General features: G+C 36.3%; 1 protein-coding gene and 1 long non-coding RNA gene across 6 annotated transcripts; both read right to left on the bottom strand.

Annotated features, from left to right (window-relative positions):
• Window positions 1–49,437: 49,437 nt before the first annotated feature.
• On the bottom strand, window positions 49,438–50,052 carry LOC138403071 (uncharacterized). The gene is made up of 2 exons (XR_011237359.1): window positions 49,831–50,052; window positions 49,438–49,590 (listed from the first exon to the last, which is right to left on the bottom strand). It is a non-coding gene; the product is annotated as an uncharacterized lncRNA (long non-coding RNA).
• Window positions 50,053–138,777: 88,725 nt separating this feature from the next.
• On the bottom strand, window positions 138,778–288,137 carry SKIP (Shal K[+] channel interacting protein). 5 transcript variants are annotated; one of them, XM_034974026.2, is made up of 13 exons: window positions 287,645–288,137; window positions 176,548–176,790; window positions 172,828–172,988; window positions 160,032–160,078; window positions 159,386–159,528; window positions 153,717–153,875; window positions 152,133–152,189; window positions 147,569–147,635; window positions 144,224–144,747; window positions 143,922–144,117; window positions 143,458–143,630; window positions 142,764–143,133; window positions 138,778–142,250 (listed from the first exon to the last, which is right to left on the bottom strand). In XM_034974026.2, the coding sequence occupies exons 1-13, from the start codon at window positions 288,092–288,094 to the stop codon at window positions 141,790–141,792; spliced, it is 3,051 nt and encodes a 1,016-aa protein (XP_034829917.1). In that variant the 5' UTR covers window positions 288,095–288,137; the 3' UTR covers window positions 138,778–141,789. The 5 variants fall into 5 exon arrangements, with proteins under 5 accessions (XP_034829917.1, XP_069358190.1, XP_069358191.1 ...); XM_069502089.1 differs by having other exon boundaries at window positions 143,458–143,579; XM_069502090.1 differs by lacking the exon at window positions 153,717–153,875.
• Window positions 288,138–288,358: the final 221 nt, after the last annotated feature.

The raw sequence follows: 288,358 nt of genomic DNA, 5'->3' as shown, positions 1-288,358 counted from the left end.
TGAGAACGTCCTCCTTTTTTTGAAGTCGGTTAAAAAGAAAAGTCACAACTTAACAAAGTTAACGACTGACTCGTCAACGCAAATGCTCAGCTCAAACCCGGAGATATAAAAAACTTAAATAAATGCATTGAACGCAACATTTCCAAGGATAAAGCTGCAACCAAAAAATGTAAATCTTCAACACACACCGCTTGTGCCTACCTACGTACGCTCAAATGAGCGTCTCCAACCCAACCTGCGGATAACAATAGAAATAAAACTGAGCCCACATGACAACGTTATAAAAATATACGGTTACGCATCCTTAAAGCCGTGCATTGAAGTAAATATGGAAGCTCGTTAAAATTGCTAAAATACCGTGAAAATATCTCGCAACGTCGGACACCCGGGGGACTTGCTCGGGATTTTCTAACGATGAGCTTTCTCAGGCACTTTTTCTAATACTCCTCCCAAAGGGTTTTGCATCTTGAATGTCTAACAACGGTTTGAGGTTTTTGATGGAATATTAAACGTTTAGCTAGTTTGTTCGAGAGGTTTTTTGTAATGTGCGATCTAAATGTTTGAACTAATTAATACATTTATTCCTATGTTTGTACTTTTAGGATACGTCTCTGTTGCGACGACGACCCAGGCTTAGGGCGCCGTTCTAATAGAACGCGATTCTACAACCAATGCTAGAATAGATACGCGATGCGATTGTCGCACGTGTATGTTCGAAGGTCGCGCTTGAAGCTTCGACTTACAGCATTTAATACAAGGAATTGTATGAAGACGAACTGTGGACTGCGGGGTGGGCATAGCTACATTAGAAACTAGTCATAAATACCTGATGGGATTTTCTATCATTTCTCTATAGAACTCTTTGGGGTCAGTTCACACTGGTTATGAATCGAAGCTAAATTCTAAAAACTTTACATTGCACATTGATGATGACGTTGCATTGAACGCGCGTGTCGTTTCTCGGTTATATTTTGTACCTACTTTAGGTGGTGAAGATAGAGGTCGATATGATAATAATAGGTACAATTTTAGAATTTCGTTTCGATTCGCGGCCATGTGAATCAACCCATAAGCGACCATTTAAAAATATTTCTTGGAGGGGAAAAATACGGGATCATCCCTTTTTTCCTGTGCGAAATTTCATTCTTATAGAGTCTAGAATTATGAATCAGTGTCAGTTAGTCAGTGTTAAGAGTTTTTTTATGTAAGCTGCTGCCGTATAGTTTGTGTCAATCCACACTAATGCTTGACGGATTGCGAAAACTCTTTTTATCGTTTGCCTTGCTCTCGAATTAAAAAAAATAGGTATTCTGTAGGTATTAAAAAGTCGTTCTGCTGAAAAGCAATATAAATGAAAAATAATATGACGCGAAAATTCTATATTTTTCAGCATTTTTCACAGCTGGCTCAGAAATGGGAAGACCAGCTGTTGGGTGACACTGCTGGCACAATTTATTACTTGTCTTCCAAGATGCTACCATGCTTTCATTTTCGAAACCACTAAGTACAATGTGTTCAAAGTAATATGCTTGCGCACAAAATATAGATAACAAAATATGTAATAAGTTACTTAAAAAAAAATCTTTCTTAAAGTCAAAGCTTTTTAATACTAATCAAAAGCAAGTGTATTATTAAAATTAATTCATTAAAGAAAAACATAATTATACTATTTATTTATTTATTCAGATACAAGCTGGCCCGTGACTGCAATCTCACTTGGTGGTAAGTGCAGTCTTAGATGGAAGCGGGCTAACCTGGAAGGGGTATAACAGTTTTTTATTAAACCCACACCCCTTTGGTTTCTACACGGCATCGTATCGGAACGCTAAATTGCTTGGCGGCACGGCTTTGCTGGTAGGGTGGTACCTAACTAGCCACGGCCGAAGTGTCTCACCAGACCAGACCAGAAATTTAGAAATTAAGTATATAATTCCAAAACTCTGCTGGGAATCGAACCCGGGACCACCCACTTATAAGATAACAGCGCTTACCACTGCGTTAGGGAGGTCATCAAAATCCGAATTCGCTTTAGATCGTTTATTGGGCATTTCGTATGCATGTTAAAAGACCTGTTAAAGGTAAGATTATATTAATCTCAACAGATTGAAAACCAAAATATGTCTCTGTTTTTGGTAAAGTGAAAAATCTAAAAGCCTTAACTAACTAAAAATAAAAAACATTTATTTTAAAATGACCCAAGAAAGAGTTAAGAAACTTATTTGAGCCAGCTTCAGTATTAAATTTAAAATTTTGATTTATTACCGCTATTTCTCTCAAGTGAGATTGAATGTAAAATGTTCTAAAGCAAATAAAGTGAGACGCGCAATTTATCTGAATAACGAGCTTTTCTGAATCTCTTTTTGGTGACACTTGGTTCATTTATATTTTTTCTTATCCATTTCAGCTCGATCACACGTAGGGTATTATTCACACGTCACTTCTGTGAGGGTAAGTGCAGACTTAAGACAAGACCGTGCTTAATTGTATTCTGCAAATTCATCATGCTGGACTTAAGAGTTTGAACATTCTGAGTAACAATCCAAACATCTAAATATTTTCCCCATTTCTTAAAAAGAATATTAGCCAATGATGACTAATCATCCCCTTTCCCTTCAACTAAGCGTCAAGCTTGTGCTTGGAGTAGGTATGACAATATAGTGCAACAGGTAGGTTTTGAACCGGCGACCTTTCGGATTTGAGTCCGCTCCTTTAATCGTTGAGCTATTGAGGCTCAACTATATTATATACTTTAACTATTTTATACTACTTTTGTTCTTTTGTTACAACTACGAGTATATTTTATTTATCATTTGCATTAACTATGAAGAACGTCGTGAGAAAAACTGCATGTTTGAGACTTCTCCAAAAGGTATGCGAAGTCTGCCAATCCGCACTTAGCTAACGTAGAAGACTGTTCTCAAACTCTTCTCATTCTGAGAGAAGACTCGTGCTCATTAGTGAGCCGGCGATGGGTTGATGATGATGATATTTTATTAATAGAGATACACTCCAACGTCTGCTTTAAAAATTTAATCTATCTGTAAGCAACTTTATTAGTTGTCAAACATCGTAGGTACGGACCTTTTTTACAATTTTTTTTTTGAAAAATGTTACGAGTAAGGAAGTTATCGGTAGATTATTATACATAGATATTTAATGGATTAAACAGAAACCCGATGTAAAATTAACATAAAAAATATTATCTGAATGATTAACATAAAAAATATTATCTGATGATATTATGATGCTTGGAAAAGAGTTTACTTTTTAACCGTCTTCAAAAAAGGAGGTGGTTTTCAATTCAGCCCGTTTTTTAAGTTTAAGATTTTGAATTTTGTTTGCAGTCGCCCTAAGCCGTTATCGCTGACTTGTCTGCTCGGAAAAAGTACTATTTGTCAAGAAGACGAAGGATTTGAAATAAGGTAAGGGGTGTTAGGGATAGATATAATAATATAAACAATTCACTAAAATTGATGTTAACTTAACCTCATTTAGGACAATATCAATGCTTTATGACATAAATCTGTATCTGTATCTGTGCTTGTATCTGAATAAAAAAAAAAAAAAAAAAAATCAAAATACCGACAATAAAATTTATGTGACGATATAGGTTTCACTGATTGTTATCGAATGAAATGAAACAAAGTTTACTTTTATTCTCGATAGCCCAAAAGACTAACAATATGACCGCCATTTTTATTTATAAAAAGTGATATAAGTTCTGCGTCAGACAATTGCGTCAGCATGACTCATATTAAGTGATGAGATGAATGATGATGATTGATGAATGATTCATGCAGCATCCAAGTATTTGTCATGTAAAGATCGACAGAGACTTGCAAAACTGACAACAAAATCTATCGTCTATACTCTATGGAACCCTTTACCTTAGACAACAATCATGTCTAATGAAAAGCATTGGTTCTAGGCTGAGACGCTCATCTTTACGTGGTTTGATCCACATTTGAGGCTCTTAGCGCACTGCATCCGATCCGAATCCAAGAATTCTCGATCCGAAGTAAGCTTTACTGTGTTGCATATTAGATCCGAATTTCATTTTCTGAAACCGCGAATATCTCCAATTTGGAGCATTGTTCGTGGACTGAAATAACCACAATAATAATTACTTGGATCATAATTATAATTTTTTATTCATTGCTCTTCATCGAGACGAGCGAAGACGCTTCATCTGGATGACGATTTGTGCACTGCGTCTGATCTGAATCAGAGCAGTAAAACAAGTGGTATTCAAGAATACCTACACCAAGTAACATCCGTCGAGTTTTATTATTCTCAATTTTCTCAAATTCGGATCGGATGCAGTGCGTAAAGAGTCTATAGATGTTAGCTTGTGAAAGATGTGAAATAGAATCAAGATTTCTGAGGACACTTTGTCTGGTATATCCTGTCCGATAAAATATAGCGTTCATGCCCAAAATGCTTCAAAATAATAGAAGACGCAGCCTAAGAAAGCTAAAACGTTTTAATTATGCATTATTAATATTTTACTCGCTCAAGTTGTGAAACCGAAACTTTCTTGAAAGGATTTTGACTGAATTATAATAATATCTCAAAGGATTGCAATTGAAATTATGGATCAGACGGAATTAGCATTTATATTCAGATTTCGCGAAAGTTACTAATTATTACTTGGAATATCTTATTAACTAACTTTTGTCTATGTACGGGTATTCTATCCCTTTAATATTTTTCTACTTGAATAGTTAAGTGCTCGATTTAGTTTTTCAACGTATTTTATTTCATTTGAGTTTCATGTACGATAGTGATAGGTGCCTAAATAATAATAATGATAAAATTTACCATTGTCCTCTGTAAGGACATTGCAAATATTGTATGTAAAAACTTTATCTGCGTGGGTTTTTTTTTTACTAGCGATTAGCTGGACTCGACTAACGAAACGAAACAACTGCAATAAAAATGCATCCCAAATGCATCCCATCTAGACCCTTACAGCGATCACGCACTCATCCGATCCAAATCCAAAAATACGGATATAAAAATATCTACGACATATATGTCATAAGCTACCATGCAAAAAGTTCGTAAAACAAAAAGGAACGTATTTTCTCGGACTCAGATCGGATGACTGCGTTATCGTTCTTTACAGTTAACGATTTTTTATTATAGATGATGCCCGCGACTTCGTCCGCGTGGAATTAAGTTTTTTAAAAATCCCGTGGGAACTCTTTGATTTTTCGGGATAAAAAGTAGCCTATGTGTTAATCCAGGGTATAATCTATCTCCATTCCAAATTTCATCCAAAGCCGTTCGGCCGTTTTTGCGTGATTGAGTAACAAATATCCAAACATCCACACTTTCACATTTATAATATTAGTAGGATTAGAATTAGAATTTTAGGATTAATATGGATTGTTATATGAATAAAATCTGGGACCAATGGATTAGTGTGCTCTCCGACGCATGAAGGTAGTTAAGTAGGTACCTATATGCGAAATTCGGACCTCCAAAGTCAATAACCCTGAAAAAAAGTTACCGATTGAGGGCCAACGTTGCTTAACTAACACGATCGAATAATGTACGCTGTCACAATTAGGCCAGCTACCCTCACAGTCATATTAATAACTATTATTTAATTAGCCATATTTCTTTGCTTGTACAAAGTCCCACAATCCAAATTATGCGAGGGTCAGTGTAAAAGGGGCCGTATATAGCACCGTAAATTGCTTAGGTACAATAAAATCGTAACAGGACCATGCTCTACTGGGACTGGATGGGGCTTGAAGAAAAATACGACATTATAAATTCTGATGCTGACTCGCTACTTCCCTTCTATCTATTCTAATATTATAAATGCGAAAGTGTGTTTGTTTATATGTCCTTCCTTCACGCGCCGACTAAGCAACCAATTGACTTGATTTGGCATAGTGATAATTAAAAGGACTGGGAGAGTAACATAAGATACTTTTTATCTCGGAAAATTAAAGTTCCCACGGGAATCTAAATATTTTTCACTCCAAACTATTTTCAAATATATAAATTGTATATATTTTCATACTCGCCTTTTAAAACACTTTATTTTGATACCCCACTCGAGGGTCTTGTAAATAAAAAAAATTTAGCCCACCCATTAAAGCTCATAAAATCCGCCGTTTTTTATATTAATAACTAGCTGACCCGCCCCGGCTTCGCTCGGGTGGAGTATTTCGAAATGGGAGTGTCATCGTGAAGACGTTGCGTGATACCTAAAATATCAATTCACTATCAGAAATTCTAAAATCCCCACGATTTAGGACTTTAGTACTTTGCAGCATCAGGAGTTAGGATCCGAAGTTCAATGATGTAGCCTGTGCTTGGTACCTAAATTAATTTTGCATCATCCGCAGTTACTGAAACATTATAGTTTAGGAGTGCTGTACCCTACATCATCAGGGTTGAGGAGTTGGGACTTGAAGTCTGAGAATAAAGTCGTTGCTTGGTACCTACAATATGAATTCACTATGAACACTTCCTGAATCTTGATAACTCAGGCGGGCAGTAACCCTGCAGCATCAGGATTAAGGAGTTGAATCCAGAATTTTTTATGTGACTACCACGAAAACTTTTATTTGTTGATTTAAAAAAAAATTGCAAATCGGTCCAGAAACCTCGAAAAAATCTATGTAGTCCATTCAGTAGTTTCAGCGTGATGCGCGGCCGTGATACAGACAGACAGACAGACAGACAGACAGACAGACAGATAGACAGACAGTCAGACAGACAGACAGACAGACAAAAATGAAAAAAATTACAGTTTTGGGTTCAGTATCGATTATAGAGTACCCTCGAAAAAAATTTTTCAAAATATCTTCAATGTACAGAATTTGACCTGTTACAGTTTTATTATAAGTATTGATGATAGGTAACACTCGCGCTATCAAGACGAATTCAATGACGTATTATTTATCAAAATCGGTTGAGCTGTTCAGTAGTTCCAAGCGGACATAGGAACGGACAAACATAATCACATACACACCTAGGTACCTATACCTATGTATAGGTACCTAGGTTTAGGTTATAGGTCAAACATAACTCTGAACTCTCATTTGGGTTTCGCCGCAGTCGGGTAAAAACTGCAAGCGATTTAGCGTCCCGGCTTCTTCTCAGACCAGGTGTACGTACTTAACTATCACCATTACATCAATTACAAATTCTACAAGAGTGTTACTGCTAGTAGGTACCTATGTTTAAAAAAATGGCTTTGATTTTGATTTTAGAAACCAATTAAGGTTTAAAGAAAACTGGTTTCTTCTCTATTGAAGTGTATCTTTCTGTTAAACTATTCGAATGTCTCGCAAAGCATTGATGTGGGAGCAAACTACCCCCGTAAGGGATGCACTATATCCGTGTATCTCCTCGCTGAATAAGCAAAAGGGAAATAAGGCAGAAGGAACTGTGCGCGCATGAAGAGGGTGAGGTCAATTTAATTAATGCTTACGTTTAATCGTTACTGGAATTGCTGGAGACGGACCTTCAACGTAAGCAGTAGTAAAAAATTAACATCTACGTTATTCGAGAGCGCAGTTTCGACAAATTTCCATTAGTATTACTGAGTCTGTGATGTTAATTAAAAATGTAGCAGGTATTAGGTAGCTGATGTACCCAATCTGTGACTTTGGTTCGAAGTCCTACATCTAATGGGATTAGATCTTTGAGTTCACATTAGGTACAAAGGCACCTTTAAATAAGTCATAAAGCAGCAGAGTTATTTCAGTGAAATTTGTAATTTAAATCGACCATAAAAGATTAGAAATTGAAATTTAAAATAAATCTAAAATATTTATTACATTAAACAAACTTAACTATTTAGATTTACCAAAATTACCACCGCCAGTTTTATATAGAAAAGAGCCAGCAGAAAAACTAGCTCTTTATCTTTTCTAATAGCTACAACATACAATAATACATCTGTATCGAGCTGTATCGATGTAACAAATTTGTAAAATAATAACAAAATTTAAATATACTCAAGAGATCTCAAATTACATTATATCTGTTTTATTAAAGTGCACGGAATAATTTCTTGAAAAAGGTTTAATTTACTTACTCTTTGACCTACTTTCAGTTAATTTAAAAATCCCAGCGGACCCATGCCCGAATTGTGTTTAATTAACCTTACTCGAAAGGTAGTATTAATTGTGTTATTAATTTATTATTTACAATATTCAGAACTTTACGTGTTTCAGTGGGAGCACCTGTTTATATAACATTATCAATTTTTATCACGTTTTCATAGTAAAAATTGCCATGTAAATTGTGTGAATGTGCGTGCAGTGTTTGCTTTCAAATGATTTTACATACAACGTCATGTAACTTAACTTTATGTAATTTAGGATCATTTTTGTAAAAATCGCTAGCGAACCTTATTAATATAATAAAAAATATTAATATAATAAAAAAGCGGTAATAACCTAGTGGCTAAGACAATGGGCCTCCTGTTCGGATGGTCCGGGTTTGAGGGGTATTGTGGACACGTACATCTAACGTTTCAGAGATGTGTACTTTTAATCAATTAAATATTACTTGCTTAAACGGTGAAGTAAAATGTCGTGAGAAAACCTGCATGCCAATAAGTATAAAATTTTCAGAGGTAAGACCATCCATCCATTCCATTCCATCAATTGAAATGCTGGTTAGCTGACACGACTCAAGTTCACCTGGTTTGTATTATTATAATATCAGGGGGCACGGCAGTGCCCCAGCCAAGGCGTAACTTTTTCCAGATACTTTAAAACTATGACATTATTATAAAAAAATAACAATTGCTAGACTAATTTTCATCTCAGCAATTCAATTTAATCAGTAAATTGGATATTTAACCCCAATTAATTAGTTGTCGGCTGGCTGGGGGTGGCGTTATATCAAGCGTGCTATTGATATTAAATTTAATATACTTAGTATGACTCGAAATGAACTGTCTCTAAAGTTTACCGCATATAACGTAGACGGTGTTTACACATCGGCTTATGTCACACTCGCTGGTGTCCGCGACTTCGTCCGCGTGGATTTATGTTAAAAAAATCCCGTGGGAACTCTTTCATTTTCCGGGATAAAAAGTTGCATATGTCACTCTCCAGGTCTTTAACTATACCCATGCAAAAAATTACGTTAATCTGATGCTCCGTTGTGACGTGATTGAAGGACAAACCAACAACCCAATAAACCTACAAACCAACACACCAACAAACAAACACCCGTAGGGTAATATTTTGTAAATTAATCTTAAACTTTTCTTCTTCTGTAATGTATGTTAACTTTACATACAATATACCTGCGAATATTTATAATTCAATCACAATACCTGAAATGTACCTTAAATAACAACATCATCTGCATTAATAAGTAAATAGCTGAAATAAACCCAATTCAATAATTTCCCAAAGACTTACGTCCGAGGCGCTCAATTTCGGCGAAATGTTCCGAAAGCAATCTATTCCTGAGTCACCTGGGAGCATTCCTGGTCATCAATCTTAAGCCCTTGAGGCTAGTTTTCTTCACGATACACTCTCGGTCTATAAGTTCGACATAGTTTACCTTTATTGCGCAGTTAACGATAATTTGTTACATACGGGTGTATTTGTTTCAATCTAAGGTTTCACTTTATACATCAAAAAATGACCGTAAATATTCTTAATAAAGGACTTAATCTACATCTACACTAATATTATAAAGAGGAAAACTTTGTTTGTTTGTTTGTTTGTTTGTTTGTTTGTTTGTTTGTTTGTTTGTTTGTTTGTTTGTTTGTTTGTACTGAATAGGCTCAAAAACTACTGGACCGATTTTAAAAATTCTTTCACCATTCGAAAGCTACATTATCCACGAGTAACATAGGCTATATTTTATTTTGGAAAAAAATAGGGTTCCGTAAGATATTTGGGTTTTTCGGACACAAGGTGTAAAAAATCAACCAGAAAAGTTACTTATTTTGCGTACGCTGCCTAAACTATAAAAGATAGAACCATAAAATGTTCTAATTAATTGTAGATCTTATAAATATCTACAAAAAAGTCCGCGACACACTATACCCATCTATGTCGAGTGAGGCACAGCAACCATTTTTTTATTTAAAAATCTTGAATTTTTTTGGACTACATTTAAACGCGTTTATTTTACTCATGCTATTAATCCTTATCAAAATAAATGATTTCATCACTAAGAACAGTTTATGGAGATAATATTTGGTCTTTGAATGATTAAAATTGGACGTTTGGTTTTGAAGTTATGGCGAAATTAAAATATTACGATTTCTGCTACTGAACCGATTTTAAAAATTCTTTCACCAGTAGAAAGCTACATTATTCCTGAGTGACATAGGCTATACGGGATCTTTAAAAACCTAAATCTACGCGGGCGAAGCCGCGGGGATCAGCTATCTAAATATATAAAAGGAAAATGTGACTGACTGACTGACTCACTGACTGACTGACTGATCTATCAACGCACAGCTCAAACTACTGAACGGATCGGGCTGAAATTTGGCATGCAGATAGCTATTATGACGTAGGCATCCGCTAAGAAAGGATTTATGAAAATTCAATCCCTAAGGGGGTGAAATAGGGGTTTGAAACTTGTGTAGTCCACGCGGACGAAGTCGCGAGCATAAGCTAGTTTACTAAATAAATTAAAAGATTGGAGACTATAGCGCATAATAATATATTATGATCAATAGAAGATAATATCGGTATAAATACAACACATAGAAAATCAAGCGTTCAGATGAATCTTGAATCTATGGATTTCACTAATAGCCACGGAATGACGTTAGTGAAATGCTTCGGTGTTCCCGTGACCCAGTCGTCAGCGCAGCGCAGGAGCGCCGTTAGGTTTCAGTGGGTATTCCGGTCGCCTCTCGGCTGGCGAGTCCCACATACCCTGCCCGTTCACGGGAGGGATGCGTAAATGCATTTCCCAACGATAAAAAAAAGCGCGCTCCCCGTTACGTAATCCCATACAAATGACAGACCCATAAATCGTGGATGCTAACCATTTTGTGAGTCACCAAACGGTTATAATTTATTAAACTTTAAATGTGTCTAGGGGCACCATACCTACTAAGTGTCTGATGGTAATGCAAGACGTGATTTCTAATACTATTCTGAAGAAAATATAAAAAATTTGACTTTAAATAATTTGACGTAAGATTTTTTACACCTTTATTACCTGTTATCTCTAACAATCTCTAACCTAGTCTTAAATAATGTTCGTGACCAACCCCTTGTTATTATATAGCTTATCAACTTCAAAATAAAGTGTAAGAAAAATCTATCACTACGCTATTATAAATCGAAAGTGTGTTTGTTTGTTGGTTTATTGGTTTGTCCTTCAATCAAGTGGCAACGGAGCAATGGATCGACGTGATTTTTGCATGGGTAGATATAGTTAAAGACCTGGAGAGTGACATATGCTACTTTTTACCCCGGAAAATCAAAGAGCTAAAACGGGATTTTTTTAACATAAATCCACGCAGACAAAGTCGCGGGCATCAGCTGGATTTTGTCATGTTTTAAATTAACATGTTAAGCACAAAGAAAGTATAGGTATTGTGAGTAGATTGCAAGTATGTTCCTACTATAATATGTTTCAATGAATATCAAATTGATTGTAATCGTTTACGTGTAATTAGGAGCGGTTCTCGTCCCAGACTATTAAACACAGACGCCATTACGTTCAACGTTTATTCCTACGATGTTGTGCCACTGAGCTGTTTAATTAATTGTTAAAATGCTTATCAAATATATCACTAGAGGCAATTACAATGTACCTAAGCTAATGAGCCGCGTATGGCAATAAATAAGTATTATACCTATGTAGGTACAATTTATAGTAGGTAGCCCAATTTAGGTATTTGCCACGAAAAAAATGAAACAATCTTTTATTTACATTTGTTTCCCTCCCGATTTTCATGACTTGCGAGATTGCGGAGTCCTTATACAATAATGACGTCATTTGTTTAAGTAAATAGAAAACGAACTGTATCCAATGGGGATTCGTGCCGTACACCTCTTTCCATACGTAGGTCTGGGAAAAAACGTAAGATGTCCGCATTTTGTTTTTGCACGTTGAATCTTATTTCCCTAAAAATTGTGTTCAACTTTATTTGCCACTTTGAAAACAAGCGAAAAAATTATTAGTGGATCATGTGTTACTTCGAAGTTTTATTACAATTTAAGCGGCGATGTAACAAATTGTAAAACGTGCCGACGCAAATTCTGCACACGTCTGTACTCTGTTTGGTACTTTCTTTTATCCTTTACGGAAGCTCTCCTCTGACATGTTTCTCTTCAAGCTGAAATTGGTGCTGTACGAAATTACGTTTCCACTGCGTAGAATTTGTTTTATTGCTTTTGTTTACCAGAGCACGTTAAGTGAATTGGGAGGAATTTTGAAATAACTCGTTTTGACGTGAACATTTTTGAATAAACAAAATCCATAGCTGATATTGTACTCTGCTTTGTTATTCTAAGACTCTGCTACTTAACAAGAATGGTAGATTGATCATCATGATCATCAACTCATCCGCGCCGGTTCACTGGACAATGGGCATGGGTGAGTGTCTGCTCTCAGAATGAGAAAGGTTTGGCCATAGGCTACCACGCTGGCCTAGTGCAGATTGCCGATTGGCAGACTTCAACTACTACCTTTGAAAAAATTATGGAGAACTATCAGGCCTGCAGGTTTCCTCACGATGTTTTCCTTTACTTTTAAAGCAAGTAATATTTAATTACTTAAAACGCAAATAACTCCGAAAAGTTAGAGATGCGTGTCCGGGAGCAAACCCCGTACCCCCGACTAACAAGCCGACGTATTAACCACTGGAGTTGCGTGCACCAGGTAGCAAATGGGCCTTGGTAACACGATGTCTGTGAAGTCCTGAGTTGGCGGCGGCCTTACAAGAGGAAAGGTGGAGACAGCAGGTGGCCTACTTGGTAGGCAGGTGGCAGTTCAATTCCTCAACCATTTCACCAAAATTTTTAATTCCTTCTTCATCACCGTTCGTTCGTCACTAAGTATAATATTTGGTTAATTCGTAATGAATATCTTAAGTCCGGTAAAAGCGAAATTATGTAAAATTCAAAGTGTAATTTATATTTAAATCCCGAGAAGATCTTAATTTAGGCCAGAATAACGTTTTGAAGGAGATTTATACTGTTGTTCGAAATTAAACGCTTAAACAGTTACCTATTCAGGAGGGTTTAGCTAACAAAAGCCCTAACTGAATTTTGATTACACGGCGGTTCAATTAAACCCAGCGCCCTCTTTAAGGATGAAAGAAAACCTCGTTATGTCCTCGAGCCCGCAATAAACGTTTAATATTCCATCACAAAACTCACTCAACCGTTGTTAGACATCCAAGATGCAGAATCCTTTGGGAAAAGTATTAGAAAAATATAAGAGATTGATAAAGCTCATCGTTAGAAAATCCTGAGCAAATCCCCCTGGTGTCCGACGTTGCGAGATATTTTTACGGTATTTTAGCAGTTTTAACGAGCTTCCATATTTACTTCAATGCATGATCATAATATTTTTATACCGTTGTCATTTATGGTTCGGATTTTGTTTGTTTAGTAATTTGCAAGTTTCGCAGCTTTTGAATCTACTTTTGTTTTTCAGTAGGTAATGACACTTCTAATCTTTATTTATTTTTACAACAATAAATAGTTAAAGTTTGCGACTCTCTTTACAAAATATATTAAGTGCACGGTACAACTGACTGTGGTTTTTGTGAATATCAAAAATATTATTATAATGTAAGTACCAAGCGACACAAATACAATTTTACTATATTTCAGCGTTTATTGTAGTCGGGTTTTAGTTTGAACTTTATCTTGATGATACAGTTATATACATAATATACCAACTCGAATACATAATCCAACTTTTGGTGTAGTCGGGAAAATTGCACAATATTAGACTATATCACTAACAGTGGAAAAATTGCTGGCATTTTACGCAACAAAACGGCCATTCGTATGGCCATTTGATGTTTGGTAGTTTATTCAAATGCACCGAGAGTGTCGGTCGTGTGCAAAATAATATTTTGTATAAAAACTCACATCATTCTGTCAACACCACGCGTTGAACTGTAGCAGTTGTTGCAAAGTTTAACGAAATAATAAAGTCGCTTGTTGCACGAGGATATTTCTTTTCTCCTTTATATTCAGTGTTTTTTTATTTTTATGCATTATAGGTATACGCTTGACCACAATCACATCTGATGGGAAGTGATGATGTGGCCTAAGATGGGACGCGTTTACCTAGAAGATGCCTATTCACTCTTGTTTTAAAGATACCCGGGTTGTAATTGGTAGGAAACACATATCGCGGAAGAGTATTCCAAACCTTAGCCATACGTATGTATGTTTATATTATTTCAAAAATATAGAGCCACAGCTATAATACAAATTATATCTAATGCAAAACTGTGTGTGTTTGTGGTTTATTGGTTTGTCCTTCAATCACGGAGCTACGGGTTGATGTAATTTTTTTTCATGCATATAGATAAAGACCTGGAAAGTGACATAGTCTACTTTTTATCCAAGGGAATAAAAGAGCTACCTATCACGAGATTTGCACCCAGATGAGGTGAGAGCGCAGCAATGTCTGAAATTATTTTATACATTTTCTTAATACCTACTTAGTTTTTAATGTAACCTATACAATACTTTTCACTAAACTGATTTGGCTGAAATTCAGAATGGAGATAGCTTATATACTTTTACATAACACATACTTTTTATACAGGAAAAAATGAAAATAGTTCCAGTGGTATTTTAAATAAACTTATATGCGCGCGGTAATACAGTCGCGGTCATTATCTAGTGGGCAATAAAGAGTATAGAACAAACAAACAAATACTTCCCATACTCATTTTTGCTGTATGATAAATCTACTCCAAAAAGCTCTGAGCTTTAAAACTACGAATACTATGGTGCCTACCTACGGAACCCATGTTACTTATATTATTTGGTCATACTCGTTCATGTAAGGCCAGCTGTCGCCGCTTTATATTTATGGGTACCTTGCCTATATTTAATTTAAACATAAAATTCATTCCATAATGTATTCATATATCTGACCCGCCGCGACTAACTTCTGAATAGGTATTCTTAGTGCAGGATCTATTTATTTATATATTTTTATTTTTCATGTACCCAAAATAGAAAATATTAAAATTAATTAATATTTAAAATACTACATTATAGACAAAAATTTCACGCGAAATCTCAAGTCTTTAGAACTTATTATTTATTTAAAAAATACTAGCTGAGTTAGGCTCTCTTAAATCCTATGGGAAGTCTTTGATTTTCCGTGATAAAAATATCCTAAGTATATCTGGTTTATGTCCGTCTCCAGGATGCAGGCTCTCTACATACCAAATATTTATATGATGCCGGCGTCTTCGTTCACGTGGAATTAGATTTTGATAAGAATCCGGTAGAAACTCTTTGATTTTCCAGGACAAAAATAGCCTATGTGATATAACCATCGTCGCCGGGAAGCAAGCTTAGGGAAAGCTTATTTTCGTATTTCATACTTTGCTATTCAATTTAATAAAGTTATTCTGTATTTTAACCTACCTACTTATTTCCTATTTTATAATTTAGGTAAGCACCTACCTATTGATTAAATGATGTATTGTGAATAATATTAAATTGAACTAAAAGAAGTAAACTAATATTTATAGGTTCTTTTGATACTCATCCCTAGTATTTTTATGAAACCAACATTTTTAAACGTTCGCAAGGTTAGCTTCTTTGAAGTGTCCTATTAAATTTGAAGTCGCTTCATGATGCTAGTTACCCCTATATAAAAACAGTAAAAGTGCGGTACGTGACTTCATCAAACTAAAGCACATTACGCTGTGAGCTCGCGGTCGTGAATTTTTCGCCGGACGAGGTTTTACGTTCAAACTTAAATTACACATTCCAGGGGTGACAGTTTAGGTAAGGAAAGGCTTCCAGGTTGTTGTTTCTAAATAAATAAACTCGAAGGTACTTAAATGGTGTTTTTATATTCTGACCCTACTGTGTTTCTTTACTGAAATAGGCGTAAATAATAATAGCGTTTTTTAATTATGTACTTATAAGAATTATCTTTAATCGATTTGACAATTGATTTTTGAACCTGTGTCAGATTTACTGCACTAGGTAACTCACCTCGCATTCGCTCAGCTTAAAGTTTTGAAAATTATACCTCTGTACAAAATTTCGGCTTTCTAGGTTAAAGGGTTTGGTAGATAAGCAGTCAATGAATGAGTCAGACTTTTCACAGTTTTTCTTTTTGGCACTGTAGACTTAGTTTCCAATCAATTAGTTTATTTAATACGAGACAGTTTCGTTACTTAATCTAGATTAGGTATTTAATAAATTTAAAATTATTTTAGAAGTAGCCACCTAACTACAAAAGGAATTACGTTTTGGTATACCTAAAGAGTAAAGAGAACACACATAGAACTCCTGGCCTATTTAACAAACTGATTAGTAAAGAAAATCACAGAACCTAATTAACTAAAACAACACCCTGTATCTCACGCTCCGGCTTATTTGCCGTGTCCTCACCTGGCGGCTAATTGCCGGGGGAAGGTAACCGAGTTTAAGTTTGAATCTGGTTTGGTAACGTTTAACGAATTCGGTCCCTCTTGTTTAACCCCGTACGTGAATAGGAGCTTTATAAGGATGAAACTGGGACTTGTCGGGTACAAGGTTTAAGCTACAGCTTTGTTCTTAGTATAACGTACTACGTGGTCACTCCTTTGTTTTAATTTTCAAAGAATTCGTTTGATGTTTCATACGGATTAAAAGGTTTATTCTATGGTGGGAAAATGTACCTACATTAAATAACTAGGTAAGTACCAATCTTCTCTATAGGTATATAATAAAAAAAGATTCCGACGAATTGAGAACCTCCTCCTTTTTTGAAGTCAGTTAAAAATGAATCGCTGAATATGTTGCTGATCGCAAATCTCTAGAACAGCTGAACCGATTTCGCTAATTCTTTTTTTTATAATATTCCTTGAAGTACAAGGATGGTGTAAAATTTAAAAAATTGCCTGAAAAATAATCGACTGTTAGGCGGTACGAAGTTCGCCGGGGCAGCTAGTATAAATATAATTATACCTATCAATGTGAAATATTATACCTATTTTGTAGCATTAGGGACGATAAACTTAATTATTTTCACTGTTACCAATCATCAAAGTCTCGACTTTTTTACATTGGCGGCCGGCAAGCAACATCTAAATAGATATATATATATATAATTATATATCCGTGCCTCGTGGTCCTTTGGCTTAGCGCAGCATGGGTTCTGGCTTTTAGTTTCGTATTGAGACTATGCTACGTAGGCCAGTAGCCGCTACAGCGTCATCAAAGCGCGTAGCTCCGGAAATGAAAATGCCCTAGGACTCGAAGAAATAACTGGGCCTCCTTCCTCTTGTGAGGCTTTGACCACGGCTTACGATGACGTTAGGACGAATGGATTGGTTTGACTAGATTAGTCAGCACTTCCCCGAGACCGTGGCGTGAAATACCAGACGAAACAGAGGCATTTATAATACATACTGATTGGACTGGTGGTAGGTATCGCTTACCGTGCGAACTCGTATGCTTTGTGTGGACACACCCAATAACCTTTAAGGCACGATTTATTTTACGGCGTGCATGGGCAGATCCGTGCCATGGACGGGTAATTAATTATTGTCAATACATTTTAGGCCCGGATGTATTCGGGCGCGCGCAGGGTTAGTATAGGCAGGTATATTCAGAATAACTTCATCCTTATAAGCCGTCTAGCCTGCCGCAAAATAAAATAGGCCTAATGGTGAAGTGAAGCGGTGATAGCCTAGTGGTTACAACGTCCATCCCCTAATCGGGAGGTCGGGGGTTCGATCCCGGGCACGAACCTCTAACTTTTCGGACTTATGTGTGTTTTAAGAAATTAAATATTACTCGCTTTATCGGTGACGGAAAACATCGTGAGGAAACCAGCATGCCTGAGAGTTCTCCATAATGTTCTTAATGGTGTGTGAAGTCTGCCAAACCGCACTTGGCCAGCGTGGTGGACTGTGGCCAAACCCTTCTCATACTGAGAGGAGACCCGTGAACTGTAGTGAGCCGGCTATGGGTCGATCATGATGATGATCATGAATGGTGAAGTATTAAGTACCATTCTTATTTTTATGATGCCGCCATTCATATCTGGGTACTGAAAACGTCGCAGCAATTTGTTCCAATATCCAGAGCTAAACAAACTTTGTTAGACAACTTGGCATCCTGTGATTAAATCGATTTTAGATTGCCGGTAAACGGATTTCGATTTTCCAAAACTGCTGATTTCTAGTTAGAAGCAAGCGGCGCTGAAAAGTTTGAATACGAACCCAAATATGAATTCTCGATTTCGACGTGACGTCAAACTTTGTCGGCATCAAGTTATGAAATGGCAGTTTATTTACCTGATAAAAATTATTATAGGCAATCATTGACATGTTTTAAAATTATGTTTAGCTAAACTTAAAAGGTGAAGGAGAACATCGCTAGGAAACTTGCATATCTGAGAGTTCTCCATCTCCATATTGTTCTCAAAGGTGCTAGTCCGCAATGGACAGCATGCTAGTCTATTGCCAAACCTTTGTCATTCTAAGATTCCTCTTAAAATGACAAAGGTTTGTGCTCAGTAATGAATCGGCAATGGTTGATCATGATGATTTATTGTTAGACGCTGCGCGCCGTAATGCTCTACAATTATGCAATTTTATTTGTCTACCATTTATAGTTACTGAATTATAGCTTCCTTCAACTTTACATTTTAACAGGATTTTTCAATAAGTTTGAACTTGTTATGAAGACATCTTCAGTCTTCAAATAATGTCTTCTAGGAGCTTATTATAATAACTTAAACAATTGCCAATACATGAAATTGCTAAGCTTACCTAATCTAGCCTAACGTATACAAATCTGTTATTGCCTAGTAGTCCTTTTTGCGACCCAATTTGGAAATGATCCATGATTATACGATCAATTTAATATTAATTTAACCATGGGTAGGTTCCAATAGAGTATCAGAATCTGCGTGATAGTGTTTAAACATATTGTAGTTAAACGTACGGTTCATGTAAATATTGAGTTGTGTATGATTCGCGATATATGCCTGCACTCCCAGTGGAAAATGTTGCACGAAATTAAGTAAATTCACGTAGTGGTCATAATCGCGTGAAATGCTCGAATAATAAAACCAGTAACGGTTTACAGGATTTACTGAGCGTATTTATAAACATCGTCCTTAAAGCCTGACGTATGTTTACGAGTACGGGCCGCGATCACCGTAAATATTTGTTAAATAACCAAATTGGACAGACAGGTCTGCTTTTAAAGGATAAAAGGTTAAATGTCAGAGTAATTACGATTTAAATTTTGTTTGGTGAAACACGAACCAATCTGTGGGTCAAACATAAAGGTAGAAAGATATTAAATATTTTAAAATTTTCATAATACATTTATTACATTAAATACTTGTACATGTTGACGATCGTTTGATATTTTTTATATATGAGTTTTAGGACCTTTTTATAGCAAACAAGCGACCGCTTCTGTAGATATTTCGAAAAATCCGGCCCTATCTCTATAAACATTTTAAAGACTGTGCAAAGTTTAAGCTTTCTATAGGTCTACTAACCTGGAAGGGGTTTGGCAGTTTTTATTAAGCCCATACCTCTTTGGTTTCTACACGTCATCGTACCGGAACGCATCGCTTGGCGGTATGGCTCCGTCGGTAGGGTGGTAACTAGCTACGGCCGAATCCTCCCACCAGACCAGACCAGAGAAACTTCCCCTGCCGAGAATAGAAACCGGGACTTCCCTCTAATAACACCATAGCGCTTACTACGCACTTTTTCACTTACCGGGAGTAAAAAGACGCGTCATATAATTTCACATACCTAGTCTTAAGCCTTGCCGTTCCTACTCAAAGCGCCCATTCGATTTATAATAAAAATTGAACCTCTGATTACCCAATATCAATACAATGTTACGACTTATCTTTCGGCGGCCAGAAGGCTCCCCTATAACCCTGAGTGATGACCTCCGATTTGTAAAGACCTCCCAGGACCTCTTTTCAGTTTTTATTCCCCTTATGATGTTTCATTTTGTGATTGTCGGCGATATTAGGTTGATACGTGATGCTATGAAATATGTTTGATATTTTGGGGGCGACCCTTCTGCCTTCATTTTCCTTTGTCAGCTGACCACGTTTTACTTTTTGTTACGTTGAAAACGATCCCTTATAAGTCACATAATAGCTGAATATATTACAGGTAAATTAGTCGTAGGAAATTATAAAATTTTGACCTCTTCTTTCGGTTCAGTTAAAAACTGATCAAAAAACAAAAATATTAAAATACACTACTGAGTATATAGTATATAGTGCATATTTTGTACTATTCAGATGCAATATCAGAAGATTATTATCAGACAATGTTTCAGAATAAATAACTTATTTATACAATCTAAAGCTTAGCTTTTGTAAGCAGGTATTATCTGTGCTGTGTTGCACTTTGGTACTTTAAATTGGGTTGAATCAAGTTGAACCATCTCACTAATAAAAGACGCGTCGGGTAAGTTCGCTAGAGAAGTTTGGGATAACCTTTTATGCAGTCAAGTCTTAGGAAAACTCTACGTCGATAGGAGCAAGCAAGACTTTTACACTAGCGCGTTTATCTGCGGAAGCAAAATTAAAATGTTTAATAGTTTTTTTTTATAAAAATGGCGAGCAGACGAGCAGGTGAGTAACCTGATGTTAAGTGATTAACAATTCCCATGAACATTTGCAGTACCAGAGGAATATGCGTTGCCAGCCTTGCAGGAATTTGTTGGTGTTGGTTTGTTGGTGTGTCTTTAAATCACATCGCAACAGAGCAACGATTTCGACGTAATTTTTTGCATTGGTAAAACCTGGAGAGTGCATAGGCTACTTATTATCCCGGAAAATCAAAAAATTCCTACGGGATTTCTAAAACAGTTAGTGTACCTATAATAATAGGAATAAATATATCGCATAATAGAAGGTACAGTAGCCGGCAGGAAATATTGTGCATCGACCTTAAGAAAGAGATAGCGGTTTCTTAGAGCGTTGTCTCTGTCATTGAGACCGACAAAACATCACATAGGTATGAGGGACACAAACAACGCTCTATGAAGCCGAAATCTCTTTCTAAGGGTCAATATACAATACTTTCTGCTGGCTAGTGTAGCGTGTAAAATGCGCCAGTGTGTAAGGCTCACACGTCACGTATGAAGTGCGCTCTACAATTCACTTATCTGGCTGGCGCGTTGCGGATCCCAAGTGGGAGTCGTAGAACGTGAGACTCGCTCCTCTAACTTTGCAACCAACTAAATATTAGTCTAGTTAGTTAGCTAATCAAGCAACAAATTCTAATCTTTATTAAAAACTAGATGATGCCCGCGACTTCGTCCGCGTGGATTTAGGTTTTTGAAAATCCCGTGGGAACTCTTTAATTTTCCGGAATAAAAAGTAGTCTATGTCCTTCCCCGGGATGCAAGCTATCTCTGTACCAATTTTCGTCCAAATCGGTTGAGCCGTGAAAAGCTAGCAGACAGACAGACAGACACACTTTCGCATTTATAATATTAGTATGGATTTACAAGTGTAAGGACGTGCTCATCGTCGCTGTGCATGAAATGTGGAAAATCCTAAGTTCTTAGAAGCTCTATTAGCCTGCGGCGCAGGTGGAAGCAGGTGCGCCCTGCGGGGCGGGGCGTGTAGAACAAATCTTAATATGCTATATATATATCTTAACATGAAATTGTAAGCAAGAGCGCGGACCGTGTCCTAATCGAGAGCGGGTGCCGAGCGGCATGGAATGTATGGCATTGCGCCCGCTACTTGCCCCGCAGGACGCACCCCAAACATTTTTTTAAATCCTTTACTTTCAGATTTAAATCACATAGATGAAAAGGTTGTTAACATTTCCATTAAGCAATTCGCCAATTATTGTATAATTAACTTAATACCTACGTACCTACTTACCTAAGTTTTTAGTTTTTACACGATGTTTAAATTCGTGGAACCAAACCAAACATTCAGCCACACAAATATTTTTTGTACTTTACGTAGATAGGATTATACTTGTAGTTTTAAGCTGTGTTGCACGAATCTGAATTTTTATGAACAAAACAATATGAGATATAAATCTGCTCAATATTTTAATCAGACATTTCATATGAATATGGGTAATAGTTCCTCCCATACAGACATTTCGTTTCGGGTTGTTCAAACGTCACTAAATTTTTATGAACACAATATCCAGAAATTACCATTCATGCGATACCCTCGGAGGGTGCTAAAAATTCAATTTCAATGTTTCGCAGGCGCCAGTTACGATGTGTGTTTTATGGGACATTTCTTTGCAGTTCCTCGCACTCTGAATGGGGATTGAGTTGTACAAATGTACATTGTGGAGCAATCAACGTCTAGCGGAGAAAATAAATTATTCCTTGTTTGCAATCTTCTTTGTAATCATAAATCTAATACTGAGGCGTCGACAGCGTCTAGAGCTTAGAGTTCTGCGTCCACCTATGTCCTGCTTGCAGAGAATTAGCTTCATGCAAAGTGTACATTACGATTTATAGGTATAGTACGAGACAGGTCGAGATGGTAATCGGAGGATGAGGCGGGGGGACGCCCCGCACACCCGCACGTCACCCGCGCTATCCCGCACCGGGTTAGCGTGAGGGCTGTGCGGGTGCCGAGTTTCTTGCTGGTTCTTCTCGGTAGGAACGGCATTCCGAACCAGTTGTAAATTAAAACTACCTGACTATTTATAAGTAGATACTTGTAAAAAGTTTACATGAATTAAAAAACATTCTATTCTATTATATTCTATTCTCGATTGCCATGTCGACCTGTCTATTATTATAGGTATAGTGGAATCAGGAGTTGAGTATACTTTGAAAAGTTTTAAATTGTTTACTACTCCGTTCTGAACTAGACATAAATAATTGCAAGTACGCTGGAAGAAATAATTATGTCGTACAAAAAGACAGTTAATTTTTGACCAATTTGAAGTGCCCCATATTGGGGACCAGGCATTAAAATTAACGCTTTGTATCAAATTGTTTTCATGTTGACACTATTTGACAGATATCTCATCACTATTTTAGTTCCGAGTAAGTACGCTCACGTCATGATGCTCACTGGTGCTATCAGCGCCAAAACGGCCAAATTCAAGTTGCTTCAAAAACAGGTCGACTATCGTAGTTCCAGCGTGCATTAATAGAGGTCTGTGTTAGCAGGCAGAGACACAATATCACAGCATGTTCTCTACAATTAATTGAATATAAATTATTATGTAACATCATCCAAGTTGGTCGGTGTGAAACAGATCGTGTCACGCTCTATTCAATATCGTTCAAATGTCTGCTACGTTCACTATACATATTATTAAATTAATAACAAAGAAATGATATTAATTATTCTACGTAGAAAGTTGTAAGCAATAAAAATTGATTACTGTTCTAAAAGGATCTTATAATATTATATGCGTGTCCTCGATCTATCATTAATCTTCATCGACTTAACAAAATGGTTTGTTTAAGGAGGTCTACCTACGTATGCACAATATCATAATAAAAATGACTCGTTTATTTTCAGTGTGGAAGAATGAATTACATTATAAAGGTTTTACTTAAGTAAGGGGAAAATATTATCTTTATTATGTCGTCGAGGTAAAAGATTAATTTATGAAGATGTAGGGTATCATGCATAACACGTTAGTCACGTTACTTTAGAAATATTACTTTAATATTCTAGATACGAAGAGAATTTTTTTTTCTATTTTTGGAAGATATTCCTTCTTTTAAAAATAATTAATAGCTTATGTAGAATTAACAAGATTAATATTTAATGTTGTATAAGTTGAAGTTCGGTAAAGTTTGGTTTACAGATAATAATAGCATCGCGTAACTTGAACTTTAATTTAGGGGTATCATTACACTTTACTAATAAAATAATTTATCTCGCTCTCCGCTTACTTAGTGCAAAGCTCTTTAGGAGCAGTCGACGGATAGCAGAGAAGTGGGATTTGATTTTACGACCCTTATATTTCGGTACAACCCGTTAAACATTGAGAAATTAACCTGACCTACTTTATTTATTTACGTTAAACAGGCAATTGAAAACTCGTTCAACAAACCGAAGTCTTTAATCAGAGCCATTAAGAGATGTCTGCTGATGTGTTTGTTTGGCTTTATTAAACGGTTCGTACGATGTTGATCTAGAGGCAGCTCTGATACGATCTAAATTGCCTTGTGCGGCAATATTCCGTGGGAACTAGAGGTGAGCAATAAGCATTATTGCTTCTTTTAAATCATTTTCACATTAAAGGTGATTTTCAATTTTGGCACTTACACACGTTTGCTTCATTATTTTAACTGGGAATTATAATCAAGACCAATAACAGCTTTCATATAAATGAATATTTGATGATATTTCACAGGTTTCACGAAAAGTACCTACTTAATTTTTCACATTAATTTAAGCAGATGGGGCCGATTCTCTTGTACACAATCTCTTAACTAAACTAAATTAACAGGTCTAAATCTAGTGCTATCCTTTTCTGCAAGCAAAATTATGAAAGGGATAGCAATAGATTTATACGTGTCATTTTAATTTAGTTTAGAGATTGTGTACAACGGAATTAGTCACAATTATTTCTCTAAAACGCAACGTTGTCGGTGTTTTCGCTCACACACTCTTTAGCACTTTAGCTCAGATTGATGACCATGCACGTGCAAAAATTTAAAAAATAAGTCCGCATTAAATTGTAATGATAATTTACTTCGTGATTTTTCACAGGCTACTTTAAGTAAGGTAGCAGTGTTACCAATGAAAAGGTTTCACGTGATTATTGATATGCTACCTGTGAAATGGTCATCTCCTGCAAACTCGAGAGCGCGAATTTTAGCTCCCGGCATTCTATTGAAGAAAAACAAAAACGCCAATGCTGACAACTGTTGTGTTGCTATTGTTTAAAAGGAAAACAAAGCGTGCGACTTCGATCTTGTTACAAAATAAATGCTATTTTTAAGCTAAAATTCGATTCAAAAATACCTACTGTTATAAACTCGCAAGTCAAGATTCCGAATAGTTGCCTAAATTCGGATCTTTGCTCTTTCGGTATTTTGTTACTGTTTTTGCTTGTTGTTTTTCCATTAAATCAGGCATACACAATTTAACGAAATAAAAGACAAAGTAAAACTTATTTTATGTACGAATATCGCAATCATGTCTTGCAAGTCTACAAATAAAAACTATTAATTTGAAATGCTATGTAGAGTGTAAAATGGAATGTTTAAAATCCAATTATTTTATTGGAGTAAGGTATTTCATACAACAATTAAGACAGTAAGAGTATCTTTTAATTACATTGAGAAGTTCTTGTAATAAGTACCTTTATCCAAAAAGAGGAAAATTGTATATTAATTGATAGCAAATAACACGTAGTTCCCAGCAATACTGTTTTAATTGGATAAACGGATGCACTGAAATATAATTGGAACTTCTGAGAGGACGAATGACTTTTTAAGTGGCCTTGCCTTTATTGAAACTACTTCTTACTTGGGTGATTAAATTTTACTTTTTGTTGTTATTACCTATTATTATCCACTAACTGATGCCCGCGACTTCGTCCGCGTGGAATTAGGTTTTTTAAATCCTGTGGGAACTCTTTGATTTTCCGGGATAAAAAGTAGCCTATGTCACTCTCCAGGTCTATTTAAACCCATGCAAAAAATCACGTCAATCTGTTGCACCGGTGCAACGTAATTGAAGGATAAACCAACAAAGAAACACTTTCACATTTATAATAAGGGTACTGATACACCTTTCAGTTATTTCGCTTCCATCTTTGACTGCAATATTACTTACCATAAGATGAGATCAGAGCCAAAGACCATGTATTGTCATTGCATAAAAAAGATTAATTACGTTGTAATAAATGTTACTACAGTACCTACTAGACAGAATATTATATTAAAATAGTACGTACTACGTATAAAATGTATGGAAATTAATAAATAATAATATATTAATAATAAAACATTTAAACCTAAACCAAAACTCCTAGGAAGCAATTTTGCTGTTCTAACATTCATTGAAGCTTCATAAACAAATTTAAGCTGCTTTTCAAGTAGTTAAGTCCACAACACCATTAAAAGCTGTTGAACAAAGTGGAACTAAGGGAAATTAATAAAATTTGCACACATTTCTACACAAGAGAGCTCGGACAAAGTTTTGAAATAATTTTGTACTGAATACACTTATATAGTCGTAGGCACTGAAGCTAGGGTAATTTAATATTTATCCAGTTTTAGTTCCGAACAACGAGTTTGTTACCCGTCACTTTACTCTTAGGTAGGTACTTAATATTTAAATTATTTAATTTTGTTCTTTGTATGTGTTGTATGGATCAAAATAATTCGTACAACTCATCTATACTTATATACAGGGTGTAAGCCCACGCTAGCAAAAGCGAAGACAGATGATAGTATTGATGATTACTGATATGATGCCATTAAAAAAACACAAAAGTTTAAAAAAAAATGACCTATTTATTTTATCCTGAAAAATGAAAGGATTTCCACAGAATCACAAAAAACCTAAATGCACACGGACAAAGTTGCAGACATCATCTTTACACTTTACTCCTACTTAATATTTGTATTTTTGTTGTTTGTGTAATGGATCAAAATAATAAGAAATGTCTACAATTCATTACATCATCATTGTCATCATCCTCAACTCAATCGCCGGTTCACTAGTACTCAGCACTGGCCTGGTATGCCTTTTATCAATTTTTATTATATTTTTTTTAACTACTTTTATCATCAGAAAAACTATCAGCTGCTGCTTTTATGAAATTTGTTAATCCGCTTATTGAATAACCCTACATCGAGCATTGCGATCTCGCTCAGGTAATTTCAATAAAGATAGGCAATTATCACGTCATTAAACTTCCGATATGATCCACTTATGTTCCCTGCGTCCGTTTATCCAATTATCGCTATGGGACGTACCTACCTAATTACGTAATGTTTGCTATTAATTAATTACACGATATCCACATCCCATGGTTATGTTATTTCTTCTGTAAATATAAGATTTGAATTAATTTTGCGTTTATTGACCCCTCAAAAGGTACGCGACCGAAAGCGCGATTCTACGCGTCATGGACACTCAGAGAAAACATAAGTAAGTATTACTGCATTAGAGAGAACTGAAATGATAAAAAAAAAATTGTTTGGTTAAGTTAGCGGCCTAAATGGGAGCATAGAATTGTGTCACTAAATTCTTCTAAGTTGTGGGAGTGACACTGGCTAAGTGACGTCACAAAAAAGTGGTATAAACATTGAACATTACCTAGATGAATTTGTTAGTTGTATAAAACTGCTAGTATACTGTGACGGGCAACTCCCAAACACACACTTTGCCGGTTTTATCTTAGCTGTCTTCGTACCTAGGTACTCATCGTCTTCATCAACATGGAACATCATGCATTATTACTGTTATAGGTACATATCTATGGTATTATATCATTGGATATATGCGTCTTAGTAAATCTCATGGCCTAAGAGCCAGCGCGTGCCAGACCTTACTTATTTTATCAAAGCTAAAAATTTCTCTGCGTATTGTCCCCAACACTGGAAGGAACGTTTGTTTGGATGTTTGTTTGAATCATGCTGGCTTTGGGAGATAACAGGTAATAAAGGTGTAAAAAATCTTATGTCAAAGTATAAAGTAATTTTTTTATATTTTCTTCAGAGTAGTAGGTATGAGAAATCACGTCATGCATTGTACACTTAGTAAGGTGGCAACGCCCTGCCACTGCCAGACACCTATAAAGTTCAATAAATTATATTAACGTTAAGGGTGTCTGGCGGGCGTCCCCACGACACTAAGTGTCTGGCAATGGATGTCGTGATTTCTAATGCTAGTCTAACGAAAATATAAAAAAAATACTTTACACTTTGACGTAAGATTTTTTACACCTTTATTACCTGTTATCTCCCAAAGCCACCATGATTCAAACAAACGTTCCTCCCAGTGTTGGGGACAATACGCAGAGAAACTTTCAGCTTTTATGAAATAAGGTAGATCTGGCATGCGCTGGCTCTCTCTCTATCATGTTAGTGTCGCACTGCATGCATGACCAAACAACGGAAGCTTTAGCGTGGGACTATGTGCACAATGTGTCAACCGAGAGCCAATGTCATGAATCGCGTTAAAACATTATGTGCTCGGTGTACTCGCAGCGTCATAAATCTGTTGTGCCAGTAAAGAAAATTGTGAGGTATAAATCATCGCGTTAACACTACGAGAGAGACCGTTTATCAACAAGTGTGCTTTAATAACATCTCTTGTAAATACAAGTCTATTTTTATTGGTTAAGGTTTAAATACCTACTAGGTGTGCTAATGTAAAAGATGCTGAATGAGCGAAATGAATAAAAAACCGACCAAGTGCGAGTTAGACTCGCTCACCGAGGGTTCTGTACATTTTATTTACGTTTACATATTTTTTCGACATTTTACACGATTAATAAAAAACTTTTATGCACAAATAAAAATCTGTTTTAGAATGTAGGTACAGTTAAAGAAGCCCTTTTATATAATACCCCACTTGGTATAGTAATCTTACTTTGAAAGTTAAAAATACTAATTATTATTTTATCTATATATAGTATAAAAGCGAAATACCACTCGACTAATCACGAAATCTCAGAAACTATAAAGTCTATAAACTTGAAATTTGGTAGGTACGTTCTTTCTAGGACGTAGGTGTCAGCTAAGATACGGATTTGAGAAAAAGGACCACCCTTAAGGAGGTGAAAGGGGGAGGGGGAGGGGGCTGGGGGGGTCGAAGGTTGTATGAAAGTCCTATGTTTTTAAAGTTATAGATGTAAAAATCGACATGGTTCTTTCTAGGGGCATGTGTAAGATAAGAAAGGATCTTACAAAAATCCCCCTCTAAATGGGTGAAATGGGGGTTGGAAGATTTTATGAAAATCCTAGGTTTTTGTCGTTAGCGATGTATAAATCCCTTTTGCAGGCCTTTTGCAGCGGGAAAATTTCTAATCTCATGAGAAACAAGAAATTTAACTCGGACGATGTCGCGGGCAACTGCTAGTAAATTATAATACGTTCATGAACACCATTTTAATTTTGTTTTCATGATGTAATCACAAAATCACAGTTTTCAGATTTTTCCCTTTACGTGTGCTCTAAGACCTTCCAAATTTCATGATTCTAGGTCAACGGAAAGTACCCTATAGGTTTCTTGACAGACAGACAGACAACGAAGTGATCCTATAATGGTTTCCTTTTCCTTTTGTGGTACTGAACCCTAAAACGTGAATTGTCTGATACTCGTATCACCTTTACCTATTATTTTGGTAAAACGGCAAAGACAACTGAAGCTCTCTAAAATATATCATAGATTTTTCGTTGCATCACGTGCCGACCTAATAGCGTCGAGAATCATAAAATAAAAACATCATAAGGGGAATAAAAACTGAAAGAAGGCTGTAACGACCCGGGCCGAGGTCTTTACAAATCGGCGGTCATCACTCAGGGTTATGGAGGGAGTCTCTGGCCTACGGAAGATAAGTCGTAACATTGTGTGCTGATTATTGAGTATTGAACGCTCTATACATATTATATTACTTTAGGTGTGTCACAAATGAAGCTGGTAAGTATACTGACGTAATATATCTACTAGGCACTAGGTCAGTGAAGCGGTGATAGCCTAGTGGTTAAGAAGTCGGCCTCCTATTCGGGGGTCCGGGGTTCGATCCCGAGTAAGACCCTCTAAACTTTTTTCGGATATATTATGCTACGAGTATATTGTGTATTTTAATCAATAAGGTCTTGGACTGTATAGTAATAAAATGCCGTGATTTTTTTGTATAAAAAGGTAATTATTTTAAAAATAAATAAAAACATGTTTATTTTACATTATTCTCTTAAATAATGAATTCTAGCCCCATAAACTACCGTTATACAAAAAATCACATTATTTTATTCTGTAGTAATAAACCCTAGGCCCTATTAAATATGACTTGCTATAAGGGTGAAGTAAAACATCGTGAGGAAACATACGACTTGAGAATTTTCCGTAATGTGCTCAAAGGTGTGTAAAGTCTGTTAATCCGCACTTGGTCAGTGTGGTAGACCAAGGCCTAAGCCCTTCGCACTCTGAGTCCTAGGAGACCTATGCTCAGTTGAGGGCTGGCGATGTATTGATGGTGATGACTAGGTACTGACTCCATGTTTAAAAGTAACAAAATAAATTGCTTAACTTTAATCGAAGCATAACTTGTTTAAATACCATTTCAAGTAATTAGGTGATTATAACGTAATTTTATTATATTTAAAATGGAGATCTGAACATGCAAATTATTTCCTGTTGAAAGGTTTCGTTTATGAAAATTGGTAGCTCTATACAAAATAATGAGCCCCTATAAATGTTTACGGCTCGTATGAAACTGTTGCGGCACAAACAAAATTTTAAATGCCTAGGTAATTGTCGCATAAACTCATTTTCACCCCTTTAATGGCAAACATAATATTACAGTTTGTGCGATAAATGAGTGAAGATGAAAATATCACTGCGTACTTCAACAAAACCAATTGTTTCAAGAGTAGGTAATTAAATTGAATTACCAAATAAATAAGTTAAAATATACCTAATTTGCAACTGATTAGTTACCTACCAATTATTTTATAGCGTCTTATCTATTATTAGCGACCCGCCCCGGCTTAATATGGGTGCAATGTAGATACCGTCTATACTAATGGGCAAGTTAACCCTTGACTGCAATCTCACCTGGTGGTAAGTGATGATGCAGTCTAAGATGGAAGCGAGCTAACCTGGAAGGGGTATGGCAGTTTTTATTAAACCCATGCCCTTTTTAACCGACTTCAAAAAAAGGAGGAGGTTCTCAATTCGTCCGAATCTTTTTTTTTTTTTTTTTTTTTTTATGTGTGTTCCCCGATTACTCGAAGAAGCCTGGACCGATTTTGAAAATTCTTTTTTTGTTTGAAAGGGTATACTTCAAAGTTGGTCCCATTTAAATTTGGTGAAGATCTGATGAACATCTTCGAAGATAGATACTGGAACTCCTCAACGGATAAGAGTAAATTGCTCGCGATCAGTGTAATAGCTTAGTAAACAGTAGATTTTTAACCAGTCATAGCATAATTCCATGGGACCACTAAAAGTTGTGAAATAAATTTTTTTTACAAAAAAAATAAAAACCGACTTCGATACACAAACACTAAAAATTGAAAAATAATTTAATTTATTACCGAATATATTATGTATACAAGAGTTAATATAGTTCCATAATAATACTTTTTGGTGCCGGTGCCAATTAGCTTGTAACGAACATAGCCTACACACAACATAGGGACCTTAAAAAAAAAAAAAAATTGAAAAAAAAAAAAAAAAAAAAAAAATGTATATAATTTTATTTTTTTTACCAATGTAAGTCAGTCAGTCTAGTCGGTGCATGAGAAATTCGGTTTTTATTTAGGTTTTCATACGGCCGCCAGTCAATGTAGTCTATCGAGGAAAACTGTCTCTAGTCGGTTGGAGCCTGCGGACCAGACGGTCGCGGGAGTTAGAATCAAAATCAAACACTTGACATTAGTTTTCCCTACTGCGTTGGGCCACAGTTCGAACACTTATGTGAAAGAACAAATTCCCTTATCATTGCAAGGGGTGGTCCGCGAGGGCTGAGCAATTAACTGGTGGTCGACCATATGGCTTCTTGTGTGTGTGTGTAATGGAAGTGCGAGCACTTAACGTTCGTAGACTCTAACACGCTGACGAGGACCATAGTGGTAGACACCTATAATGAGTAGAGGCGAGGCGGGACATGCGCGCACTAAGGTGCGTGCAGCCTAGCGCTCGTGTGGTGGAAATATTTGTGGAAATGGGTGCTTGCATTAAGTGCTCTTATGGAGGAAGACATAGTCTTCAATTAAACAGGTCTGTGAAACTATAATGAGTAGAGGCGAGGCGGGACATGCGCGCACTAAGGTGCGTGCAGCCTAGCGCTCGTGTGGTGGAAATATTTGTGGAAATGGGTGCTTGCATTAAGTGCTCTTATGGAGGAAGACATAGTCTTCAATTAAACAGGTCTGTGAAACTATAATGAGTAGAGGCGAGGCGGGACATGCGCGCACTAAGGTGCGTGCAGTCTAGCGCTCGTGTGGTGGAAATATTTGTGGAAATGGGTGCTTGCATTAAGTGTTCTTATAGAGGACATAGTCTTCATTTAAACAGGTCTGTGGAATTATAAAATAGTTGAATGATATGGAGGTGAGGTTGTCTAAGACGGTAGACGTGCTTGTCGGTGGCACTTTGCACTATGTCTATCGCTATTTTTTCCCTAAGGTGCAACTAGTTGAATGATATGGAGGTGAGGTTGTCTAAGACGGTAGACGTGCTTGTCGGTGACACCTTGCACTATGTCTATCGCTGTTTCACTAAAGGAGAATAATTGGAAGAAAGGAACGACCAAGCGGTCAATGTCCTAATGCCGAATCAGTGTTGCGCGTGTTGGGTCCGCTGCGCCATACATTGAATGCTACCACTAAGTGAAAAAAAAAAGGGGTAAAATACAGGGATTTACTGGCATAGCCAGAGGTTATACACTTATGTAAATACAAAGTCTCAAAGCAGGGTGCTATAAAATGAACGCAAGAGCGGGCAGGCATGCACATGATCGTACGTGCTGTCTATTAGAACACCACTATGGTAGGTGGAAACATGGGAGCATGGCTCTATTGTAAACCAAGTTTGGAATATTATAACTTGAGAGCATAGCTCTTATTACTTACAAGCCAGTTTAAATAGATGGTGCAATTATAAATATTATCCAAATATCAATATTTCGTTGGAAGACGCGTGCGGCATCGCTTCGACCCCATCGGTCGGAACGGTGTGTGTGCTTGCAAATTGTTACGTAATAACGTCCGGATTGTGGATTGAGTAATAACTCAACCGACGTTATAAAAATAGATAATATAATCTATCTAATTAAACTTATGTGCTGGACGACACATAAGATTTATACTCAAGTAAGAAAATTTGAGAATGGGACCACTTTAAGTACAAGGATACTTTTCTTATGTTATAGGGGCGATACTTCTAAAGTCTAAAAGCGATTCATGATTGATCTGGTAATGTGGCTGCTTAGGCGAGGTGAACCGCGCGTCCTTTAGGATACTCGGTAAATCCTTGCTTGAGCTGGCAGACGGAGTTGTACTCTGTGTTTACTTTCGATCTATTTGCTGGTATACGTTGGAGTGCGTTGGAAGATGATTATGCGAAGGAGAACCCTAGTGCCATTAATGGCGCCACTTGGCGCTTTGTGAATCCTTTGCTGAGCTGATTCTAGCATACTTTAATAACTACCGATCACAGAGGGCAGGTAATACTGCTGTTCTGTTTGTACTCTGACATTCGTTGGAATACTTAACCGCCTTATGGTGGTTAGTGAATACACGCATATAACATAAAGCAACTTTAGCGTTCGAGAGCACTTTAGCGAGAGAGGAACATAGCACTCTGGTGTTTGTGCATCCTACCTAAAGGAGAGCCTAGCGCCCAGTGCTTGTGAATCTTTTACTATAGTGATTTTTAGCGTACACAAATAAGTGATGACTTATCACTTGAGACCGAGCACTCTGAGTGCTAAATTACAAGGGTATGTGTGTAAAGGGACACGTTCCTTACCTATTGGGCTACGCATGTGTCTGAACATTGAATTGAATTGACTAGAGACACCAGATAGGTCTGTTGATCTCTATGTTACCCTAATATTGCTTGGAGCGTTGCATTCTTCTGATGGCAATTTATAAATAATACATAAAGCAACTTTAGCGTTCGAGAGCACTTTAGCGAGAGAGGAACATAGCACTCTGGTGTTTGTGCATCCTACCTAAAGGAGAGCCTAGCGCCCAGTGCTTGTGAATCTTTTACTATAGTGATTTTTAGCGTACACAAATAAGTGATGACTTATCACTTGAGACCGAGCACTCTGAGTGCTAAATTACAAGGGTATGTGTGTAAAGGGACACGTTCCTTACCTATTGGGCTACGCATGTGTCTAAACATTGAATTGAATTGACTAGAGACACCAGATAGGTCTGTTGATCTCTATGTTACCCTAATATTGCTTGGAGCGTTGCATTCTTCTGATGGATATTTATAAATAATACATAAGCAACTTTAGCGTTCGAGAGCACTTAAGCGAAAGAGGACCATAGCACTCTGGTGTTTGTGCATCCTGCCTAAAGGAGAGCCTAGCGCCCCAGTGCTTGTGAATCTTTTGCTAGAGAGTGATTTCTAGCGTGAGTACTTAATCACTTACAAGTAAAATACAAAAACCCAACATTAGCGTTTGAAGACACCTATGCGAGAGACGACCATAGCGCTCTGGTGTTTGTGCATCCTGCCTAAAGGAGAGCCTAGCGCCCCAGTGCTTGTGAATCTTTTGCTAGAGTGATTTCTAGCATGGACTACTTTATCACTTACAAGTAAAAATAATAAAATGCAACATACCTTCACACAATGGATTGAGGTCAGGCCTGCGATTATAACTTGCTTCGGCGGTATCGTAGTGCAAGCCGCTCATCCTTGAGATCTCTAAGATCATTACACTCATTCACACACAAAGGATTGGGGTTAGGCCTGCGTTTATAGCTCGCTTCGGCGGTATCGTAGAGTAAGCCACTCATCCTTTAGATCTCTAAGAGATCGATATACCTACACCACACCACACTACACAAACCATTTACAGTGGAACACGCCACTATAAAGTATGCTTGCATGCGCCGTGCTATTTCATGAGAGGAACGCACCTCTCCTAACAGTATGCTTGCATACATTGCGCTATCCCTTGAATGATGACGCGTAGTGGGGGGGGAGCTCGTGTTCGTTGGTATTTTATGTTCTTAATGTGATAGGATACCAAGGGAAGGCAGAAGCTCACCGTTGAAGGCGCGGCGGAGCTTTCAACCATCATTCACTCCTAACCCCTTTTACACGAACTGGAGTGAATGGTGCCATTACACAGGGCTTCTTCTTCCTACAGTAGGAGGAAGAGCTTACATTTAGGTTTACACACGTTGAGTATGGGTACTAATATTATTACACTTCTTTTAATACGTCTCAATTGCTGAACCCACATCTTAAACCCCAATGGTTTAAATTCTATACCCGAACACGGTAGACATTTGGTATTCAATACGCGAACAACTGAATGATCGACCAGACAACTCCTATACACGAACGCACGTTCCAAAATAATGTGTTAGTTTCTATGCGTGAATACATACCTTCAAAGCCCGAACACCTACAGTCATTTGAGCATTCAATACGGGAATGCCCACTTCCTCTGCTCATACCCCGTAAGGTCCGTTAGGTCTGATGAACTCACTATTTCTGATACTCTAAACGTCCTTGGGTTATTGCGTTCACAACATGTTAAAAGGTTTCTACTGTTAGATGATACGCGTGCCACTAAAAGATATGAAATAGGAAGCGTATTCTTTAGGTAGATCAGTATATGAGGTAGGGTAGATTCATTAGGTAGGCCTCGGAACAGCTACAAGCTTTAGCTGCGCGAATCGTCTAGACTTCATATTTTTATGAGACTCCACAATGGCACCTCATTGGCTTTTTGCATTTGGCACCAATTTTGGTTTCTACACGACAATAGAGCTGTTAACGAAAAACAATATTTTCAATACTAATTGATTGAGGCTGCAATTTACTTAAAATGCCATAATTGCTAATTAGTTTATAATTTAAAACGAATGAGAATTATTGCGTAAACAGAATAATATTAAAATTTTCCTACGAATAAATTTTGCAAATTCAAACAAGTTTTCTCAGAACTCCGTTGTAATGTTATTTAAATGTAAAACTGCGTCCTTTTTATTTTTATTTTTTACTTGGTCTTTGTACGAGAGAGCAGTTACACTAATTAGAATTTCTAAAGGCATGTCATTAAATGATGAATTTTTATTTTCAAGTCTAGATTTTCTGTTTTAACAGGGTAACATCTAAATATGCGCTAATGACAATACAGTGAATGTAATCTACCCTTATTATAAATGTGAAAGTGTGTTTGTTTGTTGGTTTTTCCTTCGATCACGTAGCACCGGTGCAACGGATTGACGTGATTTGTTGCATGGGTATAAATAAATACCTGGAGAGTGCATAGGTTACTTTTAATCCCGGAAAATCAAAGAGCTCCCACGGGATTTTTAAAAACCTGATTACACGCGGACGAAGTCGCGGGCATCAGCTAGTAATACATAAATATACTAGTGATGTTGTATGATGATAATTTCGATAATTTGAGTAACAGTATAGGTAGGTATAGCAAATTTTTAAACACCATTGCTGTAAGAGTTTAATATAGCAAGGACAGTAGCCGGTCTCAACGACAGACGCTCTACAAAACCAATATCTCTTTCTACTGTATGTGTTCGTACTTAGAAGTACTAGATGATGTTCGTAACTTGTAGATGTCGGTTTAAAAATTCACAGTAGTGGGGACTCTGATTTCCCAGGATAAAATTTCTATTGTTGACTACCTACCTAGGTCCTAGGTGCGGATTAAGAACAAGGGTGCGTAGGAAGAACAGGTTACGGATACGTTAAAGTTTGAATTATTATTTAGATTGCAAATAATACTAAGTATAAGCTCAGCTAGTGGAAGTATCACGTACTAGTATACACTGAGGATACTGAACGCTGCGCTGTACAAGATAAGTAAATTGTACACGCTCTTCTTACGTGAGTTGAAACTTACACTAGTCTTTAACACTGGTTATTTATCTATACTCGAAGCATTGCTGAAATAATTCAGAAAGTTATCTACACGTAGTCGGAATAAATAGATTTACCAATCCCTAGCATCTCTACTTTAAAATCTAATATATATATACTTACCAATGCGAACCAGTGGTAGATGCAGTTGACGATTCAAAAATACTTGTAAAAGTTTAGTTGTTTTTTTTTTATATATTAAAGAGGTAAAGTTTGTAAGTTTGTTTGTAGGAGGTAATCTCTGGAATATAGTCTATAATATTTTATTAAAAAAATTAGAGATCCATACGAAAATTGTAATAAGTTACCTATGCGAAGCCGTCTACTACATTATTTAGGCTCATAGAACCTGAAAGTTTTGAGTCTTCGTGTGTTTCGATACCAACTCCATTTCTACGTTACCTACGTAGCCAAAATCTAAAACTTTTTGGTGTGCAATTTATAATAGATTTTGTGTTTTTGATACAAACATTAAGTCGTACCGGCTAGTTCGATTACAAAAGCCAACTCATTCATTCTTCAACATGAAATCTTTTACACGTATGGTACGACTAGGTCCGTATAGTTTCACAGACAAAACATATCACCAGGTGATCTACAACATAGAGTACCCATCATCAGTGCGATCCTAGTCAAAAACCAACCTGTCTTCTATAATAAAAAAATTTACAAAAAAAATAAAAACCGACTTCGTTACACAAACACTAAAAATTGAAAAATAATTTAATTTATTACCGAATATATTATGTATACAAGAGTTAATATAGTTCCATAATAATATTTTTTGGTTCCGGTGCCAATTAGCTTTAGCTGCGCGAATCGTCTAGACTTCATATTTTTATAGGACTCCACAATGGCACCTCATTGGCACCGACCCCAAAAAATATTATTATGGAACTATATTAACTCTTGTATACATAATATATTCGGTAATAAATTAAATTATTTTTCAATTTTTAGTGTTTGTGTAACGAAGTCGGTTTTTATTTTTTTTGTAAAAATTTTTATTTCACAATTTTTAGTGGCTCCATGGAATTATGCTATGACTGGTTAAAAATCTACTGTTTACTAAGCTATTACACTGATCGCGAGCAATTTACTCTTATCCGTTGAGGAGTTCCAGTATCTATCTTCGAAGATGTTCATCAGATCTTCACCAAATTGAAATGGGACCAACTTTGAAGTATACCCTTTCAAACAAAAAAAGAATTTTCAAAATCGGTCCAGGCGTTTTCGAGTAATCGGGGAACATACATAAAAAATAAAAAAATAAAAAAATAAAAGATTCCGACGAATTGAGAACCTCCTCCTTTTTTTGAAGTCGGTTAAAAAAAGAAAGTACACTCGAAATTGGGATTGGCCAAACTTTGCCCCTTACGTCTAACGGTGATTCGCCAGTTTTGGAAAATCGGAATCCGTTTACCGGCAATCGAAAACCGATTTAATCACAGGGGCAGGCCAAGTTCTTCAACAAAGTTTGTTTAAACTCTGTTATTGGAACAAATTGGAACGACGAACGTGGCTTGCGGCTAGATATTAATGTTTGAATCATAAAATACAACCTACTTTTTTCAATATGTTACTGTCACTACGCGAGTCTCCTTTCAATATGTAACGTTGAACTGTGGAACATGGCAAAGACTTTTTACCCTTAATTGTTAATTACTTATATTATATTTTAATTCACTAAGTAAATCGCACGAACAAGTAATAACTAATTTAAAAAGTTAAAAACACGACTGCTCTGCCATATTGATTTTTATTTCCATAAAATTATAGACAGTATCACTCGGGCTGATGTAAGGATTCTAACGTTTTTTTTTTTAGTTTTTTTTTTAAAAAAGAACGTTAGCCATGTTAAATGACTAATATTCCCCTTTTTTCCTTTCCAACTAAGCGTGAAGCTTGTGCTAGGAGTAGGTACGACAATAGTGCAACGGGCGGGGTTTGAACCGTCGACCTTTCGGTTTTCAGTCCACGTTACAGTAACGTTACCCCATATAATCAAATCAGTTCAAGCATTTAGAATTTATGGTGGAACAAAGAAATATATCCACATTCTACATACAAACATATGTACGTACATACATACATACATACATGAACCCAGAAAACATAACATTCCTTTTTTCGGCAGTCGTGTAAAAATAAACCTTTTTCTAGAATTAATGAAATAACCGCACAGCATTATGAAATTTAAAATCAATTAAGTAACTAATAGAGCATGCCTAACAAAGTTATAAAGCCGTCTTATGCATAACGCTTCAGAATGACTGACAAGTAAACACAGTTCATATTAATCATTCTTAAACCAGAACAGTAGCAAAATTAACGTTCTAAATCCAGCCTATGTAGAATAAACTGCTAGATACTCGTATATTCTGTGCTAAACACAGTGAATCTTCACAAATCCACTTGTCGCTCTAACTCTAGTCAGCTAATTCGAGCGTTTGATTAGGCTATTTACCGCTGACATAAAACGACGTACTTATCTACTGAAAATATAACAATTTTTAAAGTAATTACATTTCTTTTTTTTTTACTTTTTTATACATATTTTAATTAATTCATCATCATCAACCCATTGCCCACCCACTACTGAGCACGGCTCTCCTCTAAGAATGAGAAGGGTTTAGGCCACAGTCCACCACGCTGATCAAGTGCGGATTGGTGGACTTCACACACCTTAGTTATAACTGATCTATATCAAAAATGTCTTGTTATGCTTACGTTGTATTTATTTTTGTGCCAAATAAATTTTATCTTATCTTATCTTACCTTACAGAACATTATGAAGAACTCTCAGGTTTCCTCGTGAAGTTTTAGTTCACTATTAAAAATAGTCAAATTAAATTGTTGAAAAAACACACATAATTCCACATCATAATTCCGAAAAATTAAAAGTAGGTACGTGCCCGGGATCGAACTCTGGACCCCTGGACTAGGGCACCGACGTCTTAACCATTAAGCTATCACCACTTAATTAATACATAGGATGAATAGGGATTAATTAATTTTATTGATAAAGAATTCATGAATTATTAATATTTTTAAAAAATCCATTTGAGGTCTGGCCCGTACCAAAACCGTCAGTAACAAAAGAAAGACCACAGAGATAAGAAAATCGAGCAGATTAAATAATTTTAACTCCAGTTACCTAACGAATGCTAATTTCATTGGAAAGGGTAAAATAAAGAGCAATTTTATCTTAAACTTTTCATGCAAATTATTCCACAAATTGCAGGAGAATGTGTTCTGCATTCAGATAGAAAACTTTTTAACTTGTATAAAAGGTAAGGAAATTACTTTATTACTTCTCATATTAAGAGATAGGAACTTTATTTTCTCATAAAAGCTGCTTTACCTAACTTTAACTGTAATCGGTATTCGACAATTTCGAACCAGTAACTAACATTTTCGATGTTCTGGTTTACATTGTTCTAAAATAGTAAAAGGCACTTAGAGAAAATATGTAGTTACTAGCTGATGCCCTCGAATTCGTTCGCGTGGATTTAGGTAATTACAAATCCCGTGGGAACTCTTTGATTTTCCGGGATAAAAAGTAGCTTATGTCACTCTCCAGGTCTTTAACTATACCCATGAAAAAAATCATGTCGATCCTTTGCTATGTTGCGACGTGATTGAAGGACAAATCAACAAGCCAACAAGCAAACACACTTTGCATTCATGTGGGTCGGGATAAACTGAAATTGATATTTTTCCATTGCTTGTTGCCTTGTTGCTAATAGGTACCTACTATCTTGTGTATACATTTTTAGATTTTTTCTAGCTTGGTGTGAAATATGAGCAAGCTTTTATCGAAGGTGATTGCGACAAAGTGGCTGTCATTTTACCGTAATCGAACAGCAAGATTTTTGTTTAGAATGACATGACCTATATCAAGTGCGTAGTGCATAAAGGTTGTCGGTGACTATATTCTGATGGCAAACCATATACCCTATCCGCTTAGTATAGCGGATAGGGTATATGGTTTCCTAGCTCTGTTACGTAATCCTATGTACAAAATATAAAGGCAAAAATCTTAGTGGGCGCTGACCATTTTGATTCACCACCGAAACTATGTTTTTAAATCAAATTTCGAATGTTTTCGAAAACCTTTTCGAATAGAACGAATGTTATTTAAAAACATGTTTGTGATTGGTTGGTGTCTAAAAATGGTTAACGCCCACTGAGATTTTGACTCTATCATTTGTATGGGATAACGTAACATAGAGCGGTATACTAACTTCACTCCGCGGATAGGGTAGGTATAGTTAAAAATATTTAAAAATAGTAACTTTGAACAACTTTCGCGAATCAGCCTTTGACTCGACAATTTGTTCCAATATTGAAGTTCAACTAAACTTTGTTAGAGAGATTGGCATGTTTCTGGAATAAACTCGGTTTCAGATTGCTGGTAAACAGGTTCCAATTTCCCGAAACTGCCGATTCATCGTTAGAAGTTGGCGGCAATGTAAAGTTCAACAACCAGCCAAAATATTATTATTTCTTATTTTCGATGCGATGAACAATTTTCAGTTATAAACTTCCCTTTTAAATGTAAAAGCAAATAGGTACCACTTACTAACTGCCTTATGGATGATAGCCAATAGCTATTAGTAGCTAAGGTGCCCGGCCTCCTATTCCCTCGGGGAGTCGGGAGTTCTATTCTTTTTGTTCGAACTTTTCCGAATTAGGTATACATGCGTTTTAGACATATCACTTTCTTTGACGATGCATTCCATAATGTAAAGGTGTGTGAAGTCTGTCAATTCGCACTTGGCTAGAATGGTGAACTAAGGTCAAATCATTCTCATTCTGAAATAAGACTTATGTATTGTCAGTAGTTGGTTGATGATGATGACTGACTGATGTCGAAAACTAAGGAAGCCCTGGATAGTAGCCAAGTACGGCCAGCTTTAATCGCCCTAACCAGTCATTATAAGATAACTTGCATTATCGGATCACAAGCTAATCCATGTATCAGATGCAGTCACGTGTCACGAGCTACTCACGTCAGCGGTGATCAAAAGATACGATAGTGGCAGGTAAATCTCTTAAGCTCGAGCTTAACCATATTATAATGTCAGCGATCTGCATCAAACGAGCTTTTTGTCCGATTAAATACCTAGGTATCCAGAACTTTGAAATGAAAAATATATCGATCGATATTAGTTTTGTTACAATAAATGTACAATGTTGTAACAATAAAATAGGTGCGACGCACACAGACAGAGCCGTAGCGCAGCATCTTAGTTGATAATAACTTTGGCAAAACGGCGCTGCGCGGCGGTGCCGGCGCGCCTTAAGTAGGTACTATCTATCCTTCATGTATTGTTTTTAGTATACCAATTTCAAGCGTATGTCAGAGGACTTAAAGCTGAGATTAGGTAGTAATAAAAAACTCCACGTCGGCGTCATCACACAGCAGCGCATACTATGCACGGACACATTTCTCGTATATCAATTACGACGCGACGCTATTTTTTACTATTTTGGACCGTATTTTACCTTGATAATTAGGGTTCCGTAGCCGAATGGCAAAAAACGGAACCCTTATAGATTCGTCATGTCTGTCTGTCTGTCTGGATGTATGTCACAGCCACTTTTTTCCGAAACTATAAGAGCTATACTGTTGAAACTTGGTAAGTAGATGTATTCTGTAAACCGCATTAAGATTTTTACACAAAAATAGAAAAAAAAACAGTAAATTTTGGGGTTCCCCATACTTTTTTTTCATTAAACCCATATGTGTGGGTATATGGATAGGTCTTCAAAAAATGATATTGAGGTTTCTAATATCATTTTTTTCTAAACTGAATAGTTTGCGCGAGAGACACTTCCAAAGTGGTAAAATATGTGTCCTGTTACTTCTAAAATAAGAGAATGATAAAACTAAAAAAAATATATGATGTACATTACCATGCAAACTTTCACCGAAAATTAGTTTGAACGAGATCTACTAAGTAGTTTTTGATTTATCGTGCAAAATGTCGATAAAATACGATTGTACTACGGAACCCTCAGTGCGCGAGTCTGATTCGCACTTGGCCGGTTTATTTAAAGAAAATAATGTCGTGCAGTACATGAAATGCGTTTGAATGGATCATCATGGATGGAGGAAGGCAAATGATACCGCGCCGGTGCGGTGTCCTGTCCAGCTCAGCCTGTGTACGATATACAGTGGCGTGCACAGGATTTCAAGCCAGGGTATGCATTTAGGTATGAACTTATTTTCCGGCAGGTTTTAATGAAAAATAGACATTGATTTTTTTACAACGCGGGTAAGCAGTGCGTTTATGCCTCTATGAGCTGCACGCCACTGCCTATATAGATAGGTAAATCATGCCTTTTCTTCCTTTGTCATATGCACTGCGACTTTCTGTCTATGAGTTTACTACACGGAAGTTTTTATAACAAGGTGTTAAATTGAGATTAAAATCCAAAAACGTTTTATCCTTTGAAAGAAGAGAATAACCATTTAGATTTTTCCCTAAACTGTCACCTCCGGAACGTGTAATTTAAGTTTGAACGTAAAACCTCGTCCGGCGAAAAATTCACGACCGCGAGCTCACAGCGTAATGTGCTTTAGTTTGATGAAGTCACGTACCGCACTTTTACTGTTTTTATATGGAGGTAACTAGCATTTTAAGTGAGCTGAAATGTATAAGGAGGAGTTTGATATTTTAACTAAGTATCCAAAACGCGAGATTTTACATCATGTCCACCATTTTTATTTTTTACTAGATGATGCAAGCGACTTCGTCCGGATAAGTTTCGTTTTTTTAAATCCCGAAGGTATAGTCTACTTTTTGTCCCGGAAAAACAGAGTTCCCGTGTGATGTTTAAAAACCGTTTTGTTTCAGATGTTGATGTTTCACTCTGATGAAATCGCGGGCATCAACTAGTCAGCTATAAAAGTGTACCCAGGTTCTCCAATATGGCCATAATACAACGACACAGCATACTACAAAAACAACAGAACAAAATGCTCAATGCAGTCACTCATAGCATAAAATTGTAATATTTTAACCACAAAAACGATTAAAAACGTCCTTAACAGTAAAACAGTCGGGCTAAAATATAGTCAGTACAACTAAATGTCAGAATTTAATTTCAGCATCCATTTGTGAGCTCAGCGATAATATTTGACTACGGCTTTACATCAAAGCTATAGAGAATTTAAGTGCGTTACCTAAAAACTAAAGCTTCTACAAAAAGTTACATAGGAAAAATGAGCTAAGACATCCAAAGAAAAACTAAACAAATTAGTGAGTAGTTTTCATTAACACTCACTTAAAAGTAAGTAGGTAGATATATACAGTAAAGATGGGCGTTATTGGCTATTTACGGCAACGGTTAATCAACAGTTACTTAGTTTCAATACCGATATTGTTAACCGTTGCCGAATATCGGTATAAGAGTTGTGTTTCAACTAATTTAATATGCGCAACGCGCAGCGGTTTACGTAGTAGTAACTAAGCTAGCTGCCGTATCAATACCGTCTGTATAGCTAGCGCCCGCATATTCACTAAAATAAAACCAATTTTACTTTCATGAATATCGTGAAGTAATCACAACCTTAAGTTCATAGCAGTAAAGTTTAATTTGATCATTGACATAGGTCAAACTATAGTGGACGCCTGCATGAATAGTTTGCCACAGTCCAGTTAACCAAAAACATTTCATGAAGATTGATAAACCAAAGAGGACCTTATCTCTATTACTCTAAGGCTAACTGTATTTAGAATGATAGATCAAAGTGTAATGGACAAGTACTTGTACAGTTAAGCCTTAGCGTAATAGAGATAAGGTCGGCTTTGGTTTACCAAGTTCTTAGTTACTAAGCCGGTAGCCAATAACCGCTCCTTCTCAGCTTTCAGTGAAAGAAAGAAAGAGAAGGCATAATTATTGCGTTTCTAGTTACCAAAAAACCAAACAATGCATTGTCAGTTGCCAGTTGGCAGTGTTGCGTTGTCAGGTGGTTCGTCATAGATGATAACTGAAAACCGTTGCTAGCTACGACAATAACGCTACGGTACGCTATAGGCACGGCAGCGGTTTTCAGTTAAGTTAAGCTATAGCGGACACATGTCTAATATACAGTACGCGGCCGAAAGTAATGTACATCGACCTTTAGGAGATAGCAAATTTGTAGAGCACTGTCTCTGTCGTTGAGACCGACAAAACGTCATTCGGTATGACAATCTGCCGACTATGATATTCTGGCTACCTTTTTAAATTATCGTAGCAAGCGGTCTTGTGGCATGCCGCATTGACGCACTATGCTGTTTTGGCATAAATGAAGCTTAAGACTAAAATCAAAAAAGGTCGCGTGAAAATTGGTCTGAGGTAAGCCAGAGGCTTAAAAATCTAAGTAGTCAAACCTTGGCGTCAATATTCACATCATCCAATCGTCCAGCTCACCATTGAGAAGCAAGATTCAGGCGTTAATGTTATCATTGCTTCTTACCAACTCTAACTTAAGATTTAACAATGTTAACAGTCAAACCTCGGCGTCAGTATTGATATCTATGATAGTTATTAGCTCTATGTAATTCTGGATATTTTAAGGTTACATCCGAGGCTATTCCAGTGTGATGTTATCTATATACATTGATGCGGTCAACATGGAAATGCCGCCAGCGGTAAATCCGCACGCCACATGGCGTCACTACCGCAAGTGCTTTTTGATAGACAGACGCGGCGTGTCCGGACGCCTACTGCTCCGTACAGAGAATTTTTCATTTAGTCACAGTGCTGAATTAATTGCTTTTCAACAAAGTGTTGTTGTTTTAACGCTTGAAGCTAAAATGTCCAAAACAAGCGCAGATTTAAAATTATTTATTTGTTAACACGAAACCTTTTGAGTTTTGTTATGATAAAATGTTTATTTCAAATATAAAACAAAACGAATAAAGGTAAATTTTTATTCGATGACAATATAGCCCTTGATTGCGATTTCACTTGGTGGTAAGTGACGATGCAGTGTTAAACGGAGTAACTTGGACAGTATAATTAATCCCATATCCCTAACGGGGTACATTGAAACATCATCAACGGAAAAAAAGTAAATATTATATTTTGTAGTACATTTTATGAATAAAATAAATGTTAATTCTCGATACCGGATGGGAAATAAATACCGACATAGAAAACATAGGTATTATTTCGTTTGCTTAACAATTCCAGAAAGTTATCACGTTTATTCGAGTTAACATAAACAGCAATTACCAGACACCAAACGTTCCGAGGAAGGAAACGAACGTTCCTCGGGGTAAAGAGGAAAAACGCTGCGGAGAAAAAGTTAAATAGATATTTTATCACTTTTATGGCCACTTACTTTGAGCTCCGAGTGAAATATCGCGTTGCTGGGTTAGGTGATTGCGTATGCAGCGTGATTTCTGTCCTGTTCATTATCGCTTAATTTAGTTTTACTTACTTATTACTTATACAAAAATATCTCGTGCGGACACCTAACTCAAGTAAGGCTTTGTAGATAAAATGTGCTAGTGTTGCATTTTATAATCTCGTGGGTGCACCCACCTCAATGAGTCAGTTTTGTTTTTGTCTAGAAATGTTTTTTAAATCCTTTGTTAATTTAAATTTTATTAAATAAAATAGCGACCGATCAGGCGGGCTACCGATGTCAATTGATTTCCGCCGCCCATGAACATTTGCAGCACCAGAGGAACCGTCAATGTGTTGCCGGCCTTTCAGGAATTTGTTCCGAGATCTCATCTTGTGGTAAGTGATTCAGATGGAGTCGAAGATGGAAGCGGGCTAACTTGGAAGGGGTACGGCAGTTTCATGAAACCCATAACCTTGATGGTTTCTACGCAGCATCGTAGCAGAACACTTAATCGCTTGGTGGCACGATTTTGCCCTTAGGGTGGTAACTAGCCATAGCCAAAGCTTCCCACCAGGTCAGACCAGAGACAATTTTAAAATTATAAATTCCCAAATTGCCCTGCTGCGAAACGGACCCGGTAAGTACCTCCCCTCCCACTTACAAGACTACAGCGCTTACCACTACGCCTGGGACGTCGTCAAACGTTAATTAAACAAAAGTTCACGCTTAGAGCAACATAGTGCGACGTAGTGGCATACCAATGAGAAATATCACTACATCACTACACCTATTATAGTATAGTACGAAAGTGTGTTTGTTTGTTGGTTTGTTGGTTTGTACTTCAACCACGTCGCAAGGGAGCAAGGGATTAACGTATTTTTTTGCACGAATAACCATTAAAGACCTGAAGAGTGACTAGGCTAATTTTTATCCCGGAAAATGAAACAAGTTCCCATGGGATTTAAGAAAAGGTTAATCCACACAGACGAAGTCATTTGCTAGTAAGTTATAACAAGTCGTGACGGCTTTTGATCCGAGGAACAGCAATTTTTGTTTATGAGAACGTACAGATCGATCTAATTTCCTAATTAGGCGACTAATCTGATAATCTAATCTGGTTTATGCACTAATTTCTGTACGCATATTAACCGTCCACACCGCCACATTGCGTGGTAAGCAGTAATTTGTAATGTTTGTCCAACTGACTTAGTTTATTAAGCAGCTGGCTAGTTGACCAACATACCCAAAAATGTATGGTGCAAATATTATATCTATGTTAATAAAAACCGGCCAAGTGCGAGTCAGGCTCGCACAATGAGGGTTCCGTACTACAGTCTTATTTTTTCGACATTTTGCAGGATAATTCAAAAACTATGATACATAAAAATAAATAAAAATCCGTTTTAGAATGCACAGGTGAAGACCTTTCATATGATACCCCACTTGATATAGTTATCTTACTTAGAAAATTAAAAATACTAATTATTAGTTCATGACCACAATTTTTTTGTGTGGTGTAACCACAATTTCACGGTTTTCAGATTTTTTCCCAAATATCAGCTATAAGATCTACCTACCTGCCCAATAGGCTACTTGACAATTTTTTTAAGTTGGTCTTAAATGGTTAATATTTGTCCTATTATATCAAAAAAATTAACACTATATTTTTTTGCGCCCTAAAAACCGTAAAACTTTAATTTAAAAAAATATTTTTCTTAGACAGGTGAAAACACTGTCGGCCATGTTTGGCCGATAGATTATCTGTGCTCTGACGTCATGCATTTGTAAACAACAGTATAACCACAGGGTTATACTGTTGTTTACAAATGCATGACTAAGAAAAATATTTTTTTAAATTAAAGTTTTACGGTTTTTAGGGCGCAAAAAAATATAGTGTTAATTTTTTTGATATAATAGGACAAATATTAACCATTTAAGACCAACTTAAAAAAATTGTCAAGTAGCCTATTTCATGATCCTAGGTCAACGGGAAGTATACCCTGTAGGTTTCTTGACAGACCGACAGACAGATAGACAGACAGACAACAAAGTGATCCTATAAGGGTTCCATTTTTCCTTTTGAGGTACGGAACCCTAAACTTTGTTTGTTTGTCACTTGCGTTTTTATGCCATTAATCTGGATGAAACTTTGTACTTATACTTAGTAATAATTGTTGTTGGGACTTGTTGGGAGGAATGTTTTTGATATATTATTACCATCAACGTATAGTACGCGACAGGTCGAGATCGCAATCGGGATATGAGGCGGGGGGACGCCCCGCACGCACGCACGCACGTCACTCGCGCTATCCCGCACCGGGTTAGCGCGGGGGCTGAACGAGTGTGCGGGCCGTCCCCACCCCGATTGCTATTTCGATCTGCCGTGTACTATACAAATAGTTGGTACTGGTGCCCGAGTTCATACAAAGTGGCATTGAAACGCATGTCAGCAATGATATTAGAAGAAAAAGAGGTAGATAGGTTACTTATATCAAATTCGATGTTTATTAATGGCACGCTGCGTCAGCGCCGAAAGACTCAACACACATAAACGCATAGATAGTATTTTAACCTCACACAACAGAGAGTAAAGGACGGTGAACTAATAACATCAGCTTCAGTTGCGCACGAAAAAGAGACGGTTATATTTTGCACTACCTCGTCCTGCACAGAAGAGTGGAAGAAGGACGGATATATGCCTAATAATGCGAGCGTAAAAGAGACGGGACGAGACGGTAAACTAGAAACTCCAAAGAAAAAAAAACAGTAAAGTCTTTTCGGCTAATGCCGATTTATGCCTACACTGTAGTTGTATAGTAAAATAAAAACCTTATACTGTGGTATTTAATATATTACGAACTAGCTTTTTCCCGCGGTTCCGCTCGTTTTTAGGGTTCCGTGCCCAAGGGGTGCCAACGGGACCCTATTACTAAGCCTCCGCTGTCTGTACGTCCATCTGTCAGCGGGCTGTATCTCGTAAGCCGTAATAGGTAGACAGTTGAAATTTTCACAGAATGTATTTCTATTGCCGCTATAATAAAAATAATAAAAATTAAATTAAATTAAATAAAGGGGGCTCCCATACATGGAAAAGAAGTCGAAATAAAATTACTAAATTTTACGCGGACGAAGCCGCGGGAAGGTAGGTAAAGGAATAAAATGTGAAATGAAAATATTTTTTATTTTTGAAAATATTTACTATTACACAATCTACATACCCATAGCCAAAATTCCCTCATTGTATGAAGAGACCCAGCAGTGGACCGTAAAAAGATGTTAGACCATAGTTAATTTATCCTTCCCTAAAACAGGAAATATGCACACTATTTGAATTGTCAATACTCAGAAGAGACCTATCTGTTTATTTTATATTCTTTGATCGGAAACTTTAAAATACGTACAACGATAACTTGATACGTACTTATGGCATGTGACATAAGGTACAAATTGCAATGAGTTGCATTTTACACGAACGTGCACGAGTTTGTTATTGTTAAATAAGTGAAAAATACGAATTATATAAAAGAAATAGTTTTACTTACGAATGAAATGTGATTCCTTGACTTTTGGAAACCTTGCTTGTGTAGTTTGTGCAGAATCTCATCACACACGACGGCATTTTCGGTTGTTTTGGGAGACGAAAACAAAATACACATTACTATCAACGACGTCATCGATAGCGCGACGACAGCGGGCGACTGAGCTCAGGTTTGCTAATTAGCTTAGTTTTAACGTGCCACTTGCGGTCCGCGTATAACGTATCTACCTATTTACTTCTAATATCATTGCATGTCAGGCATTAACTACTTTACCTACTTAGTAGTTGAAAAGAAAATCTTCGCCAAAGAAAGCGTTCTTGTAACATACCAAAATAATTATAATTATTTTCAAGAACAACCTTGCCTACTATAATAATTATAATACATATGCATTTTATGTCATTATCCAGTTGTTTGACGTGCTCCAATAGTACAATGGTAAACCTTTATATTTTCGCTTTAAAGCTTACAGGTAAGACTAGCTCATGCCCGCGACTTCGTCCACGTAGACTACACAAATTTCAAACCCCTATTTCGCCCCCTTAGGGGTTGAATTTTCAAAAATACTTTCTTAGCGGATGTCTATGTCATAATAGCTATCTGCATGCCAAATTTCCATCCAGTATTTTGAGATCAGTCAGTCAGTCAGCTTTTCCTTTTATAGGTACATTTGGATAATTTCGCTTTAAAGCCAAAGGTAAGTAGGTAAGTACGTTTGTTATAAAAACCCTTCACAATTTTACAAAATATTACAATATTACAGAAACACGACAACAGCGCCATCCGCAAAAACAATTAAAGGGGAAAAAAGTTTTTCGGTCAGATATTAAGGTCAAAGGGAAATGGCACGCTGTAGCATTATCCGCATAATTCCGTCGGCCAACAATGTAACATCCCTTGGTTAACGGGCACCAATGCTTTTTTATACAATGCTTCCTTCCGTTCCGAGGACTGTGTTACTGCAATAGCCATTTGTGGCTATGAATAAAACATACGCGTAGGTTTGCAGTATTCGATTCTGCTAACGCGTGTTTCCGTATTCGACAAAGTAGATTACAAATCAGCAAATGTTTTTAGTAAGTGTAAATTGAAAGCTTACCTATATTCGCTGGGATATTTTTGTACTAAGTAGGCATAACAAAATGGGAGATTGATTTCCAGTTTAAATGATGCTTTTTTGTGCTTTAGTAATAAGTAGTGTAGGTATATAATGCATTGGATGATAACTCCCGCAACTTCGTATCGACGCATGGATATATAGTTTTAAAATTACCGCGAGCACACTTTTATTTTCCGGGATAAAAAGTAGCCAATGTGTTCATTCAGGATATTATAAACCCTCTATTTTCATTCCTAGCCAAATCGGTTCAGTCATTGTGGCGTGAAGGAGAAAGGAATATATTTTAAACTTTTTAAGGAATAACTAACTGACTCTACAGTCTACCATACTACAATAACAACATCATTTATTAAAACATCTTTTTATTCTTAAATAACGCTGATGATTACTAATAATAAACGAATAATAACAAATAATTAATGTTCTAATGTGTTTTACAAATATTTTAACAAGAAATTTGGCAGAAAATACGGATCCAACATCGATGTTATGACGTAGAGTCAATAAGTTGCCTATCACTTTGATGGCATGGCAAGTCAATGGCTTATTATCTTGACTAGAACTCTTCATGACCTAATAATTTCTTTGGGATTGGCAGTGATGCGGATGACCTCGTTGAAAGAAGTAGGTACCTACAGCTCATAGAAATATGACAGTTCATTAAATTAACAATGTCGAAGAAAGTTAATTATCAAGCGAGCTATGGAACATTCTCATATTTTGCTATGTCACCCTACAATATGGACTAAGAGCCAGCGCGTATAAAAGCTGAAAGTTTCTCTGCGTATTATCCCCAATACTGGGAGGAAAGTTTGGTTCGATGTTAGTTTGCATCATGGTGGCTTTGGAAGATAACAGATGATTTATAAAATATAGCTTTTATAAAATAACGAAGGTCTGGGACGCGCTTGCTCTCTCTCTCTCTCTCTTATACTAAATGATGCTGACGCCTTCGTCCGTCTTGATTTAGGTTTTTCAAAATCTCTTAGGTAGGTACTATTTGATTTTCTGGGATAAAAAGTATCCTATGTCCGCCTTCGAGATCTGCAAACTATTTCTGTATTAATATCGATTAAACCATGCACGTCCCCGGGGTACAAGCTATAAATTTCAAAAAATATGTTTATAAATATCGTCAAAATCGGTTAAATGGATGGGCCGTGAAATGCTAGCAGACAGACAGATACGCTTTCGCATTTATAATAATAATATTAGTATGGATTAAATAGTAACTCAAGTTAATTCAGCTATTCAGCAATAATGCTGAATCAGAATTCTCTATACAAAATTATAATAAAATAAAACTTTTCGACGCCTGTGGTAGATTTATGAAAGCTGGACGACTCGGAGAGTAGTCGAGACAGAACGTGCCTTGCATGACCAAAGGCGATAACCGAATTGAATGAAAGTATTGCACAGATACAAATAAACCATAACGAACGGGGAAAGAGGTGAACCTCAGAACAAGGACTATTAGAAGTAGCCCTATTGTGACACTTACTGTTAGAGCGAGATAGCTAAATGCATTTAAGCTCTTATTAGAACGTGACAAAATGATTATGTTTTGTCCTTATCACCGTGACCACTTTTTTTTGTTTGTCAAAATGTATTTGTACGTGAGATTTTGGCAAACAACGTGCAGTGAGGTTATGTTGACTCAAGTATTGTAAATAAATAATTGATTCGTTTTGTTGTTTTTTGTTTTTGAAGTTATTGTACAATAGTGGGTTGCAGTATACTAGGCTACAATAGCCGAAGCGAACGTAAAATAGACGAAATGACATTTCACAAGTAAGTACCTCTGCTTGAGCGAGAGGGACTGAGGGGGCCACGCTAGTTGCATATCTGGACATATCTGTGAGGTGAACGAAAGAACACAATGCCTTTCAAACACAAGAACAGTTGTCTCCTCAGTCAAATTGAATAAGTTTCCCGCAGTGCACTGTTATTGGGCATTCCATTGAGGATTCCACGACGATGGAGATTTTAAATCTAATATGTCTGAGACATGTTGTTTGGATAGCTTTTTATTATTATCGTTGTTTAATACTTCAAGTGTATAGAAAGAAAAAGTTAGAGCGATGCTTTCTATGTAATTTTGAGATTTTGTTTGAAATCTAAATACAAAAGGAAAAGGTGACTGACTGACTGATTGATCTATCAACGCACAGCTTAAACTACCGGACGAATCGGATTGAAATTTGCCATGCAGATAGCTATTATGACGTAGCATCCGCTAAGAAAAGATTTTTGGAAATTCAACCCCCAAGGGGGTGAAATAGGGGTTTGAAATTTGTATAGTCCAAGCGGACGAAGTCGCGAGCATAAGCTAGTACTATATAAACTTACCTGCAATAAAATGAAATAGGACTAGCCGCGCCGACTCGCTTATAAGTAAAGTAAGTACCTAAGTAAAATATCTTTTATAAGCTTTATTAGATTATTTATTTTATCTATTAAGGAGTGTTAGTGAAAAAAGTGCTGGATGAGCAACAGATCAGCTGTTTCTTCTGTTTCTTTTTTTGCGTAAAAACGCAGCGACAGTGGTAAGTAAGGAGGTACATACTTATCAGAAATTATTGATTTTCATAATATTTATAACTAAGGTTTCATGTTTAATTTAATTAGTATCAACTTGTAACTCACGCTATAACGCTCACGTTATAATTTTCGCGTCTCATCGGCTTTATTATACTATCGCAAGTGAATGGGGTGCATAGCATGGTATGATATATCGTAGTGTTGTGTAGCCGTGGGTTTAAATCAGTAATATTTTTACATTTTTGATCTTCCCTCAACATGCCCGTTTCGCCGCCGTCACCATGTTATGGGGAAGCGTCAAAACACCGTAAAATATAAAAGAGCTTCATGGCTTGATGCCAGACTTGTCTACTTTTTGCGATACACGCAACTTTTAACAGCCAAGCATTCATTAAAAATAACAATTTTTTGTAATATTTGAAAGTAGTGAAAATGTAACAGATAGGTTTTATAATTATGTATACCTATTACCTAGCAAAACCTAATCCAATATTTTGTTTCATAGAACATGCACTGACCACCACTTCGGTCCTCGACTAATACACGCTGGAATTCCGCCTTGATTTTCGCCATGAATTTAGCGATGATAGCAGCAGTACCTAAGCGTCATGCGAGCGTACTCGAAACTTAGAGTTAGTATTAGTGGTGAGACATCTGTCAACATAGTGTTAACACGTACCTAGACCATATCAATTTTAATTCCCGATGCGCTCGCTTCGCGCTTCGAATCGGCACAAAAATAACCATTTTGTAAATCACACCTCTTTATGCGTATTTGTATTATGAGTTATGACCATTGCTAGGATATGGCTAGGATGCAAGTTTCTTCGTTTTTGGCAGCGGTATGTCAGTAAGAGGAAGCTAGACATAAATCCGGAACCGAAACGAGAGCACGACGCGGAACCGATGCATACGATATTCTGGCGCACCGTGTTGTAACTTACACTGGGATGATATATTGATACCGGCCCGACAGGAACCCAGGAAAACTACTTTGTCTAAGGTATTGCTTTCTTCATTCGTAATATTTTTCTTATTTGTACTTATATATTTCTTACTTGATGATGCCTGCGGCTTTGTGTGGATTTGGTTTTTGAAATTCGGTGGGAACTCTTCGATTTTCGGGGATAAAAAATAGTCTATACCCGACTCCAGGATGTATGCTATCTCTGTACGAAACAGGTGGTGCTCACGACTTCATCCAGGTGGATTTATATATTTTTTTAAATTCTAGCGAAAACTCTTTGATTTTTTGGAAAAAAAATAGCCTATGTCCGTCTTTGGGATACAAGTTATCTCTATACCAAATTTCGACAATATCGATTGAATGGATAGGATCAATAGGATAGTACTAAACCTAATTAAAAACGTCGTGTAAGTAAATAACGAACGAGTAATACCTATAGATTATAGAAGCTTCAAAACTAAATGTAAATAACCGCTAAGAGAATCTCGCAGTTACCTTCCTTCATCACTTAAATGAATAAAATTCACCTGGCACCGCCGGCAATTTAAAGTTTGAGACTCCATCTCGGAGTCACCTGCGAAGCTAACTTAAATCGATTCGTTTATCGATGCTTTACGAACGATTAACCCTATACTGTAGTTTTATTATGCCATTTATTAGAGCGATAGTTTGTATTTACCTACTCTGACAGCTATTTGCATTTATACATAGGTACTATTCAGTGGGCCATGGAGAGAGCTATGCTTGGAGTTTCTCTAGGAGATCTATAGGAGAGGACATGGCTCAACGAATTCGTTGAATTTCGAAATGGCATTGCGAAACTGAAGTGGCAATGGGTAGGGCACATAGTTCGAAAAACCGATAGAAATTGGGGTCCTAAGGCTAGAATGACGACCTTGCACCGGAAAACCCATCATTGAAAGACTCACTAGGTGAACAGAACATCAAACGAGGAGCAGTCGCCAAGATTCTGAGATGCCTCATACATGAACTTGATAGTGCCGCTGAGTTTTTAGCAGGTATTCTGGCAGAACCAGTGAGTCCCATCCCACATACCCATTTTTGTGCGGGATGCGTTATAGCACCTGCAAATCAGAAATGCTATATGCATTTCTGCTTTGACTATATCATGGAATCAACAATAAGATTTTACATTGTATCTAACCCGTAAGTCGATTTAAGTAAAAGCTATGGATATTCTCGTCTTTCCAATGCAACTATGTTGGATAAATGTTAGGTAGGGAGTGAAATTTTCTCGCTCTAAAAGGTTTACGAGCAGCGAAGTGGGAAGATTTTATTATCACCCTTTATATTATTATTCTGATCAAAATAAAATAATGTTATCTTTGTATCTACGAGTAACTAGATTGAAAATTTAAAAGAGAAGTAAAAGGGAATAATATAATTTGTATCATAAAGAGATACCTATATACGAGACAGGTCGAGATGACAGTCGGAATGGGGACACCCCGCATAGTGCGGGTGACGTGCGGGTGTGCGCCGTGTGCGGGGCGTCCCCTCGCCTCATTCTCCACCTGCCATCTCGACCTATCACGTACTATACCTGCAGGCTTGTTTAAAGATATCGCTAATATCACCCCAACTTAGGATATACTTATTATCCTTTCGGTTAAAAAAATTGGTAAACCCATAGAGATAGAAAGTGTTCAACCTAGCTGCTTGACCGTAGGTATCATTTAGTTATACATGCTAAGATTGTAATGGGTAGATATTTACCTAATAGAAATTGTGTGAAGATAACATCATATAATTTAAAAAAAAATGTAATACACCTACAATCTACATGTTACGTAAGGGTAAATATTGCTACAAAAATTGTGATTAGAAAATTGCCATTCCTGGTAGAGTTGAAAAAAATAGCGGCGGGGCCACAGTACAGTAATAATCATCGATGTATTATAAATTCATGGGGCGGGGCGAATAATTTTAATATCCTAACTACTTACAAAGTCAAACTGCCTACTTATGAAGGTTAACTGGAATACGTTGGTACATAAAATATAAACAAACATATTAACTATTCAGCAGATCTTCAAGTAATTCCGTGAATGGACCAATCCCAGTGGAATGAGAGTAATCAACATGTACGAATAATTGAGTAGGTAATGGGAATTAATAGCATTACGCAGTCCATAAAGCCAGCTTTGATATAATTATATGAATAAACATATGAAGCCTTTGTTAAATGTGAGATAAGTAATTAAGTACTTACTTTACAATCAAAACCTACTTAAACACTTATATTTAAAACTAGCGGATACCCGGCGTGTGCTACAACGATAAAAATTGCCTGTTACATTTTTAACCATCTTCGCATTATTACCTTTCTAATTTGGGGTTTGGGGCATATTGGTTGTATGGTTTCAAAGTCTTAACAGACATGGGTAGAAACATTTTTTTGTGTTTTATACCTAAGTGTGCATAGATTATATTTTATAGCTGAATATTTACGATACGAAAATTACAAATATAAATTTTCATCGAAATATCATTACCGTTGGTGAAAGTTAAATATCGTTACCGTTAAACAATGGATTAAGAACGCCATTATATCCTCCAAAGTACTTAGTTTACGTTTACTCGGCGCTTTTAGTTGGGAAAATCAAATCCTTAGGTAGCTACGTGTATTTTGTATAATAAATATTTTAGAAGATCTTCATATTCTATTTTATATCAAGTAGGTACCACCCGTCCACGTTGGTGATGCGTCCCGTCACCCTACAGCCGTCCAAGCTCATTCTAAAAGTTTAGTATGCCGCCCAAGTAGCCATCGCCACCGAATATTACCGGAAATAAGGCTGGGGAAGCCAGGTAAGGTTTTGACTGCTATGCCTCTATACTCTAGCATGCTGCGTTGGTGTTTAGTCTACCTCCATGCAGGCTCTGAGTTAAGGACTTTCGGTGACACCTCTAATGAAAAGATGGTTACAGTAATATGCTTTTTTTCTGTTTAAAAGAATAATACTAGCCAAGTTCATCATGATGACTAATAGACTAAATTTCCCTTCCAGCTAAGCGTTAAGCTTGTGCTATTGAACCAGCAACCTTTAGGATTTCAGTCCTCTCCTTTAACCGTTGAGCTATTCAGGTTCTGTATGTCCCATTATTACGGTCCCACCAACTTACTGAGTTCATGTCCAGGTCCAGGTTGAATAATTGAAAGTTTGGGACTGGTTTAGATGAAGAAATTCTTCCTTTTCCAAACTGTCTGTCTGAAGTCAGAGTTACTTTATGATAATAGTGGTTTGGACAGTGTTTGGCAATATACCATGATATACGAGTACGAGTATGTAGGTAAGGCTGTCTACACGCAGTGCAGTCGCGACAAAACGTGACTCGAATAACCAAAATAAACGACTTGAATGAAAATAGCTATTGCTGTGATACGAACAAGATAATGAACGGAAACTGATGAAAAGAAAAAGGCCTCTTGAACCCAAAAATAATGTGATTCTTCAGCTAAGTTACTGCCTCAGCCATATAACAATAAAATTATTAAATGTAACGTTGGTCAGATCCATAATTCTTCTCTACATAGTATAAAATAAAGTCGCTTCCCGCGTCTGTATGTATGTATGAACGCGTAGATCTTTTAAACTACGCAACGGATTTTAATACAGTTTTCACTAATAGATAAAGTGATTCAAGAGGAAGGTTTATAGCTATAGTTTAATTCTCAAAAAATTAGAGATCCCTAGAGAAATTGAAGTAATGTGAATTAGGTCGGAAAAATCCTTTCATTTGAGAGTTTCCGAGGCAATGACAACTCAATGACACCACATTAGTATCTACGTTGCACCCATGCGAAGCCGGGGCGGGTCGCTAGTAATGTTATAAATGCGAAAGTATGTCTATCTGTTCGTTTAATTGTTAATCATCTAATAGATTATAAACATTGTTTTCACTTTTGCTTTACAAGTTTGTGCTTTGTGAAGCACGTGAAGTATCGTAGAGAACCCTTTTATAGTTTACTATTTAGTAAGTGTAGAGTTACAAGGTATAGATAGGTAGAATGTAGGTAATATTATGATAACAAAAGATGTGCTACGATTCGTAAGATTAAAAATATTCATCGTATTTAACTTAATGTACTTAAAATGTATTAAGTGTAACAAAATGTTTAATTTAACACGGTTAATTAACTACCCGATTATTATTATTGGCAAAGCTGTAGTGTTAATTGCAAACACTGTTCTCGCCATAGAAGCGTCGAGTGCATGGCAGTGCATATTAAACACAACATTATGATACTGGTTAAATACGTAGCTAAACAAATAAATTGCTTTTCATCAACTTTCCAAGTGATTTAATGAACAAAGTTTAGCAAAGTGTACTGTGAATTACTTATTACAGACTAGATGATGCCCGCGACTTCGTCCGAGTAGACTTAAGTTTTTTAAAATCCCGTGGGAACTCTTTAATTTTCCAGGATAAAAATTAGCCTCTGTCCTTCCCCGGGATGTAAACTAACTCTGTACCAAATTTCATCAAAATAGGTTGAACTGTTGGGCTGTGAAAAGCTTGCAGACATACAGACAGACAGACACACTTTCGCATTTATATATTAAAGTATGGAAGTATGGATATGAGAATCTAATTTATCATCATCATCATCATAAATTCATCATCGGCTCACTACAGAGCATGGGTATCCTCTCAGAATGTTAAGATAGGTATTTTTTTAGAATATTGTAACTTTTATACCTACAGAAGACAAGATTTTACCGTCATCATGATATTTAAAAAAATATATTTTCTCGTGAGCCTACGATATTCTTAGCCTCTAGGATGCAAACTATCTGTATCTCTGCGCTACATTCGTTTAGCAGTAACAGACAGACAGTCACTCTTTTACATTATTATGATAAATCTGAAAGTGTCTTTGTTTGTTAGTGGGTTGGTCCTTCAATCATATCGCAACTGATCGATGTGATTTTTTTGCATGATTATAGTACAAATACCTGGAGAGTGACTAAGCTACTTTTATCCCGGATAATCAATGAATTAACACGGGATTTTTGAAAAATTAAATCCACGCCAACGTAGTGGTGGGCATCAGCAAGGTTTTGAACCTCATATGAAAATTATTTTTCTTAATCGGTTATTTTTTTTCGATGCGGTAAAAATAGAGAATTTACAGCAATGCTTCACAAATCACAAACGAATAGCGTATGTCTTCCTGCGTTTTGTTGCCATTTTACCGGAGGCCGCGCCGTCGCGCGTCGTCGTCGCCAGGTTATATTATGGGTGTACCTACGTCAAAACACTGTGATATATAAAGGCGGCTTGTGGCTTGATGCCAGGTCTGTTGGATTGTTTTTGAGACATACGGCTGTGACTGTTGAACGATTAAGTACGTTTTTTAGGTTCCGTACGCGAAGGGTGCCAACAGGACCCTATTACTAAACCTCCGGTGTCCATCCGTCTGTTTGTCTGTCGGCAGGCTGTATCTCATGAACCGCAATAGGTAGAGAGGTGAAATTTTCACAGATGTGTATTTCTATTGCCGCTATAAGAACAAATAATAAAATTTGAAAATTGCTACCGTGCAAATTAAAAAAATTGATATGAGATTGCAGTATGTCTTGACATAACAAAATAAATTTGCCAAAATGAGCATTGATAGCTGAAAATAGATAGTCTTTCGAGCGCACTCCATACAAACGCAGTTTGATTCTTTTTTGAATATAATAGGATTCTGCGGCGAACGCTCCTAAGCACGTACACAATTTGATTCCTATTTGAATATTACGTAAGCTACTTATTGCCACAATCGCGGTCTAATACCTATAAACTTAGTAAGCAGTGAGCTTATTCCTAGTCCATGTTTTTTACAATAAGTACAATACAAATATACATTAGGTACCTACCTACCACATTGTGATAGAAGTCTTTTGATCACTTTAATTTCAAAACTACAATCCACTATTTGAAAAAATAACAACAGCCAACTAATAGAATCACTATAATGTACAATGACATAAGTAGGGCATAAAGTATTCTAAGCGTTATAGAAGTTTATCTAATAGGTACAGAGTACAGACGTGGTAAGCAGAGAGCTTATTCATATTTCCTAGCCTTTTTTTTTTTTAAATATTACAATTAAAATATACATTATCACATTGTGACAGTGTGTGCTTTATTTTCAAAATAGAGAGAGAGCCAGTGCGTGCCAGACCTTTGTTATTTTATAGTCGCTGATCGTTCCTCCCGTTCCTCCCTTGGTTGGAGACAATACGCAGAGAAACTTTCTGCCTTCATAAAATAATAAAGGTCTGGCACGCGCTGGCTCTTAGTCTAAAACTACAATCCACTATTTTAAAAAACAACAACAGCCAACGAATAGAATCACTGATGCAGGACATAAAAGAATATTTCCATGAGCATCCAGCTGTAAAATGCTTGCATAAAGCGACGTTATTGCTCGCTGTTTGTTTTAATACCAGTGTAAGAGAGATCTTGGATTTGCTGAAATGCGCAGCACAGCTATTCTGCTCTGTGACAATGACTTTTAAACCTAAGCCGTAGTTGTAGACCATTGTTAGATGGTTTTTAATGAAGTTAGTGGTAGAATTTGATATTATTATTGACTAGCTGATGCCCGCGACTTTTTCCGCATTGAATTAGGTTTTTAAAAATCCAGTGGGAACTCTTTGATTTTCCGGGATAAAAAGTAGCCTATGTCACTCTCCAGGTCTTTATCTATATCCATACAAAAATCACGTCAATCCGTTACACCGTTGCGACTTAATTGAAGGACAAACCAACAAATCAATAAACCAACAAACCAACAAACAAACACATTTTCGCATTTATAATAAGTCAAAAGATATACCTACCTACTTAATAGTAAAAATTAAGTAGCTGCGGGGCACTTGCTGTCATGATTCTTGTTTTACTACAGAGTTGCCAGGAATAATAATAGCATGGATGTTTGTAATTATCTGTTTCTGAGATTTACAGCCGTACTCAGAGTCGCTTTTAATCGTTACTTAAGTTTAGTTAAAACGAGACAGAGCTATATCTCTCACATAAATCTATCTCGTTTTACCTCAATCTTAAGTAACGATTAGCGACTCTGAGTACGGCGGTTAAACGTTTAATTTTAGGGTCAATTCACATTGACGCGGACTCAAAGCGCATCGAAGCAATAATCTAGATCGACAATTATCTTCACAATGTAATCTAAAAATAAGTAGAAAAGGACCCACGCATCCTGCTGAATGCACGCGGCTTTTTTTTCTGTAAGCGGCTTGGTGCGTGTAAATTTGATACCTACTTCGCATCGATGGACGGACGCTGCCGCATACGAAAATCGGGAATTTTTTGTTTTTAAATAATAACATTATTTTATCATAATTATGTAGATATCAGTTGAAGTAAAATAGTTTCGACTGATAAGTAATAGAATAAATTAGAAGAAACTTTACCGCGAATCAACATCCACTCACTTAATGCAAACAATCACAAAAGTGTAGTCACAGTGGAGCAAACTCAGCATACAAATACAGTTTGGAATTGCTTTAGAAAACGGTAAAGTAATATTATATTCTGTAGTATAATTGAATTCCATGTTCCACCAGATGTCTTCAAGGCAGTGCACTCTTCCGGCGGCGTACCTTTGCTATGAAATATTTGATAGGCGCCTAGATTTGATATGAAACCACTGTGCCGGATCGCGTTATTTTTAATACGAAACTAGGTATATTACCTATTGAACTTTGTACCTATTTGAATGTTTCCTATCTTCCTGGTATTGAATCATGGTTTCTTTGATGAAAATATACAGCGTATTTTATAAATACTAATATAACATGACAAAGACACGTATTTTATAAAAAAAAATGACTAAATACCCCAAATAGTTAGTGCCATAGATTCTTTTGTTGTCTATGCTACTTGACAAACGTTTAAGTCTGGCAATGCATGACGTGATTTCTAATACTATTCCGAAGAAAACATAAAAAAACTAGTTTTTGCTCGCGACTTCGTCCGTGTGTACTACACAAATTTCAAGCCCCTATTTCACCCCTCGGGTTGAATTGTCAAAAACCCTTTAGCGGATGCCTACGTCATAAAAGCTATCTGCATGCCAAATTTCAGCCCGATCAGTCCAGTAGTTTGAGCTGTGTGTTGATAGATCAGTCAGCCAGTCACCTTTTTCTTTTGTATATTTAGATTAGATTTTATACATTGACTTAAGATTTTTTACACATTTATTAGGTACCTGTTATGTCCTAAAGCCCCCATGATCCAAAGAAACGTTCCTCCCAGTGTTGGGGACAATATGCGGAGAAACTTTAAGCTTTTATAAAATAACGAAGGTCTGGTACCCGCTGGCTCTTAGTCCAAAATTATTCTATTGAACTATTCGTATGACGTAGGTATCGTGGAAAGCGGACAAAGCCACTTCATGTTTCCGGTCACGTGCTCCCGAATGTTGAAGCATGCGTTCACTTCAATATTTTTTTTTGACCCAGTTTTAACCCTTTTCCTAATAGCCAGCTATAGGTGAACGAATTTATTCATAGTATGATGCTATTGTTTACATCAAGGCTCTGGGTTTATAGTAGAATAATTTTGATATACTTATTGAAATGATTGTATATTAGTGAAGACTTGTGTTATTGATAGGTATACCTACCTAGAACATACGATGTACTTACCTATTGGTTATTATTAGAATAGAATATAATCATTCTTTATTCAAATAAACTTTTACATGTGCTTTTGTATCACTATTATAAAAGTTTATTTGAGCACGTTTGGACTCTGGAACCCTCGTAGTTTTACTGGCAATCTTGTTATAAGTTTATGTAAGTAATTAATTACTTATCACCAATCAAAAAGTGTACAATGTTATCTATTTTGAATAAAAATCAACTTACCTAGACTGAATTAACAAATCAAAACAAAGAAATCGTAACTAGGTAATAGAAGTATATATAATATAAATAAGTAAATATATGATATCTTTAAATATTTCGTACCAGTAACGCGAACATTTTTCCAAATAAAACTATTCCTATTCCTCACACAGTCAGATCCCAAAGGATAGCTCGTTGTTTCAAACACAGTCAATCTATGGATATTGTAGAGAGGCAGACAACAGTGAAATTTCCTTTCACCTATTCAAATACCTACAGTGCTTGCCGATATATATGCCACTGTTGACTGCCATTGCTTACGTATCGACTCAGGGAAAGTATTGTCGTGTTATGCCTTTTATTCAAGAGATAAACAAACATGCCTCTGCTTTGGTTTGAGGATAAATACGTCTTATTGATATTTCAAGCCTCGATCGGTAATCCCTACCTCGGAATCTAGGGGTTTTCTTTTATCTACATACTCACCAGATCAAAACTGAGTAACTACAGAGTGCCTACTTTGCTGGCTTTGTTTTTATATTTTGATGGCAGAATCTTCACATTATGTGTTGGCCCAGGTTGGCCCATTTTAGAATTTTAAATTTTAATTATAATTAAAATGAGTTCGCCTGATTTTCTTATTCTAATTTCTTTTATTATACGAAATATTTTTTTCATTCACGATTCTAACAATTTTTTGGGCTTTTATTGTCTTCTCAGTAATAAGCAATCAATAGCCAACTTAAATCATTAATAGAGCGAGAACTCAACAGAAATTCCTAACAGAGATACCCCAAGAATAAAATTGAAAAAAAAGTCACTTCGGTCATAAAAGTAGATAAAAACGGGCTAGTACAGTCAAAATGTCGACACCTAATCTATGGAACCAATTAGTACATTCAGTGTAACCAGCAGCTGTTAGACGTTGCGTTAATATTGCCCCATTTGCCCTTTATATCACCCCTTGTGATTTATATCGTCAAATTTGTCAGGCGCACGCGCATTAAGTCAAATAGTGGGCTAGAAAATTGTAGAGCGTTACAAATGTATTGTGACCTTTTAAATCTTACAATGTATTTTAGTTAATTTATATTTTGAATTAGCTTTACGATTAATCCATACTAATAATATGAATGCGAAAGTGTGTGTTACTTATTCGTTTTATCCGATTTTGACGAAATTTGGTACAGCTTGCATTGCGGGAACTGACACAAGCTACTTTTTATCCCGGAAAATCAAAGCGTTTTTAAAACTGGATTTTTAAACTGAAATCCACGTAAGCAGGTGAAGCCATGGGCATCATCTAGTTTTATATAAGTGCTTACTTGCCCATTTCAAAACATATTAATTAATGTTCAGAATTCGTCCAGTTATTAGAAGATTTGAATACAATATAGGAATAGAACTCTGTGTTCCAGACCTTTATTAATCACGAATGTAATTATTCAAAGATTAGCGTAATTGGTATACCTATTGATTCCTTCCTAATCAATGACCTTTTAGGTCAATCAAAGATTGATAAAAATGTAATCTTGGATTTTTTCCAATTAAATATGTAAATACTTTGCATTTGCAAAACTAATTAGCTTTATGAGATGGGCTGGGTTGATGGGAGTTCAATAATTATGACGCTGATACAATATTAATAACGCTAAGAAAGGAATGCCGTCGTCGCTCGTCGACAAATGCAGTATTAATGAGTGCGTCGCCCGCTGTAGCATTTACATAGAGTAATCTATTGTAATCAGAGAAAACCAGTAATCACTACCCCTATTATAAATGCGAAAGTGTGTTTGTTTGTTGGTTTATTGGTTTGTTGGTTTGTTGGTTTGTTGGTTTGTTGGTTTGTCCTTCAATCACGTCGCAACGGAGCGACGGATTGACGTGATTTTTTACATAGATATAGATAAAGACCTGGAGAGTGACATAGGCTACCTATGGTAAATGGTGGTGGTGGGAATTCTTTTATTTTTATCCCGGAAAATTAAAGAATTCCCACGGGAATTTTGAAAAACCTAATTCCACGCGGACGATGTCGCGGGCAACAGCTAGTAATAATTATATGTGTTTCCCCACGTTCTCCCGACATAATTTTGCCCACTGCATCCAACCTCAACGGAGACTAGCCAACTACGCAGGAGGTTAATGAGTTTAAGCTTATTTCATGGTTTAACGACATATTGTACACCTACGAGTAGTGTAGATTGTTTGTCGATATTTCGACCCAGTTGCATGGGACGTGGTCACGACGAGACAAATAAAATCATAAAAATAATCGTGATATATATCCGTTATAATACGTACGTAGGAGATATGTGTGCACAAACACATGAGCACACTCTATTCGTTCCCTCTCATAATCTCATGAGATTGCAACCAGACCCAACCAAAGAGATATTAGCTGCAACACCAACGGGTGTGTACCGCCAATTTTCCAACTCTAATAATTTCTGAACAGAAGCACTCAATAACTTTTTATTTCTTGGCTCGACCAGATTTAGCACAGGTTTAGGACATAGTCACGCTGGCCAAGTTCAAATTGGCAGACTTCACACACCTTGATAACATTATGGAAAACTCTCAGGCATGCAGATTTCCTCGCGATGTTTTCCTTTACCATTGAATAATATAGCTTCGAAAAGTTAGAGGTGTGTGTCCAAATAGGAAGCTAACGTATTAACCACTAGGCTATCGTTACCTCATCTTCTATTAAAAATATACCCCATGAATTCTCTCTCTCTTTATAAACTACACTGTGTTCATCGGTGTCCAGAAAGCACGAGGCGTGTGACGTTTAATTTTGTTTGGAAATGATTGATGGGTGGCCGTGCACCTCGGCTAGTTCATTTTCATACTCGTACAAATCAATGTGAGCCTTCAATGCATGCCAGACCCATGACATATTGCATTTATTTTTAGCAAAGTTTCATAATAAAGTTTGTAATAATTTTAACGTGATTAATTCTACTTTGAATTTTAACAAAAACAAAAAGAAATTAAGTAAAAAACTTCAAACAACGATACAATATATTTATCTGTCTTCTACCTATAGGTATGTATAAAAGGAGAAACTGTCTGACATATCGACGTACATTTTGCATGCAGGTTTTCTCTATAACGTATACCTACTCCCAGTAGGGCCTTAGCTCCGGAATGCCAGTGTTGGTGTACCTAGCTTAGAAGGATTAGAGGTTCGTTTGTAAAATCGGAGTTATCGTGAACATAACCGGAGTTTCGATTTTCATGTTTTTAGAAGAAAGCTGAGATTTTTCAGCGGTTTCAAGTACAAGTCTTCATAAATTGTGCATATGAAATGAGGTGAAACTTATCCAATTTTATCGATGGAAAATCTAACGAAAGAATCTAACTTAAGAAACCAATATGTTGGCCTACTTCTTGATCCCTTGACCAGATTGTGGAGTACCTAAGTTTACAAGCAAGCATCAAGAAATCCACAGCTTTTACAGTTAGTTATCTATAACATCAATATTTTATCCATAAAAGTTTTTTTAAATAGATATTTAGATCAAATTTTCCCATTTCAATAAAACAATTAGGTAGATACAGATGACAGATAATAGTAAGATGCGGGCATGTCAGTTATACTATAACAATAATAATCGATGTTCGACGTAGTGTTCAATATAATATTACAGGCCAATATTGACTTAACAAGTGATTATACGGGTGTCTGTCTATTACAATACCATGATAATAATTATGTGGCAAGAGAAAAATAATTTTATGAGAAACTAACTATAGGTATATGTTAAGCAAGACTTACAATAATATTGTGTTTAGGATTATATTATTATATTATGTATACAGTAGGTATTCGATAAGTTTATACCGTAATAAGTACCTACTTACTAGAAATAGAGGTTTTTTTTATAAACAGTAAAAATTGAGATTTTGAACACCTAGTCCTAGCTCACTGAGATAGATATAGCTAGACATTTAGTACAGAGTTATATTCCTACACTAGTTGATGCCCGCAACTTCGTCCGCGTGAATTCTGTGATAAAAAGTAGCCTATACATGTACTCATGTGCTTCAGGTCCATAACTTACCCATACAAAAAATCACGTCGTTCCATTGCTCCCTTGTGATGAGATTGAAGGACAAATAAACACACTTTCGCATTTCCAATGTAAGTAGTGATTAGACATCATGTGTTCATATTAAAATTATAAATGTGAAAGATACAGAGATTGATAATTGCGTTCCAGGTAATTGATAGGACAATAGGTTCCATTTTATCCCGAGTAATCAAAAGGGTACTTTTTGAATTTCCGGGATAAACGAGATCATAACATTTTGAAAAATCTACATCCACGGGGACTACGTCGCGGGTATCATAATATTGTCTAACATAAAGTATAGTTGACAGTAGGGCTGATTCTCTTCTCTTGTACACAATCTCTAAACTAAACTAAATTAACATTTCTAAATCTAGTGCTCTCCTTTTCCGCAAGCTACATTATGAAAGGGATAACATTAGATTTAGACGTGTCATTTTAGTTGAGTTTAGAGATTGTGTACAACGGAATTAGCCACGTAACTACTTAAAATTTATGCAATCATCGTTTATAGCGACGCGCTAACTAAGCTTTTATAATGTCTAATCCAAAGTAGGTATGTTTACCTTCTCACGCCAAGAGCTATACCGACAGCTTTACTGCATGTTGTGACGACTAATTCTCAACAACGCTATAAAAGACTAGTAGTTACCACCTTTGACTTGTTCAATTAAGGTCAAAGCGACCACACACAGTAATTAACAGCTCTCGTGTGTGGGGTATTTTGTAACGTCGGCTACTAAAATCAAATTAATTTCAGCTATAAAATAGTTACAGGCTACAGTTAAGTTCAGCCTAGTTATGACCGCGATGGTCTTGGGTTCGATCCCCAGTAGACCAAATTTGAAAATTTATAATGCGGGCACTTCCCCGTGGATAAAGTTTTTTTTTAAATCCTATGGGTACGCGACAGGTCCAGATGGTAATCGTGGTAGGGACGCCCAGCACACCCGCACAGCCCCCGCGCTAAGCTGCTGCGGAATAGCGTGGGTGACGTGCGGGGGTCGTCGCCCCCCCCCCCCCCCTTCGCCTCATACTTCTATTGCCATCTCGACCTGTCGCGTACTAGATATATCGGTGTCCGGAATGCAAGTAGTAGGTAAGTAAGTACCTACCAAACATGATACACGCATTTCGTTTGAGACAAAATAATATAGCCTATGTCCGACCCCAACATGTGAGACATCAAAATCGGTTAAACAGATGGGCCGTAAAAAGCTATTAGATTGACAGACACATTAATTTCGCATTTATAATATTAGTATGAATCGCTAGTCTGGTCTGGTGAAAAGCTCTAATCGTGGGTAGCACCCTACATGAAAAGCCGTACTGCCTAGCGATTCAGTGTTCCGGTACGCTTGTAGGAACTAAGTAATATTTCTAGTTTAGTTGCCCGATTAGTTTTGTTTTCGCAAGTATCCGCCTCATAAATAAATCACTGGACTAGTTACGACGAAACTTTTGTAATCCGAAAGCATGAATGCTCTAATTTTTATTAATATCGGTTAACTAGAACGCGAGCAAAAGTTAATCATTATAATAGAAATAATAGGTGCAACAAATTCAAATTAAATTAATACTAAAGCTCAAATAACTAAACGACTGGTGAAAGATATATTGAAACTTTGAAGCTTCTCAAACAAAATGCTGAAACAAATATGTCAGCGCTTTGGATATAACAAAAAGCATTCCGGGAATAAAATGAGAATCTGTAACAGTAAATTTGTCGTCGTTTAAGAGATTAAAAGAGAATGTACCGTGAGATTGAATGGCGAATTCATTTGCGCCATCCCTTGCGTCGGGTAATAATTTATTGCGCCTTTGACGTAGTCATCGTGCGAGGAATTTATAAGAAAATATCCAGAAAAAGACGTTTTCTATATTGCGCGTGAGTAATTTAAAAGCAGAAAGATTCAGTGACTGAAGATATTTTATTTATAAATTTTGTAATCAAGATCGTAAAAACTGAAAATAAAATCATTGAAAGGATATGTACAAGGACTATCAGAAACTGGAGAACGCGAGAATAAACAGCAAATGTATAGTAGCTAGGTAAGTAGGTGTATGTAGCTATTTTTTAGAATAACTTATTAGATTAAAGATATAAAGTTATGTACTTATTAGTTTTTATAAAATTAGACTTTTGCAATTAATCAATTTGCAATATGATTTTCATGATAAATACAATCATTTGTTGTTATATTCCAACCAAATATCTTCGAATAGACCTATATAAAAAAGACCTGTTTCTACTATCTGTGTTTGAAAATGAATCCTAAAATTTACTTCTTAGTTTTAACAGCCTTGGTACACATATAAACCTACTTACTTGTTAAAAATATTTTCTTCCCAAGAACAGGAAGTACCCGCAGTCTCGAGTGGACCATGCAAACTTCTAATGGCTTTACAACTCCACGAGGGGAAATGATACAACGTCGACAAAACCGTAAAAATAAAAATTAGCTGCTAGCATTGAGAATTCATGTAACTAGAGCGTGCAAAATAGCTTCGACTTTACTGGTTTACTTGGACACCAGTTTTGCTGTTCAGTTGTTGCCTATCAGTTCAGCAATACACCTGCTTTTGCTCTTTCGGCTAAAAATATCGGTGTCATTATGATGCAACTCTTAAGCGGAAAAGCACCGGTAGAGCCAAGGCACGGCGTCTTTCTTGATAATAACTCAAATTACACTTTATTTACATTGATATAATAACGGCGCGCCGCGGCGGTGCGCTGCAAATCCAGGCGCAGCCAAATGCGGCGCGTGTCTTTCGTATATATTCTGTTCGTGTCTAACGGTTTGTCAAAGCTGAATTTAGGTCCTTATCAAAAAGATTCGACTCAACTTCACTCCATCTATATGCAGCAGCTCTTGTGACAAGGTTAAAATTTTCTCTTAAAAACGTTTATTGGTTGCTTTCAATGCCTCGCGCCACGTCCTCAGCCTTTCTCATCTAGCCACCAGTCCATCTTTAAATCTTTTATCTTTGCAATAATTAAGTGGAGCCACATTTATTTTTAACAATTGAATCTTAAGATGTATGAGCACATAAGTGGATATGAGATTTGCTCCTCCAGTAATATGACATCTCTTCAACTGGTAAGTTTAACACAAACTTACGATTCGCTTGGTTAAAATGATCTATACTCTAATTTTATTTTACGAGCTAACTTTTGAGATCTAAGCACGAGAAAAGATTTACTTGGTTTAAATTATTACCACCGTACTGTATATTAGCACAGTCTGGTATTAGTTTTGGAATTGCAATCATATTATTATTTCAAACATGTTTAATGTTATGTTTGTGAAGTATTAATTGTTAATTTTGTAAACCACTAGAGCAGCAGATGATTTACGAGGACTTTGTCACAAAATTATGTAATTTACATAACTATTAACTACATACATATTATAGTCCACGACAGGTTGAGATGGCAATCGGGGTATGAGGTGGGGGGACGTCCCGCACACCCACACGTCACCCGGGGCGCTACCTCCCCGATTGCCATTTCAACCTGTCGCGTACTATGCCTACCTACGCAAATACGTGGCGCTCTATCGAACGAATATGCAATTTTGCGTTTGTTTCGTTCCATAAAGCACCATAATATTTATGGTTTGTTCCCGCAACGTCTTGTCAGCGGGTCAAACGTCGTAATTAGGTACGTATATCAAGTCCCTTAGGTGATAGAGCCCAGTCTTTATCGAGTTGTTGTTGGTTTTGATAACCAATCGAAACTTCGAAAGACATTCGGCATTCCTCACCCCAACATTAAACTGCGTGTAATATAATGCAACAAAGCAGCCAATCAAACAATGCCGCAAATCCGGTGCATTGATTCAATGCAAGAGTTCGTTTCCACAATCCCATGAAAGCAACATTAGTCGAAGTCGATGAAGACAGTAATATGAGATAAAAAAAATTGCTTCTCTTTGACTAAACTAGATTATTTCTTTTTAGAGCTAGCATTGTGGTTAAATTGTGGCCATTTTACCCGATTTGGGCATTCGATTTTTGAATCCAAAACTTCTTTTGCCGCTTTGGTCTTTTGCACTTACGACGTGACTGAAGCCTGCGCTTTATTGGGCGCCCTTGGACAACGTTGGTTCACTACCATACATGACTTTACTTACTATTAAGTGAGTATAAGAATAGGTACAGGTAAGAGGTACTAGTAGAATACTTATGTCTTTGGTGAGAGCAGATGGAAAACTTAAAATTCTAGCTATATAAACTAGACCTACCTAGTGGATATTTTAATTTTTTCTTAACACTTTAATATTTATATCTAATTCTCTATTCAAGTATCCCACAGACAATTTACTTACTGGTCTGTGACGTATCCATATCCCCCAAAAACCACTGAACCGATTAAAAGAAAGTTTTTGGAACAAATAAGTGAAGGAGAACTTTTAACCCAAAATTCATGCCAGCGAACCTGAAAGCAAATACTAGGAAATGAGCGAAAGGAAAACATCCTATTTACTTATACCGTACCGTATACCGACTTAGGTCGTGGTATGTAAATGGGCACACACTCTTAGTTCCATGTCATTGCAAGCAAGGCAGATGCATCTATGGGTATAACCAGCGATGGTATAACCCATGTATAACCGTATTCCTACGGTCACGTCAACTTTGATGAATGGACGCGTGACGTCAACAATGCGACTTTAACCACCCATTGTAATCACCCACGCGGAACTAAGTATCTGTTAATATCCTAATGCCACGAGATAAATAAAAATCACGTTCTGCTAAATGGGTTTGTGATAGTTTAGGGTTTTGGTGTCGCTTATAAATTACAAATACTTAATGCAAAAGTTTAATCTGCAGCTTGCACGGATTACCCATTTTCTGCTAGTCTGAGCTATCTATATACCTACAGTAATAGTCAAAACCCTAAATACCGCCAAACCTAAGTTGGCTCAAGCACTTATGAGCCCGAGTCCATATTTTGGCATAGACATGGCTCGTTAAAAATACCTTCAAACATATTATTTTATTCCTCGTCATTTCAACCAATTACCAGTCATAATATTATGAGTTTGGCAGAAATCCAGAATACTGTATTGTGCTGCTTCAGCTTCGAATGACTTGAACTCGTTTGAGATCGTCCCTTCACCTAGTAGGGGGTCTCCCAACAACGTAGGTACTCATCACTACAGAACTGTGGGACCACAATGTTTATCAGGTTTTTCGATCTATTTGTCGTCCCAATGCCACACTGATCCCCACTTGTTGAGTATGACGGTGACAAAATCACATCATTTCAGCCTGCTGGCGTCCACTGTTGAAAATAGGCCTATTTCAAAGAGTGCCACCACACCAGATCCTTAGCATTCCTCATCCAATCAGTTCCCGCCACCCTCTTTATAATATCGTCGGTTCATCTGCGCCCCACACCACGCATTCTTGTCCGCGGTCTCCACTCTAGAATTTTCCGGCACCAGCGCGAGCGAAAATCGTTCTTACAATAAGCTTAGTTTACCAACTACCAATTCAACTTGCTGACGGTTGGTGACACAGATTAGAAAAATGGTTGGTGATAAATTATTCAGTTATACTTAACTAGCTTATGCTCGCGACTTCGCCCGCCTCCACTACACAAATTTCAAACCCCTATTTCACCGCCTTAGGGGTTGAATTTTCAAAAATCCTTTCTTAGCGGATGCCTACGTCATAATAGCTATCTGCATGCCAAATTTTAGCCCGATCCGTCCAGTAGTTTGAGCTGTGCGTTGATAGTTAAGTCAGTCAGTTAGTCACCTTTTCCTTTTATATATTTAGATTGGATTTTCGAAGAACTTAGTAGGTACATTAACGGTACTCACCTACCTAATATTCTATTAAATTGTTATGTAGGTACTTACATATTAATAAAATTTTAATTTACGATTTTCGGTGGGCTCCTCACATAAATGTTCTTTTACGTTCGGATTACGCTGTGTGTCGTAAAAAAGTTTAACGGATCTATAAATACGTTGTTCGAGCAGCGAAATCTTCTCTTTTCATGGCTTGTAGCCTTTGAGATAGAACAATAGGTTTATTAAAAAATACAAGTGATAAAAAAGATGCACCTATAAATTTTTTTGTCGGTGTTTCTAGCTAAAAATGGTTTTAGCCGTTATAATAACGTACAATACTACTTAACCATAATAAAATAGGCTAGGTTATTATTTATGAATTATGATATAGGTACTATACTCAAATAAGTACCTACTGCGTAAATTTTCAAAGTTATTCAAGTCAATTTTATCACAAGCCATTGCCATCGTTCCATACAAATACTTTTTACAATAATTATTGTCAAGCAATATAGATCTTCAAATAATATTGAACTCTATAGTATTTGCTTTTAAGGTTTTTATCATTGGTATACCTTCTGAAGAGTCGGTAAAGAAAGGCCGGACCACGGACATTATCTCCTTATTTCAGTTTCGATCGCAGCAAACTTTATAACTCCTGCACAGAGATTTATTGTAATGAAATCGTATAGGATAGCATTTTCCTGTGCGTGAGTTAGTTGGTGGTAACAATCGTAAATAGTTCGGTTGTTAATAAATACCTGGGCACTGGTTGTAAATCGAAATTTGCTTTGATGTTACGACTGGCAACGGTGATAAACTGTGCTCGTATTGTCAAATTAGTACACGCGATTCGGAAAGTTTATGTAAATATGATTATTGTGAAGCCAATTACGTTTTGCGGCAGCCAGAAGGATTTTTGAAGGAAACGAAGATAAAATTATGATTTTCATAGGATCCTTAGAGTTTACCCTCACGTAACACTGACGTCGTAGAACGTTTATATCGCTGCAACGTAACGTCTACGTCAATGTGGAGTCTAGTACCTACATCTCCTGAGAAGGATCCGGAGTAAAACGGAGTTTGGTCCGAAAGATCTATTTGGTATTGTGTGTTGGTGGTGTGTATTGCTTGCTTTTCCTACTTCTTTAGTGGGCGGTAGCAAATTAAGAGTCCATGTATGTAAGTATATCATGTTACGTTACAACAAAGTTTTACGAATTACCGTGATATCCTAGTAGTTGAGACGTCCGTTGGTCACCTATTTTGGGGATCTGTGGTTCGATCTCGGGCACGCACTCCAAACTTTTCGTATTATGTACATTTTGAGCAATTAAGTCAATATCACTTTCTTCAACGAGATGGAAAAGAAGCCTGAGAGTTCTACATGATGTTCTCAAGATAAAATAAAATAAAATAAAAATCTTTTTTATTCGAATAAACTTTTACAAGTACTTACGAATAGTCGGATGCATCTACCACTGGTTCGGAATGCCTTTCCGAGTAGTAAGGGTAAGTGAAGTCTGCCAATCCACAATGCTCGAGCGTGGTGAACTATAACCTACACAGACACTATTCTCATTCCGAGATGAAACCAGAGTTCAGAAGTGGGCCGGCGATGAATGAAGATAATGATGACTTTAGCTGTCATGAGCTTTGTTAGAAAAACGACTACAGATCATAGCGAGCTTTTTTATTATTATCCTACTTAACTTCTATTTGTGAAAACTTACAATTAGCTTTAGTACCTACTTTTCTTCTGTAGGTTTTCTACTTTTGTAATTAGCTGTAAGTTTTCCTTTTAAGTAAAATAAATAAAACAAAATGTTTGTGCGAAAAGAGTAACAGTAGGTGGTAAGATAGACCCGATAGACTCAATATTTTTCGATTTCCTTTCGAATGGCTACCAAATTGATGATATTATGTTATGCTGTAGGTAGGTATGCTATTGTAGGCTGTTTATGTGTGTGTAATAAAATATTCAAACAAAAAAAATGAATTTTTTATCTATTGTACAATAGAAGCTAATCAATGCACCTAGTATACCTACTATGATATCAAAATTAATCTTCCAATATTAAGTGAAGTATACTTTATAAGGTAGTCCCGCAACCTGTCCTATATTGTTTGTACTAATTAATCACTTTAGACACAGGCAGGGGATGATGGTATGTACACACGAGCGACATAGCCTAAGTTCATAATTGTATTCCGAGTTTGGACAGCTACTTGATTGATTAACCCGTGTAACCCGTTGTACTGTCCCACGGTCTATTTATGCGAGTTAGACCACTAACCTTATAGTGTCTAGATACATTTTTCTGTACACTATTCTTGCTATATAGGTATTTGTCTCATTCATCTGGAGAAGGATCAGTGTTTATCTTTCACGTTATAATGGCTTTAGATACAGTCGAAGAGTAAATAAACTGGTATTGCTTTTAGGTTTAAAAGTCATATTATAGTATATATAACATAATATTATAGCGTCTTTTAAGAGAAAAGAATTATTATGTGGATCCGAGATATGGTTGCTATGAGACTCTATAGAAAGCTCAGAGTCATTCAGCAGGCGATGGAGGATGGAGAGAGCTATTTTTGAAAATTCTCTACGTGATCAAATCAGAAATGAAGAGATTCGTAGGAGAACTAGTTAATAGATTAAACCAACAGCTTATCGCATAATTCACATTAAAAAGAGAAGCAACGCCATGCCAAGACACACTTACACTTTTTAAATTATTGAACTAGCTAAATTACCTACCTCGTTCTATAATTTAAAAATTGTAGAAACAATAATTCAGCCAATCAACGTGTATAATAAAATTAATACGAAACTCAGCGGGGGCTCTAACTTCTTAATCAGATGAAACATTGCGAAACTGAATTCACAGTGTTCTAACTAAATTTCAATCTGCAACAAAAGTTTGTGTGCATGCAGAAATTCACTGCGTGTTTATACCTACATATACTTAACTGCATATGTACCTAGTTTGACTTTGGCCTTCGTGGAACCGGTTCATCTGTCGGATCCGAATAAGCATTTCTGAATTCTGAGTAAATAATATTATGTTATCTAGAGGTTCTGTGTACCAGTAGATAGGCGATAGTAAGGTTACACCCAGAACTCTAATCCATCAAAATTAAGTACTTATAACGGAAAAAATACTCAAAACTAGTATGAACGAATGACGTGGATCAAACGTAGTTTTGACTGAAAATATGTAAAAACCTCCGGCTCCACCCAACGTGTCACCTGTGCTACCCTAAAGTGTTTTTAAAATGAAATTGGCAGAAGACTCGCTTCGTCGCAATAGTCAAAACTAGTTTTGGCTGTTTTTTTAGGGTTCCGTACCCCAAAAGGGAAAAAGGAACCTAGGATCACTTTGTCTGACTGTCTGACTGTCCGTCTGTCTGTTGACTTCCCGTTGACCTAGAATAATGAAATTTGGCAGGTAAATAGGTCTATAGCACAAGTAAAGGAATAAATCCGAAAACCATGAATTTGTGGTTACATTACAAAAAAATGTGCTCAGGAAAAAAATTACCTACTAAATCACATAATATAGCGATGACTTGTACGGCCTTACGGAACCCTTCGTGAGCGAGTCCGACTCGCACTTGACCGGTTTTAGTCTATCAATGCTCTAGATTGATGAGAAGAGTGGTGTGATGACTGGTACCTACCTACCTAATTATTTTTTTAGTTTTTAGTACATTCTGCATTATTATTGTTTTATATTTTATAACAAAACCGTTTAACTTAAAAATGTTTTTACCTATTTTATTATCTATTTACTAGCTGACGCCCACGACTTTGCCCGCGTGGATTTAGGTTTTTAAAATCCCGTTGAACTTATTAAATTTTCCAGGATAAAAATTAAAAAGTAGCCTGTGTTTCTCCAGGTTTTTGACTATGTCCATGCAAAAACTCACGCTCGTCGGGTGATCCATGATTGATAGACCAACACACTTTCGCATTTATGTTAAGTATAGTGCAAACCATCTCTATATATTATAAAAATGAATCGCTGAATGTGTTGCTGACCGCAAAACTCGAGAACAGCTGAACCGATTTCGGTATTCTTTTTTTATAATATTCCTTGAAGTACGACGATGGTTCTTAGGTTCTTACGGAGAAAAAAAAAATTGAATCGACTGTAAGGCGGTACGAAGTTCGTTCGCCCGGGCAGCTAGTATTTAACACATTTATATATTTTATTTATCATCAAATTTAAAATTGGCCAAAAACAGCGTCAGATATTCAACACGCGCCTCTGCGATAGTTGAGGCGCGAGCGAGCGGAGCTTAATCAATGATAGTCATGTCCGAGATCATCACCCGCTGTTCAGTCGAGTCAGTTAAGACCCTTCTGATGGCAATGACTAAGGAAGTTCCGAGCGTTCATGTACCTGTAACACGAGGCGAACGAGAACGTGCCCTGTTGTACTGGCAGCGCCATCTAGTTCATATTGCGGTACTAATTGAAACTTTAGTAATAGTCATCGACTTGTTATAACGTTATAGTCTAATCATTATCATCATCAACCCGTCACCGGCCCCTAATTCACCAACACCAAACCCCTATTTCACCCCCTTTGGGGTTGAATTTTCAAAAATCCTTTCTTAGCGGATGCATTTCTTGCATGCCAAATTTCAGCCCGATCCGTTCAGTAGTTTGAGCTGTGCGTTGATAGATCAGTCAGTCAGTCAGTCAGTCACCTTTTCCTTTTATATATTTAGATAGATTAATGATAGTTTTTAAAGCAAAATATCGAATACAAAACAATATTCAAGTTATTAAGTACCTACTAGTATACAACAAATGAATTAATTAAAATATGATATGTGTAAATATAATAACAAAGAATAAATTAGGTAGGAGTTAACGAAGTTAACTGTTCATTCATCTAAGCAGATAAAACCTTAGCAGAATAAATCCGTTATCCTTTCAGAAGACTAATGAGTTCGTTCTGATGAAGTATTCGTATCACGTTGTAATACTCGCCGTTAAAACACCTAACTCAATAAGCTGAACATTGAAAGAACAGTAGGTATAATTAACCGAAATAGATGAGGACTTTAGCAGAACTCGTTAGAAATTTCTTTTCGATTCTATTAATATTACCAAAATAATATAATATACCTAAGTATAAGTCCTAATATTAGTCTAATAAGTCCAAGTCAAATTGCTAACGCGCGTGGCCGCCATTTTAGTGACGTCAGCACTAGACTGAAGTTTCGAGCTGATGGTATATTTTTATTTCGGCTGACGTCATTTCGATGTTAACGAGACATGGTTCCAGCGCAATAGCAATTTGCGGGACTTAAAACATAAACTATACATATCATACATACATAGTACAACCTACCGTACCTAAGTAACAATAACCATACATATGATATACCTAGTAAAAATAACTTCATATCATGGATTAAAACAAAACCATTCAATTAAATTAAAATACTGAAAATTCTTGGTATGTTTTCGTAATTAATCAACTTATGTTTCTACTGAATAACAGTCCAAACACATAATTATGAAGAGAGGTTTTTTTCCGTAGTGTGATCAAAACAAATGAAGTAAGTATTGTAGTGAGAGCTATCTCCAGGCTAGGAGATATAATCCAGGATCAGAATATTAATTCTGTCTAAGGTTTTCTAGCTGCTCGATTGCGGGAAAACTGCATCAATCATTATGATAATCGCAATTGTTGTGATTGGCTGAATTTATAGTATTCTGGTTGCAACAATACATTGTAGCCAATAATAAGCGAGCATCAACCAATCAGAGATGATTGCGATCGTGACATTGTAGCTGTCATTCTACCATAATGGAGCAGCTGATTTCCGTTAAAATATTCAGTGATTCAATTTGAAAATGACACGGTCTCGATTGAAAATGACACGGTCTCAATTGAAAATGACACGGTTTCAATTTACATACAGATCTTCAAATCCGTGTGATTTAAAAACTATTTACTTTTAAGGAAAACTGGCAAAGGTTTTAGTTTCTAGAACGTGACTACAAAGTTGCAACGAGTGTGATTGGTTAATATTCAAATGAGAACCAAACTAAGTTTGTATCATGCGAGTGACGGAGAGTCATCTGTTAAGACTGTACCTACTGTGGTCGTAGTTTTGGGGATCAATTGCGAAGAGATTTTAAAAAACAGCAACTATTCAAATTGGGACTTCGAAAAGGTATTCTGTTGGGTATTAAAAAGAACTTTTTTAAATACATCCTTGCATATAAATTCGGTAGTAAAATCTTTATTTCGACAGTAAATTTTGTTGGCCATCCGTCGCCGATAAATTTTCAACCCGAAAATCGCGCTAAGGTTGCATTTATCTCTATATTATATATCGTAATTTTTTTTGGAAATGCGATGTATATGCTACGTCCGTTAATTTCCTGATTTTCCTGATTAATTGTACGAAAAAAAAATATTGCAGGGCAGTAGTGTTTTTTTTACTACGACTTATTTAAATTTTGCCGTATTGAACAACGAACTAAAAATCGATATTAATGCATGTTTTTTCAATCATTCTTGCAAGCTCTTGGGTAACTAAGTAGCCGGTCATTAAAAATGCAAGATAGACCAAACCGCGACAATTCAAATTTTAGTTAGTTTTTCGAAAATCGAAACATCGAAAGCTTATGGTAATGCTTTTTGCGCGCATTACACTTATGCATCTACATGTTTTTCCTTAAAAACTTGATCAAAAATACTCATTTACTTCATATTTGTTCCTAAAAGATAATTTTCTGAATTTTCCCAGATTTGCACAAATATTTGTAGTTAATAGTTTTATGAAAAAACATGTAGATGCATAAATGTTATGCGCGTAAAACTCATTACCATAAGCCTTCGATGTATCTACTATTTTCGAAAAACTAACTAAAATTTGAATTTTCGCGACTGGGTCTATCAAATCACCTTAAAAATTGCCAGTCATTTTGGATCCGCAATCACCCCACTCCTAATAGACCATCTCGACATTTTGTCACGTCTAACTTTTCAACTTTTTTCTCAGCAGTAAGTATAGTACCGGACAGGTCGAGATGGCAATCGGGAAGGCAACGCCCCGCACACCCTCACAGTCCCCGCCCTACATGTCATATTTTTAAACAAAAAGCAATAAAGTAGCCAGGAGTACGAAAATACTTCAAATTCCCAGTCAATTTGTAATCAATTTGTAGTCAATTCCAGTTTCGCTCAGTACTTACAATGAGAATCTATAGTACGTGATTCAATCTTTCGAAACTACGAGTATCTACCTAAGTGCATATAAAATTGCTGCATCTATACATTTCGATGTGAGGTTTAGGATTGAATTTTAAAGATTACAAGAAGTTACATGAACTTGTACAGTGTTAATAGGATATGTATTCAAACTCAGTTATTAATACGTTTTTAGGTATGTATAACCAGGGTCATTATTACCAGATCAGCCTACTGATTCGCTAACTCAGTGTCTCACACTGATGACTGAATGTTATCATTCCATCGAGATCATTTGACTTTGGTTGGTTCTACATTACTGCTTCACTGAGTGATATTGAAATATTTTTTCGTAGAAAAGCTTCAATGGATTAAAAATAAATGTCAAATTAGCTTGGTGGCTATCATTCAGTGTTAGACACTGAGGTAGCAAATCAGTAGGTAGGATTCGAAAATAAATAATAATTAATATCATCACGTATAGACCAAGAGCCTATAGATTACGTTGTACGTATAGTGAGTACGAGACAGGTCGAGATGACAATAGGGGAGAGAAAGCCCCGCACGCCCGCACATCCCCTGCACTAACCCGGTGCGGGTGAACGCTGGTGACGTGCGGGTGTGCGGGGCGTCCCCCCGCCTCATACGCTATTGCTATGTCGACCTGTCGCGGACTATAAGTAGATTGTAGTAGCACTTTTAAAATGGGCATTTTTAATAATTTCCTCTTTTTGTTCGCTTGCAACTACAGTGGTCGGAGAAGTCGTCGGCTTAGCATGCAGGAGATCGGGGGTTTAGTATCTTTTCGGTTAGGTATAGTCCGTTAAATATCACTTCCTCGATGAAGGAAAATATTGTGAGGAAACCTGCATGCCCGCCAGTTCTACATAATGTTTACAAAGGTGTGTGGAGTTTGTTAATCCGCACTTGGCCAAACCCTTTTCTCATTCTAAGATTAGACCCGTGCTCGGTAGTGATTCGGTACAGCAACTTAGATAACATTAACTTTTAGCATGATCTTACAGTTTCGCCAGATAAAAAGCACTGTAAAACTGCTACAATATGTACCTACGCTGTTCAAGCAAACGCTGGTTCTGCAGCACTAACTTGATATTGGCTAGTCCAATATACAGGGCTTTGGATTATATCTATTCTCTGTGGGAAAATCCAGACAGAAACAAGGAGCTATAAAACTACAATGCGCTATGATACTTGGTATTTTTAGTATTAACTTGATTTAACAAGGCATTCAATTGATAAAATAAAATATACCTAAGTAGTTATTTATAAACTGTGGACTTAACATTTATTCTATAGTCTTAAAATTTAAAAAAATTTAAAAGGAAATCCTTCCATGTAGGTAAATATGTGTGTGGTGTGAGTGAGTATGTGTGTGTGTGAGTGTGAGTGTGTCTCATGTTATGTAAATAATTTGTCTATATAAAATTATTTTAAATAAATAAATTACATCGGAAAATAATATGTCGGAAACCTTTTTATTTTCCCAAGATAACCTAAAGGCACTTACGAATTACGATAGTGTATTATTAAGTCCATCTCCAGCGTGTAACAACGATCTATGTGCCCAATTATATTGATCACTAGCTTATGCTCGAGACTTCGTCCGCGTGGACTACACAAATTCCAAACCCCTATTTCACCCCCTTAGGGGTTGAATTTTCAAAAATCCTTTCTTAGCGGATGCCTACGTCATAATAGCTATCTGCTTCCAAATTGCCAAAATGCCAAATTTCAGCCCGTTCCGTCCAGTAGTTTGAGCTGTGCGTTGATAGATCAGTCAGTCAGTCAATCAGTCACCTTTTCCTTTTATATATTTAGATCAAGTAAAGGCGTAAAAAATAACAACAGACAAATACTCTTTCGTATTTATAATAATTTATTAACTATGGATTTGATGATTTTTTTAGTTTAGGTTTCACTTCCAGATTTTGTATATCTACACACATTCTGATGGGGTATGCTGACTTGCTTGTATCGTGTTTGCCAGAAACAATATTTTAGCGGTTAAAAGTATGAAGAGAAACCTGAGCCGAACTTATAATTATTTTGTCTACAATTTCCAACTTGTATTGAATTTATATTATCGAAATTTATTTTGTCGTAAAGTTGATTTATTTTTCCTTAATTCATTATATACTTAATAACGTCATTATATAAAAATAGATTATGCCCGCGACTTCGTCAGCGTGGATTTAGGTTTTTAAAAATTCCGTGGGAACTCTTTGATTTTCCCGCACGCACACAGACACGCATTAATTATTAGAAGTATGGATTATCGTCAATTTGAAAATTAATTTTTTTGTACATTTAACTCTCAGTAAAAGAGAGTTAAATTTCTATATAAAGAACTTTGTATGTAGTAATTTCATGAAAGTAATCGTTTCTTTTTGCAACATAGCTGTTTACTTTATATAAGAAGTTGAGCTTCTATTTATTTTCGTCTCATCTTATTTTGGTAGAACTCAAGAAAATGAGAAAACAGATGAACATTGAGATAAGTGAGTATACTCGAGTCAAGTTTGAGCTTAGTCGTAAAAAGAAATGCAGGTGAATTAAATTGAAATTCCCAACATGGCCGTTCATAAGAAACGGCTTATACAGAAGTTTGGAGTGACTTGGAATATTTAATTTGTAACCACCCACAAAGCGATAATAAAGCACGAGTACGTCCATAAATATTTGTTTTGACTTGATAACAAAGATAAAACTAACACTTTTATGTATCTGGATATCAAAATTTGTCTCTTCAGTTATGCTTTAGTCAATAAAACTTCTTAAGTGCACTGAAACAATAAGATAATTGAAAATCATTCTAATATAATATGGTACATATTATATAGAATCGAAGGCCTATCAAATTAAAAAAAACCGGCCAAGCGAAAGTGAGACTCGCGATCCGAGGTTACTACATTCGTATTTTTTTTGATGTTTTGCACAATAAATCAAAAACTAATATACATAAAAATACAATATGAAAAACATCTGTTTTAGATTATATAGTATTGTTTAGGTAAAGCCCTTTCTTATGGTAACCCGCTTGGTATATTAATATTCAAAGAAATATTGTTATTGTTAAAGTTGAAAATACTAATTATTTGTTCATGAACACATTTTAATTTTTTTTTGTGATGTAACCACAAATTCGCAATCGGTCTACACTCTAGAAACGGAATATCGGTGCTTTATAATAAGTTTTACCTATTTTTATTGTTACCCATATAGGTATCGGTTACGTGTTTTTCCAAATAAAAATTAAATTAAAATGAAATATAAATACCTATTGATTTGAGGATCCCATTAAATTGAAGTTAGTTAAAATTATTAAATCATTACAAAACAATACAATTAATCAACGGAAAATCTTGGCCTTTATTTATGAAGACAGCATTTTCATTTCCATATTTTATGATAAAAGAAAATTACGAACCTTTCATCGATTTACAAAGGTCAAAATTAATAATGAGATTGACCTTCGAGTTCATTTGATAAAACAGTAATTCATTAAGAAATGAATAACTAATGAATATTCTATTCGTATTATTCTTTGAACTTTTCTTGAAAATTGCTATTTATACAGCTGGTTGTATAATAATAGCTAGGCAGTTAGGCACTCATAGGTCTTAACCTAGTCCTAAAGATAAATCTATAGCCAACTGCTTAGCATTGCTCTAATTTGCGTCAACAAATATTTTGATATTCAAATTTCCTTTTATTTCAACGCGGTCCAAACACATGTAGGTATGGTCCAGCAACCGCCGCCTGTCTTTTTTAGTGATTAATAACAGGCTGAATCTTCGTGAGTAGGTTCGGTTCGACGAGACGCCCAAGTTTTCCTCTGTAAAAAATCTCCATGTGACTAACCTAACCTAACCCGGTGCGGGCGAGAGCGGGTGATGTGCTGGTATGCGGGGCGGGTGTGTGAGGCGGGGCTCATACCCCGATTGCCATATCAACCTGTCGCGGACTATAGGCAGAGCGCTTGGGAGCCCGCTAGGAAACAAAAATGGCGAGCGTAATAAGCACATGAAAAGGTAAAGCAGTACACGAGACATAATTTTAGTCCCTACAATAGGTTATAAAGGGCCAGAATTAACAATATTGTCAGATCGTAAAGAGAGTTTTTGTTGCATCTGCGAGGGGATGTCCTCCGAACTTTAACATCCCCTAGTCCCTAGGGAGCAGAGGTGTGACCAGAAACTATAATGCGTAGGTTATCATTTACATAGAATATACCTATCTGTTTTATACGAAATAGCTGCTTGATATCTTGTAGGTAGGTAAAGCAATAAAGATTAAGCTCCCAGAAAACTAATTGGAGATGTCTTTCTACAAGTTCAAAGTTTATATTTAAACAACTCTAATTCAATTTTCCCACACAAATGCTGAATTTGTACCTATTTTTACATTCTTAAAACTAAATAAAATTAAAATAATTTTGTGTAGGTATTCAATTCTAGTAGTTAAATACATCATTGCGTTTTTACGTTAACCCTAGCTATGCTAATGCCCAGCATGCGTTGCAAAGCGACTCTTGCGTCACCTATAGATGCTACAATGTTAGAAACCTTTAAGCAAGAACCAACAATAGCTGTACAAAGTTGTAAATGCGAACAATGCGCGAAGTGACAGACACATACAAAAAAATATAGCATAAATAAAAGTCTCAGACAGTGCAAGTAGGTGTAATATAAAAGACGAGATACGTATATTTTCGAGCTTATATAGAAAAGAGGGTGAAGTTAAATAGAAGTTATGGCCGCAAACTTTATATCTTTACGTGGATATGAGTACACATTCGTGGGGTCAGTTAATTTGCCACAAAAATGTTATAGCTATTTTTTATGGTATTTAGCTAAATGTAATTACTATTGAAATGTATCAACTACCATACTGATTTAGCGTTCACATGCGATGTCACGTAGAAATCGATTAATATACTGCCGCCCCTTCTAGGTTAGGGCGCTTACATCTTTAACTGTATCGTCATGTACCACAATTTTTGCGATAGCAATCCAGTCCTAACCTATGTAATAATTCAAGGTATAATAAGTATAAGTTCCTCCAGTCAGTATCAGTGAGTATCAGTTCGGTCATCGTGGTGGTAAGGAGTAACAAACATCCAAACTTTAACATTTATAACATTAATGAAAATGAAAATGAAAATCTTTTTTTATTCGTATAAACTTTTACAAGTGCTTACGATTAGATATACTATAACAAGATGCGTGCCATTGATTTTTTTTATTTCAATTAAATGAATTTTCTATAAAACATTCATCAAGAAAGATTTGCATCACAACAAAACTACAGTAGGCAATTCAATTTTAAAACAAATACCGTTCCAACAACGTGTATTGTCTTGTTCTCGTGAGAACACGAAAATCCATATTGAATATGCCCAGAGGTCACGAGTTCGAACCCAAGTAAGTACCGTTTTCAGTCGTGTTCTGTAAATGCTTAATTAGTTGTAATTTATCTTAAAAGTTCGCGAGAAAACATCGTGAGGCTACCCGCATACCTTTGGAATAATTCATGGGACCTTTATTAACCTTTAAACTGTGTTCAAGAGAGCATTGGCTCAAAATATATAGGGTGGATTTATTCCCTATACTTATTTAAAACAAGCACATCGTCATGATTTAAACCAAGAGAAAGTTTTAATTTCTAAATGAAACACGGAACCCTTATAGAATCACTCGTATGTCGGTCTGTCAGTGAATCTGTCATTGTCATCTTGAAATTTGATACATATATCAATTTCTGTTAACCAAATACGAATGTCTAACATAAATAAATCAATAATTATGAATATGGGGGTAACTTTTGGGGAGCAAATTAGAACATTAAAAAGTTTTGCAAACTGTACAGTGTGAGTTGTGACATATTGAACGACAAGGTTTGTTGTCACAAACATATTTTTTTTTGTAATTTTAATATAATATAAAAAAGATTTAAAAGTAGTAAGAAAATGGATGAAAATTATTCATACCATTCATATTATGGAACCCTCTACACGCGAGTTCAACTCGCACTTGACCGGTTTTTTTGCTACTTGCTATGGCATTCGCAAGTTGACGTTGCGTGGCCCATCTTAGTAATAAGTTATTACAATTAAATAATTTTTTTTCGGGTTGTGCCACACATGACATAGTTTATTTCGGCGCTTCTTCTACTTGAGGTCTTTTGACTTTACCACTCAAGTATTAGAGGCGCCGGGATAACCTAACGGTCTAACTGGTAATGTGTGGTACACAGCTTTAAAAAATAAACGTTTTTCTTTCTTTCTTTCTTTTGCAACCGATTAGGATAAGCTAGTTGCCTAGTTGCTCATTAATCTCTCTATTAATAAGCTGAGCTTTAGCTTTCCACGGCTGGGCTAATTCTAATAAGTAGTTACACTAAATGAATTTTTTTATACAAATTATAATCTTTCCTCGTAAAATTTGATATAGCTATGGTTGGGAGTAAAAAAGTCGAAACCTAAAAGTCGATTACAATATTTTCTGCCGGGTGATTAATTTGGCTGTATGTAACAAATCAATCACCCGGCACCTTACCACGAAGGTGAGAAGGTATAACTTTTATTATTTCGGTAAGCTTTCGCATTTTTTTTGATTTTGTATAATCAACCGTTTTAATCGTAGATAGAATAACAGGCAGATGTAAGTACTGTGTAACCGCGTATGAGATAGCGATAGCACGACGTAACGATGAATATCACGACAATTATTACCATTGTTTAGTAGTCAATATTTGTATTAACCGATCAACAATATTTGTATTAAACGTTTTTTATGTGAAAACAAGTAAATAACTCATGAGAAATACAATTACGCCACGAATTCTCAAAGTTTGTTTTGCAACTTCTTGTATGGAAGTTGCATGTATTCTTGACAAAAACCAGTTACACGATAAGGGACAAAAAATTGGTTAGCTGCGTCTCTGTTTATCACATTAGTAACTTTATCTGTGCTCTCCTTTTAGTGCGAATGAGAAAGCAAACGTTCCTGCATCTACCTTTATTCCTCTATCTACGGTTTTAATAAACAACCAAGGAACAACATCCTGAATTCAATTTTGTAAGATATATTATTTATGAAAAGGAACAAGCAAGAATATTTTACGAAAATTCGTCCAATTTTTCTCGAGAATCTGTTCGGTTTACCCGTTTAATATTATAATGTCATATTGCTCTATCCACTTCGTGTCAATCCCAATAGTTAATCTACGTGTAAAGATATTCCGTTGTGGCCATAAAAGATATCGTTTTCAATAACATCAATTTTATATTTTTTTATAGTCAATCTAGTATTTTTGATATTCTATGTATGTATGTTTGTATCTATGTGCGTGTTCCACTGTAGCGGCTACTACTGGGCCGATTTTGATGAATGAGGTGTCATTGATTCGTTGCTATGGTCCGGGTGACATAAGCTACATTTTATACGTACAAAATCGATCTGACGGGTGTTACATCCAAAAAAACGGGGTCTTTAAATTTTTTTTGCTACTGTATCGAGTGGGATGTCAAATGAAAGAAGAAAAAATACTGAGTTTATAAATATAAATATAGTATACTATTAAAATATACGAAGCGACGGAAATTCAGTTTTACTATTATAATGTTAATAACGTTAAAGTTCGTAGTCGGGTTTTAGTTTTCAACTTTAATCTTGTAAATATGACTGTATGGTATTACTTAGCTATGTTACACGCGGTTTGAGTACGACGCGTCCTGGCATCGTGTTCGTTTTTGCCAGATTTATATAAATCGCTTATATAAGCTGTGATAGCCTAGTGGTTAGGACGTCCGCCTTCTAATCGGAGGTCGGGGGTTCGATCCCGGGCACGCACCTCTAACTTTTCGGAGTTATGTGCGTTTTAATTAATTAAATATCATTTGCTTTAACGGTGAAGGAAAACATCGTGAGGAAACCTGCATGCCTGAGAGTTCTCCATAATGTTCTCAAAGGTCTGTGAAGTCTACCAATCCGCACATGGCCAGCGTGGTAGACTATGGCCAAAACCCTTCTCACTCTGAGAGGAGACCCGCGCTCTGTAGTGAGCCGGTGATGGGTTGATCATGATGATGATGATGATATAAATCGCTCCTAGGATTTTCGCTGTTTTCGTTGCCGTAGCCTGCAATCCACGTCTACCGCGTCCGTATTCTACTAGCGAGGGACGTTATCACGCTCGCGGTCCCAGGAGGGTCGCCGGTCGCCGGTCGGTCGGAGGGCGACAGGTTCAACTAATGATGGTGGGTTACAGCCATTTTTCTATTTACCACTGTTGGCTATAATATATTATAGCGATCATTTATTTTACTTAGCTCCGACTTAACAGAGCCTATTATATTGGGCTAGAATATATTTAAACTTTTCTCAAGATTTAAGAGCACCTTAAATGTAAGTTATGTGACTGATTGTTCCACATTATGGTAACAACAGCAACTAAGAAGCTTTTGTGTTCTAAGCTGAAAGTCTTCAGTGTTCGGACGATAATTATACCTATAGTACGCGACAGGTCGAGATAGCAATCGGGGAGGGAACGCCCCGCACACTCGCACAGCCTGAAATCAGCTTTAGTCTCCTCACCTTGATTAAACATAACAAAGTTTAATTGGTTAGAACTTACTCAAACTTAGCTTTTCATTAATATGAAAATATATAAATAAAAGGCATTTTCTCGTTAGATAGATCTTTAAGATAGAGTCAAAAACTCATTAAAGACAAAATGGATTTTACTACATTTTATCCTGGAAGGGTCGTTATATATTTCATAAACAAAACGACCGCTATAACAAAAATGTATTTACAACCAGTAAATGTCGTAATTTTACTATTTTAGATGTAAAATGTAGGACAGCGATAAGAAAATTTAACTGAATAACAGCCGGACCATAAAATAACAATTTTGCGCGACCTCTAGTTTGTTACGACCAGTAAGCCAGTTCAAATAATAAACGGAAAACTGCGCAACATCGCATTTCTTTACTCATTTAACTTTTATTCTCTGTAGCTCTTTTATAAAAAAAATTATATGAACCTCCACGATTCATAGTAGGTATAAAACAAAAAAACTTTAGGAGCAACAGATATTTTAAATTGATTTTCGAAAGCACTAATTTGAGAAATTATGAAGCTAAAAGGTACCTACTCATTATTCCTCAGGCAAGTAGTACCACATACAGATAGACAGACAGAGTATGTGTGGAGTGTGTGTGGCACGTAAGTGACGCGTGTGTGGCGCTTTGAATATTAACCAGTCAACACAATGAAATTTTACAAACACGTTAGAAACAAATAGGCAAGCGCGCTCCATCATAGGGTACATCACAACTTGCTTGCAGGTCTGATTTCAGTCAAGCACTAGTCTACGGTCTACCTATTATTTATTACTTAAGTTGAACTCAAAATAGGTACATTTTTGTCAATTATGTAAAAATAGATATATAGATGAGTTCTAATTAAATTCTAGTTAACGTATCACACGAGAGCGCAGAGGAGATTAGGTTTTAATGAACCAGTGGACTTTGCTAACGCGCGGTGATCCGCGTGTAGTAATTACATACTCCGCGGGAAACGACCAGCTATCGGATTAATGACTCATGGAATGTGTCGGGGAAACAGATTCGTGTCATACTTAACCACTTCAATGAAACTTCGTGGCGTGCTCTATACAAACGTAGTTTAGTTATCATTTGAATATTAACCTAACACATGTTTTAGACACAAATAGGCCAGCGCGCTCTATCTTAAGCTGCATCACGTGGGCTCACCGAGGAGGTGGGCTGCATCATCACTTGCCAGCAGGCCTGATTTGAGCCAAGCGCTAGTCTATAAATTGAAAAATCAAAGTATTTACCTAATACGGTATTTAACAACTATTCAAATCAGTAACTTTTTTACAATAATGTCAAAACGCGCACTTTGTAGGTACCTATTTGCGATATTCTACGAAATACTGGAAATTGACGTCACATCATAATGACGTACTTTTTTAGTTAAATCGATAATTTAAAATGGTTTTTACACTTAAAACTAACAAAGGACGTGGATTTTACGTATTTTGGAAGATCCTCTATTTAATAATCACTGAGAAATAATTTATTTTTGATGTACCTACTTAGTCAAATACCCAATTGTTTCTAGAATATGTCTATAAAATTTCATTAAATAATGTAATGTCAGTAAAAAGCTTTCTACAATAATAATAATAAAGACATTCTATATTATCAATTGGTTCATCAATTGGCTACATTATAGTAATTAGATGCAGTGGAATATATAGGTAATTAATGAGTCATGACGTCTATCTGGTGGAGTATTGCGTCGCACAAATACAATGCTAATGCTAATGTGCATGTCTATTTGTATTAGCCAGTGAGTTATTCGTTTTGGTTTACCCGTTGCCGACATTGCAACGAGAGATTTATTTGAATCTCGCTAATGTCCGTGATTTTCAAGTAGGTATACCTAGTATAACGACTATTATACTTATACCAATTCGTGTATTTTTTCTTTAGCGTAGAACCACCCTAGGAAAGGGTTTAAAGAATTTCAACGGAATTTTTGAAAACTGAAATCCACGCATAGTAGCGGGAATCAGACCGTTTTATAATATATAGGGTAGTAAATGTAGAAATGAGCTAGTTAACTTAATCAGGCCCGTGTGCAGATTAGTTTTAGATGAAGCCAAAGCGCGAGTATGCTTTAGCTCATGTTTAGTAATTAGGTCCTAGCAAAATGGTGCTGGTGCATATATTATTATATTGCACACTTCCATTAATGTGTATAGTTTTCCATTTAACCCTGAAATAAATAAAAAATATGATAACACTTATGGCAGAAAAAAGCTGTTTCAAGTTGAATAAAAGTAGGCTTTAACTTAAGATCTGGGTGGAACGCCCCGCACTAAACCGGTGCGGGCGAGCGCAGGTGACGTGCATCCTCCCGCTCTTACCCCTGATTGCCATCTCGACCTGTCGCGTACTATATAAGTAACTTTTGGGGTGGAGACTATGGGTTCGTGGGGCGAGGATGCTAGATCCTTTTTAAGGACCTTTCATCCCGTCTCGCGGAATCCACGGGGGACCGGAGGGCTGGCAGCGTTACCTCGTTCAGCATATTAGTCTGGCCATTCAACGAGGTAACGCTGCCAGCGTTTCTGGGCACCCTGCCTCGTTGCGGTGGTTTAGATGATATTTTCGATTTGTAATTTTTATGTTCTAGAATAAGTTTGGTATTTTTGTTTTTTGTATTATAAGTAACTGAATTACATTAAATCTTAAAAGTCTTTTTAACCAACTTGGTTCTACTTTTTAGTCAACGTAAAGCTCATATTATTTACGTTTATGAATATTCCCTAGAGCTTAAGAAGCGGTTTAGATAAACTGCAGCTTTCGATCGAGCGTTTGATCTCAGTAAATGTTTACCCGGAGATAACAGACGGTAGAAAATTCACAGTTTACTGTTGACAGACAGATAGCCTTCATCTGTGTTTGAATAACTGACAGTAGAGATTGCTGCAAGCGATCCGTTGAAGTCAGGGATTGCTGCTATCCACTATTTACATATTTATCCTACTTGCAATTATTATGTATGACTAGTTTACGTACCCGTGGAATTTGATTTTGTTTTATACTAATTGTGAAAACTTTTTGCTTAGCGAGGATAATTCTCTACTTCCATAACAAACTTAACTACAAGATCGGCGAAGTGATTACGTAAAACTTTGCAGTAGCGACAGCAGTAGCAATACGATAGTTCATTTGCTGTCTCTCTTCTTCTTCTTCTTATTTGGCTTTGTTGTATTGCTGTAGCCGGACGTTTGACAGCAATGATTGCAAGATTTACACCTGTCGCAAGCCTGTCGTGAGATACGTAATCACTTCGTAATCACCCTGCGGGTTAGCGTCGGCAATCAGGATTAGACAAACAAACAGACAAACAAAAATGGATTTATAAAACCACATAGGTACCTATTTAGATAATATTATTTTCTACCACTAAGCACCATTATACAATGGCAGCTTTAATCCTACTAGGTTCCATCTAGCCTGTGGGCTAATGTGTAATGTACAATTTCTATACATTTATTTTATCATCATCATCATCATCAACCAATAGACATCCACTTCAGCTTCGCAACCCATTGAGCTATGTTGGTTACTCTAGTTCTCCTACGGATCTCCTCATTTCTGATTTGATCGCGTAGAGAAACTCCAAGCATAGCAAATTTAATTTACAATACAATAATCATGTCCTTAGTTTATTCAATAGTATAAATTATAATATTCTATAGGTACTTACAATCATCTATAATGAGTTTAATAATGTGACACTGAAATAGAAGAGCTTTTTCTGTTTGTACCTAAACGTCCAAAGTTACAAAATTAAATCTGTTCAATTAAAGGAAACCCAGGATTCCGAAGTAACGAAATGAATACTAGCTTAACATGACTTATGTATGTGTAATGCCTTTCAGAAAGTTGTGATCATATTGAGAATCGATCCTGGCATGGTAATTAGTCCGTTTAGATTCACTTCCGCAAGTACTACATCATTAGGATAATTGAATTGCAGATGTTATCACGATAAAGCCTATCAGGCATCTCCGTCGACAAGATCAATCGGCTCGTTACCGACTCTGTATCAACGTCGTAAGATAATCATCTGTCGTTCTGCGATTCTTTACAAGTCCAGCATTCGTTTTAAGTTGACAGCATACTAGGATTTATTGACGGCATGCCAATACGTTTATGGTTACATTCAGGATCTATGAATGTACATGAAGTGATATTAGATGATGCCCGTGACTTTATCTGTGTGGATTTAAGTTTATAAAAATCATGGGGGAACTCTTTGTTATTCCGGGATAAAAGTCACATATATTCTTTATTAGGGATGCAAGCTATCTCTTTACAAGATATATGATGCCTGATTCAGGTTTTTTTTCTGATTTTCCGGGGCAAAAGCAGCCTATATCCGTCCCCGGGTTGTAAGTTACACCAAATTTAGTCTACATCAATTAAGAATATGGGTCGTGAAAATCTAAAAAGTTTCCAAGGTGTTTTTGAAAAACCTAAATCCACGCGGGCGAGGCTAGTAAATCTAGTAAATAAATAATTTAAATCAATTTACGGTTAAGCACTATTTCTCACAATGTTTCCAGTTTATCAACGTCCGTATCAAACCCAGTAAGTAGGGTCCTCAAAGGCAATACCTTCGTCAAGTAGAACCTCTCTTGACGTACGGAACCTTTTCAATTTCGTGGATATAGATGATCAGGGCGATATTAAGTCTAGAGCTTTCTGATTTGCATGGAACTTATTAAAAAATGTGGGCTCACGAGGATAACGCGACCGACCCCGATATGAAAATGGAATAAATTATGCTGCTGTAGAATGTAGATACTTAAATGAATTTTGAGAATGAAGAAGTTTGTTTCGTAAACCAGAGGATCTAGGTTTGATTCTCGGACAGTGTGTTTCAAGTTTCAATCTTTTATCAAAGTCGATTCCTTATCTTGAAGAAAAGGTAGAAAAGTAGTTTCTCGCCAAAATGCGTAAAAGGTGCGTTAATACGCAGCCCATACGTCCTTGCTACTGCTAACTGACAGTAAAATCATGATACGTGTGTAAAACTTAACTCCAGAAGGTCTTAAGCCCCGGGTGAATCACGTCGCTGATGTATTTTCTATTTATCTTTTAAGCTAACTAGAGAGCAACTATTACATGTAGATATATCCATATAGATATAGTAAGTCGATAGCTTTTAACTTGTGGACCATGGCACATTAGGAATTAGAAACATTTTAGTATGATAAAAAGTTATGCAATTTTCTCCGTATAACATAATAATAAAATGCCACTGGAAAGAGAATATATTATACCTTGATAAAAATTCCATTAAAACTTTTCAACCTGGTCCTTTTACAGATCCCACGCAGACATATTACATTAGCCTACGGAGTTTAAACGTTGCAAAACATAAACCTCGCTCATCATGCGCCTAAACCGTAAATTTAAAAGCCTTCGCCACTCATGAGTCTGGAGGGATCGCGTCCATTATCATAAAATAACACGGTACCAGTTCCTTTTGATGTGTCGTTAAAAATGAAAATATGTACAGTGTGAAAACACAATCTCTTACCTGAAAATATTTGTGGAACCAATTAGCCAAAAAGCTCTTAGAAGCGACGAAGTCTCAGGTAGATAGTATAAAAACGATAAAGTAATAGTAGTTAAGTTATATTTATGGTAAAGTAAATCCCAAGTCCGATATAAATATATGATACCTACTACCTTTATCGTTTAGCAGCAGGTAGGGATTTCTACAAAAATAATTTAATACGGGGTCACGGAGCTCGCGCTTATCGGCTTGTTTGCACAATATTCGAAATCCCCACAATGCGATTGTTTGTCTCGTAAATAATATTTTGGATTCCGTAAGCCATGGTTTACGTTACATCTGTGTTTTTTCAACAAATAAAATTCAATTGCAGTTACGAGGGCAGCGTAACAATGCCCCATTTGAAAGTAATATATTATTATTATGATCTACCTATGTTTTTCTTCACCGTTAAAGCAAGTGATATTTTAACTATGTATTTTTATTTAGGAGCTTTTATATAATACTAGCTTATGCCCGCGACTTCGTCCGCGTGGACTACACAAATTTCAAATCCCTATTTCACCCCCTTAGGGGTTGAATTTGCAAAAATCCTTTCTTAGCGGATGCCTACGTCATAACAGCTATCTGCATGCCAAATTTCAGCCCGATCCGTCCAGTAGTTAGAGCTGTGCGTTGATAGATCAGTCAGTCAGTCAGTCACCCTTTCCTTTTATATATTTAGATATCTATGTACCTACGTGTCAACCCCATCATAAGATAAGTACATGAAATAAATGAAAGCCACCGAGTTCGTTTGGAATTTATTTCTAATCCATTGAAAGATTTCTACGATTTTTTTTAAAATAAAGCTCAGTGAAGCAACAATGTAGAACCAAGCAATCTTGTGTTGAACACTGAGTTAGCGAATCACTGCCTGCACACGTTTTAAGTCATTGCCACTGCAGATGGTTTAATCTAGATGGTGACAAATATTTAAAAAATTGGCTTACTTTTTCATCAAATTGAGAAACAAGTAGGTAACCTTTTTTGAGTTAAAGCTTCTTGAATGCTAAGTATGTATGCTAGGTACACAAACTTATTATGCACGATTTGCTAATGCGCGTGGCCGCCATTTTAGTGACGTCAGCACTAGACTGAAGTTTCGAAATGATTGTATATTTTTATATCGGCTGACGTCAAAATGACGTCATTTCTATGTTAATGAGACATGGTTCCAGCGCAATTTGCGGGAAATATCTAGGAAAATAATTTAATAAAATTCTGTAAATAAAAGCTAGAAACGCTTCAATAAATCCATCGCCAATGTATCCAATCATCGATAATAGGTTTGTCAGGGATATGTCGTCGTGGCCATGAAAATTCTTTCACAAACATTCCATTTTTCTGACAAATATTTGCATTGAGTAGGATCCGACTCCGCGCTCACCGAAGCTTAAGCAAACGTTGATTTTTCGTTTATGCTTTTTTTACGCGTATGATTTATGCGATTTGAATTTTACGGCTTTAAGAATGTATAATGCATACTAATTTATATTATAAATGCGTGTGTTGGTATTTATTTAAAAAAGTGATAATTTTGGTAGAGTCAACGCAAGAAATTAAAACTTACCATCATCATCATCATCAACCGATAGACTCCACAGCTGGACATAGGTCTCTTGTAGGGACTTCCACACGCCACGGTCTTGCGCCGCCTGAATCTAGCGGCTCCCTGCGACACGTCGCAGTGGTTTTCGGTGCGAGGTCGCCATTCCAGCACATTGAGACCCCAACCTCTATCGGACCCCAACCCATTAAGCTATGTTAATCTAGTTCTCCTTCGGAACTTCTCATTTCAGATTTAATCACGTAGAGGAACTCCGAGCAATAGCTCTCTCCATCGCCCGCTGAGTGACTCTAAGCTTTCTTATGAGGCCCAACCATGTCTCAGATCCATATGTCATCACTGGCAACACGCACTGTTTGAAGACTTTGGTCTTCCAGCACTGAGGAATTTCGGACAAGAAGACACTGAACTTCCAGCCGAGTTGGATTCGGCGGCTGACCTTTTTAGCTTTTAGTTACTAACAATATAAATAATATAGGTGTTACTGGTATGCCGAGTTTTGAATTTGTAATAATATGATACTAGCATATGTGTCCTATGATTTAAAGTAGCCCCTGTGTCTTTCCCTGGGATGCAAGCTCGCTCTGCACCAAAAGTTAAAATGGTTAAACAGATGGACCGTGAAAAGTTAGCAGACAGACAGAAAGACACACCTTCGCATTTATAATATTAGTATGGAGTTTTACTTGCATATTTGTATCCAATTCTTTTCATTTATTACATCTACTATGATTCTAAAATGTATAATATCAATATCTGTTTAGATTAACCTTGATTTATTTAGCCACAATTTATTGCTGTCAATGGAATATAATAAAACATTAATACCTAAATTATGGTAGGAATAAATTTGAAACTTCTATGTTTATTATCATCAAACCCATCTCGGTTATTACAATATTACGTTATCAAAATGTTGAAAATTAATTGCTCGTGTTAGTTCAAGTAGTTCATACATTAAACTGAAACTGACCAAAACGCTCTCAAACTTCTACTTGTGTGATTGTACGAATTCATCTGAGGAATATATTCACTTTTGCTACTCTGCCCATAAAATACTATCTAGATACCTAACTTAAAAGTTATCCTATGTTGCACAATTGAATTGTGGTAAAAACGTAAATTCTTTTAACGATATTCGGTTTTTTTTCTATTACTACTTGCGTGTGATTATTAATTAATAATGTTGCAGTAGATCAAAACAATTTGAATGAAATCAAATCAAAAATTGTGTAAAAACATAGTATAATTTTCTCTCGGCTATTATACTACAACTAGCTTATGCTCGCGACTTCGTCCGCGTGGACTACACAAATTTCAAACCCCTATTTAACCCCCTTAGGGGTTGAATTTTCAAAAATCATTTCTTAGCGGATGCCTACGTCATAATAGCTATCTGCAAGCCAAATTTCAGCCGATCCGTCCAGTAGTTTGAGCTGTGCGTTGATAGATCAGTCAGTCATTCAGTCAGTCAGTCAGTCAGTCAGTCAGTCAGTCAGTCAGTCACCTTTTCATTTTATATATTTAGATTGATGAGCTTACAATACAAGTGTCTGAGCTTTCTGTTGAAGAGAGCCCAAGATGATGTAGTGTATTCTTGGACGAATCTATTGGACGTTGATAATATTGTGTAACTTTATGTATCGTTTATGATTTGAAAAGAGCAGTTGTGGGTTTCTTGTTGGATCTTCTCAGTAGAATCTGTTTATCGAACCGGTGAACTCACAGACGTAGCATAAGAGACATCAGACACTAGTTGTGATGCATGAAACAAATAAATTTGGATTTTGATTTACCTAATTTTTTTATGAAATTTTTAATTTTATTCAGGTCTAATTTTCGATAATAATAAATACTATCGATATGATAGGTCTCTAACCACCAATTCTTAAAGTGGAACCTGCTTAAACAAAACCGGCTTGACTCTACCTAGGAAAAGCCAATTTGTAGAAAATATCAAATGAATAGAGATGTAGTGATGTAGAAAGGAAAATAAGTTCAGCTGTAATGGGCAGTTGGTTGAACAGTGAGATAGCTTGCGGTCAGTTAGACGGTTACCAAAACTTTGATAGTTTGCTCTGTGGGTCGGATCGCGTCGCTGTGGTTGTTTATGCATGATGATAAACTCTATATAAGCTCTTCGAACAACAAGATAAAACAAAAGTCGTATACGTTACACTACAGACAAAATATATATTTACCCACGTCGTATTAATTGGAACAATATTATTTGTTATAGGTATATATCTTTTAAATAATTATCTAATTAATGTCTAATATTTTCATTTATAATATAATGTGAAAACTAGCTTATGCCCGCCTTTTACTTCATCCTCGTGGACTACGCTAATTTAAAACCCCCATTTTACCCCCTTTGGGTGAGAATTAAAAAAAATAAAAATAGAGAAGTGGAGCTAAGCGGAGCGGAGAAGAGTGGAATGGAGTGGATACGTGTGTGCTTAGATTAATCCGATTATTGACGTGGTCTCTCATCATCTATCAATACCTATCTAATTGGTAGAAGCACACACCTCTCCACTCCACTCCGCTCTTCTGCGTCCTACTACTCTGAACACGTCTCCGCTATGCTTCACTTTAATGGACAGGCTTTCTAAAGGACTAAAAAGTAGCCCGTAGGAATTTAGTTACAATCTCACCAAGAAGTAGGTACTTACTTTTATCCTTTTAACACAAATATCCAGGTATTGAAAATTCACAATTTGATTCTATAAGGTTTATTTTCAAAAAAATCTGTTTGGTAATAAGTAAGTCAGTAAGCAAGTGTTTGTAGTGGAGACTCCTAATTCGGGGGGAAAACATAATAAAGTATGACATTCATAAACGGGGAAGTGTCGTACTGTATACAAGATACAATTGGTGCCAATAAAATGCGGCCGACACCCTAAGCAATAAGCAGAGGCGAAATAGCGCGGAAACATTGGGGGAAACAGTATTAATACTTATAGTTAATTGTGATGGGATTCTGGGCGCCTAAAATGGTGCCGTTTGATTATTGTGACGGTATTATTTTGCAGGCACTTTGAAATTGTAACCGGCAGAGATTCAATCGCAATTTTCTTTGTAATAATATTACGTAATGTAACTTACTGTTTAATTTTTAGTACCTTCACTACTTCTAGTGTTTTTATTGAGTATTTTGAATGATATACTAATAATTCATGACTTAAATACTAAAAATATGCTACATTCCATAGGGGCTATGGTCGTCTCAATATAATATGATCAGTGTGCACATGGTGTATAATATTTCACTTTTATATTGGTTGGTTGAATAGTAAAATTAAAAGTGGAATCAAATAACCTAGGAAGTGTATCCCATGCAGATTAGCTTAGCAGGGGAGAGATTAGTCATCCTTACTTATATTGTTAGAATCGAGTGTTATTTAATATTTGGGGCTCCTTAAATATTAGGATTCTTATAGATATTAAAGTGTTTTTAAACTAAAAAGAATTTAATTAATTAAATTAATGCATTTTAAAATTCAAGAGTCCCTTTAAATCAAATGACATCTTATCTTGATCTTGATGATGATGGTAACACATCTTGTCCTGGGTGATATCAACCAGGTGATCAAATATACCGTCCACACAGGACATAGAGAAGCGACATTTCACAGTTTCGTGCCGCTACTACACAGGGGTCATATCGATTACAAAATGCTTCATTTTATCGCACCGGCTCCGCAGGGAGAGTGCTATGTTCCCTTTGTACGTGGCCGGACTTACGAATTTCTTTCGGAGGTGATGCGCAGTTCATTAAAGCGAGCATGAGTGAGCACAACGCGTGAGCGCTTATTGCCAATCACTGCATCACCCACGAGGAATGTTAGGCTTTACATTTTTTTGAAACTGTATCGCTTTAAGTCACAAATAATAACTAAACAACTGGTCAAGTTATACCACCAAACTGCGTTCATTTTGCTTCTCCATACGATACGAAATAATAGGTACAAACCGTATCTACTTCAGAATACATAGATATATGGTTATATCGCACTGAGCGGACCACCACTTTTATCTCACCTATCATAATGACAAATTCGCTCAACAAAACTAATAGAGAGAGCGTTACTTTTCTTTTCTGAGACCTCCAGTGAAGAAACAATTTATTTCCACCAACCATGACACGTAACTGCTCTTAATAATAACAATGTGAATGATACTCACGTACTTAGCTAATGTAACACTATGCCAGTGTTTCTTGGTACCGTTTCTAAGAAATTGAAGTACATTCTTTAAGTCTATTTATTATTCTGAAAGGGGAATGGTTGCATGGAATTTTCATGCATAGAGTGCTTTGTTACGCTACACATTTGATTTGATAAACGCCAGAGTATGTAAACTTACAGCTTTACGGTTGTACATAGTAGTAGTTTCACATGTTATCTCCGTCCGGGAAATACAAGCGAGATATTCAGGGTACAAAATAATACATGTTCGAAATTCAGGCCTTTAGATTCAAAACTGCGTAAGTAACCCATGTACTGTATATCAAGTAGGTACCTATCTAAAGTGTATAGGTATCAAGTATGAGATAGGAATTCTCAGCATGGATTAAATTTTTACAGTAGGTATATGCTCTAAATAATAACAATGATACTCATGTAATTATAACTAAGATATCATTAATCACTATGTCAGTGTTTCTTAGTACAATTTCTAGGAAATTAAAGTACCTACATTATTTAAGTATATTTATTATTCTGAAAGGGGAATGGTTGCTTGGAATTTTCATGCATAGAGTGCTTTGTTACGCTACACATTTGATTTGATAAACGCCAGAGTATGTAAACTTACAGCTTTACGGTTGTACATAGTAGTAGTTTCACATGTTATCTCCGTCCGGGAAATACAAGCGAGATATTCAGGGTACAAAATAATACATGTTCGAAATTCAGGCCTTTAGATTCAAAACTGCGTAAGTAACCCATGTACTGTATATCAAGTAGGTACCTATCTAAAGTGTATAGGTATCAAGTATGAGATAGGAATTCTCAGCATGGATTAAATTTTTACAGTAGGTATATGCTCTAAATAATAACAATGATACTCATGTACTTATAACTAAGATATCATTAATCACTATGTCAGTGTTTCTTAGTACAATTTCTAGGAAATTAAAGTACCTACATTATTTAAGTATATTTATTATTCTGAAAGGGGAATGGTTGCTTGGAATTTTCATGCATAGAGTGCTTTGTTACGCTACACATTTGATTTGATAAACGCCAGAGTATGTAAACTTACAGCTTTACGGTTGTACATAGTAGTAGTTTCACATGTTATCTCCGTCCGGGAAATACAAGCGAGATATTCAGGGTACAAAATAATACATGTTCGAAATTCAGGCCTTTAGATTCAAAACTGCGTAAGTAACCCATGTACTGTATATCAAGTAGGTACCTATCTAAAGTGTATAGGTATCAAGTATGAGATAGGAATTCTCAGCATGGATTAAATTTTTACAGTAGGTATATGCTCTAAATAATAACAATGATACTCATGTACTTATAACTAAGATATCATTAATCACTATGTCAGTGTTTCTTAGTACTATTTCTAGGATATTAAAGTACATTATTTAAGTATATTTATTATTCTGAAAGGGGAATGGTTGCTTGGAATTTTCATGCATAGAGTGCTTTGTTACGCTACACATTTGATTTGATAAACGCCAGAGTATGTAAACTTAACAGCTGTAAGGTTGTTTTATAACTAAATAGTACTAGTTTCACATATTGTTCTCCGTGCGGAAAATACAAGCGAGATATTCATGGTACAAACTACAAAATAATATTTAGGCCTTTCACTTCAAAACTGTACGTAACCTCACACAGTATGTTTCCAGTAAATTCAAATTGTAAATTTCGACATTGTGTATTTTCAAAATTGGTTTAATTTTTACAGTGTAAGCCGATAGTTAGTTAAAAATAATATTGTGGTGATTTTTAAGGTTCTGTACCTGAACTGTCTATCACTAAGACGCAGCAATTAAATATCGCTTGATTTAACGGTGAAAAAAAACATTGTGAGGAGACCTGCATGTCTGGTCTGAGAGTTCTCAATAATGTTCTGAGAAGTGTGTGAAGTCTGCCAATCCGCACTTGGCCAGCGTGGTAAACTATGGCCAAACCCTAAGAGGAGACCAGTACTCAGTAGTGGGCTGACTATAGGTTGATCATAACGATGATTACAACTACGCAAAATGTATTTGCTTGAATAACTTAATCTGAAGCTTGTTCTATCGGCAGTTTGTCAATAGAATCTTCCCCCAAAATAATAATTAAATTATCTGACTCATCTAGAGTTACTGGTGTCTGAGTGGTCTTTATGTTGTAACGTTATTTGTATAAATATAGCCTTGGCATCGACGCGCGCTTCGGAATACTTTAAAAGTGGGGTTCCCTAATTGATTGTACTTTTATCAGAAATTGGCCTAATGGATATTGTTCATGAGAGAGATAATTGTGTTCTCGTTGCTATTTTACTTCTTATGCTACGGCAGGGTGGGGTAACAAATATGTGTTTTAATGTACAATTTTAGAATAATTTTATTCTAAAACATATTTCAGATGAAGTGAAAACAATGGAAAATATATTCTAATATATCATCATCATCATCAACCAATAGACGTCCACTGCTGGACATGGGTCTCTTGTAGGGACTTCACACGCCACGGTCTTACGCCACCTGGATCCAGCGGCTCCCTGCGACTCGTCTGATGTCGTCCGTCCACCTAGTGGGGGGTCTTCCAACGCTGCGTCTTCCGGTGCGAGGTCGCCATTCCAGCACCTTGGGACCCCAACGTCTATCGGTTGTACGAACTATGTGCCCTGCTCATTGCCACTTCAGCTTCGCAACCCGTTGAGCTATGTCGGTTACTCATAAGAAAGCTCAGAGTCACTCAGCGGGCGATGGAGAGAGCTATGCTTGGAGTTTCTCTACGTGATCAAATCAGAAATGAGGAGATCCGTAGGAGAACTAGATTCTAATATTTAAAACACTGTAAAACCATCCAACCGATGTGCCCCAAACCAGTTTCATTAGAAAGGCAATAATGCGAAGATGGTTTAGACCACTAAAATGATGAATTTTTGTAGCGGAGTAGCACACGCCAGGTATCCACTAGTTTTCTATAGTTTTCATTTCAATTTCTATATTTTCTGGAAACCTGCTTAACAATTTAGATGAAATTTTGAATTTAAATTATGTTCTTTATTCAATTACGAAATTTGCCGAGCATAGCTCGGTCGCTTCCAAGTAGGTACTTGTAAATATTTCGGTAGATAATCATATCACTGCTAATTATTATAGGTAGGTTATACTTACGACCTTTTTATTAATATAAATAAATTACTTATTCCTTTTCTTTTAAAGTAAATGTTACCTCAAAATGCTACACAAAAGAATCTAAAGCACTTTCACAACATTTTATGAGGTCTCTAGTGACTAGCATGACATTTTTATACTATAAAATCTCTTGTAATTTGAAAACTTACAGCGTTCCCTTTTGATGTCCCCTAGCGATTATAAGCCAGCTAACGTGCAGCTAACGGTGGCTTAAGCAAAACAACTCCCTGCATTATTGCCCTATAAAAAGCTCATCGACATGGCACCCCATACAATGTACCTACCCTTCTATTATCATAAGACTCCATTATAATTTTGATTAGATCATTAAGAAACATATTGGATTTATTTGAAAATTTATTAACATCCATAGCTAAAGTGTGTTTGTTTATTGGTTTCTCCTCCTTTTACGCAACAATTGAGCAACGAATGAACGTCATTTTTGCATAAAGAAGTAAATAGTAACCTGGATGTAGTAAATATGTACAAAAAAATAAACGTTGTTACTAAAAATCTATTATTTATTTTAGTTAAGGTATTTTTGTACGTTTTTGAACAATAGCATTCTTCATAATTTTATCAATTAATGGTTATAAAAGAAAAGTATATAAATTGACATGTAGGAAAACCTTATCACTAAAAAATAATTTAACTACATTATAATTTTGATTAGATAAAGTCTAAGAAACATATTGGAATCATTTGAAAATTTATTAACATCCATGGCAAAAATGTGTCTGTTTATTAGTTTCCCCTCCTTTATAAACGTTGTTACTGGAAAATTTGCCTCTCGCATCATCATTGTTCATTCCACTTCAAACTGAAAGAAAAATCAACGTTTAAATAGGAATTCTTTTATAAAAAGTAACGCTTTCTCTTACTGTCGTTATCTTCAAAAGAAAAATGCAACAATTCCATTCAAGTCAGTCGCGATAGCGGGAAAAAAGCGTGCACAATTTATCAGTTGCGTAAATATGCTAAGTATTGAGTGTAGAATCGCGCAGTCCCTACTTCCTGGTTCACTGTAATGGATTGCAAGTCTAGCCGAGACAAAGCTGTTCAAGCCTTTAAATTTAAGACGACATTGTAAAGTACGGAGCGGATTTAGATTCCTGCTTTCGTAATCGAAATTTTGTGCATCGCTGTCGAAATCACAAAGAATTTTCTTACCGTACGACAAACGCGGAAGCTGCTTCTTTGTTGAGTTAGCTTAGCGCTTGGTTAAAAATTGAATTGTGTATTACAGTATAACTATGAACTATCTGTGTGTAGAGAAAATAGCTCAGGTATTACGAATCATTAAGTAGTTGATGATTCGTAATACCTGAGCTATTTTCTGAACCAACTTATTTTATTTACAACTAGCTTATGCTCGCGACTTCGTCCGCGTGGACTACAAAATTTCAACCCCCTATTTCACCCCCTTAGGAGTTGAATTTTCAAAAATCCTTTCTTAGCGGATGCCTACGTCATAATAGCTATCTGCATGCCAAATTTCAGCCCGATCCGTCCAGTAGTTTGAGCTGTGCGTTGATAGATCAGTCAGTCAGTCAGTCAGTCAGTCAGTCAGTCAGTCAGTCAGTCACCTTTTCCTTTTATATATATAGATAGCTCAGGTGTTTACGATACGAATCATTAAATAGCTACCGTTTTATTTATAAAGTTACTTAAACAAACATATTTTATTTGTACACAGTATTTCAGGTTAGACAATCAGATAGATAGATAGAATATAAGTTTTAATTAGAATGATTTTTATTAGATAAAAGTATCTGTTTGAAAAAAAATTTCTTTGTTTTATTAAGCTTTAAGCTTTAAGAAAGTCTTGTGGCTTGCGACCTTAAATTGGTAATTAATTTAAAAGGTTTTTTTATACAAATCTAATGGCAATCTAACACCAACCGCTTTCAGCTTCCTGAATTTGAATATCCGCATCACTAGGCATGCGTGCGGCTCGACTGCCAAGATTGATGGTGGGCTCACATGACACTCGCCCTGAGCGAAGGCTGCCACCCTTCTGACGACTCTACTAACTGTTATTTATTGTCCCACTTTAAAGAGTAATGTAGCGCAATGGGAGCTAAAAAGCTAACTCAACACCAATACCCATGTTTTTTTATTGAAAACATTACAATAAAACTTTAAAGCTAGTCTTATCTAATTACTGTACAAATCATGCCCACGTGGAATGGTGCCAAGAAAATGAGCCAGCCAATTCTATCACTAGATGATGAGGCTAATTAATTAAAATATGAGGCTAACTTTATAAATTTCAATGAAATGTACATGTAAATGCAAATGCGGTAGGATGTTAAAATCTCGTGGGAACTCTCTGATTTTGATGCGAAAAAAAATCGCGTCGATCCGTTTTGCTCCGTTGCGATGTAATTGAAGGACATAAACCAACAAACAAACACATTTTCGCATTTATAATTAGGTAGTATTATTATTTATTTCTACGAATACATAATTATGAGATACACAGACAGTTTCTCGGCGGTACCTATCGGTCTGCGGTAAAATTCGTCCAAAAATTCTAATTCATACGTATAAACATAGATGTCGCTGGTTGTATTATGCAACACGAAGGCAGTTCCATAGTCACGATCTTATACAATGGTTGACGCAGCCGTAAGTGACTGCGATTAATTTACTTTTATCCAATTTTTGTAATGTTCTTGAGAACATAAGATTAAAAGAATTACGTGTAGTAAGTAGTTTTCCATTTCCAGCTTTTCTATAGTTTCATAGTTATAGCCTATAGGTATTAGGTAAGGTACCAACTACCACGTGTCCCTATTTTTATTTTTAGAGTCGTAGGGGGTCAACTGGACCCTATTCCTAAGCCTCCGCTGGACACCCGTCCGTCTGTCGGTTAGCGGTGTATCTCGTGAACCGTAATATTATAATACAGAGTTGAAAATTTCACACAGTTCTATTGCAGCAACAAATAATAAAAATTTCAAAACGGCTGCCACAAAAATTAAAAAAGTGTTTAGTAAAGGTCCAAACGCACTCACGATGCACTGCGCGATGCGATAGCTTGCTTGCTTCATACTTCATAGTTCATACATAGTCTTGCTTTATATAAACTCATATAACTATAATATATGACATGCCGCGTCGCGTCGCGCAGCTCGGCATGTCATAAAGGCGTTTGGTTCTTTCATCGAGTTCTTTATTCTTGTCCACAGATTAGAGAAGTAGATATTATTATTCACTCATCTGTGTTCTTTTCCGATGGTATGGAGCCCTTCGTGTGCGAGTCTGACTCGCACTTGACCGATTTTGTTTTTCAGTTTAGGGAAGGGAGCAAAGTTGTAAAAGTGCACTGTTGTATAAGAAGGATTTCAACGTTTCATTGTGTAATTCAGCGCTAGTCTATGTATTAAAAAAAACCTAACAGTTTTATTTGTATAAATGCTCTAGAACTTCTCGCATGAAATAACATTATGCATGTCTTTTTACGATATAAAATATCAAAGAGGTCTGGAATCTGAAAATCGGCACAAAGCAATCTGCATCACTACCCCTGTTATAAATGTGAAAGTGTGTTGGTTTGTAGGTTTGTTGTGTTGTCCTTCAATCATGTCGCAAGGGAGCAACGGATCGACGTGATTTTTGCATGGGTATAGCTTAAGACCTGGAAAGGGAAATAGGCTACTTTTATCCCGGAAAATCAACGAGTTTCCACGGGATTTTTGAAAACCTAAATCATGCATACGTAGTCCCGCGCATCAGCTAGTATTATTATAAAAATGAATTCTGATGGCACTACTGAAAGCCATAAAGCAAAATAAGAAGAAGATGAATTCTGAAATATTATTTGTATTTCCGTTATTTGTACGTTTGTTATTATATGCACGTTTCAAACTTCACTTTCAAACTCAATTGAAATATTTACCGTGACCCCATGATCTCCATTTTAAAATTTGAATTTTGACCTCGCCTTTGTGAAATGTAAATTGCGAATGAATTGCAAAGTATAAAGTTCATTTAATTCCGAGAGCTTAACTACTTTTTGTTTTCTCTGCATCTACTCGTACACTGAAACGCTGTTTTCTTCGTTGCTTTATGCATAATAAATGCATATTCGCCTATTATGCATACATGGTGTTTGGTGAGAAAATCTACGGCTACGAGTACTGTTTAATGTACCCAGTGAATCTAGGCGTTTGTTAGAGAAATTTATGAAGTTATGACCAGTGTAATAAATCATCTTTTACGAATAATTTATAATGGTTTTTATTTTACAAGCTTTTATTTAACTTGCTGTAGTAGTGTATAAATAAATAAATACGTCTTTATTAAGGCCTAGCCCGCACAGCGCTTATATTCTCGCGATTTCTATTCGCGTGATGTTTTTTCCGCGTACGGAATTTTACCTAACAGGCATACTGCATAATATAAACTCCATACTTACTGCACAAAATATTCGCGCGAAATTTGTATCAAATCACATATTTGTGTTACCATAGGAACTATTTTAGCGTTTAAACTACCGTGAGTGATTTCCATTATAAATACTATCTGTCCCGGCTTACTCACGTGTGTAGTCGACGTTAAACCGCGGCGCGTGCGCGGACGGACTCCCTTGAAAAAGGACCCCGGATGGGTTCGAAACTAGTCGGGCTAACGTCGACTACACACGTGAGTAAGCCGGGACAGATAGTATTTACCATAGGAACTCCTTCCTCAATACCTATCATAAGTTCATAACTACATCGTGTTTGGACTTGAGCTTTTTAAATTTGTCTTGACAAGTGCCATAAGAATTAAGATGTAGATTTCCAGGTAGTCACAGGAAGTAGAAACTCCTCAAGTAACCTCATATAACTATGATTGGGCTCATTTGATTTGTCTTAACGTAGTCGTTTCAGTACAAGGCTAAAAGGGTTTTTACAAAGGTTTTTTATAATGAGAATATTATTATTTTGTTTGTAATTGTAGTTTATTTTATGTCAGATCTTTCCTATCCTAACATCAATAAAAGTCACACTTTAATTTTTTACTTATTGTGCCTCGGTAGGTAAACTTTAAATTGCTAAGAAAATGAGCACAGAAACTTTCATACAGTATTACCTACCTAACAAGTCGCTTGCCTTGGTATAAAGTTTAATTTAAAACAAGTTAAAATAAATAAACTTACGAGTTTACTAATAGAATGGAAGTTCCGTACATTTGCATATCCAGTTAGCTGTAGACCACTAGGAACTTGGGTATTGGTTAGCTTTTCAAGACTTTAAAAAAAAAAGAACACCAAACATTGGATTTTGCAAATAGAAAACCAAACAGCAATGTATTGATTCCGTAGATACTTTAACTAGACAAAATTAGCAAAATCGATACTTTCGTCCAGAATTCAGGTTAATTGATTTAGAATGGATGACAACCTCCTTAGCTCAGTGGTGAGTATTGTGATCTTATAAGTGGAGATCCGAAGTTTGATTTAGGAGTAATTTAGAAAATAATTTCTAAAGTGATCTTGTGTGGCCTGGTGGGAGAATCAGGTCGTGGCTTCATGTCACTCAATTATCGTGTACGATGCCGTAAGAATGGGTTTATCAGAAATAGACTGTCATAACCCCTTCCAGGCGAGCTCACCACTATGTTGGAGATCGTATTAAAGGCATTAATTAACACATTATAAACATAGACAAGTTACGTTCATGTTACAAAGAGTATGGCGTTCATATTCACTTGAACTTTTTTAACAACTTTGAATATGACCTTGAATGGTCGTCTTTAAAGTTCAAGGGGTGCGGTGCATCCAGGCGCAGGGTCCTAGGGGCCATAGGCGACCGCTATAAATTTCGATAGGTACCTCTACACTGTGACCACGCGAGCGGAGCCGCGGGCACAGCCAGATGCTTAACAATAGGATGACAAGCCGGGCAAAATGGCCCCAAGGGCCACACATGGCCGGGGGCCGAAAGAAAAATTCGAGCTCGTTTTATCAAATTGCGAATACCTACCTAGATAGACACACACACATACAAACTTTCGCCATATAATATTATTGAGATCAAGGGCTAACTTATCTTTAAAAAAAATCTTATCTTACCCAAACGGGACTCAAACTCGGGGCAGTAACCAGTAGGTAACTATGGAGAGAATAAACCTTGAGTTTTCAAAATCGTAAACCAACTCATTTTTATTTACCAATTATTTTTATTACAGATGTATATCTAAATAAATTTAATTAAAAGCTTTGCGATAAATTGGTACCGACGCGGACGTCGAGCCCGGAAATAACAAGTACAATTTCAAAAATTCTATTTTGAAACAAGGGGAAACAATTAAAACGTAATAATCTGATAACGTCCTCAGCGATTAAAAACGCACTCGACGACGAAACGAAAAATAGAAATACCAATTTGTAACTGGCGGGCAATATTTTAAAAAACAATTAGGTATTCCACTTTTAAAATTCACATTGTTTTCTGATCACCCTTCTGAGAGACGGTGGTATAATTGTTCTAACTTGTACAATGTACATATGATACGACTGCTTAAATGTTTTATACATGCTAAAAATACTACGCTCATTGAACTAAATTTTTGTAGTATGACACTGCACATCAAATTGTGAGCAAAAACAATTTGCAGCCCACAAAAATTTACCTGACTAATTAGTCAGGTATCAGATATTGTTGATTTCCGTCCATTAATGGATAAAAAGCACAAAAGTTCCGACTCGCTTAGTCTGGTTTTACCGACACTGTCTTACGAAACGTTTTGTCAAACCACCATATTATGTATTGGGATACACATCGTCTTTTAAACTACTTACATAGTTATTAGTTACAGTTCTGTAAAATTATAAAACTCAGATAAGCAAAGCTCAGGTCTGAGCACTGGAGTTTTTGAAAAACATATTTTGTCAACAAATTTTAAAAAGTAGCAACACAGACTACAATAGATATTGGTGCGGGGTTTACACATATTTTGCACTTTCCAAGGTGCTTCACATAATTATGGTCCAGTACCAGGGTTGCAGCACGTGCAGCTCTGATTCTTTCACGGACCTGCACATTTTGGAACTGATTACATTTCTATAAGTTAATTTACTATACGAATTGGGAGGGTGGTCTCTAAGACTATCAAAAGGGGCGGAGTGACGGCCAGTGACAGGCGCGGCGTTCGTTTCACAAGCGAAGCGATAAGTCCGCTATGACACGGCACGCGCAGTTTCGTGGCCACAACGTACAGACAAAAATGTCGTGGATTAAAGGCTCATTAATAATACAGCCGTTTTATTCAATCAAGGGTTTATAACATTGTGACATAAATTGATAGACTGATGTTATAAAAGCAGAAAACAGTTATTCCATAAATTTACTTCTTATTCATTTCCGTTAGCGTAATGTGCCTACTAAGCGATGATAACGTAGTGGTTAAAACGTCCACCTTCTTATCGGGAGGTTGAGGGTTCGATCCCGGGCACGCACCTGTAACTTTTCGGAGTTATGTGAGTTTTAAGTACTTAATTAAATATCACTTGTCAATCTGTGGATACGTTACTTAGCAACGTTGTAATTTGTCAAAAATTGTATGGTCTTTTGTCTTTTTGACGAATAAGTGTCAATATTGCTAAGTAACTTATCTAGAGATTACAGATTATTTATTTCGCCTATTTCTATCTTTTGATTTTGTGAATCGTGAATGTTATTGTTCAATTTGCCAGTTATTACATAAAATACCAGGGAAACCAAAGACGTAATTTGTTATTTTTTAATATTTCTTTTTCAGAATAATTTAAGTTCTTAATAAGTTTACCAGTATTATTGTAGTACAGTTCTTGCAATTCACGAAGGCTAGTGAACTTTACTTGTGGTAACGTTGTTTACATGGTCATTGCGTAAGTGTGCGTGCATGTCGGACCAATCAGTCGCTAGCAAGCGCTGTCAAACGCACACAGTGTACCTTACGTAGGTATACCGATACGACTTAAACACAAGCATGAGTCAGTAGCCTTCGTGAAATGCAAGAACTATAATATAAAAAAATGGTAAGTCGCTCGCTACATTCGCAATTAAGAACAGATGAGAGCATCTTCCACAGAACAGGATCATCTCCTGATACTAAAAACACATCGGTATATTTATAGCCCTTTGTGAAGGCAGACGTATTCAAGCCATTAGCCGGCACGACGCGCGAACTATTCGAATTAATTAAATTTAATTGTGTAGAAACGCGCCGTCCGCGTCTCGTAAACGCGAAAATAAATTTATTTCAACCCGCTTAGCTGCCTCCGTAAACACCTACTGACAAAGGTACTTCACAATCTAGGTTTTTCAGACGATTGCACGGACGAGGGTTGAAATTTTAAAATAACAGCTACACACTTACGTGTTCACTCACGCAAACTAGAAGTTTCGACACACTGTGATATTACGTATTAGTAGAAACACATTACGTATTGTACACATTTGTAGCAACTTTGATCCACAGATTTTTGCTTATGTAAGTACCTAATAATTTAAGATTTTTAGATCAGAGCATTCATGATCATCACCAACGATAGACATCCATTGCTGGGCATAGATCTCTTGTAGAGATTCCCATATGCCATGGTCTTCCGCCACCTGAAAGGCTGAATCCAGCGGCTCCTTTTGATTCGTCTGTCCTTCTAGAGGAGGGTTTTGCAACGCTGCGCTTTCCGGCGCGAGGTCTCCATTCCAGCACCTTGGGACCAACCAACGTCTATCGGTTTTATTAATTAAACATTAATTTTCTAATTAAACATAGTTAAATAACAGCCTTCATTAAAATTTATAGTAGGTTTTCTAACCTACTTTGTGCACCGAATTAAGAATAAAATAAATTTTCAGGTTTATTTTTCCGGTTTTGAGACAAGGCCTATATTTTCAACAGCACTTCCAAAAGGAATTTCTGCATAATATATGTAAATTTGTAGGTCTCTGTTAAGGCGAAAATAAAATAAACAATGTCCTTTTAAGGCCATTTTAAGTACTAAAATAAATATTTAAATAACGGTACCGATATTACATTTCCATAAGTGCGTGTTCATGTCGAAAGGGCGGGCGGGATCGCGGCGACAAGCTCGACAATATTTGCATGCAACGCGTGCGGTTCGCTACAAATACTTATTGAGGTATCTACCACTGCGTCCGCGCTCGCGCTTCGGCATGAACATGCTCAGATTAATTTTTAAATCAAAATAAAAAGGAAAGCATTGTGAGGAAATCTGCATGCCTGAGAGTCGAAGGTGTGTGAAGTCTGAAAATCCTAGGCCTAAGCCCTTCTCAGAATGAAGAAAAACCCATTAGATAGCGTGACATTTCACCTTCCTTATCCACCCACTTTCCGTCACATGTTTAAGGTTGTCGGTCCGGCAAGTTGGAGGATCCCACACTGCACTGGTTTGGTGTTTTTACTCTAGAACGCGTTTGCCCCAATGGACATCGACTCTGCGACAGACACCGCCTGTAGCCATGGCCAATGGCCCATTCTAGTCGTTTTTTTGTCGCCAATAATTAATTAAATATTTATTATTCTTACATTTCAAGATTATAACATGGGATTGTTCAAGGGGCGGATGAACAAATTCCTGAAAGGCCGGCAACGCATTGGCGGTTCCCCTGGTGCTGCAAATGTTCATGGGCAGCGGCAATCACTTAACATCAGGTGACCCACCAGCTCGTTTTGTCACTACTTTTATTTAAAACAAATAAAAAAAAGTAACTTCTTGCCTCATCTGTTTTTTCGTAGGTCCTTGTTATAGAAAATTTTAAAGTGGGAAACACAATTTTGTCTAAAAGAGTTCTAGTTTTACAGTTTTAGTAATATTTCGTTCCTAAAGTGTCGAATCACTGAAGTATATTTATTCAAAACTGGACGAACCAGTCGGCTGTTCTAAATGAATATTGTATAGTTCCAAAATTGGATATCACATAGTCAGAGGACATTAAGAGGCCAGTGTGGACCGGTGGAAAATTGAACTGGCACGCTATGCTTTATTCATGACATTCGTATATATGGCATTGTTGATTCGGATAGGAACTTTAGTTTGAGTCTAGGTACTTATTGTTCGTACCTTCATCTGCATGGATTTAATTTTTAAAAATATCGTAGGAAACCTTTGTTTACCGGGATAAATGTAGCGTCTGTCAAAATCGGTTTCGCCATTCCGATGATTCACTGTATTTGTACAAATCGTAGTATAAGTCATGTCAAAATTATAACACTAATCTGAAGTTAGTAGGTATCATGTAGATAAGTAGGCTTTCGGTTGATAAAATATAAAGTTATTACTCTATTTATCAAATGAAAGTAAGCAAGTAGATTAAAGTCACGAGACTAGATTTTATACAATTTCGTTTCTAACTAGGTAAATGTAAACCTACTCAGTATACATAAACTGCAGTTTATTCCTCCAAGCCCAGTTTAGCTTGAAAAGCTGCAGCAAAAGACATAATACATCGCAGTGAACGTATTTATAATACAAAACTACACCGGTAAGCGAGGCGAAAACCTAAAAATGTTACCTCAAAAATGTCAACGCTCCCCGATCCGAGTCTCATATATCATGGGGATTTATTTCCACCTTTGCTCCTTTCTCGATTTTCGCGTACCTAACACCTTAATTTAATATTAAATTCTGCTTTCCACGCTCTTACAGGCAAGCAGATGTCTTTACGTGTTTTGTTATTCATATTTCGCTCTCACGCATTAACGCTTAGAAGTAAATGGAATGTCCTTAACGTTTAAGTTAATATTCTTCAACTCCACTCACTCAAAAACATTTTTCAAATGTATTCCATTTATATTGAATTTTGTATGATATACTTACCACAAACGCACTCACGCATACTCTCACACGCATTCTCTCTCTCTCTCCCACACACAAACACACACACACAGACACGCACACACTCACACATAAACACACACATGCATATGTTGTGAATCACCTACTAGGTATTTTTTATAGTTAATTGACATTTATTTCATATTATTATATTGTAAAGCTTGCTTAAATTATTTGGTCTCTTCAATCGCACTATAATTAATAACTATTTAAGTAATCTGTTAAACAAAATTGTAATCCTATTTGGCCTTATTTTCAGTCTGATATTATGTAAAATTATATTGTCTGTATCGCTGCTGATTACCAATAAACGAATAAAAAAAATGTATTGCGGGCATTGACTTGTATATTGATTGCGGGAGCATGATGGGAACTAAAACCAAAAGCAACCTTCTGGCTCTACACAGCCACCGTGAGGCCGATGATATCGTATGTTTCCGTGGTTTGGTGTATTTCACAAGTAAACCGTGAATTTGTTGATTAATTTTTTTAATGTGTTCACTGTTCATGAACAAATAATTAGCGTTTTCAATTTTCCAAATAAGATAACTAAGTATACCAAGTGGGGTATTATATGAAAGGGCTTTACCTGTACCTGAACCCTCGGTGTGCGAGCCTGACTCGCACTTAGCTGGTTTTATTTTTTAAATTATTCTCTTTAATAATTAATTCTAGCCCGATAAACTACCGCTATACAAAAAATCACACCATTTTATTACTACGAGACCCTATTGGTTTTCTATGGATGATAATATCAAAATCAGCTTTGTACAGTCATCGCAGTCGAAGTTTGAGTGATGGTTGAGATAGTGATAGTGACACGTCAGTCTACTGGAACAAAATAATGAGGCGACTTCAAATGAAATGATTTCATATCAAAAAATAATTATAACGTCTTTTCGTTACACAAATTCCTTTTTTACTTCTCATTCTCGTAAAATTCTTTTTTATGCTGGCTGTAAGCGGACTAAAACTGTTTTTCATGCTCTTGTGCATAAAGTGTTTTTAGGTAAACAAGTAATCTTATATGATGATGACACATGGATGACAAAAAAATAAAGTATGTAATTTCTCTAGTGCCAGTAACATTTTACACGTCTTATCATGAGGTTGTATTGGTCTCCCGACTTGTATAGGTATAAAGTAGATATAAATGTCTTGGGATAAAATGGCTTGTTGTACAATCTACTATTTAATCATTCATTTATTAGCATTTACTTTTCTATAATATGATCGGAAAAGAATCCCGAGGGAACTCTTCGTTTTTTAGGGATAAAAAGAAGCCTAGGTGGATTTAGTTTTTAAAAAATCCCGTGGAAACTTTTTGATTTTCCGGAACAAAAAGTAGCCTATGCACGTTTATGGGCGTTTGTGCACTCATCCGTATTCGGTTTGTTTTTGTGATTCTTCGAAGTGGCCGTCATTCAAATACGTACTCATTCGATTCGTATTTTTACGAAATCCTTGATTTCACGAATGAGTGCACGAACGCCCTAACTCTGTACCAAATTTCGGTGGGCCGTGGAAAACTAGTAGACAGACAGACTCAGCATTTATAATACTGATTACTTAGTATAGTAGGGAATAAAAAATTGAAAGATTCAAAACGTTTGCTGTTGGTTTTGTTATTGATGATAGCATCGCGATCGCTTTTTTATACAATAAATGTTGTCAATCCTTTGATGAAAGGGATATTGTCGCCCCAGTCTACCGTAACAAAATAATGAGAGCACACAAAATGGGACTTGACGAGGCGCTGGAATAGAAAGGTTGTGTCACTTACTATAATTAAAAGATACTTCTTACCTTTTACTAAAATCTATCTTTTTATATTGTATTTTGCATTATTTTACGAAGGGAAGCTGACTCTCCATAGCCTGGCTTGAATAAGTTCCGTCGTCGTCACCTCAGCATCTCTCATATCACGCGGGCCTCGGTGCAAGCGGCACGCAGTCTCTCAACCCTGACGCGTTGCGTGCTGATTCCCTGTGAAAAATGGCCCCGGAATGGGTTCGAAATTCGTCAGACTTGTGTCGACTAACCACGTGAGTACAGCTGAGAGCATATACCTATACAATTTATAATTAATTAGCTTTTGTCAAAGGTACAATTAATACATAATCAATTACGATCACATGAACACTTTTGAAAGACAAAATGACAATAATATTTTAGGTACTCATTATAATATAATCATAGGAAGATGCATTATATATTCATACTAGGAAGATGGTGCGTAAGGTATCGACGTAAGGCTTTGTTTTCATCTTTTAACTAGGTATCTACTCTAGATAAGATATCGTCAGTAGAGTATTCTGCAATGTGAAGCCAAGTTATAACAGGATCTAAATTTAGCGGAACAGCAAAATATCACGCTGTTCGGTTCATTGGTAGCTTTCAAAAGTTTCACGCTGAGCTGTAACTGCTAACTGAACTAGTTTAAGCCTTCAGTTCACATGACAACTAGTCTCGATATCATATCACGTACGCGATATACTTTTATAGTTTCAAATAGAAATGTATTTTCACTTTTCTACTATCTTTATTTGAAATGCGGAAAGATATGAACAGTCCGGTAATTTTTAAGGCTCCGTAACTCAAAAGGAACAAGAAACCTTTATACTCCGTGCTACCACAGTATCACTTCGTTGAGTTCGTTGTCTGTCTGTTGTGTCTGTCAAGAGTCAAGACCCGTCAAGGGAATCGAAACCTATATGGTACTTTCCGTTTACCTAGAACCATGAAATTTACCCGATAACAATGTTTTATAGCATAAGTAAAAAATCCGAAAAATGTGTAGTTGGTGTGGTAAGTATAATTAAAAAGTATTATTTCTTGTACGATGGTACGGAACCCTTCGTGTGCGAGTTCGATTCGCACTTGATCGGTTTTTATTTTTCTAGATCTGATAAAGCACCCTCTTTCACCTGCGTAAACTTCGTGCTTAATTGGAGGGGAAGGCCTTAAGGAATTGGTCACGCATATCGGCCATTAAGTTTTAAAGTTTTCGTTATAAACCTTTATTTATTTCTGAGTGAAATTAATAGTCATTCGCTTCTGCGTCACGGTTATACTTATTTCGAGCTTTTGCTCATGACTCCATGTGGATTAAGGTTTCTTAAAAATGCTTTTTTAATATATTTAATTAGGAGCCCAAAGTAAGGCCTTTAAAATCCGTTTGTTTTTCCGGGATAAGAGTTCTTCTTGCATATTCCTATATTTCTATCCAGCGAAGGCTTACTAAACAAATTAACAGACCAACAATCTATTTTAATGTAGGTATATAACGGGTACATACCAAGATTAATTTTTGTTTTTATTTGTCGATATTTCAACCCCACTGAACAAAAATTAATCGTCGTACCTACCCGTTATATACAATATTAAAATATGTCGTTAAACTACAAAAAAAGCTTAAAATCATTAGACCAACAATGAGACACAATTATATAGGATAGAATTTTTTTTCGGATTTTTTTCCTATTACCTACCTACGTCTTAAATTAAAAAACAAATCCATTTATTTCGTGGCATCAAACATTTTAAAATGGGCAAAGCGTAAAATGCAATATTGAAAAAAGGGGCAATGCGCTGCATTTTAATCAAAATGGTATTAGTATAATCGCCTTGGAATGCGCGTAACGTTGTTCTGACACACTGCTCATTAATTGTTCTATTTGGTTAAATCCGTATCCATACTTCCACACTTAGGATATTACTAGCTTACGCTCGCGACTTCGTCCGTGTGGACTACATAAATTTCAAACCCCCATTTAACCAACTTGGGGGTGGAATTTCGAAAAATCCTTTCTTAGTGGTTACCTACTCTTAACAAAGAACAAACACACTATCTAAAATAAAACAGGATTTAAAAAAAATCTACGTGGATAAAGTCGCGGATGTCATCAGCTATTTGGTACCGAGATAGCTTGCGTCCTGGAAACGGACATGGGCTACTTTTTATCTCAGTCAATCAAATAGTTCCCACGGGATTTATAAAAAATCTTAAATTCATGCGGACGAAGTGGCGGCCATTAGGTAGAGTTACTAGCTTATACTCGCGACTTCGTCCGCGTGGATTACACAAATTTCAAACCCCTATTACCCCCCTTAGGGGTTGAATTTCAAAAAAACCTTTCTTAGCGGATGCCTACCTACGTCATAATAGCTAATAGCTATCTGCACATTAAATTTCAGCCCGATCCGTCTAGTAGTTTGAGCTGTGCGTTGATTGATCAGTCAGTCAGTCAGTCACCTTTTCCTTTTATGTATTTAGATTATTTATTATATTTTGTGTTTATTTGATTGGTTATATCAAAGATAATGTGGATAGAATATACCTCATACAAATATAATTTGACAGTGCTCTATAGCAAAGTTTTTTAAGATAAGTGCTACAAAATCTGATATTTACTAAGAATAATAATAATGAATCTACTATGTAATGTAATAATAATGTATGGTATGTACTATGTAATGTAATAATAATGTATGATTTTAATACTTAACTTGACCAAGGCAACAAGTCTTTCCTTCATCCTGTAAAATTGTAAAATTGAAATAAATATGCACCCATCGCGCGTTTTTGTAAAATTGGCATAATATGAAAGGGTGTCTTTAATCAGAGTTACAAATTCAATTTAGCCAGACAGAGGTCGATTGGGGACGATATCGGAATAATTTGCATAGTTATTATAAACATGGGTCAGTCCTGCATAAACTGTTCTCGTCGACAGCTCCCGTCTCTCGAATGCAAATAAAACAAAAACATAAAGTGCATGGATGGGGCACTAACCGCAGTATGTTAATTCTTTACTTTCATTTAGTTATTGTTCGGTGAAAATTGTTTATATACTCGTAATAGAGAAAGAGACTGTGAGGGCCAGACCGTTATTTTATAAAAGTTGAAAGTTTCTGTGGAAATTGTCCCTAACACAGGGAGCAACGATCAATGACTATGAAGTTTGGATCATGGTGGCTTTGGCAGATAACTGGTTACAAAGACGTATGAAATGTTTTGTATAAAGTCTAGTTTTTTTATATTTTCTTCGGAATAGAACCCAGACACTTAGTATCGTGGCAACCCCCAGCCAGACATCCTTAAACTTAAACTTTATGCTGTACGTTGTGCCATACAGATTTGTTTTTTTGGCGAATTATAACGTTTGGGACCTTCTAGAGTTAGGTTTGTCACTCTTATGATGATTTCACTGTCAGTTCCTTATAACAAGATATTAAGGGCCACGTATAGTGCGCCCCTTACGCATTTTAGCGAGAAGCTACTTGTCGACTTTTTAAGAAAACTAAGGAAAAGTAAGTGTACCTACTTATATTGAACTTAAAGTAGGAGTAATATAAGTTGTTTGGTGAATGTAAATCCACTTCCAGGGATTTATATATCAAAACACGAAATATGATTTACAAGCATTTCAGGTAAACTTATCCGAGTAAAGAGGAACCTCGATTATCCTTTAAATCACCCCTTTATCCGTTGTAATCTCTTCAGTTAGGACGGGGAAGGAAGATTTCATATTATTTTATGGCGAAAAAATATAATATAAGAACATTGAGATTTTTAACTTATTACTAAGTGGTGATAGCCTACTGGTTAAGACGTCAGCCTTCTATTCGGGGGATCGAGGGTTCAGTCCTGGGCACGCACCTCTAACTTTTAGTGATCATTATGTGCTTTTTAAACAACTATATTTTATTTGAACGGAGAAAAAACACGTCGTGAGGAAATTTTGTGTGCCTGAGAGTTCTCCATAATGTTCTCAAAGGTGTGTGAAGTCTGACAACTTGTATTTGGCCAACGTTCTGTTGGCCAACGGCTCGTTTCAAGAGGAGATCCGTTCTCAGTAGTGAGCCGTCTAACTGGATGGATTGACGATGAGATAGTTACCTAAGCGGCAGCCTGAAAGATTTTTAAAGGAAATGAAGGTGTAATTTTCTTATATTTATTCTAAGATCCTTACTTCATTTTAACCTAACCTACGGCTGCATCAATGTTAAATGCAGAGTTTTACACTATGACGACCTGTGATGACGACCTCAAGCTAATCTAATCTATAACATTAGTAGGATTTGCTTATATTTGTATTTAATAATAATATTATTTTTTAACAGTATGGTAATTAATTATTTATTAGTAATTAATATGTAGATACATCTAATTTATTTAAATGGGTCACCCACATTACGTTATTTTCACGACAACTGTACAGTGTACAAACATAAACAACATAAGCAACCGGCCCCGATTTTACCCTAATAAATTGCTTTATTTATAGCTGCACAGTAATTGAGAATCCTTATAATTACGACGCCAAAGTTAACCACGAATTTTTATACGTTTTCCGAACGTACATGTTAGCATAAAGCAGTTACTCATTCGAATATATATTATAGTCGTAAAAATATATCAAAACGTTAATTCGTATCAAAACAGGCTTTTAGTTTTTATTTACTTACTAGCTGATGCCCGCGACTTCATGGATTGATTTACATTTTTCAAAATCCCGCGGGAACTCTGTGATTTTCCGGTCTAAAAAGTAGCCTGTGTCTTAATCCAGGGTATAATCTATCTTCATTCCAAATTTCAGCCAAATCCATCCAGTAATTTTTGCGTGATTGCTTATGCTCACGACTTCATCCGCGCGGACTACATAAATTTCAAACCCCCATTTGACGCACTTAGGGGTCGAATTTCGAAAAATCCTTTCTTAGTTACTCTTTTCAAACTCTTTACAAAAAAACACACCCTCCCATGTCTCTAGGAGTATAGTGGTTTAGGCTGTGCGTTGATATAGGTACTAAATACAAATCAGTCCAGTCAGTCAGGGCTTTGAATCCGGTATTTGACTACTAGTCAAATCAGTATCTTTTTATAAAGCGTCAAAACACGCGCTTAGTTACGAGTTTCTATGAAATACTAGCATGTGGCGTCACAATGATTAGACGTACCTACTTTTAGTTTAATCAATAATGAAAACTTTAATCGCCAGTTCGCTTTGTTCGCTTTTCGATTCGTTTGTCGTAGCAATAACAGCTATCATGCAATACAATAATACGTATTGGCAATGAAACAATCGGTTTTTACAAAGTCACAGCGCTACGGTAACCGTATCTGCCGACAGACAAATCGATACGGATTAGGGCGATCCTGCACCTCCGATAAAACCTGACAACATAACGGTATTTTTGTTACGGTTTGAGTTACTTAAAAAGAGATTTTAAGCTGATTAAAATTGGATTCCCAAAGAATTAATAAAGAATATTGCTGACGAATTAATTAATAAAACGATGGAGACGGCGGCGAATCCGATACGGCGCCTAAAAGTTGTAATAAATTGGCGAGCAATAAAGTAAGGCCGTTTTCTGAATCTGTGGTTACCACCAATCGCAATCAAGGGCTAGCTTTGCATGGATTGAAAATAAAATATAATATAATGGCATAGTAATATTATGTTTAATAAAATTAAAATTACTTCATTATATTATATATAGATAAGTCTGTGACAGATTAACAAACTGTTCAACGAGACTGGCAGATGCTGAAGGAAAAGTGAAAATTTTCACTTCAATAGACTTGAACCACAGTTCGGACACTTCGCTTTGGGCTTACAAAAATATTATATTGCAGTAGGTATCTAAGTATATCTCATTCATCAACAGTAGGTACCTAATATGCATTTGGCAAGCGTTTATTGCGATACAATTACCAATCCTCTATTGAAGATTAGATCACATAAATATACGTTATCATGGCCATTGGGAATTTCCACGTGCCATCATAAATCAGTCAGAGATCCTGGTAAGCCAGCCGATACGTCACCGGTCAACCGCTGTCCTATCACGGTGTTTAGATTTGAACATGACCCATTGTGCTTTTATCAGATAACTTTTTAAGGTTCCGTACCTCAAAAGGAAAAAAGGAGCCCTTATAGGATCACTTCATTGTCTGTCTGTCTGTCCGTCCGTTCGTCGGTTCTCAATTCGACGGTTTTTATATTTTATAGTTAATTCAACACGTTTCTAGTGACGTCATTCACCGCTGTTTTACGGCCGCTATACAACGGCACTGCTATCCTAGGAAACCAGAGCTTAACTGAGGTAGAGGTTAACAATACTGAAAGAAGGAAGATGATTTATTAGGATAACGTAGTCCATGTTTTAGGTGTATCTCAATTGCAAGTCTGGGGATACAATAACACAGTATAATTTGTTATTGAAAACCTTATCTCACATGAAATTTTTCAATCAATCATACAAAATTTTCCCAAGAGCTCTAATTTTCTTACATTTTGCAGATTAAAGACCATTATTAAAATTAGGTTAGGTTCAGGAAGCTTCGAGATGTCTTCTTGTCCGCAATTCCTCAGTGCTTGAACACCAAAGTCTTCGAACAGTGCGTGTTGCCAGTGATGACATATGGATCCGAGACATGGTCGCTAACTATGGGCCTCATAAGAAAGCTCAGAGTCACTCAGCGGGCGATGGAGAGAGCTATGCTTGGAGTTTCTCTACGTGATCAAATCAGAAATGAGGAGATCCATAGGAGAACTAGAGTAACCGACATAGCTCAACGGGTTGCGAAGCTGAAGTGGCAATGGGTAGGGCACATAGTTCGTACAACCGATAGACGTTGGGGTCCTAAGGTGCTAGAATGGCGACCTCGCACCGGAAGACGCAGCGTTGGAAGACCCCTCACTAGGTGGACGGACGACATCAGACGAGTCGCAGGGAGCCGCTGGATCCAGGCAGCGCAAGACCGTGGCGTGTGGAAGTCTCTGCAAGAGACCTTTGTCCAGTAGTGGACGTCTATTGGTTGATGATGATGATGGTTAAAATTAAAGTTGATTAAATTCTATACTTACATAAAATGTTCTCCACACCTACGTCGTGTGCCACCAAAATTACACCCGTTCAATTCCGACTTTAATGCTAAAACGACTCGCGTCCTGTTTCTATTTAGAAAACTGTATAATATAGTCTAACTGAAAGTGTTAATTGGCAAAGCTTTAGGCTATCGGTGTTAGATCAGGCATAAGTACACGATGCCGTGTGAAATGGGGATTTGCATATCCCATAAATCAGTCAAGGATCGAGGTAAGCCAACTAATACGTCATCGACCAACCGCTGTCGTATAGCCGTGCTTTCACTGGTAGATGAGCATGGCGTATTTTATACCTACCTACTTTGAATGCTGTTAGATTTGAACTAAGAATTTGCTTCAAAATATTATAATACACACCTTCCAAGAATATCATGTCCGTGCTCTCTCTCAGCATCATATTCTTCATTGCTGGAGGTCAGGATCCCTTTTAACTAATCATGTTTTAATGGTAGAAGTTTTCATAGGACAATAATACGTTGGGTCCTTCCGTATTTAGCAACTCGATAAGGGAACGAGATTTACACTCTTAGGTTTCCAAAGTTATCATGTTAGTGAAAATTACCGGGATCTACAGTTTAATGTACTCTCCAAATCGCGAAGGAAATTATAAGGCCAAATTCGGGCCTCCAAAACCCCATGGTTAACCGGTTTTTGGAGTTACAGATTTGGTTCAACATTGCTTAAAAATCGCAATTGATTGATATGTGTTCCTCCAAGTTAGTGCTCCTTATAGTGACATCCTGGGTAGCCAACAAAATAGATAGGGATAAGTAGGTATACTGTATAGGTAGGTACATAAATTGTATGTGGAACAGAACAACCATAGAGCCATGTCGTCCACGATAAGGTTTATCAGTTATTATTGATCTATGTTTATCGTAAAGCTTTTGATATTACTTAATACTTTTATCAAAGTTTGTTAGTACTGTACATTCAATATTTCAAACTTTTCTTATCTTACTACACCAAAAAAAAAATCAGGTGCGGTTATCTATCGAGTCTAATGCATCGAGTTAGTACGTACTTGGCAGATTCATCGTGGAAATGGCAACAATCCCTACTTCATGTCAGACAGGATCTGAACCTGATAAAGGCGTTGTTTTAGCGTGAAGTAGGTACCGCTTCACCTCGTTCACGATACCAAGTTTTTGGCAGCCGTTTTGTTTTACAATATCACATCTAAGTCATGTTGAGGAAGGATTAAGTTATGTTAATATAGGCTTACATTTAATCCTATAGTTCTAACATAACAACACATAAATTATTGTTGTATAATACTTACTTATACCTATATTATTATAGCCGCTGAACGAGCGAGAAACTGTCACGTGTGAAACCTACTCTATAGTTGAACAAGATATTGCACTCTCGGCCTCATTAGAGTTTGAGAGCATGTTGTTTGCTTGCTTGTTCAATAAAGGCTGCAATTAAACAGTATATAGTCGCTTATTAGGTAGAACAAAAGGAAATTTCAGTGTTATGATCTAATTATTTTTACTCTCATTTATTTATTTTTCTCATTTTTATCATATTTTAAAAAAAACAACAAACAATAAAATAACAGAAGCAACAAAAAAATTAAAGTAAAGTAACAGTAAATCAAATAACAGGAACAACAAAAAATAAAATAAAATAAAATAAAATGATCTAATTTATTATTAAGTTTATTTATTAGAAGTTTCGTATGCGAAATAATTACACAGTATAGATAATAAATAAATACCATGTGATGATATGTTTATGAGTAGGTAACACAATATAACATAGGTAACGCTGCTGCTAATACATTCTACATGTTTCGAACACAACTCTCCGAGTAATACAAGGAACTCAAAGGTGGTAACGGGCCGTCATTTTTTGAAGCAAGCTCGAAGGTGCATAAGCACTGCACACGAATACACGTGGATTGAATTTTCCGTCATAGTTTTACGGTGTTTACATTTAACATTAATTTGGTCAAAACAAGTTGCAGGCACTAGCTAGTGTGAAATAATTTATAGTAGGGAACTCCAAACAAAGGGTACTTACGCGCACACCGAACAAAAACCGCTCAACGCAAAGTTTCATTTTGCGCGGTAAAAACTACCTCTACTTGGTTGCTTATCGCTACGGTCAGAAAATTTCTATAGTTTGCAGTTGAACCGAAAAGTTCTGATCGAATAGAGAAATAATGCATTGAAATCCTCTAACTCGCTCGCTTGCAACATATTTTCTTGAAGTTGAGAGCTCTCAAAAGGCTCTAAAGAATTTAAACTGCAAGAAATAGTTTGCAAGCTCATAATAGAACAATTTGCTGACAAAGGGTGCTTTATTTGGAGTAACGCTACTCTTTATAACCCCCGACGCAAAGAGAGAGATGTTATAAGTTTAACGTATGTATGTATTTGTGAAGATATTTGTCTGTGAAAGTATCGTAGCGCTCGAACGGATGGACTAATTTGAATGTGGTTTATTTTATTCGAAAGCCTGTTTAACGGAGACAGTTCTTAGCAATGTTGGATGAAAATCTGCTCAACCTTTTGAACAGTATGTATTTAAGTAGCTGTTTTCTCAGCCGGTGTAGGGATCTTAGTCATCCGATTGATATTTTATATTAATTTCATTTGTCTTATGGACTTGATCCCAACTACAATACAATATTATAGTAAACTTGATCTTCGGGCGTGATTTAAATTTTCAATTTACACTTATTTTTATATTTAATTAAATTAAATGTAAATTATTATTATAAAATAATCCTTGGTACCTGAAAGTATTTGATGGTTTATAATATGGTTATAGGTACTTTTAATATGATTATTTATTTACTGGAATTATACATTACAACCACCAAAGCGCCGCGACCAAAGAAAAAATCAATGTTACGCAAAAGCTTTTTTCGTCAAATTACCGATTACGTAAACTAATGGCTAACCGCGATCATATATTAATACAGTTTAAATATTAAATATAAATAATGCAAACGAGGAAATTAATGATAATACCCGTATAATGAGTGGAGTAAATAATAATCTTTTCGTGTGTGACGTCCATCCGCCGCCGTGTTGTGCGTGATGCGTTACAATTTTTAACTTCCGAGACACACGGTCTAAAAATTGTTCTAATCAATTACTTGATAAGAAAATCTATATGATTTTAATTTTCTATAGGTAAGCCACGTAGCTTATTAAATAAGTACTACATTCGTTGAATGTGGTGCGTTCATCTTTTAACTACTAGCGGAGGCCAGAGTTGTTACCTATCAAATCGATATAAAATAATACAGATCTTGAGATTTTTTTCGTTCTTCAAGGCAAGTTTCACACTTAAATGTGTCCATAAATTGTGCAGGCAGTGGCTTCCTAGCCGGAGATTTCACTCCAGCCATGCAAGCACGCTCCAGAAACCTAGGCTCAGGTTTGCTGAGTACTTCCTGAAGTGAAGCTGGGGATCTCAGGTAGCCTTTTGTTGATCTAGCACAACCATGCGCTCCATAGTAGCACGTGTGACGGTGTTTCGTCCTTGAGTGACACCCAAAAGACCAGGTTAGAAATGCCAAGAATATGTTAGGCTGATGAAGAAATTTAAAAAAATCTCCTTTGTGGTTTTATGCGGCAAAGAGTGACAAATTTTTTCTGATAAAGTAAAGCAAATTCAAGCTTGAATTTGATATTAGATATTTTCCTCCTGTTGTACCCGTGTGTCACGAATGAACAGTGTAGTTGCGTGACAGACATTTTGTTGAGTGCCTCTTTGATAAAACCCTTTAAAGCCGTGGCGATGGTGCCATGGCTCGATGTTAAATTTAGTAGGTACCACCTTTTAGTCCCGCTAGCTTATTATCATCATGCTTAATAGTTGAATGCACTTCACCAACACGTGTCTATATTACAATAAATATGTGCATGCTTCATGCGTGATCAGTAGATAGTATCTACTAGATACATATCTATCTACAATGTTATAATAAAAATACTAACTAGGTGGACAAACAACATCAATCGCTGGGAACCGCTGGATTAAGGCGGCGCGGCGGCGTAAAACAATGGCGTGTAGAAGTCCCTACAAGAGACCGATGTCCAGCAGTAGATATCTATTGGTTGGCGCTAATCATGATGACTAACTACACTAAAGTTAATTAAATATTACTTAATAAGATCTATATATCCATACTAATATTATAAATGCGAAAGTGTGTCTGTCTGCTAGCCTTTCACGGCCCATTCGTGCAACCGATTTTGACGAAATTTGGTACAGCGATAGCTTACATCCCAAGGACATAGGCTACTTTTTATCCCGGAAAATTAAAGAGTTCCCACGGGATTATCAAAAACCTAAATCCACGCGGACGAAGTCGCGGGCCTCATCTAGTACTTATATAAAAAGAAAAACTGACTGACTGACTGATCTATCAACAGTTTAAACTACTGGATGGACCGGACTGAAATTAGGCATGTACCTAGATAGCCATTATGGCGTAGACATCCACTAATGATTTTTGAAAATTAATCCTAGGTATATGGGATAAAATAGGGGTTTGAAATTTGTGTTGTCCACACAGACGAAGTCGCGGACATAAGCTAGTCTTATAATAATATCGAGTGACATGATAGAATTCAGAAAATAACAATGAATCAAAAATGCAAGATCCTCGACCATCTTCAGTATTCGGATGTACCTAAGTGTCATATTATTAGTGTTAAGTTACCAATTTTATCATTGATTCGAATGTTAAAGTCTTTCTAAATTTTTTCCTATAAAATATCTACATTTTAAACTTGTTATAACGAGTTTACATCAGCTTGAACAGGTAGAGGTAATGGTCGATAAACTCGCCGCATTCGTACTAAAATAAAAATAAAGAAATCAATATCGCATTGCGGGGAAATAAATCGTCCCTCATTTGACGATGACATTAATAAGGTTACTCACTCGCTTATTCTTTATTCTAATAAACGGGGCTGTTAGTATAGAGACAACAACAAAATATTCTCGTGCTATTTTTATTTTTCTTCTTCTTTTTGTTACTGACTGTGCAGGGCTTTTCCAGACCCTGTCTGACGTTGACTATTGCCAATCTATTGTGATTACGTCATTTTATAGTTCTCCCACAATACTGATTGCCACCAGGAACAGCAAGCAGCAGCTTCTTGGAGATGATGAGATGACGAGATGTTTCTCGCCTCCGCCAAGTGCAGTGGGTAGGTACGCGGCAGAAAGTATCGACCTTTAGAAGAAGATAGAAGACTTGTAGAGCATTGTCTCTGTCGTTGAGAGTCTCCGACAAAACGTCACAGAGACAACGCTTTACAAAGCCAAAGTGTCATTCTAAAGGCCAATGTACATTTTCTTTCTGCCACGTAGTGTATATTTCGGACGATATGCGCTCGAATCCTGAGTAGTAAAATGAGAAAAAATCGTCACTATCACCGTCACCGTCACTGCCACCAAGGAGAAAGTTTTTCTTTGATTCTCATCTCGCTGACAGTACTATAACCTAATCGGTTTTAACTCGGCAATACAAATAGTTTGGCTTTGCCGTTCGATTGTAGAATACTAGCAACGGTCAAAATTTCGCATCAGAAAATTCAACAATGTTGACGCGTTATATATCTCAGGAAAGCCAATTTTCACTTGACATTAATGTTTGGGACGTGTGTGTACGTTTGTCATCGCTACCAACGGCTAATTATTGTTCCCAGTTCAATTATCGAACAACTGTCAACGGCCTCCAGGAGTTGATGCATGCGTCAACTAGCTGAGTTTTAATTAACAGTTTAATTTGATTATTGTTGCTCTCGATCTATTGTTCTAGTTATTTTGTTCCCGGCAGCGGAAACAAAATAGCCAGAACGTAGATTACGCAATTTCTTTATTTATTCCTAAAGCTTATTTCTAAGAATAGTGGTGCCGTCAGCCGTTACATAGCAATTCATATGTAGCCTTTGTAGGTATCAGTGGCGTGCATAGGATTAAAAGCCAGGGTAAGAAGTAGTTAGTACAGACCTACTTAATACTTGCAAGTCATAAACTAACATAGGATAATTTGGGTAAGCAGTGCTTATATGCCTCTATGAACTGCATGCCACTAGTAAGTATGTTAAAGCGCTGGATGACGACAATGTCATAGCCTTTTGATAACCAGCATTTACCTGGGTAAAAGTAGCAGAAAGTCTAGAAAGTACTTACCTAGACCTATTCCAACCATGTTTACGAATGGTTATAGATTTAATTGATACTGCTGATTACAGCTGTCTTTGTGTCATGGTGAACGAATAAAGTGTTTAAATTAAGTACCTACATATGTACTTACAAAGTGGTTCCAAATAATGAGTGGTGGCATTTGCTCAACATGTACCTAAATATACAGATACACCCTACATCAATACGTTATTACTCAATATCAATTACATAGCCCTGCAAGACTGATAGTAGGTAAATATTATAACTAGTGGTTAAAACAATAATTATTATTCATTGAATGTATAGCATCTACTTGAAACATTAATTATAAGCGGAGAGGTCTCGCAGTAGGTTGCCGCAGAGGTAATATTAAGTAATAACTTACAACGGAAGCAGGTTTAAACTTGTGCGATTTTTCATATCACATGATCTACACTGGCCCCGTCGAAGGCTCTATTTACATTGGTGAAGCACTGTGGCGAGTAGCGAGTACTACTCGTAAGTAAAGCCCATTATATTATGTACCTATGTTCTCTGGTACACGAAACTACAGTGGCAAGTGGCGAAGACGTAGTCAGTGACTGGTTTACACTACAGTACGTCAAGTGGCATTTTTCCATCGAAATGGACAAGCAACGTCAAAAAATACAGATAGAAGAATAAATAAATAAATAAATAAACCAAAATGAATTTGGGAGCGCAAATGGATTGTTAGAAGGGTAACTCTTGATGCACTTACTTATTGCTCAAAGAAATCGCTATTGAAGATTGCAAGGAATATTGTGTTACTATTCGTATTTCCATACCGAGGTCATTTGAAAAAAAAAAAAAAAAATAATTTCAATGTCAAATGAGCTCAGTGCATTGGCTATCATTTAGTGTAGAACACTGAGTTAGCGAACCGTTGTTGCCGGATACACTTATACACTGTACTAAATTTTACGGTTTAACGCCAAGTGGCGAGTCAACTGTCGCGCGAGGTTCTAGCAGGCACGCGAGTGGTTCACTTGCCACTAAATAAAAAATAGAAAGCGATTCTATTTAGATCTAGTTGCAAGGAAGCTCGCAAGCCGAATTGACTCGCTACTGTCCGATGAGTATACACCACTGTACTTATCACTTCACTAAACTCTTGACCAATGTAAATCGGACCGAAGCTCGAAGCTGGAAGCCGAGTGTTTGGAGCCCTTTTTCATTTAATTTTATGGCTAGGGCGCGCGAAATGCGCCTCCCGTATCTTTCGACTGTCTTTTATTGTTTGTATTTTTTCACAACTCTACGGTATTCACGGCAAAAAGAGGAGCACCCATTGTTATCGTTTCGTACGTGAAGGCTCGTCCGTAATCCTTTAGTTTTCCGGGACGCAGATGTTTTCAACGTTTCAGATGTTTATCCGTTGCAGACTCTAATAGTATTCATTCTTCAAGAAAGGACTTTATATTTATCGTTAGGTACTTAAGTTGCTTTGCAATTATTTATTTATCATATATCATAGATGACAGTTATTATGTAGAGATAATTACTAGAATTATTCATTATTTCTTTACTCCACAACAGCACGTTTACTTACTTTATTTTCGCTTCAACCTGTCTTTTAACCACTAATATAACCTAGTAATTATAAAATTAATATTATATGTATAGGTACTAGCTGATGCCCGCGACTTCGTCCGCGTGGAATTAGGTTTTTAAAATCCCGTTGGAACTCTTTGATTTCCTTCTTTAACTATATCCATGCAAAAAATCACGTCGATCCGTTGCTCTGTTGCGACGTGATTGAAGGACAAACCAACAAACAAACACACTTTCACATTTATAATAATAATATGGGTACTGATGGGTACCTAGTACCTACTGATAAATGAGAGTTTAAAATTAATAGATATTCAAGTCGGTAATAATTTGTATCTACTGTGCTCGCGTGGATGATATTTTCTACGCATCGATGTAGAATGTAGGGACTATAAGGTTATTATATCGATCTTTCTACGCGATCACATGTTAATGAATAGCACCCACACTCTTCTCAGCACATTGGCTAGTAAAATGGACAGCTCTCTCTGAAGCTGCTGGGATGGTGCACACGTAGGAGGAGCCTTCACTGGGCGTCATCGGTCTTAGATAAATAAATTGGATAAACTATTTGTTATAAGTACTAACATAGGTAACGTGATTGTTTCTTTTCTAATCATAATAATATCGGTTGTATTGTATAATGCTTGAAAAAAAATATCTATTTTTTTATTAAAGTAGGGTGTACCGTACTTACCTATTATGTTTACGAAAAGGTTACCGTCTCTAACTGGAAACAATTTCAGCGTCGCTGTTAAAACATTGGTTATTAAGATCTTGAAGTGAAGTTATGGCACTCGGCAAGAGCAAAATTCCTTGAGACCACCTGCGAAGGAACGCGGGCCGGAATACGCAATTACCTTCCCTGCGATGACTTTAATTTGCGACTCACTGTCCTTACATTAAACAAACCTGGGGGACCATTTGTTCTGAATAATTAAATTATTGTAACAAATAATAATAATTTCCCGGATGGGAGAAAAGGACTAATTTGGTACAGTAAAAAGCCAAATTGTCTTACCACAAAAATTTTATGTGGTTCCCCAATCGATTGGCTATCTACTTTTACATATTTTTATACCTTTTAGGTATAAGAATCTAGGTGAGAGTATGGTGAGAGATGAGAGTAAAATGTCTACGGTCTATCCACCTGTGCGAAGTCGGGGGCTCGGGGCGACTAGTCATCTATGCTAATATCACCTAATACCTACTAGTGGTTCGCCCCCAACTAAGTCCTCACGGTATCCCATAACTCCCGATAGTTTAACAGCGCCATCTATGAACATTGTTGTGAAGTTATGTTAAAGATTCTGATACCTATTAAAAATAAAATAATTTCGTTTCTTAAAATATTCATCTAATTTTAGTATTTGTTGTTACAGGACAGGATATAACTGAAATTATACACAAGTTTCAGTTTCTATATGTACAATGTACCTACTGAATTTGGTACAGAAACAAATTGTATCCCGGTGACGGACATAAACCACTTTATGTCCCGGAAAATCAAAGAGTTCCCACGGATTTTAAAAGATCTAAACTTACGTGGTTGAAGTCCTGAGAATAATTTTATTGGTACACAGATAGTTTGCATCTCTGAAATGGATTAAGGCTACATTTTTTCCCGGAAAATCAAAAATCACGGAATTTTTAAAAACCTAAATCCACGTGGACGAAGCCACGGATATCATCTAGTAGGCGTCTCGGTGAAAGTGCAAATATAGTATAACAGTGTCCCAGAACCATATATTTTTATACCAGTAGGTATCTACTACTTCTCTTCTTCGCACCGCACGAGTAAATATAGACACTCATATTATGTTCGCGCTCCGCCTCTCGTAGTAGGTAATAGTAGGTTCATGGGTATTAATTCGTAGGCCACACACGAAGCTAGGGCATACCTAGTTAGTCTCTAGTTGAAATGATTTTTTGTGACAGTTGTATCGCATAACTGCGACACCATAGCAATCGGGATAGGGACGCCTCGCACACCCGCACAACCCCCGCGGTAACCCGGTGCGGGATAGCGCGGGTGACATGCGGGTGTGCGGGGCGTCCCCCCACTTCCTGTACCTGACGCGTACTATAGTACATAATATCACCTATTTAGTTACGTAAACTTTTGTAAGGTACCTACCTAATTGAAGAATGAAGCATTAATTTGCAGTGTTTAAGTTTCAATAAAATAAAAGTACAATTTGCAGGCAGCATTTCCGCAGTTCTTGGAGCACAATAATAAGAAAATGGAAGTAGTAAAGGAAACAGCATCCGAGCCAATATAATACGTAATAAAGTGCAGTTCGCAAAACTTTGCTTGTGTGTGTATCATAGAAATACCGGTTTTATATACCTATTTCTTCTTATTTTACTCCGTTCGATACTACTACCACCTACAGTCCATACAAAGATTTTATTTTTTCTGCGCATAGGTACTTACTTAATTTCTAGGAATAATAAAATATCACGTGTACTTAAAGCTTTTCACAGATCATTATCACCTTTAGGCTACAGGCAGTTGTAGAAAAAAAAATATGAACTTGTTAGTTTTAAAATAAAATTATAGTTGTGATTGTACCAATACCATGTTCTTATATTATTATTATCATTACAGACACAGGTAGGTAGACAATAATTTATATTTTAAACCTAAAAGCTGAATTAAGGGTAATAGGGTTAGGCAGGCGAACAAAACGGTATAAGTAATTAGGTACACTGCTAGTCGAAATACATTTTCTTTTTTCAATCCGGACATTTTTGGCCAACTGAATAAGTCATTACCAAGCAAAAATGGCCTAAAACTGTTCTAAAATTGAGTTCAAAGGTTGTGATTAAGATCAAAATGGTTTATACCTTATTAGAGCGTTTGTGCACTCATCTGTGATTGTACGAATCCGTGAAAAGATACGAATCAAATGTACGTATTTGTATGACGGCCACTTCGAAGAATCACGGATACGAACCGAATACGGATGAGTGCACAAACGCCCCTACAGTACCTAAAGCTTTTATCATTTTTTTGCATCTCCTGTAAAATTGTTTTTTTTTGTCAATATCACAGAACACTATATTATCTATATCTTTGTGTACCCTATTGCACCAGGACAACAGCTTGAGCAAAATCTGTGCGACCCGTCTCTTTCGTGGTATTGCGACGCTTTGTTGATGAAAAATCTGGAAAAATCGTTGTCTCTCGTTGAAATTTTTGGGCTGTAATTATTATAAGGTATTTATATTAGGCTGTTATTTACTATCATATTAACATAAAACTCATAGGTAAATAAGATCCTCTGTTCCGTAAATCGCGTAAACCGTTATCTTCTATTTAACGCCTTTTGCCATTTCGGAACAAAATACCAAGTAAAACGATAATACCGTCTTAACAGCGTCGGCCGTTAAAGACTATTGCTGTTTACATAAAGGAAGTGGCAACAAAATATCCCTTTGCTTTGTTAGCGAGTAATATGAGCAAAAGTACCTCGTGATTTTTCATGAAACTATTAATTAACCTTCTCTTATAATTAATGGTGAAGAAGTAAGTAATTCTAGAAGGTGGGTACATTTTGATAATTGGAATAGAAGAAGAAATATTAACAAATACCACCCCCTTATAGGTAAAATATCGTGGCATTGTTCGCATGATATTTTATAAAACAATAATAAAAATCGTTTCATTCTGGACCTTCTTCGCGAGATTTTGATTTATCATTATCCAATGCAACCGATAGACGCCCATTGCTAGACATACCTAGGTCTCTTGTAAGGACTTCCATGCGCTACTGTGTTTGCGCTCCCTGAATCCAGCGGCTTGGCTCTAACGCTGGCGGCTGAAAAGTGCTTTTGACCAACAACGTTGTCTGTGAAAATTAGTTTTGACTGTTTTTAAATTCAACAGTCAAAACTATTTTTTTTAAATAAATAAATAAATTTTATTTATTTATTTGTATTTTATTTATTTAATAAATAAATAAAAAAAATAAAAAAAAAATATTCAATTAAACTTTTACAAATACTTTTGAATCGTCAAATGCATCGTCTTTGTATCCATAAAAATGTATGTAGCCATAAAAATGATCACTAAAATAAATAAATAAACATTTTAGGAGGTATATACCTAGGTAATATTTATATTAGGTAATATTTCGTTCTCGTTCATTGAAATCTTTACACAAAAACTAACGTTGATGTTTACACGAACTAAAACATCAAATCTGTGGGAAAAACGCCGGCGGTCGTATGAAAATAAAAAGTTAATTACACCAGCCAAATACGAGTAAGTAAACAAGTCGGACACCCGCCGCGTCGCGGCCGCATCCACATTTATGTATTTCTAGGAATCTGGCAAACTATCATAAAATCAAGTCAAAAAAATAGTTTTAATCGAATGTATCTACTCGTAGATAGGTATTAAGCATCAACCTCTATAAACAGACTACGTGTCAGTTGCACCGTAGAAAGTTGTTGTTATAGTTAAACTAGCCCACCAAAATACAAGCAAAGTGGGTGGCAAAAATCAGAATTATTTTATCCTTAACTAGCTTATGCTCGTGACTTCGTCTGCGTGGACTACACAAATTTCAAACCCCTATTTTACCCCCTTAGGTGTTGAATTTTCAAAAATACTTTCTTAGCGGATGCTTACGTCATCGTCATAAAAGCTATCTGCATGCCTTTCAGTCCAATCTGTCCAGTAGTTTGTGCTGTGCGTTGATAGATCTGCGGGGCGATTGTCTAAAACCTGCATCAATCATTATTACAATCTCAATTGTTCTGATTGGCTGAATTTGTGCGATTCTTGTTGCAACAATGAGCAACAATGCATTGTGGCCAATAATGAGCGAGCATTAACCAATCAGAGATGATTGCGATTGTGACATTGTAGCTGTCAAACAACCGCCAGTCAGTCAGTCAGCTTTTCCTTTTTTGATTACTAAGGCCAAATAATAGATTTTGTGAAAACATTTTTATTCCATCTCCTTCATGATTCATCCAATAAACGGTTAAATCATAATTATATGGATTTATGATCGGATGACGAAGTCGTAATAATTAAGATGCTACCACAAATAGTTACTAAAACAACATAATTTTTTGAAACATAAAACAGTTGCCAAATGCCGTTCTTTAATTACTTTTATAACTCCATCAAAATTACTTGAACAATAAAAAGGAACATGGCATCAATAAATCAGAAAGTAGAACATAAAGGCCACGTTGCGGTATAATTTTTATTTTTAGCTCAAATAACAAATAATAAAACCCAAATTAAAAGCCAGTAAAACACAAACACAAAAATTATAAGGGTATATCTGAATTGAAGCGGAGCGGAAATGTCTTCGGTCAACCAATCATATTTTTGGGGATATTTTTAAGGGATTTGATAAATGACGTGATAATTTTATATCATCTATCAATAATCTCATTGGTCTGCTTAACACAAATCTCCACTCCGCTCCATAAGGCACCCTTATGCCTCTTAGAAAGCCGTTGTTAGGACTGCATGCGGTAGCAAGACGACTACGCTCTTACGTCAAAGTCATAAAGGCGTTAATCATTTCGCTACCACATAAAAATTGGTTAGTATGATTATTGTTTGTGTTGGTATGTAGGCTTATTATTTTTATATATAGATATTTAATTTAAAGGGAGTTATAAAACAACTTTTACTATATATTTTTTCTGGTTCGTTGCAAAAAAAGCCAACACTAATAGTTACAAGTATACCTACTTAGGACATCGGTACCTGAAAAACCTATCACGACAATTGTCACGTTTCGATTTAATTGATCAATGAACACTAAAGAACAGCGACGATTTACCGAGCTCTATAGAAAAATGAATAACTCAAATGCAAATCAGAAGCATATTTGCTTTTGATTTGCATTGCTAAGGTTAATCAATTACATATAGGTACTTCCAAAATATGTGCACATCGCGTTTTATTTTACTTAGGATATGTGGCTTATCAATAGGTACTTACGACAGGAGAAACGTTTTTTCTTCTTCTTCTTCTTTTAAAAGAATATTAGCCATGTTAAATGACTAATATTCCCCTTTCCTCTCCAACTAAGCGTCAGGCTTGTGCTAGGAGTAGGTACGACAATAGTGCAACGGGCGGGGTTTGAACCGTCGACCTTTCGGTTTTCAGTCCACTCATTTACCGGTTGAGTTATTGAGGCGATAAAAACGTTGTTACTATATTGGTAGATAGTCTTTCTCTGCATCGTATTCCTAATTGCTGAAGATACCGTGCGTGACCCTTTTCATTAATCACATAAAAGTAAGAGTTTTCTTGGGACAACAATGCGGTAGGTTCCCAGATCCTTACGCATACCTACTATGAATACTGAACTTAAAGGCAGAGGAAAAATTGTTACGCACTATTTTTTTAATCAATTTTCCTCAAAATCAAAGAAAAACTTACGTTCCAACTTGGCAACTAATTTATTTCTTCATATATACTTACTCGGTTTTCAATGTTGGGTGATCGTTTAAAGTGATGAGGAAAATATGAGTAGGTACAAACCTACATAATTTTTTTTAGTAGTGATGACATTTTAAAATAAATGCTAGCACTCCCACCACCCGTTATTTAACATAATTGTAGCTCTTAACTACTCGCATAAATATAGGCTTTGAGATAATAATGCAAAACAATCCTTGCTTTTACTTTTAACTTAAAACAATCGCAGTTATTCAACAGCGAAATTACATTTAAACGTCGACAATAATTATTTTAACTTCTGCCTTTAAGCTATTTTTCGATATTTTTATCCAATTTTATTCAATATCGTTACTCACCTACTGAATCAAGAATAACGTGTCAATTAACGGCAGAAATTATTAAACAAAAATCCTTCGAAGATATAATATGTTAATTAGCAACTTTGTTATTTATCAAAAATTGTATGGACTTTTTTGACAGTTAATTAACAACGTCGCTAAGTGACTTTAAACAGATTTTATTCTTCTGATACAAATAGGGTTTGTTCCTGACTGAGGTCACACGATGCGTTTCTGGTGCGTTGCGTCGATTTGAGTATTGCGTGCCACACGGGCACTGCGTTGCCGCTCCGGCAAAAAGTATGGCTTTGCAGCGCACCACCCCTCTCCGCCTCGTCTCTAGGGTCCCAAGTCCGTTGCGCGTGCGGTGCCGTGCCGCACGTCACGTCGTAACGAATAGTGTGGCATGGTACAGCGATTTCTATGTAGAGTGACGCAGCGGCATCGCTCAGGCGCGTACCGCCAACGCAACGCATCGTGTGGGTTCACTCTTAGTTAAAAATAAGGGTGGATTTTTCAAACACTTATCAAATATCTCAAAACGACGTTTTTGGACTAAGGGACTTCTGAGTCTGGGCTCTTCAATTAGACTTTCCGATAATTACAGTTTTTGAAAAATAAAATCACTAACATTATATGAACTTAAACAACTTTTCCCCGAGCCATCATTAAATACTTGAAAACAAAACAAAGCTATGCACCAGTGCTTTTAAAGTTCTCTATTGTTCGTGATGTAAAGAAGTGCTTAGATTGCACAACGAATCGTTACTATAATTATTTGGTAGGTATACTCTAAAAACTGAGTTGTAACAATTGCTTTAAATATTATTTAGTACTAGGCATAATGTAGTGAATGATTGAATTACAGTACCTACTAAAGAAATTTAGAAGAAGAAGATACTTGATAAGTGGCTATCAAGGAATAAAACGACTAGCATACATTAATTTTGGATTTATTTATTCAGAATCCTTGTTTGTAAAGTTTGAAACTTACACATAACTTCTGTTTTAAAAAAATATAAATATGGCTACAAAAAGTACAGTCAATACCTGCAATGTATGGCTAAAATTAAATTAAAATAAAAGGTATAATTTACAAATTAAGTATCGGAATCACAATCTTATAACAATAAAATTCCCAAATTGGATAATTAAACCTTTCTACCTGAGCGTCTTTAACATAATTTTACTATAAATAATAATAGATTTAACATTATTTTATAAAGATGAAATTACTAAATATACAATAATCGTAAAAAGAATAATGAATAATGATCTATCTACAATATACAGGTAACAAACATCTATCTATGTACATTTTATATTTCGGACTAGTTCACTGTCGTAATCAAAAAGAGAATCTTTAAAAAAAAAATTACAAATTTTACAAAAGTGAACACCGAGGATTGCGAAGATATTTTACAGTAAGTTGCTAGTTTCAAAATCTTAATTTTACAATGTTTATTTAATTTTTTTGAACGGGTTTTGGCTATTTTACTTATTTTGATTAATTCTATCTCGATATGAGGTAAGTTCAAGTTTTAGCTGATCAAATATTTTACAATGATCCATATCAAAATAAGATACTTTAGCTATTACTTCAATAAGTTCGTTAATTTATTTTGCGGGAATAGTGTATGTATTTCGCCAATAAAGTAATGTGAATGTTGTTTGGAATCATTGAAATAAAACACGAATTTGTTTCTTAATATACCTACCTATTGAATACATCATTAAGTAGAGGATACAAATAGGAGGTACACAGTATTTTGAATGTCCCATCTATGTACAACATTGACATTAAGAAATTAGATTTATTTTTTCAACAAATGGCACGGAAACAATATATTTTTTCTAATTTCAAATAGTTTTAATTTATTTTAAAAAATTAATGCTCGTGAACACAAGTTTAAATGGTTGTGATTGCAACTCAATCCAAACTTTTAAGTTTTTATTCATTTCACTGTCCGTTTTATGGAAATGTTTTGGAGTTCACTTTTATGTTGATAATTGCATAATTGGCGAGAAATTTTTAATTTCACGTTTCACCCCACCTAAAAACTAACGATCTATGTACATGCGGTACGCCGCATAAAGCTCTCTTAAAAAGTTACAAAAAATGTCAACATACAATAATAATAATTAACCTATCTATTTTTTATGTACAATTATATTATTGCTATGAAAATTGGCGCTTTGAACGCCTCGAATTTCACCATCAACTGGCTTATTGCCGACACTTATCAAATACAAATTAAATGCATAAAGAGAATTTATTTTCTGTTCAAATTATGTTTGAAATATTATAAGGAAATGAAGATAGTAATATTAAGCTGCTTTGAATCAGATATTGAATTAGAATATGATAAGAATTCAGAATATGCAACACTTCGAAAATATATTGTTCTATATTTCAATTACAATCAACAACATTCTTTCTTCTATAAGGTTGCGACAGAACATAGGTAATAAATTGACCTTCAACCATGTTATATTTTAAAATAAAGTCACGGAAGTGGAAGTAGGTATACGCATGTTGAAGAAAATAAATTCAGTGTAACAGCAACTAAAATAATATAATAATAATTGGTTTCAACCATGATATGCTTTATATTTCAGAAAATAGTGTCCACATATCACTTGTGTCAAAGTTTCAAAAATAATTAGTAGGAATATAACTGCATTGTTCATTAATAAGAAACCTTTGTTTAGTTTATTTCATTAAATAAACTATGATCATTGGTTGGGAATTCCATGTTAAGGAGCCGCTTGCAGTATATTAATTTTTAAAGTATTTAAATGTGTGGGATTATAAAAAGAAACCAACGAGTCAGATGCTTTTCACATAGGTATACTTAATTATTATGCAATTTATAAAAATATAAGATGTTAATAATTCTAAAAATAATTGGTTTAGAAATTAAAAGCCATGTAGCAATGATTACTGATGATAAAGACTAAATAACTATATAGGCGTCAAGATTTGCACAAGAAGAAGGCGTAGACATTTTAATAGATAGGTACGGCTACCTGATATTTTTTTAATAAAATTATTATTATTGAACCACACGATCGAAAATAAAAAAAGAAACTAAATATTAAAATTCAGACATTATTCTCAGTCTTATTTCTTAAAGTATAAACTTTATTAACATTTTGAAAATATAATCCAATAATCCATAATATGAGAATATAGAAAATAGTTTCATATTTGTGCCTTTTGGGGTGGAGACCATGGGTTCGTGGGGCGAGGATGCTAGATCCTTTTTTAAGGACCTTTCGTCCCGTCTCGCGGAATCCACGGGGGACCGGAGGGCTGGCAGTTACCTCGGTCACCATATTAGTCTGGCCATTCAACGAGGTAACGCTGCCAGCGTTCTGGGCACCCTGCCTCGTTGCGGTGGTTTAGATGATATTTTCGATTTGTAATTTTTATGTTCTAGAATAAGTTTGGTATTTTTGTTTTTTGTATTAAAAATTATTATTATTGTCAAATAAATAATATAATCCATAATATTCCAGGTGTCACCAATTATTTTATTATTTTCAAATCATACGTTTCTGTGTTGTCTAAAATTCTTATATTTGTTATAAACTTTGACTCGCGCGATACGATATGAAGGAGCCGAATAAAAAATGTAAAATATGAAATTGGCAGTCATGTCGTTAAAAACGATAGTTTCTGGTTAGGCCTTTACAAAAAATTGTAAGTCGATTGAATACCTAGTAATTATATTTATGTCACGGAATGTATAAAATAGTACATTCCAGTCGGATTATCTAAAGACACGTTTTATACAAGAAAATCAATTAATTATAATGTCTCACATAGTTTTTTTTAGTCTTCAGGATGAACGGGAGGTTCCGAATCCGTGGATGCGGGTGACGGTGCATTAGATGCCCGCGCCCGCGCCAGCGTCTACGCCAGCGCGGGCGCGGCGGCCCTCGCTCAGGGACGATGTGGATGTCCGGAACTTAACGAAGAACTGCTCACACCTGAATCGCTACTTTTCTCTGAAGCGCAAGGTTCTCCTCCTGCTACGAATTTTACAACATTCAGCTTATGATCAGACTCACAGGTATCATCGCGCGCACCTCCGGGCAAGCCAGCGCTGCGCACGTTGCTCTTTTCTCCTACCGTCCCAGGATACCGTTCGATTCTATCGCATTCGGCATCATCGGGTTGGCGACGACGTATTGAGCGCTTGGCTTGGGGTGCTGGCTCTGGCGGCCTATGTAACGGTTCTTCAGTTCTATGGACGAGTGGTGATGTTCGTACACGGACTCCGCCGGCCCCGACTCCAGCTTCGTAGCAGCCGGAGTCCCGTGGAAATTGACGACGACCGAAAGGTGAGTCACCACCTTCTGAACTGGAACCGCCTCCTTCACCTTCAGCTTCGACTTCGCCACCTATCAAATAATTACACTACTTTATTTAATAATACACTACTATTAGAGTTTAGAAAACATAATTATTCGATGTTATTTTTCGTAAGTTTAGTTGTTTACTGTTTACTTTTAAAATTCACATAATTATGAATAGATAGGGATTAGGTTTATTCATTAAAAACTAGACGATGACCGCAACTTAGGTTTTTTAAAACCCCGCTAGTTACCTACTCAATTTTCCAAGGTAAAAAGTAACCCATATCCGTTTCGTCAAAATCGGTTAAACTGATGGGCCGTGAAAAGATTAAACAGATAGGCAGAAAAACAGACCCATTTTCGCAATTACTATTAGTGTGAATTTAGTTAGTCAAAGTCAAAGTCAAAGTCAACGTTTTGAGTCGACGTTTATCCTAGTAGTTAATCAGCATAATTATAATTTAAGTTTAGGTTTAAGTTAGTCCTTATTAAGATGGTCCTGATACAAAGAACAGTTGTGTAATGATAGTACTCAAATGAAAATGTCATGCAACTTACATTCAAGCTGGTGCAGCAGTTGTACAGCGGCAAGGATTCGTGTACGATGATCAGGAGTCATAATACCCAAATAGTCTAAATCTGATGGCTCAATCTCTTTAAACAATTCAATGTCCTCATATCCGTTTCTTGAAAAAGCAATCATATACTCCGGTAAGTCTATCCTTCTCAACAACTCTTCAACAGTCCTCGGCCTGGTTTCCCAAAGTCTTTCACGGCTTTTACACCATTTTGACGACCTTGATCTCATTGTATCTCTTTCCGAAAGTACTTCAACATTAGCAAACTTGAAATTGCCAACTTTATTGTTAAGAACTCCCCGCCAGATCCCGGAAGCGTTCATGTTGATGACTTCTATTATATCTCCTTTCTGTTAACAATATGTTTTCATAATAATTAAAATCATAATGACAGTTACAGATGCTATAGAAACAAGACTCAATTTTTGTCGTTTTCAAAATTTTATTTGTATTTGAAGCCTCAATGTTATCACAAAAGCTCGTTTCTAAATCCATGACAAAATATAAGAAAAGTTTGTTACGTCATCTTCGGGTTGTAGATACAAACCCCATCATAGTGCAACAGCACTACTATCCTACCTACTCCTGAAATTCATTCAAAATTTTATCAGCCATATCTTAGATATGTTCGATATTCCTATTTTGTTTTAATAAAATATAAATTGAAATATTACCTTGTATCTCAAGGCATCTTGTTCGTAGATATTCGGCAGATAATCGACAAGAGCTCGGGCGCGGCACAGCATTTGCGGTACCAGAAGACTCCGCCCCGCTGGACTTAATTCTATGTTTTCTTCTGCCGAGAGAGACGAATGATTACTACCGGCACGAACCAATGCCTGGGTGCCTGTACATAAATATGAGTTTGCTTAGGGGTCTAAATAACATGCCATCTCTAGCCATAACGATCAATGAAATCAAAAATACCTGCAGTCACACGTTTGCACTGGTATTTGTTGCTGTTATTTTTAAGCTCAGGTTTTAGTAGGAAATTCGAGATTAGCTGTGGGGAGGTATTTATTACATATATACATACAATCTGTTACATAGTGGGCGTTATGGTACAAAGAAAGGAAAGACAAACTTATTTACAAATGTTTTTATATTACACAGACAAAAACTTAATAAATCCACTCACTACTGCCTGAGCCGCTGGGAAGACTTTCAAAAGAACTGTTAGAACATGGAAACGCATGATCGCCGCTTGTTCGCAGATCTGAAGGCATGTCGGGCCCCCTTTCTTGTCTTAACCTTGATATTTTCCGTTGCACGTCTTGTCTGAGACCTCGCACTTTGCCTGCTAAATTTGACACTCCGTCACATTCTTCGGCTGACTGAAAGAATAGTAAAAGGTACTTATTGGGGAAAAAATAACTGCAATTCGAATTTAATTCAGCTTTATTAAATTTGTCATGCTTTCTTAAAAAACTCTTCGATTACCTTGTGTACAGTTGCTATATGTTGTGAATCTGTTTCGCTTTCTTGATCTTCGTAATCCGATGACGCTGGAGATAAGGGGTCGATGCCTATCCGATAACCTGACATTTGCCTGTAGCCTCTTCTACAATCCCGTTCCGATCGACTCGATTCCAGCGATATGCCCGACAACCTCGAGCCTATAGATTGGATATCGGATGCGGCGTAATCCCCGCTTTCCCTATCTCGCGCACTTCGCAAGGGTATCACGGTGGTCGGGTAGGGACCGCTCTGCGGAATTATTAATCCTCTCCGAGGGGCTCTCGCTAAGCTTATATCGCCGGCGCTTCTTAGAGATATAACTCCTTCACCTCTTGGCTCGTTCCGGAGATTAAGTGTGAAACAAACACGTCCATTTTGGAAAGAAGCTGCGGGGGCTCCGCTTCCCATGAGAAAGTCTTCAGGATCGCTCTCGTACGGGGGTTCATCGTACCAGTGCCCTCTTCCAGAGAGACCTCTCGCTTCATCGTCATACATATACGTGTCGTCTGTAAACGAGTCTTCAATTAGACTTGTATGGCGTAGCTTTTAATAGTGCAAACAAAAATATACGTGCTAACATAATTGCGAAAAAAGTTTACCGTTACTTTCCCTCTTACAAAATGGCGCGTTCACTGATAACACTGCGAATAAGCTGTTAACGAACATCGGGAAGCCGTGCGTGTTTGATGCAAAACATTTTAAAACAATCATGCATTCAGCATTTTGTCGCAAATTAAACATATTTCTTGATGGATGAAGATGAATTCACTACCATTTTGTCCGTTTTAAATTCAATGTATTATATTAATTATATTTTGTAGTCGCTTGTTGAGAAAAAACGATTTCTCTCTTAAGTGGAAACTTTGTGAGGCCTTATTTGCGTACAGAATTATTTCATGATTGATGAGAAGATGCACATCGAAAGCATACCGAATGAAATGTGATGCCGGACGATAAATCTATAGACACTGAACATTATCAAGAATAAGCATTCCGCAACGTTAACCAATAAATTAAGTGTCACAACATCGTGCAAGCATCATGCCTCAAAATAAATTATAAACCTTTGTATTCTTGAATATTTTGACTTTTTAGCGTACACGAAAGCAGAAATTAAAAAAAAGTAACTAGCTTGTAAAATAAATTCGAGTCAAAATATTACAAGGCGATCAAACATTTATTTAGTGGCTGTTCACATTGAAGCGCTGGCGCGATATTTGTTCACTTTGCCTGCCAAAATAGCTGCGCCCGCGTTTTTGACGTGAACACTCACTTACGGCCAAAATTAAAAATCTATAATCTGTCGATAAGTTACTTAGCAATGTTGTTATTTTGTTAAAAACTGTATGCTCTTGTTTGTTAAAAACAATGTTGTTAAGTAACTCATCGATAGATTGCATATAGATTGATTATTAATTTAGACCGTTAGGTCCGGTTTGCACCTAAGCGGAGAGTACCTAGAGCAGATGGGTTCAGTCGACCAATCAGATTCACAATAGATGACGCGAAAAAATTATCACGTTATCTTTTAAAAATCTGATTGGTTGACTGTACAATCTTCTCTCCGCTGCGCTTAGGTGGAGACCGGGCCTAAGACAGTAGTGGTTAGCATTTTTTAATTACTTTGCAGACATTGAATTAAATTACAGAGGGAGAGGTAGAGGTTTGCAAGTGCATTATTATATTCCTCTGAGTTACAGTTTGTTAAATTAGTATTTCAAAAATCACAGTCGCATTCGCAAAAACATTTACTTAAAATGTAACCACTGCTGTAATGAGAACAATCTGTACAATAACATAATATCCTATCATAAAACTTTTTTCCTCTTTTTTAGTAAATGAAAAATTCGTTATTCATGAGTCATTATAAGACATTCGTATCAGTAAAATCATCGTAAAAAAACAGACAAATTTTGTGCAAATTAAGTATTGTGTGATTCAAACCAGTGTTTCAAAAAACGAACATTTAAAACTAAATTCAGCACGGGTAATTATAGAGTGAACAGTTGTTTCATCTACACAATTCTTAATTCATATTGTACTTAAACCCTTATGAACAGTATATCCTTAGAACCTTTATAAGATATTTATCTTAATTAATTATGATTTCAACTTAAAAGATTTTTAAAGAAATACCTACTCATCATAAAATTAAGATTAGAGAATCTTAATTACGTTTACATACCTAGATGGGTCAAATAAAACGCAGAAGCATCGACCGAGTGATACGCGTTCACCTCGGTCTAGATGCTTCCTTAATGCTTAGGGGTGCCTGACACTGAAGCGGAGCGGAGTGGACATATTATATTGAGCTGACCTTGCCGATTATTGACAGATGCCGAGATAATTTTATTCCGTCATCCAACAAAAAACTGATTGGTCAAAATTACTATAGGTACACACGCTCCACTCAGCTTCAATGGCGTTGCCGAGCATAGAAGCAGATGTTATACTTTACGGAAGTCCTTTATACAGAAGAAACAACAAGCTAAATTTGCTATAATCCACCAAAACAGACGAATGTGTACTATGGTAGGTACTTATGCAAAGTGCAGTATGCGATAATATGACCGCTCGCCTTCCCATCGTGTAATACACTTTGCAATTATACATTGTATAATAACTCTAATGTGGGAGTGAAAGGTACGGTTCTTACAATTTACGAAGGCGAGTGGACTTTACTTGTGGTTACGTCGGGTACCCGGGCATTTCGTAAGTGTGCGTGCATGTCGGACCAATCAGTCGCGAGCAAGCGCTCGCAAACGCACACATTCAGTGTACGTTACTTATACCGATACGACAAGCATGAGCCACTCGGATTCGTGAACTGCAAGAACTGTACGTAGAGTGTGTTTTAGAAAATTTATGTGGTGTTGGTGCATTTTGCTTGCTTGGTTACTTGCTTTTCCTGCATGTCTAGCAGTAGGAAGGCGAGCGGTGCACATCGCATGCTGCAGTTTGTACCGTACAGATTTGTCTGTGTGGGCGTATTATAGTGAATTTACAGTAGCCGGCAAGAAATATTGTCTAAAAAACGTTGTCTCTGTCACTCATGCCTATGCGACGTTTTGTCAGTCACAACGACAGACACAATGCTCTACGAAACCGCTCTTCTAAAGGTCGATGTGCAATATTTTTTACCGGGTACTGTAACTTTGTTGTTCCTCGGTAGGTAGCTGTTTAGGTAGGTATATGTAAATGGTAAATGTGTGGCAATGTTTTATTCGTAAATAAAGATTAGGATATTCTGTTCATGAAGGATTTTGGTTTTTAAAAATTAAAATACTAAACAAATTACTTATTTACATCACAATTAATCTGTCATACCTCCAAAAGGGCCGCGAACACCATCACGCCCCATATTCATAAGACCGTGTCTAATATCTCGTAATATCTGAAACAATAACAAATAATATCAATGTTAGGATTATTTACGACCACCTCACACTAGCTTTTTGAAAGCTAAACGCTGCGTATGAAACTTCCTACGAAAAGATTATCCATACTTCCATACTAATATTATAAATGCAAAAGTGTGTCTGTCTGTCTGTCTGTCTGTCTGTCTGTCTGTCTGCTAACCTTTCACGGCCCAACAGTTTAACCGATATTGATGAAATTTGGTACAGTTAGCTTACATCCCGGGGAAGGACAAAGTCCACGCTTAAAAATGATGCACGCGGACAAAGTCGCGGGCATCATCTAGTATTTTATACAAAACTAGATAATGCCAGCGACTTCACCCGCGTGGAAGTAGGTTTTTAAAAATCCCGTGGGAACTCCTTAATTTTCCGAAATAACAAAGTAGCCTATGTCTTTCCCCGGGATGTAAGCTAACTCTGTACCAAATTTCATTAAAATCTGTTAAACTGTTGAACCGTCTGTATATGAGTAGACAGACAGACAGACGCACTTTCGCATTTATAATATTATTAAGGATGCATATAAGTGACGGGTCAAGATAAACACATGTGCCTCTGTATAATCAGGAAGCCCGCGCGCCTGCTGCGCCCGCGCCGCGTTGTAATCATGCCCACGACCATTGCCTCTTGTGTGTCCCGCGCTTTATATCTGAGAGCCAAATTACTCAAATCAGTGATCTCAGAAATAGTAGAAATAAGACTGATTTTTAGCAATTTTTAGCAAGATATAAGAAATACTTATAGCACGCGACAGGTCGAGATGGCAATCGGGGTATCAAGACGCACGTCACTTGCGCTACCCTACCCCGCACCGCACCATCTCGTACTTTACTTAGACTCTTTTCGGTATGCAAATGCATTTTTTTATTAGTTTACACGCAAAGGCTTTTTATAATAAAAAAATAAAGTCGCTATAAAAAAATCTGATAAAGCTGCTTCCTTGAAAGACCTAAACGAAGATCTCAATAATACCTACTGCAGTATATAAGGCGCAAAGCACCATAAAGTTCTTTCGTAATGACGTTATAATTTAAGGCTAACGGCAGGTAGGTATCTAATTTGCATAATCACTGAACGTCGAAGCGATCAGAGCTTTTTTTGCAGGAATTTATAATGAAAAGGGCTCAAAATTTGTTGGCTCTGACCATTTTATTATGGATGCAATGTGAAAGGCTTGATTTCAACCAATTTAAAATCTTGCTACCACCTACCTATCGCATTTTTATAGAATGAATGAATTGAATATTTTGTCCGTGTGGACCATATCCATGCTATTTTTTTTTAAATAGATATAGCGATCAAACGGGCAGGCGGGTCACCTGATGTTAAGTGATTACCGCCGCCCATAAACATTTGCAGCACCAGAGGAACCGCCGCGCCGATGCGTTGCCGGCCTTTTAGGAATTTGTTGGTCCGCCCCTTGAATAACCCCATGTTGTAATCTAGTGGGAACACCGCCGATGGGAGTAATAATAATGATGGATGGGAGATGGGCTAATATTGTAAATACGAAAGTGTATCTATCCCTTTTTCTGTGATTTTGACGAAATTTGGTACATTGACAACTTGCATCTCGACAAAGGACATAGGTTACTTTTAGTCCCAGCAAATCAAAGAGTTCCCATCAGATATTTAAAAACCTAAATCTACGCGGACATAATATGCGTGGGAGTCATTTAGTTTACCTATAACATAAATAAATATGTTCAGCTAAAGAAACGTACAAAGAAAAACAAAAGTTTAAATACATAAACGGGTCAGGGGAGAGACAGCTTTTGTCATAGAACTTTATGATGATCGCCACACTGCGAACTTGACGGCGACAGCGCGTTACGACAGCAGAGCAGATCCTGCGCACATTATTCAGCGTTCACGCCTTTTCCCCCAACTCCCAAGTACCATTTTAAGACGGTACACGAGCTGAGTAGCTGGTTTATTGACAGTGTCATTTTTATCAAGTTGTATCAAATCGTACACGCGTACGCGCGCAATCACTGTGACGTACTGTCATGCAGTTCACGTCGCACGATGGGTGTTCCAAGATTTAACATTGAAAAAAAAGAGTTAACGAAAATAATTTTGCATTTTAATGTGCTTGTGTCGAGGTACCTATTCTCAAACACGGCGATAAATATTCAGAGGCTGTAATAAAACGACCACTTTCGCGTAAGTAGAAAAGTATTGAACGTTAACTTAATTTATGCACGTTTTGTTACTGAACCGGTACCTACCTGTGCCAGCAAATGGGAGAGGATTTGCGCGTCTGCTCGTGCAAATGAGATTTCATGTCATGGAACAAAATTGCGTTTCGGGTGGTTATTTCTAGGTAATACCTATGGTAACGGTGATAGCTTTGTGGCCGTTTGTTTGCGACGTTTAAATACGATGTTTGAGCCACGTTGACAGTTTGGCAATCGGAAATCCAAATAGTACCTGGTACGATCAACTGCCAGTTGCCAATCAAAAACTACTCAAAGGACGTACAGTGCCACCAACTTATCTGTTCAGGTGACAGCGTCGCTAATAGCTGCGTACCCACCTAGCGCACAGGCTCGCGCGGCAGCCTCGGTGTCCAGATCGCGAGCGGTGGCTCCCGAGGCAGCCTCAGTAGTTTTGTTCAATTTACACGGGGCCGCCTCGCGAGGCAGGCTGAGCCATCATAAGTCCGCGAGTTTTCGAAATGGACAGTTGAAGTAGTTTTGCCTGCGAGCCAAATCATAACCGTCCCCACCTGTCACACAGCGCTCACTGAGGCACCTTTGAGCGCGTCAAGTTTACCGACAACAGATGGCTCGGGGCCAAACCGTGCTCAGCCGAGCAAACGCGCGCCCGAGGAAGCCCGAGGCACGTCCACACCAGCCGAGGCATTTGGCTCGCGAGGCTGCCGCGCGAGCCTGTGCGTTAGGTGGGTACGCAGCTAGTGGCTAGTGGTGGTAATGGTATTGCTAATTTTAAAAAAAATCACCAAGAAAACAAAATTAAAATGCTTTCGACATAGCGGAGATTCAATATCATCATCATTATCATCAGCCTGTGGACATCCACTGTTGGACATAGGCCTTCCCTAAGGAGCGCCACCACATCCAGTCCTCAGCTTTCCTCATCCAGCCACTTCCCGCCAGCCTCTTTATATCGTTATCTCTTTTTATATCGGTCCATCGTGCTGGAGATTCAATATAGCTTAATTATATTCTAATATTAGCTGATACATGCGACTTCATCGGTGTAGATTTTGAAATGGCGGCTGACGCCACTCAAGTTCCAATTTTGCCCACATGAACAGATAAGTTGGTGGCACTGTAAATTGTTAAAGGCGCAAATACATTGCTGTTTTGTGGGAAGTCGCGACTAGGGTTGCCAGGCGTCCAGCTTTAGCAGCTCATGTTTGAGTTTTATGGTCGTATGCCTACCTAGGCATACGACAGAACAAGTTGGTGGCACTGTAAATTGTTAAAGGCGCAAATTCATTGCTGTTTTGTGGGAAGTCGCGACTAGGGTTGCCAGGCGTCCAGCTTTAGCAGCTCATGTTTGAGTTTTTATGGTCGTATGCCTACCTAGGCATACGACAGGACAAGCTGTATACTGATTTCATACCGATGCAGATGGTGTGGTCACTTATCATCTGCATGGCTTCGGGACATGAAAGCTCGCTTTGGATGGAACATGGAAAATTAACTCTAATTGGTCCATACGCGGCATATTAACGAATCGTTTTTTTGTTACGGGATATCTGCTTTATTTTTTAAACACAATGGATATGTAACCGATTTTATTTAATTAAGGTTATAATGTTCCTCACGAAACATGAACGCTATCAGATTTCATATTATATTCGGAACTGAAACTTCCTCGTAACCCAGCAAAATTGTTTATTGCCGCAGTTAAATTTCAATGATCGATTTCGGCAATGATACTCTGGTAATATGAAAGCGAATTATTTCAGCAAATTGACTTTTATTCTTTTGACGTAAGGTTTGTTTTTGTAGGCAATTATGTAGACTTTATGGCTATTTGGTATTTCAAGAATAGTAGATTCACGAGCGAACGACGAACGTATAAATGTACCTACCCAGTAAAGGGCTTCCAAAGTTTCGCAGAGAAGCGATACAAGTGCCTCTAATAGGCTTAGCCTGAGATTAGGGCATGATTAGCCGAGGCTCAGCTCACATGCCCATCCCAGTAAGATTAAGGGTGCCTTACATTAATTAATCTAAGGTGCTAGTTAAAAGTAAAGAGAATTTTTACCCAATTACCTACTTCAAAATATTGCTTTTCTGCTGCTTCTAAAAAACAGCATATTATATACCTATACTGATAACGCTTACATAGCACTGCAAAATGAACATTTGACATCAACTTAGGAACAATTGAGGGCTCAGATGACTCACCCTAATTCAACATAATTTTTGTAGCGGCAACATAATTATTGTGGTTATCGAAATTCCAAAATGTTTCAAAATCTAGTTACCTACCTCTTCTTGCTCTCTCGCCAGTTTATCTTTCTTCTTCATTGCTTCCTGAACTTTTAACTGAAACAAACAATTTTATTCATAACAATGAAAATAGATGCACATTTATTTCCCTTTTGAGCAATATAACTTATTAAATAAGAATTGTAATATCAACCTATGTACAATTTGTTACATTGCTAAATACGTACTGAACACAAAGCATATTATTGAATAGAGTATACAAAAACAAAAAAAAAAATCCAAATTCAAGCTGTTTTAGCTTTAAAACAAAAATATTGAACAGTTAAAAAAATAGAATACAAAGCTGCAAGTGAGAAAAGGTAAAACAACAGATCGCAAAATTCTAAACAACAAAAGATTACGTTCTTTTATTAATTTATATAAATACCTATGCTTACGCAAATTTATTCCTTAGGCACTAAGTATTCACTCATTGTTGAAAATAATCTAAACTAAATTTTCAACAGTGAAAACGTCAATTAAATCGGCTCAATAGTTTTATGGATAAATAAAACTATACAAAATAGTATGGTGATTGGTGATATTAAATTAAATTATATATTTAAAACAATAAGGTGGCACTGACAAAGTTGTTTTTATGTTTTAAGGTCCTAGCCACAGAAATCCTAATAGGTAATATTAATGATTTCTGTGCGCACTTGAGCTGCGCTGCGCGACGCGGCGCTGCAAGTAAGTATAGTTTGTAATATATGTAGTTTGTATGGAGCAAGGCGCTGCAGTCGTGCGGCGCAGCGCAAATGTGTTTAGACCTTAAAATTCAGTAGAACAATAAATAAAAACTGACAGCATGCTTGCATGCACTTGAAAAATTCATCGTGCAATTCGTGCAATTCTACAACAGACTAGTGCAATAATGCGTGCTACAAACATGTCCTTATACCTATTATTTTACAAAAGTACATCACGTGTTACGTAATACAACATTGAGATCGAAAGTAGAAATTTGAATAGGTGATTCAAAAATATGAACAGGTAGATCCTCCTCCTTTCTTTGAGCATACCAAATATAAACCAAAGGAAGTATGCAATGAAAATTTTGAATTTTGAATTCTGTTACGACTCTGTTGGCAAAAATCTAATTAAAAAAACTTACATAGGTGTACTCCCTGGGTATACAATAGATCCATAAATTTGGCACAATTAGAAAAGCTTATAATTTCTTGCTAGATAAAAGCGATAGCATTATGCAAAATTTCAAAAATATTGCATGTTTATAAACTTAATGAACATTGTTTCTATATTTTCAATTATAATGTAAGCATTTTGCCATCCAGAGCATAACAGAAAAGTTTTCCTGCGCTGATGGTTTGAGAGATACTGGTTTGCCATTGCAACTAAATCTATCTAAAAGTTCCTTTGCTACGAACCCTAACTTAAGCCTATCCAAACCAATCAAAGAATTTCCATATAATAATTAATTAATTTGTTATCATAGTACTATGCAATTTTTTTAATTTATAACCCTTCATGTTCAGAGTTTGTCTTTTATCATCAGAAGGATAAATTGTTTTCTAATAGCAAAGTCTCTCAAACGCAGTTCATTGCAGGAAAACGTAAGCTCACCCTATGTATCGTTTCTTCGAAGGTGTTTGGTTGGGCGGCACTCATTTGAAAGAAGCGGAGGCGATCATAGTCTCTGGGGTCAACCATGGACCTCAGAGCTGTATCGGGGCCTGGGCCGAGGCCTAGGCCACTTTGCAGCACGCTGTCCGGTGTGTCAACCTGAAGGAAAGTTTCATATTATTACACTAGTCTACGGGATAAATCCCGTAGGCCGTAGTGATTTTCGATATAGATACAATGAATGTACGAATGATTAAAAATGCTGAAAAATCGAAATAAAATCATTAATACTGATATTATTACACGAGTTTACATAACATGGTGGCAGGTACGTAGATACCTACTATATCATTAAGCATTAATCGTTAAAAACTCTTCTAAACTATTTTAAATAATTATAATAATTTTTACACTACACAATTTTTAAGAACTAGACATCTACTCGACGGATACAAAAATTAGCACAAATAATGAAAACTCTTACTACTAAAAGCCAAATTTTTATAAAATAAGATCTAATATTCTAAAGTAAGTAAAATCAACCGTTTCTAATTACCGTAGAAAATAAAATAATTATCATCATATTTTTCTGATTAGGCAATCTTTTGTCAACACTTAAGAAAGAAATTCAGCTAAGTCATGTTATTTTTATAACTTTTCGAGTAATTTATCAGCACCCGCTAGACTAGACATTTTATCTTAGAAAGATTGTTCACAAAATTTTACAAATGTAGTTAATGAAAGTTGACTTTGACGCGGCAAAACTTTTTTTACAAATCACTGCTGCGTAATGTAAATTTGATAAATTATATAAAGAGACTAACAAAGTTACTAGAGACCAAAATTTAGTTGATTTAGTTTAGAGACATTATAAATTAAGTTAGTAGTCTATGAAGAAAAGTTCGTACCTACATAGAAAATTCACTTATAAGTTAATAATATTATACATATTATTAAAACTACTTAACTGATATTTAATTTAATATTAGTAGGTAAAACCAACATCATAATTATGTAAAGATAACTATAATCCACTGTCACTATTATGTATTCAAAGCCACTGTATTTTAGAATTCGAAACTTTGGAATTTAAATAAAACGTAAATACGTAAATATGTAGATCTTTTCACCAATTTTTACGAATTCCCAAAATTAAAACCACAAACACCGATTAAAATGGATAAGGAAACAGAAATGAAATTTACAAAAGGCATTATCGTAATTACAATGGATGTGAAAATGATAGGACTATAAATTTGAGACCGTCCAAGTTAGGTTCCGGGTAGTACAGAAATGGTCCTCGTCTATTCACATTATTCCCTTATCAAGTACGAAGTTAATGGGTGAACATTGTACGGGCTATGATTAATTGATCCGTGCCTATAAAAGCTCATTGTGATGCAGATATCCTTAGCGTTTTTCGTTAACTGCGAATGATTGATGACGGATTTCCTGAGTTCAGTAGGTAGCGAATTTTTTGACGTTTATTGAAAGAAATACCATAGAGCTGATCACGATCTTCATTCGTGAGGGACCGAATGGAGAGAGAGATCGAAACAATCTTTTTTTATCTGATTTAGGGCTTTGGTTCCATCTCAGAGAAAGGCGTAAGCGCCACGATTTGCCTGGCGTTTTAAACCTTTTAAATGATCCAAGGAAAACTAAAGTTGTATTCACTCTGTATTCTCCTTGGATCTACTTTGTATGATCATGTAAAATAAATTATTTGTGAACTAATTGTTTATTATTACCTACCTATTGATCTTCAAAAACAATAGTTGTACAAACTATTACTACGAGTAGTTGGTACAAACACTAAAAACTCCTAACGAAATTGATTTTCACTACACATTTCTAACAACAATATTTATTATTTACGCAGAAATACAAAGGCATTTTTAAAACAAATACCTAAAGGTAAATTAATCTTAAACTGAAATGGGAAAACCCATTGCAGTCACAAAAGGTTGTACCTAATTGGAGGAGAGCAAACATTTTATTTGTCACTTTTCTAAATAAATTCAGAATATCCTACTGCATAAAATTCACATATAATTTTAACATCGTATGTTTTTATTACCAAGGAAAACGGATTACTCCATATTTTAATAACACGGGCTGGACTTGGCCTAGCAACATTCAAATTAATGCAGATTTTAATATGAATGGAAAACAGACCGAAATAAACTTTCACGTAACTGACGTACAAAGAAAGTAATCTATGTCATAAGCAGAGCTCTGAAAATATTACTACAGTAAACGTGATAAATGTTCTCTGAGGAACAACTTTTGTAGTTTCGTAACTTTAAAGCACCACTTTGCCCTGATATCCTTTGTTGTGTAGCGTATTATTTGAAAGTTCAAACTTTAACTCAATTAAATTCATATTATGAACCTAGATACAATGTTGCAGCTGGACTAAATACAAAATGGAGACTACCTCAATATTATGAATTAAAAGTTACAGACTGTTTATAAATACAATACAGACAAATGCATCTTGTATTAAATCCCCAGTTATTAATAATGCATAAAAGATTACAATGGTAAAGTACAAAAAACCTGAAAGACAATTTGTATAAGTACAAGTAGGTACCTATTTGAATAATGAAATTTGTAAGTTACCCAGAACACAATACAATCTTATCGATACAAGACGCTAGGGATTTACGATCTACAGAATGTTGGCAGAAGCCACAACAATGTGCCAATATAAAGTTTTATTACTGATATCGGGGATCTATAAAGTCATAATGCTTCAATACTGGTGGTATGGTACCTATAGAAAGTGGTAAATAGGTATACCTACTTACCTACGTGAATAGGCAAACGATGATTTTTATTTGGAAGAACTTTTTTGGAATTACAAATTTAAAATATCGGCTAGTTTACTGTATTTTGGAGCAGATTACAGATTGGCCATCCAATGTTACTTTGTTGTTAATATAATATTTAAATCTGTACAACTACAAAGTTAAAAGTTGCTAACATCATTTTGCGTTGCAACAAAAATCTATAAAAGATTATCTCAAATGTTGATGATATAATAAAAACCTGATTATTATTTTTACTAAAATACATTGGTATTTGGTATGGCTAAATGCCAACCTACTTAAAATCTAGTCCACTGCAGTATACGGGAAGTATTAGGGAAGGGGTACAAAATAAAAAAGTAATAAAATACAATAAATTATGTAGCACACGACATTTAATCCTTCGAGGAAATTCCTTTAGCGATCCATAAAGAATTCTTCTAATCCCCTAATCACAGCTGGACAAAGCCCCTCGAATAGTCGAAAAAAGCAACTTCTGACAGGACTAATCCTAAGTGCAACTTGCGCGATAAGGATTATGCTCGCGCCCTAATGGCCTTCATCCCTTCTCCCAACAAACGGCCATAATTCAGGCGCCGTCTTGGCTCAACCGACTTAGCTTTGGCAGCCGTCATTTCTCAACGGCATGCGGTGACGTACCCCGGCGTGGAGATTAATAAATATACGTGGACGTGGAAAAATGTACCACTTAATTCGGTCGGGATGAGTTGCGTATTCAGCGAAAGTTCATGAAGTTGCCTTCTTGTGTAATGGAATGGAAATAACTTTTACATTTATAGAGCCTTCGTCGCGTGAGAGCTCAAGAGCTGAGTTTCTTGTCTAATTTAGACTTTTAATGAATAATTTAGGTTAATTCATTGGCTTTATTACTAAGAGGATTTATGTTTGGTTCATTTAAATTAAATTAAATTCAAATTACGATTCATCACAATTATTATTTGGTGATGCACTACAGTAAAATATTTTTTTCTAAAAATACGCAGGAGTTTGACTCAACAAAATTTCGGGAAAAGGTGCTTAATTGCAATCACCGTAGGGAAACTATTCCCTCTATTCCCTAACTGAATGCCCCTCGTCAGCCAAAAAACTGGGCATGTTAGCAATGCATACAAATGCACGACGCGTCATACTAATTGCTGGGAGTGCATGTCAAAGAAGGACCGGCGTCGCGCCGGATCAACATAATGGCGGATGGGGGTAGGAAAGGGAATGTATGAAAAAAAGGGAAGGCAGACGCGAGCTTACGTACTTTTGCTAAGATTCGGTTACACGTTGCTGTGTGAGACACGTTTTGTCTGCGATGTTATTGAAGATGCGGAGGTATTTCCCGTCCCGTTCCACCATGTAGTATGCATTTTGCAGGATGTTATGTTATAATGATACAATTTACGAGGGCGCCATTTTCAGTATGAATATTAGGTATACCTAACAATAATTTTCGTTCTTCAAATATTTATTTTACGAATTCTCATAACTACTATAAGCTTATTTATAAAAAAAAAATTTATTATATAAGCTCCAAAGTTACCTTTGGTAAATTATAGATATCAGCAATTCATAACATGTTAACCAGTACAAAATAATATTATACTAAAAGAATTATATGTTAAGTATGACAACTATGTAATAAGTAATACAGGTAATAGTTACAATATCTATACTATAATTCTACAACTATATTATCTAAAATTATATTTATGTTGTGTTATGGCTATGAAATACTCAAACACATCTATCACACTCGTTATAGGCTTTTTATAGCCCTTTCTTGGCCTAATATCACAAACTTCACTACATGCAAACAGACTGCTTTCTAATGACTTTCTATGTACCTATTATTTTCTATTTACAAAATAGCAAATAGCAATGGTCGATTTCTAAGCAGGTATAAAATAGCACATTTCATCGCATTATCATTGCTTTGTTAAATATAGTTTGGCTTTCTGACACAAATTTTGCTTGTTAGATTGGTACTTTCGTATAAATGTCTGTCTGATGCAAATGTTGTAATTTCATAATAGATTAACTGTATTATCATAAATCATGTTCTCTCTGAAATATGAAAATCTGGAGGTTCCTTGAGAAAAAAAACTATTATGAAAAAACGAACGGTCACAGAAAGCAGTCCAACAATCCTATTTTAGGCCATGCATAGTTAATTAAACTTTGAGTTTAATTATTTATTTTCAATTATAGCTACTAAAAATCGGAATCTATTGAACTCATTACCTGAGTTAACGTTCGTTCAGACAAGACCTTAAAAGTTAATTAGGTATGTAAACTTAAGTGACTAAGCTTAAAATAAAAAAACACAAAAATGATTATGATCGATCGATCGATGATGGAAACCTAAATCAACGTGCAGTTATAAATGAAGACTTTTTATAGTTTTGCACACCTAAACGTGTTTTTCGTGGGAAATCTGACTACTGAGCTAATTATAATTCTTCTCTAGACTAATATTTATAAGTAATTTCTGCTAAAAAAAATTATTTTTACACGATTGCCTAAAAAAGAGTGTACTGTTTTCTGGGTTCAGGTTTCTTTATTCCACTATAATTTCTAAATGCCTGCACTGAACAAGTTTGTATGTATACGATATACGTCTTGTTCAAAAAGTTTTCAAAAAACCCAACAGCTACGGTTTGCATCATCGGGTTTGTGTATATTATGTGAAAATTATAGCCAGTGTCACTCGGGTTGATGTAAGGATTTTAACGATATCCCATCCATCCAAATCTTTTTAGAAATTCAGAAGTTATGGTGGAATAAAGAAACACTGAATCCTAAATTATACTCTTTTTTTGGGCAATCATGTAATTACTTGATTCTTACCCGTTGTGGAGGCAGCCCCTGTCGAGGGCTGTGCGAGTGTTTCGGCGAACAGGAACCGTGTTTCTCTTTTCTATGGGACTTTAGTCCACGGAGCAGTCTTGAAAACGTCGTAACCTTCTTCTTGGCAGTACCGAGACAATTATCTAAACAAATTAAAGATTATTTTTTATATCTCATACTGGCTTATATGTTTGCGACTTCGTCCGCGTAGACTACACAAATTTCAAATCCCTAAGGGGGTTTAAAATAAAAAATTACGGTAAAAATTACGTCAATCCATTGCTCTGTTGCAGGAGAAACCGATAAAGCAACAAATAAACACACTTTCGCATTTATAATAATATAGCTTTAAGTTTTATTGTAATATTTAAAAAAAAAATTAAAAAAAAATTAAAAAAAAAGATACAGAAAAAAATAAAAATAAAATAATAATAATAATATGGGTAGTGATAATCTCTCTAAGTAAACTCTTTGCTTCTATAAAGCTCTACATTTTCAATTATGTTTGTACTAGATAATTCCCGCGACGTCATCTACGAGGAATCAGAAAATAGGAGAGTAACCATTTCAAAATCACAGATAGACACTGCAACTTTATTTATTTGTATAAATAAATATCTGTACTACTTATTACGTTATTACTTACCGCTAGGAGGAAATTCATAAAAATACGCTGAACGCGGACTGAGGCAACTGAAACAAAATAAAACACTATTATGTACCTATTATTTATAAAACACGATCTTATAAAATTAAACAGACCAATAAAATTTGTTAATCCTACTATCAAAACCTTAATTTCGCTATTTATACTAGTTTAGATTTGGCCCTCACGCTGGTGAAAATATAAATATGGGAGGTTTCTTTATAAGATTAAAAATGTTAGAAATTACTCTACCTCAAACATTTTTTATAGCTTCCTGCATGTCAAAGAGGGAGTCAAGAGTTTAATACCTTCAAGTGATATCTTCATCCTATTTTCATAAAGTGCGTGTAAAGAGACGTACCTACACTCGAGATGCCTTTTAGACGAGTTCATCGCATACGTTTGTGAAAAATGCAGATTCAATGATGTCAAATATTATTCTACTGCTTTTGCCCTCGGGTATTATGGTTTGACCCCACTATCGGAAATTGGCAACTGATTCGTGATATCGCGGATTGTGTGGCCGCTGTCAATTATATCGTTCCGTACATTCGCGCTAACCCCAATGTAAAAGCTCTTTATGATTTTTTTTAATCCCGCGGGAACTTTTTGTTTTTTCCGGGATATATCTACCTAATACACTAGCAGGGAGAAAAATTCGCTGTCACAGACAGGCGGCCAGCTGATTTGTCAATAATTTAAAAGTTACCAAACACAAGACATTCGTCGTATCCCGAATAGTGTGGCCAATTGATTTGCCGAATGCCGAACTATCGTAAAATTGTCCGAACTCGAATCATTTGCCGAATCCCAATAATAGTGCAGCAATACTGGCAATAGGCGGGGCACATATTTCGAATAACCGATAGATATTGGTGTCCTAACAGAGTTGTGTTGTATTGTTTTGTTGTGCTAGAATGGCAACTTCGCACCGGAAAACCCATGCGTTGCGTTGGCAGAACCCTCACTAGGTTAACAGATAACCTCAAACGAGTCGCAGGAAAACCGCTGGACTTAGGTGGCGCAAGATCGTGTCATGTAAAAATCTCTACAATAGAAGTACTACGACCAGCAGTGAATCTGTATCGGAGGACGAAGACATGAAGTCGATATTTGGGGTTGGGTTGATGAGTCGGGGTTTTAAAGTTGTAATTACGGATACACAATATTTCATAAAAGCACATTTTCTACTCATTAATTTTTATTTGAAAACGTACTTACAAGCGCTTGTAAGTACTTTTATTTCCTTCAAGTTCTCTAAAACCTTTTTCTTAATTCCCTGGCGCAAAATTATGTCGTCAAGGGCTTCATACGGTGGTTTCGTAAGAAGCTCTAATGCGGACGTGCTTACGTCGTCCTTGGCGTGAGAGGATTGTTGTGGCGACACGTAGCAACACCAAAGGAAACTTTTTAGTATCCTTGTACTCGACATCTTAGGGCCAGTTGCTCGTCAGGCGGCATAAGTTACCTACCGTTAAGGTTTAGCTAGGTAACTAACAAAAATAAATAAACTAAAATTCTCTCAGCGCGCTATGGAGCGAGCTATGTTGGGTATCACTCTCGGGGATAAAATCCGGAACGAGGAAATTCGCAGAAGAACAAAAGCGACCGAAAAAGGATTAGCAAGGTGAAGTGGTAATGGGCAGGTCATGTCTGTCGCAGAACCGACGGCCGATGGGGCAGACGTGTTCTGGTGTGGAGACCGCGTAGGTACCGGTAAGCGTAGTGGGACGACCTCCAGCCCGCTGGACCAATGACCTGAAGAAGGTGGTGGGGAGCGGATGGATGAGGAAGGCGGAGGACCGTGTTTGGTGGCGCGCTCTTGGAAAGGCCTATGTCTAGCAGTGGACGCAAACAGGCTGATGGATTGGATTGGATTGGATTGGAACAAAAATAAACTGGTCAAGTGCAAGTCGCACTCGCACACGAAGGTTTTCGTGCTATTGTACCACAGATAAGCTTAGTCACTTGTCTGTGTATTGTACAATACATGTCGTACTATGTATAATACGCGACAGGTCGAGATGGCAATCAAGGTGGGGACGCCCCGCACATCCGCACACCCCCCGAAGCAATATGTATATAATAATAAATCAATTATTGATTAACGTTATACGTAAATTTCTCTCTTTTCATTACTTTAACATGACATAGGTAAAGGTGAAAACATTGAATTATATATACTTACGTACATTTTGTCATGAGTCATTTGGTAAAGCTGTGATAGCCTAGTGGTTAGGACGTCCGCCTTCTAATCGGAGGTCGGGGGTTCGCTCCCGGCCACGCACCTCTAACTTTTTAGAGTTATGTGCGTTTTAATTAATTAAATATCATTTGCTTTAACGGCAAAGGAAAACATCGTGATGAAACCTGCATGCCTGAGAGTTCTCCATAATGTTCTCAAAGGTGTGTGAAGTCTACCAATCCGCACATGGCCAGCGTGGTAGACTATTGCCAAACCCTTCTCACTCTGAGAGGAGACCCGTGCTCTGTATTGAGCCGTGATGGGTTGATCACGCTAATTTGGAAACATATTATTAAGTTCCCTTATAACGTCTTTATGGCAAAGTGAGTTGCACCCGAACGTAAGCATAACAGAGTAAGTAGGTATAACATTTTCTTGGTTTCTCATGTGTAAAATTACCTACGCGCGACAGGTGTTTAATATTTCCTAGGTTGTTTCTTAGATAAAATGCGTGTAAAGAGCCTCGGGGAAAGCTCTAAAGCGTACTTCTCCGTGGAATCCTTTGCACGTTGTGGATTTTCATTTTTTATATTTTTTCTGTGGGTTTTTCTTGAAGTTAAGCAACGACATATTTTGATGTAGATAATGGGTACATACCACGATTAATTTGATGTTGTGGTTAAGCAACGAATTTAACAATGCTTAAATTATAATATATACCTAATATACCTGCTTATTTTTTACCATAATTATTTATTTTAAGCAGTATATGTAATAAAATCTTCCTAAATCAAGTTTGCTATACAATATACTATCACCAATCATACAATAATACATAATCATATAAGATGAATACCGCGACTTTATCTGCGTGGATATAGATGTTTAAAAATACCGTGGGAACTCTTTGATTTTCCGGGACAAATATAAACGGTTAACAAGCTAGTAGACAGACAGACAGACATACACTTTGAAATTTATGATATTAAAATCTCATCATTATAGTTAAAAACGTGGAGAATGACATAGGCTACTTTTTATCCCGGAAAATCAAAAAGTTCCCACGCTATTTTTTAAAAACCTAAATCCACGCGGACGAAGTCTTTTCAGCTAGTATAGTTTTTGCATTTCACGAAGGCCACTGACTCATGCTTGTGTTTAAGTCGTATCGGTATACGTAAGGTGCACTAAATGTGTGCGTTTGACAGCGCTTGCTTGCGACTAATTGGTCCGACATGCACGCACACTTACGCAATGACCATGTAAACGACGCGGTTACCACAAGTAAAGTTCACTAGCCTTCGTGAATTGCAAGAACTGTATAGTATACAGAAGACTGGATTTAATAATACAGATTCTCACAATACAAACGTAGGATCATTATATTAGACAAATCAGTTATATGTAGTGAAAATAGTTCCACCAATAGCAATAAATCAACACTAACAGTATCACTTCGCGAGCATGAAACGACGCGATGCAATGAATATTGATCTTCAGCTCAAATTGAGTTCGTCGAATAGGTATAATAATTTACGTGAGCAATAATCACATTTGTGAAAATCAGCGCATACGATTTTCTACCATCGACATCATTTGATTCGATATAAATAGCTGAAATTAAAAATATATACCTTATATGTTACCGGCAGGGTGTTTGTGTTGTGTTTGTGTATGTGTTTCAGTCATTCTATAGGATACCTAGCAATTCCTTGAAATACCGGATTTGTTTTAGCAAAATATGAAATGTGTAATCTATCGTGACCCCCAACTAGGTGGACGGACGTCATCAAACGAGTCGCAGGGAGCCGCTGGATTCAGGTGGCACAAGAGTCAAGGCGTATGGAAGTCGCTATAGGAGATATATGCCCAGCAGTGGGCGCCTATCGGTTGATGATGATGACTTATAATACACTTTAAGTACTTAGCACAAATAGTGTACCGTACTACCTGGAAATAATGTATATCGGCCTTTAGAATAATATTTCGGCTTTGTAGGGTTTGTAGGTCTCTGTCACTCATACCTATAAGACGTTTTGTCGGTCTCAACGACAGGGACAATGCTCTACAAATCCGCTGTTTCCTTCAAAGGTCGATATACATTATTTTCTGCCGCGTACTGTACACTTTAAGTACTTAGCACAAAAAAAATACAGAACGTTTTGATTCCGCATAATTATGAGAAAATGCTTTAACCTCCTTCTTACATGGTTGGTCGTGTATTTGCCTTTATAAAACAAGCAAGCAACCTCAAGCAACGATAACCGGTCCCAATTTAAACCACAGTCTTACTAATACAACTGGAGATACACGTAACGAAGCATTGCGCATTTATGCAGGCACTTAGATAAATCCTAGATCATTAAGCCGCGTTCACATTGAATAGAAGAGTCTCCACAAGTTCGGCAACCTTACTCAATCTTTGGTTTGTCTAACTAGTAAAACTAGTAAAATCTATTTTTTTTCTTCTCTGATTTAAAAAGTAAACAAACCGCTTCTCGTAGATGCACCACGAACTAAGAAAACGTGATAAAAGCTGGAAGGGCTCACTTGGTCAGCGAGTGGCGCACGTAAACTGCGTGAGAGATACTAAAATAAGAGTTTACGTGCTAGAAAGAGAGGTTCATTAAATTTTAGGTCAAGTGCTGTACGAGCTGAATTGCTCTTTACTGCGTCGTAACCAGAGTCGCTATAATATAATATATTTAAACGTCTTTGCGGAGAGATCCTTCTGTATTTTTAATGTACTATAATGTTTAGTATGCTGCGATACAAAAATAGAAAATAATTTAAAAATAGATCATAGACGTGCCGTTTTGGTACCTCAATCGAATGAGGTATTTTTTCGGTTACGGCCACGCAAAGTAATGGCAAAGTTACGTGGCCGAAAGTAATGCACTTCGACCTTTAGAAGAAAATAGCAGATTTGTAGAGCGTTGTCTCTGTCGTTGTGACCGACAAAACGTCATATAGGTATAAGTGACGGAGACAACGCTCTACAAAGCCAAAATGTCATTCTAAAGGCCGATCTGCATTGTGCAATTACTTTCTGCCCTTCGAGTTGCGAGGCTGCCGCGCCTAAATGCGCTTTTTTCGTAACGGTCACGGAAAAGTCCAGTACGCGGCTGAAAATATTGTATATCAACCTTTAGAGAGAGATAGCGGTTTCTGAGAGCGTTGTTTCTGTCGTTAAGATCGACAAACCGTCACATAAGTATGAGTGACAGAGACAACGCTACAGAAAGCCGAAATCTCATTCTAAAGGTCGATGTACAATATTTCTTGCCGGCTACTGTTAATGCCTTTCGAGTTGCGAGACTGCCGCGCTTATTGAAGACCACGCTAGTCAAGAACGCCTTTAATAGCGGTAGTGCGATTGCGATACAAGTATTTTGAACAAGATAAATTTACTAAACGTAAAGATATACAGTAACGAGGATAAATGGAGCACTGAGCAGGTATTTATCACTGCATCCAATCATTCAACCATCAATGTAAATAAGAATTTGTTATAGTCAGGACTATTGAACAAATTCTTTCTTATTACATTGATCATATTATGATACTATTTGCATTAAAGTTTAGTGGTTAGAACGTCCACCTTCTAATCGGAGGTCGGGGGTTCGATCCCGGGCACCTCTAACTTTTCGGAGCTATGTGCGTTTTAGGTAAAATATCACTTGCTGTCACGGTAAAGGACATCGTGAGAAAATCTGAGAGTTCTCTATAATGTTCTCAAATTCTTAATGATACACAATACGTTGTGTACCAAAGATAATACAGTTCGTATCTAATATCATAAATACACACTACCATTTTTTTGTTTTTTTTTTTTTTGTTTTTTATATAAGAATATTAGCCATATTAAATGACTAATATTCCCCTTTCCTCTCCAATTAAGGGGTTTTTAAAACAAACGCGGATAAAGTCGCGGTCATCATCATCTAGTCACACTAATAATATATTTATATTTGTGTGTATGTTTGTTGCTCGTTCAAGCAAAAACTACAGGACGGATTTGGCTGAAATTTGGTATGGAGATAGATTTTCCGACGTAGTTAAGAGACGTTATTAAGAGGTTTACTGAAATGAATGCTAATAATAATCTGAAGTTAACTTTTCGAATATTTCGGGCTTTTTCCATTAAGTCTTAGTTTTTGGGTATTACTGAAAACCTTACGTTTTATCGTAGTTCGAACTTTTATTGTACATGGTAGATCATGCTGTAGCTAAACTTGTTGACTGCAAGTTCTTTTTCGACGTTTAATTACAATATAGGTAAAACTAATAAGATTCTCTACAGCTCTCTGGAATTCTGGATATCTCTTCTATAACTCAGAATAAGTTCGCGCTCGACCAGTGCCTTATTTGATGAAAACTAATGAATAAAACCCCTACATAGCTATTGCAATAAAGCAGCTGCGTATTGTTTTATTATGGCATTATTTTATCATACAGTCACAAATTATAGTCCTGAGAACAGTTAAATAAACAAAACTTCAATGCAATACATATTTACAACTTCATAAAGGCTTTATATTTGAATTCAGAGTATTTTATATTTTATCCGCAATGAGTGTAAACATTTTAAACTTTCTTGTGAATAGCGTAGGATTTATTTTGCCTCGTGTATTTTTATAAAACCCACTATAGTTTACATTATTACAATATTTTGTTTCTCTTTAATAGCTACTACGACACCCACTATTCGATCCGAGAGTGTCGGTCGTTGAGATGAAGTACATTCGATATGACTATTTATTTTACTGAGTTGGTACTTATTTCACACCCACGTAGACAATAGAATTTTTCGCCAGAAGCTGTTTTATTCAACTACTGACTTTTTATCTATAAGTGGTAGATAGGCATATACATATATTATTAGAATGAGAACCACTTTGATATACTTTAGTAGGCTTTTATTCACTGTTCACATAGAAATTATTATTTATATCAACACAAGAGCAAACACCTCCTTTTACGCGCCATTTCAGAGTGACGTATTCGTCCATAGATTCGCTACTCCGCAGAGCACACCATAGATAATACAATCACCTAGTTTTTATCCGTCTAACAATATATAGCATATATAGTATACTTAGCCCGCGACAGGTAATCAGGGTATGAGGCGAGGGTACGCCCCGCACACCAGCACGTCGCCGCGCCCGCACCGGGTTATGCGGATGTGCAGGGCGTTCCCTCCACGATTCGGTTTCGGTTTAAAGACATTTATTTCTCAATAAAGAACACAACAGTTCACTTATATATCGAGAATTACTGTTTACATTAATTTAATTACTTAAATTTATGGTATTACATGGTATCTAAGTGTCACTATCTAGTACTTAATATCTAACATTAATGCTCCAAAAAATAATTATGTAGGTAGGTAGTAAAAGAATTAGCGGGACAGAACATTCATACGGTTACAATACTGGTATATAGGGAAGAGGTCACATTAACATATTCATTTAGGTTTTTTGTAAATGTTCGATCAGTTGTTTTTTAAATATAGCAAAACTTTTGCTTTTTGTAATTATTTCAGGTAAATTGTTGTATAACAGCGCTCCTTCAAACAGAATATTCTTTTTTCCATAATTGGTTCTAATTTTAGGTAGATGTAGTTTGTTGCGTTTTCGTAAATAGTGTGTGATTGTTCTTTTTTTAAAGCTTATTTGCGAGTGTATGGCCGCTGTAATTATTTTTCTAATAAGAATACAGGTTTTAAGCGCGTATAGTTGACTTATCTTTAAAACTTTCGTATCTTTGTATAGTTTATTAGTGGGTGTTAAATAATCAATCATATTTATATAGTGCTTTAATTAATTTGTTCTGAAGAATTTGTAATTTTTGGATATGATTGCCATCTTGACCTGTCGCGTACAATAAGTTCACCCCCACGCGGAGCTTCGCATTCGCCAACCCTCCCCGGTGGCGCTGTAGCGGCCAGTAGTGCCTACGCAGTATAGTCAATCCGAAACAACACAAAAACAAACAGATTTACGTAACTCCTAGTATCTAGGACTAGCTATCTGTACGTTTACAAGGAAATAGGAATCTATAGTTAACCTAAAGAATGTGTATTCGTCCATCTAGATATCTATCTATATGTTGCAACCATCAAGAAAGCAAGTTGAAATTCGACAAATTAATTCGCATATATTTTATTCATACGAGAATTAAAAAACGACGAAACAGCGCCTACTGTCGAAGTAAGAAAGCTATTTACATGTAATCGCCAGCAATAAGTAAATAACGACAGACAAGTCGTGTCTCCTTCTCATTACAAATAAAATGTCTGTCGAAGCAAAAGACCACTTTACATGTAATCTTTATTAAATAATACAAAAGTGAAGCACGCCATCGTAGGTTTTACGAGGTAATTCATTAGGCGAACTAACTTGTAGCGAGAGTCGGGACCTAATTAGCATCAAACAACTCGACAGAGGGCGCGTGGGTGAAATGTGACAAGGTAGGTGATACCCGATTTCCTGCTAACAAATTTATGACCACTGATCATAAGAGTCGTATTTAATAGTTAACTTTAAAGAGTTAATATGATTATATTGATAACTAGCTGATACCCGCGACTTTGTTCGCGTGGATATAGATTTTTAAAAATCCCGTGGGAACTCATTGATTTTTCGAGATAAAAAGTTACCTATGTGTTAATGCAAGTTATAATCTATCTCCATACAAAATTTCAGTCAAATCCATCCTGTAGTTTTCGCTTGAAAGAGCAACAATACTTTCATCTTTATATTATTAGTGCGACTAGATGATGACCGCAACTTCGTCCGCGTTTGTTTTAAAAACCCCTTTGGAGCTGCTTGATTTTTCGGGATAAAAAGTAGCCTATATTCATTAACTTATATATTACTTCGTATTCGTCTCCGGGATGCAAACTATCTCTGTACCAAATAGGTAGATGATACCCGCGATTTCTTTCACCGTGGTTTTCGATTTTAAAATTACCGTCTGAACTCTTTGATTTTCTGGAGCAAAATGTAGCTCATGTCCGTCCGTGGAATGCAAGCTATCTCTGCACCAAACGTCAAAATCGGTTAAACGGATGGGCTGTGAAAAGCTAGCAGATAGGCAGACAGACACACTTTCGCATTAATAATATAAAAAAGTATGGATAATGTTTGCATAAACTAAGTAGATGTAGGTGTATGTAGATTTATACGTAGTGAGGCTGAAATAAAATTGCAATTAAAAATGCGAAATTTAAGTATAAAACTATTTTACTACGATAACATGTTTTACTACGTTACTTATAATTGACACAGGTAGGTATTATAGTATACATAACTTAACCACCATTTCCGTGATTTTGAGCTATTCCGTTAGCTACTAATGCAAAACTCTTGTAAATCTGAGATATGAAGCGGAAAGAAATGAATAAGCAGGTAAAATACTGTTGTATTTTACATAAACCTACACTGCATTATACGCCAAGTTTTCAGCAACAAACAATTTATGTAAACTGTGAAGTATCACATATTGTTTGTTGCTCGATAAAACTTGTGAAAAGCTAGGTACCAAGTCAAAATCATTCTAAATGATCGTAGTAATTAATGGTACTTGAAAACAAAGAAAACTTTTTTATTTGATCGCTACACTACCTATAAATTAAATACTTGTAGTTTTATTGTTTTAGATATATTTTTTCTAGTGTCACAATCGTTTTTGGTGTATAGTGTGAACAAAAAATGGCATGACATGCAATACAACATGTTTAACGTCGTTGTACCTACTTGAAGCATGGTGATATTGCTATGCTAGCTAAAGGAAACACAAAAAAGAATTGGATGGTGGTAGGATAGGCACTATTCACAGTTCCATCCGTCCAAATCGTTAAAGCTGATCCACACTTGCGCACGCGCACGAACCGTGCACACAACGTTAGATTACAGCCGTTGCCCAGTACATATTCATAAAAAGTGTAATAATTATATTATTATATTTTTTATAAATTTATGGTGTTTTAATTACACTTCGAGGAAATTTCTAAATAATTTTAAATACATATCAAAAATTGCGGACCGGCAGGAGTCGAACCGGCGTCTCCTGGGATCTAAGATCACTCTGACCACTAAGCTGTAGCGTGCTTGCTGCCAGCGACGACATATTTTGTGATATGTATGTTCACTCAATACTGAAGCGACTGTTAATACCATTTAGTAGCAGCTTCTATGCAAATAGAGCTTTCGATATGTATTTAAAATTATTTAGAAATTATATTATTATTATTATTTTTAGAGTTAGGGTACACTCACGAAAGTTTTCATTCTAAAACAAAACAAATAATGGACGAATAGCCGACAAAGTTTTATTGGTAAGTTATTGGTCCATAGTTATGCACTAATATAATTCCGAACCAGTGGTAGATGCATCCGACTATTCGTAAGCACTTGTAAAAGTTTATACGAATAAAAAAGATTTTCATTTTTTCATTTTCATTTCAATTTTCCTCTACGTGTTCAAATTACTCGCAATGGATAGTAGTTAATTGATTTTATCTCCCATGCGACTCACCGGTGACACAGATGCTTAGTTTCAGTTAAAATAATTACTGCAAAATTCCACTTCCTCGAAACGTAAGGGCATTTCTCGGTTCGTTAATTTAAATTTATTTTACTGCCTACAATGAGGTAATTAAACGACAACGAGCTTATTCTGGTGCTACATGGAATTTTTATTGTATTTGTGTTTTTATTTTCAAGTTCTAAACTAACTGTGCGAAGTTAAATAGAACCATTGACTTATATATTACTTCGTATGGACAGGGTTATTGAACAAATAAAATGGCACCGACTTATTGGTGCTTATGCACCAATGCAACCTCAGTGACGTCTGAATTTCAAACGGGTCGTTCATTAGTATCGCAAGGTAAGCGGTGGCGGCTGGCGCTGATTTATTTGGTTTCTAAACCGTGAAGAATTTTGTTCGTTTGACGAAATCTTGTCATTTATATCGATGAATAGAACATACTTACCTGTACATGAAGGTAATTTTGTGCGGTTGTCCTAGCATATCAAAGTCGTATATTTGTATTGTTGGGTACTGTTATAGAACGTTGAATAATGTCAGTGCTGGATGAATTTTCAAGTTTCAGGTATACTTTGTTTAGCCTTATTATTTCTCTCTTGTCACGGAGGACGATTCATCTATACTTTACCTACTATATCACTACCCCTATTATAAATGCGAAAGTGTGTGTGTGTTTGTTGGTTTATTGGTTTGTCCTTTAATCACGGCGCAACGGACCAACGGATTGACAGGATTTTTTTCATGGGTATAGTTAAAGACCTGGAGAGTGACATAGGCTACTTTTTATCCCGGAAACACAAAGAGTTCTCACGGGATTTTTTAAAAACACAAATCCACGAAAAGTCGCGGGCATCAGCTAGTAAAACATTAAGTAACACAACACTCATAAGGTTTTTTATTCCATTACAAGTTGGCAGCGATCTTAACCCGGTGGCAAGTTATAATGCTTTCTAAGATGGAAACGGGCTAACTTGGAATAGGTATGGCAATTTTTTATTAAACCTATACCCCTTATTGGCTTCTACACGGCATCGAAGCGGAATGTTAAATCGCTTGGTTACTATAAAAGTAGGTATGCTAAGCTAAATATTTTGAATCCTTCCTATGAATGCATTTCACAATTTAACGACTCACAAGGCATTCTCCATCTTAGCTCCTGTCGCCAATCGAACGTCTGATTTCAATTTAGATAAGCCGGTAAACATGCCCCGTAAAAGCTTATCTAACAAGTACACCTGTTCAGTCAAATAATTTACAATACAAAGTATACCTACTACTTTAATTCAAAATCATTCTTCGTTCTTATTACAATGAGAGAAGGCCTATTTTAAACACTTCCCGTTCATTGTTTTAGAAGTTGAAAGTAAGCAAAGTTTACGATATGGAACGGTGGAACAGATCCGAAATTACGATAATATCGAATTTCGCACTTTGTAGCTGATAATGGCTTATTTATTCGAGTCTTTACGATCGTTATACTGACCTGTTGTTCTACATTTGCAAACACATTCCAAACAATCTATGCATTTAAACCGACCAGAGTAACCAACATAGCTCAACAGGTTGAAGTGGCAACGGCCAGGGCATATAGTTCGAAAAACCGATAGACATTGGGGTCCCAAGGTGCTAGACTGGCGACCTCGCACCGGAAAGCGCAGCGTTGGAAAACTCCTAGGTGGACAGACGACATCAAATGAGTCGCAGGGTGCCGCTGGATTCAGGCGGCGCAAGACTGTGGCGTGGACGTCTCTATACAAGAGATCTATGTTCAGCAGTGGACGTCATCCGAACAACCAACCAGCAGTCATCTTGATCAAACCACCCTCCGCCTACTACTGAGCATAACTGGTCTCCTCTCGGAATGAAAACGGTTAAGCCATAGTCCGCCACTTTATAGCCAAATATGGATCGGCAGACTTCACACACCTTATGGAGAACATTACGAATGTAATGGATGGATAGAATGTTTCCTTTTTAAAACAAAACCAAAAATTCTATCTCCATATATAGAATTTTATCGCTTTCCCATAGTAGAGTTAAAGGTTTCATGGTTACCTCTGGTAATTGTGTTGTTGGTTGTGAATCAACGGCTGCGTGGGCTGGGCCAGTAGCAGCTGCTTTTGCTGCTGCTGTCGCTGCAACATTTGCTTCCCGAAGACGCCGTATCCGAACCCGTAAATCTCGTCTTCTTCCTTGTCGTTCAGACAACTGGACGGCTGAGGAATACAAAATATATTAAAAGTTATTCATTGACTTGGGTAGGAGCACAGATTAGAAAAGCCCTAATCTTTGAGAGCCTCAATAGCTCAACTGGTAAAGGAGTGGACTGAAAACCGAAAGGTCGACGGTGTAAACCCCACCCGTTGCACTATTGTCGTACCTACTCCTAGCACAAGCTTTACGCTTAGTTGGAGAGGAAAGTGGAATATTAGTCATTTAACATGGCTAATATTCTTTTTTTTTAATCTGTGGTTGGAGAGTTCTGAACTATCTTGGGTTTTTTTGTTAGTTTTGCTTACTCTAATTACCTAAAGATTTATTTATTTTGTTTATTTTGTTTATTTTGTTTATTTGAAAGTAATCAACAGCGTAAATACATAATTATTATTTAAATTTAAATCTAGGTATAACAGAAGGCCAAAAGAGATTACTTAAAATTATAATTAAATTATTTTAACAGAATAGAGTTAGAATAAATGTAGGTATATACAATAATAAAATAAAATTACAACAGTGTGTGTATGATTGTATGTGTGTGTGTATGCGTGTGAGAGTGTGTGCTTATGAGTATGTGTGAGCGTGTGTGCATGTGTGTGTGTGTGTAAATGGGAGTGTATGATTGCATGCATATTTAGATGTTAGCTACTTTTTTTTGTTTTACGATGATAGTTTCTTAATTCCTTTTTAAATTTATTGTTTGATAGGTAAAATAAGTCAAACTCAGCGAACTGATTGTTATAAGTACGTACCAAGCGTGGAATTATAGAATTTCGCGCATAATTTGAGTTAGATTTGGGAACATTTAGAAGGCGCGTGTGACGCGTTCTTGAAGGTTGAGCATTAAATGAAAAGGCTGAGAGTAAGCTAGGACAATCGATTGAGCCGGTTAAAATTGCTTGCAGTAACAACATATCACATTGTTCCCTTCTATGTTCCAGTGAGCCGATACCGTAGTGAGTACACGCTTCCTCATAACTATTAAATTTTTTAAAGTCTTTAAAAGCTAAGTATTTAAGAAACTGCCTCTGTATGGTTTCAAGCCTATGGGCATATATTATGTATTGAGGCGACCAGATATTACACGCATATTCTAGAATACTCCGGACATACGCGAAGTAAAGTGTTTTTATGCATTCCACATTACTAAAAGTACGGGTTACCCGTTTGATGAAACCCAATTGTTTGTAAGCTCTATTTACTACCTTATCAATATGGACATCCATTGAAAGTTTAGTATCAAGTTGGATACCCAGATCTCTAACGGTAGTCACTCTGGGTAAGTTTGTGCCATTGATTATGTAGTCAAATTCAATTATATTTATTTTACGAGTCAAAGTTATATGGTGGCACTTTTTAACATTAACTGAGATCCTGTTCCTTGCGTAGTATTCTGTCAAGGCATTGAGGTCTTTTTGTAATTTATAACAATCTTCAATGGAACGTATTTTGGCGAAAACTTTTTTGTCATCCGCAAACATTAAGTATTGCGCATGGTGGAAGCAGCTTCCAATGTCAAATATATAGGCGTTATATAAAAGGGGGCCTAGAATGGACCCTTGAGGTACTCCTGAGGGTATAGTCACGAAGTCACTTCTAGCACTACCCAAGACAACTGCTTGCATATGGTTTTTAATGTATGAAGTGAACCACCGGAGCAAGCTCCCATTTATGCCAAGTACACTTAGTTTTAAGATAAAGATCAAATATTATTAACTAGAGGATGCCCGCGACTTTGTCCGCGTGGATTTAGGTTTTTAAAATACCGTGGGAACTCTTTGATTTCTAGATAAAAAGTAGCCTATTGTCTTTGCAGCTGTCTTTGTACCAAATTTCGTCAAAATCGGTTGAACGGGTGAGCCGTGAAAAGCTATCAGACAGACAGATAGACACACTTTCGCATTTATAATATTAGTATGTATTTTATGAATTTTTGATAACTGTTTTTGCTTAGAGTGCTCCACATGATGCGTTGCATTGGCGGTGCGGCGCCTGAGCGGTGCCGCTGCGTCATCCTGCATAGAAATCCCTGTTACATGCCACACGATGCGTTACAACGTCGTTCAGCTCCGCACCGCACACTCGCAGCAACGCAGTGCACGTGTGGCACCCAATACTGAAATCCACAGCGCGGTGCTGCGCGGCGCCGCAACTGCAACGTACCGGAAACGCATTGTGTGGCCTCAGTCTTAGCTCTACATACACAACAGTTTACGACTTATTTATTATTAGCTCAAGTCCGCAACTTCATCTGCCATATCGTCTTAGTAACACTGTGATGAGTAAACTATGACTTTCTGGCATATAAAGTATTCTATCGCAAGAATCTATCAAGATCGCTTCTGCGGTTGAGCGTGAAAAGATAACATACATAGATAGACAGACAATCACACTTTCGCATTTATAGTAACAATATTTATATGGCAGTATGTATCGTAATGCATATAAATGGATATGGATTATGACTTGAGCCTTGTACCTTGTTCAAATCGGCAGTAGGATGTCCAATGCATGCTTGTAATGCAAACTCCATGCACACAATTTAGTTCCATATTCAAACCTTCGAGTCTCAAGCTTGGGTAAAGCCCAATATAACCTACTACATAACTACGTAGATTAATATTCCGATAAACTATAACGGTTATTCACTGATAGCTTTAATAAATGTTCAATATGTTTATCTTTAATTGGTCAGTAAAGTTGAAAATAATTTTGCACCAATACGTTGACTTCTCACTGACGATAACCCGAAGGTCGCAACTGGTCACATCAATAGCTTGATAAAAGGAACTTACTCGGCTTTTGCTTCGTATTGAGGTAGTAATGATAATAATATATTTGAATATCACGCTTTTAGTGATGACTGATGACCATGTTATAATTGCAGGGGGCCTATTTTAAACTAAAAGTTATAATCTATCCATCCTACTTCTTATATACAGAAAAGGAAAAGCTGACTGACTGACTGACGGATCTATAAACCTATCAACGCATAGCTCAAACTATTGGACGGATCGGGCTGAAATTTGGCATGCATATAGCTATTATGACGAAGGCATTTGGTAAGAAAGGATTTTTGAAAATACAACCCCTAAGGGGGTAAAATGGGGGTTTAAAATGTATGTAGTCCACGTGGACGACGTCGCAAGAATAAGCTAGTTTTAAACGATTATAAGTGATAATCCATCCATCCTACTGAATATTATAAATGCGAAGGTGTGTCTGTCTATCTGCTACGTTTTCACGGCCCATCCGTTAACTGATTTTGACGAAATTTGGTACAGAGGTAGCTTGCATTCACAGAACTGATATACCTAAGCTAATAATTTATGGCTCGGAAAATCAAAGAGTTCCCACGGGAATTGGAGAAAACCTAAATCCACGCGCATGAAGTCGTGGCGTAGGCATCATTTATTTGGTACAGAGATAGCTTGGATCGAAGATACTTTTTATCCCGAAAAAACGAACTTTTTCCAAGAAAAAAAAAACCAAAACTATGCAGATGAAGTCGCGGGCATAATCTAGTATGTACCTAGTTACTTTAATATAGGTACTCACCGAATATTTACCAGGCACATAGATGGGTTGAGAATGCGAAGTCGTCAAATTGTTTAACGCCAGCGAACCAGGACTCGCTGATGGAGGAGTTCCAGTTCCCCCCAGCACCCTCATCCTTGGAGACATTTCTTCCCACTCGTGCCTCCTCAGTTCCTCGAGGTGATCCAGTACATCGCCGTAATGCGTTGAAAACAAATCCGCATACCGTGATGCCAGGCCTTCTAGATAACCGCGGTCACCATCCTGTGAAAAAAACATGCAATTAACATCGATATAAATGACAAGATATGGTCTAGCGAACTAAATTTTTCACGGTTTAGAAACCAAATAAATCAGTGCCACTTCTTAGATACTAATGAACTGCCCGTTTGCAATCCAGACGTCACTGAGGTTGCATTGGTGTATAATTAACATTTTATGCACCAATGAGTCGGTACCATTTTGTTTGTTCAATAACTCTGTCCTTACGAAGTAATATAATATAAGTCAATGGCAATTAATTAAAAGTATTAACAACAATTATTGTAATACTAGCATCAGCTAGTATTACAATAATTGTTGTTACGCACGTTGTTAGTCCACGCTGACAAAGACGTGGGCATCGCCCACGTCTTTGTCAGCGTGGACTTAGGTCTCTAAAAATCCTGTGGGAACTCTTCCATTTTCCGGGATAAAAAGTTGCCTATGCCTCCAGGTCTACACGTGCAAAAAATCACGTCGATCCATTGCTCCGTTGCGACGTGATTGAAGGACTAACTAACAAACCAACAAACCATCAAACAAACGCTTTCGCGTTTATAATATGGGTAGTGATTGTTAATACTCCGCCATTAGGCGTTAGGTACTCCGAAATTTCTATCAGTTTTAATGAGTGAATATTCTACGTAATTGTTTGTGAAATCAAAGTCCGATCATCGTTGTATAATTTGAATTTTTTTTTTATTTACTAGCTTTTCGGTTTCAAATAATAATTGTGCTGTTCATCAATAAAATAATTAATATTATGTAAAATAATATTCTAACCATACCAATCGGTATAAAGTAAAAATAAAAAGTGACTGACTGACTGACCTATCAACACCAGCTCGAATTACTGGACAGATCGGGCTCAAATGTGGCAAGCAGATAGCTATTATGACATAGACATCCGCTAAGAAAGGATTTTTGAAAATGTATGTCCTAAGAGGTACCTAATATTGTTTTTTAGGTGATCGGTGTAGTCCACGCGGACGAAGTCACGGACTAGTCTAAATATATAAAAGGAAAAGGTGACTGACTGACTGACTGACTGACTGATCTATCAACGCAAAGCTAAAACTACTGGACGGATCGGGCTGAAATTTGGTATGCAGATAGCTATTATGACGTAGGCATCCGCTAAGAAAGGATTTTTGAAAATTCAACCCTCAAGAGGTTGAAATAGGGGTTTGAAGTTTGTGTAGTCCACGCGGACGAAGCCGCGAGCGTAAGCTAGTATAGGTATAAGATAAAAACAGTTCTAAGCGCTATAATTGGTATTAAAAGTTACATTCTGCTAATTACATTGCCTATTAAAGCTTCAGCCCGGAAAAAGTATAAAAACCGTAATTATCTGACGCCTAGAGACCTATTTAACTCGAGGTCGCTTCCTTCCACGCAATTTCCGCCGAAGCCCGAAAAAGAGAAAAAATACAAGAGTGTAATACTGGACAATTAAATACTGTGGGTCCAAATTATAGCAGGAAATTTATATTAGCAATGCAAAAAATCTTAAATTACTGCAATTAATTAAAACTTTCAACCGAAAAGAATAACGAAAATTTTTGTTTCCGGCCTATAATAAAGTAAAACATTAGACAAAAAATAAGAATTAAAGTTTTCTTAATATGTATTTTTTTCTAGAAATAAATAGGTATTGCGCGGCATGCCTTGTAATGCGACATACACACTTTCCATTGTACATTGATGGTACTATGAAAAGGGCTTCCGAGATGGTCAAGCAGCTTGACGTCAAGCACGTCGTTTTGTTTTGTTAGCTCAAGCAGCCTGATGTGAGCTTGATGCACCGGTCAAGCAACTTAAGTCAGTAAGAGGCACTTTTTTCATTTCTCGAACTATCCAAACGTCGCGTCAAGCAAAAATACAAAATCGCATTAATCGCCATCAAGCACGTAAATCCTTGACTGCAAGCATCAAGGAAACTTTGTAAATGGTCAAAATGCTTGGCTCTACGTGCTTGACGTCAAGCCGCTTGACCGTCTCAGAAGCCCCGCAAGTGCCACAACCGCTACACGAGTATTACCGTTGACTTAAAATCGTTCAACACAATCGGATGAACGATACGAAAACGCAAAGGTAGAGCAACCCAAATTATTATGCAAAACATTGTTATAAATGTTAGTAAATTAGTAATAAAGTATCCGAAACTTATTGACTAATATAACAACTTTATAGTTTACTATAATATAACAGCTATACCTACTCGAATACAATATAGGTAAAATCTAGGCAAAAGCTGAATATTTAATAGCTCTTAAAAGTTTATTCCAGTAAATTGCAAATGTAAAGGAGATAAAACGTAACATCACATTTTTTTAAAGACCTGTCAAAGTTTACAATTGAAAATTACTCATAATTTTAAGAAAATTATCTTTCTTTATTAGAGTCTTTACAGTTCTTTAATATATAAAACTACATTAATTCAATGCAGAATACTTACTCGTATTTCGAAAGGTGAGATTTTATCTTTACGAAATATTTGAACGAGCGATGTTGGCACGCGAAATCGAAGTTAATAACACCAAACAAGTTTAATCGGTAAGCACCGCGGTCGAAAATAAAATAAACGAAACACCCACCTCACTGTAAACAAAGTATTTCATTACAAACTGCAAACCAACAACATGACCTCCGGCGAGATTTCTCCATTTCTCTGAACAAACACAGCTGATTCAGCAAGTAAGAAGTATCATCTTATGACGAGCTACATTTCTGCTGGTACTCGCATTTGAGTAGGTAGAATTTATAAGGAGGTAATGAATCAAAGGATCTGTTTTCTGAAATATTTTTTACGAATTACAGTGAGTTTGCACTGATGAAACATTTTCAGAAAACATGTTGATACTCTATTTTCATATATATAGAAGATTCGATAAAGATTGATTTATAAACTTGTCCCATTTTGATTTGTTTGACTATAATAATTAATAGAACCTAAAATAATATGAAATAATATAATATTTTTAAAAAGATAATTAATAACGTCTTTAAAAATACACTTTGGGTTGTTATATCGACGATTTGATTTAATTGTGAAGAGTCTACAAAATCTGAGAGTGTAGTAAAGTGAAAATCCGTTAATATACTGATGTCGGTCTTAGCTGGTTGAGAGTCTATAGAGCTAAATGAAGATACCTTAGTATTGTAGGTGAACGACCAGGATGCTATCCGTCAAGCCAAAAAGAATCAGTAGCTATCCACTGGAGAAGCGTACTTAGAATTCAACCAGTCGCGCGTCGAGTCGAAGATGGCCGAGGGTTTATTTCCATTTTTAAATGAGAGCGGCTGAGAGCTTTGTCGGCTCTGAGTTTGTGCTTCGCGTTTTAAGTGGATTAAATCGCTCTACGCTCGTAAAACCGACAAGTGGTTCAGCTAAGAATTCAAGTAACCGTTCGACTTTTGCATGAGAAAGTGCTCGCGGGGCCTCGCTTCGCACTTACTCTGCGCAATTTGATGCGACCGGAGTTTGTTTATTTTTTCCTGTAGGAATCGCGGCCGATTCACATCTAAGCGGGCTGCCGTTGCTTTGTGAATACTCAATGAAAGAAATTCATTAACGCTATCTCCCCAATGAAGCTCTTTTCGGATTAACGACTTGTCTGATCTTTAGGGATTACGTTATTTATGTTTAATTGTAAAACGTATAATGTAGTTGTTTGCTTTACATTAATTGCTGTCTTAATTCTGAACTCGAGTTTTTAGCAAATTTAATCGCTTTGGAATAATATTTTCATTGCACAAATCTTAATTGCTTGCGTTTTAAATTTAACACATCTTTAACTTTCCTTTAAAAAATTGTCACTGAGTGCAATTTGTCTTTTAAGCTTTGAATAGAATGAAATCTAAGGATATTTGTCATTTGCAAGTTCCGAGATGCTCTAGATTTTCTCGGAATACTCCAATTTGCCGTATGTCGTGATCGCCATGTCTGAAGCGGAATGAAGTATTGCTGTTTTGGGAAATGCCGTCTTCTCTAAATTGTGTTTGTGCAGAAGCGCGCAAAATTGTTTTCTAAAGCAAAGACTTTCTTGACAAAATAGCAAACACATTTATCTTTATTGTCACGTCAAAATGCAACATCATGCATTTTCTTATGTCTTTGTCATAACGACGGTAAATATTTTTTAAAGGAAAAATAAAAATAAAAATATTTTTGAGTAACTATTCTATACACTGTCTCAATGTTAGAATAGTGAACATGAATCAAAGACATTACATGAATGAATCCGAGTTAGACTTAGCGAAATAAGGGGGCAGGTGAAACCGCTCATAAATCCTCTTGGACGTCGCCTTTACCCGGCACACGGAACATTGTCTTATTGTGCTACCGTTTCTTGTTTTGTTCGTCGTCGCCAGGGCTATTTGTGATTTGCCATCTCTTTATAGGACCAATTCTACTGAGTCTCCGATTTAATCGTTAGTTCTTATTTCTTTTTTGCTGTGTGCGGTTGATACGTCGTCAATGCTGCTCTTTTTGCTACTTTAGTATTTTGGAATTACGATGAAACTGATGATTGTTTATCCTAATCATTGAATACCTAACTTAAGTATACAAGCATAGTAATATTTAATTAATCATCCTAATCAAGTTTCATCGTAAGCTAACTATCGGAATCTATCACGAACAGCAACTACAACTTATTAACAAACAGCTTCGAGATGAAATTATATCTTCCACTTTAGTTTCAGATTAGTTAAAGTCATGCACGTCTACACCAACTTCAATACTTACACCATCTATTAAGCGACTCAGCCATGCAGATGATACTAAAATTATCTCCAACTTCAGCATAATACCTATAACAAAGGCGTTAAGATGCTTTCCTTATAGGCTATTTCCACACATAAGTGCTCTTCCTTTTCTAATTCAAGTAGTTCCATATTCTCCATTGTATTCTTGGCTTTCATGTTTTGTTCATGCCTGCCGGCGTGCAACGCTATTTTAACTTCGTGATCTCTTAATAGAGTTCGCAATTCTGCATCGGCTGCTGAATAAACTTGCCTTACGTCGGGGGAACGACTTTTAGTACTACGACGTGATTAGTATTGCCTATAAATTAATTTTATTGTGTTCTTATACTATTTTGCGGTGGTTCATTCAATTCACTACTGCTCTTAATTTTATGACGTTGCAGCTGTAAATTTAACACAACTTAACTCTTTTATTTACAAAGTTTATTATTTATTGGGCTTATTTTCAAGCGCCAAATAAACTTTAACTGTAGGTGAATTAATTTTGTCGTTTTGATGTATTTCCTAAAATTTCCTATACATAGACAAGACAAAAACTGCCAAAGCAATAAATTCCTGTTAAATCATATTTGGCGATTGAAAAATCGGCCCAAAGAAGTGTATTTAATTCGTTTAAGGTTTCTCATGCCTATCATAAAATTAAATCTTGCCCTCTTAACAAAAAGAACCAAATACAGGACTTGTCCTTTCTTGTCCCTCATATGTCATGAATAATTTACACATGCAATCCTTTAAACCCACGCATCGCCACACGAACTTAATTGTTTGATTTTATCTTAAAGTGCAATACTGGGAAATTTATTGCTTGTTTTTTGGAGACAAAAATATACTAATCTTTGAAAAAGTCGATAAAAGTCTTGTAGGAAAACAATTTTTGTTTTTACAAAAACAGGTATCTACAGTAACCTAAATATGTTCATTGCACTGCAGAGTATTTGGAAATTGGCTTGAAATTTTTTAGATATACGTTCTTAATTTGCTTAATACTCATATGATTAAATTACTTTTGTATGTATCGGTATAGTGAATCCTCTGTTACACACAAACACATTACTTTAAATACGAGGATCACAATTATGATGTACTGTCATACAAATAATCATAAACTATGTCGATAACTTCAAGCAGCTTTCACATCGAGTAAGGTCTCATTATGACTCACGTGCATAAGAATGCAGCATCGTTATCACCTCGAGAGAGTTAGCTGTTGGTGAGTGTGAGATAGTGAGTTGTTGTTGTTAGTGATTGAGGAATTAATAAAATTATATTTCCCTTTGTGTTGTAATCTATGACTTAAATATTAATTATTGCAATCAATGCTATGGTGTTGTTTGTGGAATGGATCTTATTACTAGATGTACTTTCTATTGCTTATAAAATAAATACTATGAGTTTTAGTGTATTTTTGCAAGCATTTATAACTTTCCTAAGACTTAAAGATAAATCTAAACTCATAAGTAATATTTATTGCACTCACAGATTTTAAGTAGAACTAACTTCTTTGTAGAAGTTTTATATAAACTTTAAAGATAATCTCCTGATGCTGAACTGTTGGAATATCCTACGAACAGTTAATTTTGCATCTACATAATATATAGGGTTTACCTAATATCATAAATATTTTGTTGCATTACATAGACAGTTAAACTTTCAGCGACATTATTAATTACAACAACGTTTAGCGAACTAGGGAACTCATTTAGTGTGGCGGTTACGTACAGTCGACTACTATAAGGGGATTAAAATGCATGCCTAAAGTTTAAATTTATGTACCGGACGCGGTCTTCAATTAAACTTGTTATAATGAAACTGGAAAAACGAAGTAAATTGCCAAGGAAGAGAGGAGAAGGAAAATAATTCCGAAGTTTTACAATTTATGCCCATTTTAAAGCGACTAAAGTTCGATGGAGACGTTTGCGAACTCGGATCAGCATCGACTATTTATTGTTTTACCTCTTCTCAATCCGGATTACAGATAGGTGAAGTTGGCAACTAAATTTTAGCTTAATTAATGCATTTGAAGTATTCCTACTGAACACGGAAAATGTCTACAAAAATTACTATACACTCCATAGTACATAAGGAGTGCGATTGATCGTAAACTTTTTGGTCTAACCATAACTATACTATATATACAAATATAAATATATGTGATATGAATATCAAAGACACGTTAATATATTTTTAGAAGTTTTTATAAAACGATTTAATTTTTTTTTAAAATCTTAAAGCAATATTTTCACATAGGTAGGTAGGTACTTATTAACCAGAATGATCTTGATTACCAGAAATTTTATATGAAAAAATAAATAATAAAAATAAATTAAGTCATTTAAAATTACGATCTCTTATTAAAATCAATAAAAGCTGGGTATACCGTATAAATACCGCACAAAAACGAATAAGTAGTTTAAAGATTTTATCTGTTTCCAAGTTGAAATTCAAATTTTATGTCGATGGCGTAACTTTTGGTCTTTTGTTTTGGTAACATCGCTGTCGTTGGCATATGGACTAAGAGCCAGCGCGTACCAGGCCTTCGTTATTTTATAAAAGCTGAAAGTTTCTCTGCGTATTGTCCCCAACACAGGAAGGAACGATCAGCAACTATGAAGTTTGGATCATGGTGGCTTTGGGAGATAACAGGTAATAAAGGTGTAAAAAAATTGTAACCTGCTATCTCCCAAAGCCACCATGATCCTAACTTCACCGTCGCTGATCGTTCCTCCCTGTGCTGGGGACAATATGCAGAGAAACTTTCAGCTTTTATAAAATAACGAAGGCCTGGTACGCGCTGGGTCTCTCTCTAAGAGTGTCCCGAAATGTTCTCGTTTCTATGCTCTAGGCGTGTGTTTGTGGTCTAAATATACCATTTAAATTCAATAGCGGTTACCGCGCCTTTACCGCCAGGATGGTCAATTTATTGTTTGCTTTTATCGTTGTTCTTTGACTTAGTTTGCCGATATCTTTACGTCACTGCTCTAAAAAGAGCATAGCCAGAATATCTTTAAAAAAATTGCCAAGAGATTGATAGGATAAGTAAGTCTCGTGATAATATTAAGAATTCAAAATTGTTCTCTTATGGTCACCAAAACTACTATTCCAATTTTTTTCAATCTGATTTTAGTTAAAAACTACATTTTTCTTCATCATCAACGTCAATTTTTGTTTTAGAATGATGAGTGATGATCTTATAAAAATAAGTGTCAATAAATCGGTATTCCATCATTGAAAACCTACTGACTACACCTCCATTAGTTCAAAACAACACGACAAATTTTAATGTATATAACGGGTTCAATGTTTTTTTTTTTTTTTAATTAATTAATCGTGGTTTGTGACCATTATATACATGAAAATATGTCGTTAAACCGCGAACTAAGTTTAAAAACACGACAAATACCAACAAATTATAAAGGTGCATAACAAAATAAAGACCCAAAAAACCATCAACATATTTTAGTGCCTGACCGCGCGCCCTTTGACAGTGGGTCCGGTAAAACGCTGTTGCACTGTGCACATACACTGTAATAGTTAGAATATTACATAATATAATGGAAATGAAATAGGTTTTAGTGTGGCAATCATAAAGTACCTACCGCCGCGGATATTTTCGTCTCGAGATCTATTTCAGAGTAATATCCAGCAAATCGCATTGTAATACAATAAGGGCTCGCACACGCGTACCTATCGTATTTGAATGTAGGTTTCTTCGTATTCTAGTTTATATATACTTCCAACTTTTTATATCTAGTCTGCATACCCAGAAACTTATAACCTGTCAATTAAAAGCTTAAAATAATAAGCACACTTGCACACTGCCAAATGTTCGTTTACAAAGTATTGTTAATAAAGGCCATTACGAGCGTTAAATGGACAATTCTTGTATTGAGTCATACAAAATATCGCGATATGCTATTTTTTGACAGATGCTGCTGCTGTAAAAATGCAGAAACATTGAATCAAATATCCATCCATACTTACTTACATATTATACATGCGAAAGTTGGTGTCTCTGTCTGTCTACTAGCTTTTCACTGCCAATTTGTAAATCACAGAGGCGGATATAGATAGATTTATCCCGGAAAATCAAAAAGTTCCCATGGGATTTTTTAAAAACCAAAACTTACGCGCACGAAGTCGCGGGCATCATCTTGTAATATATGTATGTATAAATTCCAAGAAGATTAAAAACGCTGATTATGTTCAGAATGATTAATCTTCTTTTACACTAACGAGACATTTTTAAACAACAGGCAAAAGCCTTTTATAATCCCCTAGTCTTGCGACCGTGTGTTGAGTAGCCTAACTAAGGCGGAAATGTAAAATCTATAAGAAATGTATCGAAAGGAAATTGAGTTTTGAAATTCTAGATGATGCACGGGGTATTCTCACGATAATAAAATTATACGTTCGTCGCATCTCATCTTCTACATTTGGCGATAATACGATAAGACACGAGAGAAATTCCCTTTTAAACGGAAACGGTCCTAGTAATATAATTTTACAGGCACTTATAGTATACTACTTTAGATGTTTTTTATTAACGTGTGTCCGCAAAATCGCCCGCGTGGATTTAGGTTTTTAAAAATTTTGTGAGAACTCTTTGATTTTCCGTTACAAAAAGTAGCCCATGCCACTGCCACATGTCCAGGTGACATGGGAGAGTCACCTGGAGACTCTCCATGATTTACATGATTTTTACATACACATGCAAAACGCGTTGCTCCATTGCAACGTGATTGAAGAATAAACCAACAAACCAAACCAACCAACCAAAAAAACAAACACACTGTTGGTAGTGATGTACAGAAAACAAAACAACTACAAATTACAAAAAGAAACGACTACAAATTACAAAAAAAAACTATCGTTAAGTCGCATGAATTAAACAAGTCAACGCGACATGTCGAGATGGCAATCGGGGAGGGAACACCCCGCACACCCACACAGCTCCCGCGCTAATCCGGACTCATACTCCGATTGCCATCTCAACCTGTCGCGGACTATACTAGTACTTACTTTTACTATTTATGATGTATTGCATCGTTTCGATTTGAAGAATTCAGTTCCAGCTTTCTTATCGCTTATCATTCTCATCAAGTACGATTTTAATACCGGAAGCAAAATTGGTGCATTCCTCGTCAAAAGGCTCTAGCATCAAATTCAGTCACGCGACATTTTTTTATGACTCGTGACTACGTCTGCGTGGATTAAAGTTTTTAAAAATCCCGTATGGACTCTGAGAATTCTCGGGATAAAAATTAGCCTTCTCCGGAATGTAAGCTAGCTTTGTACCTATCATATATAACCAGTAACCCATGAAATAGATGGGTCGTGAAAATGTAACAGATAGACCACATTTACGTATCTAAATATATAAAACGAAAAGGTGACTGACTAACTGATCTATCAACGCGCAGCTCAAACTACTGGACGGGTCGGGCTGAAATTTGGCATGCAGATATCTATTATGACATTAACATCAGCTAAGAAAGCATTTTTTGAAATTCAACCCCTAAGGGAAAAAATAGGGGTTCGAAATTTGAGTAGTCCACGCGGACGAAGTCGCAAACATAAGCTAGTTTATAATTTAGTACAAGTACATTTCACAATTTCAACCAGAGGTTATTGAACTTAATTTAAAAGCTATCAAACGTTAACTTTTTAGGTACCTACATTCGACTACGTTTTTCGAGAATCAAGAGGCTGTCGGGTTTAATTGAGCAAGCGAATGGATTGACAATGATAAATTGCTATCCAGAAGTTACTCGATTTAACTGAAACCTCACTGAATTTTGACGGTAACATATTATTATTGTACAAGAAATATAAAAAAATTGCTCTTAGGGCGCAACTTTTGCATTTTTCTTTACAATATGTACCTACTAAGTTTAAAAACTTGTATTAGGTACGTAAATTAGTTCCACTAGTTTTTCACAATATGGCAAAGTTTTGTATTTTTCTGATCAGCATTTGTTTTTTTACTCGGATAGAATTTAGCCTTTGACTGCTATTTTACCCTAACTGGTATTATCTCTGCTGGTAAGTGATGATGCAGTCTAAGATATAAGCGGGATAAGCTGGAAGGGATATGGCAGTTTTTATTAACCTCATATCCCTATTATTGATTTCTAAGTGACATCGTACCGAAACCTTGAATAGCTTGGCGGCACGGTATTGCTAGTAGGGTGGAGCTAGTCAAGGCCGAAGCTTCACACCAGAACAGACCAGGACCAGTTTAGAAATAATAGATTTTCATATTTTACCCGCCGCGGTAATTGAACCCAGGCGGGGCGTCTTGCTTGAAGGAAGAGTATGTTGGGCATCATATTCATTGCCCGATAAGTTCCTACGAAAAGAACAAGAAAGCGGGTAGTTCGATATTGCCCATGACAGCTCCAACTTCATCTCTCGCAGACCGCGGCACCGCAGTCCCGACGAGACTCGAGACCACGATCCTTTTATGTACTCGAAACTGTATCGAAATATTAACAACGTAACAATAATCGTATGATTTATTATAGTACGTTTTTATTATTCACATAATACGTATCAGTAGGTAGGTACATGGTACGACCCTAATAAATTTTTATACAATTTTTTTTTATTTTCACAATGAGGCAATTAGTAACTGTAAATCATTCAACACTTATATTTTAAGTGTCAAGAGAGTCTAATTTGTACAGTCGGGAATAAAATGTAGTACCAAATTCGACACTTAATAATTCATTCGAAAATTTAAATAAAACACGGGCGTTCTAAATTTGAAACGTCCAATCTGTCAACGGTTGGGCGCGCGTGTTGTGCGACGACGAATGGTTGCAAACGATACCGACATCTGTTATCTATTTTGAGATTTTGTCGCTTCTGAGACGATTGTCTGCGCGCGCCGGAACTTATGGGAATCCTTTTTTATTTCCAAATTCCTTTCATGAAAGAAAATCGAGTTTATCACGCAATTACAGCCGAAATTAATAATAATCAATCTATTATTATCTATCTGTAATCCGTTGATAGGTAAGTTACCTACTTACCAATTTGTCTGAGCTTACCAAGCTTACCAACGTTGTTATTTTCTGCAGAAATCAAGCAGTTGGTGTTTTCAAAGCATGACGTTAAGTAATGCCTGTACTTAATAAGAATGTGATTAAAAAGATGAAGTAATTACTTCATCTTTTGATCATCTTCATCTTCAAAATGAAAAATGTTGCCAAAAAATTTTTTTGTGTTTCCACATACACTAGGTAAATATCGCCTAAAACACTTTAAACCCATCCATAATCAGAAAGTAGTAATTTAATTGATAATTATAATAAATAAATAAACTGTACACGAAATTACGGAACAGTGAGCCATGGTACTATTTTTGTTTTTGCTTGCTTGTCACATGTGCTAACTACTTTAGTTTTGTAATTATTGTAATACAATTACACGATGTTGCAAAATTTGTTTACAAATTACCTCTAATTAAATTCAAATAATTCAGCGGACAAGTAAACCTTTAATAAATTGCTTTACGAATAAAAAGACAAGCCGTGTTGTACCTAAGTTAATATTTACGATCACTAGTCACGAAACGTAGCAGTTGACTTAGTTAATTACTTAATCAACATACTTGATTAAGTTATTCCCTTTATCTAAAACTATAGGTAATCATTATTCGCTGTCTTTTTGGAGTCAAAATATTTGTCTATACAATATATTATTTACTTATTTATATGTAGATTATGATCATAGATATTTTGCAACTAAAAATTTCAAGCAAAATTTTGTTAGAGCAACCTATATTAAGTATTATATTATGATTTCAGTTTTGATTTGTAATACAATAATATTGTACTTAATTTTGTATACCTATTGTTGATTAGTTTAGTTCAGTATCTTAGATATTTATGAGAAATGTGCAAAATCCACATGAAATCAAGAGAGTTTCAGGTTGTCAAGCTCAAAAATGTACACTTATTATTTGGTATAATAAAATAAAAACAAATTAGTATTTGGTATTTTGGTATAACAATCATTAACAAACCAAAAAAATAAAAGAATACTGCGAAGATTTGTCTCCACGAAATTTAACGACGGCAGCCTTTATTAAGAACACCATTAAAAATATTTCAGTACAATCCTTTAACGTGCCTTTACTTGCAGAACGTGCGTCCTCAGTGCGGTGAAAAACGGTATAATTTGGAGACTATTTTTGGAATTCAATTGCATTAAAAAGGAATGCTTCCCGCCCTGCCCGCTTATCGCCGCGCTTTGTCCCCCACCATTAAGCTAATTCGAATGGTGCACAGCCTCAAAAAGCTGTTGTTCGATTCCTTTCCTTTATTTTGGCGGCTCGATTGTGAATGTTGCATGGATTGCATTTATACAAAGGCTGGCATTGATGGCGGCATTTATAAAACTGAATCGGATCTTCTTTATGAATTACAGTTCGTTGCGAGATGGATTGTTTTACAATTGGAATTAATAAATGAAACACCCGTGTAGATTTTAATTTGTTTTATAGATTTAAAACTCTACCTATGTGAATATTATTCATATAGATACTAAGTACTTGACAGTGCATTATGGTCTTGCCAAAAAGTGTTAGTATTTATATGTTACATTTAACTAAGTGCCAATTTCACCAACAACGTCGAGTGATGTTTAATCGAGGAATAGATTGCGCGTAATGACAGTTTTTGTACTGAAAACCTGCCTAAATATCCAATTTATTCTCGGATAACGTTGTTGGTGAAACCGGCCACGAAAATAGTTAAACCTGGTTAAACTGATTAACAGTTTAACCAGGTTTAACTATTTTCGTGCAAGTGAGCCTTAGTAGATAAATATGAAGCGCTCACTGTTTTTTTCGATCTGAACTGTGTAATACTTTCTTAAAAATGATTTCAAAAAAATCAGCGACAGATAAAGATTGTTAGTTTCAGACGGGCTTAAATAAAATCCCTCTAGAAAGATGTAATCAGATAACCGGCGATCTCAACTGTCATCGCTTAACTAATATGCTCTGTCAAACGAAATACGAATCTTAAAGTTAACGTGATTAGGTTCGAAATAAATTAATGCAGAGGATCCGATGTGACGAATGCCTAAGAGACGACATCGTGGGCGCAACCGGTGACAAACGACTCCTTCTGTCACAGCAGTGATAAATAACTGATTGTGTTACACGGTATTTTGCTTTCATAATTAATTGAAAACCGTTATCTATAGGTATGCAATTAGATCCCCGACAGACTTTAAATTACAAACCATTAAATTCATACGATCTTTCCGTTCTCCATAAAATATCGCGCAATCATTACTTGAAGAAACGAAACCAAATCCAATGTTTTCTACATACGCCCCGAGGGCATAGTCTTTATTTTATTTCTTTATTATTTTACATCTTTTATTTGAATTGCAAGCGCAAAGTGGCTTGCGTTTTTATAGGATGCTTTTCAACCGGTTCCGCGGCAATAAATACCGCGGACTTTAAGCGATCGGGCATTCGTGTTTAAGGAAGCTACTTCATTTATATTAGTAATGGTCATTTGTTACTGTTGAGAATTGAATGCACATTCTTAATCCTTAATGAGGAAGAAGTTATGTTCAGAGTCAATATATTTATACAGCACAAAAACTCTGAACTCTGTGAGGCCTGCGATGATTTGTTATGGTGGAAGTAATAATGAAAATAATCTGTTGAAAGTGATCGTTTACTGAAATAGTCGCGGTTATTTCGGTAGGAACGACTATAGTGGTTAATTGCCGCATTTTTTCCGCGCCCGACTGCCACGGATTCCGTAATTTGTCTTCCCAGAAATGAGTCGCGTCTTCGAATGCTAGGGACATGTAGATACGGATCGTTTTTTTGTGGACACCCCTCGAATTTCGACTGGCGTAAATAATGTTTAGGAGAATACCCGGGGGTAACTTTAGACGAGTAATTACTGTTTTAACGGCCGAGACAGAAACGTCAAACGTAACTTATTTTCGTTTTTGGGATGAAATATCCGCTGTTTAATTTTCTTTTTTTAAATCAGATTTAAAAGTTTCGAGTGCGAGAGACGATTGATTAAAAATACATTACGCGTGTATCGGTTGAATAATTGAATTCGGTTTCGGGGGCGCAGTTGTAAGGGTGATAAATTGGGCGGAATAGAAATATACCCGGATACGGAATAATCTACCACCTTACAAAGATTAGAGGAAAAAAAAAATAATTTTAATTTACTTTACTTGATCTATCTACCTAGTAAAGAATAGAAGCTAGCCGTCGACTCCCTTGTAATGCATATGAGGTGTTATAAATGAAATTTGCTAGATGTTAGGCAAAATTGTTTTTAATGTAACTTTTACCGGGGTCGCTTAATACAGAATGATGGCTAATAATGCTTAGTTATTCTAGCTTAATGCCAAGACTTAATTTAGATACATTAGAATGACTTAGGTAGATAGTACATAAGATCTATGTTTTAAATTTAAGATGCCATTGGCATGGAATAGACAATGACACAGTAAAATTCATAAAATTGTTTCAAAATAAAAGCTCAGTAGTAAAGACAGGGTTCTTACTGTACACATACACTAAGAAGGTTCACTAAACAGTTCCAGGATACAAACATTTGCTTACTTGTAGGTGCGAAGACTGCAGGGTAGCTGGACGGCATCGGCCAAGATCCAAAACTCAATTTATTTGATTCTTCACAACCGAAATGTTTCATTACAAAGATTTTCACCAAGTCTTATCCATAGCAATTAAGTTGTCAACGTGAATGTGCAAAAGAAATAAATACGAAAACCGAAAACGTAAACGTAAATCGGAAAACTAAAACGGAAACTAAAACGTAAACCCTATTGAACTCCTGGCCACCAATGGTTTTCAGAAGTCCACCCACAACCCATTATCCTCATTTATTTGGGAAGATAAAATAACTGGAACATAATTGATGAAACATTGAAATACGTTAGGATGACTAAAATTTATAACTATTGTATTTTCCCAGGCGAAGCCATGGGCGAAAAAGAATGAGATTTTCCTGGAACGAAAAAAATTCGTCTTCACATGTTGACTCCAGGAAAATTCTAAATCTCAGCAATCGGTGTTGCCAGACGCAACCCGAGTGTGGCCGCTCTCAGTTAGTTTGATCATAAAGCCAATTCACTTTTGAATATTTGCGGAACCTAAGGATATATTATAAGAACCGTTTTGTTAATGACTTAACAATAAACAAATGATATTATGGTTTTATTTAATTATTTTGTTTTATTTTTACGACAATTGACAACGAAGCAAACGCCATCCATTGTGGCTCGAATGAACTCTGAACATCGACCCACGCGTAGTTCTGCACCTTGATGCTAGGTGGCACCAACATACTTTGAACAAAATAGATTTTAATTAAAAGCGAAACGCTAATTAGTAGTTCAAAATTTACAACGTCACAATACTTCCCCTCCTACGAAAAGGTTCAACAGGTTGAACCACGCTGCCCTCAGCGTCATCCAACAACTACTAACAATTTGCCTGAAACAAACAAACAAAAAAAAAACACAGAAGTTACGCGTGAACGCACATCTACTACTAACAAGGAAAATTGTCTAACAAAATAAATATACTGAAAACAGTGTAAGGTTTTATACATTATACTTAACTACACAACCCTAACTTCTAAAAAGAATATATACAAAAAAACTTCATGGTGTCTAAGACACTTGAGTGGAAACATCTTGGCATCATTCTTCAGCTGACTGATAGAATGCGTCTAGGCCTACGGTGGTTCACTCTTTTAAACTACCATCGTAATATTTGTTACTCAACAAATACGGAAAAACTGGTTGTGAACGGGTCCATCTGATATGGCAACCGTTCTCTATCCCATTCGGAAAAATAAAACCGAATCAAAATCGGAATATGAGAAAAAAAAAAACGAAATAACTCTCCTAGAAAATAGATCTCGGAACAGAATCGGAAAATAACAGAAATGATCCATTATCTAGAAGGAAAACGAAAACAAAACACAAAACCCCCCCTTTTCGTTATCCCCAAAGTATGATATTTGCATTTTTACTTTCTCAACCGGTTGGTCTACCACAAGCATTCCAATCATCACATATTCATCCCTACATACATCCACTACATTCCTCCTCAACTGAACCATGGTAATGTAACTGTTAACTCAGAACATCACTACACTCATTCAAATTCCTAATTGAATATTGATAACTTAAATATTCAACAGTTTAGACCAAACTAAGTAATGGCAAATATCTACTTCTTAATATCCTTAATATGCCAAGTGCCTATTGGGTGGTTGTCAGCTACTCTAACTAGTTCGTAAACCAAAGGTGACAAAACCTTGACAACCCTGCACTTTTCATACTTAGGTGCCAGCTTAGCTGTGAAAAAATTTGTAGCGTCGCTTTGTGGATAGGTCTTTTTCCACACTATATCCCCAACAGAATAGCTTGCAGACCTACGCCTTAAGTTGTAATGCGTTGCATACTCTGCATGAGCCTGAAACAAATTTCTCCTAACCTGACCAAATATGTCCTCCAAAGTTCCAAACTTTCCTGCGTATTCCTCCCTTGGAATTCCGGCCTCGTACTCCTTATCCGTGTCCTTATAGAAGGAACCATTTAAAACCGGTTCTCTAGCGTGGACAAGGAAGAACGGGGAGAATCCAGTGGATTCATTAACCGCACTGTTTATGGCGAACTGGACCTTGTACAGGTTTTCGTCCCAGGACCTGTGGTTATCTTTCACAAAAGCGGCTACAGCAGTCATAACAACCTTATTGTACCTCTCAACAAGGTTAACTTGCGGAGTGTACAGTGGTGTGTAGTGTAATTTCGGAATATTATAACGCTTAATGAGATTACGGAATTCAGATCCTGTAAATTGGGACCCATTGTCCACAATCACAGTCTCTGGAACACTATGGTTCAAAAATACAAAATTCTCTAGCGCTTTAACAACAGCGGCACCTGTGGCACGCCGTAACGGAAACAACATTGTATATTTCGAAAAACAACACGTCACCACAAAAAGAAATGTAAATCCTGATTTAGACCTAGGCAAAGGTCCGACTAAATCAGCCGAAATGACCTGAAAAGGTCTCTCGCAGACTTTAGGCTTCCCTAGCAGACCTGGAGTGGCTGATGTCGTGTGTTTATACGCAGAGCAAGTATCACAATTCTTAACGTACTCAACCACGTCCTTATACATACCACGCCAAAAATATCTGAGGGATAATCTGCGATGAGTTTTGAACACACCAAAATGACCTGCAGTTGCATCTGCATGGTTTTGTTGCATAATTCTAAGGATGTCGTTCTTGTGGACTACCTCTTTCCAGTCGAACTCACTGAGAAGCTGGTATTTACATTTACTGTAACGATATAGTTTATCGTTCAAAATACAAAAATTCGGAAAATTTGCTGGATTGATTTTACAGCCATTAAATGTTTTGTCATACCAGTCATCTACCAAAACTTGTTGACTAGAGTTATCATTACGATCACCAACTACATCTACGTGTATGAGTCTCGACAAGGTATCCGGAACTACATTATCACAACCCTTCCTATGTTCGATAACAAAATTATACTGTGATAATCTACAACCCCATCTGGCGAGTCGTCCTGAGGGATTTTCTAAATTTAAGAACCACTTTAGGGATGCATGGTCTGTGATAATTGTGACTGGCTTGGAACCAAAATAAGCCTGAAATTTCTCCACTGCAAAAATCACAGCTAGAGCCTCGCGTTCCGTCGCGCTGTAATTCCTTTCGTTTTTATTTAGGCTCCTACTGACATACGCAATGGGATGATCGCAACCATCGGTTTCTTGCGTTAGCATACCGCCAACACCATATGCAGAAGCATCACAATGTATTTTGAATGGTTTTTCAAAATTCGGTACCGCAAGAACAGGTGCGGTTACCAACGCATTCTTCAATGTATTAAATGCTACCTCTGCCTGTTCGCTCCACTCAAATTTAGGTGCGTTCTTTCCTTTACTCGTTAGTCTATTGAGTGGTGCAGCGATGGTTGAAAAATTCCTAATAAAGCGCCTGTACCAAGAACAAGTGCCTAGGAAAATCTTTACCTCCTGTGCAGTTTTTGGGGTCGGAAAGTTCAAAACTGCGGCAACTTTTCCAGGATCTGTGCGTAAACCAAATTCATCCACTATATACCCTAAATATTTCAAAGAGTTTCGAAAAAAATTACATTTATCAAAATTTATGGATAGTTGAGCCATTTTTAGTTTATCCAGAACTCTGTTTAATAAAATTAAATGGGTTTCAAAATCAGCAGAACAAATAACAATATCATCTATATAACAAAATACTATTCCATTTTCAATATCACTACAAAAATTTGATTAAATAACTGGTCCATTAACCTCTGCTGTCGTGCTGGTGCACCGCATAGGCCAAACGGCATGACTTTAAATTTGAATAACCCTCTACCAGGAACTGTAAAACTAGTTTTTTCCTGAGAGTCGTTAGCTAACGGAATTTGCCAGAAACTTGAACTTAAATCAATCGATGATAAAAACCTTGCCTCTTTCAAGCTATCTAGAATTTGTGGAATGTACGGTATTGAGTATGAATCCCCCTTTGTCACTGAATTTAATTTCCTGCAATCTAGGCAAAATCTCCAGTCTCCATTTGCCTTTTTCACTAAAATTGCTGGGTTATTCCAAGGGCTTTCACTCGGAGTAACTACGTCCATTTCCAGCATCCTATCTAACTCTTTACTTAAAGCTTCCTTCTTTTCGGGAGAAAGTGGATATTGTTTTATTTTTATTGGCAAGGCATCACCGGTGTCAATAACATGTTCAATTAATTTTGTTCTACCCAATCCAATTTTCTCTGAAGAAATATCTAAAAATTTATTTACTACAGACTGGGCTAATTCTTTCTGTTGAGATGATAAGTTTTCAAAAGAAGTGATGGTATGAATTTGTTTATTATCAATCGCACAAATATTGTAAAATTGAGAAGGTGCCTTAATTAATTCTAAATTATCAAAAATGCCAGGGGCTAACTGAAATGTTTTCCAAAAGTCACAGCCAAAAATAACATCCGCTATTATAGAGGGTACTACAAAAAATTTTATTATGTGAGTTACGGAATTATAAGTAATCGGAATAAACATATAACCCATGCAATCAAGTTTGTCTCCATTTGCCACTGAAAATGTGGTATCAATACTGCTATGCAATTTATAACCGAATCTCAAAAAAACCTTGTGCGCCTGGTTACCCAAAATTGACGCGCAAGCACCGGAATCTAGTAAACCTGTAATCTCAAACCCGTCAACAAAAACCTTTAAATGTGGCCTAAAGTCTCGTTTATCCACTGAATACAGAACTGTGTCAGGTAAAAGGGATGTTTTGTTGTTAATGACCAAGTTATTTACTTGTGTCTCTGCACAGTTCTTACTAATTAGTTTTTTGAATTTTTGTCCGGAGCGGGTTTACTAATCGCCTTTTTACTACAACTTGGACATGTCTTTACTGTAAAGTTCTGACGTCCACACGAAAAACATCTAATAAATTTCGGAACTGTCCTGCAAAATTTAAAGGAATGGTTACCCTTGCCGCACTTGTAACATAGTTGTTTATTTGTTTTCGTAAAATTAGTGCCTTTACTTGTATCAACCTTAGGTGCAGGTGTGACTGAAAGTGTGTTTATCTGTTTTGTCACTTGTTTGTAAGCAAACTCTGAACTTAAAGTTGCCTTACTGTTAGTAGGCTCAGAAAATAAGGCGGAACGCTGCCTCGCAGCCTCTAGTTTGCGACACTTTTCCTTCAACATTGCGACAGACTTAATGTCAACAAGAGCTAATTGTTCTGAGTAAAAAGGGCGAATATTATGTAATAAAATTTGTAACTTTTGTTCTTCGGAAAGTGGTGTTGACAACCTTGAAAACATGCAAAACATTACAGCGAAATAGATAGACACAGGTTCTTCAGAGCCTTGTGTTCTTGCTCGAATTTCACCTAGCAACCTGTAGTCATAATCTACTGCATCAAATTCCTCTAAAAATAAAGTTTTCAATTCTGACCAAGACGAAACTTGACATTTGTTGCCTCTGTACCATAACAATGCTCGGCCTGTAAAAGATGAAATGCAGAAACAAATAATTTTCCATCTGAAACGCCATAAGATCTTTTATATTCCTCAACGCGTTCGATGAAACTGCGCGGATCACCCTGTCCGTTGAAATTTAACTTCCACTTGGCCACATTTTTATCACCAGTGCAGTCAACGGCGGTACTCTCGGAATCCAGTGATTCGTCGTGAGACGACTCATTGTCAGCATCTAATCTGGAAATCAAACTCTGCAACTTTGTATGTAATTCACTCTTCCTACTTATTAAGCTGAGTTCGGAACACTGTATTCTCAAAATTCTAAAGTACAAATGTGAAGCTAAAGCTTTAGACCTACAGAGGGCATGTCTATCTTTAGTGTCAGAACACTTTTTTAATAAATCTTCTAAGTCTTGAAGTTTTTTAGTAATAACCCCTAACTCACTTTCAGAAGTGAAATCCGTCTCTAAAATTGATTCAGAAGGAATTTCCTGAATTAATTGTTTTAACTGTTTCTTTAAACCTAGCACTGTAGGTGCTGGAGTTTCGGAACGAATGGATACCTCATAACACAATTCGTCCTTCAAAAGTGAATGAAACTGGGCAAAAGTCTGTTCCATTGTGTTAAGTCAAAACACATTTAACAAAATATCGAGCTTGTGTAACTGTCTATGTTTAGCCTTATACAAATTGGTTAAACACAAACACAAAAGAAGTTATTTAAACTATTAAATATACACAAGCAAAATACACAACAAAAACAATATTCTTAAGTCTATCCTAACTATTTTATCAATTATGTTCCTATTCCAAAATATTGTTAATAATACAAGCACATATTATTACTATAGTAAACAAAATATAACAAATAAAACTTCCCAAAATTGAATAAATGATTGTAAGGTGCAGTATCACCTTTATGAGTACACAGTGTGTTACAACCTTTACAATTACAAAAGTAAACAGGCAACAAAGTTGCAATGAACTCTGACTAGCATATTATCTTTCAAAAAAAACAAAGAGATTGTGCAATGGTTTGATGGCTGTTACTTTACACTTTTAACACATAACCTAAAATACAACAAAATCTGTTTCTAAATGTCACTTTAAACTACCAGCATTCAATTAAACTTAACATGTTTTGTGTGTGAAGTAGCTTTTATCATAACCTTAACACAGCTCTAAACAAAATTTCAACAAAATAATGAAGTATCAAGTCACTGAAAAAAAAAATTGTTCATAACTTCATACTTGAACTTAATGTAATCTCTGAATATAGTTTATATATTTAGTTTCACAAGTTGTAACTCTTAGTATTTATAAATGTATGTGTGTAACTAGTTAACAGCACATAGCGTTTCAAAACTTTAATTATACTAAGTTACCGGAATTTTCAAACATAAGATGTACTTACTATTGAAAGCAATACCCAACAACAACTCAGTTAAGCAATGTTTATTACTAAACTGAAGGCAAACATTCACTTATACACCTCCAAGGTAAGTCAAATAACAATTGAACGGCATAAGCACCATTTATAATGTGTTAATTAAATAAGAAAAAACCAATGTTGGACTATACTCAGAAAATTACTTAACCTATCAGACAAAATTTCTAACTATTAGTTATTATTTAGTTAGTTAACCATAAAAAAAAAACAGCTTAGAGCTCTTTGCAATGTGTCACCACTTAGAAAATTGTACAATCAGCGGAGTACATTTCATAAAATTCACAAAATTTCTCAAAATATACTGAAATAACTATATAAAAAAACGTTCGGGCGCCATTTGTAAGGGTGATAAATTGGGCGGAATAGAAATATACCCGGATACGGAATAATCTACCACCTTACAAAGATTAGAGGAAAAAAAAAATAATTTTAATTTACTTTACTTGATCTATCTACCTAGTAAAGAATAGAAGCTAGCCGTCGACTCCCTTGTAATGCATATGAGGTGTTATAAATGAAATTTGCTAGATGTTAGGCAAAATTGTTTTTAATGTAACTTTTACCGGGGTCGCTTAATACAGAATGATGGCTAATAATGCTTAGTTATTCTAGCTTAATGCCAAGACTTAATTTAGATACATTAGAATGACTTAGGTAGATAGTACATAAGATCTATGTTTTAAATTTAAGATGCCATTGGCATGGAATAGACAATGACACAGTAAAATTCATAAAATTGTTTCAAAATAAAAGCTCAGTAGTAAAGACAGGGTTCTTACTGTACACATACACTAAGAAGGTTCACTAAACAGTTCCAGGATACAAACATTTGCTTACTTGTAGGTGCGAAGACTGCAGGGTAGCTGGACGGCATCGGCCAAGATCCAAAACTCAATTTATTTGATTCTTCACAACCGAAATGTTTCATTACAAAGATTTTCACCAAGTCTTATCCATAGCAATTAAGTTGTCAACGTGAATGTGCAAAAGAAATAAATACGAAAACCGAAAACGTAAACGTAAATCGGAAAACTAAAACGGAAACTAAAACGTAAACCCTATTGAACTCCTGGCCACCAATGGTTTTCAGAAGTCCACCCACAACCCATTATCCTCATTTATTTGGGAAGATAAAATAACTGGAACATAATTGATGAAACATTGAAATACGTTAGGATGACTAAAATTTATAACTATTGTATTTTCCCAGGCGAAGCCATGGGCGAAAAAGAATGAGATTTTCCTGGAACGAAAAAAATTCGTCTTCACATGTTGACTCCAGGAAAATTCTAAATCTCAGCAATCGGTGTTGCCAGACGCAACCCGAGTGTGGCCGCTCTCAGTTAGTTTGATCATAAAGCCAATTCACTTTTGAATATTTGCGGAACCTAAGGATATATTATAAGAACCGTTTTGTTAATGACTTAACAATAAACAAATGATATTATGGTTTTATTTAATTATTTTGTTTTATTTTTACGACAATTGACAACGAAGCAAACGCCATCCATTGTGGCTCGAATGAACTCTGAACATCGACCCACGCGTAGTTCTGCACCTTGATGCTAGGTGGCACCAACATACTTTGAACAAAATAGATTTTAATTAAAAGCGAAACGCTAATTAGTAGTTCAAAATTTACAACGTCACACAGTGCGGTCGCATTTCAGGACGACATAATGCAATCAATACTTTGACGTGTACAGTGCGGTTACACTTTACGACCACTGAAAAGATTTACGGTTGCCTCATAAGCTATTTATGCGTACCTACCGCTTGCGATGTTTTACGATAGCTCTCACGCATACCAACCCAGTACGAAGGTACGTCCAATTTTGATGTCTCTGACCCGGTGTTTTGCATGGAGAAAATCGATAGGTACTTAATAGAGTAAACGAAAGATTTAAAATACATTCAACAATCTGTTTCAGTTATTTTCATAAGAGTATAATACTAATCTCATATTTATTTCCTTCTGTAGTATCAAGGATGCCAGGAAAATATTGACAAACACAGCAAAAACATTTCCTATAATTCAATGTAAATAACCAGTAAATTAACCAGTAGGTATACATTTTGAAGTTAAACTATTTGACTGCGTAGCCATTGTTCATTCTAAATAACTTTAAATGTTGGATTACATAATTCTAACTTCAGTATTCTAAACCGTAACATTTTTATACCTTTATTTGGATTGGTGATAATATTATGTACCAAACGCGTCCCATCTTAGGCCACATCATCACTTCCTATCAGATGTAACAGTGGTCAAGCGTGCGCCTATATTGAATTATAAAAAGAACTCATATAATTATAACAAAATGCTGTATGATTAAAGAAATATTTCTTTAGATACTTCTTTATTCTTAGTCGGTAGTTACTAAGCAAGTAAACACTAAATAAGAGCGAGCTCCTTTTGCTCAACTAGTGCTAATCAACTTATGAATATAATATGCTGTTAGCGTAAGTATCTCATGTGTAATAAGTACATGGTAATAAACCACCAAGTTTACGAGAAGATATACCGTTCTTCCATGTGTCATTTGAATTTCAATTACATACATTGTATCTTAATGCTCGCAATATGTGAGTTCATATTCTGCGCAAATTGCGGTCGTAGTTTGTAGAGTTCATAAGAGATATGCAATTAAAATATTCATGAGATTACTCTTTTGAAGTCCTTACAAGAGTAACAAGATTTTAGAGAGAGCTACTTGAAAATGATGAATTAGACTTTCAAGTGGTGGTAGTCTGGTTTTTGGAGCTTATCTCGAGATACATTAGGAAGCAATAAAAATATTAACTTGAAGCTATTTTGAGCTGTAAAACCTCAATGTGCAATGGTTTGAAAAACTATTAATGTAACATAATCTTGAATATTTTAAGTGAATTCATTTTGAATAATGTAATGTATTAAAACTATGATTGCCCTACAAATTGCAATGTTTTTAGGCAGTTTTACTTAACAAAATGTTATGTTTATCAAAATATAACCAATTTTTTAATTTTTAAGTGTCTACCTGTCGGCGATGATGATCTTCGAAGATGGAAGACAGTTAGGAGTGAATTAATTGCAGTACCTACAATGCGCATTTTTTTTCCTATATTGGGATGTGTTTGACGCAATCACACTAAATAGTAGGTGATGATGCAGCCCTAAAGTGGAACCGCGTCTAGCTAAAAGGTGCTTTCCACTTTTTTTTGAGGTGAGAAAAACGAATGCGATACTTCCTCTAGTAGTGCGTATTTATTAAGTTGTACCTAGTTAGTATAAATTTGAGAATATAGTTAAAATTGTTATTTTAACTATATTTTTAAATGTAATAAATCAAGTAAAAATACACTCTGGACTTGAAATGATCCTTCAGGCCTTCACTATCGGTAAATGATTTTCTAAGGCTGTAGGTAATATTGTCTTGCACCTATATAAAAGCTGAAGCTAACATGAAGCTACTCTGTAATCAAACAAACAACGCAAAAGGCCATCACAACAATTTGTAGTACGTTGTAAGCATCGAACCAATAATTACATGCGATAGTCACACGTTATCGTACATAATAATCTAGACGGCAGCTAAAATTGTTTTATAAGGACTTATGGCCTCTGTCGATGTTGCCATCGAATACAGTGTAATATATTGCTTTGCATTACATGGAAATACCCAAAACACATAGGTAGTTCATACTGGTTTAGGTAGTAATGTATAGGTTATTTTCAGCGCTGGAAAGCGAAATTTCAATACAGACCCAATTTTACAACGCCAGTTAAAAAACAAAAAAAAGTTGCAGAAAAAAAAATGTATGGTCAAAATACCTTGACATAATATCAAAATCAAGCATTAAATCCATATCCACACCAATATTATAAATGCGAAAGTGTGTCCGTCTGTCTGCTAGCTTTTTACGGCCTATCCGTTTAACCGATTTAGGTGAAATTCAGGTACAGCTTGCATCCCGGGGATGGGCATATAGGCTTTTTTTATCCTGGAAAATCGAAGATTTCCCACGGGATATAACGGATTATAGAATTATTAGAAATCAATATTTATGGTTTTTATTTTTGGCACCAGTCAACCAAACTCGCACAATAGATTTGTAGTTTGTTAATTTAATTGCACGCAGTAGGTAATCGTAATTATTTAATAAATTGATTCACATTGGACTTCTATAGGTATGTAATATACGTTTTGTGCGTAACAATTATAATTTATAACTGACTTAACACAGGCTTTGTCATAATGGGGTGCCAGCCAGGTAACCTCCCAGTGTGCCTGGGTGCTGCTGGTCCCTTTTGGATGCATCGGGCATCCGAGGGGAAGAGCAGTATTCGGGCCGGTGCACCCCGGTAACATGGCTAACAATCTCTCTTCGGGGATATTGTTAGCCATGGCTAATGACCTGGCAGGGGGAAGGTTTCTCCGCATGTCCCTCTGACTAGCAGAGGGCACAGCGGACGAGGCGGAGGATGGGACGCGGGCGACGTGCACGGAGTGAGCAGTTGTCGCCCCGTCCCCGGGTCGGGAGGCGCACGCGCTTGGTCCAGTGGAGGGTCCACCTCGGCGGGTGTCGCTGACTGGGTCGCGGTGGTTTGCTTCGGCGTTCCCGTGACCCAGTCACCAGGCGACGTGCAGAAATGCCGCTGGGTTTTAGTGGGTATTCCGGTCGCCTCTCGGCCGGCGAGTCCCACATACCTTCCCTCCAGTTGGTTGGCTGGCTGGCTTCCAGAAGGGGGGGATGCGTAAACGCATTTCCAAGCGTTAAAAAAAAAAAAAGGTTTTGTCATAATAGGTGGTAAAATTAAGCTTGTAATTGTTGCAACATTCGATGATTTATGTGGCTGCGTTCAATATCTATAGAGTACAGTTACTATTAGCCACTACATGTACATTGTACATACATCTAGAATGAGTGGTACCCACTGTTTGCATTGCGTATTTTCATTTATGTAAATACTGGCATCGTTTTTGTTCCCCAAATTTCATGTGCGTTTACTTTACGCCCGTGTGAATTTTTGAAAATTCCCAAAAATCCTGAAACTTGTGTTTTCCATTATATAACTTTTCATAGGTAAATGTAACTCGAAAAATGACGGAAAGATACAAAAGATCTATTTAATCTTTGGGAGTTGAATTTTCAAAAATCGTGGAACAAGTATTTTTTCACTTTTAACTAACAGCCTAAATGCCAATTTTCATGGGTTTTCATGGGTTTTTTCGAGGTACCTATACCTCGAAAAATAACGGAGTTTCATACTTCCTTACGGGAAGGATCCCAGAAATCCTTTCTTACGGAGTACTTACGTTAAACATAAAAGGAACCTAGGTAGGTATTGTCAAAATTTTAAGTTTTGAACACCAGCCCTGTGCGTTGATAGATCAGTCAGTCATTGAGGAGAAGTCTTTTTTTATATTTTATTATAATATGAATAAACAATAAAAATATACTGTAATCCATGAATTATAAAAAGTTTTATAACAAAGATTATGAGCCTGGTATAATAGCTAGTCCAGGTATAATCAGAACTCTCCTGTTTATTAGCGCGACTCTATCATTTAGTTATATCTAACGCCAATATATCAGGATAACACGATTAATAAATCGTTTGAACAGCGAAATATTCAAATAACCACCATACAACAAACATTATTTACTTTGACAGTTGAATTGCAAAATCCGATAAGGTTTTCTGTTATCTACGTACAACAGTTACCTCGCCTTGGCGGCTTAGATAACAATCAGTGCGAAATTGTTAGCAAGAAGTGAATATACTATTAGATAGCTTTAGCTGTTAGAAATTTCTAGATAGTTTCCTGTTAAGCTAGTGCAGACACACGTTCATCTAAAGAATATATAAAAGGAAAAGGTGACTGACTGACTGATCTGTCAACGCACAGCTCAAAGTACTGGACGGATCAGGCTGAAATTTGGCATGCATATAGCTATTAGCGTTCAGGAAGCTTCGAGATGTCTTCTTGTCCAAAATTCCTCAGTGCTTGAAGACCAAAGTCTTCGAACAGTGCGTGTTGCCAGTGATGACATATGGATCCGAGACATGGTCGCTAACTATGGGCCTCATAAGAAAGCTCAGAGTCACTCAGCGGGCGATGGAGAGAGCTTTGCTTGGAGTTTCTTTACGTGATCAAATCAGAAATGAGGAGATCCGTAGAAGAACAAGAGTAACCGACATAGCTCGACGGGTTGCGAAGCTGAAGTGGCAATGGGCAGGGCACATAGTTCGTACAACCGATAGACGTTGGGGTCCCAAGGTGCTAGAATGGCGACCTCGCACCGGAAGACGCAGCGTTGGAAGACCCCCCACTAGGTGGACGGACGACATCAGACGAGTCGCAGGGAGCCGCTGGACCTAAGTCCCGCAGTGGACGTCTATTGGTTGATGATGATGATAGCTATTATGACGTAAGCATCTGCTAAGAAAGGATTTTTGAAACTTCAACCCCTAAGGGGGTGGAATAGGGGTTTGAAATTTGTGTAGTCCACGCGGAGTAAATAGCGCACAGAAATTACCCCTAAAGGGAATTTTAATGAATTCCATGTGGTAAGTAAGTAAGAACAATGTCCAAAGTAATTTGCTGATACGCCACTAAACGGTGCCTACTTGAATAATGTCACTCAGGGGTCAGGAACTACGAGCAACAAAGGGAATAATTCACCCAAATACGAAAGTATTTCTACCTACTTGCTCCCAAGTACAACGTATTGTTTAAATTAAAGTGAAAACTTTAAAATTAGTACTTTTAGGTACACTTACATCAACTTTATTCTATATCTGTACTTTTCTTATTAATCTAAATGTACTATTGGACTGATTGGGCTGAAACTTGGCATGCAGATAGCTATTATGACGTAGGCATCCGCTAAGAAGGGATTTTTGAAAATTCAACCCCTAAGGGAGTAAAGTAGGGGGTTGTAATTTATGTAGTCCACGCGAATGAAGTCGCGAGCATAAGCTAGTCGTGTTGTAGATTACAATAAAGGGAAATTCCAAAATTATATGTTTTTATCTTCCTGATACGAAATATTATATTAAACCACGTTGTTGAAAATATAAAAGTAAACTAGGTATAAACTTTTGCTCTTCAATTCGGCCGCGGGTTTAAAATATTCCGTATAAATCCCGTTTTCTCAGAGATAAAAATATTTCTTAGACTGTAAGCTCTTTCCGGTCATTAATAAATATCCGAAAAACTTTACGTATTCACAAACTTTCACAATTTTGGAATATTAATAAATTTAAATAAGATAAGTAAGATTAATAAAAAAACCAAGATTTTTAAAGATATTTTTAAAAAGTTCCCCTTTCTATCTTATATACAATCTCAACGTGATTTCAACATACTTAACTACTCGTAATATAGGTAAGTGTCTAAAGTTTTCTTCGAGCAGGGAATTAGTGGATGAATATTAAAATTTAATTCATACAAAAATCGAATCTTTTCAAAACTCTTACAGTGCGCTCAAACCCTGCATGGATCTGACAGAAACAGCTTGCTATATTCAGGTTTTACTTGTCAATCAGCCGTCTTGTAAAGTGTAAGTTATAGACAAAACGGCTCTCTCTGATAATACCGTTTCGTATACATTAATAAGCTACAATTCTAGAGTTCCCAAGTAATAGGGAATAATCCGGAATAACCATGAATTTGTTGAGTGGAATTTTGCTTTTATAAATACTCATCATACTTCCATAATCCATATCCATACTTGCATACCTATACTAATATGTATTATAAATGCAAAAGTGTGTTTGTCTGTCTGTCTGTTTGTCTGTCTGCTAGCTTTTCACGGCCCACCCGTTTAACCGATTTCGACGAAATTTAGTACATACATAGCTTGCTTCCCGGCGAAGGACATACCTACGCAATTTTTAATCCCTGAAAATCAAAAAGATCCCACGGGATTTTTAAAAACCGAAACTTACGCGGACGAAGTCGCGGGCGTCACCTAGTAGATTATAAATACGAAAGTGAAGAATAAGAAGTCTTACTGCTACCTTTTCATAGCCCAGTTTAATATTGGCAAAATTCGGTACAGATATAGCTTGCATTCCAGGGCGGAAGATTTTTGTCCCGGAAAAATAAAGAGTTCCCACATCTAGCATAGCACAAAGCGGGCATCATCTATTTAGTACCTGCAGCAGTCCAGGAGGACATACCTAGGCTTCTTTTTATCCCGGAAAAAGATCACAGAGTTCCGACGGGACATTTAACACACCTAAATCGTCTTTAGCGAACATCATCTGATAAAAATAAACAAAAACAAACTTAATTAGCAATCTTTTTTAAGTTTTGTTTATCACACACTTAGCTTAATTTTTATTGGTCAGCCATATTTCGCGAATAACAATAACATTGTCTAGACGGTTCTTTTCTGATGAATAAATTGTTTCGTCTATCATAATATTTATTATACGAGCAAAATTTGGCCTAATTCGGTGCTCTTACCAAATTTGCGCAAGAATAACTTGGCAGCCTTCGCCGTTCGCTTACGTCCTTGATTGTACCGCCAAACCAAAGTCAGCGTAAGCCATGCCAAATCTCCTCGAGTTGTTTTGCGAGTGTACAGCTGAATCCAGTCACCAACTTAAGCTAGGATATATGGCAATGGATAAACTTTGCGGTAATAGTTTTATTGGGCCAATTCTGTTGTACTGTAGTAGTATGTGTTGAAGATTTGCGAAACTTATACAGTTGACGAAATTGGTACACTACGAGGAACTATTTAGTGGTGTGTAGTTAGTAGTATTAACTTCGCTTTTAAGCTGTTATCGTATGACTAACTTTGAATAGAAAGAAACAAAGAAAATATATTTTTTTGTTGCTGGTGTCATAAATAAAAACAAAGCATACAAATAAAACATAGGTCAGCCACGCGCGGTTATTCGACGTGAAAGAAGTCGTGAGCAACTTCTATGTTATATAAAGTCAGATTTATTGTATAACTTGCCTTTTGAAGCGTGCAAATGGCAATAAAATCAAATATCTATTTAGTATGGAATTTGGCAAATCCCAAACGACCCCAAAACGGTTCGTTTAATTTATATTATCCTCGACCAATATTTTCGGGATAGACGCCATCTTCTTGTACTAAAATGGAATAAAAGCAGTTGCCAAATTGCTCTCTACGCGTCATTTACGAATACCGCAAAATAAAGTATAGACCAACTACAATAATGATAGTAGCTGAATCGAAAAGGACATGACTAGGTTAGAAGTAGATAATAAATAATAAATAGATAATAAATTTCCACTACATACTAGCAACCGACCTTGCTTTGAGTTAATTATTCAGACTGATTTCCAGTTGTATTTTTAATAACATTCCTGCTTATTATGAGTTAATCTGGGAAAGAAAATATTGCAAATCATTTTAGAAGTAATTGAGCGGAACCATTCCACATTAGGTACCTACGTTGTTTTCAAAAAATCGTTCGTCATACAATAAGAAAAGCTTAGTTTTTAATTTACGTTATTTTTAATTCTGAAAAATTAAGAGGAGTCCTCCGTGATAAAAAGTGACCTATGTGCCTTGTCCAGATAGTGTTTGTTTTGTTCCAAATTGTTGTTAAGGTGTTAAGAGTTAACAAGCGAATAAAAAGTAAGAATTATGATGTAAAACGTCACTAAGTAAATAGAAAGAAAGGATGCATTGAGCATAGGTACCTACTTAAAGAGCTTTTTATTATATTAAATTTTTAAACACTTTCTTCCGACATCCATACTAATCCATACTTCCATACTATAATTATTATAAATGCGAAAGTGTGTCTATCTGTCGGTCTGTTTGCTAGCCTTTCACAACCCAACCGTTCTACTGATTTTGACGAAATTTGGTACAGAGATAGCTTGCATTCCGGGGAAGGACACAGGCTACTTTTTATCCCGGAAAATCAAAGAGTTTCCACGGGATTTTCAAAAACCTAAATCCACGGGAACAAAGTCGCGGGCATCATCTAATAAAAAATAAAGAGCTAAATAAAGAACTTTACATTTTATTAGACTCACGTAGCTACTCTAAAACTTTAATGACATAAAATGAGTTACCGATAAGGATGCACGGTCTATTACCGTTTCCGTACAATCGTTTGTTCCTTTAACATTTTATCGCTTAGTTATTAGAGAGACGGCACTTCCCGTTCACTCCTTTTGTTTACAGCCAGGTGCTTAATTAAATTTTAAAGGTTTGACACGGAAATAAAGTGAATCGATTAAACGCGGACTTCAATAAATGTGAATTTCTTTAACAGACTTTAATTAAACCTGGTCGGAGTATGTACCTACATATTTAAAAAGTATGCTTCAGAAATGTTTCAGAATAGACTGAGATATTTTAGCGTTTAAACTATCGCGTGAGTGATTTCCATTATAAATATAGAATAATCCAACTGTACTCATGTATTTAGTCGATGTAAGCCCGATTCAACCGCGACGCTTTTGCGAGCTAAGTCCGTGTGAAAAAGACCCCGGATAGGTTCGAAACTAGTCAGACTTCGAGACATACTGATATATAAATGTTCCCTCAGACACTACCTAAATGTATTGATTTGAATTTTGCTTTAACGGTCAAGGAAAACATCGTAAGGAAACTTGCATGCCTGAGAGTTCTCCATAATGTTCTCACAGGTGTGTGAAGTCTGCCAATCCGCACTTGGCCAGCGTGGTAGACTATGGCCAAAAACCCTTCTTACTCTGAGAGGAGACCTGTGCTCTGTAGTGAGCCGGTGATGGGTTGATCATGATGATGATGATGAATTTAAAACTACCTTGTACCTATACTAGCTTTTAGTTGTCTACACTGTGGAAATCAGAAAATAATATAATAGAACGAGCTTTTAGAAGTTATTTTGAAATTACTGAGAAACAGGTACCTCAATTTTATTAATTGGAGGTATTAGTAGGTATGTATTTATATAAAATAGCTTCCACTTTTTATTAGTTAATCTTATTAATCAGTTGGTTGTTTTATCTTCATCTTTCAGTTTGATAAACAACATAAAACTGTAACTTAAAAATTTAAGGTTCGCTAAAATGTTTCTACATTCACCGTACTTCGGTTAATGTTTGATGGCTCTTAATGAGTTACATGCTTAGGCGGCGCGAGAAGCTTTTAATGTTGCAGGAAAGTGTAAAAAATATTATATTTTCACTCGTTACGAGCACATTTTTTTATCGTCTAGGTAACTGAAATATAATTAATCAGCTAGATAAAATAATAGTAATTGTACCTTTTGTACTTCAACGGAAACTTCTAAAAAACTAAACTGACAGGTCCAGTTGCGTCCGGAGCGAAATTCCGAATATTATGATGTTAGGATGTAAAACTAAAAACATGATATATATTTGCGCATATTTGGTACGCAACAAGAGACAGGTTAATTAGTTTAATAAATTGATTTGGATTGAAGCCCAGTGATTCAGGCCGTTGGGTGGTTATAAGACGTCCGCCTCCTAATTGGAGGTCGGGGGTTCGATCCCGGGCACGCACCTCTAATTTTTCGGAGCTATGTGCGTTTTAAGTAATTAAATATCACTTGCTTTAACGGTGAAGGAATCATCGTGAGAAAACCTGCATGCCTGAGAGTTTTGCATGATGTTCTTAAAGGCGCCAGTGTGGTAGACTATGGCCAAAATCCTTCTCATTCTGAGAGGAGATCCGTGCTCTATGGTGATTCGGCGATGGGTTGATCATGATGACAATGCAGCCCAGTAATGAGAAACTAAAAAATAAATTAAAAAAAATACTACATTTTTTGTAAAAAAGGATTTAAGACCTCTTAATGTTATTTAGTATAGATAATTTGTACAACCGTTTGTTAAGCGTTAATTTAAGTGATATTTATAGCTATGAAGCATTTTTCGCTTAAAAATGTGATCAATAGAGTCAATTCATTATTTAAAAAAAGAAGAGTAGGTCCAAACGTTTACACGAAGAAATTTAAAGCAAAAATGAATTTTGCTATTAATAACCTTTCGCAAACACTTCTCCGAAATCAAACAATGGAGCGATCGGCTCATTAGAGCCGAGGGGAGGCTGTGATCAACAAAAGATGCACCGGAACCCCGCGACAGTAACAAGTGTCGATCCATCTCCGAGGAGGGTCCGACATGATAACATGAGTCGGCGAACTGTGAGCTGAACAGGCGTGGCAAATTGGTAGTAGCAATTGCGATGTTTTAGACGATTAACTTGTGAAACTTATGTAGCTCTTGTCCGCTTGAACTATCTATGTCATACAAGCTGTTTGCTCCAATAATTAAATTTAAGTTTAAGAAATTAAATTAAAGTTAAGATTCATTGATAATGTAACTGTTTTTTTTAGATCTAATTAATTCTATAAAATTAATCTGAATTATTCTATCTGAATCGTCTCCAAATCAAATGTCATGCTGTTGGCAAGATTACACCGTTCACAAGTCTTGATATGTAATATTATATCCGCGTAAATTAAGTCGCTTTGATCTGCCGACAAAAGGAGATAGCTTTGGTATGAATATATTCATTACAGTTTAGTTCCTTGCATACGGGTGTGGTACAAGGCAATACTACTTATTATAGGTACTTACCTACACTACAGAAATTGTAATTTGTAATTTACGAGTATTAGATTTAGTCCCATTAGACACGGTCGACTAGTTGCCCGGCAACGTCGGCGGCAACTGTTAGAATCAGTGATTTGTATGGAACTTCCATACAAATCACAGATTCTTGAGTTGCCCGTCGACGTTTCCGCGGCCGTGCATATAGGCTATAAGATTTGACTTTTAATTTAGCATAATAATATAGATGTCTGATGTACTATAAAAACTAAATTGGAGGTAAAATATACAAGGTTTCTACGATTTCTTAATTCATAAGACTCAAGAGATGTACGTTTAGAGTTTTATAATATGACTTTGATTCTAACTAGTTTGATTAGCATTTTACTCGCAAACGAATATAAGTGTTGATTACTTGAACAACTTGGTGATAGCCTAGGGGTTGAGACCTCCTCCTATTCGGGAGTTCGGGGGTTCGAGCCGGGGTGAAAACCTCTAACTTTTCGGAGTTATGTGTGTTTTGAGCAATTAATTATTATCACTTGCTTTAACGGTGAAGAAAAATATCGTGAGTAGACCTTCAATCGTCATGCCTGAGAGTTCTCTATATTGTTCTCTATGTATGTGAAGTATGCCGATCTGCACTTGGGCAGCGTGGTAGACTATGGCTAAAACCCTTCTCATTCTGAGAGGAAATCCGCACTCTGTCTGTAGTGAGCTGGCAATGGGTTGATCACAATCATGACTTGACATGATTATGATCTTCATCTATCTTGATATGATGATACAACTACGTACATAAATAAAATGCTTTCTTTTTTTTCTTAAATAAATCGCTAATGACTTGTTACTTGGGACGCGTAAATAACGAGCGTGCTCGTGACTGTTGAAAGATCAATGTGACATCAAAGTAAGGACAATGAATGGCCAGTTTAGATAGCTTATTGCCATCCGCTGGATCTAGTTACATTGTTTGATAGTTTAGACTTGGATACAAAGACCTACTACCTACATATTTATAAAAACTTGTCCTGGCTGTCTGACTGAGTGACTGATCAACACACACCTTAAGAAGCTGCTGGCATTAGAAACTTGAAATTTCGACAATAGGTTCCTTTGACGTAGGCGGAGGCATTCACTAAAATAGGCATTTTGAAAATTCCACTCTTAACAGTTAAATAAGGAATGAAAGCTTGAATGAAAGTCCGACATTTTTCAAGATATTCCCCTGAAAATTGGTTTTGGGCTTCGGTCGTAAATTAAAAAAAAATTAATTCATCGCATATATTTTAATCCTTATATTATTGTTGTATTGCTGTTTGAAGTAAGTTTAGAAATAACTCAATTCAGATATTTTTTTAAGTACGTATTTCAGGATTTTTGAGAATGCCACCTCCTCAGCGATTTAAAAAAAAATCATTTGAGCGAATCTGGGACGGAGGTTTTTAAACTACATTCTAATACTTGAACTTAAACTTTTCGCTTGGTGAGATATCTAGTAATAAAGGGATCTTTAATGAAAGCGCGTGGAAGCCGAGCTCCTGCATTCCTTCGCTGCAGGATGACGTGCTTCCACGTGCTTCATTTATTTCTCACTAGCTGAGGCCCGCGAATTCGTCCGCGTGGATTCAGGTTTTTAAAAAACCCGTGGAAACTCTTTGATATTCCGGGATAAAAAGACAAACCAACAAACAAACACACTTTCGCATTTATATGGGTAGTAAAATATGAGTAGTGGTGATACAATTTGTCATGGTGGTTGAAAGTGGATTTTTTAAAACTAGGTAGGTAAATAGGCATGCGCTTGACTACAATTAGGTACACCAAATAATAGGTGATGATACAGCCTAAGATGGAGCGCGCCTAAAAGGTGCCTACTCACTCTTCTTTTTAACAAATCTCGTAGGAATTTTTTAATTTTCCGGGATAAAAAGTCCGGGTTACACAAAAATCCTTTCTTAGCGGCCTACGCCATAATAGCTATCTGCATGACAAACAGCCTGATCCGTCCAGTGAATTGAGCTGTGCGTTGATAGATCAGTCAGTCAGTCAATCAATCAGCTTTTCCTTTATATATTTTATATATACCTATAGATATGAACGTAACATGTCTATAAAGTTGATGCCAGTCATGCGTCATCAGCCGTCTTTGTTTAATCAATATGGTTGCAATCAATCCCTTCGTTTGCTATAATAGTTAGATTTCTATGAATTTCGCACCATTCTGTAGCCTTCCCGCAATTGAAGCATAAATTAACACAAAATAAGCGTGAAATCACAGCGTTGTAACATTGATACGCAATTTACTGTCAACATTATGTGAGAGATTGTGTTTACGGTGTACCTAAATGGTATAAATACACCTATAGGTAGCAAGTACATATTCAATTATTAAACCGTAAATTAAATAATGTGTAGATTCTACACAGTGCAGTGGCGTGCACCTATTGTATTATGGTTGACTCTATTTAAAATCTGAGAGGCTGTATTTAAAATCTTAAGCACGATAAAGTTTTAATTAACCTGTTTAATTTTCTGTTAGGCTTACCAAGATGGTCGAAAGATTTTAAGGATTTTTATAAATTAAGTTTCAAAATCTTCACACTGAGACTATTGATAATTAGATTAATAATGATTGAGCTAAAAACATATTTTGTTTTTATTGGTGTTATTTTTGTTAAGTAAGGGCATATTATTAGCTAAGAGTAGTCGAAACGTTAAACTAAACTAAAACATAAGTACGGAAAACTCATTTATCAAATCTATTGGTTGACCGTTGTACTTAGGTAGCAATTAGAAGGAATGCGATGAACAGATAAATACAACATATTATAGAAGAACGCTACACTCTTAATCCTCACAGTAAGTAAAAGTAGTCAGGTAAAAATGACTAAGTAATTAGAAAAATGCTTAAAAAATGATCTTTTTTTCGAAGCGTCTCTATACTAGACATGTGTCCGCTATAGCTTAACTTAACTGAAAACCGCTGCCGTGCCTATAGCGTACCATAGCGTTATTGTCGTAGCTAGCAACGGTTTTCAGTTATCATCTATGACGAACCACCTGACAATGCAACACTGCCAACTGGCAACCGACAATGCATTGTTTGGTTTTTGGGTAACTAGAAACGCAATAATTATGCCTTTTCTTTCTTTCTTTCACTGAAAGCTGAGAAGGAGCGGTTATTGGCTACCGGCTTAGTAACTAAGAACTTGGTAAACCAAAGCCGACCTTATCTCTATTACGCTAAGGCTTAACTGTACAAGTACTTGTCCATTACACTTTGATCTATCATTCTAAATACAGTTAGCCTTAGAGTAATAGAGATAAGGTCCTCTTTGGTTTATCAATCTTTATGAAATGTTTTTGGTTAACTGGACTGTGGCAAACTATTCCTGCAGGCGTCCACTATAGTTTGACCTATGTCAATGATCAAATTAAACTTTACTGCTATGAACTTAAGGTTGTGATTACTTCACGATATTCATGAAAGTAAAATTGGTTTTATTTTAGTGAATATGCGCGCGCTAGCTATACAGACGGTATTGATACGGCAGCTAGCTTAGTTACTACTACGGAAACCGCTGCGCGTTGCGCATATTAAATTAGTTGAAACACAACTCTGATACCGATATTCGGCAACGGTTAACAATATCGGTATTGAAACTAAGTAACTGTTGATTAACCGTTGCCGTAAATAGCCAATAACGCCCATCTTTAGTACCTGGCACACTAACCGCTAGCGGCTAACCTGTATCTCTCAATTAGTCCGAAATTATTATCATGTTTGACGTTTTGTTACCGTGTATAACATTGCATATGTGATCTTGGGTGAAATGCATTGGACAGATCATTCTACTCGGTAATATAATGACTCAAAATCGCAACAAGAAACCCCAATATAAGAAGTTTACAAAAGGGTACCAACAAGTGCATGTAATGATGTAGTGGGTACGTTAATAGTCACATTTTCCTGTCACGTCAATCAACATCAAGTGCCCTCGAAGTGATTCTGTCAAAAGAACACTTGTTACAGGATTTTGTGGTTAAGTTAAAATAAAAAGTAACCACAAATAACCGTGCACTTGTTTGCGTTTTAAAGTGACAGGATACATGATTTGCGTCAAGGATTTTGTTGCTTGTTTTGGACATGAAATAAAAACTGGCAGCCAAAAATCTGCTGGATAATATCCATACTAATATTAGGCACGTATATGTATGTGAATGTCTGTTACTTTTTCACACCGTCCTTTTAATCCAAATTGATGTAGGACAGAGATAGCTTGCAACCTGGAAACGAACATAGGCCTGTGTCCTGTAGGTTTATCTCGGAAGAAAAATATTTTGTGACTCTAATCATTTTTATTCAGACTTAGTTAATAGTTTTATGAAAAAATTACTTTAAGTGGGTATACCTCAAATGAATTAAAAAAAACACACACACACAAAATAACAAAGGTACCTACTTATTCTAGAATCTCTGCTGCATTTATAACGCAAGTAGGTCAACAGTTTTTAAGAAAATATTAATTAAAAATCTCTGTAAATACTAAGAACTACAAAAGCAGATATTATGTATTTTCTAGAGACTCAAGTACGTATAGGCGAATTCCCACAGAAAAGTGAGACTTTAGCGTCCCACTCTATACGGCCGAGTAATCGTGGAACATAAAATATTTTGACGTGCCGATAAGAACAAAGGGGCCGAAATTTTAGCTTATCTTATCAGTAAGTGTTGTCCCACTAATGACCTGAGACCCACTGTCATTACTTACTTCCGACCGACAACTTCATTTTGAATTTGAAAAAGGTGTTTTTCACTGTCTTTTTTATTTTATCACGCGTTCCATCTTGCAATGGGTATGGCATTCTACTTTTTTTTTAACTTATAGACTTTTAACTACTAGTCGGGGGTCCTGGGTTCGATCTCGGGCACGCAACTCTAACTTTTCCATTATCCGCGACAGGTCGAGATGCCAACCGTGGTATAAGGCGGGGGGATGCTCCGTACATCCGCACGTCACAGTCGCCCGCCCTCACCGGGTTAGCGCATGGACCGTGCGGGCGTGCAGGCGTTCATTCCCCGATTGCCATCTCGACATGTAGCCTTACTGTAGGTACCTAGGCAGTGAACCGACAAATGGCCGATGATGGTGATGAATATTACCTACAGATTAAATACTAGTTACTACGAAAATAGACTACAGATTATTTCTAGGAGAATGAAAGTTTACGATGAACCCTAAACTAATTAACGTAGATGCGGTTAATCTAAAAACGTACATCTATAGGTACAGGGATGAAGTGCGCCAGGTTAGCTCTGACGGCTGGGATTAGCGCTACTATAAATGGGATGTCTTGAGGTAGTTTGGATGGTGGTCCAATTTATGAGAACATTCTATTTCTTCTTAGACATTACATTATCATGACCGCCCGCCCGCCCACCCGCCCGAACGCGACTTCATCCGCATGGAAGGTTCTTGTATAACCCTCTCCTCCATGTAAAAGTCTTTTCCTTACAATTTCCAATTACACATTACATAAACAAAGTATTTCTTCATTCTTTTGGTTGAACCAAAAGTCTAAATACCAATTTTCATGGACATAACTTCAAAACTGACAGACTTTCATACAAAATTTCAATTCCCTATTTTACTCGCTTAGGAATTGAATTTTCAAAAATTACGACATAAATACTATATTATGTATGTCAAATTTTAGCCCGATCCGACAAGTAGTTTGAGCTGTGCGTTGATAAATCAATCATTCAGTCGGTTACCTTTTCATTTTGGATTTCGTCTCATAAAACCATGTACTTACATGCCTAATTAGAGCGCAAAAACTATAAGAAGCGCCCCGGTAGAGTGCGTGGGGCTTCATGGGCGGCACTAAAATCATCAACATTTTATATTTATAGGTAGTATTCTAGTTACAAATCCATAGGCAAAAATAAAATCTTATTTTTGTTCGTTAAAATCTTAACACAAATACTTGAATGAATTGGTTAATAAACCTTATAATAAAAGCTTAAAATTAAGGTCAAATTATAAAGCTTATACTTTGTACCATACTCCAAACGGCCGCAAAGTAATCTTAAGAAAACCTAAAAGATTTAAGCGTCCCATCAACGCTGGAATGGTATCTGTTTTAATTATAATAAATAAATAATCTCATAAAAGTAATCCGTAAAAGGGCTGGAAGATCATTTGGAATTTCAAATATAACAATTATATTTTATCTTTCATATTTATAGCTTCCTTTTTACAAGCCACTTTATACTACTGTGGTGGTTTATTGTTTAAGAAAAATACACATCCATACTAGTATTATAAATGCGAAAAAGTGTCTGTCTGTCTGTCTGCTAGCATTTCACGGCCCAACCGTTCAACCGATTTTGATGAAATTTGGTACAGAGTTAGCTTATATCCCGGGGAAGGATATAGGCTACTTTTTATCCCGGAAAATTAAAGAGTTCCTACGGATTTCAAAAAACCTAAATCCACGCGAACGAAGTCGCGGGCATCATCTAGTAATAGATAATGCCCGCGACTTCGTCCGTGTAAATTTAGGTTTTTGGAAATACCATGGGAACTCTAGTTTTCCAGGATAAAATGTAGTCTATGTCCGTTTATGGAATGCAAGCTATCTCTACACCAAGTAGATGGAACCCGCAACTTCGTCCTTGTAGATTTAGGTTTTTAAAAATCCCGTGGGAACTTTTTGATTTTCCGGTAACAAAAGTAGTCTATGTCCTTTTCATAATTTCGTAAAAATGACATCCATTACTCATCACATCGAACACAATAGGTATAGTATAAATAAGTAATAGCATATAATAAGCATTCTTCTAAAATTGGAAAATATTCAAATAAAACTCCAGGTAAGTATAAAACAAATTATAGAAAGCTTATTTTTCTGAGCGGAATCCGGAATCGGATGACGTAAGGCAGTCGTCTGACAAGTGATTTATTTCTTTTATCTTTGAGCGGTTGGGATTTCATACGAGATAAAGGCGTGCGTAGAATCGAGGCAATAAGCCTGTATTATAATAAACTAGCTAATGCTTCGTACGCATGGATTTAGGTCTTTAAAAAATCCCGTGGGAACTCTTTGATTTCGTGGGATAAAAAGTAGCCTATGTCACTTTCCAGGTCTTTAACTATACCCATGCAAAAAATCACGTGGATACGTTGCTCCATTGCGACGTGATTGAAGGACAAACCAACAAACCAATAAATCAACAAACCAACAAACAAACACACTTTCACATTTATAATATGGGTACTGATGTGATTTGTGTATTGAGGTTCAATTGCATGACAGGTATTTTAAATAAAATAAGTATTAGTAATTAAATAACGGTAAAAGCAAAATGAGTTGCACATGAGCAAATGAGAGGTCAGGATTTGTTATCTTTGGAGTATGGACCAATATTTAATCTTAATAATGTAGGTAAGAATACTGACTTGTGCAAATCACTTGCATCTGGACCTAAGTTTGACTTTACTAATATTATTATTTCTATAATTCTGTTTGGCCACCAAAACTATAAATCTGTTATTTTGCCATTTTATTTAAATGTGATTAGAGGACAAAACTTACTTGTAGTTCATTTGACGCTTTTAAATGTGAATTTTTTAAATCTTTCTCTTAAAATATTGAATAAGGTTAACACTTACTGCGATGTGATTATTTTGTAGAAAGCGTTAGTTTCTTTTATGATTGTAATGAAGAACCACAAGTTTAAATCTACTGATATTCCAAACACATAACAGCAATAATAACACTCAAAAATCGTTGACTATTATCTATTATTATTATACTCGTACAATTCAATTTACTTATATAGCGTAGGTAAGTATAATTAAATTGATTATCTGTTAAATCTGTAACGATCATTTACAATGGTGAAAATATTTAGCTTGTTGCCTAGCCCCATAAAACAGCAATTAAGTGTTAATAATAAATCTTGGAATATCTCACACTTATCTTATCACAGAAGCGTCGAAACAGTGACGAACAGATTTATTGTATCAATCAAGAAATTTTCTATGCATATCATCGACGAATTTAACAATATATAATACACCTTACACTTAACTTTAAACGGCTTTGGTTTTAGACGAATTGAATTCTTTTTTTAGAAACGAAGTTCAAAAATAAAAAATTCTGTTGTAAGTTTTAACTACTTACATTTTTAATACAGCGATTGGCTAGATATAATTATTTTAATATATTTTTAAAGAGGTGAAATCATAATTTTACCAAAAATAACTGAAGTATTTTAGAGAAAAGCTTTAAAAATCATAAAGGATTTAAAAAGTATTCACTAAATTAAATGTAATTTATTCTGCAGAATGGTCAATGAATTTCTTGATGAATTGTTGTTATTTACATTAACCTTTGCCTAAGTTAGGCATATCAGTAGGTAGAGTAAGGATAAAGAGCTAATAGTATATTATTATTCAAATATTCCATGAATTAAAAATCAAGCATAAAATTAAATAACTCGCTATGTCGAACTAAAACCAACCGTATTACCACACGAGTAAGTATATAAAATTAATGAAAATAATGATTAACCTATGAACTGACATCATTTGTCAAGCATTAAAGAAAACAAAAACAGTCGTAACATTCCTATTCCCTTCAGGTTTATTTGAAAAAGTTAAGAGGGACTAATTCACGATCGCGTTAAAGCAAACGGTGGACTGACAAGTTTATACGTCCCGCTTTTTATGTGCCCTCAGTATGGAATTTATTGCATTTGTCACTCATACGGTAGAATGTAATAAAATTAGACATGTTTATTATTAAAGTATGAAGAGAATACGAATTGTTTTTGATATAATATGAGTTAAAGTAAGCATCATTTTGATTTAGAATCGCCCACCGAGGGTTGCTTAGTTTAAAATGATACACATAAATAGTTACATTATTGGTCATACCGCTTGATGAACAAATCCCTCTTGCTGTAACTCGAACTGCAAAAATGAGTTTGTAACTACGTTCATATTATCTTAAAATGGTAATAATTAATCAAAAAAGAGAACCTTAATGACACATTTTATTCACGTGCTTCGATTAATAAAAAAATTAAACTATAGCATTACATTTTTTTAGCAATATAATCAAGATCGTCGTGTATTTATAACATCACAATCCTGATTTCTCAAGACGTGGTTTCCTTTCCATATAGAGTCCAATTGGCTAGCTACCAACTTCTTGTTGGATCAGCCGCAAATTAAATGCGACGTGTCAATACAGCATTTAAGGCCCACTTGCACGAGGCTCGTTTAACTGATTTAGCTATTTTTAGGGTTCCGTACCTCAAAAGGAAAAACGGAACCCTTATAGGATCACTTTGTTGTCTGTCTGTCTGTCTGTCTGTCTGTCTGTCCGTCTGTCTGTCAAGAAACCTACAGGGTACTTCCCGTTGACCTAGAATCATGAAATTTGGCAGGTAGGTAGATCTTATAGCTGATATTTGGGGAAAATCTGAAAACCGTGAATTTAGGGTTAGATCACACAAAAAGAATTGTGGTCATGAACTAATAATTAGTATTTTTAATTTCCTAAGTAAGATAACTATACCAAGTGGGGTATCATATGAAAGGTACCTGTGCATTCTAAAACAGATTTTTATTTATTTTTATGTATCGTAGTTTTTGAATTATCTTGCAAAATGTTGAAAAAATACGACTGTAGTACGGAACCCTCATTGCGCGAGCCTGACTCGCACTTGGCCGGTTTTTTTTAATGTTGTATCTACTTAGCAAGAACATTGTGCTCTTGCTAAAAAGTGACAGCCATTGATTTATTAAAAATCAATGGTGACAGCATTACAACTGAATCAGTCTGTCCTTATACAAGTGGGCTTTAGATACCGATAACCTCCAAAATGGTAGGTAAGTAGGTTTTTCCTTTAATTTTTCAAAATATTTTTTCTCAACGAATTCGTCTACAAAACTTGAGGTTTTTCAGCCCCCTTTGGAATTTCTGAAAATCCTTTCTTGTCGGGAGATTAACGTTACCGAGAAATTTAAAGAGCTTTACGTTGCTGTGACAGTTTGAACGAAAGAGCTAAGAATAAAGAACGAAAAATTAAGTAAAAAGAAAAGTAAAATGAAGATTATTCACACTCAAAAATCCACCTACATCACTCCTCAGAATAAGTAGAATATAACACATTTTTAATGGTAAATAAATAGGTACCTATGAAATAGAAGATTTTGTCAATACAAATACACTTCAAGAGCAAAGGTCTAGTAAGTGATATCGTGTTGACACACATTGAGTGATCCCCAATCTGTTTATTCAAGCCACAATCTACGATCAGTAATAAGATGCGACATTTGTATTATCCCGGCTTAATCCCCTAGGAAAAAGGAGCTTTACTATAGTAAAGTCTTTAGATTACAACTCTCGAGGGAAAATTATGTTTGAGTCTACATATTTTAAGTAAAAGAATGTTCGTTGTAAAATAGTTTAGTTCCCTATTTTTATTTTAAAAGAACGGTAAGATATTTCTCTGTGAAACATTTAAAAAAATGTACGTTTATATTGCCTTCATTATAAATGCGTAAATGTGGCCATCTGTCTGTCTGTTGCCTCTTCATAGCCCATCATTCAGTTTAACTAATTTTGACAAAAGATACTATCTAGCTTACATCCCGGAGACGAAATAGTTCAGTTTTTATCCCGGACAATCACATAACTCCCACTGGATTTCTCACTAAATCCACGCGGACATGTTACTGGCATCCTCTGTACATCCTCTATTTGGTACAGAGATAGCTTGCATACTATAGGCTAATTCTAATGCCGCAAAATAAAATCCCACGGGGTTTAAAAAACTTAAAAGTCGCGGGCATCATCTAGTTCATCTTGGAACTATGATCTATATTATACTATGTAAAGAAATGTTGTGGTTGTTTTTATCAAAGATGTTTCTTAAGTTAATTAGGATAGTTTCCTCCGCTGACAGATATTATTTTATTAATGGCAAAAACTACCTAATGATTTTCATAGATTCTGTAACAATGAAAAATAGATAAGTGTCGACAAATCAGTACCCAGTGCTACGTTTGTACAAAATGATTGATCGCCTGCCTTCCCTCCGAGCTTGTCGCACCAAAGAATAACATTGTTTCAGCCCTTGTAAACATCTCACTGCAACGAAATCCTTTTAGCGGTAGGTATGCCTAAATCTTGCTCTAGAAATGGAATAGATAATAATCTTTAACTATCTATACCTATATATAAAAGCTGACTGACTGACTGATCTATCAACTCACAACTCAAACTACTGGACGAATCGGGCTGAAAGACATGCAGATAAGAAAGTGGGTTTGAAATTTGTGTAGTCCACGCGGACGAAGTCGCGGGCATAAGCTAGTATATTATGCATATTTTGATGACTAACTTTACACTTTTAAGCACTAATTTTTTACTTAAGACGGCAATACGTAGGTACAAGGTACGTTAACTTAGAAGATCAGTCTCAATTTTTGTCGAATTACTAAAAAAATCTTGGCAAGAACTCTTAGACTGGCGAAGTTCCAAATACGCTAATAGGGCAGTTAACAGAGATTCCAAAAACTATTTTATACGAAACAGAAAAAGTAAAAGAATGATGAAAGAGGCCAAACGATGTGCTTCGTAATTTCAGGCACAGTGTGAATTTCGTAAGCTATTTTTAACTACAAAAAAATTTAATGGTTTCCAAAATGGAAAAATTCTTGAATGCAAAGGCAAACTGTTACAGTTGAGAGTGAGTACAATAAAGTGAAAAGTAAGAATTTTAAAGTGATAAGGTCCAATTATTTTTCCAACTTTAAAATTCATATTTATCTAATACTATAAAAACTTTTTAATATTCTTATCTTAGGTATTCTTTTAAAAACGTGACTCAAGGTAGTCATAGCAAAAATTCTCCGGACATCTTCTTTGACTATGATAGATAGTGCCTGTAGAGTCGGTAAATTTAATTTTTGCTCAAGGAATGAAACTAATTGCCTATTCTTTACTACCCGTGACTAAATGTCCATAAAGTTGGCTTTAAATATTTAATTTTACCTAATTCTCTAGTCTAGCTATCTTAGAGCTTTGTTTCACAAAATAATATCTTTGAATTACTTTGATACCGGATATGCAGTACAAACGGCAAAGAGCAACAATGAATGAAACGGAAGCATACGTGGGATGTAGCAGTGAATAAAAAAAGAACAATCTGTTGCTGCTGGGCCACCGACTAAGGCGGTAAAGATCAAAGGTAATCCGCCGGTACACCTCATACTGTATAATCATCGTGACAAATATGGAAATAAAGCACCGAAGGGTAACATTATAATGTCTAACTACCATTAGTCAAAGTCATATCAGACTGTGCTTTTATAGTAAAAAGCTTTGCGTCCCGAACGTTTGTATTATGTAAAACATAGAGTTAACTAACACATCTCATTATGCTTATTAGGTACCTACTCTTCGTAATGTTAATTTAGACGGCTATACTTACGAGTGTCTACTCCAATTTAAGAAATATAACCGTGCTAATAATGCTACAAAAAAAACTCCCCGCAGCATTACAAAATATAATCATAATACAATTGAAAATAGTGGAATAATACTCCATTAATTTTATGCTGCCAACAAAAGTTTTATGAATCAGAAATATCGTTAAAAACATTGTAACTTTTACGAGGACCTTTGAAATAAAATACTGCCTTCCGTAAATATGACAAGTCTCTTCTAGTAAATTTTATTTTAACGATCACTTCACTCGTTACGGCTTTTAACCATGGTTATTAGTCTTCAGTAAAACCATATATTATAATTATTTTGCAATTTTCGCATCCGACGCATTTGTGACGACCGTTGAATTTATTTCTTGACGGTACTTACTCGGGTCCTGCGCTAGGATCAAAGGAAAATCCATTATCCAGTCTCATTACATTTTCTGGGATGAAGTACGGTTCTCAAATATGGTTTCTTACCTGCAACAGAAAGAGAAGGATTACATTCAATATGATATAGAGGTAGATAGAAGCTTATCATGTTAGGTACAATATTATATTATCACTAGCTAATTCCCGCGACTTCGTAAGCGTAGATTAAGTTCTTTGAAAATGCCATGGGAACTCTTTGATTTCAAATTTTTCATTAAAAAAAAGTTACCTTTGTCATTTTCCAGGCCTTTAACTATATCTACCTATGTCAAAAATGCCAATCTGTTCCTCCTTGCGGCGTGATTGAAGGACAAACCAACAAAGAAACACTTTCTCATTTATAATATGGGTATAGTGTTAATAGCAATTTGCTGAGATTATGTATGTTTGGAACAATTTTCGTATAACAAACAGTCTTGTGTAAAATTATTATGCTAAATTTCAAATCAACACTACACAAAGCAAACATAAAGCTCTATTTAAATTTACTGTTAATTAACATAGCGAGCTGATAAACAATCCGTAGTTAATCGTTCCAAATATTTAGTGATATACGATTTTCCTAAAGATGTAGCTATTAACTAAACATGTAAACAACCGTTCGTGTATAAATCACATCAACGAAATTTATTACGACACCCACAGCCAAGTACCTATCCGATATTTTATACATTTCTAAACGGGTGACAAGCGTCCATAACATCGAAATGTCCATAACACTCAACTATCACAACAACTACGCCATAAACCCACATGAAGGTAGCTACTAAACGTGAACCTGGAATCTGGACAGTCGATTTCCAACTTTATAATCCCGTTCGATATTGGATTCGATTACATTCCGGTACCAGACTCCCCACCAAGATTTTTATGTGCCTTGTCGTTCATACTGTCAGGTGATATTTGTAATGGGGCTTATCTTTAAACTTCGTATTGAATTGTCAGTGGTATCAAGATGTGGCCAGGAATGGTCGCGTCGTCTCTAGACTAGATTTCAAACGGGTCCGCCGGTGTTCCATTTAAGGCAGTCATATTTAAGTATGCTACTACTATCTTGTTATACACTTTTTCTCCGTTGCCGACTTAATTTGTTGAATAGCCGCATTCCTTTTTTCAATAAAATAAAATAAAAGTTATGAGATGTTTTCAATAAGTAGAACTTGTATATCTACAACAAGAATACTTTTATCCAGACAGAACATATTACCTTGACATGTGAAAAAACGCTATTTTAAGCTCGATACCGGATTATTTTCTGTTACCAATACATTGTATGTACTACCGATAATACTACCTTTGTCTGCTGTGAAGTTCTGTTCAAGTTCTGTTCCTTAAGATAAAAATAGTTGTATTAATTGTAGTTATTATGGCATGACAATTATTGTCAACTCATTGCCGGCCCACTACTGAACATGGGTCTCCTCTCAGAATGAGAAGGAATCGTCACCAGAGAAGCGTGGTAGATTATGGTCTACCACGCTTGTCTTGCAAGTAACAATTAATTACTTAAAACGCAAATAACTCTGAAAATTTAGAGCGAGTCCGGGATCAAACCCCGGACTCCCTGAATAGATCAATTGGCTAACAGTAACACCGCTTTAGCTCAAGCAAAGAAAAAAAATATACATATTCGCTAAAATTTATTCTTTATACGAGTTACTTGGTTTTCATATTTTTTATGTAATTTAGTATAATTTCTGTTAATAACTAAATGTTGTAGGTACTTTCTGTTGCTCAATTTTTGTATGAATATAAATAGCCTTAAGTTAGTGCATGTTAGTTTTTTAGTATTCTTTTTCACCTGTAACTGGCAACCGTACTGTTAGTGTATTTTAATGTCTTTCATGTATGTAAGTTGTTGGTGACTAATAAAAATAAAAAAAATAAGTATGCTTCAATACTCTCGCTTTCTTTTATTAAAAGCGTTATTAATTCTTTCATTAGATTTACAGCGGATCATAAAAAGTTTATTTCACGAGAGCCAACTAACTACGGAAGTATTAGTGAATTCGTGTCGAAATATATAACCAAATAAATTTTTTTACAACACAGTTTGGAATTATTCTGGCCCGCGGTAGTTACGAGCCCGTTACGCATGCAAATTAGCAATTGACTGGCGTGGTTATTTTGAAATTTAACTTCGTTAGTGGCCTTTTTGTGGACTTAATTTTTGTAAGCTATCCCACGACTAAACATTCTTGATCATTATGAAGTTAATAAATTAATGAAACTTGATCTCAAAAAAAACTTTAAGAATAAGTGTTATTAGTAAAAAAAATATTTGGTAGTTAAGTTGTACCGTTGCCCTATGTGTATCTTACCTCTACTTAATACATAATATTCTTCTACAAAAAGGTTGTTTGAGGAATCTTTTCAAGTGATAATGCCGCCCTTACTCAATTTATTTTAAATACTAGATCGAAGTATTGGATGATGCCCGCATCTTTGTTCGCATGGATTGGGGTTTTCAAAATTCTATGAGAACTTATTTTTCCAGGATAAAAAAGTAGAATACTGGGATGCAAGCGATCTCTGTACCAAATTTCATACAAATCGGTTACGGAGGGGCCGGTAACAGATATACACAGACAGATAGACATACATATTTCGTATTTTTAATGTTTGTATGGATTGGTGCTTACTGTAATATTGTTAATTTTTTCTTGCAATAAATATTAAACATCTCTATATTTTTTGCTAACGTCAGGTCTAATCTGTATAATATTCAGTTTGTTTGTTCGTAACCAGATCTTATCATATACCAATTAGCAAATAAACCATTGTAATCGACTTTAGAATACGCATGGCGAGCTATAGTCAGGGTTTCTGAAATCAGGTCGTAGGCAGTCATCGAAGCGAATAAGCGATCATTATCAGACGAGATGTTGGTGCGATCATTGAGCAGACAGCCGCGTGGTATTGAAACGAAACGTGAAATTGCTTTAATGTCAAAACGGTTGAAATCAGATATGATTGACTATTCATTAAGGAAGTGCACTGGTGTACTAACAGATCAATTCTTTACGAGGCTAGCTCCATCTTTTGTTTTAAGCTACATCTGCCCGTCGAGTTTCGAACCCATCCGGGGTCCTTTTTCACAGGGACTCAGGACAGAGACAGTTACAGCTCGAATAATCTAAATATATCTACTTATAATGGAAATCACTCACGATAGTTTAAACGCTAAAACATAATAGCATTATACTTATTATAGTGGCTCACAGTGGTCTGTCATTACAACGTGTCCATAAAGTCATACAAAACTTTCAGGAATATATTTGGGAGTAATGATTAATTATTATTGTTTATTCAGTTATGAAGCTGATTCTAAAGCAATAAAGGTATAATGGAAACTAGCTTACGCTCGCGACTTCATCCGCGTAGACTACACAAATTTCAACCTCTATTTTACCCGCTTAGAGGTTGAATTTTTAAAAATCCTTGCTTAGCGATTTTTACGTCATAATAGCTATGTGCATGCCAAATTTCAGTCTGATCCGTCCAGTAGTATGAGTTGTGCGTTGATAGATCAGTCAGTCAGTCAGCTTTTCCATATTTATATAGATTTAATAATAATAATAATACTAACAATGTTCCTTATTTCAGGCAAAATGTACCCATATTATTACAGAAGTCAATAAAAGAAGAATTTAAGTAAATATATTATTAATATATTAACAATAAATTTATGAAGCTTTTATCGCACGGATAGACAAATATACTTGGGTATAATACGCGGCAGGTCGAAATGACACCCCGCACACTCGCACGTCACCCGCACCGGGTTAGCGCAGGGAGCTGTGCGGGTGTGCGGGGCTCCCCACCCAGATTGCCATCTCGAGTCTCGACTTGTTGCGTACTATACCTATCACTCGATACTATAACAGGATCGAGCCAATTCTGTACTTGAAATAGAACGTTCTAAGTCGGCAAGGTAACTCGATTTTGAAATTAAATCCTCACATTCACGTAAAGCCTCCCTGCTCCGGATTTTCAGTGAATTTGGTAATATCCTGCAAGTGATTGCGTTGATTTTCTACTTTTGCGATCTACATTTTTGTCAAACTTGAATTAAATAAGGAAGTACGGTTAAATTAATATCAAAGGAATCACACTATATAGTTCAAATAATGTTAAGATAGTTAAATTATTTTTATATTATGATCGCAATTACATTTCTAAATGAAGATTCACTTGTTATTTATGTAATGATTTTAAGCGACATATTTTAATGTATAAAAAAATTTCAAAAAAAAAACACAAACCGACTTCAATAACCACCAACACTAAAAAGTAAATTTTTAAAAAGTAGGTTTTTATTTATTTTTTGAATTTTTTTATTTCACAATTTTTAGTGGCCCCATCGTACTAAAATATGATATGATATGCCTGGTTAAAAACCTACTGTTTTAAAGAATCATTATAAATCGGTTCATATTTGGCGAAGAAATCGCGTAACAAACATACAAAAAGACATACATTCGAATTGAGAACCTCCTCCTTTTTTCAAGTCGGTTAAAAATATACTATGTCTGGTTAAACTACTGTTTACAAAGCTATTACACTGATCGCGAGCAATTTACTCTTATTAATTGAGGAGTTCCGTTCTCCATCTCCGAAGATATTCATCAGATCTTTACCAAATTAAAATGGAACCATCTCGGAAGTATGTCCTACAAAACAAAAAAAATCATCAAAATCGGTTCATAATTGACAGAGTAATCGCGTAACAAACATACAAAAAAAAAAACATACAGTCGAAGGAATACCTCCTTTTTTTGAAGTCGGTTAAAAACGGGTAGTCCCGTAACAAAAAATTAATTGTGGTATGTACCCGTTTTATACATTAAAATATGTTGTTATTTATCATTTAATGCAAAAATCACGAATGCGCAAATCACCTTTGATAGATCAAACATCTTTCTTTCTTAGACAGATATCTTTTATATTTGACAGATATATTTTATGGTAGGTACCTACTTAGTAAGATTATGATTGCAATTTTTATCACCTTTGCTAAACTAAGGCTAGTTTCAAACGCGCTCTGCAGAAAGAAAAAGCCAAAATATTTTTTTGTTGTACCTATCTATTTCTTTAATAATGGTCTCAAAATGTCATTAACAATAGTTAAAAGAATTCATTCCCTTTATTTGAAACTAGCAGGATGCCCGCCGCTTCGTACGCGTGGATTTAGGTTTTTAAAAATCCCGTGGTAACTCTTTAATTTCCTGTGATAAAAAGTAGCCTATGTCACTCTCCAGGTTTTAAACTATACCCATGCAAATCACGTCGATCCGTTGCTCATTTGCGACGTAATTGAAGGACAAACCAACAAACCAATGAACCAACAAACAAACACACTTTCGCATTTATAATAGAGGCAGTAGTCCAGGAAATGAAGCATTTTGGCTCGCAATTTTTTCGTCCACCAATCACCATGAATTTACTTGAAATTTTCACAGAAGGTAAGAATAAGGTAGGAATAGCAAGGATCATTTTTATATCATGCCGCTGTATGCTAGAGCCTTGGGGGTGGTTGCCACCCCATCTCTAGAGGGTGAAATAAACCTAATCCCAAATTTTTGTACAAATCGGTGCTAGACGAAAAATTTGCGAGGTTTTACATTTTTTTAGCTTCATTTCCTGGACTATAGTGATTCCCAACATCCCGCTTTACAATAAAAATAGTAAAATGAAACAAAGGCGAATCTATGAACACGTAATTGAAAACAAGTAGGTATCGCTGGTTCTCATAATTTTCAAGTCGCGAAGTTTTTTGATTCGCAACGGAGCGGAGTACGGACACGTAGTTATTTTATCTTGAACACTGTTTCTAGTGGTTATTTTCGCATTCATGAGGTGTTCATTTTATGTATGGATACTGCTATGCGATGCATATCTTGGTGATATATACTCGTGTACATTAACAATTCTGATTCCGGAACTTGTTTCTTTATATCCTGCGCCTGCAAGGGGTTAACTTGTTTTGTTTTGAATGTTTTGAATTGGTTTAAGCTCCTTGGTTTGGATAATGGAACACAGGTTTCATAATAGATTTATACTTATATAATATACTATAAGATTTACTATAAGGTTTTACTTCTCACAAACGTTGGTAAAATTCGAGCGTCAAAATGGAAATTAAAATCGGTAGTATTGATTTTTAGGGTTTTAAATCCATTTTACATCTAGGATTTTTACGTCCATTTTACAGATAACGTTTGACGCTTGAATTCTATCTACGTTGGTGAGATGTAAAAATCTCATACCTACCAAACTCATACTGTTCCACGATATGTGTTTCCTACCAATTACAACCCGGGTATCTTTAAAACAAGAGTGAATAGGCATCTTCTAGGTAAACGCGTCCCATCTTAGGCCAAATCATCACTTACCATCAGGTGTGATTACGGTCAAGCGTATACCTATAATGAATTTAAAAAAAAAACACAATGCAGGTACTTGAAAGTATAAATTAATAACTTTATAGTTATCAGAACATCATCATCATGATCAAGTCATCACCGGCCAACTACTGAGCACGTTTTTTCTCTTAGGATGAGATGCTAACATAGGTTTATAATTGTTGTGATCATGATAACAATTATACTTACTTAATATTATTGAGTCATGCAACACAAGCATAATAATCAGCAACTTTGGCAATGCTTTGTTGATTTAAAGCAAGTGAGCTAGCATGTATAATGTATAACACTGTGATTGTGCTTAGGCTACTGGTATTAGTAAAAACAAACACAATCCCTTTTGGAATACGGTAACAGCCGCTACAGTAACGCCTGGAACAGATAAAATAAAATAAAAATAGCATTTAAAATTTTACTGCCTGTTTTCATTATTTGCGCGTAGCCTATTTTGCGGCCTAACTGATATTGGCGCCGAAAAACAGCGAAAAAATTCCGAAAACGGCAACGAGGGGAATGCGAAATTGTGCCAAACAAAAGGCGAATGGGACGCGTTTAATCCTGTCCGGTCGTCTCGTTTCGACGGCGCGGAAAGAGAAAATTGAATTTATTATCGGTTGTATTTGAGTGACGTGTTATTTCACACGCCGGAGGAAGGAATCCAATCAGTTAAGGTGATGGCTCGGATGTAGTGAATGAACTGACTGAAATGTCTTTCCGATCCAATACAGTGGACGCGACTTCGCATTGAACACGAGCTTCCAGTGGGTAGGATTTTAGTTATTGAGTTCTGATAAGCTTTGAATCTTTTAAAAATGTCAATAAGGCACACACACAGTATCGTCAGTGTACTGCACTGAAAGCGTGTAGGATTCATTGAATACATGAAACTCACAACAGCAAAATACCTACGTCGCTACGCTGCAGTAAACAATAGTCCTAAACTGAGCACAACGGCAACAGGCTGGCTCTTATGCGCGCTGCATATCAGTGCTCATATCAGAGCATAGCAGAGAGAGAGAAGAGAGAGAGAGAGAGAGAGAGAGAAAGCAGAGAGAGAGAGCAGAGGCAAAGAGGTGGAGGGGTGTTCAGAGTTCAGACAGTTTTCGCATTACAACTTCTAAGGCGCCATCTCCACGGACGAGAGAATTCCAAGAAAACTCCAAGAAACAAGTCGTCTCGTCAGCGTCGTCGTCATCTACTATCGTCAGATAATCTCCACGGTAAAACGATAATTCCGCCAGCGTGTCTTCGCGACTCGCAACGAAACGTCACCAGACCGCAACGGATAGCCGCGTGACGTGACTCCAACGCCTCGTTGCGCCTCTCAACTGAGAGAGTGCGGTGAGGGTGTCGCCGCGAGCGCTGTGAGTTCGTGAAGTTATACTCGTCCAGAGTCATTTATCGTATCGCCGCGATAATATCGCCCTGTGGCCTATAAAGAATTGTATCAAATTTGGTGGCATAGCGAGACTATCGCCGCGATACTCACGCGTGGAGATGGCGCCTAAGAACTGCGTAGGTGTAGATAAGTTGCTTTCACACATCACTGGCTTCCTCCGATATTCAAGATAAGCCACACCTCCATACAAATGTATTACACTGATTAATCTTTTCTTTGTTAATCTAAATCTACAACTAAGCCAAATATCGATTTGTCTCTCCAATATATTATCTACAAAACAATATACATAACTAATCCAGTATAACTCACATTAAGTAAGATATTTTGCATGTTACACTTGAAACATCTTTAATTTAGGGAATATTTTGAAGCAACTTCGTGCCTAAATAAACTTAATTTATTATCACTTTGTAACTACAATTTTGGTACATGTAATAAAAATAAACAAATAAATTATATAAGAAACTATAAAATTGCAAAACTAAATGATTTCATATATTTTACTTATCAAAATTTCAAAGGTCTTTAATTTGTTTTAAAATATACTTTACAAAAAATAATTTAATGACTTAACATCAGGTGACACGCCTGCTCGTATGCTCGCGCTCTTTTTTTTTAATGTAATACCAAACGTTGATTTGAGTTGTTCAAACGTCGTGATAACAAAGCATGAATTGGTTATACGTAACACAATAGGTTATAGGTACCTATTGATTAGCGTACATCTCTAATTTCAAATATGGGGAAGAAAGAAGTGGGCGGGTCTTATTGGAAAGGGGTTGTTTCTGGTATTGCGTTTTAATTGGCTAGTCCGATCCAATATTGCATTTAGGACCATTATTCAATCTAAATTGAAATCATAAAAAGTACTGAAGGACCCTGTTACACGTCACGAGTTGGGTATATTTATATGACCTACTAGGTGTTGCTCGCGGCTTGGTCCGCGTCCCGCGGGACCTGTCTTTCCCGTGGATTTTTCAAAAAATGTATTTCATACAATCTTGTCCTGGCAAAAACGAACACAATAAAAAGAATACGAAGAAGAAGAAAATTCTGAAAATGTATTAACAAGATAGTATTCGCAATAAGCAATCGAAAAATGTAAATAGGTATAGCATAGCACAAAAACAAAAATCGAACCAATCAATATTAGATTTTTCAAATCTATTTCATTTATATTTCATTTCAAGCAGGGCAGCCGTATAAAACAAATATTTTTACTAAATTAAATTCTGACAAAGGCTAGAATAGAGTTTTCTTTCAATTCATTCTGAAATCCGGACCAGTTTTTTACGATTTGCATAAAGCTTGTTTAAATGTTAATCAGTGAGTCCGGATTTTGTGCTTTCTGACGGAATGATCGACTAAAACGCTATTAGACATGTATGCCATTTTTGATACTTATAAAGCTTTATGAAGCTAAAATGAATTGAGATACATTTTCATAATATTACTAGCTGATGCCCGCGACTTCGTTCGTGTGGATGTAGGTTTCAAAAGCCCTCGGGAACTCGGCATTTTTTTTTTTAATTTTCTCTCCGTAAGAACCATCCTCGTCTTCAAGGAATATTATAAAAAAAGAATTAGCGAAATCGGTTCAGCTGTTCTCGAGATTTGCGATCAGCAACACATTCAGCGATTCATTTTTATATCATATAGAGATTTGCTTAATCAGAAAATATTTATGTAGTCGTTGCCATCATCATCATCGTCATGCTTTAATTGTAAAGGAAGCCATGGCGAGGTAACCTCCTGCCTGATAGTTCTCTACAATTTTTTTTTCTTTTTTCTTTAAAGAATATTAGCCATGCTAATCATGACTAATATTCCCCTTTTCCCTCCAACTAAGCGCAAAGCTTGTGCCAGGAGTAGGTACGACAATAGTCCGACGAATCAGGTCCAACGGGTGGGGTTTGAACCGCCGACCTTTTGGGATTCAGGCTCATGTTCACATGCGGATTGGCAGAGAATAAAAATTATAAATATTCAAAAAAGAAATAGTCACATCAACGAGCCTTTAATTGCCATGGAGAATATTATGGTAATATTGTTTGCGTTATAATTAATATACAAGTTAATCAACAGCTTTACACCTATTGCATAATCGAATTCATTTACGTTTATAATTCAACACCATAATATGCATATTATGCAGGAAGTCGCGGGCATAAGCTAGTTCCAACATAGGGTCCTTAATAAGCAAAGCTAATTTTTGAAATTTATTTTTCAGTTTATTTTAGGGTTAATTTTGCAAATATTTTGGCAAAATAAAACTTTTTTTTTTTTAAATATAAACAGCAAGGAAAATGCTGGTTTGGTCGCAATTTATGTTTTTCACCTGATGTCAAGTGATTACCGGCGCCCATTGAACAAGCAGCACATGAGGAACCGCCAATGCATTGCCAGCTTTTCAGTCAGTTGATCCGCACTATGAATAACTCCATGTTGAAATCTAATGGGAGTTGGTTAAACAAATTGTGTGTCTGTTATGTACTTACGTGGAAAAATATCCGGCAAAACGGTCGAAGTACACCAGGTACCCAAGTGTTGAGGATGAAATTGCATTTGACATAAAGGTAATTTAGGTACCAAAGGTCATTTGTGGGAATGGCTATAAAAGAAAATAAAATAAAATGTTTTTATTTCGACCAACAAGGATCAATATTGGTGTTAGTAATTACACGAAACTTAAACCTAATTGTTAGTAATTATTAATATTGGTGTTACTAATTACACGAAACTTAAACCTATTTGTTAGTAAAAAATCTATAACTATAATATTTATAACTATTTAAATTAGGACAGGATCGATTTGCCAGCACGTGAATCATACAACAGTGATTCAAGTACTGGCAGTCGATCCTGTCAGAAAATACCTTTAGGAGGCCGTTGGGGCTGGACTGGACTCTACGCAATAATCTTTTATAACAAAATTCCGCAATAAATTTTGGTTTGCCTACACAAGTTTAAAACGTCTATTAAAATTATGCTCCAGAAAGAAGCACATTATACAATTGAAGATTATGTAAAAATTATAAAGGAGATTGGATTAAATCAGCAGCTCGCTCCAGCAATGCGCGGGACTTCAATTACTTTTATACGTGGCATAATATTGTACCTATATCAAATCTTTGAAAAGAGCACCCGCCGAGTTTCTTGCTGGTTCTTCTCGGTAGGAAAGGCATTCCAATACAGTGGTAGATATATTTGACGATTCAAAAGTACTTGTAAAAGTTTAATTAAATAAAAAATATTTTGATTTTGATTTTTACCTATCTGTATCTGTATAAGTAACTTTGAACAAAAATTACAATAAGTCTATTCTTTTTAATATAATCAGTCACATGCCGCCGGCTACGTTAGCAATGGCGTATTACGTATAAAATATTACAGTGATCTCAGCCAAATTATGGTAACGAACAGCGCATTTCAATGTAATTGGACACGTCAGTTTTGTCACGACTGCAAGTCATAGGCTTCATATTTTTTTATAGCTGGTTTATGTTATTGTTATAGGGACATCTTTGATTTTCAAGGATTTTATGGACCTTTAGATTATTATTAATTAACTAACAATTTTAGTTAGGGTAAGTTAAACTCTTCGCGATGGTCCTGCTACCATGTACCAAACAAAGTACTGTCACAATATAACACCTATCTTTGCCCCCCCGCCACACACTGCCCGTGTGGCATGGTAAGTAGAGACGAAAAGAGGCTGGGGGGTTACTTTGTGCTTCGTACTGTAGTTCGGCACCTTGGCGTAGCGACCGTCCAATCTGAGCACGCCTGAAGCGGTAAGACTGTTTTACGCCGGAGAGCAAGAGGCATCTCGAAGTGGCGATTGACTGATCGCAGCGTGCTTCAAGCGTTAAGGCTATTTAACGCTGGAGAGCAACAGGCATCCTGGAGTGGCGATTGACCAATCGGAGCGTGCCTCAAGTGTTAAGGCTGTTTTAAGCGGGAGCAATCACACGCGACAATGCAGCATGCTACAAATGGAAACAGTTTTGCGGCCCTTAGCAATATACCGATGCACTTAGATTAAGGATTGGTTGGAAGGAAGGAAGGAAGGACTGGTCCGACTAAGGCGACGCAAAATCGCGTCGTGCAAGTACGATGAAAATACTTAAGCGCAAACAAAAGCGCGTTCCATGTTGGACTGCAATTTTTGATACACATTTGTACTAAGTATGTAAGTACAACTCGCCTCTGAAAATCGAGCGATCTCATGACTTACTCCACTTTAACTACCATGAGGATATGTGTGTACCTTTTATACGTCTGCAGTGATGATTGTTACCAAATAAGTAATGACCTACTGGATGCGGCTCAAATTATTTGCGATGATGGATGACCTGTCAGTAACGGTTGTTGCCTGTCACGGCACAACATTTCGGTGGGCATTTTGTACGAAAATGAAAAAGAAATGTGATTGACTTTTAACAAACCGCTGGGAAAACACTAGTGCATTATTATGCCGTTATAAACCTAATAAAATCTCGTAACTTGAGTGTACCTTAGCAGTTCCAAATCCCCAACGTTTCTTTGCTTTGATTTTTCGAAATTCTATCCCTAGGTGGGGGGGGTTTAATAGGGTATGAAGATGAAAGTTAATATGATGAAAGTGTTTGAGTCCGTTTTTTTTTTCAAGATACATCTATGAAAATTAGCACTTATTTGGGTTTTTGGGATAAAATAAAGACGTTCTCGGAAAAGAAATTCCACCCCCTCATTATTTGCAAAAATTCCATTTAGGCAAAACGAGAAAAAAAAGAAAAGTATCCTGTAGGTATAAGATGTGATAATGGAGGAGAAAAACAAGCTATGTTATATGCAAGTCTATTTTTAAAATTTTCACGTTGGTTTGCGAAACCAGGGCGGATCTGTTTGTATTACAAACAAAATTAAATGTACATGAAAATGTTTTGTTGGGTCAACCTTTGACCTTATAGCCTGTTAGAAACTTTCCAACTGAATGACTCGCTGGGCAGTAGTTTATTCACTTCCAAGTTTCAAGCCACATAGTGTCAAATACTAAAATGCTGGAACGTACAAGCTAAGACAAAAAATAATATCCATATTTTTAAAAACTCATATAAGCAGTGTGTCTTATCGTAGCCACGTTTGAGATATTAAGCCTGTGTAAGAAAAAACATCGTGTCTAAAGCGATTGACATTTTAAAGGGCTTAAGGTAATACGTTTTACTATTTACTACTAACGAGAAGAAAAAAATACGTTGAAGAAGTATGTGAAGTATTCTTACAGTTTGAAGGACTCACAAGAAGGTAATTTTAGTGAGTGTTTCTCAAACAAGTTTACCCATAAATAAACTCAGTTCAAGTTGGTATGCTGTCTTTATTAAAACATTATTACACCGCGCTTTTAAAGGTAGTGCGTTTTTATGGTGCCTCATATTTTTTATTTTAACCGAAATTGTGTGATTGAGACTGACAATCTATCTACTTAGAGTAGCTGCTATATTAAAAGACTTTCGAGTTTACACGAACAATTTATTAGCAATTAACATGCGTTAAATGCATGTCTGTCTGTCTATCACTCCGTCTGTCTGTCTTCTAGCCGTTCACGGCTCATCTGTTCAACCGATTTTGACGAAATTTGGTACAGCCATAGTTGTATCCCGTGGAAGGACATAGGCAACTTTGATCCCAGAAAATCAAAGAGCAGCCCCCTAATTGTGTAAGAATAACCATTTCATGGCTATCGCAATCGTCAAGAAATTCTGCCCTTTGATTGGTTGATTCGCTGTTTACATTTTTTCGGAGCCAATCAAAGGGCAGAATTCTTGACGATTGCGATAGCCATGAAATGGTTATTCTTACACAATTGGGGGGCTGATGTCCGCGATGCAGCTTACTAGCTTAAACAACTTCAATTTAATGAGACGCTTCCAGTAGGTGCAAGAATTTTCTTCGACCTTAGATGAGAACAATAAATTGAATTGGAAAGTAGCGAACATCTGAGCCATGGTAAATCAATCTTGTCGGCAACAAATATGGACTTTCAAGATTAATATCAATATTATGCATCGAATAATAATTACTCGTTTAATCTTTTTAGGGTTCCGTACTCGAATGGAGCCACTATTAGGTACTAAGCCTCCGCTGTCCATCCGTCTGTCTGTCAGCTAACTGTACTTATCTCGTGAATAGGTAGAAAGTTAAAAATTTCACAGGCGGTGTATTTTTATTGCCGCTGTAACAAAAAATAATATTCAATATGGCCGCAATGAAAATAAAAAATGAAAATGTTATTTCTATTGTACGATGGTACGGAACCCTAGTGCTAGTCCCACTCGCACTTATTTATTCAGATACAAATAAGCCCTTGACTGCAATCTCACCTGATGGTAAGTGATGATGCAGTCTAAGATAGCCAGTTTTTATTAAACCCATACTACACCCGCGGTTTCTACGCGGTATCGTACCGCAATGTTATCGCTTGGCGGCACGGCTTTGCCGGTGGAGTGGTAACTAGCCATGGCCGGAGCCTCCTACCAGACAACAGGCTGAACCGATTTTTTTCAGTTGTTAAAATTGGCTAAGATGCGTAGATAATATGCATTGCAATAGTTTGATATACTTATTATATCAAACGATTGAAATGGTGCTGCGGTGCCTCAAGTTGTTTTCGAAGAATGGTATCGTGTTAAATTTCGGAGTTATGTGCGTTCTAAGGAATTAAGTATCACTTGCTTTAACGATGAAGAAAAACATTGTTAGAAAACCTGCATGCCTGAGAGTTCTCCATATTGTCCTTAAAGGTGTGAGTCTATCAATAAGTACTCGGCCAACATGGTAGATTATGGCCAAATCCTTCTAATTCTGAGAGAAGACCTTGTGCTCAGTAGTGAACCATGCAACCATAGGATGATGATAATTGTGATGAAAAGAGCAACATCAAAAGGATAGAGTAAACTACTTTATTTTAGCACAATGCGTACTATAACATATTATTATATACCTACTACGCGATAGGTTGTGATGTCAATCGGGGTGGGGACGACCCGCACAGCCCCCGCGCTAACCCGATGCGGGTGACGTGCGGGTGTTTCATCTCAACTTGTCATGATCTACAGCTGTTTGGGTTTCTCTCAATCACATTTATTATTTTATCGTTTAAAACCTGCATTAGAACATCCTACATACAATACTTAGTCGTAAATTTTCGACCTTCAATTCGACCCAAGTTCAGAGTGTCTGAAATAGTAATGTAAGTTCAAAACAGTACTTCTATAAACACATGTACGTAACTATAAAGCCAACTCCGCTAACAATATGTTATAATCGCCTGTTCCGTAATAACCCCGCCGAGGTCATTAGTCAGAAACACAAAGTTATTTTATCCACATAATGAACACCTCACTGCTTATCTGGGAAACTTTAGCTCTGACGGGTAGCTAAGTTTTGATTTATTTACTTTAGTTAGCTGCACGTTTGTTGTGGGTAACTAGGCTGCCTTGCGATGGACTACGCCCTATTATTGAGTTTTTTAATTCCGTACTCGAAGGGTGCTAACGGGATCCTATTACTAAACCTCCGCTGGCCGTCCGTCCGTCTGTCAGCGGGCTGTATCTCGTGAACCATAATATGTAAAAAGTTGAAATTTTCACAGAATGTGTATTTCTATTGCCGCTATATCAACAAATAATAAAAATTTCAAAATGGTCGCCATGGAAATTAAAAAGAAAGTTATTTCTTGTATAAGGAACGGATTACGGAACCCTTCGAGTGTGAGTCCGACTCCCACTTGACCGATTTTTTGATCTACATTTATAATATAAAAAGTCAGCAAGCGCATTACAAGCCGCCAGAAAAAATCTCGCGAATTTATTTCGCAGTGCGGGTAGTTTACTCTGGCGCGGACTTCTCCTAATTGGCGATTGGAACGGAACATATTTTAATCAATATTGACACTGACAGATTGACAATTATTTGACCAAACAATCGTGTAGGGTCTAATATCAGGGGATTTGAAAACTGCCCCATGTGATTATTGTGATTGCATGAAACTTGTAGCTACGTGATACAAAGTAAAAGTAAAGAAAATATTTATTTGGATAAAATAGTACAGACTTTGTCTGGATTAAATTAAAAACAAACGTTTTACCAATAAAAACAATGAACTAATCTAGTAGATATTTTTATTAAATTGTAATAAGTTTCATCATTTCATACTAAGGAAATGTTTATTAGGGTTCCGTACCTCAAAAGGAAAAACGAACGTCTGTCTGTCTGTCGGTCTGTCAAGAAACTTACAGGGTACTTCCCGTTGACCTAGAATCATGAAATTTGGTAGGTAAGTAGGTCTTATAGCAGACATTCGGGGAAAAATCTGAAAACCACGAATTTGTGGTTACATCACACAAAAATAAATAAAAAACTAATAATTAGTATTTTCAATTTTCGAAGAAAGATAACTATATCAAGTGGGGTATCGTATGAAAGGGCACCTGTGCATTCTAAAACAAATTTTTATTTATTTTTATGAATCATAGTTTTTGAGTTATCCTGCAAAATGTCGAAAAAATATGACTGGAGTACGAAACCCTAGTTGCGCGAGCCTGACTCGCACTTGGTCGTTTTTTTTTATATATCTATTGTTGTGTAGATTAATTTGCCTGTTCAAAAATTCTAATTATGTAAACGTTCATTTGAATAATAAGTTTCTATTATAGGTACTTTAACTTTGGTGCATGCAGCTTTATTGCATTTTTGCGATGGTGTAATCTAAGTTAGAAACTGCTAGCCAGAAAGAGCATGTAGCAATAATGTATTGATACCTCTAATTGGCACTGGACGTCATACGTCATACCGGAATCGAATTGATGGGCATTGGGCATATATTATTCACCTCACCTACCCAAGTTCAGTAGGCGGCAGAAAATATGTACATCGACTTTTAGAATGAGATTTCGGCTTTGTAGAGCGTTGTCTCTGTCTCTCATGCCTATGTGACGTGTTGTCAACGACAGAGACAATGCACCATAAAACAGCTATCTCTTTCTAAAGGTCGATGTACATTATTTTCTGCCGCGTACTTGCGGCAGAAAATAATACTTAATAATGCAACGGCTATGTCAGAGTGGAATCTACGAAAGCTTTCAATAAAAACTACCATTCAATCAATTAGTTATTGTAACTAGGTACAATATTAATTAAAGCGAGAGCACATTGTTACTAATTGGAGAAAACTACTTCCTTCTTCACACAACCCAAGCATAGCGTGTCTCATGGGTACAGAGACAAAAATGTGTGCAAGTGAATGAAATGTTTTAATCCTTTCCGTTATGATGACGCCGGGAGTCGGGGCTCTATAGTGTTGTGGGAGTTAACATATGCCGTTGTTTTGTATGGTGACTACAATAAATGGAAGCACGATGGTGAAGCGTGTCTGCGTTCTACAAAGGACAAGGCTTGAAAGGGCCCTTAGGCGGTGAAGTGTGCGGGCTTAATGGAGATATGCGACGCAATACTGTGTATGTGTAACGGTAAAAAAATTGCATAAAATTTGATGCAAGTATTTCTGGGTAGAGAAATAACATGCTGCGAAAAGTTTTGGAGTAGGTACCTAGTACCTATAATAGAAAAAAATATACAATTATTTAGGCTTTTTAGTATCCATACTATAAAATTATAAATGAGAAAATGTGTTTATCTGTCTGATAGCTTTTTACATCACAGCCCATCGGCATCGTTCAATCGATTTTGGTGGTGGTGCAGAGAAAGCTTGCATCCCAGGGAAGGACATGGGCTACTTTTTGTCCCCACGGTACCTAAGTAAAGAGTTCCCACGGGATTTTCAATAACCTAAACGAAGTAGCGGGCATCATCTATATTAAGTTCTTGTTTTTTAGCCAAGTTTGCCGGTTGGAAAAAGTCTTTGAAATTTTTAGTTTTGTCAGTCGTGGTCGTGGTGTTTTCTTTCGGTTTTGGCTGATTTTGGCAACGTTTCAAATCTATTTTAAACTATTTTTGGTAGCGAACTATTTTGAAATCTATTATTTCTTATGAACTTTCGACTAGTAACCCGAGTTCTACTTGTTGTTTGCTTTTGGATACAAACGGTTTTCATTAGGTTTTCATTCAGTTATTTAAAAAATTGCTATGTACCTATCCCTTACATGAATCGACTCTTGCCTTGTAAAATATAACATAATAATTTTGTTTGTAAAGAGAAACTTTCTAATCGGTTTTTTTAGTAGAATCTTCTGCAGATTTATGACATGTGATAAGAGCCATTATTAGGTACATTTAGAGCAACTAAATGTAATACAAGTATTTTGGTTTAAATCCAAGCCTTTAAGTAGAAAAAGCTTCATGAATTATCGGAAAAGTTATACTTACGGTTGAAGGAATAAAAGCGTAAAATTAACAATATTTCGTTAACAAATAACTGACCCTCGAATGCTGTGAAACTTCAATTTGACGGCTCAATCTACTAGGAAATAACATCACACGCTTGTGACTTAAAAAATTCTGATAAAAGAGGGGTGTCACAAGTAAAAAAAACCGGCCAAGTGCGAGTCAGACTCGCGCACCAAGAGTTCCGTACTACCTACTACTATAGGGAAGTACCCTATAGGTTTTCTTGACAGACACGACAAACAGACAACGAAGTGATAACCAGAAACAAGGGATTTAACAAAAACTGCCATACCCCTTCCATGTTAGCCCGCTTCCATCTTAGACTGCGTTATCACTTACCACCTTGCAGTCAAGGGCTAACTTGTATCTACGGTCTACATACAGTGCGACAAGGCTATCTTGGCGCGTGGCGAAAGTCGGAACTAACGTTGCCGTCAAGTGTCCCCTTTGTTCTTGTTTGAATATTCTAAGCCTTTGTTCTCCAACAGCGCCCCCCTGTCAATGTCATTGAAGTGCCAAGAGAGCCTTGTCGCACTGTACAAACAATGTGAAAGCAATAAAACGGCGTAACCAAAACAAAAACATATAAACAATTACCACAGACCACACACATCGCATTGCACAGTAAATTGTGGTTATAACGCTATGGCAGTAAAGTGAATTGTTTTTTATTATTTAATTGATGTAATTATATTATTTCAGTCGAAGGGCTTAATGATCGAATCATAAAGTTTATTGCAACTTGAAATAATTGTTTGTGCGATGCAGTAAAATAGAAATAGTTTAGAGTACCTACCTAAGCGATTCCGGTTGGTTTAAGTTTTAGGGTTCCGTACCCAAAGGATAAAACGGGCCCTAGTACTAAGACTCCGCTGTCTGTCCGTCTGTCACCGTTAATCTTCTTTCAGACCAATCAAACAAATAATCGAATAGGTAGAGTGAACGATATGGATGCAAAGCTCGGTACATTCTAAATATATAACCACAATCTAAATAATAAAAAAAGAGAAATACCACTCACTCACTGACTGACTGACTGACTAATCACGAAATCTGAGAAACTATAAAGCCTACAAACCTGAAATTTGGAAGGTAGGTTCTTTCTAGGCCGTAGGTGTCAGCTAAGAAATGGTTTTGAAAAATCCCCCCCTAAGGGTGTGAAAGGGGGGGCGAAGGTTGTATGAAAGTCCTATGTTTTTGGAGTTAGAGACGTGAAAATCGACATTTAGGTTATTAGCTTTAAATAATAAAAATCTGTACAAGTCAATTTGGAAATTCCCCCCTTAAGGGTAGTAAAATAGGGGGGAGAAGTTTTTATAGAAAAGTTTTAAATGTTGTTATAATTTTCACTTGAAATTTGGAAGGTAGGTTCTTTCTAGGGGGTAGGTATCAAATAAGAAAGGATCTAACTAAATTCCCCCCCTAAGGGAGTAAAATGGGGGTGGAAGAGTTATATGAAAATCCTATGTTTTTGAAGTTAGAGATATGAAAATTGGTATTTAGGTATTCTGGGTTCCGTGCCTTAAGGTGAGACTGAGTGAGTAGGTACTTAAGTGAGGCCTTTTGCAGCGGGAAAATTTCAGATCTTATGAGAAACCAGAAATTTTACGCGGACGAAGTCGCAGGCATCTGCAAGTTTACTTATTAATTGAAAATAAATCAAGATTCGATCATCGGTAAGTATATTTAACAATCGTTAATTATAATTATACAATTATATGTAAAATATTCTTATTGTATATTGTAATGCCCATAGTCATTAGAATAGAACTAACAGTTATTCAATTCATTGGTCCGCAACTATTCTGTACTCAAACCGGATATACAGCCTTATTACAGTTATTGTTCCAGAGTTCCTGCGGCATTGTATACGCGTAACATAAGTAATAGTATAATGGGCTCCAAGTTTCTACTAAGTGGATATTTAAATCCATTGGCTTGCTGAAATGTGACCAGACCACGTCAACGACGCATTCATTCTTATAGCTAACGATGTGGTATAGCCAAGCTTGACTATTCGATTTACTTTCCCAATAAGGTGAAAGGAACGTTGTCGCCACGAAGCATAACATCGTCCCTACAACCGTAGTACGCGAAGCCAGCGATATTTATTTCTGCTGAGACAACGTTTATTTTTATTACTGTAAGGTTCAGTTTAGCGCGAAAGTTGTTGTTTTAATTTTGTCAGCAGTACGTGCTCGGCAAATCAAGTGCGTTGAAGTGCGGATGGGAGAGCGACGCGTATGAAAAATCGAGACGGGGGCGACAGGATAAGAGGTAAGGATGGGGGTAATATAGAAGGTTTAATCGGAAATGCGAGAGTACTCTGCCCTTGACGCACAGTCACCTTACTTCAAACGATATAAAACAATCACCTGCGATTTCCTACAAATAAAATATGCTCCTCTCTAGCCAAATTGTAGATAGACGTTTACGGTTTCATCATAATATTATGCAGGAGTTTAAAGAAAATGTGTATTAATTTGATGTAAGTAATAGAAAATACATTGATTTATTTACTTAGAAAGCTTTATGAGTTCCGAGCTTTACGTCTTTTCAATCATGGTAAAAGCTCTTTATTTTATGACATTTGATTTACCTTCGTTGGTATGGTTAGTTAGACCCTGGAGAAGCGACCACGGAGAATTTCATAGTCTGCTGCTTCAAATTCTATTTTATGGATGATGATGATGACTTTTTAGTAAACATCAAAACGCTCGCTTAGTATGGGAGCTTGAATGAAATACACAGATGTGACGTCATAACCATTTGACGTATTTTTTTTAGTTAAATCGATAATTTAAAATGGTTAGCAAACTTAAAACTAGTAGCGAATGTGGATTTTACAAATTTTGGAAGACCCTCTATTTAATAATTACTAAGAAATATTTTATTTTTGACCTAGGTATCATTCTATCCATACATATTATGATATGTATGAAAGTTATATTAACAAGTATAAAAAAACTGAGGAAAATAGCTAAATTGAACCTTTCGGAATATGACTCAGATTTTATTCATGAAACCCTAGTCATTTGCAATGCCAATTTAAAAGATACTCGAGATGGTGTCAGTAGGAGGCGTAACGCCCAAAGAATTAGCCAGTCAATAATATCAAAGCGAACCAGCTGTCAATTTGTAGCTGAATTGATTGAAAGGGTTCGCCCCCTGTAAATTAAAATGAAACCGCTTTGCGAAATTATATTCTATTGCAATTACGTAAAGTCTGTATTCAATGAACTAGGATAATATTATTATAGTGATTTTATTAGTTGATTGATCACAACTTTTAATGTGTCAGTCGCGTGCAACTTGAACGCTTTACTTAATGATATTTGCGTTGACCTATAATGGGGCAGGTATTTTTTACCCTTATTTGCTCGGAGTGATCGAATACGTACTTCTGAAATCGATTTCCCGTTCTGGAATAGACATTACGTACTATACGTACTATAAGAAAATGTTTCAGTACGATAAACTCTTATCGTATTCTTAACAACGATATTTCTGAAATCAGAATTTGAAATTACGCGGTATGCCTGTAACTTTTGATATTAAACTCTGTATATAGCAAGATATTATGTCACATTTGTACTGAGTGTACCCAACACCTGTCTTTTTAAATATGTGTATACTAACTACCCCTTCAATCCCTTCTCTCCCCGTAGTGAGGTAGAAAGAAAAGCTGAAAACTTATCCAAAACAAGTGGTAGGTAGCTAGGTAGTTTTTCCATGAAAATGTCTGGGATTCTTTTTATCTTTTAAGCATCTAAAGAATTGCTTTGAGTATGATGCTTTGAACGTGTGCATGGTGCATGTGGATATATTATAGAGAGAAATATATTGTCATCATCATCATCATCAACCGATAGAAGTCCACTGCTGGACATAGGTCTTTTGTAGGGACTTCCACACGCCAAGGTCTTGCGCCACCTGAATCCAGCGGCTCCCTGCGACTCGTCTGATGTCGTCCGTCCACCTAGTGGGGGTCTTCCAACACTGCGTCTTCCGGTGCGAGGTCGCCATTCCAGCACTTTGGGACCCCAACGTCTATCGGTTTTACGAACTATGTGCCCTGCTCATTGCCACTTTAGCTTCGCAACCCGTTGAGCTATGTCGGTTACTCTAGTTCTCCTACGGATCTCCTCATATGTAATTTGATCACATAGAGAAACTCCAAGCATAGCTCTCTCCATCGCCCGCTGAGAGACTCTGAGCTTTCTTATGAGACCCATAGTTAGCGACCATGTCTCGGATACATATGTCATCACTGGCAACACGCACTGTTCGAAGACTTTGGTCTTCAAGCACTGAGGAATTTTGGACAAGAAGACGACATATATTTTGGAGGAAGAAATATATTATATTATGCTTACCTAATACCTACTATTGTTTGTTCGAAAAAATATTGCGAGAAGCGTGTAGCTTGTCCTATACCTACCTGTCTACATTAGCATACACATTAGCTTGGTGTAACTGAGCGTAATATTGTTTTGCAGCACGCGTCTGCCCACATACGTGTTGCGTCCACAGGCATTTGCATCTCAAAGCCCAGCCTAATACTCAATTACGGAGTATGCGCTTCTTTATGCGCTTTACCGACACTTTGGACAGGTGTTTAAACAAGAATCCATTATCGAATACCTATAGGTCGAACGGAGATGATCGGCAAACACCATGAAAAGTACGAAAGTATAATAACAGCATGGTAGGGATAACACCGCGATAGCTTATCAATATGATCAACCCATTGCCGGCTCAATACAAAGCACGGGTCTCCTCTCAGAGTGAGAAGGGTTTTGGCCATATTCTATACACCACGCAGTGCAGATTGGCAAAGTTCACACACCTTTGAGAACATTATGGAGAACTTTTAGGCAGATTTTCTTAAGATGTTTTCCTTAAGCGTTAAAGCAAGTGATATTTAATTGCTAACGCACATAACTCCGAAAAGTTAGAGGTCTGTGCCCCGGACCGAAGCCTCACCTTCGATTAGGAGGCGGACGTCCTAAACACTAGGCTATCACAGTTTCCTAGCGATAGCATACTAGATATCAAATTATAGACCGTAGACCTCCACCAGGCCTACGACAAAAAGCATCACCACATAATCCATACTAATATCCATGCTATCCGCGTTTCATAATCCGTCCATATTATGAAAATAAAAATGTATCTGTATGTCTATCGTTTTTACGTTTGGTAGCTACAGAGAATGAATACCTAATTTTTTTATTCACTACAGCTAGGTGGAGATTAGGTAATTATGTTTTTATTTATTTATCTGTACAGTCTGTACTGTATAGCTAATTTTCCAAAAATATATTGTCGATATACTAAAATATTCATAAACATCGCTCCCAAACTTGATCAGGCCCGATTGAGAAAGTTAATAGGGATTCTTGGAGTTCATTGAAACTAACAAGTACATTCCTTCACAATTTTATTACAGAGATCGTTGTCTACGCCAAAACTTTGTTTTAATTATGGAATGTCAGTTACAAAATGCTTGGGCTTACTGTACGTTTCTTTACACACTAATTGACCCGCCCCTGATTCGCTTGAGCGAAATGTTTGAAAATCTGTGAGACGGTAAAATATAATGGAATACATACCTATGTATCTTGAAACACGTACTTATTCATTTTTGCCCGAAATCCTAAATATTATATTTTCATAAATATAGCTAACTTGAAAATTTACGGACTTTCATACCATCCCCTAATTTTTTAAAAATCCTTAAACTGACTGACTGACTTGGTGCCACAAAAAGTAAAGATAAAAAAACACTTAAAAAAAGATATGTGGTGCGTGGTAACTGATAAGGTGGTGGTTTTCGTTGAATGACTGTATGAATAATTTGATCTAGGTATCTTTTTAGGCTGTGACAAAACCGTGTATTGTGGAAATTTCTACAGAAGACCCATCCATGCCACAAATCAGAATTATGCAAGTAAATGATAAAATTAAACTGTATCTTTGATTGCAGGCTTTGAATCAGAGCGTATGTTAGACTGCAGAGCAGGCGGCGGGGTGTAAACCGCGCGCTTGGCACTGCGCCACACACTATGTAAATTATCTGGCCATATTAGACACAAATGTTGGAATAAAGAACCGTCATTTTATTCAAAAAATCCGAGAGAGAATAAAGACTCGTTGAGAGTTCAAACAACATAATTATCTATCAATATTAACTATCCAAATCCATACTAATAATTATTACTAAAGCGAAAGTGTGAGTCTGTCTGTCTGGTACGTTTTCATGGTCCATCACTCGCGTCGCGAACGTCACTCGCGCTCGCCCGCACCGGGTTAGTGCGGGGGCTGTACGGGTGAGCGGGGCGTTCCCTTCCCGATTGCCATTTCAACCTGTCGCGTACTAAAGGTACAGAGATAGCTTGCGACAATATTGAGATGCGACATTTGTATTATCCCGGTTTTATCCCCTACGAAAAAGAAAGCTTTAATACAGTGAAGCCTTTAGATTACTACTCTTAAGGGAAAATTTTCTCTTGAGACGTTTGAATCTAAACATTTAAAGTAAAAGAATTTTCACTGTAAAATAGTTTAGTTCTCTATTTGTAATTTAAAGAACGGTAAAATATTCTCTAGGAAACATTTTTTTTAAACGAACGTTCATACTGTTATCATAACATAAAATTTTTTTTGGAGAGTGACTAGTTTTTATAAATGGCTTTTATTACTCAGTTATTATTGTCATTATCTGTTTTGTGTGTCCAATAAATAAAATAAAAATAACGTAAAATCCGGCAATAATATAATATACAATATTTCTTGCCGGGTACTGTACCATAAGGAATGTATATGTACACAAAAACATTGTGTAACTTACCTATTAGGTCCAGGCTAGTTTACAATAATGATTATTGATAAAAGAGCTTTCAGTTGCCCAGAAGATGGCGTAGACTGTAGTATTGTTACATGAATAATATTATTGTAACATTTTACTATTTGAAAAAAGCAACTGCTGCGTTTCTTGCTGTACTTTCAGTGGAATCCCCATTTTGAATCGGCGATAAAGTCACAGACGTAGCATAAGATACATTACATACTTAGATTAAATTCATCTAAGATTAGATACTTAAGAGTATATAGTTGTCTTACATGAAATAAATAAATTTTGATTTGATTTGATCTGATAATATACCGGCCGAGCGAAGCTTGGGGCTCAGCTAGTAAATACTGAGAAAGGAAAACTTAACTCATTTAACCGTTAATTAATATTTTTCATCCTATTCTCTTTTTAAATTATACTTTAATGACTATAAACAAACGCAATTTTCGCTTTTTAGGGGTCGCTGTTTAATTAAAAACTTTGTCGGCGAAAAAACAGGAAGAACGCGTTATCTACCGTTGGATTTATTCAATCGAGATTTACACTTTAATAACTTCCAATATTAAATTACGTGTTCACATCTCTTTAAAAACTTTGGTAATCATTAGTATTTTATTATTATGCTAACACAAATCTCTAACATAAATTGATAGATTAAAAACTTGTTCAACTGATTTTCCAAAAGGAAGAGGTTCAATTCAGCGCGTATTTATTTTCTACGTATCTACGTACAATGTACACCGCTTTCTTAGAGATTTTTGAACCAATTTGCGTTAATTTTTTATCATTTTTCACAGGAGATCTTCAATGTATAAAAGAGAAGGTACAATTCTCGTATCGTGTGATTCGTGTGTCAAACTGTGTCTATCCATTTCATATTACATTAGTAAGAAGAGGATGCAAATACTCTAAAATTTAGTTGTGTTCAGAATCGGTACCATTATTAGTATAGATTGTGCACGGCTTCGCTAGCGGGAGGTCGTTAAAAAAAGGTAACAAAAAGGGATCAAAGCTTTAATAAGAAAAAGCTTTACCCAGAATGAAAGTTAAAAACGACAGAATTTCGCTATTAGAATATACCGCTTTTATAGTAACTTGCCAACTGTGACAATTACGCAGACAACGGATCGAGTGCCGCAGCACGGTGAACCTTTAATTTGTCACGTTCCGCTCAAAGTTTCGCATGCAAAAACCTGTAACACAAACCGCGGGCGACAGCTGAAAGAAGCCCTACAGGAGAGAGTTAGCGAAAGTAATTAATTGCGAGCGGGTGTCACCATGTCAGTCTGTATCAGCCGGACGTGCACTCTGCCGGAAAATTGGAACTGGTGCGCTTTGGAATAACCATGGCTCGTCCGCTCGGCAAATTCTCTGCGAAAACAATGGATATATATATGGTTGGTGTCGACTGTCGATCCACAATACACGTTTTCAATTAAGAATTTATTTCTAGTGCGTTTCAAAAAAAAAATCATATCCCGTGCTCGAAAAGAAAAAAAACTAATTAGGTACTTTTGGAATCACCTCGTCCGTATGTCACAACTATTTCTGATCGACTTCCAAAAAATCCAAACGTGGAGATTCTCAATTTGACACGTGGTTATGTTTGACTACACCAATATTGTGTTTTTCTGTTGGTTTGTCCTTCAATCAGGCCATAACAGAGCAACGGCGCGGAGTGATTTTTAACATGAGCTAGTATTTGATACGTGAGCTGTAAAGATGAAACTAAGCACAATCATAAAACAAATATCATAAAAATCATAAGTCCCTACTTTGAAAAAAAACTTCATTCATTTCAGTTTTTAGAGATTAAAAAAAACATTACGCAACAATAATTGTAGAAAGACAACTCGCACTTGTCTGGCTTACCTATAGACCTCGAGGTAGTAAATTATATCCTACGTAGGTACCACCCTATACAGGTTGTAACCAGAACACGAAGACGGGTGATAGTATCATATAAAACGCGAAAAAAATATCAAATATTAAATAATGTTTTTTGCAACTGAAACATCTGACTGACACTAGAGGTCAACGAATGTTGCGTAAGTAGGCCACTTGAAGTCAATGCCGCGTCGAAGGTGGCGCACTGACCCCAGTTTTGCATTGTGGGTTTGAAAAATACTAAATCACTAAAACTACAAAATGAGGCAAATGGTTATTGGTATTGGATTGTGTTTAGATGGTATAACAATAACGCTTAGTTTTTGCTAGCGTTCTGGTTACACCCTGTAGGTATAGGTGCCTATAAAGCCGCAATATATTTTTTCACATGTAAGGTAGGTAAGATAGAGATTGATGACCTCGCTGACTCAGTGGTGAGCACTTTGGTCTTATAAATGGGAGGTCCTGGGTTCGATTCTGGTATGATAATATGATAATGGTAGAATAAATTATCACCCTAAATATGATTGCAGACAAGCAAAAAACTCTTATCGATAAAATGTTGTGGATTAACAAATTTAATCAAAACGCAATCGCAAGGATGTGCTTACCTTAAGAAAGGGAAAGTTAATAAAGAAAACATGAAGTGCAAAATATGAGGCTATAATATAAAACCAACAGTGACATAAATAATTATGCATATAACCCTGTGGGTCGCGAGAAGTAAGAATTAAATGGGGATATATCTCTGTCGTTTTGTATTCATATAACATTACCGTATCTTTCTTTTCCAGACGTTTTAAGCGTTGATTATTCAGCGGTATCACGGTGTACCATCTGTTTAGTCACTCTGTGCGAATCGCTATCTTCTTGTTATAAAGATAGGGTTGATTTTCGTATGAAGTGTGCATAAAAGAAGGCTCTAGTCGGAGACATTATTTTGTCACAATGGTGGTTTCCGCCCACTTTGCGGGCCGCTGCCTGTAAGAAAACTCTTTGGTGATGCACTGCTTCGGGAACGAATAAATTTAAAGTCGTCCGTTGGAGTAAAGCACCACAATCTCTGCGTGTGTCTCTATAGACGTGATTTAAAACACCTCGTGGAATAATAAAAGCTCATAACTAGCTTGAATATTGTAATTATATGTAAAGTATTGCGCTGCTACTGTTTAAAATGGCCTCTTTAAATTACACTAGGAAAAACAAAACATACTACAATGCCGGATTCAATGACATAAACAAGTACCTTCCGCTAATAGTATCAAGTAGGAACAAAACTAATAACATAACATACTTTTTCCGATTGCAAACAGAAAATTAGAAACAGGTAAATCAACGAAGAATACGTGGGAATTACATCTAAAACATCATAGTAACTAGAACCAGTCGCCGCGTGAGAAGCTTTGTAACCACCGACGGTGCTCGTGGCGTCTCCACAAACCGCAAAGACTGGGTAATCTTATACACGAAGCTTATCGACACTACCTTTCATGGTCGCCAATATCGTATTACAAGCACCGTCTTACGAATGTTATAAAAAACCCGATCACCTCAATTTTAAACCTTATATCAAAGCGGTAAGGGCGACAGTTTTGCATGGCTAGTAAATAACTTTGTGGTTAGCGACAGCCGTTCATAGATTGCTTTTTGTCGAAGCTGGACGAATAAAAATAAAAAACTAGCGCTCGACGTAGGTGGCTATCGTGTATCGTATTCTACATAGTGAAATGTTCGCAAGAATTGGACACTTTTGCTGGTTTGTTTTCCAACTAATCCGATCAACTTGATACAGTGCGAAATAGCACTTTCTGCATTAATTGAATTTTATTGGACACTGATTTATACCAAGCGGAATGAACCAGAATTACCTATGTACTATATTTTAAAACTGGTAAAAGTCTATTCTATGTTTTTGGACCTAGAAACGTAAGGGTACTTATATACGTCGGAATGCTAAAATAGATATTTACCTACTGTCTTCAAAATGGAAAGGTTCTTAATTGAATGGATGTACCTGCCGTCAGATCGATCAAATTGGTGAAGAATTAATGAAAATCTTCGGAAATAGCGGCCCAAACTCAGATAAAGAGTTAATCGCTTGCTTGTGATCAGCTTTGGTAAAGTTAGTAAATAACCACACAGAAATTTAGTACTTAAAATAACAATCGATTTTATACAATTAATATTTACGATTATCAACTATCAAAACTGTCTTACGTATATAAAAAACCTTTTACGCTACGTAATATAAATTCACAAACAATATAAGATGCACAAAACCAGCCAACCGACAAGGCAAATAAACACAAAGATTATTCAAAATTACACAAGCGTCGAATTGGCTTTGAAAGAAAACTTCAATCAGGAAGAGTATTCGTAAGAAAGCTTCGCCTTTAATATGCACCTCACAATGGTGAGGGGAGCGAGTTTTGAAGAAGTCCTTGTAAGGTACTTTATCTTGCCGCAAGCTCCCCTTTTATCGCGGGACGAGAATACGATTAGAAGTCTTAATCTTTAAAGAACTGCTGACTGAGGTGACCAGGATCAGAACTTTTATAGCTTTTTTCCGTCCCAACTCCCAGTTCATGTTGTTCCTCGTCAAATAGAAGAAGATTCTCTTTTGACGTACAATTGTCGATGTAACTATGACCAGGTCATAACACATCAGTTTTTCAATCTACAATCAAATCTTCTAGATGCTGAACATTGTTATGGTAGAAAAGACTCGTCGAAAGAACTTCATACGAGTATACTCTAATATATAGCTGATTCACTACGGGGGTAATCACTATCCTCAGTCGACACATATAACACTGGCAAGAGAGAGAGAGAGAGAGAGAGAGAGAGAGAGAGAGAGAGAGAGAGAGAGAGAGAGAGAGAGCGAGAGAGAGAGAGAGACAGACTAAATACATAGGTAATATAATTTGCAATACTAACAGCTTAACCGGAATCTTAAATATTTCAAACTATGTACGTATAAGTACCAACTTTAAAATATCTGTAAAAGCAGGTCAATCCGATGAAAATTTTGGTAGGCTTTTGTAGATATAGAAGACTATACTTCGTAGAGTTAAAAAGAATGATACCAAAATATAAACTGGGTATTTTGTTATGAATATATTAGACCAATATATTATTACCCGAGGGCATAGTTTCATAAATGAGTTGCGCAATGGTCAAGGGAACACTATTGTTCCCTTCAGATCAATGGGATGCCTTATTTACAGCAAGGGTAACTACACGGTAACTCAATGCATAAAGGAATTTCAATATTCTTTATTAACTAGCTCGCCCAGATTTACATAGGTGAACTTACCTGCAAAATGTTTTGTCATATAAACTTTCTTCGTGAATAATACGAAAGAAATCTCTTACTAATTTCGACGTCGTAAGAAAAAAATATTCGTAATTTAAGATGTGGTAGCCTAGGGAGGTCGGTGGTACGATCTCGGGCACGCACCTGTATCTTTTCGGAGTTATGTGCGTTTTAATTAATTAAATGTCACTTGCTTTAACGGTGAAGGAAAACATAGTGAGGAAACCTGCATGCCTGAGAGTTTTCCATAATGTTCTCAAAGGTGTGTGAAGTCGACCAATCCGTACATGGCCAGCGTGGTAGACTATGGCCAAAAACCCCTTATCACTCTGAGAGGAAACCCGTGCTCTGTAGTGAACCGGCGATGGGTTGATCATGATGATGATAAAGAAAAAATACAGACGCATATTACGACAATATTGTTTTTGCACTATTTACATAGAGTATACAAAACTGCTCTTTCCTTTCATCTCAAAGAAAAAGTCTACGACTGTCTTGAAATGCCTTAATTTTAATCCTTTGCAAGAGATGGCATCTAAGCTTTGAAATATAAAGGGTTGTAACCCTACGAATTTTAAGGTAAGTTATATGTACTCCGACGTCCCCTAATTCTCGTAACTTTGGGTAAATGTAACCACACCCGTTCCATACCTCTAGTTCAACTAATTATGTTCAAAGGTTTTTACAAGAGTGTAAGTCGAATATACTTAAAAAATAAATACTTAAATACTTTTTTGATTAAATTAACATTAAATTATTCTCTATCTTGCTGTACCTATCTAATTTATGAAATTAATAATATGTTTTGCAAACTAAAATCTGTAGTCTTCTAATGTTCCTCTTTTGTTGTGCAGTATAAGCTATTGCACAGAGTACCTAATAGTAGTTTTTTTAGGGTTCCGCAAATCCGCACCCGAGGGGTGCCAACGCAACGAGAGCCTATTACTAAGTCTCCGCTGTTCGTCCGTCTGTCTGTCAGAGGACTGTATCTCATGAACCGTAATAGGTAGAAAGTGGAAATTATCATATATAAGTACATATAACAAAAAATAATAAAAACCAAACCATTTTTTTTAAGTAGGATAGTGTTAGGTATATTTTGCACGATGGTACCGAAGTCCGAACCCTTCATGCTCGATTCCAACTCGCACTTGACCGGTTTTATAGTGATTCATAAACTAAAAGCAACATAATTATAGTATTTAGATTAAGTAATTCAGATAAGAAGTCGCAAGCATTCGCTAGTGATTTAATATACCTAGTTGGAATTTCGTCCTAAAATTTTGTACTAAAGTCACTTCACAAACTGGAAATTTTGCGACACTGTCTAAAACAGAGTTACTAAGCGGCTTATTTACAAATTAAGACAAAATTCCAGCACAGTTTGTAGATTTAACGAACATAAATCAAATACAAAATTAAATGACTCTAAAGGTTCGTACGCACCTGAGCGGCGCGGCGCGGCGCTTCAGCGAGCTGCACGTCGCGGCACAGAGCTTCAAAATATCATTTCTATCATTTTGTATGGCGCATATCGCACTAGAGCGGCGCTGCACAGCGCTTCACCGCGCGTTGCCGCGCGGCACGGCAGGAGAGAATATTTTGAAGCGCAGCGAAGCGACGCGCAGTGCAGTGACGCTAGTGCGACATACCCAGCGGCGCGGCGCGGCGCTTCGCGCTCGTACGCGAACGGGTATAAAAGTGACGCGCAAGTGACGCGAGGTGCCGCGTACTGAAGTTGTAGTGCGGTAGGCACCGTCGAGCGGCCTGAGGTGACGCGTTCTGCAGTCGGACTGAAGCGCCGCGCCGCGCCGCTCAGGTGCGTACGAACCTTAAAGCCGAAATAATATTAACAAACGGTTTATGCAAACTGCAAGAAGCTTAAAAACTCTGACTAGGAAATTTATTTATGCAGTAATTTGTTGTGAACAATCAATTTAATGAAGCTAGTTTTGCTAGGCACCATTGTTGTGACTTGTGACAAAACAAATAGCCCTATCAACTAACCATTAAAGTAATGTTAGGGAAATAATTTAGACTGCATTAAACTGTCCTTTGTGATACAGCAGGCTTGAGATAAAATCAGTAAATCATAAGATTCAAAAGCGTACTAGTAATTTATATACGCCAGAGATAATAATCGGGTGAATATCTTTTGAAATATAGTTGATTCAAATCTAGTGGTAGATTCAGTCGACGATTCAAAAGTGTAAAAGTTTACTTGAATGAAACTCTTCCTTATAGAAAGTAGTTTCATATTTGTGCCTTTTGGGGTGGAGACCATGGGTTCGTGGGGCGAGGATGCTAGATCCTTTTTTAAGGACCTTTCATCCCGTCTCGCGGAATCCACGGGGGACCGGACTCGGAGGGCTGGCAGTTACCTCGGTCAGCATATTAGTCTGGCCATTCAACGAGGTAACGCTGCCAGCGTTCTGGGACCCTGCCTCGTTGCGGTGGTTTAGATGATATTTTCGATTTGTAATTTTTATGTTCTAGAATAAGTTTGGTATTTTTGTTTTCTGTAACTCTTCCTATTTCTATAAGAGTAAATAGAATATACAATATACATATATACCTATTACATACATCTGGGTTGTATGAGAAGTCAATGTATGATGTGTACCTATAAGGATTATTATTATTTACATAGATAGTTAAAAAATATCATCATCATCATCATCATCATCATCATCATCATCATCATCATCATCATCATGATCAACCTATCGCCGTCTCTTTAAAGAGCACGGGTCTCCTCTCAGAATGTGAAGCGTTTTGGCCATGCCGGCCAAGTGTGGATTGGCCGACTTCACACACCTTTAAGAAAATTACTGAGAAACCTCGGGCATGCAGGTTTTCTCACGATGTTTCCCTTCACCGTTAAAGCAAGTGATATTTAATTACCTACTTGCTACTTAGTTAAAAAATATAAGCACCAACGAAGGAATTTTAACTACGTTCAAAAACTTTATGAATTCCAACAGATATTCTGAAAGCTTTCTGTATCTAACTTAGAGTAGGTACGTCAGTAATATTATATATTCTGTGCTTAGTGGTGTCAAGTGTAAACGATGTTAGTCCGCGAAAACTCGGTACGAAACATTCCGCAGGACGATCGATTTGGATTAGGCTTCTGTCCGCCGACCCGACTGAATAAACAATGTGACGACCGCTCTACCCTTTTAACGAACCCTCACTAGACTCAAAGGAATCCACACGTAACATTTGTAGTATGTATACGGGTGAATTTTAACTTTTAAGAGTAGTTTTTATTGACGTTGTAGTCCGCCATCGTCAAAGATCGTACGCGATAGGTCGAGATGGCAATCTGGGAGGGATCACATTTATCCCGGAAAGTCAAAGAGTTCCCACGGGAAAAGATTTGGTACAGTTATCATTATAATTATAAGAAGGTTATAGTTTCGCCATGTCCGTCCATCTGTCTGTCCGTCCGTCCTCGGTTAATCTCAGAGACTATTAGTGCTAGAAATCTGTAATTTGGCATGGGTATAAAATATTAATCACGCCGACAAAGTGGTGAAATAAAATTTAGATAAATATTTTTTTTAGGGTAGCTCCCCTATATATGTAAAGTGGGGATAATTTTTTTTTTCTCGCCTACCCCATAGTGTGAGGTATCGTTGAATAGGTCTTTTAAAAATACCATGGGTATGGGAACATCATTTTTCGATTTCTAGATCCGTTTTAAAGTGCTAATTTTTATTAGAATCAAGAGTCCCCCCCCCCCCCCCCCCCCCCTCCCTCTATCAGCCAAATGGTAGTATATAGGAACGTGAAAAAATTCACAGCAGTAGTATTATATAATTAATTTTAAAGGAAAACTATCACGGCTAAGTAGGGTTCACAGGTTAAGGAGTTATATCTGTTTTTCGAGGATTGTGACTAAGGAACCTTGCAATGCGCGTGACCCGCCACGCACTTGGCCGGTTTTTTTATATCTTGGAAAAATTACCTGTAATTCTGCATAGAGCCACGAAAATATTAGACAGTATGATTTGCAAAAGTGGTACAATAATATCACAACAAAAACTCAATCAATGATATGCCCGGAAAAAGCGAGTACGGTTTTTGCATAAAATTTGTTTTTCGTCGCGTATTTATTAATGGAAAATTGTTATACAACGCTGTACAGGCACAGTCGCTGTAATATAATTTATTCGCACTGAACGTGACGTCGTTGTCAATTGAGTTCAGTGAACCTTTCATGACAGGTAAAACTTTGATTGCCAATAATAGAAAAATTTTACCTGAGGCTTCATTTTCACTTATTTTGGTAATCCCATTTTTAGTACGACAGTTCATAGTATGTACAGTGTTAATACAATATGTACTTAATTGGTTTATAATTCTATACCTAGCTATCCATAATCTTAATATCATATCCATACTAATATTAGATATAAATGCAAAAAGTAAGTCTTTTATCCTCTTAACGGCTTTCGACAAAATTTGGTACAGAGATAGCTAGCATCCTGGAGACGAACATGGGCTAAATTTTATCCCGGAAAAATGGGATGTTAAAGTTGCGAGCATAAAAAGTTTACAAAAATAAAATAGGGCTGCGATGAAATAAACGGACTTTTAATATAATAATTAAGTAGAATGGTACTTACCTTAAGAATATTATATTAAAAGATACATATAACAATACATAGTTATTCAAAATTTTACCAATTCTCGTCGTCATAAGTGCAGTCAGCTTCCTTACCTGGAATTAAACAAAATACGATTAACAGAGGACCTCTCCGTCACTCGCTCCATACAAACGTAGTTTTATTTCATTTGAATACGAAGCGTGTCACACGATCTGTGTTTCCTACCAATTACGACCCGGGTATCTTTAAAACAAGAGTGAATAGAGGTAAACGCACTCTCTAATCTGTGGGTAAACGCGTCCTATCTTAGGCCTCATCATCACTTTCCATCAGGTGCGTTTGTGGTCAAGCGTTTGCTCATAATGAATTTTAAAAAAACAATCGAACTCGATATAATTTTGTGGACACCTTCTAGAAACTAATATATCTATATCTGTGGTTTGCCAGTTTTCTGTAAACTTTGAAACTGAATATTTTAACGAAAATCTGGAAAACCACAGATTTGATTTCTAGGAATAGGCGTTTGATTGGTTAGTATTCAAATGAGAGCCAAACTACGTTTCTTTGGAGCGCACTACGAATAAAACCCTCCTAAAACACAATCTTTCCTTCTATGTATTTATAAACTAAATAAGAATTTGAGGTCTACATTTCAAATAACTTGTGTGTGAATAAAAAAATTAAAAAGTCATATCACAGTCGCACCATATTTTATCAGAGGTTACCTTACCTACTAATGAACTCACTAAGCTTGAAGACAACTACGATTCAATTAGGTAAAAATACTCTGACTATAAGGAGTTAGGAAACCATTTATAAAATCGTGCCAACAAAAATATAGAGCAGTTTAAAGCAAGTTTTGAGAAGTTCTCAACTTAACTTGTCGCGAAAGTTTGACCGTTAACAGAATATACGCGTTCATCTATTAGGAAATATTATAGAGTTCCAAACCTTGGCTACATTCAGTGGCATGTTTATATTCCTATCGCGTGAGTGGGATGCTTCTTACCTGCCCCTAAACCCCAAAGTAACGATCACCAAAATGTACTTTAGCTATAAAAGAATAAGAATCAATTTGTAATATCAAAGTAATAGAAACAAAAACGTCTACTAACCGTTATGCCCGACATAGATTTGATTTATGTTGTTACGTAGGTACTATTTTTTCATAAAGGCAATCAGTGAGCAAATTGGTGCAACATTATAAAACAGTCTTTCAGTAATGTAAAATATAATTTTCTCAGTTTCAATTATTATTTTTCATACAATCCGAAGTGTTAAGATAATTAATAGTTACCTATGGAAACAATAGGTACCTAGGCAAACTTGAGAAAAGTAGTATGTAAGTGTTTTCTTTAGAATGTTGAGGTTATTGGAGTAGGTTCTGTATAGAAAGTTAGTTCACGAGTAGAAATGCTTGCAAAAGAAACGTTAAAGAAAAAGTTTTGCAGAGACGATTGAAATCCGCAGAATTTCGTTGGAATTTTATAAAATAGTTGCACTGTTACAAATGCCTTTATGTTCCTATGACTTGGTAAGTATTTTTCGTAGATAAAATCTATCTATACTTAAAAAATATAAATCATACATAATAGCTACATCATTGTCAATTTTTGTTTGACAAATTTTTGTTACTTAGCAATGTTGATATTTGACAAACAATACCATATGGTTACGATATGTTGCTTATAGTAACCTATCGACAGATACAGAAAGATCGATTGTTAACTCTCAAACCATTTGAGAGAGGATTGTTGAATAGTCAGATACATTTTTGGTGTACCTAAACAAATATACCTATTGATTATTTTATTCACAACTGTGTATAATGAATAAGTGTGACAGATTTCCAAATAGGAATGAAGTAGGTACGAGTAGGAATGCGAAAATCTACTAATAAAATAAAATATAACGAAACGTTCCTATCGCGTTGAATTCCGCCAAGCGTAAAGAAAATAAAGCCAAACGCCAATCGAACGTATCTAACTAAACCAGTTAGTGCGCGTACAATACAATATAAGCGCGGAATTCCATTCCAGAAACGCGGGAACGATAGCCTGCGGTTACGTGTGAAAAAAACAAAACGGAAAACGCATAGCGAGCGGTTGGAAACTATATTGTTGGTACCACAGCTAAAGTGCAATCGCTAGAAAAACATTATTCTACCTATGATAACTCGTTTTGAAGACATTTTTTATTTCTTCTGGTATTAAGGACTTCAATTGGCACTCACAATATGCGACAGAGCCGCATCCAACGCTTTTAGAAATTGTGAATACAAGGAAGACGACGTTGAAACTGCGACCCTGATCGGCGGCGCCGTGAACATACAATTGATGAATAGTCCGCGACAGGTCGAAAAGGCAATCGGGGTATGAGGCAGGGCATCTTTCTTTCTTTTCTTTATAATGTAGACAAGGAATAAGTCTGAATGTTTTGAAATTCGCACAGGATAGGAAATAAAGAGGATTTTCATTTTTCCCGAGCGAAACCGCAGGCGGTCGCTAGTTACAGCCATTTTACATACCTACGATATTAATGTACTCTTTACAACACTTGTGATTTAAATTTTAAAATTTTTAATCACAAAAGAGTTCGCTCTCCTATGTAAAGCCTGTGATAAAAAATCCACTGTTTACTTAAGCTGCCCTTTTGCCATTCCTCCTTTCCATAATCCCGTTCAGTGTTGATTTTGCTTCAGTTTTAGCTTTCCTTTTGGTAAAACATTCAAATATAAAAGTCTTTGACCTAGTATTCTCACAACATCCTTTTGTAAGATCGTTTTTTATATGAAAAGGAATGAATGAAAATGCGCTTACACTCAGTAAAAAATAGGTTAACATTTGCTTTTGTATGCATCCCGTTCCTATTAAGTTAAGCCTGTTTTATCTCTACATATTTTTTTTAAATGTTTATGTAATTTGATTTCAACTCCTGACCTAAAAAGGAAAAAACATTGATTGGAAATCAAGGCAGATTGATTCTGGAGGAAATTGCATGTTCTAAAGTCAAGGTTAATTACGTAGAAATCTAAAAATAAGTTTCGATGACGCAAAATAAAATATAGTTTAGTCTAATAAAATCAAAATTAAGCAAAAAGCCTGTGATGTATAGATATTTCTATGTCTATACTTCTATACTAATAGATACATATAATAAAGTGGTAAATTTATGTAAGTTTGTTTGTAGGCGGTAATCTCTGGAACTAAGTATTGAACTGATTTTGAAAATTGTTTAACCAGTAGAGAGCTACATTATTCCTGAGTGACATAGGCTATATGTTATTCTAAAAAAAATTGAGATCAATACAAAAATTGTAATAAGCTACCCGTGCGAAGCCGGGGCAGGTCACTAGTATAATATATGTATAGTTATATACATATTTCTGTCCTACAGTTGACGTGCCATGATGTCACATGTAGGTAGATACACAAACAATATTGTGACCAATTGTTGCTATTTTCATGGATATTTATGACACTCAATTTTTTTTTGTTGCGTAAACCTGTTAAGTATCGAATTCTGACCAAGCAAGATTTTTTATAATACAGACTTAATTATAAATTAGTGGTGTAATTTTACATACTACAACTACATTAAATACATTAAATAGCTGTGTACAAAGTTATATGGAAAATAAGTTGAGAAGTAAATAACGCAGTAAACGATTGTTCGTTCAAACACAATGTTTAGTACGCGACAGTCCGAGATGGCAATCGGGGTATGAGGCGCTATCACGCGCTATCCCGCACCCGGGCTGACGTGTGTGCGGGATTTACCCACCTCGATTGTCATCTCGACCTTTTGCGTACTTATACGTATGCGAAGGGCGGTGAACTTAGCCTCAAGAGATCATTGACCTTTACATAGATAATTGCAGGTGTTAAATTTCTTACTACATAAGGCGACGTAATGACCCCATTGAGGTTCTACTCAATCTTTCTTAGTGTAAAAAAAAAAAAAAAATTAAGAAGATTTTGTAAAACGGAACTATGTACTTCTGAATTCTGGAAAGTCGATAACGATTTATGTTACTTTGTAGCTATTTAATGAATTAATGAATTATGCTTTTTTCGATCCCACGCACGCACCTCTAACTTTCGGAGTTATGTGCGTTTTAAGTACGTAGACATCCGCATTTTTTTTAAATTCAACCCCTAACCCTCCGTTTCCACTTGTCGTTTGTCAGGCTAGGATTTAAATCGGATGTTCCAGTGACAGAATATTTTATATGAAGCTATTCACACTTGTCGGAAACCGATTTGGTGTCAAAATGTACTGCCACTGGAACATCAAGCGACTAACGACAAGTGGGAACGGGGGGTAAGGGTGTAAAATAGGGGTTTGTTTGTGTAGTCCACGCGGACAAAGTCGCGAGCATGAGCTAGTTTGACACAAATAAACACCAGACACATCATATTTTAGGATACCTGATAATTGCCACCTAAACTTCACAAGCTTAACAACTCTACCTATAAATCTTAACAAAATACTGATATATACAGTTTAAATCAAAATTATACAGTTTAAAACAAACTATTAGCTAACAAGCTAAATGTAAATGCTGGAGTAGGTAGTAGATATCTAATAATTAAAGTCTTTAACAAGTTTCCAATCAAAGTTGTCCATTACAAGTTCATGAAAGAGACCGACCGCCGCGGACTATTAGATAAGAGACACATTCAGTAACCGAATTATCTCCTCCACGTTGACACAGTTCTGGTAGATCAAGTAACAAACTGTTAGCGGGGCGGATAAGTTTTTTTTAAATAAAAGGCGAGCAAACGAGCAGACAGATCACCTGATGTTAAGTGATTACCACCGCCGGTGAACATTTGCGGCATCAGAAGAACCGCCACTGCGTTGCCGGCTTTTCAGGAAAATGTTGATTCGCCCTTTGAATAACTCCATGTGAAATCGAGTGAGAACACCGTCGCAGAGAGTTGGTTCCACAGTTTGCTTGTGCGTGGAAAAAAAATCTGGCACAAACAGGAGTGCGGGTTATATTGCTTTCGGTGGCGTGCGGTGCGATTGTAGAGAAAGGAGAGCGGAATAAGGTCAAAGAACTCCTCAGAAAACTCATTTTTATAAAGGTGATAGGAATCGCCGTTATAAAGATAGTTTACGTCTCCGCGGTGCTCCAGGCTTTTCGAAAAGCTGGTTAGTTTGGGGTTGTCTACAAATTTGACATCCACTCGATAGCTAGACACTCATGTTGGAAACGAGAGGTCCTGAAATTGACTTACTACTTAAAAAAGGAGGAGTCCAATAATAATGGACGCTTATTGACCGACAATGATGACTGATGATAGTGAAGCGCAAATTAAAAAAATTTTTTTTTGATAACTTTGCCATGGCATAGGGTCATCTGTGTGACGGTAAGTAAAGCTAGAGCGAGGGTATTAATTGATACCGACGTTGCAGTGATATTTTTTCAATATACAATGTTTCAATTATATCATTCTATACTATTATGGCAACTACTATGTAGCAACACCACTTTTCTAGTATACTAGGGTTTATTCAGGACATTAACTGGTTACATAAAATAATATAGTCACTAAAACACACCAAAAGTAAGAAACAAAATCAAAAAATAATCTAAATATATAAAAGGAAAAGGTGACTGACTGACTGACTGACTGACTGACTGATTGACTGACTGACTGACAGATAGCTAATATGACGTAGGCATCCGCTAAAAAGGATTTTCGAAAATTCAACCCCTAAGGGAGTGAAATATGAATTTGAAATTTGTGTAGGTAGTCCACGCGGACGAAGTCACGAGCATAAGCTAGTTATGTATATTTTTTTAGGATTACCTATACTTACCGCTTCCTCTTTTCACTTGAACCACAAGAACGCCGAAGTATTTGTATAACTCTGATTTCGATTCAACAATGCTGTGTAAATACTGGGAATCCAGATAACCTTTCGAACGCTATTACGCTACGCTTCTTATTTGTCAGCTAATTATTATGACCACACTTATGTTTATAACCTTTTAGGTATTAGCTTTTGTTTCAGTAAAGAGATTTGAATTGTTAGTCAACCCTCAAATAAGGTAGACACTTCCTATAATAAAAACAATTCGTCAAGACCAAAGCGGCCCCACTTTCGTCCAAAAGGAAAAATGGCGGGCCAAACAAGCGAGCAACGAGTTAGGCTGTAACAAAAATTCAACAAAGGGATGATTAACGATTTTCCACCCTCGAACTCATTCAAGTCGCTTCGATATTGAATCCGTTAGACGGCGTAAAAATGAAAGTTTTCTTTTCCCTAACGTTCTGACATACTGCAGCTTTGTTCAGAAAATAAAACGCCCAACACGCCTGAGCCCATTGTAAATTGTCTTTGCTACTGAAATACGACACGTATTTTCAACAGTTTTTTTTCAACCAAAAGATACAAACATTTAAATTTTAAATGTGTAGAAAAGCTTTCTTCGTGAAATGTTTAATTAATGACTTTCTATTAGTCTGGCAACCTGTAAACACATTCTCAGAACTTGCTTCACTGAGCACCTACTCTATGATTCAAAGTTTATGAATTATGAATGTGTGTAGCATATAAATTATTCACTGAGATCAAAGAGACTGTGTGTCCGAAGTTACTTCAAGAGCAAGCATAACTTTACAGCCTTAAGGTACGCTTACACGGGTAATTGAAGTTCCGCAAATCCAGGCAATTTAGTCAATTATGACATCACGACCACGTAATCGGGAGTAATCTGGAGCAATTTTTTCGAATAACATTGCTGAAATTTCAGGTGTTGCTGGGTATTGCAGTAAATTTCTTCATGTGGTCGTGACGTAATAATTGACTAAATTGCTTGGAATTGCGGAATTTCATTGCCCGTGTAAGCGTACCTTTACTGAGTTAATCTTAACTTTTCAAAAATAAATGACCAGCATTAAAAATGGCGCTTGAATAATGAAGTAAAATTTTTGCAATGGGCGAAAACATTGGTCGGTATTTTACTAAGACGGGCTTATTCGTAGTGCGTTCCCAACAAATGTTATATTTTAGCACTCATTTGAATACTAACCAATCTAACTGAATGAAATGTTATAGAAACGTTCTAGCAAGTAATAATAAGTTTTCCAAATTTCCGTTAAAATATTCAGTTTCAAGGTTCGGTCTCGAGAATTTACACACAAATGTTAAAACTCGTGTAACTTTAAAACTAGTTATTTTTCCGAAAAGCTGGCAAACCACAGACATAGATATTAGTTTGTAGAACGTGTCCACAAAATTACATCAAGTTTTATAGCTTAACTAGCTTATGCTCGCAAGTTCATCCGCAATTATAAATAAGGAGGTAGCCCTCAGGGATTGAATTTTCAGAAGTCATTTTTTAGCAGATGCTAACGTCGTAATAGCTATCTGTATGCCAAATTTCAGCCCGATCCGTCCATTAGTTTGAGCTGTGCAGTGTGCATAGATAGATCAATCAGTCAGTCAGTCAAAAAGGCAGACCGTCAGTCAGCTTTTCCATTTATATATTTCGATATACAAATGACAGCCAAATTCAGTTTGTATGGCGCGAGTGACGGAGAGAGCGCTGAAACAGCTTCCGTTCATTTGATTTAAATAAATAATTACCTCGCAAACATTTGGACAAAAAATGACATTTAAATAAACGAAGAATTTGAATGAAATCAAGTTTTGTTCCTAACTTTGTATAGTATTAGTCGATTGGAACCGAGCACTTTCTTTTATAGCCTTTGTAGTACAGCCTTAATCTGAAAGCTCAATAGACTGTAAAGTAAGTGGCTCATCTGTCTTCCGCGGTCGCACAAGTTCTCGGGTTGCAATTTTTTTATAAAATAAAGGATTCAGAATTAGCTCTTCGTATTAAATTTCGCGACGGAGCGGTAGCAGGTGTTAGTTCACCTGGGCAGCATGTGTTCTGAACAAGTTGCGTTAATTATTTTAAAAAGTTACTTTGAATTTTAACTTGGTGCACAATTGCTCACGTGCTCGCACTAAAGGGTTAATTTATTCTAGCAAAGTATATATACAAGCGCAATTCAGGCCAAGAGGTAATACAATATGTTTAAGTTGAGCGTTGGATTTATTGCAGCTTTCTGAATAATAAGAAAATTACATTAAATTAATTCCTTTAAAAATATTTACAAATCGGTCAAGTGTGAGTCGGACCCGCACACGTAGGGTACCATACCATCGTACAAGAAATAGCACTTTGAAATTTTTATGGCGGCTATTTCAAATTTTTATTATTTTTTGTTATAGCGGCAATAGAAATACACATTCTGTGAAAATTTCAACTCTAACTATTATACGGTTCACGAGATGCAGCCACTGACAGACAGTCAGACGGACAGACGGACGGACCGACACTGCAGCGCAAGCTTAGTAATAGGGTGCCGTTGGCACCCTTCGGATACGGAACCCTAAAAATTGGATAGCGTGAAGGTAGAATGAACTATTGAAGGTCAGTCACGTCATAATTACTAAGTACCTACCTATTATTTTTTTAAGTGATTCTAGTTCTAAAATCTTGATAAATTATAGATATTATTATTTATTCATTTCTATTATTTGTTTGATTATAATCATACTAATTCTAACTAGTAAAAAAAAAGTATTTTATGTGGATAAACGTTATGTACATAGGTACATTATAAATTAAACAGATATTTTTTTCGACAAAGCCGATCGAAAATTTATAACTTGTAAAAGTTTTCCAATATTTTGGCAAACCAAAACGAATTTGCAGCGGGATTTGCGTATTAAAATATCATTCCAGTCAATAGATCTGATATCAGAATAATGTGACTAGATGATGCCCACGGGTACGCCTCCGTCCGCGTGTGCTTAGGTTTGTCAAAACTCATGGAATCTCTTTTATTTTCTAGGATGATAGCTATAGCCTACATAATATAATCCCATTCTGCGGGATGTATGCTATCTCTGTACTAAATTTCGTCAAAATCGGTTGAACGTATAGACAGTCAAAAAGTAACAGACAGTTTCACATTTATAATATCAGTATGAATAACCTACTTATTGATATCATATTATTCTATTCTATCACTATTATGATATTATTAATATTAAGTAGGTATACCGCACCTGACAGCTCCGCCTAATATTATAGAAGTTCTAAGACCGTGTAAGTTTATAAACACACATTCTATAATACAATCAAACCCATTAAACTTTAGTCGTTTATTCTATCTCGGTAGCAAAATGTTTCCCTAAAACCTGAAGTTGTATGGAAGGCGTCATCGCACGGCGCACATATTACATAAGTTTCATGCCGCTAAAGCCACCTTTCACCTGATAAAATGGCATACCATATGTTCCTACTTATACAGGATTGTCCTCGTTTCAAAAATCTTCTCCTTTCACCGAAGGTTGTCCGCGAGCGGCGAGAGATCACTGCAACTGCAATGTGGCCCTTTTTGCTAGCTTGGCTATGCGTGTTATTTTTTTTTTATTATTACTGATGACTATGAGTGTTGACCCTATTTCATGTGTGTATTGAAATACTCAAAAATAAAACAATCAACTCCTAGTACAGGTAATATAAGTACTGCAAAGGCTCATGAATAAACAAGCAGTTTAAGGTGACTAGGTACTTTGAAGAGAAACGAGACCGATTTATGTATCGGAATCTGTCTCATTTTATTTCTAATAAAGTTTGAGAAAAGTTAAAGTAACACTCAGTCTGGCAGCCTGATATCTAGTTTTTCATGTTTAGGATTCCAAACGATTTATGTATCTGGAACTTTACTTAGAAATAAAATAAGAATTTTATTTCTAAATAAAGTTTGAGAATAGTTAAAGTAAGACTCAGTCTAACACCCTGATATCTTAGAATAACAACTCGCCTGATATCTAGTTTTCATGTTGAGGATTCTAAGCGATTTAGGTATGTATCTGGAATCTGTCTCATTAATTTCTTTCTAAATAAAGTTTGAGAAAAGTTAAAGTAACACTCAGTCTAACAGTTTGATATCCAGTTTTTAATGCTTAGGATTCTAAGCGCTCAAAGGGGTCTTTACACAATATGCAAAATTGTAAACGTGTAGGTCTAATAGTTTTTGAGCTATTAGTTGAAAGTAGCTTGAAATGGTTAGTGTAATATACAGACAGCCAGTACGTCACCGATCTTATTAGACTGACTATATGTATGACGACTCAATGACGTGTCTTCATACATACTTTTAAGCGGACTATGGAGAGCCTTAATGAACGACAAATGAAGATTCACAATTTGTAAAAAGCTTAAATATAGGCTTTTCTACGACCACCGTTTGTCCCGGCTCAATTGAAAAAATATGGTAAGCCGAGTTATAAATAACAACAAAGCGTGCCCTCCAGGCGATAAAACTAGTTAATCAGTTGGTTGCACGCGGCTAGTTTAATGATATAATTAAAAATGCCCCGACTAAGCAGGGAAAGTTTTCGGCTTAATAGCGTCACGCGTTTCCCTACAGGATGCCTCGTATTTAGGCCAGAGTCCACTCCAGTTCTGACATTGAAATACTTAAAGTACTTACAGCATGTAATTAGAGTAATTACATTATTTATCAGCATACTGGTCAAGTGCGTGTCAGAACAGGTGTAACGTAGGGTTCCGTAACTATGCTAATTGCTTTAAACTTTGACGGTCATTATTTCTAAAGCGGTAGTTTTTATTAACTGTTTAATTTTTTTTTTTTTTAATAAAACAGGTGCTTACCAAAATAACAAACCAATTTTCGCCCATTTTTGTATTCTTTTGGAATAGCGATTTTTTATCCAATCAGTCTCATTTTTTGTGCAATAAGACTATTTTCTGTATCCCTAACGGTCTGCACAGACGAGGGACTGTTGTCCGCAGAGGACAATAATAGATCACTGAACTTATATACCTACTATGAATAAACAGTATGGCGAAACACCGCAGTAGGTAAAATATGAGGGACTTTATCCTTCGCGGAAAATTATCACACGTCTACATAGGCCCTAAATCTAACTCCTTTTAATAAAATCTGAGACCAGGTAATCAATGATTTCGAATAGGGGTAGGTACATACAGTTAATGCACTTAAGTACCTATGCCTATACACATAATGGGTGAATGAATAAAGTTTGTTATTCAACGGTAGCATACAGGACTACGGGCTACACGTTAGTTTATGACAACAGCAATAATCAATGTTAGTTCCTGAAACTGAAAGATCGATGGTAATAACCTGTACTGGATCTAGCTAGGTAAAATTAAATAAAAAATTTAGAAGTGATTTTGATTACATATTTGTAGTTAAGTAATTATTGTAATAAGAAGAATGCACAGAGTAAACGTTAAAATATTTCATCGTACCTTAAACTTTGCAATAAAGCTTACCTACTTGTAATGAAAAAAAAGAGTTTTTAGTAACTTAAACGGAGGTTATTAGCAAAAAGCTATAGAGATATACCTACCTAAAGTATAGAACAGTAACATTATTACCTAAAGTTCTATCAGCTGAATCTGCTTTCTATAACAATTGGACCAGACACCTATGTAAGCTTTCTCAGAAACGACTAGTTAGATATACACTTGGCAATTCGAGGAGAATGAGCTTTGTTGCTCAGCGGTCGCCATCGGATTCAGGGCCACTTTATACGTAACAATTACAGTATATCACGGTTAGTGCACAAAATTGCAAGAAGGATTAAAGTAAGTAATAGATGTTAGAAAAACAAGATTAGGTAAGCCACAGCGAAAATTAGAAAAGGTACTTAACTATAAGTTAAACATAAAAAAGCTTTTTAGGGTTCCGTACCTCAAAAGGAAAAACGGAACCCTTATAGGATCACTTTGTTGTCTGTCTGTCCGTCTGTCCGTCTGTCTGTCTGTCTAGAAACCTACAGGGTACTTCCCGTTGACCTAGAATCATAAAATTCGGCATTTAGGTAGATCTTATAGCTGATATTTGGGGAAAAATCTGAAAACCGTGAATTTAGGGTTAGATCACACAGAAAAAATTAAATTGTGGTCAAGAACTAATAATTAGTATTTTCAACTTTCGAAGTGAGATAACTATATCAAGTGGGATATCATATGAAAGGTACATTCTAAAACAGATTTTTATTTATTTTTATGCATCATAGTTTTTGATTATCGTGGAAAATGCGAAAAAATACGACTGTAGTACGGAACCCTCATTGCGCGAGCCTGACTCGCACTTGGCTGGTTTTTTTTAAGTCAAACGTGCAATTATGCTAATTCACCAATTATTGACTCATTAAATGAAAATAAGTCCAAACTAGATTATCATGCCGTAGCCATTGAGTAAGTTTTCCGTTTCCACCGTCATTCCTTCCCATCACCAGGCTCTTGTCATGGAAAGTTTTAGCAACCCATATGAAATATATTTATTGACATATTAAATTGAATATAAAATACGTTTCATCCATTACCGCGCCTCGGTAAAGCGTCGTTCTATAGCGGGATCCTATACTAATACACATGAAAACAAAGTGAATAAGTCCCAATTCGACTGTCATTCTGTATGCTATTAAAGAGTTCCAATCAGCACCTCACAACTCCATCATTAAAGATGCTATGGAACCTTAATCCTCAATCAGACAATTGGAAGTAACCAAAAATCTATAACCAACTTCGGCGGATGGACAACATGTGAGTAAAGCATCCTAATAAAATACTTCTAAAAGGGTGTGTTTGTTCGAAGCGGGGTTTTATCAGAAGAGAATTTGATATTCAGCAGTAAACCTAATTTTCTAGTTAGCCAGAATACTTGAAAGGCGTTTGAACATTCACAATTTAATGAAAGAACGTTCTTCCTTTAACCAATCAAGAAGTTCCTTTTTGAAACACGATAGAAAATTGTTGTAACATTGTTTATTCGGGCTAATATTAAACTTGGTACTCAAGAAACTGGAATCTTAGCCCCTTGTAATTTCCTCGTAAAATCATGTCCGCAAACAATTAAGTGAGCCTCAGACAGATTGGTTTGGTCCCGAAGGCGATCGTACTCGCCGTGGAATGTTAATTGAACCCTTCGACGGGTCAAGATCGGACACTTAAGACGTTGCTATCACCGGATGGTCATTGGACGAGTGCTTAAACCATTACGGTGTCGTGTGTTCATTAGTAAACGTTAGTATTTGCCCAGTGATTTGTGCAATTGCCTGGCCAAACCCGGCTTAATGGCTTTGTTCCGTCGTCGTTAGATGAAGTATTATTATTTAGTATCTTCTCTACTGGAAATTGACATGCTTCCTGCTATTAGTTCTAGATGGTAGACTACATTTGATTGCGGAATTAATTATATTAGTTACTTTCATCGAGTAAATACAATATTAGCCCTGCCCAGCGTTGATGATTCCTAAATGGGTGCTCCTTTACAAGTTGAACAGCTATGGCAGGCATTGTAAAAAAAATTACTGAATTGCGCTATCTACACAGTCAATATTGTTATTGGTTGAGGTACCGAACAATTATATACTTAAGTAAATCATTCTAAAAACAAATAAATACACTAGTTGCAACCAAAAACAACGGGATAGAATACTTAAAACTTTTTCAAAACACCAAAAAAGTTTCCCTCGTATGTAGATGTGCTGCATTAAAAGTCGAGAACTTTAAAATAAACTGTTAATGTGTAAAGCTAAAATTCAGCTCACGTACCCGTCGTGGTCGTTTAAACCGTGAAAAACGTAGCGTCTGTTTAAACAGCACAGTTAGCCACTTTTCTAAAAGCATCTGCACCTATTTTCATTCCACTGGCTCCAGGCAGGCATTCGTGGTGTCCGAAATAAAAACAGAAACTAAAACAAAATCAGCTCTCCTGTTTAATTTGCAGGGGGTTGTCGACAAAAACCTTAGCGTGTTGAGGCTTTTTTGTTGACCAAACGTAACAACGCAAACGCCGGAATGCATTGTTCCCGTTATTTTGTCCCCGGTTGTAAAAAACTACTACATATTTTCTGCCCTGACTCACTGGGTTTATTGGTGATACTTAAAATAAAGGCAGCATAGTCACCTCTGATAAGATTAAACATTCAAAGAATTATAGCTAACAATGATAATATTATTGAATATGTACGTACTTATGAAAGTTTCAAGTAAAAAACATTGAACTACTCTACTCACTTACTCATATAGCTCAGTGGTAAAAAAGGAATATATTTATTAGAATCTCCTAGGTACTTTGTAAAAGACTAACTCATTTTTATTAACATTGATGTTGGATCGTTATTAAGTTTCCATAGGCTGGATAGTGAGAACTGATAACCCGTTATCTCCTAAATATCTTTATAAGCACTTCCATCTCGCTAAATGCAGCTCAGGCGTCCAAACGGAAGCATTTGAGCATTTTATAACTTCAGTAGAGAAGCTTGAGCTTCTCCCATACTCATATTATAAATTTGAAAGTGTGTCTGTCTGTCTGCTAGCCTTTCACGGCCATCCGTTCAACCGATTTGACGAAATTTGGTACAGATATAACTTGCATCCCGGGGAAGGACATAGGCTACTTTTATCCCGGAAAATCAAAGAGTTCCCATGGGATTTTTAAAAACCTAATCCACGCGGACGAAGTCGCGGGCATCATCTAGTTGTTTATAGACTAGTTCAACGATCAGGAGATAGTAGCCACTGTATTCCTGACCTAAGCCTTAAAATAACTGAAGAAAAGTTGTCTTACGAACATTTGTAACAGTCAAACGCAAAAAACCGGCCAAGTGCGAGTCAGACCTCGCGCACCGAGGCCAGGGTGAGTTCGGAACTCAGGTATTTTTTTTGACATTTAGCACAATAAATCAAAAACTATTCTGTATAAAAATAAATAAAAATCCGTTTTAGGAAGTGGGGACATCGTATGAAAGGGCTTGTATATCACAGCCCTTTTCATACGATGTTCCCACTTGGTACCGTTTATCTTACTTTGATTTTTTTACCTGCCGAATGTTCATGATTCTAGGTCAAACGGGGAAGTACCTAAAGGGCTTTCTTGGACACGCAGCCGGACAGACAGACAACTAGGAAGTGATCCTATGAGGGTTCCTTTTTTTCTTTTGTGTAGCATGGACACCCTAAAAAGGAGGACATTTTACAGGTATGTAACTAATAAATTAAGGGACAATCATGGTCCTCCCAGTCTCTAGCACCCCGCTGCGAGGCAACGACCCTTAGGCGCCTTGGTTGACCGGATACAAACCTAAAACCCGGCCTGGAACGTGGACCCGGTATGCAGCGCTTTGCGATTTAAACTTCTGGGACGTTATTGTTTCCCTATTGCATTATAAATACATACTTGAGTCTAGAAGCGTGAAAACATTATCTTCATCTGTATAAATATCCAGGCAGAAATTATAAAGAAGTCTTCGAACAGTGGTGGTGATGATGATGATGATGATGTGGATGATATACGACTTACTGCTCAAGCATAAATAGTGCATACGGCTTTGAAACAATGCCCATAGAATTATTTTAGCTCATATTATAAATTCCCTACGTACATCAAATCAAAAACGACGGAATAATTGAAAAGCAAAAGTAAAAGATTAAGCCCCCAATCAAAAAATATACTCCTGCTTCTTAAACGCTTTTATAAGTACCTAACTAGCATTTGCCCCGCGATTTCATCCTGCCCGATCTTATTGTATATTACGTAATTCTATAGCCTATGTATTGTTTGTGTTATAGCAAATGCATGGAAAGCCGTATAGTTAAGTATTTTGTAATCTTTTTTTTGTCTTCATGGCTTTGTTTTTTTGTTGCTGTTTTTTGATTGCTTTTGTTTGTGTTTTTGTACTTGTGCGCTATGGTCCCAAATAAAAGGTTATTTATTTATTTTTATTTATGTCTACTTCTGGATAAAGTAACTTTTTACTGATAAAAAAGAATCTATAAACATATTAATGTATAAATGGGTACATACCACGATTATTTTTTGTTATTTGTCAAATTTCAACCCAATTGCACGGGTCGTGGTCACGACGGTCGGTGGTAAAATCATAAGAATTATAAAAATCAATTCAGTTAGTTTCAGAGTTTATCGGATTACAAACAAACAACATCTTTTTTCTTTAAAATATTACTAGCGACCCGCCCCGGCTTTGCACGAGTGCCAATTTAGTTTTTTCTAGTGATAACCAGCCTATGTGTTACTCGAGGATAGTGTAGCATTCTTGGTACAAGAATTTTTGAATTAATCCAGTAGTTTTTGAGTTTATTCGTTACAACCATAAAAAATACAAATTTTTCCTCTTTCTAACATTAGTGTAGCATAGTAATTAGTACAGATGCGCTATTATTTTCTAGGGAAGGTATAGGTACTCATAAAAGTAACGAGTGATAAAGAACGCTTATCTTCAAAGGCTTAATATGTTCGTAATAGCATTTGAAAGGCATCCCAAAAAAGTAATTTAGAAAGAACAGGTAGATTGTATTATTGACCGGAAACCTATCATTACTACGGACCCGTTTTATTCCAGCGGTATGAATCACTATAGAGTTAATATGAAAATAATCGAGTTCGCTTGTCGCTTATTACGATCGGAAATGTAATTTGGATGCGCTTAAATGCTAATTGGAGTAGGTCACTGCAATCACTGAACGGAATTAATGGAGTACCAAATGAGGAGCAATTGAAAATCCATGTTTAAAATAGTTGCGGGATTGGACTTTGCCATTTTGAAACTGGGCAGAATTAATTTTAACCGAACGGCGTTGTAATACGTAAAACATCGAGACTAATTTGTATTAAAATATAATATTATTAACATATTGCATTATATCGGCTTTTTAAACTAATTGATTTCATTATAATTTGTTTTTGCGCACATAAATCAGGTTGAGCTGAAGCTAAGTGATTGAATAATCGTGTTTTTAAATAAGTGTGTAAATTTATTAAATATAGATTTTCGTATTTTTGTACATATTTATTTTGATCTTAGTGTGAATAATGTGTTTTTTTGTTTGTATAAGTAGCGATAATTTTTAGCCTATTGGTAACACTCTGGAATAAATCTATTAGCTATCTATTAGTGAAAGTCATTTTCAGAGTCAAGTTCCTGAAATTACTCTATCTGCTTGGCCCCGCAAACTAACATTTACCTCTTTATAACATTGTATTATATGTATGATTGTGCACATAATACTTGAGCACTTGTTTTTATTAGTACTAAGCTTTGCTCGCGTCCCTTCATCCGCGTGGACTACACAAATTTCAAAACCCCTATTTCACCCCCTTAGGGGTTGAATTTTCAAAAATCCTTTCTTTGCGGATGCTTTACGTCATAATAGCTATCTGCATGCTAAATTTCACACGATCCGTCCAGTAGATTGAGCTGTGCGTTGATAGATCAGTCAGGTCAGTCACCTTTTTCCTTTATATATTTAGCTTTAGTAGTAGGTATTACTTATAAGGTATACCTATATACTATTTTTATCTTCTTCTCGGTAGGAAAGGTATTCCGAACCAGTAGTGGTAGATGCATCCGACTATTCGAAGTACTTGTAAAAGTTTATTTGAATAAAAAAGATTTTTATTTATTTTATTTTTATTTTATCACATCAAAGTGCATGCCCATCAATTCTAAATTTATAAAAAGGTCTGCCGGAACAACTTTCAATCAAAAAATATTTTTTCAATGTCCAAACGCTTTCCAAATATTTATGAATGACAGATAGTTTGTTAAACGGCACTTTATATAATCTATGCGATGATACTCTACGGTTAAATGTATATTTGAACGTTTCCGCGCTCCAATATTTAACCCTAGAATCCAACAGGGGTACTTTTGGCACCCCAGAGCGTAAAATTTTCTTATTACGTATCTCTGTTGAATGTTGGCCATGTTCAGACTGAGTAGCTAATACAAGCGGAGATAAAAAAACAAAAACGAATAAGGTGTAGATGACGAAACCAAAGAAACGAATTTTCATATTTTATACTCAATATTTTTTGCGGCGATGACTCCAATTTGATGGTTTATAACCTCAACGGTTAAAGGTGCGGACTGAAATTCGAAAGGTCGCCGGTTCAAACCCCATCCGTTGCACTATTGTCGTACCTACTTCTAGTACAAGCTTCACGCTTTATTGGAAAGGACAGGGGAATCTTAGTCAAGGGGCATGGCCTTCTCATAGTCCACAAACGTAAAGCAAAGTGGCCGATTATACTATGCAAATTAATTATTATTTTGTGCTACTCTATTTCTTATCTGTTTACTTATCTGATTATTTTATAATTTTACATTATTGTTATCATAATCATATACTACTGTTTCAAGTGATTAATAATATTATGATTGCTTAGGCTAAGCTGAGAAGGGACATTTTGTATATCTAACAACTTGGTTTTAGATAATGTTATTTTTTTACGTTGTGGTTTTATTTACTTTGTACCTATTTAATATAGATTGATCATAAATTATGGCGCAAACTGAAAAACATCGCTGAGCATTTTTATCAATGCCCGGGTTATATATGCTCAAGTTAATTAAAATATTAAATAAGTAGTTAATTTTTAAATTATTTTAGGATTGTAAGATGCTAATAATACATAAGTAAATAGTTATATTTAATAAAAAATAAAGATGTTCGTGGTAGGTACTCCAAGCACCCCACTGTATGAAAAGTGGTAAAACACCATAGAGTTCTAGGGTTAAGGTAACATAAAATGTGAATAGTTGAGAAGATGAAAACGCACGTTTATTAATTTCACTATTACTATCAATTTGTAATGATTCATGATCCCGCGTGATTTTTTTCATTTTGGGCCTATGAATATACATATAATATTATATGTCTGCTAACGTCTGTTAAAAAAAAGCTTGGATTTGACTCGCTCCAGCAATGCACGGGGCTGCAATGGCTTGTATGGTACGGTATAATAACATTGTAAATTGAAAAATTAAAAAGAGCAACCGCCGAGTTTCTTGCTGGTTCTTCTCGGTGGAACAGCATTCCGAACCAGTGGTAAATTAAAACTACCTGACTATTCATAAGCACTTGTAAAAACTTTACATTAATAAAAAAAACATTCTATTCTATTCTGATTCTGATGATGAACGAGCACCTTCGTTCGATTAAACCCAAATTCAAAACTGAAATAAAATCTCGTATTGATCGTAATATAACATTATTTTCAACATACAAAAAATTATGTAGCTTCTTAATAGGTAGGATGTTTAGTTAAGAATTTTTCTACAACCGACTCAGCACGCACATAGGGTGCCATTTTTTTTTAATTCTTTCTAAAATAAGACCTTACCCTAAGAAAAGTTTTTCAGAAATTCCACCCGAGCAAAGCCGAACAAGTAAGCTAGTTGTTAATAAAAATCTTGCTTAAAGTCAAAACCTATTGTTTATAACAGTGGGCATACATTGCACAAACCAACAAAGGCACAAGAATAAAATAGTAAAGGGAAGGTGCCACCTAAGAAGCCAAAACAAAGTCCTCAAAGGTTTATTTACGCGTTTCTTGGAAGAACAAACGTTTGATGGAGAACTCGTATAAATGAATCTTCAATTCGGCTAAACTGGTAAATTCAAATAAATAATACAAGGTATCAGCGACCAGCCAGTAAGCCAGTAAAATTATTATTTGACCCCATTGTCGCATTTATTTGGTCTTTACTGTTTCATTTTATGAAACAATTATGTTTTATTGCATGGAATTGAGATTTAAAAAACCAGCAAGGTGCGAGTCAGACTCGCGCACCGAGAGTTCCGTACTACAGTCTTATTTTTTCGATATTTTGCAGGATAAATTAAAAACTATTATGCGTAAAAATAAATCTGTTTAAGAATCTACATATATATAAAGCCCTTTTATATGATACCCCATTTGGTATAGTAATATTACTTTAAAAGTTGAAAATACTTTTTTTTAACTTTAGTTTTCTGATTTTTCCTTTACTTGTGCTGTAAAACTTACCTACCTGCCAAATTTCATGATTCTAGGTCAACGGGAAGAACCCTATAGGTTTTCTTGACAGACACGACAGACAGACCGACGGACAGACAGATAGACAACAAAGTGATCCTATAAAGGGTTCCTTTTTCTTTTTGAGGTACGGTACCCTAAAAGGCGTTAAATAAAATGTTAGGATAGCTTCAATGCGAGAGTCACAAAAAAATTGTTAATAGCTGGTAGACTGTGCAATGTGCATAGATGGAGTCATCATAATCATGATCAACCCTTCGCCGGCTCACTACAGAGCACGGGTCTCCTCTCAGAGTGAGAAGGGTTTGGCCATAGTCTACCACGCTGGCCATGTGGGGATTGGTAGACTTCACACACCTTTGAGAACATTATGGAGAACTCTCAGGCATGCAGGTTTCCTCACGATGTTTTCCTTCACCGTTGGGTGGAGTACAGTGGCGTGCACAGGGTTTGGAGCCAGGGTAGGCATTAGTTAGGTAGGAACCTGTTTACTGGCAGGTCATAATGTAAAATTTGCATTGAGCTATTACAACTGGGGTAAGCAGTGCATTTATGCCTCTATGACCTGCACGCCACTGGTGGAGTAGTACACTGTTTTTACCCTTTATCCACGGCTGTTTCCTTGTTAAAAACTTAATACGTTATCACAAAAGTATGATGAATTTTACCTACCTCGTATTAGTATTCTGTTGCATATTTTCTTTTTGGTTGCTTCCGTAACTGAATATAAACTTTTACTTACACTGAACTTTTACGTAAATATCTAATGAAGTAACTCTTCATTTCCATTTTTAGTTAATTAAGAGAATTTAAGAATTATTTTTTTTATTGTCGTGCAGTAAGTAGAGACCCCATAAAATTAAAAAATGACCAAAACATTATAAGCGACAAGTTATTGTGTCTACAATTCAGTCTACGAGTCAGTTAGTCAGTTTATTCTTTTTTGTGTAGATGTAAACTTACTAAATATTTTTTCTAAACGAATTCCGTTTAAAGAAATAAGTTCGGTAAATCCAATTTTCATTTAAGGAGATAAATTACGGGCCAAGTAAAAGTAGTGATTTAAAAATATAATGGAGAGTGAAATGGAGATTCAATCAGTAAAGAAAGTACCTAAATACCAAATAAGAGAAAGCTGTAACACATTTTGGGAAGCAAGGAGTATTTATAATTATTATTTTACACACAAAACAATTGTTGATGACATCGTCAGGAGTAATGAATTGATATTATTAGAATTAAATAATTAGTACATACATGCATTTCAAACAAAAATTGTGTTCTATGTAGTTGTAAAAAAAAATGGGGAGTTTTGGGGACCCAGTTTTTTGGATGGAACATCCGTCAGATCGATTTTGTTCGTATAAAATGTAGCCTATGTCACCCGGACCATAATAACGAATCAATTGACACCTTATTCATCAAAATCAGCCCAGCAGTTTAGGCGCTACGGTGGAACACACATAGATACATACATACATGCATAATAGACTGCTAAAATCATAACCCTTTTGGCTTTGAAGTAGTCGGGTAAATATTAGTAAGACACTGGACATCAAATTGTAAGCAAAAACGAGCAAAAAGCCCGCAATTTATTTTTCATCGGAATTATATTTTGTGGTATAATACAGAGGTCGTTGTAGTTCGTCCTCTTTCTAAAATTTCTTTACGTTTTTAGGGTTCCGTACTGTCTGTCTGTCTGTCGGTCTGTCAAGAAACCTACAGGGTACTTCCCGTTAACCTAGAATCATGAAATTTGGCAGGAAGGTAGATCTTATAGCTGATATTTGGGGAAAAATCTGAAAACCGTGAATTTGTGGTTACATCACACAAAAAAAATTAAATTGTGGTCATGAACTAATAATTAGTATTTTCATTTTTTTAAGTAAGATAACTATATCAAGTGGGGCGTCATATGAAAGGTCTTCACCTGTGCATTCTAAAACAAATTTTTATTTATTTTTATGTATCATAGTTTTTGAATTATCTTGCAAAATGTCGAAAAAATACGACTGTAGTACGGAACCCTCACTGCGCGAGCCGGACTCGCACTTAGCCGGTTTTTCAAATTAAACATGTTTGTCTACTTGAATCTTTTCCATTCTGTGAATCTCAGGGGCCTTACATTTACAATAATCGATACTTATCTTCCCAAGGGGCTAAGAGCAAATGCTCTCGAGTTAGCTGACTTTAGGTCTGCTCTATGTGTCTTGAACAAATATCCAAACACTTCGTGCTAACTTCCCCGTCTTGCACCTGACAAACTTTTGATTGTACCCAGCTATGCTGCTAATGCCACGGAGAATTTCCTTTAATAATTATGCAAAATTAAATTCATAATTTCATAAGTTAGGTACAATTGGCTGAAAACTCGTTATGAACCGTCAACAGTTCATCTGTATTTAAAGGAAAAGCTGACTGACTGACTGACTGATCTATCAACGCACAGCTTAAACCACGGATGCACCGATAGTTATTATGACGTAGACATCCGCTAAGTAAGGATTTTTGAAAATTCAACCCTTAAGAGGGTAAAACAGGAGTTTGAAAGGGCGACGCCCATTCTTGGTCAAAATTCATCCATTAATGTTATAAAAAAACTTATTCAATGACTGAAATATTGCTCGTAACGGTTTGTGCGTAACATTCTGGCGTAATTAAAAGACACTCAACTAATTCCGCTCATAATGACAATCTTGGCAGTGTAGGTATTGCAATAATTCTTACTGAGAAAACAAATAAACAAACAGGTTTATAAAACTTAGTAAAATAGTGCTTGTTTCTTGATCTGTGATCTAATGCCTTTCATTAATTTCATTGATGGATGTACTTTGGCTACAAAGTACAAACCCTGTGGCGAATGGGCGTTTCCCTTGTAATTCCTGTGCAATTGTGAGTGAAATTTAAGTCGTGGGCATAAGCTAGTTATTTATATATCAGTTTTATAAAAGTATAAGTAAATTAAAGTGTTATAAAACAATAAAAGTATTATAAAGGATTAAGGCACTAATTAAGGGAAATTACTATTGCTTTTGCTATTTTCAAAAGGGCATTAAAATAATTTCAGTAAATTCCGGACATTTCACGGCTTTAATACAATTCTTAACTACGCCTAGTTTGCGTGCAATCCTCGAAGAGTGAAATAAAACAACTCACGAATACGTTGAACCTTATACAAACCGATTGTATTGTATGTAGGTACATACCCTATAGAATGCCGCGTACATCGATTAACCTTTATATTATATATAGTTTATCTCATTAGCATAAACTTATTACTTATGAGCTCTCCGTGTTTTTTTGTTAATGTTTAGGCCACTCCATGTTTTTTGTTAATCATAGCATGTTGCTTTTGTATTATGTGATTGCAACAAATCTAAATATATAAAAGGAAAAGGCAACTGACTGATCTATCAACGCACAGCTCAATCTACTGGACGGGTTGGGCTGAAATTTGGCATGCAGTTAGCTATTATGACGTAGACATCCGCTAAGAAAAGATTTTTGAAAATTCAATTGAAAATTTGTGTAGTCCACGCGGACGCGGTGTTTCATAGTTACAGTACATAAATCACATTTTCTGGTAGATTTTTTATTAATTAAACAATGTAAAAACTTTGCGTTTCGTAGCGTAGGCAGGTATTCATTTTAATTTCAAGCTATGTTGTCTGCGAGTAAAAGATCAGTCATTTGTTGTAGACGCGTAGAAATTCGATCCATTAAGGGGTGTTAACGTGGATATAATCCGGAGCATTCGTGCACAAACCCCTCTATTACAGAATTAGCAGCGAAGGAAATGATAGATCATAATGGCATAGAAAAGATAGTACACTGCCAAGTATCAATTTCCTTCTGGAAATAAGGTTCAATACAAAATCTTTCAGCGAGAACTATTATTAACTACATATTCTTATTCTTTCATTTTCCCTGGGAACGGGGATGGGCGCTAATGTGGGACGCAACGTGCGTTGACACATTGATAGGGAGCCAGCATCAAGACCAGGAGCCGCAGTAGAAATGGCTGAAAACGGCAAGCGGCGCAAATATGCCTCTCTTATCGAGAGTTACATTTTTGTTCCGTTTGCCGTGGAGACCCTGGGGCCATGGGGGAGTCTTAGTGCCAAAAAAAATTACGAGACATTTCACCGCGATTAATAGCCCCATCTGGCGACAGAAGGAGTGGCTTATTTTTTGCGTAACAGCCTGGCTGTCCAGCACAGAAATGCAGCCAATATTCTTGGCACCATTCCACGCGGGCATGATTTGTATAGTAATTAGATTAGGCTAGCTTTAAGTTTTATTGTAGTATTTTCTAAAAACCAAACAAAAATATTGTATCTAATCAGTAGTATTCTGATAAGCAGTGCGTCATAGAGTATCATTCTCCTTTGGTTTTGGGAATGCGTATTACATTTAAAACATAAACCATTAGAGTTTTGACTGTTAAAATATAGAATTCTGTGAAAGGAAACTTTGGTAAAACTGAAAGACTCTCCAAATGGATAAAACTGAAAGAGCAGTATTTCAACGATGCGCCGTGAAAGTCGGTTGTGGCGTAGCATTTTACAACATAGCGAAATACTGGACATCTGTTGGACGTTGGTTTGTGAATTCCATTGGCTTTTTGATGCTTGAACAGAGAATATAATGTTAATAACCGAATATGCACTAACTAGCATATGCTCGCGACTTCGTCTGCGTGGACTACACGAATTTCGAACCCCTATTTTACCCCTTAGGGGTTGAATTTTAAAAATCCTTTCTTAGCGGATGGCTACGTTATAATAGTTATCTGCATGACAAATCTCAGCCCGATCCGTCCAGTAGTTTGTGCTGTGCGTCGATAGGTCAGGTCAGTCGCCTTTTCCTTTTGTAATTAACAGATTTATGATCGCATTATGAACCAAAAACTTCTAAACCTATGCTTTAATAGCCGTAACTATGTCCGTCTGATCTGACTGACTGACCTATTAAGGCGCAGCTCAAACTACGGAACGGAGCGGGCTAAAATTTGACTAAGAAAGGACTTTTGAAAATCCAACTCCTAAGGGGGTAAAATAGTGGTTTGAAATTTATCTAGTCCACGCGGACGAAGTCGCGGGCATAAGCTAGTCTGATGATAAAAGTGTGCAGTGTTTCATAAAAGTTTATTGCAAAGCTGCAATTACAAAATGACTTTCCAATAATAGCAACAGATGCTGGATACAATGGGCGTCAACAGCACATAAATATTGGCCTAATAGTCGGAACTCTGATATTGATACCAATGAAATTTGTCAGTAGCTTTTGTCAGTGGTTCCGGCGGCGTGTATGAATGGGCTGTGGTAAAAAACGCCTTTGTTTGGTGTGAACGGTTAAAGGAAATGTGCGCAGGTAGATACGAAAATAGAACATCATGACGTTTTACAAACAGTCCGATCTGATAAGTTTACTGATAAATGATAATATTCCATGTTTACTTAAACTTCCAATATTACTGAACTCTGTAACATTGAAATTTAGTTTTTTATTTTATTTCATTTTCCCTACTCAGTTAAATAGAACTGGGTATAATTTATAAAGTAGATGATTAGATGATGCTTGTGACTTTGTCCGCGCGGATATACCTACCTAGGTTATGTCGGAACTCTTTGTTTTACCAGGATAAAAGTAGCCTATATCGGTCTCTGGGATGCAAGCCATCTCTGTACCAAATTGGTGATGCCCGTGACTCTGTCCACGTGCATTTAAGGTTCTTTAAAAACTCCGTGGGAACTCTTAGTTTTTCCGGGACAAAAGGTACTCTTTGTTCATCCTCGGGATGCCGAAAATCAATTAAACGCAATTAAACGAATAGGCTGTGAAAAGCTAGCAAACAGACAGACACACTTTTATATTTATATAATATTTAGTAGTATGGAAGTATGGATTTGTGTTATATAATAAATGAGCTAGTATCTACAACAGTCTTGTATGTTCAACCTGAAGCTCAGCCCCGAACAGGTTTGAACGCGAAGCTCGAAACCGGTAAAAAATCATCACAGGTAATTGCGGTGGAGTCATCGCTTTACGATTTGATATAGTATGATAAAACGTATTTATAATTGAAAATGGAGATGCTCTTCCAAATTAATAACAAACCAATTAAAATGCAATATTAAAACCCACAATAAACATTTTTAATATACCGCAAATAATATTTTGGTAACATGCTATGGCTGTAGGTAACCAATAAATCTTCCAAAGAGGCTTTCGTTATAGAAAAGGAAAGAAATCTTGAAAAAGAATCTCTTTTACTTGCTATAAGACAGTGCGCCGTGGTATATTTCCTGCATAACTCCAGTTTCTATAAGCGCATAAAATATGGCCATCCTTTACTTTGCCAGTAAATCATGCTGGCAATGTCACATTTATTTTCCTTTCAAAACCTAGCTCGTATAATCTACAATGTATTCACCGCGGCTCGCGTATGCCATTACCCAGGTTCTCGTTAGCTAAATTATTAGAAACAGGGTATTGTGTACGAGTCGAAACAAAAAGGTGGCTAATAAAAAGTAGGCAGCTATGTAGTTACATACGCGGAAGATTGCTTGAGTGCTTTGCGTGGTAACCTAGGAAGTAAATAGGAGCTAACATAACGAAAAATAACGATTTTTTGCATAACTTCAAAACTTGCAGATTTATGAATCATATTGTGCTGCCATTTTGCTTTGCATTTTGCCAAAATGCTTTGGAAATAAACGGTTTTCGCATTGTTTTTCTTCAAAACTCGTGGATTTATGAAATGATTTGGAAAAACTACCTTCGCATAGTTATTCTTCAAAACTTGTGGAATTATGTTATGTTGCCATTTTGTATAAAAAATGGCTTTGAAATCAAATACTTATTCACTCAAAATTTTATGTTGCGTTGTTTAGGGCACACCTTGAACATACCGGACCCTTGCAATACAGGCCAGTTTCTTTTTTCAGAAATCCAGAAACTTATTTTGAATTTAGTGATAGGTAGGTACATACTTCAAAGTTTCAACTCTTGCCACCATAGAGTTATAAACATCACTGCTTGTCACATTATTTAGTAGGTAGGTACGCCTACTAACTTTTATATCTATGGCTTACGTGACATGAAAACGTCGGATATTGAACGCAAACATGAAAAGACAGAAATGTAGTCAGTTTAGTTGAATATATTTTTGATATATCAACTGATAAGAAGTTATCGGCACGTGGTAGGCATTTGATTTCATTCATTTGCTTACCGATAACATCATCAAACGATAAGCTTTCTAGAATTAGATGAACAGACAAATACCTATTGGGTAGAGCACGGGTAGAGAAACGCACAAAGGGCGTGCCAGATAAAAATACTCCGCCTTCTTAACTCACTACCGACTTGAATAATTAATAACTCGTTAATTAAGATACAAGCTAAGTGGCCTAACCCCCACAATGATGAAACATTTTTTAAAGATTCCTTTTAAAGAAGTTTAAATAAATTATTCTAGCTCTTTGTCAAGTAGATTAAAAACTAAGTAGATAGGTAGGTAAAAGCTAAAATTTGTGGAGCAGGAGCATAAATATAATGAACAGGATTCGTAATTTATGGAACAACCAGCTGATGCCCGCGACTTCGTCCGCGCGGAATTAGGTTTTTAAAAACCCCGTGGGAACTCTTTGATTTTCTGGGATAAAAATAGCCTATGTCACTGTCCAGGTCTTTATCTATACCCATGCAAAAAATTACAAAAAAAATTAAATAAATAAAGTACCTACCTATATATTTGAAATTTAAAAACCCACTTATGTAGGTACCTAATCCTTTTGTATCGATTGTATCGATTCGAGTAATCATTTCCGAGAACTTCGCTAATTATCGCCAAAGGAAACTGAGACAGGCTATAGGATTTATCGTAAACCCAATTTAGAGCTGGGAGGCACGCGATTACAATCTTCTCACGACAGGGAAGGCGCGCAAAGTTCTCATCTCCAGGGAAATCACGCACGCAAGAAACTTTATAGCAACACGTCCGAGTGATCCGCCCGGAGCGCGGCCAAGGCTCTATGCCACACACAGGCCGATCAAAAGAAAAAATACAAGGCGCGGGCACTGCCTCTACGCGGTTGCCTCCCATCATTCTGAAAACTTGTTACTGCATCGCACTTCAAGCACTTTCATCAAATTTAAAAAATTTGGTCACTGTCACAAAACCACGAGTTGTAACCGGTAGAAGCAATGCCATTGCCACTTATAATGAACACTGACCGTGGTTGAATATGGCTGCAAGCTCAAGCGGATGCCGTCCTGAGCGAGGCGTTCGCGTAGCAAACGTTTCAGCTGTATTCGCGGTATTTTCACCAACTCAGCCTTGCCTTCTTCATATTCATCAGCGTACTTTGCTGGTTCTATTGAAACTGTAGCCTGCTCTTTACGTGGCTCCTCCTCACATCGACAAGAGTCTCTAGCGGCAGCTGCTTCCTCTAAAGTAAAGTATACGGCTGCTGCACCCTCCTCTCTCAAAATTCTTACTGAATGCAGCAACCGCTGACGATGTGCAGGATTGAGGACACCGATGGCATCCAGATCGGGCTCGCCGACCTGTTTGCATATTTCTAGGTCGTCGTAGCCGTTATCAATAAAACTCTCCGAGTATTGGCCCAGGTGGAGCGATCGCAACCACTCGATTACGATGTTGCCGGTTGTCAAAGTGGCCATGTCGCGTCAAAACGCGGGGCGCATCACAAGGCGTGCTCGCGGCGCGGCAGTCGGCGAGAAACTGGCGACCACGCTCCCCTTTACCCCCTCCTCCCCCCTTCAGCTCAGAGCTGCGGTTGCCGTCCCTAAAAACTACGTGCTTTTGCTTTCTGACATTTTATTTTTATAGTATAATCGTTTCACATCAAAGAAGATAATAATCACATATACTACATACATTCCAAACATTATAATGTATTAAAAAATGCGTCCTTCAAGTGAATT

This window comes from Maniola hyperantus, chromosome 12 (assembly GCF_902806685.2).
Source record: "Maniola hyperantus chromosome 12, iAphHyp1.2, whole genome shotgun sequence".
NCBI lineage: Eukaryota > Metazoa > Arthropoda > Insecta > Lepidoptera > Nymphalidae > Maniola > Maniola hyperantus.
Note: the sequence above shows the minus strand (reverse complement) of the source record. Positions and strands in the feature narration are given on the sequence as shown.

Bases quoted from the DNA above. Each gene is read 5' to 3' on its own strand.
- SKIP (XM_034974026.2), bottom strand. From the start codon at position 288,094: ATGGCCACTTTGACAACCGGCAACATCGTAATCGAGTGGTTGCGATCG. The intron at 172,989-176,547 runs GTGAGTACCTAT...TGTATTCCTCAG, and splicing joins ATGTGCCTGGTAAATATTCG to CCGTCCAGTTGTCTGAACGA. The intron at 142,251-142,763 runs GTAAGTTGCATG...ATTATTTGATAG, and splicing joins ACTGCTGCACCAGCTTGAAT to GTGGCGAAGTCGAAGCTGAA.